The sequence below is a fragment of the Artibeus jamaicensis genome, unplaced genomic scaffold (assembly GCF_021234435.1).
Source record: "Artibeus jamaicensis isolate MK-2021 breed Jamaican fruit bat unplaced genomic scaffold, CSHL_Jam_final contig_384, whole genome shotgun sequence".
In the NCBI taxonomy this organism is placed as follows: domain Eukaryota; kingdom Metazoa; phylum Chordata; class Mammalia; order Chiroptera; family Phyllostomidae; genus Artibeus; species Artibeus jamaicensis.
Window position 1 is genome coordinate 5578926 of NW_026521810.1, and position 288358 is coordinate 5867283.

The following is a 288358-nucleotide window of genomic DNA, read 5'->3' on the forward strand; positions in this document are numbered from 1 at the left end:
TAGGATTTCTGCTTTCTTGTATGTTAGTGGTAAGTGCTAAGAAAGGGGTAGTGGGGAGGGACTACCAGTGGGATGGTTGTTAATATGGTGGATATGATGGGCAGGGAAGGACCCACAGAGATGGTGACTTTTGAAGAAAGACTCTCAGGAAGTAAGGGAAGAAGGCAAGAGGAGAAGAATATTCTGGACAGAGAAAAAGGCAGGTACAAAGTCCCGGAGGCAGGAGCATGCCCGTTTGTTGGAGGTACAATCGGAAAATCAGTACAGAGGAGCAGAGTGAGAGGGAGATGAGAGTAGGGGGGAGATGGTAACATAGAGGGGGCATTGGATTGGGGAGTAAGTCATGTTGGTCTTCCTAGATTAAATGACAAGCTTGGCTTTCACTCTCATTTCTGAGTCAGCTTGGAGCCAATGGAGAAATTGAAGCCCAAGAGCAACTTGATCTGACACAGAGATACTGGGAGCCCCCAGCTGCTGTGCTGAGGAGTGACTGCAGGAAGGAGAGGTTAGAGGCAGGGAGATGAGCAGAGAGGCTGCTAAAGCAAACCTTCCCAAATGGCCTTTGTTTTTATTGCATACATTAACAAACGAAGGATCTGACTCTATAGACTATTCTTTCACCTTTGTTTTTCAGTAGTAGAATTCTTGCCAAAGGTAGACCAGGACAATCAGACATCATCTGGGGAATGAGGGACCTGGTCAGATATGGAGGGTGATATCAGATATCCAGGGTGGGGAGTTCTGGTTAAACTGACTTAGCAGGGTTTTCATTAACATTGGATTTTACAAGGAAGGGCACAGATAACCCAGGAGAAGGTTCAGGGGCCTGATTAAAGTTCCGTGAAGCAGAAAATCGTCAGTACTAAGACATTTTTTCACATTCTAATGTCTCTGAAACTACCAAGTGTCTTACGACTGAGGCTGTCAGCTAGAGTGTTTGTCATGTATATGCCATTACCTGTATGTGTGGTGGGGGTCATCTTGGTCACAGTGGGTCATGTTGTCATCACTGTAATTTACACCTGGGTAATGAGTATCTCTGGTACTATATTGTTTAAATTGTTTTAGAAAAGATGACACACTAATTCTGCACTAAATTAAAAGTCACTGGTATTCACAAAAAGACAAAAAATTTATAGTGGGGTATACATTTCATATTGGAAAAGCAAAAATTTGTCATTCAAGGAATGACTTCAATTCACATTTTTTTTGGAACACAGAAACCAAATGAGTTATGGGAACTAAGAAAGGGAGAATCCCATACACTGATTGTTTTGTATTCTTTTATGGGACGGTCAGTCCATCAGAGGAAACAGAAGAGAGGCTCAGGAAAACAAAGTTTATTGTTTTCAGCTCCTAGAGACAGGGGGTGTGGCATACCATGGAGGGTCCCTGGGGAGACACCGGAGTGGTCCAGAAGACAGGAATAGGGGAAGGTTTGGGCCATAGCCTTTATTGGGATTTCCCAGGAAGGACATGGAAGGGCTGGGTGAACATCATAAGACTGGCTAGGTTCAAATCATTTTGGTGGACTCTAGGGTAGAAGGCTTGTCTCCAGTTGCCTAGTACCAGCAGAGAGAGGAGGTCTGGCTCTGGATTGGTTAGTCTGCATGTCAAGGGCTGGCTCCTGGCTGGGCCCTTTGCTGCCTCTAAGAATTGGCTAGTTCTGAGAGGCAGTTTCTCCCCAGCCAGAAATGTCACTCCCAACGTGACCCCCAGAGGCTGTTGCAGGCCTTCAATCCATGAAGCAGTACAATGTCACCTTTATTCACCTGTATTTATGTATTTATTTCTTCACAGTATAAGTGGCCTATGTTTGCATAATAGCAGAAGGCAGAAGATATATGCAGACTGGCCCATTGTGAATGGTCCATGGGAAATTTGGGTAGTGCTTGATTCAGAACTTACAAGTTGATATGTCACTATTTCACTGTTTTAATAACTTTTTAAAAAGATTTAATTTATTTAATAACTTTTTAAAAACCAAGAGTTCAGCAAACACTTCTCTCATCTAAAGATTTAAAACATTAATTTCATTTTGATATGCAACTCAAAAAATTAGTTTCAGTGAACTTACTTTCCCCTAAGATTTTACGTTTTTCATTTTATGAACCAAAGTAAACTCTTCTGTGGTCACCTTTCTTTTAATAGGCCCTCTTAGCTCATTATTGATGGGCAAGGTCATTGACAAATTGATTTATTTCAGTTTGTTCCTTAAATACCAGTGGGCTGTGTCAGAAGCAGTGGGTTCAAACTCTGCTAAGAAAAAAGGTTTGCCTCTTCTTAAAATTCTGAAGGTGTGCCTTCTACCATGTGTAGTGCTCCTACCCCTTAAGAATCCCTAAAGTCCAACCTGAGGGAACTTGAAAAGGATGCCCAGGTACCAACATTGAGCTTTACTGTCCACATACTCTGTGACATCATGGGAGTTGAATGGCACAAGTAATGGGGTCATGAAATGTTTGCAAATCTTTAAACTGCCATGCGTTTAAAGTTGAGTTTGTTCACAAGCAAAACCCTCAGGAAACCCTTAGAATACTACCTACAGAGACACACATACCCACAGCTTTCTCAGACTACTCCTAGAACATATCATGTGATTAGGACTTGCTACCTGTCCTGATAAAGGCTCCTACCCTAACCTTGCCTAGTGTCTTGAGATTTGTAAGATGCTTTTCTAAATTTTAATCTTCACTACAACTCTGGGAGGTGGGTACAAAAGAAGAATTTGAGGCTAAACAGTTGAAATTTCTCCTCATGTTATAAGACTATGAAGCAGGGCCAGGACTATAGTTTAGGCTTGAATCCAAGCCCTGGAGTTTGCCTTATGGCCTAAGTCCCCATTACTTCCTATCCTTCATTGGTTTATCATGACTTCATGACATCATGTTAGTTGGCTGGTATTGTGGTGGAGGCATGGGTGAGTAAGTTACACTGTCCTGCTGTTCCCTGCCCAACTAGTACTCGTTAATTCATAGTCATGAATATCAACATGGGCAAGGGCTGAAAGGCTAAAATGATTTTTCATCTTTATTTTTTAATTACAACTGATATACATTATTATGTTAGTTTCAGGTGTAAACCCCAGTGATTAGACATTATATAACTTAATAAATGATCATCTGAAAAAATCTTGTGCCCATCTAACACTATTATTTACTATATTCTCTATGCTGTACTTTACATCCCCAAGACTGACTATTCTGTATCAAACAATTTGTTCTTCCTAATTCCTTCACCTTTTTTGCCCATCCCTCCAACCCCCCTCCCATCTGTCAACCATCAAAATGTTCTCTGCATTTATGATTCTGTTTCTGTTCTGCTTTTTCATTTATTTTGTTTTTTAGATTCAATTGTTGATAGATATCTACTTATTGTCATTTTATTGTTCATGTTTTTGATCTTATTCTTCTTAAAGAACACTCTAACATTTCATATAATACTGGTTTGGTGGTGGAGAACTCCTTTAGTTTTTACTTGCCTGGAAAGCTCTTAATCTGCCCTCCCATTCTAAATGACAGCTTTGGTGAGTAGAGTAATGTTGGTTTCAGGTCCTTGCTTTTCACCACTTTTAATATTTATTCCTCTCCCTCTGGCATGTAAAATTTCTTTTGAGAAATTAGCTGACAGTTTTGTGGAATATTCCATGTCCACAACTAATTTTTTTTCTCTTGTTGCTTTTAGGAGTCTCTCTTTGTCATTAACTTTTGGTATTTTAATTATGATGTTTGTTTTAGTGTGGGCATCTTTGAGTTCATCTTGTTTGGAGTCAGCACTTCCTGGACTTATACATTTATTTCATTCATTAAGTTATTGAAGCTTGCTGTTATTATTTTTTTCAAATCGGTTTTTAATTTCCTGCGCTATCTCTTCTCTTTCCACCACCTCCATGATGCGAATGTTGGTAAGCTTGAAGTTGTCCCAGAGGCTCCTTACCTTATCCTCATATTTATTTATTTATGATTCTTCTTTATTCTCATTTGGACTGGTTGTTTTTGCTTCCTCATATTCCAAATCACTTATCTATTTCTTGACTACATTCTCTTTACTGTTGATTCCTTATAACTTATTTTTTTATTTCAATTAGTGTATCCTTCATTTCTGACTGGTTCTTTTTTATGCTCTTGAGGTTCTCATTAAATTCACTGAGCATCCTTATAACCAATGTTTGAACTCTGAATCTAGTAGATTGCCTGTATTAATTTTGTTGGTACATTTTCTGGAGTTTTGTTCTTTTCTTCCATTTGGACCATGTTTCTTTATGTTCTCATTTTGGCAGCTTCCCTGTGTTTGTTTCTATGTATTAGGTAGAGATGCTATGTCTCCCGGGCTTGGTCGAGTGGCCTTATGTAGTAGGTGTCCTGTAGGGTCCAGTGGCACAGACTCCCCTATCATCCAAGCTGGGTACTCGAGATATACCCACCACTTGGGCTGTGTACACCTTGCTCTTATAGTTGAACCTTGATTGCTGTTGGCATGTCAATGGGAGGGTTTTACACTTGTCAGTCTGCTGCAAGGACTGGTTGTAACCACTGACCACTAACTTCTGACCATTGTGGAGGATCAGGTGTGCAGAGGTCAACTCCACAGAGCAGAACTTACCTCAGCAGGGCTCTGGTACCCTTTAAGTGTGTCACTAGAGAAGGTGGTTGGGTGGTAGTGCTCCAATGTGGTCTGAAGCTGTCCACTGAGTGCACTGGCTCTGGGGCCTCCTGGGAGGTACACAAAGGTCATCCATCACCTGTGTTCTGCCTAGGGTCACATGGCATAAGCTACAAATTAATCCACAGATGGCTGCTACTTGTATGTGCTTGGCTTGGAGTTGTACAGACATGGCCAAGCTGTGAAACAAGGCTGGTTGCTGCTAGTGCCAGGCCTGGGGCTGCTTAGTGTGAGCTATAAGGCTCACTAAGGCCAGATGCTGCTTGTTTGAGAGAATTTAGGAAAATCTGAAGCATGAGCCAAAACAAGGCATTCATATGGAAAAGCCACTGGAAACAGCTTCAGTGGACCAAAAGTTGGTTTGACCAGTGCCCCCAGGAATCACCAGGGTGGGGCAAATGGTATGAGACAGGTTGATGGAGTCTCAGATATGGGGCCTGCCTGCCAGTTCTGTGACAGAAGGTGGGGGACGAGGATCATCAAAGGAACAATGTCCTCTGCCAGCATGTCTACCTGGGAGAAAACTACCCTCCAGCTCTCACCCTAATGCCAGACAGTTCAGTTCCTCCCCACATGTCTTTGGTGTCTTTCAAGCTGATTCCCCAGGACTGGAGCTCAGAGGGAGTGAGTCTGTATGAGTCTGTGCATGGGACCTCTGTGGCTGGGACTCCAGAAGTTTCCATTTTCTTCAGCCTCAATCTCTGCTGGTTTTTAGAGCCAGAGGTTATGGAGCTAGGAGTCACAGAGAGAAGTGCTATGAAAGGCATCTTGTGTGGGGCTGGGGCTTCTTGCTCCTGATATAGTCTCCCCAATTTTTATCCACCACATTGGGTGTGGGGCCAGCCTGTTCTACCTCTCTGCCCCTTCTATCAGTCTCAGTGTGGTTTCTTCTCTAATTCCCTAGTTGTAGGACTTCCATTCAGCTTGATTTCTGAAGGTTATAAATGACGATTGTTCTGTAGTTTAGTTGTAATTTTGATGTGGTAGTGCAGTAGACAAATACTGTGTTTACCTATGCTGCCATCCTGACCAGAAATCCTGATTTTTTATCTTTAATAGGAAGGTAGCCTTTTCAACACCACTTTCCTCCTCATTCCACTGTTCCAGGTAGGAATGTAAGGGCAAGGGCTGCTAGGATTCCCAGGTCCTCTGTTAGTTAGAGGTGTCAAGGTCTTGGGTAGTATTGAGAACTCCCTTTTGGAAAATAAATCAAAACCACTATTAAAATATTTAATCAGTTGTCTACAAACAGACAAAAGGGGTCTTTTTTTAAGGTGACAGAAATGTTCTAAAAGTGAATTGTGGTGACAGTTGCACAACATTGTAAAGGACTAAAAATCATTGATTGTTAACTTACAATGGACAAGTTTTATGATATTAAATGATACCCCAATAAAGCTATTAAAAACTTTAAAATACCATAAATAACTATAACTTAATACGTAGCTATGCCTGTCTTCTTTATATTATGAATGAAAATGCACACTTTTCCCAGACTGAGGTGATTGTTTTATTTTATTTGTTTTCAGACAAGGGGTATAAAATGTTAGAAAAATTATAAAAGGTACAAAAAAGTTTATAATTCACTATTAAGAAAGCCAAGCAAAAGTGGGGGAAGGCAGCCTGCAGCTCTGATTTGGAGAAGGAAAAGTGTGTTGCCAAGCAGCCCTGCTGTCACCCAGAGAAGTATGAGGAGCCATTTGCATAAGTCACGGCTGTCCTTTGGGGCTCCTGAGAGCAGGCTACCAGGACGTCACATGTTCTACCCGGAGAAACCCGACATTGGCAGGTCTCATCTTTTAGCACCTTGAAAAAGTGCTAAGACTCAGATTTCAGTAAAATATCAAGCTATATCTATTGTAAACAAGCACCATATGCTTTGTGTCTCTAGCAAAATCTTTACACATGGTCCAGGGACCTAAACCCTACCTTAGATGTGACACCTAGAAACTAATTCAGAAAGGGAGAAAAATGTTGGCTTTTAACAGTTAAAGGCACAAATGAAATTCTCAAGGATTCACCAAGGAACTAATGCCCCTAATTGAGTCACATGCTTTGGCCTCTCCTAAGAAAAGGTGGTAACACCAAGATACATCAAAACAGATACTTTGTGAAGGGTGAGTAGCTTATTTTGGACTTTTAAGAAGTACTAAAAATGCCAATTGCTCTTTCCCATAACTAGAGCAAGTGTAGGCAGTTAGTCAGCCTGATCAGCACCAGAGTCTTTGTGGAGAGGACTTTGCCCACACCCGTGGTGTGGCTGACCGGCGCCTACCCAGGACAAAGGAAAGGAGACTCTTTCTTCTTCTCGAAGAAAGAGAAGTCACCACTAGATGCCCCCTTCTTCCACTGCTATCAGCTAAGACAATCACTTAATCATATTGTTTATTCATCTGTAACTGGGAGCAATAATACAGGGGTGGGCAAAAGTAGGTTAATACTAATAACAAATAAAACAATGAATAATAATACAAGAATAAATTGTTTCACATGCAACTGTAAACCTACTTTTGCTCACCCATGTATATCATCAGGAGAAAGAAATCAGAGCACAGTTTGGGAACATACGATTTAAAGTTTTTATCCAAATGCCAGATATTATTACCATTTTTTTGGTGAGGGTGAAAATTAAGTCTGCATTAGACCTTGTATGTGTAGAGCCCTGAAACTTGGCAATTTAGATTAGTGTTTTGCCCCTGGGGTGCAGGGGCCTTGAGCAGGGAAAGGACTGCTGGTGTGCCCAAGTCATTTACCCTCCCAGCCTTTTGAGCTCTGTCACTCTAGTATGTCATGCAAATATTTCCTAAGTGTGTTTTGAGGGAAGCACCAAGGTTTCAATAGACTGGATAGTGGCTGAATCCTCATGCTACCTAGCATCTCCCATAGGTAGGTCTAACATTAAATCCTACATTGTCTATTCCCACAGATTTTAACTTTGAGGGAACAGTAGGTCCCATCCACATCTGCTCTCACAGAAGCATCTGTGAGAGTACGTCAGTCAGGGCAGAGAGTGTAACACAGGAGTAAGGGCAGCCAGGTGCCTGGGGTCTGTCCATGCCCCATTACTGTCCATGGCCCTGCTATACTCCAGCTGCTGCCTGTCCTATAGACATTCCCTGTGACCACTTCTCTGGCTGTTTCTCTGTTTCTGCTGAAAGACATTATTGCTCTTGCTCCCAAATACTAATTCATTGCAAACATAAAAGCCTGATGTGAATCCCTACCCACTGCATTCTGGAAGTGGCAGAGCCCAGGGGTTCATCTAGACCTCAAGGTTCTAAGGCAGGCTTTCTGCTACTTTCTAGGTAAGGAATTACTCGTCAGTTTCTTCATATGTAAAACTGAGTCATGGGAGGGCTCAGTGAGATCAGCTGTCGGTAGCTACTGCCACTGAGACCATCTAAGACCCTGGGCAGTTTGTTAACACAGAGATTACTGGGCCCACCCCCGGGGTCCTGATTTAGTAGGTCTGGCGTGGCCCTGAGACTCTGCATTTGTGACAGGTCCCTGTGTTACACAGATGCAGCTCCAGGAACCACTGATATCTGTGAAGGGCTCGGCCGGCAAGTAATAATCATGCAATAAATTTTAGGCATTACTAAGAATAGCCACTAAAGATTTGCTTCCTTAAAAGTCTTCCAAATTTGGTTCTATTTGAAAAAATTTCCCCCAAGGGTCTTGCCCGAGTTGAGAAATAAAAAATCTGGTCTCTTTCAGCTCACTTTTCTTAGAAGTTGAGACATGTGGCATAACACCTGCTTCTAAACACAGCTACTTGACGTATAACTTTTGGCAGTTCTTGCATATTTTTTCATTGCCAATAAAGTTATTGAAATTGAAATATACCATCTGTTTGAAAGTTTGTATAAAAAAAACAGACGGCACTGTTGCAGGTAATGACGGAGTCAACCTGTTCCTGCAGCAAACTTTCCCATCTGCCAACTGACTTCATTTCTTACATTTGGCATTTGTGAACCAGAATGTTCTTCTGGACCAGGATATAAAAATCCAGTATCAAAACACCAATTGGTTACCTGAAGCAATATTAACAACTACAGAGGAAGAGTCTATTGAATTTCCTGCCATTTGGCTGGAGTAGAACCAGCAGAAACAGCAAATTCTATTGGAGATACACACACACACACACACACACACACACACTCACCCCACTTTTCAAAAGTTTGTTTTATATATGCCACTTTGCTTTTACAGAAGACCTACATTGGTACCTATTTTCACTAACTGAAAGAAATACAAAGAGGAGTGTCACTTTAAAGAAAAAAGGTGAATATAGTAGTTGGCACTTGTTTTGCTCCAGTTGGTACAGAGGCAGGGGCACCACAGCACACTCAGCAACTCAGCATCCAGACCAGAGCTCTGACCATGTCCGGAGGCATCTGGGATTGATATTTATTTATTTTGCGCATCTGTTGGCAAGATGTGTCCTGGAGTATCAGAAAAGCCTAAGAGAGCTACTGAAGGTGTTACACTTAGTGTAAAACTGAGGTTCCATGTAGAGTGGTCATATTTAGAAAGAGCAGGAAAAAAGATTCCTTTCCTCACCCTCACAGATTATCAAACACCAAAGCTGTCTTTTAAAAGCCCATTTTCACCTACTGGATAGAAGAACAGACCTTATCTAAAGTTTTCTGTGCCTCAGCTTAGGTGCTTTGGGGAATATTGGAACTGTGTTCCTTTCCTCCCTGCTTGTCAGTGTCATAGACAGGAGGCCACCTTCATGCTCACCATGACCCTTACCAAAGAATGATTCCTTTTTTGGAGTCACAGTGCCCAAAACCTGGTTTCTAGTCTCAGCTCCACTCATTACTAGTCTTATGCCCTGGCACTGGTCGTGACAGTATCTGAGCCACCCCCTTTCACTGTGTCTACCTCCCTCACCCAGTTGTGAGAATGACATGAGAGGATGTACTTGGATGGCACCCACAGGAACACTCTCTGCACAGAGGCAAGGTGAGACAAAGGGGGAGCTGTGGTAGCTAAAGGAGTTTTAGGAAATGCTGTCGTAAATTCAGTGCATGGATGGTAGCATTTCCTCTTTACTTGTGGCTGGAAGTGCCTTCTATCTTTCATGTGGACACAATTTACTGAGGACATTATCAGTGTACTTCTACTCACATCATAGCACACAGCTGCTCACCATTTCCTCAGTTCATTGCTATTTCAGTTTGAGATGCTTATTTATCTTCTAACACCTGCATAACCTTCACCTCCAGAGTGAGGTCATTCTGATGGGAACTATAATAAGCATCTTAAAACTTGCTTCTTTCTCAGGTTGTAATCCACATCATGGCTCCTGTCCCTCAAAGTGAAAACCACCAGAGAGCTAGTGAATGCTGCTTCAACCAAAGGAACACAGAACACTTCTTGTTCACCTGTTACCTTTTACTTCAATTTTTAATGTGCTGAAGTGCCTGGTAATAAAAGTCCTTTTAATTTGGATATTAACAACAGGACTGTGACCAAAATGCTAAATTAAAATGTTAAAATAAGTTGTTCCCCCAAAGCCCAAACAATTTTAATCCTATTCAACCTCAAGACACACATGTTAAGAACAAAAATCCTTGCACTATTTGTTCCTTTGATTAAGCATGAAATCACTCTATAATCATCAATGTAGGGGAAATCCAGTCTTCCAGCATAGACAGAGTGCAAACGGATGACTCTCTGCCAGCTAGGGTTGATGGGCACAGACACAGAAGTCTGTGTTTTTTAACTCTGTGGCCCCGTACTCTCTGTCTGAGAGGAGCTTAATCCTTGACAGCTTTATACAAGCACATCATGGTTCCTACTCTGTAATCCAAGAGACAGAAATCCATGAATTTGAAACAATGAAGGACGTGCATGAATTTATTAATTATTTATGAAACAGCTTCATATTGCATATGTTATTTTACAACTCTGGGGGTAGATGGGTAAGTATCTCCATTTTGCTAATTAGAAAACTGAGGCACAGAAGTGTATCATACTAACATAAGCATTTGTGGTCTGCATGAGAGATATTTCTCACTTACGAGTTAACACATCAGATTCCTGTGAGTTTGGATAACTGACACCACCACTGAGAGAGGAACCTATTCTGGATGTGCATGACCAAATCAGGTTTTAGACCTGGCACACTACAGACTGGCTAGATCTAAATGGAGGTAACATCACTCAGATATTGCCACCTGCAGAGCATTAGGCCAACAGGTCTGAGGCCTCCTGGGTTTTTATATCACCCACATCCCTTCAATTGAAGATCTCTGTTACACTGACCATAAGGAGCTTAGAATAAGAAAAGCTGCTAGGAAGTACAGAGGAAAAAGTAGGAATTAATAAGGTGGAAAGCAGGATGAGGGCTTCCAGAAAAGAAAGGCAAGAGCTAAATATTCCTGATGCACTTCTGGATATCTTTACTTGGATTTTCATCTGAGTCACATGTGTAGTTTCTGGTAGAAGAAACTAATGCTTTCACTGCCTATGGCTAAAGTTTCCAGTTGGTTAAGTGTGTCTTTTGGCTCAACTTGAGGCCTTGCCTATACTACCCCAAGCTAATTATTGTCCATATGATCCCTCACTATGGCCAGTGGAGATTTTCTAGGTGATATGATGGCACCTGAAGCTACTGGTGCCCCTCCCTCTTGGTTCAATAGCCACTCTATTCATCTTGCATTCTCAACTACCCCATTCTTTTTAAAATTATTAACATTTATTTCTCAGAGGAAAAATTGAAACTGTAAAAAATATTTAGTCAAATTTCAGAGTCATGAGATAATTTTTAAATTTAATTATACTTTTTAAGGTATTAAACAAAGTACATAATGAATGATAGATTAACAATTCAAAAACTTCTTCCATTTTAAGGACCTGTTGCCAAGCTAAATGAATTCCCTGTCCTTAAACTGAAAACACATTAGTGGACATCAGCAAAATGGTGGTATGGAAATTTTTAGCTTCTCTCCTCTCTCAGAAATATCATTTTGACTGGTTGGTGTGGCTCAGTTGGTTGTAGTGTTGTCCTGTAAACCAAAAGTTTGCAGGTTCAATTTCCAGTTAAGGCACTTGTCTGAGTTGTGGGTTTGTGCCTGGGTCGATGTTTCTCTCACACTGATATCTCTCCCTGTCTTTCTCCCTCCTTCCCCTCTCTTTAAAATAAATAAGCATGTATTTGGGTGAGGAATACACATACACACACACACACATCAGATTGAACATCTATCCACATACAAGAATGCCATCACAGAAGCTAAGGATTCCGGATGAAGTACAGAAATAAGAAAACACAATTGAGTAGGGAAGGAAAGATAGATTCACATTACCTCTCATCCCACTCCAAGCCCAGTAGGTCAGCATTAGAGAGACACTTTCCCCATGACAGAAATGAATGCCTAAATTCACCGTGGACCCCAGAACTGACCCATGGGGGAACTGACTCCCAAGGCCCTAGGTGGCTCCTGCAGCACCAACCTTCCATCAGGTTCTCATGGATCCAGGCTCTCCACTGTCCCTAGTGCCAGCTGGCTCCTGTGGTCCTGGTAGCTCCTGTGGCCCCAGTTCTTAATTAGCCTGTAAGAACCCAGGTTCCAAGTTGGCTGCACCCCCAAACCCAAGCTCCCAGCCAGGACCAGACTACCATGGACCCTGAACCACAGCCCTCTCCATCACCAAGCTGGGCCTCATGGTTACAGGCTCCCAGCCTGCTCTGACACTAGACTGTCTCCCAGAGATTAAACCTCTAGGCAAGCCACTGAGAACCTGGGTTCCAGGCCACCCCCATTGTCCCAACCTCTCATGAAACCAGGATCCCATCCCATCCCAATGCTGGACCAGCCCCAAGGACTTAGCAATGTCTAGTTAGCCCCTGTGTGTCTAGGATGCAGATTCACCCAGACATACCCCAGTTCCAGGCCCATGACTGCACACTCAGCACCAGGCTCATGCCAGTGAACCCAGATTTCATGCTGGTCCCCAGTGTACCCAAGCACCACAGCCTGTCCATCCAAGGACTCTAGTAGCAAGTCTGCTCATGGACACCCTCAGAATATCCACCCAGAATCTCTCAACAGACTTTGAATTGGTGCAAGGCTTTGGACTGCTGAAGCCAGTCTGTGGATATTCACTTCTCTTTCCCTAGAAGTAGAGGACTCTTCAGTGAATGTATTGAAGATGCTAATGGTGATAGTGAAGGTTTACAATGTGGATAATGGGATCCCAGAGGGAAGCACTGCTCTTCTTGGCACTTGGAAGCCCTCAGCTCCAGGGCTTGTTTCTTATCCATTCACTCTGATGCAAGGCCTGACCTACATTGGGCTCCCTGTGGGCACACCACCCAGTGACCAAGCTTATGAAGAAACTGACCAGAGCGGCTACCCCATCCTTGGAACTTAGTGTAGCTGGCCATGAGGAGATCCAGCAGTCTTAAAGAGGAAGGCAAAGATAAGCTGAGGCCCTAGTTCCAGAGGAACCAGATAGAATTCAGAAAAAAAGATGAGAACTTAAAATTACATCTCTAGTAATGTTAGAATTTTGAGAGTATAGTACATCCATAAAGGAATAAAGTGCTATGCAAAAATCAGAAAATAAAATTTCTCTCAAATTAAAAAAATATGACTGCTGAAATTAAAAATTAAATAGGATAAATATAAAGTTAAAAATCCCACAGAGCATAGAATAAAAAAGGCTAAAATCAGAGATAAAAATTAAAAATATGTAAGGGAAAAGAAAAGAAAAATTAAGGCCTAATCAATGAGGTCCAGCACTTATCAATAGGCACCTACCCACATTGATCAGAAGACAGAAAACTAATAAAGGTATGAAATAAAAGATTTTCCTAGAGCTGAGATGTACATGGCTTTGGATTTAAAAGACCCACTGAGTATCCAGAACAATAAAGGAGAAAAAACCCATATCTAGGCAAATCCCTTATAAAAACATTTTCAGAAAGAAAATATTAACCTTCAAGAGATAAAAATGATCAGCTATGAAAGAAAAGAATTCAATCCACTTCCAACCCAATGCCAGCAATGTGGAATGCCAGAAGGGGCAATGGCTCCCAGTCTCCATGGGAACATTATTTCCCCCTATTTCTCCAGCAGGAAGGCAGGAGATTTTCAGATATTCAAGGACTCAGAAACCCTTGCTTAACAACTAATTTAAGGATATTGTCCAGAAAAATAAAGGAAACCAAGAGATAAAACAATAAAGAGTTTGGGGATAAGTAAGAACCACTCCTGAATGGCAAGTGTGCTTGCTGCCCACCCAGAGAGCAGAGTCTAGAAGAGTACCAGAGGCAAAGGATATGGGAAGGGGGTCCTTGGAAAGAAAGGAGAGGACAATACTTAGAAAGGAAGCGTTATTGAAAAACCAGGAAAAGACACGGTATGCTACAGAAAAATGAGAAAAGCAACAAGGAACTTCAGGGAAAACATAAAGGGCTACACAAGAAAGTTGGACAGCATAGGAAACCAGCTGTAACATGGCCTGTGATTAGCATCAAAGCTCTGTGAGCTGCTCCTTGCATATGTGACCCCCCTAGGATCTTGTTAAATGGGGCAGGAAGATGTAATTCCAGCACAGGCAATCCAACCTAAGAAAAATCCAAACACTTTTAGTGGGAGTTAAATTTTTTTTTTGAGTTAAATTTTTAAAGTCAACTGATAAAAAGGATATGGAAAACCTGGTTGTGGATTCTGGAAAGGATGCAAATATTTAAGACTTTAGATAAAAGTACTGACATAGTTGACGACAGAATGTATGTTAGAAGAAAGAAGAGGAGATGAAGGAAAGGAAGGAGGTACCAATTCCATATTTTATAGAGATGAAGAGATACTGTTCATATTTGATAGAAGACCATACAGATATATAAATATATTTTTATAGTTACTGTGGTCACTAATTAAATTATTTTTAAAATAACAAATCAAAACTATTGGGAAGAGAGTGAGGCCATGTAGAAAAAGATAAACCTAATCTTTCATATGGTGAAGCCAACAAATAGTGTCTCAAATGAGTAAATCAAGAGGTTAGATATAAGTAATCATCTACTTATGGGGGGAAACCATCTTTAAAACCCAAAGTTCAAAATGATAAAAAGAAAGACTTCAGGACAAGATGGAGGCCTAGGTAGAAATACTGTGCCTCCTCGCACAACCAAAATTAAGGACAACAAAGATTTAACAACAAAAATGTAACCAGAACAGACAGAAAATTGAACTCTACAAAAGTCCGACAACCATTCATACAGACCGGTAAGAGGGGCGGAGTCAGCAACCTGCCCAGAGGGGTCGCGGCAGGAAAAGGTCATGGTTGGCAGACCCAGGTGCACAGGTGGCACAGGGATAGCAGACCTTAGGCGAGGAGAGGAAACAAGCAGGCCCAGTGAGGCACACAAGGCAGTTGGCTGGCTACAGTCACACATTTGAGTGCAAATAAACCAGGCAAAAACGGGCAGCAAGACAGACTGCGCAACCCAGGGCCCCAGCGACCAGAAATAAAGCCTAAAAGCACAGATCGAAAAGGTGGTGGGATAAACTCCCAGTCTCACAGTAGAATTCATTGGAGAGATCCACAGGATCCTAGAAGGTACACAAGCCCACCCACCCAGGAACCAGCACCAGAAGGGCCCAATTTGCTTGTGGGAAGTGGCAGGGAGGACTTAAATCTGAGAGAGAGCTGAACAAACACCATTACTCCCTCTCTGACCCCGCCCCCACATACAGCATCACAACCCAGAGACTGGGTTGACCCACCCTGGTGAATACCTAAGGCTCTGCCCCTCATACATAACAGGCGCAATCTGACCAAAAAATTATGGCTCAATCAGAAGAACAAATCAAAGCCCCAGAGATAATAAATACTTTTAAGTGACCAAGAGCTAGCCAACCTATCAGATGCACAGTTCAAAACACTGGTGTTCAGGATGCTCACAGAATTGGTTAAATTTGGTTGCAAATTAGATGAAAAAATGAAGGCTACACTAAGTGAAATGAAGGAAAATGCACAGGGAACCAATAGCGATGGAAAGAAAACTGGGACTCAAATCTATGGAGTATACCAGGAGGAAGAAAGAAAGAAACAAACAGAAAAGAATGAAGAAACAAGAATTCAAAAAATGAGGAGAGGCTTAGGAACCTCCAGGATATCTTTAAACATTCCAACATATAAAATGAAATATAGGGGTACCAGAAGGGGAAGAGGAAGAGCAACAAGTGGAAAACTCATTTGAACAAATAATAAAGGAGAACTTCCCCAATGTGGCAAAGGAAATAGACTGCCAGGAAGTCCAGGAAGCTCAGAGAGTCCCAAAGAAGTTGGACCCAGAGAGGAACACACCAAGGCACATCATAATTACATTAGCCAAGATTAAAATGAAGGAGAGAATCCTAGAAGCAGAAGAGATAAGGGGACAGTCACCTACAAAGAAGTTCCCATCAGACTGTCAGCTGATTTCTTGAAAGAAACCTTGTAGGCAAGAAGGGGCTGGAAAGAAGTATTCCAAGTCATGAAAAGCAAAAACCTGCATTCAAGATTACTCTATCCAGCAAAGCTTCCATTTTAGAATGGAAGGACAGATAAAGCACTTCTCAGATAAGGTCAAGTTCAAGGAGTTCATCATCACCAAGCCCTTATTATAGGAAATGTTAAAGGGACTTATCTAAGAAAAAGAAGATAAAAGATATGAACAGTGAAAGGACAACAAATTCACAGTTATTAACAACCACACCTAAAACAAAAGCAAACTAAGTGGACAGCTAGATCAGGAGTGGAGCCACAGAAATGGAGATCACGTGGAAGGTTAGCAACAGGGGAGTGGGAGGAGGAGAGGTGGGGAGAAGGTACAGAGAATAAGTAGCATGGATGGTAAGGAGAAAATAGATAGGGGGTAGGGCAAGAGTAGTGTGGGAAATGTAGAAGCTAAAGAACTTATGACACATGGACATGAACTAAAGGCAGGGAATGTGGGTGGGAGGGAGTGTGCAGGGTGGAGGGGAGTGAAGGGGGGAAAATGGGACAACTGTAATGGCATAGTCAATAAAGTATACTATAAAAGTGATAAAAAGAGCCTGTCTCTGAGGGTATATGGCAAAGAAATTAGATAAAAATAAACAACTAAAATTTTAATTAAAAACAAAGGAATAAATATTAAAAATATACATATGAAAATACAACTTTAATTGGAAGCCTGTCAGAAATTGAAGTAATTTCCTCTTTCTGTTTCCAGGCACACACTCACATGCATACACACAGCTTTTCTCTTCCTCCTAGTATCTAGTTACTCTTTTACTGGTGAAAATAATGATTTTATGTTTTTAAATTATATTTTATTGATTTTGCTATTACAGTTTTCCCAATTTTCCCCCCTTTGCACAGCACATTCCTCACTCCCTCAGGCAATCCTCACACCATTGTTCATGTCCATGGGTCATGCGTAGGTTCTTTGGCTACTCCATTTCCTATATTGCACTTTATATCCCCATGGCTATTCTGTAACTACCCATTTGTACTTCTTAATCCCCTCACCTTTTCACCCATTCCCTCACAAGCCTCCATCCCTCCTCTACCAATCTGGCAACCATCAAAATTTTTTCTGTATCCACGATTCTGCCTCTGTTCTTGTTTGCCTAGTTTGTGTGTTTTTTTTAGATTTAATTGTTGATAGATATGTATTTATTGCCATCTTATTGTTCATAGTATTGATCTTATTCTGTTTCTTAAATAGGTCTTTTTAACATTTCAAATAATAATGGTTTGGTGATGATGAACTCCTTTAGGTGTGTGTGTGTGTGTGTGTGTGTGTCTAGGAAGCTCTTTATCTGCCCTTCGATTCTAAATGATGCCTTTTTTGGGTAGAGTAATCTTGGCTGTAGAGCCTTGCTTTTCATGACTTTGAATATTTCTTGCCAATCCCTTCTAGCCTGCAAAGTTTCTTTAGTGAAATCTGCTGACAGTCTTATGGGAACTCTTCTGTAGGTACCTAACTGCTTTTCTGTTACTGCTTTCAGATTCTCTCTTTATCTTTAATTTTGGCATTTTAATTATGATGTGTTTTGGAGTGGGCTTCTTCGCATCCATCTTGTTTGGGACTCTCTTGTGCTTCCTGAACTTGCATGTCAATTTCCCCCAGCAAATTAGGAAAGTTTTCTTTCATTATTTTTTCAAGTAGATTTCCAATTTCTTGCTCTTTCTCTTCTCCTTCTGGCATCTCTATGATACAAATATTGGAACACTTGAAGTTGTCCCAGAGGCTGGTTACGCTATCCTTGCTTTTTTTCAATTCTTTTTTCTTCTTGTTGCTCTGATTGATTATTTTTACTTCCTTATGTTCCAAATAATTGATTTGATTCTTGGCTTTATCTACTGTACTCTTGTTTTCTGTGAATTGTTCATTTCAATTAGTGTATCCTGTGTTTCTGACTGGATCCTTTTTATGCTGTTGAGGTCCTCAATAAGTTCCTTGAGCATCCTTATAACCAGTGATTTGAAGTCTGCATCTGATAGATTGCTTATCTCCATTTTGTTTAGATCTTTTTCTGAAGTTTTGATCCATTTTTTCATTTGGGCCACATTTCTTTGTCTCCTCATTTTCATAGCTTCCCTGTGTTTGTTTCTGTGTATTAGGTAGAGCTGCTATGACTCTATGTCTTGGTAGTGTGACCTAATGTAGTAGGTGTCCTGTAAGGTCCAGCCTTCCCTATCACCCAACCTGGGTGCTGGAGATGCTAGAGATGTGCTCTTAATATGGGCTAAGTACACCCTGCTCTTGTAGTTGAGCCTTGATTTCTGTTGGCAAGTCAATGAGAGGTATTTGCCCAGGCCAGTGAGTTGCAAGGAGTGCCTGCAATTGCTGATCACCAACCTCTGCCCTTCAGCTATGAGGGGGCAGGGTAGTATGTAGATGTCCATTGGGTGCACAGGCTCTGGGGTTTTCTGGGTGGTGCAGACCAAGGTCAGCCTCCACCTGTGTTTTGCCCAGGGCCACCCTGCTTGAACTATAAAGCAAGCTGAGAAGACTGCTACTAGCACTGGGCTTGGAGATTCCCAGGTGAAGCCGAGCTGTGAATCTAGGCTGGTTGCTGCTAGTGCTGGGCCTGGGGCCATGTAACAAGAGGTATAGGGGCTGGGGGCTCACTGAGGCTGGCTGTTGCTTGTTTGAGAATATTTAGGAAGTTGTGAAGCATGAGCCAAGACCAGCTATTCATATGGAAAAGCAGCTTGGCTGGGCCTATAATTTGGGTGGGATTGAATCTCTGTGGATCTCAGGGCAGGGAAAACAGTGTTAGCCAGTTTGATGGAACCTCAGATATGACACCAGCCTGCCGGCTCTGTGGCTTTTTCGGGGGAGGTTTCAGAAATGGGAGAATGGCCTCTGCCCACATTTCTGTCTGGGAGGAAGCTGTTCCCCAGCTCTCACCCTGATGTCAGACACTTCCGTTCCTCCCCTTATGCCACTGGTGCCTTTCAAACAGCTACCCCGGTGCTGGAGCTCAGAGGGAGTGAGTCTGAGTAAGTCTGTGTGTAGGTACTTTAAGAGGAACTGCTTTAGACTCCAGAAGTTTCTTCCACCGACTCAATCCCTGTTGGTTTTTGCAGCCAGAAATTACAGGGACTTAAATGTCCTGGCACTGGAACCCTGTGCTAGAGGTCCTGGTGTGGGCCTGGGACTTCTTGCTCCTGAGATATCCCTCTTGAATTTTTGTCCACCACATGTGGATGTGGGACCAGCCCATTCCACATCTTTGCCCCTCCTACCACCAGTCTGCATGGAGATTTCTTTAATTCCATGGTTGTCAGACATCCATTCAACTTGATTTCTGACACTTCCGAGTGATAGTTATTCTATGTTTTAGTTGGAATTTTGATTCTACTTACTCTTAGTTTCTGCTCCCTCATAGACTCAGTTTGCCAGCACCCATTGTATTAGAGTGCAGATAGGAAAAAAATCAGACCTGATTAATAAGAGATACTTGTCAAAGATGAGGCCAGGTTAAGGGAAAACAATGAGGACCAGGGAAGCACCCTGGGGCTAGCAGCCCCAGGAAGCCCCATCACCCCCAGGCCCACAGGATGAGGCAGGGAGCAGTTAGGAAAATGGAGAGAGGACTGGGCTTTCAGGAAGAGCTGGCTTGCAAGGGCCTAGATCTTCTGCAAAGATAGCAGGGACCCAGGGCCAAAAAAAAAAAAAGACCTTATCTCTCTCCCTCAAGTAAGGAGCCCAGGCTCCTCGGCGGGGTCAAGGTGGAGAGAGTGGCCAGGAGATTCAGAGGGGCAAAGGAAGGACATTCAACACGCCCTCATGGCCTTGACTAAACTTGAAGCTTTTTTCTATAAACCTCTTTGTCACATCCCTCGGACGAGTTGCTTTAGTTACTCAGTATTTTCTAGTCCAGATTTCCAGCTGAGTGAATGAGAGCCTTTCAGCTCTGGTTTCATGGGCCAGGTGGATTAGGTGCCCCTGGCCTGGCTGCCTGGTCCCAGCATCTATATGGGAAATGTGGATGTGAGGGGGTGGAAAAAGTATACAAAACATCCTCACACTGGGTGGGGCCAGTTCATCTGTTGGCAGGTCTAAAACAGGTGCTGAGTGGACACATGTATCACATGTAAATGAAGTAATAGACATTGTAACATTGTAATTGATTTGTCTCAGGGCTCAAATGTTAAGGTGTATTGAGCACTGTCTATGATCCCTGGTAAAATTACTTCCTGGGTATTCTTTCTTCTAATCTTCACAGCTCCTCTGTAAGTAGGCTTAATTATTATCCGTATGTTACACATAAGAAGGTCACTCCTGCTAGCATTGGTTAGGCAGCCAGCCGGTGGGTGCCCAGTGATACACAAGTGGTGGAGGCTGGATTCCACCCAGCCCAGGCAATCTGACTTTAGGCCTAAACTACTGAACACCATTCTTGCCACATCTCTGAGAAGCAAAATGACAACTGTAGTGGAACCTCCATTCTTGGACTTTGTTCTGGAAAACTGTTTGAGAAGTGATTTCTTCAAAAAAATGAATCTCCCTTGTTTGCCACTATGAAAGACGCATGACTGATCATACAGGTGTCAACAGGAAAGGGCTGTCAGGTAGAGGATCGAGACCTGAAGTCTTGCTGGACAAGTGAGGCACTTTTTTTTCCCCTGTGAATAACTTGGTCAAGACTGAATTGTTCAAGACCCAAGATGCTTAGGAATTGAGGTTCAACTGTATCATCATAGTTTTTTTTCTTTTTAAGATTTTATTTATTTATTTTTAGACAGAGGGGAAGGGAGGGAGGAAGTGAGGGAGAGAAACAACAATGTGTGCTTGCTTCCTGTGTGTCCCCTACCAGGGACCTGGCCTGCAACCCAGGCATATGTCCTAGACGGGGCATCGTACTGGTGACCCTTTGATTCACAGGCTGGTACTCAATCACTGAGCCACACCAGCCAGGGCTATATCATCATCTTTTAGAAGAGCTCATCTCTAGGAACAGTTTCCTCCTTACCAGCAGTGTTTCCAAAAGCAAAGGCGTGGTGGCATTAGTTACCCAAGATGTTGCTGTAAGGAGACTAGATAAAGGGTACACAGGGTCTAGCCTGACTGAGTTTCACAACTGCATGTGAACCTACATGAATCTCAAAATAAAGCTAAATAAATATTACAGTAGCAGTGTCAATTTTCATGGATTCATCCAATCAACAAACATCTGCTAGGCACATTCTAGGTGTCAGGCGCTGTTCTAGGTGCTGGGGAGACAGCACAGCAGGACACACACCAAACTCCCAGACCTCATGGGGCCAGCATTCTAAAGGAAGTTGACTTGTTCAATACGTTATTCTGTCAGGTTGCTTATAACTCAAGTTATTAAATACATGCTTATAATGTAAATGTTGATTACAAAATATTCTCTTCCTAATACCCTGCAAAGTAGGTCCGATTAGGTTTCCCTGGGTTACTTGACAAGACTTACAGTATTTGTGAATAGCAAACCTTGTCCCAAATGGTAGCTAAATGAGTCACTTTTCTCTCCACTTAGTGTTTCGAATACCTATAAAATTTCAATGCTGCTGTATTCCACATATGCTGGAAAGTCTGACTTCCCTCTTTTCCATGTTCTTCTTTGCTCCAGGCTCCAGAACGTCTAGCTAGGAAGTTGTGGACACCATCAGTTGTCCCAGGGATGGTGTGGATGTGACTGATGAATCAGGAATCCTGGCTAATGCTCCCAAAGACAGATATTTATCTGGACCATTCCAGGGCCCTAGGGATCCAAGACATCTGGGAGGATGCAGGCAGCCCATGGAAAACGGCAGCCACCAAAGCGCTGAGGGGAGCCCTTCAAGGCGTGGCTGCCTGGACCCCAAGCCCTTCTCCATGATGTCCTGTAACAGCACATCCACTGAGACTTTTGAATACCTGCTGTTGAACGGCAACAATGTGTCGGACTCTGGGGCGACCCTGCCCGCCGCTCCCCTCCGGGTGTGCCTGGCAGTAATCATGATGCTGATGATCGCAGTCGGGTTCCTTGGCAATTCTGTCGTCTGCATCATCGTGTATCAGAGGCCAGCCATGCGTTCGGCCATCAACCTGTTGCTGGCCACACTGGCCTTCTCCGACATCATGCTGTCCTTATGCTGCATGCCCTTCACCGCTGTCACCCTGATCACTGTCCACTGGTACTTTGGGGATTATTTTTGCCGGCTCTCAGCCACACTCTACTGGTTTTTTGTTCTGGAGGGCGTGGCCATCCTGCTCATCATCAGTGTGGACCGCTTTCTCATCATCGTCCAACGCCAGGACAAGCTGAACCCGCGGAGGGCCAAGGTGATCATCGCTGTGTCCTGGGTGCTGTCCTTCTGTGTCTCGGCTCCCTCGCTGGCCAGCTGGACCATTGTGGAGGTGCCAGCACGGGCCCCCCAGTGTGTGCTGGGTTACACAGAGTTCCCAGCTGGCCGTGCCTATGTGGTGACACTGGTGGTGGCCGTGTTCTTTGTGCCCTTCAGCATCATGCTGTGTGCCTACCTGTGCATCCTGCACACAGTCCGGAAGAACACTATCCGTGTCCACAATCAGTCTGACAGCCTGGACCTGAGACAGCTCACCAGGGCTGGCCTGAGGCGGCTGCAGCGGCAGCAGCAGGTCAGCCTGGACTTGAGTTTCAAAACCAAGGCCTTTACCACCATCCTCATCCTCTTCGTGGGCTTCTCATTGTGCTGGCTGCCTCACTCAGTCTACAGCCTCCTGTCCGTGTTCAGCAGGAGGTTCTACTGCAGCTCCTCTTTCTATATTACCAGCTCCTGTGTCCTGTGGCTCAGCTACATCAAGTCTGTCTTCAACCCCATTGTCTACTGCTGGAGGATCAAAAAATTCCGTGAGGCCTGCATAGAGTTGCTGCCCCAAACTTTCCAAATACTCCCGAGAGTGCCTGAGAGGATCCGGAGAAGAATTCAGCCAAGCACCATCTACACGTGCAACGAAAACCAGTCTGCTGTCTAGAGAGAGGCAGGCGGACTGGAGGAAGCACACAGGGACTGGGCCAGGTCCTCTCTGTCCTTCTGCTCTGCTTTCTGGCACTTGAGTCCTAGTTGGCATTTTGTGGTGGTCATTTAAGCACAAAGGTGTTCATTTGTGACCAAGTGAGCTACAGCTCCCACGTTTGCAAGATGAGTTATTTCTGTTTCTTGATGCTGGAGAACAGGGCATATGTCTGATAGAGACGAGAAAGTAGTTAAGACACTGGGAAATGGGTGGGGGAGTGCAGGAGGTGGGCAGAAAGTTAGGGAAAAGGAGGGTGGCAGGGAGTGAGGTTGGCTGGGTGTGGGGCAGGAGGAAGGCTCTGCTGAAGAGAAACCCCACGGTGCCATATTCTGAGATGAGCAACCCAAGTAGGTATCATCTCACTGGTTAGCATTTACTTTATTTGACGCCAGCATTCTTTAGCGGCACCTGTGTCTGTAGGGCACAGGGAAATGTGCATGTTCTTGACGTTCAGATGTGCATTTATGACCATGCCGAATCATCCTCTCTGTGAATCAAAATCACTCTGGGGAGCAGAGTGAGCCCCTGTGCTTCTCAGTTCCCAGTATGACACATGGGAGGGGTGTTTCAGGGGCAGCTCAGCTGAGATGAGAAGCCCATCTGAGTGCCGTGTATGTACCCCCCCCTCCTCCCTGCACAGCCCACCCCATCCCTGCACCTGGAAGCCCTTTGTCCTGCCATGAGAGTCCTTCTGTCCCTGTTCTTCTCTTGCTGGTCCCCATGCCTCTCTTTGTCTTCATTCCATCCCTCCCAGTGACAGAAAAAACAGTCATCTTATAATTCACCTTTTCAGCAAGTATTTGTGGCTTTCCATCTCAGAAAAGGAAAACTGGCTTTCCGGTCAGCGGGCTTTGTTTACACGGTTCCTCTTGACACCGAGGCTGCAGCCTCTGTGAGCTGCCATGGCCACTTCCGCACTGGGACTGCTGGCAGGGGCGTGCTAGACACCCACCCTGCTGGCAGACCCCACGCATCTCTGTGCTCCTCCTACCTCATTCTGATCCTTTCCCCTGGGTCCCTACCCAGGGTCTTGGTCCTCTGGAACCCTGGCAGGGCTGGGATCCCAGAAGTGAGGCTGCTGAGAAGGGACTTTTCTACTTGTGCTATGCCCTCAGCCACTATGCCAAGGGCGACCCATTACCAGTGGGAGCTTCTGACACGGGGGACAACTTTCCTGAGTTCAAGGCACACCACTAAGTCCATGAAGCTCTCTTGACAGATTCAGATCTAAAGAGAGTGTGAAATTTAAGGAGAAATTCAGAACATCTGATTCCAAGTCTAACTCTAACATCAACTGGTTGTGACCTTGTTCATTTCAACTAACTACTCTGGGCCTCAGCTTCTTCATTTGCCAGGTGAGGAAGCCGGTCTAGATGATCTCCAATGTCCCTTTCATCTCTCAAACACTCTGATTCTAAAAGGTGTATTTTGTCTACATGTAGTCACCACCAGACCCTCTGAATTCACTGATTTATCCAAGCAATGAGCCTTTATTAAGTGCCTACCAGATGCAAAGCACTGTGGGACAAATAGTGATGAATAAGGCACAGGCTGTGCCCAAAAGCAGCTGTCTAATTTAGCTCAAGATAATCATAACTCGAATTTGGCCCCAAAACACATAGACTTCTTTTTGGTTTCTCTTGTCGTTTCCTTTGCAAGGTTGTATTAAGACACCAGCTCCCAATCTCACACTTGCTTACTGTGGCATTGGTGACAGAGGCAGGACAAGGCAGGAATTACAGAGAACGTGACTGATGTTATCTAAGCCCAGGGGCGGAGGATTCGTTGAGAACATAATGGATACAATTTCCTACTAATTTTGCCCTCCTTTTATACCAGGGTGCAGAGAGAAGGAAAATGGGCCATTGGTTTGTGATTGATGAAGGTGGGCCCCGTCAATCCTGTGTCCCAGGTGCCCCAGCAAGGCCAGGGTTTGCCTTCAGCTCTCAGGAGGTAGTCGCACAGCCTTCCTGGTGTCCAAGAGCACAGCCAGACCACCAAGGAGACCAGGCCGGTGGGCATCTCTCCTCTGGTGGGCATTTAATAAAATGCTCCTCCAGACCCTTCAGTAAGAGAAATCACAAAACTGAATGAATGAAGATACCAAAATTTACATTAATCAGTATTATATGATGTATGTTGGACAGTAATATATGTTTCAAAGTAATAATTTTGTATATGTTTTAAATAAAGTATTACTGCTCTTTCTGTGTATAAGACTGTTCTCTTGCCAAAACTGGCACTAAGACCATGAATAGTGAGCCAAAAATTTGAAGTCCGACATCTAAGACAACAACTTCAGGAAATCTAGAACCTGCCCATTACTAACCAAGTTGGAAAGACTAAAGATGAACATTGATGATAAGAAGACGACCGGGAGATTATTGGAGCAACGGGGTCAGTACTGGGGTGCCCACACTTTTTCAAAAATCACGGCCCTGCTAAGGAACTGCAGCCAGCGAGCCTTCGGCTCTGACTTCCAGAGCGTCAACTTCAGAATTTTCTCTGGCCTCACGGAGGCTTTCGCAAACTACTTTCCCAAGAACACCGGGTTCTTGTCTCCTTCTGTGAGGCTTGTAGGGCAGCCACTGCGTCTTCGTTTTTTGTTTTTATCTCTTCTTTAGTCCTGGAGTCACCCAAACCTTGGCCACCTAAATTGTTGTGTTGGGCCTTGGGAGGGGCCGTGGTAATGACTATGCAGGAGCTCGGCCCTCGGGTCCCTTGGGAGAGCCTAGCCTCAGGAAACAAGACAGGAATGAGTCTCAGAAGTATCATCCTAATTCTGACCACCCCTGAAAATCCACTGCCTTTTCACCTTGAAACTGGTCCCTGCTCTTACCAAGGTAAGCGACAAAAATCTAGATCTTTTCCTACTTTACTGTTCCGAGCCCAGATATGCCTTCCCCAAACATGATTTACAGCACATACTTTTTGGGGGAGGACCAAAAATCTGCTAGTTAAGAATTTACAGTGCTGATCTGTCCCCGTTGCTCATGCAGTCAGCAGCAGTGACACCCAGAGAACCTGAAGTTTTGGGGTGCCCAGCTTATGGGGCGCCAGGGTTTTTTGCTCGTATGGAAGTGCCCAGGTGATGGAGCCGAAAGGGCTGCACTCCCCAAACTCGGGGCCACCTGGCTCTCTGTGTGATTCTGGGCAGGTGATTTTGTGCTCCATGTCATCTCCTAAGTGGTGTATTCTCTCAGTCAGATGGCTAAGTGAGGAACAAATGAAATAATGTCTACAAAGAATGTAGTCCCACACCTGGGCCATGGAAGAGGCTGCGTATACGGTAGCAATAACTATTACAGTTGTACTGTCAGCCTCTGTCCTTCGTGGAGCAAGGGTAGCAATTTCCTTCTGAATGAAACTAGCTGTTCAGTTCCTTTCTTCATCCTCATGTCGTCCTACGATTTGGGGGTTCAGTTGATAAGAATACAACACCCACTAACGCCAGGAGCATGAATTTGACTTTAAAAAGCAAAATTCTGGATGGTCTGAACTGCAGCACTGACTGCATTCTCTCTGAGCAATATCAGGGAACCCAAAAAGGGGAGAGCAGATGCCAAACTCTAAAGTGGCTTTAAAAAAATAACTTCATTCCCCTCTCATTAAAGTCCAGAGCATGTAGGCAGGTTCTCTGCTCAGGAGGTGGTTCAGGACTCATTCCTCCCCTCTAGTTGCCCACTATGCCCTGCCTGACTCCTCATCCTCATGTTTGTGGTGAATCCTGGCTGCAGCCAGGTCTGTGTTCTGGCTCCTGAGGGGAGGAAACGGTGTGGAGGAGCAGTGGGACAAGTCTCACCACTCTCCCCTGGGCTCTGCTGGGCAGGAGCTGAGTCCCATGACTGCACAGCTGCAAAGGAGGCTGGGAGATGGAGTCGAGAGCCGGGCAGCCAGGGGCCTGGCCAAGAAGGAGAGGAGGAGGATCTGGGGCATCCCCAGCCATCTCTGCCAAGATATCGCACTGCTTTGAAAAAGAAGAGATCCTAGCACACATACAAATTCTTATGTCCTAGGCAGCACTTCATCAGTGAGCCTTTTCTCACTGCACAGTAAACACACTTTTGTCACAGGGACCCGATATGGTTGCCTCTCCCTTCACCTCTATCCCCCAACATACCAGGCACCTGCTTCCAGACACAGAAACTGCAAGCATTTATGCCTGTGCCAAGGACGTAAGTCACCACATTTGACCTTTTAGACACAAAAGATATGAGCAGCCACAATGGGATCGATTTCACCAAATAAGAGAAAAATTACTATTTAGAGCAAAATCAACAGTGACTGAGATAACTTTGCCTGAGAATTTGATTATGTTAGACGAAACAGTGTAATTTCAAGCTTTGTCTCTGGAAAGGTGGAGAATGGTTGTCAGTGGCAAGGAAGACCCCTCCCCCCAGAGTGTGGGAGGGGTTGGAGACAGGCTGTGGCCATTTAATTGTTCAAGGAAAAGGAGGGCTTCCCACCCTAGCTGGGAGGTCAGCACCTGGGTTCTATAAGAACAAAAGGATGTTTGAACAGAAAAGCATGCTGTATGTGTGTGTGATTCGGGGCAGGCGTCCAAGGTTACTTCAGCAGACAGTTCCCGCTCTCTTGCCCTTCATCCTGGAGAAGCAGGGGACATGGTCTTCTAGGAACAAGACAGGCTGCAGAGATCGCCTGGCTCAGAGCGGGAAGCAGGATGGGTGGCTGCACAGGTCGATTTTTTTCCTAACGAGTCGAACAGGAACATCAAGAGTTTATCTGTATGAGAAACGTTTGGCTGTGACCAGAACTCGAGCCTTCCAAGGAGTTCAGGTTTAAGCTCCTGAGGTTCCCCAAAGGCGGGGTGGCAAGAGCACAGTCCCTGAGGGGGTCTGCACGCCCCACCTCCCTGGGCGCTCTGCTGCCTCTGGCATCTGCTGTCTCTTTGCCAACCAGTGTGGCCAAGGAAAAAAGTAGCGAACCTCACTTTCGGAAACATTTTTTTAAAAGACAGGCTGATGCCCCTTATTATGTGTCTTTGGGGACTCTTTCTCATTTTCTCCTTCATTGAAACGCTGCTGCCATATCCCCTTGTTACAGTATTTTTTGCTGTCATGAAGACGTTGTGTGTTTTATTAAACCATGAAAAGAGGGTCACTAGCCTCATCATAAAAGACAAACAAGACTGAATAATTTTTTAAAATGCACGTGGGAAAATGGAAAGCTTAATTTGTTTCCCAAGAGTGACTAGAGGTAAGGAAGAAATCCAGAAAACAGGAGGCTCCCCCCCAAGCCTCCCCCTTCTCTCCGGGGTTTGCTGGGCCTCTTGGGAGGCAAACACTCAGAAAGTGTTTCCCGTCTGAGGGGAGCCCTGCGGCTGCTGTAATTTGTCAGTGTAAGAAACGTTCAGACCTGTAAGAATGTGTATGAGTTTGTTTGAGCCGAACTGATGAAAATGGCAGTTTTGCAACTTATTTTATATATCACAATCAAAAGAGGAGGTGTAAGAGGGGGGATTACATGAAATCCATTGTTGATAGATTCGGGAGGCAGGAGAAGCAGGATGGGGGAGTGGGGAACCCTGCGGGATTGGATAAAAAGGTAGTCACAAACTTCTTTTACATAAGTGGGTACAGGATAGTTAACAGTCAACAATTAAATCAGTAACAATGAGGGGATTTGTGGTCTCCCTCTGGTGCAGTATTTGTGCTTTTAGGGGTCCGGAAAAAGAAAACTACTTTGGCATTCCAAAAGTATGTTATCATAGATGCAAATAGACAGGCTTCTTTAAGGTAAAGATTGACTTTTGTCAAGGAAGATTCTAGTCTAGGATATGACTACCTGCCATAACTGGTTTTAGTTAGGAAGATTTAATTTCAGACCATCCTTTGTGGTTACTTTTGGTCTCTGAGTTAATAAGCCTACCACGCAGGCCTCTCCTGAGCTTGTCAGGTGTGATGTGTGGCCCCTTCCCATCTACAAATCCACTCACTTAAGACCAGCGCAGGTGGCTGGGGCACTTGTGGGATTCTCTCAGGCAGCACCAGACAAGCGTTTCCAGTGGCTTCCCGCGTCCTCCACAGTAGTGATGCTCCGCAGGTTCTCATCTCACAGTCTAAATCTCTGTCGTGTGTTGGTGGGAACCTGTAGAACCACTTCTGCTTGCAGATCCTCTTCATCCCGTGGCCGCCTTCTCTGTGTGTCTCTGCTCTTTCCTTCTCAAGCAATGCAATTAAGCAGCTATAGTCAAGTTCTTAACTAGACATGAGGTCACACTATTCATTAAAGTCTAGATTGAGAATCTGTGAAAGAAGGGTATATTTTCCATCCTTATGAATCAATATTTCCTAGGCTAAGGAAAGCTTTAAAAATAACATCTATTTGTTTTTTTTTAAATTAATTTATTTTTTTAAATTGATTATGCTGTTACAGTTGTTCTATTCCCCCCTTCATTCCCCTCCACCCTGCCCCCCCAACCCCACCATTACCCCCCTTTAGTTTATGTCCATGTGTCTCAAGTCCTTTAGGTTCTATATTTCCCATGCTATTCTTGCCCCCCCATCTATTTTCTATCTACTGTCTATGCTACTTGTTTTCTGTACCTTCTCCCCCCATCTCCTCCTCCCACTCCCCTGTTGCTAACCCTCCTTGAGATCTTCATTTCTATGTTTCCACTCCTGATCTAGCTGTCCTTTTAGTTTGCTTTCATTTTAGGTGTGGTTGTTAATAACTGTGAGTTTGTTGTCCTTTCACTGTTCATGTTTCTTTAACTTCTTTTTCTTCGATAAGTCCCTTTAACATTTCATATAATAAGGGCTTGGTGATGATGAACTCCTTGAATTTGGTCTTATCTGAGAAGCACCTTATCTGTCCTTCCATTCTAAATGAAAGTTTTGCTGGATAGAGCAATCTTGGTTGTAGGTCTTTAGATTTCATGACTTGGAATATTTCTTTCCAGCCCCTTCTTGCCTGTAAGGTCTCTTTTGAGAAATCTGCTGACAGTCTGATGGGAGCTCCTTTGTAGGTGATTGTCCCCTTAGCTCTTGCTGCTTCTAGGATTCTCTCCTTCATTTTAATTTTGGCTAATGTAATTATGATATGCCTTGGTGTGTTTCTTCTTGAGTCCAACTTTTTTGGTACTCTCTGGGCTTCTTGGATTTCCTGGAAGTCTATTTCCTTTGCCAGATTGGGGAAATTTTCTTTTATTATTTGTTCAAATAGTTTTTCCACTGGTGGTTGTGTCTTTCCCCCTTCTGGTACCCCTATAATTCGGATATTGGAGCGTTTAAAGATGTCCTGGAGGTTCCTAAGACTCTCCTCATTTATTTGAATTCTTGCTCCTTGACTCTTTTCTGTTTGGCCATTATTTGGTTTCTTCTGGTCCACTCCATTGATTTGAGTCCCAGTTTCCTTTTCATCTCTATGGGTTTCCTGTGGAATTCCATTCATTTCCCTTAATTTAGCCTTCATATGTTTCTCTAACTTGTGGCTATAATCAACCAGATCTATGAGGAAGCTGATGACCAGTGTTTTAAACTGTGCGTCTGAGAGTTTTGCTATTTCTTCGTCGCTTAGATTTATCTGGGGGGCTTTGAGGTCTTCCTGCGACATTTTTGGTCTGTTCTGGCCCTTTAAGTGGGAGAAGCGGCGCCTTGGAGTCCCAGGTCGCTTGGTTGTGACGCTGTATGTGGGGGCGTGGTCAGAGCGGGGAAATGGCGGCGCCCTCTATCGCCTTGGCCGCCGTCTATCGCCGAAAAGTTCAGTTTTCCGTGTTCTGGTTGTGTTTTCTGATGCTAATATTTAGTTGTCCCTAAACTTGGTTGTGTGAGGAGGCACGGCACATCCACCTAAACCTCCATCTTGGCGGAAGTCCTAACATCTATTTGTTGATCGTTTTATTACAGAGGTAATTTGTTTCTTGTAGAAATGAAAACAACTAATGCGTTTTTTTGAGATGTGGTATTTTTATTCAGAAGCATAAAAAAATTAAAGATTTTCTAGTGTTTTCTTAATTATATACAAAAATGTATCTTTTCCTTTGCACAATTCAGATTATACTATACCACATACTAAAGTCTATTTTTATGAGTTTTTGTTTGTTTATGTTCTGAAGTCATTTCTAATGACTGGAAATCCTCCATCGAATGAACGGGTCCCAAGGTAAGTTACTCAAGTATTACTTTTTCTTTTTTCTATTTTACTATTTTCTTTAAATGCTGCAATGAGTTCCGCCAAGATGGAGAAGTAGGTGGAGGGTCCACCTCGCCTCTGTGCACAACCAAATCTAAGAACAACTATTTTTAACAGCAGTCACAACCAAGCCACACGGAAAATCGACAATACGGAGTCCAAAGGACAACTAGATACTCGGCTGGACCGGTACGAGGAGCGAGGCCAGCAGCAGAGCAGGTTAGCAAGAAAAAATTCCCGGGGGCGGTGCGCGGGGCGCGCAGGCAACCGAGGGCTGATCGCCAGCGAGCTGGCTGCCGGAGCGCACAGGGAATAGGCGCGGTGGGTCGCTCAGTCGCGCGCATTTACGTGCGGAGAAACCAGTGAGAAGGGAAACCCGCGGTGCAGCAGGCTCGCACAATTAGGATCGGATAAGCAAGCCCGAGGCGTTTGAGTGACTGGATGCGCTGGGCTAGCGGAGAGGAACGCCATTGCTCCCTCTCTGACCCCGCCCCCACACACAGCGTCACAAACCAGCGACCTGGGTCGCCCCGTCCTGGTAAACAACTAAGGCTTCGCTCCGCTCACTAAACAGCACGAATAAACCAAAAATGGCTCTAGAACAACTCAGAGCCCCAGAACCGATAGACCTAAGTGATGAAGAAATAGCCAGTCTTTCAGATGCACAGTTCAAAACACTGGTTATAAAGATCCTTACAGAACTGGTTGATTTTAGTCACAAATTAGAGAAACATATGGAAGCTAAATTAATTGAAATGAATGCTGATACAAAAGATACCAATAGTGATGGAAAGAAAATTGGGACTCAAATCAAGGGAGAGGACCAGACAGAAGAAAAAGATGATCAAGCAGAAAGAAATGAAGAAATAAGAATTCAGAAAAATGAGGAGAGGCTTGGGAAACTCCAGGACATCTTTAAACGTTCCAACATCCGAATTATAGGGGTACCAGAAGGGGGAAAGGCACAACCACCAGTTGAAAAATTATTTGAACAAATAATAAAGGAGAATTTCCCCAAGATGGCAAAGGAAATAGACTTCCGAGAGATCCAGGAAGCTCGGAGAGTCCCGAGGAAGTTGGACCCGGGAAGGAACACACCAAGGCACATCATAATTACATTAGCCAAGATTAAAATGAAGGAGAGAATCCTAGAAGCAGCAAGAGCTAAGGGGACAGTCACCTACAAAGGAGTTCCCATCAGACTGTCAGCTGATTTCTCAAAAGAGACCTTCCAGGCAAGAAGGGGCTGGAAAGAGGTATTCCAAGTCATGAAAACCAAAGATCTACAACCAAGATTGCTCTACCCAGCAAAACTTTCATTTAGAATGGAAGGACAGATAAAGTGCTTCTCAGATAAGGTCAAATTCAAGGAGTTCATCATCACCAAGCCCTTACTATATGAAATGTTAAAGGGACTTACCTAAGAAAAAGAAGATAAAAAAGATGAACAGTGAAAGGACAGCAAACTCACAGTTATTAAGAACCACACCTAAAACAAAAGCAAACTAAGAGGATAGCTAGATCAGGAGCAGAACCATAGAAATGAAGATCACAGGGAGGGTTAGCAACAGGGGAGTGGGAGGAGGGGAAGGGGGGAGAAGGTACAGAAAATAAGTAGTATAGACAGTAGATAGAAAATAGATAGGGGGGAGGGTAAGAATAGTAGGGGGAAATACAGAATCTAAAGAATTTGAGACACATGTTCATGAACTAAAGGGGGAAATGGTGGGGGAGGGGTATGCAGGGTGGAGGGGAAGGGAGGGGGGAATAGAGCAAATGTAATGGCATAATCAATAAAAAAAAATGCTGCAATGAGCATCCTTGACATAAATCTTTCTGCCTAGCTGCTGTTTTCCTAAAGTAAATTTCTAAAAGTGGAATTGGTGGCTTCTGATGCCATAATAAAGTTGTTTCCCAGGAAGTTCATGGCAGTTTATTTTCTAACCAGCTATGCTTGAGAATCCTGAAAATGGAAACTATTAAGGTAGGTCATGAAACAATTTCCATTAGCCATCAGTGGGCCTTCCACCAAAAGGCTGGGCCAAGGTTCTTTTGGGCCACATTTGTCTTATGAATTGGGGCCTGAAGGTGTCAGGGAAAGTAAACACACAGCCATGAGACTGAGGAGCGTTACTGAAGGGCGTTTCAATTTCACTGGGCTCAGGTTGATTAATATATATTCACTAATTATATATAGAAAAGTGTAAAACAAACAACTACTAAAGGTGTTTTACACCTTTTCAAAAAACATTTTAGGCTGAAAGGATTATTGCTGGCAATACAGGTAAACTTGAGTCAACCAAATTCAAGAGACTCTTTGAATACAGTGGAAGTCTGTCTGGGTGCAGCCAGATTCTTATTCTTATTTCTCACCTTAGGTTACTTACTCTGAGACAGCCTTTCTTACCTGCTATAAGAAGTATATTAAATGTTTTACGTTCAGTTCTCGGTCATTGGAAGCAGGGTAAAACACAACTGTGGCCGCTCCCTTGGCCTAATCAGAAGGATGTATTAACCGTGTCCTTTATTTTCTGTGTTCTGATGCTTTGATAGCTGAGGGCTTGCTGGCTCTGGAGGGACTGCCTCTCCCAGGGCGAGCTAGTTCGTAGAGAGAGGGATCACCTCTCACACTTCAGGCCACCACGCACCTGCCCTGATCATCCCATGGCCTGGTCTACTGGACAGCCAGGGACAGGTCTATGTCCCAGAGCCCACCAAACTCATTCAAACTAGCCAGTCCTAAGCCTGCTTACCTGCCACCTTCCTTTCTTCCTTTGAAACTGCCATAAAGTCTCTTGCCCTCAGTTCCCCTCCTCCCTCAGCCTCCTGACTGACCTGGTGCTCCCTCGCATGGCCCCTGTGGAGTGGTGTACCACCGCCTCTGTGAGGAGGACCTCGGGGATCTGTGAGCATAAACTCTCTTTTCAGTGGCAATTATCTCCTGATCTGTTGGTCCTATCATACCTCAAATGTTCTATTAATACACTATATATTTTTTATATATGCAATTTTTACTATTTTTATTTATTTATTTTATAATACACTATATTTTAAAACAAAGGATTTTCCAAGTAAACTGGCTAGAACATTTTCTATTGTTTTTTGGTGGTGGTACGTTGGGGGTCCTTCCCTACATCATTAAAAACTATGTAACAACTAAGATGAATGGGCAGAACACTAGACAGAAATGTTGGCAGCGGTTGCCCGCAGAGGGTGGGACTGGCGGTCTTTCTGCACCATAACCATTTGTGCTACACTCTCCTGCTGAGAAACGGGAGGACGCTTCAGTCTCCAGCCTCATCTGTCACTGACCCCTGCTTGCTGTCTGGCTTGCAAACGGAACCTCTCTCTCTCCATTTCAAAGGGGCCTCCAGGTTTGGCCCTGCCAATGCCTCTGTCCGGGGCACCTTCCTTGGGCCCCTCCAGCGTGGGTAGGCTTCGGGTCTACCTGCACTGCCTACGCCGAGTGTGTGTCCCACTGCGCTGTAACTGTCTCCACGGTGAGCTCCAACAGGGCCAGGACCAGGTGTGTCTTTTCCACCATTTTATCCATAGAATTTAACACAATGCTTGGCACACAGCGGTTTCCCAGTGTGTACTTGTGGAATGAATGAATGATTGAGTATACGAATAAAAGAATATATGAATTGAAGAGGAAAACTGTCCCCTTTGGCTTCAATATATTCCTTGGTAAGATGAGTCTTTAGCTCCTCAGTTGCATCCCTCTGCAGCAATGTCAGTTCCATTTTTGCATGAACATGACAGTAAACTTGGAATGAGGCCTTCCAGCCATGACCCAGGAGGTGACAAGACCACCCCTGACTTAGCACAGCCCCAGTCAGTTCCCATGCAAAGATCCTTCTGTCTTTCTGGCCATGGTAGGTGAGAAATGCCTGATCTTCTCTGTCAGCTGGTAGAGAACAACTCATTTTCTAGTATTTGTATAAACACAGTTACCTGAAAATTACTCCAGTAAGTGCAAACTGAGCACAAACAGGAAATGGGCACAGCCTAGCACCTTTCCAATGTCCTGTGGTAGAAAGTTCCAGTTCCAGGAGCAGCATGATGATAAGGTACAGGGTGTTTGTGCATTCAGTGTGTTAAGACACCAAGCCTTCCACCTGTCATTGGAGAACCTGGCTGTGCATTGCCCAGGACACACGTCCATAATGTGGTGCAGAAACATGTTAGAAACCCACAGCATGAAGACTTGTCACAGGAAGGCAGGAGCCTGGCTGAGGAGACAGGCTGGTTGTAACTTTCTGCCAGTTTCCCTGATGCTCATGTTTGCAAGAAGTGTCGAACCCCAGCCCTAACCGCCCTGCACCCAGATGCACACGCGTGCGGCCTATACGCTGCCTGCCAAGTCACTTTCTTGCTCTCAGAAAAGTGAAGAGAACGTCCGCTTCCTACCCAGCGTTGCTCCTTCCCTTCCCTTCCAGAGGTTTGTGTAAAGAGAGCTTGGAAGAATGATAGAAAATGTGCACATCTTTGTTTGGAGGCCTGCCAGAGAATAGTGCATCCTGCCTGCCATGGGTGCTCGGGCCACTTTTTCATTACAAGTTAGTCTGACTAACTTATTTCTGAGTCAGCTTAGTGTAGATCTTGTAAGTGTGCAAGCATCATATCATGATGGGCAAATCTCTGTGCTTTTCCTTGTTGACAAAGACCTGGTGCTGCTTTGAGTCCATTTTTAAGGGCCTGCATTGGACCATTTGTAAGGTTTGTTGTTCTGTTTTAACCAAGGAAGGATGAGAGCAATAACTGGATGACTTCTACATGGCTGATATAGGGTTATATTTTACAGGTAAGAATATGTAAAACAGCAATGAAAATTTTACAAAAAAAATAAGTAAATAGTCTATATGCACACCATTTGGACACTATTTTAAAACCAAGAAATGGAGTATTACTCAGTCTTCTAAAGGGAGGAGAGTCTGACACATGCTACAACGTGGATGAATTTCGATGATGCTATGATGAATGCAATAAGCCAGTTATAAAAAGACAAATACTGTATGAGTTCGCTCATCTGAGGTCCCTAGAGTAGTCAAATGCAGAGACCGAAAGTGCAGTGGTGCTGTCCAGGACTGGGGGTGGGGGACTGGGGAGCTGGTGTTTAAGGGACACAGAGCTGCATTTGGGAGAGTGAAAAACTCCTGGAGATGGACGGTGGTGATGGTGCACGACATTGTGAACCTAACTTACTGTCATTGAACTGTACAGTAAAAATGGTTAAAATAAAACATTTACATTGTGTATATTTTACCACGATTTTAAAAATTCATGAAAATGGCAGACTAATGTATACAGAAAATATATTTGAATATTAATAATGTCATGACCTTTTTAGAACGCTGAATTTCTATGTTTACTCATATAAAGAAAGTGAATACATTCTTGTACATAAACAAATCAAATGCCTTCAGCAGTAAACATACCTGTGGAAATGCTGTTTTGTGCTGTCATTCTCAGGAAGGCAAAGGTGTACGTAGGTAGCATTTCAGTTATATTTATTTAGGAGCTGATGTCAACAGTTGTGTGTAAGTCTGCAATACATTGAAAAGCAATGTGGAAATAGGTTTGGGGTTTACTGTAAGGTGCTGACACAGAGATGAGGGGGGACAGAGATGGACAGACTGACCACCTCAGTTCTGCTGTGCACTCTCACTGTTCTAGGTAAATGGTGAACACATGGGCAATGAGACAGAGGTCGAGGGTGGACACACGAGTCAGACGGGTGGCAGTGATGCAGCGTGCTCTGTGGCCGTAGCGAACACTGGTGATCTGCCTCCACAGCTTAGTGAACCGCCAGTGGAATCCGAACAGGGAAAACTAGGATTTTAAGTGAAATGAATGAAAATGTTCTCCAGAGAAAGATGACCATAATGGGGATAGGCTGTGGAAGCCAGAGCACGTGCAAAAAGGCAAAGGGATTCATATAGCCAAGACCGGAAAATGCTGGCAGAAAGGGGTGCTTGAAAGCCAGCTGTTTATTATTGAAAAAGGCCCAAAGAGACCAACTCCTCTAACAGTTACAGACAGTAGTTCTGGAACCAATAGGTGTAGGCTACAGAGAAGCAGGCTCCTAATAATTGCAACAACACAAGGACACCCTGGGAGTGCTCACACTTCCATGGGGATCCTGTAGCAGAGTTCCTCCTCAGCTAGACCTGGGGACCCAAGATCCCGTAAGGGCAGCATCTGTATCAAAGGCTCGACCATCCCCACTACTCTGCCCTGACTTCCCTTGCTTGGAACAGAGAGTTAACACCTAAAGGTGCCTACCACCCAGCTCTACCTCTAGTCTATAGTAATGACACCACACAGTCTAGAGTATGTGACTCGCCCAGGACCACAGTTGGGTGTGTTGGAACCCAACGAGACCCAGGTTTCCCCACATCTCATGACATTTTACTTTTCAAGTCATACTTGGACTGTTGTGTGTTGCTTTCTGATCCCTTCTTGCCATGTGCCTCATTTAGCTAATTTACCACTCTGGATTGCTGACTAAATTATAGCTACTGTTTCCCTTCCCAGCTGCAAGCTAAAAAAAAGCAGGCTTCATTAATTCCAGTGCTTGTCTCTGAACACGGTATTAACAAGCTTTTGGATGGTGCTCTAGCTATTCAGCTTTTTTGAGAAGGTAGAAGGGCCTCTCGTCCATATGGTCTAGATTCTTGCACATTTTCATTTTAATAGTAAGCTTGACAGATCTACTCAGAGCAAATGGGGTGTCAGTTAGTATGTAATTACTGCTAACACAGCCACAGCCCATTCAACTGAGCCAGGCGCCAGTCTTTCCCGGGCATGTGTAGGACATCAGTTCATTCTTTTTTCGGCCACTCAGACAGGCAGTGTGAGCTCACAGTCTCTTCCTGGCCCATCAGTTGTGTAAGCCTAAGCACCCCCACTTTTGATTTCTAATATGCAAATGACCTACCTCAGTTTCTTCAACTTGAAACAGTTGACTCACAACACCTCACCCCTACCATCCTCTGTACAACTTGGACTTCCCCAGCCCAAATGCATGCAGACTAGGTTAGATAAGCCAGGGGCTACCAGCTGTGTTGACACACCCTCTCCTCGGGGCCAGTCCAGTCCACAGAAGAAAGGACACGAGACTGTGCTGTGGAAGTCATTCCACGGGATTTCTTACAGGCCTCTAGGAACAAGGTTCTAAGGTGTAAATGAACATTTAAAGTGAGAGCTTTTTAAAAAGGTTATATTTTTGAATATTTCAGGATTAGAAATGCAGGAGCAGCAGGCTTATTTAAGAGCATTTGGCTAAAAGGTGAAGTATGTGAGAAGTAACCAGAAACCTCCATCGTGAACCCTCTGGGCATCGTTAATCTGAAGGCAACATATGCCAAGCAGCAATTTAAGAACGTGCAGGCAGTAGATCATTTAAAATTTGTAAAATAATAATGAGAAATTTAAGGGGTAGCCATGTAAATCCTCTGTAGGTGCTGGGAAGAGGCAGTAAGTATGGATGAGTAAGTTCTGGAACCCCTTAAGTGGCTAGGTGCCAGGTGAGTGGAAATCATCACTTTATCAGGATAATAACTTTTTTAAAAAGAAAACTACAGAAAGAACAAAGAATAAAAAGAATTTTAATTAAATCAACAAGTTTACATTTGTACATCTTGTGTATTTGGGACCCAACCAGGGGCAAAACAGAGTTGCAAAGACAACAGCTTCTATAGAAGAGCAAGCAAAAAGCAAGGGCTACCTCGCCCCGTGACAGCTGTCCGTCGAGGCTGTGCCCCGAGGAAGGGAGTGCACTGGGTCCTCGGGGGTCCAGTGCTGAGCGCAGGCCTGTGCTCCACGGCCTGCACAGCACTCCCACACGAACGCCTGACGGGCAATAGCTGACAAACACTTAATAAAATTAAACAGTATTGCCCAAAGAATATTAATGCCAACTGAGTTCTGCTCATGCTGTTTTACCTAGAACTGTTATACCAAACCTAATGAGGGGACAAAAGGGCTGAGTGATGGTTCTAATTGCTCAACACAGTCATAAAACAGCAAGCCTACAGAAAGAATCATGTATTTCTTTTAAAAATATGATTTGAGAAAAGAGCCTCATGGGAGTTCGAGAAAGGTACGGTTTTGAACACAGGAAGTAATTCTGCACAGTGTCATAGAATTCTGCCCACCTTAGGGGATTCAGGAGAGACGGGGAACTGTTCAATTTTAATCCCCATTATTCTAAAGGAACACGTACTTCAAAACATTGATCAATATTCCGAGAAAAACAGACCAGAGCCCCCAAGTTAGGAATGAGCAATCACAACTTTTTCAAGACTATACCCATTTTGAATAGAGAGAAACAGTGCTTTTAAAAGTGCAGTGCTGCTTGTACTAGTCACTTGTTCTTTGAAGAGTAAATCCAAGCTCACAAGTTGTAATGCTAATGTGCACAGTAATATGATGTTTCTGAAAGAGAGCCATCCACAGGGCAAAACGCACAACCCGGCTTTGAATCCATGCCAATGTACAGCACACGGTTGACTTACAAGGAGCATTTCTTCACCATTTAATCTTTAGATCAGTGAAACACAGCTAGGGATGAATGCATGGATGCCTTTGCTTTCTTGGCCCAGCTGGAATCACAAAAGGAAAAGGAACATTGACCACTACGAGCACAGGAAGCATGTTTTAAAGCATGGAGAACGAGCTCTCTTCCCTGTCTGTGAGGCTTAGGCTGACAGACAGCACGTGTTCCAGGGTCCTCTTTCTCACACAGAGAAGCCGATGCTTGTTTCCAAGCATTATGCCAGGGGGTACAGTGTGTCACTGTTAGTTCCTAACAGAGTCACTAATTGAAATGAAGAAATTCAAATGAGAGCAGTGTGGTTGGTAATAACAGTTTCAGCCTCTCCACCATTTTTGACAGAAACACCAAATGAATTTACAGTCTGAGGAACAAGAGGCACTTTTGCTATGTGTTCGGGAAACCTCGGAGCAGGCTTGTGAAGTGCTGGAGGCAAGGCAGCCCGACCGGACTTCCCCGTCGGGGCGTGTGGCATTACCTGCAGGAAGGGTGGCATCTCTACCACCTGCAAAGGTATCTGTCAGCGACTGCCTGTCCTGCTGAGAGTGAGGGTAAAACCAGCCTCTCCTGAAAATATGCTCGGTTTTTGCTCATGTTTCCCTTTTGATTTCCCAAGTATTCAATGGGAGGTACATTTTAATAAGAAAAAAACGTCACTAACAAATATGACAGGTGAATTTCTAAATGAGCAACACTACAACGATGATATAACCTCAAATAAAAATTTTTAGTGACACCTGTTAACGGTGGAGTTTCTGATCGGCAGGAGCTGTGACAGTGACAGTGCCACGCCTGGGCCCTGACCAACCACGGCTCCCGTCTCTGCTGTCATCTTTAAGATGGGCGTGTAGCTTCTCTCCGCCTTACAGTGTTGTGGAAGGCCTTCCCTTGTTAGGCAGCCAGAAGCATATGAATTTACCCTGAGGGTGATGCTTGGGTGAACACAGTAGAATCTCTTAGGGGCTGAGAGCCCGATGGGGAGCAGGAAGGAATGGAAACACCTTCTTAAGTCAGCCCACGCCAAGGGCAAAAGCAGAGACCACAAGGTCATTGGGAAACAGATGGGACCCAGCGGCTGAGCCATGAATGGAACACACACCCACACGGGAAGGAAAAGTGCAACGGTGAACCTGCCCTCACAGGACTCTGTGCCCTGGCCACTCGCCCGGCCTGGAGAGGGTATCACCCAAATGCCAACCCGAAGCAAACATTTCCAGTGCAAATTGTGTGCTGAAGACTGGGCGGGAGGAAATCGGGTGTGTCTGGAGTGCACTGGGAAGGCTCCTTTTCCTTTCCAAGTAGACATCTGTTTTGGATGACCATGTCTCTCTTTTCGGGTTTTTCACTTACATTCAGTGCAGACTGGAGAGCAGGGAAGAATCCTTGTTTCACATTGACTGAAGTCTCCCAGGCACCCAGATGTCACCCTTTATCTTGGCTGACATAGTGCCATGCTTTCTGCTTTTTGCATCAGCAGGCTGGGTGCGTCAAGAACTCAAGGTTCCCCTGGCACCCCTGGGTGGCCCTTCAAGTCCGTGCGCCGGGTCTGGGGGAGCTGGGGTCCGTGTGTCTGCTGGCAGCACAGTGGGTGTGGACAAGACCACCATTTGGGTATCTAACAAACACGGGCTCACAGAACGGATTCTGACACGCCTGGCACAGATTTTTGTCTGAGAGCCGAAATGAGCTTCCTTTCAATCTCATCTGTGAAAATAAAGACAGAATTCTCACATATTGTTAAGCTGTTTTTCAGAGCTGACACACATTATCCCATGGATCATTTTTACCAGTGAGGATTGCTTTAATATCAACTTCTTGAAACAGAATATTAGAACTGAAACTTTAAAAAAATATCCTTAAGTAGCTGGAGAAGTTAAAAAAAAGCCTCAAAACTGCTTTCTTATTTCATAAAAGTCATTGCTGCTTATCTAGCGAGGTGATTCCGACCAAGATCGTCTCAGATGCTCTGTGAGTTCCGACACATTCTGGCACAGCCTACCACAGCGCCATGCACTGTTAGAGCCAAACAAAGCCATACAAGTCATCTAATCCCCTGGTCCTCTCACTGCAAACGGCAGGGTGAGGCATAAATAAGGAACTTGGTCAAAACTGCAGGGTTGATTAGTGGCATATTCCTGACTAATCAATCCCAGGACACATAATTTTATTTCTTTAAAGGTAACTGGCAAACCTGAGGTGTGACCCATTGTTCCCTGTCTGTTAAGATCTAAATTTTGCAGGTTAAAGAGCTTTTTCCACAATTTGCTTGTATCAACCAAGACACATCAACCTATTGGAGGGACTGAGTGACAACAAGGACACATTAGTTTCATAAGTCATTCAACAAACATTTATTCAATGCTTCCAAGACACCAGGCTTGGCTCTAGAAATATTGAAATAAGTGAATGAAGCTCCCTGCTCTCCAAGAGCCCAGAGTCTACAGTAAAAGGAAATAATTAAAAATGTCTGTGCTCAGAAGTGGTTAACCTGCTTCAAGGGGAATGAAGGTTTCACAAAGGAAAAATCCTTGCCTAGGTTTCCATTAGGTGCTCACCAGGCCCCAAAGGGGGAAGATAAGAATACCACAGGCAGAAAGAATGGCAGGGTACAAAGGTCATGTGTGTGGAACACCACGTCATAGTGGCAGGTGCCACACATCCTGGCCAGCCATCAGAGACAGACAGGGACAGGCCAGAGGAGGCGTGACTGAAGCTTCCAGGAGTCAATTTGTCCACAGTGGGGTGGGGAGGAGCAGGGAGACGGAGGGCAAAGACAGCTCAGGTTTCTACTTCGTAGAGATTACTCTGCCAGCCGAGTGGCGTATGGAGTTCACAGGAGAGGAGTCTCCAGAACGAGATAAGTTTGGGGACTGCTACAGACTGAACGTTCGTGTGCCTCCCCCCACCCAATTCCTATGCTGAGGCCCTAATTCCTACAGGAAGGTATTTGGGAGTGGGGCTTTTGGCAGGTGACTAAGGTCGGATGAGGTCATTGGGTAGGGCTCCCGTGATGGGATTAGGGCCATTAGAAGAAGAGGAAGAGAGACTAGAGCTTGCTCTCTGCTGTGTGAGGACAAAGTGAGCAGGGGCTATCTATAGCCAGGAAGAGCCTACACCAGGGATGGAATCTGCCAGTAACTTGATCTTAAATTGCCAGCCTCCATAACTATGAGGAATAAATGTGTGCTGTTGAAGGCCCTGAGTCTGTGGCATCTGTTGGAGCAGCCTGAACAGAGTAAGACAAGAACCAGGAATGTGGAACTCTGAAGTGGCCTGGAATGCACATCTGGGCCCTTCCATTTACCCTGTGACTGCTCAGTGTAAAATGTAGAAAAGTGCCTGACATACAACATGGACTTGCTCGTCTTGATCGTCAGAGTAGAAAAAGGGAGACAAACTATACCAGCGTTATCCCTGCCCCAGCTCCTGCCTCCATGTACATGCCCCTGTTTCTATACGAGTGGAATATATCTGATATGTTGATGTTGTACAGAAAAAACATTGACAAAGAATATTCTTCCACAGGTAAAATGTATATTAAATGAAGTGTCAACTGGCCAAGAAGCTAGCTAAGCTCTCACCTTATCATATTTGTAGATTAAATTTTCAGACTTGGCCAGGCCGAGAGCCACCTGAGCGGTCCTCCTGGTGTGCACGCTGTCCCTCATGGCCCCAGTCAGGAACGGGCAGAGCAGCTGCACCGACCAGCTACCTGGCAGCAGCGGCAGGACCTGGGCAGCATCGAACTCCGCAGCATGGTGGTTCAGGAGGTCCACAGCAGCCACAGCCAGCTCAGGAGCCAAGGGGCTGGGGCTCAGGTAAAGGGTGAGCAGTGTGTGGAAGAGCTGCTGCCGGTAGACCGGGTCCCTGCCCTCAGAGCACCAGAGGCAGTAGTCTTTGGCTGCTGGGACGTCTCTCAGTTCATGTACCAGGATGCGCAGCGCCTTCTCATGCTCTTCCAGCTTCCCGTGCAGGATGGCACGCTCCATGGGTAGGCTGGCGCCCTGCACCTTCTCTGTAGGGCAGAACCCATTGGTCAGAGCAGGCAGGGCCTGAGCCGCTCTGAGCCAAGCCAGTGCAGACCAGCTCCCTGGTGCTCTCGGCTCAGCAAAGGGCAAGGCAGATCCGGTCACCCAACGTTCGTACACTGCCACCCACACCATCCAGGAAGGCTTTCTGTTATTTCCACCTTCACACCTGCTGTCAGTAACACCAGACATAGACTTAACCCCTAAGTACAGCCAGGTCTCAGAATACAGCTTTTTAACAGTGTTTAGAGAATAAATGAAACACATGATGCATGGTCTCAAAAGGCCCGAGTGAAACCCTGAGCATTGCAATGTCAGGCTCCAGTAAATCACATTATTCCTATCTTCCCAGTAAGAATCTTCTGACTAAAGCAGGAAGGCACTACAGTCACTAAATCCAGGTCGTACCCCCTCATCCCATAAAGTGTGCTGAACTCCTTTATTCCAATTTAAAATATATTTCATGGAAAGGAATATGGGTTTGTACTGGTAAAATCCCTATCTATCAGTCTAAAGGTTTTTTGTTTCTCTTGCAATTTAAATGTCCATGTTTTAGGCAAAATGGTACCAGCAGAGGAACATCAGTTCTGACCAAGGTCCTGAGCTTCGTGGGCTGCATCTCATTAGTAAAGTCCCTTTGCCTCACTCCCCTGAAGACTGGGGAGATAATGCAAGGCCCCTCCCTGCCATGAAGGGATATCCCAAGGACAACTTCTTCAGGAACCCAGGTTAATACTACAATTACAGGCATTTTGCATGTAAAGTTTGGCCACATCCAGGCCCAAGGCACATGGCAGACACTAGTCCTTTGGCAAAGGGCTGGCTCTTCAGCTTATGTCACCTATAGCACTAGACACAGAAACGCAACATGTGTTATCCCATCCTCACAAAAAACCATCAACAAATAAATTACTAAGTGCATGCCACATTCAAGGAACAGAGAGAGCCCCAAAGATGGTTAAGAAAAGGTCTTGCAATGACCTACACTTTTCACTCCTATCATCTCATTCACATTTAATTCTTACCTCCAGTGGGTAGAGTTGGCAGCAACTGTTACTGCAACGTGGCCAGACTGACACTCCCTAAGTCACCTAACAAAGGTACAGGTAGCCTCCACAGTGCCTTGGGGACACCCAATTTCCTACACATTCCAGGTCTGGCTTCCAAGCCCAGATTTATCCTTTATGACTGCTAAAATAGGACAGCCTCTGGGAGGCTCTCCCTGCCCATCCACCCCAAGACCCCAAGTGGAGCTTCCACCAGCCCTCAACTGCCCATTGCTAACAAGGACAAGAATGAAGTCACATCTACCTTTATACCTTCTGTGCATGTCTGACACTGTACATATGCTCCAAAAAGGTGAAAGAATAAAAACCTTCAACAACAAACTAACGAGTAGCATGAAATTTTAATAAAGGGATTTGTAAAACACGAAGTATGAAGTAAATCAAGGGTGATAGTAAAAATGCTGAACAAACAGTACAGCATGGGAACTGACCAATCAGAATGCACAGTGGCTGTAAACAATGGGTGTGGCTGACAAGCATCACAGCTGAATGTCAAGTGCAAGCTAGAGCTAGTACTGGCTGTCCAAGCAGCTGTGTGAGCTGAGGCAAGCTGGGTAACTGCTCTAAATATCAAACTACTCTGCTATAAAAATCATAAAGTATGACAGGGCTTATTTCTTAGGCTTGTTGTGGAAATAAACATCATAATGCATGCTAAGCATTTCTGCCTATACCTGGAATATATAGTTGGTCCTCATTATTCACGGATTCTATATTTATCTACTCACCAGAATTTATTTGTAACTCCAAAGTCAATACTTGTGGTGCTTTTGAAGGCACCTGTGGATTTGTGCAGAGTGGCAGAACATGTGAGCCACCAACATCTACTGTCCCAGCTGAGGTCAAGCAAAGTGACACTCTTTTCTTGTAGCTCTCACTGGGCGAACAGTGCTCTTCTCAGTTTACTCAGTGTCATAGTTTTGTATTGTTGTGTGTTTTTTGTTGATGATTTCAGCATTTAAAATGACCCCCAATCACAGTGCTGAGGGACCCTGTAGTGTTTCTAAGCACAGGAAGGCTGTCAGGTGCCTTACAGAGGAAAATTGTGTGTCAGATGGGCGCTAGTCGGGCCTGACTTAAGAGTGCTATTGGTGACTTCCAGCCAAGGTGGAGGTGTAGGTAAGTATGCTTTGCCTCTGCACACAACTACAGCAAAAATTACAACTAGACTACAAAACAAATTTAACCCAGGTCCATCAGAAAATGAGCTGTATGGAAGTACAACAATCAAGGATTTAAAGAAGCCACATTCATCCAGATGGGTAAGAGGGGCAAAGCCCCAGAGAGACACAGAACAGGCAGTCCCACATTCATGTATGGTGGATAAAAATTGGGAGGGATACCTAGGGAGTGAGCGATCCCAGACCAGACCACCTAGCCCAGGGTTCCAGCTCCAGGAAGATAAGTTCCCATAACTTCTGGCTGAAAAAATCAGTGGGGGTTGGAGTGGCTGAAGAAACTGCAGAATTCTCAAGAAACTCCTCTTAAAGGGCCTGCAATTGATTTAGGGTTCATGAAGACCCACCTCCTCTGGGACTCAGCACTAGGGCTACAGCCAAAGGGGCATCAGTAGCGTATGGGGAGATGGGGAGAGAGTGAGGTGCATGGCAAGAGGGCAAGTGTCAGGAAGACAGCTTCCTCTTGGGCAAACTCCAGAGGCCAAAGCTGCACCGTCCCTTCTCTGAACCCTCTCCCACATAGAGACACAAAGTGATCAAACAGGTTGCCCCAAGCTGACAATTACCTAAGGCTCCACCTCTCACAATTTATAGGCGCCTTTTCTACAAAAAGCCATGCTACTAAGACAGGGAGTCAGAGCAGCTCTACCTAATACACAGAAACAAACACAGGGAGACTGCCAAATTAAAGAGACAAAGAAATATGTCCCAAATGAAAACACAGAAAATAATTCCAGAGAACTAAAGGAAATGGAGGTTAGCAACCTATCAGATACAGAGTTCAAAACACTGGTTATCAGGATGCATAAAGAAATCATTGGGTACTTCAACAGCATAAAAAAGACAGGCAGAAATGAATGTTGCATTAAGTGAAATAAAGAAAAATCCATAAAGAACTAACAAGTAGAGGGGATGAAGCCAAGACTCAAATCAATGATTTGGAATATAAGAAATAAAAAAAGCATTCAATAAGAACAGCAAGAAAAAAATTTTTTTTAAATGAGAACAGAATCAGGAGTCTATGGGACAGCTCCAAATGTATCCATATCAGAAACACAGGGGTGCCAGAGGAAGAAGAGGAAGAACAAGAAACTGAAAACTTATTTGAAAAAAATAATGAAAGAAAACTTCCCTGATTTGGTGAAGGAAACAGACATACAAGCCCAGAAACAAGTTTGGGTCCAACCTATTTGAGACTATCTCAGGTTGACTATCTCAAACAGGTTGGACCCAAGAAGTAGCACACCAAGACACATCATAATTAAAATGCCCAAATTTACAGAAAAAGGGAGAATCTTAAAAAATGCAAGAGAAGAGTAGATAATTACCTACAAAGGAGTTCCCATAAGACTGTCAGCTGATTTCTCAAAAGCTATTTTACCAGCTGGAAGGGACTGACAAGAAGTATGCAAGGTGATGAAAAGCAAGATTCAAAGCAAGGTGATGAAACCTAAAATCAAGATGACTCTATCCAGCAAAGCTATCATTTAGAATGGAAGGGAAGATAAAGTGCTTCCCAGACAAGATAAAACTAAAGGAGTTCATCCTCATCAAGCCATTAATATATGAAATGTTAAAGGGAACTATATAAGAAAAAGATCAAAACTATGAACATTAAAATGGCAACAAATTCACAACTATGAACAACTGAATCTAATAAACAAACTAAGCAAACAAGCAGAACAGGAACAGAACCATAGATATGGAGGGTTTGGAGGGTTCAGAATGGCGGAAAAGTTGCAGGGATTAATAGGTACAAATTGGTAGGTAGAAAACAGACGGGGATGTTAAGAATACAACCCATGGACATGAACTAAGGGGGGATTGCTGGAGGGAATGGGGTTACTGGGCAAAGGGGGGCAAAGGGGAAAACTGGGACATCTGTAGTAGCATAATCGATAAAATATGTTTTAAAAAAAGATTGCTATTACCTGTGAGTTCAGAGTTCACGAATAAATATTAAATGGGTCTTAAAACAGAAATGCTCATAAAACAAGATTATGTATTGATTGGCTGAGGAAAACTTTGGGATCAGAGATATGCAGGAACCTAACCCCGTATTTCTCTAGGCCATGTTTTAGCACTAATTCCGTTCTTTGTGAAGACTTTATGGAACAGAACCAGTGTGACTACTGAGAACTGACTGCAGATAAAGAACCACTGCCTGTTTGTGGAGGGGGAGGCAGGAGAAGCTTTGCCCCACCCACTAGGGAGGCTGACTTTGTGCCAAAGAGGCTCAGGGATCACCCATGGAATCAAAACAAGGAGTATGCCAAAGCCTTCCTCTCTGTGTCCCCCTTGCCCCTACCCCTGGCAGAAGCTTATCAGTGGAGATACTCCTTACCCATCAGAAAGCGAACTCGGTATACATCAGATTTCTGCAGCAGGTGTCGTAGCTTCGCCTGTGCCTCGGTCACTTCCGTACCCATGCTGTCAGCGCTGGGTCTCTGCTGCAGCACCTGGTCCAGGTATAGGACAGCCAAGTGCGTGTGGTACTCTTCTTGCTGCAGGAAATGAGGTCCAAGCAGACATGTGTTTATAGGTGGGAAGCTGGAGGGCACCCTGGCAGCAAGTCCCAGACCCAACCCATGCTGTGGGGAGTTGGGCAGGTCCTCAAGGACAATGCATATAACACACCTGTTGGGTCAAACACCCCTCAGAAACCACAATAGGGATAAGGTGAACTGAATATCTATGGGGAAAATATAAAAGGATTACTTCTCATTTTTAGAATTCAGGGCCACAGAATTTAAATATTCTCTAAAAAGATGCATCTTCTCTCATTTCCTTTAAGAGCAATAACAAGGAGGAAATAAAAAATATATAAGCTGGGTGGATATGAGATGGGGGGTTAAAAAAAGCTATTTATTCCTCCCCTCTTTCACAAACCTCTAATGACCCTGCAGACCATCAATAAGTACAGAGTGAGCAGCCAGGGAACAGAAAACATCGCATAAGGACCACCTGCCAGCAGGTTTTATCATTGAATTCTGTCTCTCAAGTCTCTGTGGTGATGTCGCAGCCTACACATCTGAATCTAGGTTTGGCAGTGCTCACCTGCAGTTTCCTGTCCATGACTAGGTGTTCTAGGTATTTGACAAGGGCATCAGGGTATTTCTTAAGGCAAGTGAGAATATCATCTGGATTAAAACTGTTCTGCTCTTCCTCCAAAGGTCTCTTGGTGAAAACCTGAACTCCTACCTGAAAGAAAAGCAGTGGCTGGGTTATATTTTGCGAAGTTACCATCTTACCTTTATTCTGGGTGTTGCAGGTTCATGCTTTGGGTAAAATCACTGTCAGAAACATGGTGACACAGAAAAGCAATGCAGCATGAGGCTGACAAAGACCAAGAGGTGACAGCCAAGAGGCATTTTCTCACTGATGTCCTTTCTCAGCCTCCAGCACAGGTGAGTCCTCATCAAGGCTGCACTCCCTCCTTCAGACCTACGATTTCCCCGTCGGGGTGGTGGAAGCAGAAACCTGGCAGCAGTTTACTGCCCTGGCCCAGGTCTGGTGCCAAGCCCTGCAGGGCAACCATCTGGTCCTTTGTCCACAGGAAAAAAAAATGCCAGACTCAGTTAGGGGTGGCATTCACAAACACACATCTTTCAGAAGATGCTAAGAATGCACCCTGGCTATGCTTCTTGCTTTTCTGTAAAAGTAGCCCGTGTGAACAGTGTCTCTGAAGCACTGAAATGCAGAATTACCCCTGGAGCTAGGATTCCAATGGCTTAAGGGACGGTATTGAAGGAGGAACTAAGAAAGTAGACAGAGAGGTTGAAGTGTAGCTTGTTTACCCACCTAAAATCAAGGTTGTGTCTGATTTTACCACCACCTCCCCCACCCTGAACGCATTTACCAAGCACAAACCTCCTCACTTTTCTGCAAGGCCCAGTCGGCATACTTCCACACTAGCTCTTGGTCCGAGCTGTAGGTAAGGAAATCAATGACATACTCGTACAGGTCTGAGCGTGTGGAGTCATGAATATCCCCGTTCACTATGTTCACCCACAACTGGAAAGGAGCAACAAGAAAAAGAAATGGAAGCTCACCTTTCTTCTAGAATCAGCTGAGAAAGGCATATTTACTTACTTGGCCTTATTTAATACTTAAAAATAGTGGGGCAAATTTTAAACGCTTAAACCAAATTTAATTTTTCTTCAGAGAAATAAAGAAATGTAGAAGACATGGTTCAGGAAATCAAGAAAATAAAGCCCCAGGTTCTTTTTCCTCCCTTTAGCAATATCATAGTAACACAAATTGTTTACATAAAGTATGGGAAAAGGTGGATGTATTAAATATATTTGTTCATTAAATAAACAAAACGATCACTGACAACATCTTGATACAGAAGGAGTTCACCCACATCCATCAGCAAGGCTGTTTCCATCTGCTCCATCACAGGAACTCTTGATTTTGAAGTCCTGTTTTGACTGTGATAGATGCTACACTTTCAAAAGCTTTGATTCTGTTCCCTAGCATCATGACAGTCTTTTCCACAGCGTCTCTTGATACGCTAGTAATCAAAGGGCTATTTTTTCATCTAGAAACTTCCTTGCCACACAAACTGAATCTTACTTTCAGAACCCCAGAATGAGGCAGCATTACAGAGGGTGGAGGGGATGGAGGCCACTGAGACCCCATTCTCTGTACTGCCTGTGGGGTGTCCCTCAGCCTCCTCTCCACTGTGCTGCACTTCCGAGCCAGGCCACTAGCAAGAAGCCCACAAAATGAGGCAGGTGGCATAAATACTTTAATTCTGATTATTGGCATGCCAACATTTTTATGGTGCTAGTTTCTTTAACAGTGAATTCCCCAAACCACATCTACTCATATTCACATTAAAATGTGGCATTAAAAAAATAGCAGGATTCAGTCATATATTAAAATTTATTTCATATTTTCAATTTTGCAAATATCTCTGCTAGTGTTATGATTATAGTTATATCAAGCTGTAATTCTTAGAATTATGTGATGTAAAAAAATTTGACACCCAAATCTACTCTTAGCCATTGGGTACATGCTGATAGGAATCCATTTTTCTTTTTCAGCCTATTCTGCAAAGATGGTACCATAACAGTTTAACCAAAGACATGTGTGTCTTTGGCAAAGTCACGAAGTTGACTTCAACTTGGTGAGTACTGCTGATGGTCTTGGCTGATCACAAAACAAAACAAAAACAAAACACAAAAAGGCACAAGAAAGAATGATACAAAGCAATACCAGTGAATGACAGCTAACACTAGGGGCACCGTGTCTTGAGAGTGTGAGATGAGGTCAGTCATGTGATGTCAGGTGCACGACCAGCATCCAGACTAACGCTTAGTGCCACTTTAACTCTGGCTGCGCACCCCAGCCAAGACCACCTGCAGCGCTGGAGCTAATTAACCCCAGTCCTGCCTCTGGCCAGTGGTCTGAAAGTAAGCGGCCTTGATCAGCTTTAATTTTGTCAGAGATGACATGTGAAAATAATTTATTCAGCTCTCTGGCAACAGTCATTGTCATTAACAGTTATTAACATCATAAACTTATTAACATGAACAAATAATTATAAAACAAACTGTTATTCTCGGTTTTAGTTTTTGATAAGGCACTGATGATGTTCATGTGCCTGGTGACTCAGTAAGAAATAATAAGAAATCATAGCTTTATTTCTTAAATTTGCAAAAAACTCAACCTTGATAATGTTCTTTAAAGAGATGGATATAAAGACAAAGAAAAAACTCTTTGGCCAACATTTCTCAAGGAATTCACTTTCTAAAAACAGTACCAATCTTGTTCTTTAAAAAAGCTTGTGTATCAGGCAAAAGTGCTCTCTATCAATTCACCATTTTTTAAAGCAACACTAAGGTAAAGGGTATTGATTTTTAAATAATGCTAAAGTGCTTTTGAACTAACCTGCACTGCAGCCGCATCTTGGTTATTATAGTGATAGAGCAGCCCAAGTGCAAAATACCTGAAAAAAAAAACAAAACATGGTAAGTCCCCTGCTCCCTACCCACTTCTGTGGGCGGCATCCACATGAGGACACCCTGGCCCTGGCCCCCACCCCACCCTCAGCCCGCCTTCTATTCAACTCAGACTTCAATAACAGATTATAGACAACAAAAAGATCCTTATTTCTGTTTACTTACTTATGTATACCCTATCAATTGAAATGTATACCCTATCAATTTTCAAAAAGGATCATGTTCAAGTCTAATATAAGCTGACAAAGAAAACTATAGCTTTACTGTGGAAAACCACATTTGAAATTGCTTTACAGCTTGCTTCAAATATTACTATAATTTCATATCTCTTCAGTTAGCCCTTTTTAACCTAATATTAGAAGACTATGTGGAAGGTATGCTATCTAAATCATTCCTGAAAGAAGTAGTAGGGAGCCTGAACATGAACAACAGAAATAAAGACCAACAGGATCCAGGCATCACAGAAAATGGAACATCAGGGCGGGTCCTAGGGGAGGCCACCCAGAGTTCAAGGACATGGGTTTCTATTCGGGCTTCATACTTATGACCTGTATGACCTTGAACGAGTAGATTACCTTCCTCAGCCCTCCATCTCCTCATTTATAGGTAGAAGGATTAGCAATGACATTAGCATTGCCTGGGTAGTAAGTCATGGCCACCCTTCTCAGTTCTGCAGGTGTGTCCAGCTCCTGATCTCCCTCCTCCCAGCAGGTGACTAAAACAAGGGACCCAGGAGGTATCAGATTTTTTCCCTAAAAGAGAAAACTCCCAAGATATCAAACTGTTTGCTAGAACCCTTCTCTTTTCCTTAACCTTTCAGAAAGTTTTGCCAGCTCTCCAGACCCTACCATCCCGAGTCCCTACCATGAGGCAGCAGTGTGTTTAGGACACTGAGGGTAATTGCTGGGAGAGCCAGTACCCACATGGAGACCAGCCAGAGCCCGTGCTATCTCAGCATCTGAACAGAATCAAGCAATGTGATCACTGTGGTCCCCATAGGAGTTTGTCAGTGTTTTTGCCATTTCAGACACCTACCCAAAGTCACAAAGAAACTTACTGCTTAACAGAGTGTATGGGGTCATCCAGTATTTTTAAAGAAAAACTCCCGAGGTCCAGAAGAGTTCAACAACTAGACCACCTACCCGGGGGGAAGATGCTGCCAGCTCTGTGATCAAATCAGTCACTACAGACCAATTGTGTGCATTATAAAAACAGTTTTAAGCCATCATTTCTCATCCATAAGATCAACTATCTATTTACCCAGATGACTATCTATCTGTTCAAACTGGTCTGTTCTGTGGCTAACATGCACTAGTAATTGTACCAACAACTGTGGTATCTTCTACAGGTGAACCCTAGATGGAACATGGAGGCAACTTAAGGATTACTTCATTTACTAACAAGGCTAGGCTTTGCTCCAAATGTAGGTGGAGAGGGCTGAGGGGTGCTGGGCTGGCACTATGACTTCAAGGCAGTCCCTTGATGCATCTCAGAAACTCAAACCCACTGGCTTTGTCAGCCGGGTGGGGAGGGGCTGGCAGGAAGCCCCTGGCTGACATGGGAGAGAACACTCACTTTTTGTGCTTCTCTAGCCAGGCAGCACTGTCTGTTAGGAGACAGGAGTTCTCAGTGACCAGCAGGTCAAGCAGACTATCATGGTCAGCCTCAGCATATAGCTTGAGCAAGGCTGTATCGATGTCTTCCTTGTAGCCATTTGCTACCTCTGTGCTGCGAACTTCGTTCAAGTAGCTCATGAGGAAGCGCTTGCACTTGGCCATCTTCTCCTGGTCCCCTTGGGTCAGCTGGTTCAGGTCTGCATACTCATGGAGAGGAGGGTGAGACCGTGTGAATGAGGAGGAGGTAGGCAACAGGAAGGGGTAGAGAGAGATCAGCTCCCGGACATCAAGCTGGCCGCTTCTGCAATTACAGTGTCAAACTAAATGAAGCAAAAAGAGAGAGAGAGTACACATAGGCACACAAAACAACACTGGGGGGGGGTGTGCAGGTCTGTGCACATTAATAGGGAGCTGGATACCTGGGTGAGTGCACCAGAGAGACCACCTTAACTTGCAAGCATGGCAAAGCACTACTGAGTGCCACCACCTGGTTCCAAAAAAGAATAGAGGGGACCGTGGTGAAAGATGTGTGCACATGGGCTGAAGTGAAATATCAAAACATCTGAACACTGAGTCAGCACCAGGCTCCCTAGAAACCAGGGCAAAGAAAGAAATACAAAGGAAATAACATATCACTATCTGATCAGGGTCTCCTAAAACCAATGTTTTTCCTTGCACTAAATTATAAACAGGTTTGTCGAATGGTCCATAAAGAAGGAACTTTACAAGACCGTAACATACAATTTCCTCACCGATGGTCTTGTAACATAAGACACAGAAGCATTTACGTGGCCATTTCTGCGGTGACTTGAGACCGTTTCAGAACAACTCAAATGGCCAGCACAGTGTCCTAACCTCATAAGACCCAGGAGGCCTGGTATAGTGATGTCCCTTCACTACTTCATTGTTGGGTCCCCTCCTATCTCTTCCCTCCAGCCCACTAGTCCTGTCCACAGTGATAACAACAGCAGCATCACCAGCTGTGGATCTCAACCCTGGCCAGAATCAGGTCCATCTGTGGGAAACCTCTTGAGGAGACACAAGAAATGGGAGTTTCTGAGGCAGGGCCTCACTCCGCACTTCTGTGACATTCGCTGCACCCACCTTCCTTCACTTTCTCAGCTTCCTGCACTGCCCCCTTCCCCCCACCCTGCTCTTTACCCACCTTCAGTGGTTCTGTTCATGAATATGGTCAAGCCTCTCAGCATGGCATTTGGACCCTTCCCAAACCACCTGACAGTCTTACCTACCAATGTCCCTCCTACACTCCAGCACTCCACTCCACCTCACTGTTCTGTGCATTCACAGAATTCATGCCTCTTAACCCTCATTGTTGCTGTTCCTTTGCCTAAAGCAGTAGCTCTCAATGGAAAGCTATGTTGCTCCCTGTGGGACATTTGGCAATGTCTGGATGTATTTCTGTCACAAGTAGTGGGTGCTGTTGGCACTTAGCATATAGAGGCCAGGGCTGCTACAACACATTCTACGGTGCATCCCAACATGTCAATGTGCAACAGGTAAGAAGTCCTGGCATAAAGAATGGTTCACCATTTGGGAAACTTCTGCTCATCACTTAGGTGAGAACCAATTTCGATGTCTCTCAGTGCTCTGTGATGCTGCCTCGCATTCCACTCACAGCAGTGACACCTGCACTGGGTAAGGGGCATGCCGCAAGACCAGGGCGCTGTCCTGCCCTCACGTCCTAGCTCTCATGCTTGTAAGCGGGCACAAGAACAGACTGAACAACTCCCAGAGTACTAGACACACAGTATGTGTCTCCATGACAAAAGATACACAGGTTCTATCTTAGCTGCCAACCATGACCAGTCAACAGCTGTGGCTTCTAGCACCAAACTGAAAAGGAATCTGAGGACAAGTCTCAGATCAATGAGAAGAAATGATCATGAATATTAGCAGTGTCTGCAGTGGGCACAGGAAGGGAAGGTGGAATCATGCTTGTCTTACTTAGGAGGGTCTTCTTCAAATACCAGTGTTCTCACTCACACTTTGGACAAAAGCTGTGTAGTAGTTGATATAAAGGTAAGCTGTAACAAGGCTGAAGCATGGAGTGTAAACAACTGACAGGACCTGCATTTATTCTCTTATAAAATCAGTGAACTTGTCTAGGAATGCGTCATGACCATTGACCTTGTATTCTAAATGAACCCAAGAGAAAAAGATGTACTGGGGGACAGCCATGACCCAAGTGAGGAGGCCTTCAATACTGTAGGGAGAAGACAAGACATGAGAGAAAAGAATCTTGGTCCACAGGCACAGAGAATCTACTTAAATCCCAAAGCTACCAAATCTTCCAGGAATAGATGATAACAGCACAGAGAATTTCCATAAGTAAAAGGTACACAGGGTGCCATGATTCAACACAAGATTCCTTCTTTACTCAGAAGTCTGTTCTCTACAATCAATTTGATGATAGAGCAAGAGACTGGAGCCATGGTGGGTGCCAGTGAGGTTGGGGCCATACTGCAGACAGCGCCCAGAACAGGTGCTGGACAGCAAGCCATTCTACAGAATGGCATTCTGCTGCAGTTGTTACTGAGACAAAAAGGGTCTCTTCAGAAATTTCATTTACATCTTATCTTGTAGATGGCTTTAAACTGTGCAGAATCTATTCCCATCAGATATTTTGAAAACTTATTCATAGACAATGCTTTAGTAGGGTATTTAGACTATGGTAGCAGGTTCAACTTAATCTTCTGCAAAGTGTGCTGAGCAAGCACGTGAACCATGGCCTCACTGAGCATGCAGCACAAGAGGAAGGGGCAGCTTGGAAACAGTGAGATGGGGGTCGTGAGAGGACAGGCGAGACAGCCCATGGTACAGGGTCGCTCATAAAGCCAGGGGACCTCCATGAGAGAAACTCGACTTCCTGAGAGAGCTAACTTTGAGTAGGATATTTACAAACTCTTTAGAAAAAGAATTGTTTTCATAAGTCTTCCCAGAAGCACTGCTCTTTTTCCAAACTCATAACTTCTTGTGAAATCTATGAAGAAAAGGAGAAGTGAACAACAGGTATTTCCCTAAAAATCTTTCATGTTATCAGATCCACTCTTCGAACTGCCATCTCCTCTCTTTACAAGACTGTCATGTCCAGCCTTCCTCAGACCCCACCCTCTTTAAGATACAGGACAACTGAACTAAGGTTAAGGCGGGCAGGCATAGTCAAGCATGAGCCTCACCATTACCACCTGAAGCACAATCTAACCATGGCAGCATGTCCACTACATTATCACAGCTGGAATGAAGGCCTGACCACAGAACACTTGGAAATCTCACTACCAACACCTCAAATTACCTGAAGAGCTCTTTAGCTTCCAGGAACTGAAGCTGTGCAAACTGTATGAACCCCGCCTGCTGCAGAACCCTTCTGTACATCACCTGTAGAGAAAGACGGGGTCAGAGTTCAAACTCACACATGAATACCATCCACAGTACATGACATAAATAAAAAATCTTTTTGACACAAACCTTTTTCTCCTTGATGCATTTTTAATAGCATCTTAAACCTTAACATAATTTAAGTCTGTCTGCCTTCTTTCCTTCCTTTTCTTTTCGCTTTTCAATAGATGTTTGTTTTCACATACCCCTTCCCCAGAACACAGCAGAATCTGAATTTAAGTACCTTTAGTCACAGAATGAAAGCATTTATTTGAAGCCCTCCAGCAGACAAATGAGAAGTTTATAGGGGGAATTTCTTGTTGATTTTCCCACACACTATGAAAAGCAGTCCTGTACATAGGACATTTTTTTTCTTAGGTCAGGGGCTTCTTCTTTTACTAGTTTCTCCAGAGACGTTTCTCCTCTTTAAAAAACACTGGCTTTTAAAGGTCCAAATTCTGTCTCTTTGGATCTCAAGAAGGAATATTCCTTTAATCCCAGTCCCACAGTTAAACTTCTGGATAAATCCCTCTCTAGTTCAGAACTCAATGAAGGAAAACCAATACTTGCTTTAAATGAAGAGAACGGAGTGAAATGGTGAAATGCCAGTCTATTGAACATCTGGTCTCCTTTTCTCTCCCTTTCTGATTTCTCTAAGACTAGGGTCTAGCATTTGGTCGCAAGCATCCTAAAGTTAAAATAAGTAATGTGCTTTATTATGAGTCACACCTAACCCTTAAGAACATACATGCCTAATTAGGAAAAATTATCTCTAAACAAAAAAACTTCTGCTCCACGATTCATTATATAGAGCTGTTTGCAGACCAGTTCGCAGCTCTGAATTACCCATTCATCCATCTCTTTGTATTTCGACCCAGAAATGAGCACGGGTGAGAAACAGAAAGAGAAGAGTCCAGCCGGGAACTGGGGGAGGGAAAGCGTGGACCTGAGGAGTACAAGGGCATGGGTTAAACGTTAACGTCTATAACTACAGAAGCACAGGGGAGTTTTTAGCTCTGCCTGGAGGAACGGGAAGGATTCAGAGGACAGGGATATTTAAGCAAAGTATTGAAACAGTATTTTATTGAGTATGGAAGTATGCGCCTGTAATAGCAGAGCATAAATAACAAGGCAAAGGGGAAAGGTGCAGAGGTGTGTGAACATGTGCGGCATGTTCCACCAACTGGGGAGGGGGGCACAAGGGGTAAAGGGGCTGCTGACTTCACCAACCGCCTGTCCAGAAGCGAAGCAGCCTCAGCCATTGTGTCTTCCTGTCTTTGCATAATGGTACTGGTTATTTATTTTTGAAATTGTTTTGATTATTAAAAAATGTTTCAAATGCCTCTCGGCGAGCTTACACATTGTAGGCCTCAACAGTTATTAGTTCCCTGTGTACTCCACACTTTGAGGTGAAGTGTAGGGCTCGGGCATGTTTCACAGAGGTAAGTGGGGAGCAGGAAAGAGGACAGAAGTGCTTAGGCCCATCGTGGCATGCCTTCAAGGGGTGGGCGTCACCTTAAGCAATGGGACACCAGTGACGTGTTTTAACCAAAGGATTCCATCTAGGCTTTAGAAAGATCATTCCAGGGACTTCTGGACAAGATGGAGGCATAGGTAGATACACTGTGCCTCCTTGCACAACCAAAATAAGGAAAAAAAGTTTAGAAGCAAAAAATCAGCCAGTACTGACAGAATATTGAACTGTATGTAAGTCTGACAAACAAGGAGTAAAAAGTAGACACATTTATCCCAACCAGTAGGAGGGGCGAAGTCAGGGGGCCGGGCAGAGAGGGATCTCAGCAGAAAAAAGCAAAATGCGGTGGCTGGCGGACCCCAGGTGCACAAGGCAGCAGCTGGGAGACCCTGGGCGCAAGGCAGGAACTGGCAGACCCTGGGTGTGCAGGCGGTGGCTGGTGGACCCTCGTGGGCCTGAGTTTGCAAGGTGGCAGTGGACAGACTCAGCGAAGTGGCGGATTGTGGAGGGGCTCTGGCACACAAGGTGGCTGGCGGACCGAGTGGTCCCACATTTGTGTGCGGATAAACCAGGTTAAACTGGGGAGTGAGACAGACCTTGCAACCCAGAGCCCCAATGAAGGAAAATAAAGTCTCAAAACCTCTGACTGAAAAAAAAACCTGTGGGGGTTGAAGCGTCAGGAGAAACTCCCATCCTCACAGGAGAGTTCGTTGGAGAGACCCACTGGGTCCTAGAATATACACAAATCCACCCACCCCGGAATCAGCACCAGAAGGGCCCAGTTTGCTTATGGGAAGCGGGGGAAATGACTGAAAACTGGCAGAGAGCGGAACAAGTACCATTGTTCCCTCTTGGGCCCCTGCCCCACATACAGTGTCAGAACCCAGCATCTGGGTAACCCTGCCTTGGTGAACACCTAAGGCTCCGCCCCTCACTATGTAACACGTGTGACAAGACAAAAAAAATGGCTCAAACAAAAGAACACATCAAAGCTCCAGAAAAAATGCAACTAAGCAAAAAAGAGATGACCAACCTATCAGATGCACAGTTCAAACCACTGGTAATCAGGATGCTTGTAAAATTGGTTGAATTTGGTCGCAAATTAGATGAAAAAATGAAGGCAACACTAAGTAAAATAAAGGGAAATTCACAGGGAACCAGTCATGATGGAAAGTAAACTGGGGCTCAAATCAATGAAGTAGACCAGAAGGAAGAAAAGAAACAACCAAACAGAAAAGAATGAAGAAACACGAATTCAAAAAAATGAGAGGCTTAGCAACCTCTAAGATATCTTTAAACATTCCAGCATCAAAATTATAGGGTTACCAGAAGGAGAAGAGGAAGAGCAAAAAGTGGAAAAGTTATTTGAACACATAATAAAGGAGAATTTCCCCAATATGGCAAAAGAAATAGACTTCCAGGAAGTTCAGGAAGCTCAGAGGGTCCCAAAGAAGTTGGACCCAAGAAGGAACACACCAAAGCACATCATCATTACATTAGCCAAGATTAAAATGAAGGAGAGAATCCTAGAAGCAGCAAGAGCTAAGGGGACAGTCACCTACAAAGGAGTTCCCATCAGACTGTCAGCGGATTTCTCAAAAGAGACCTTACAGGCAAGAAGGGGCTGGAAAGAAGTATTCCAAGTCATGAAAGGCAAGGACCTACATGCAAGATTCCTCTACCCAGCAAAACTTTCATTTCGAATGTGAGGGCAGATAAAGTGCTTCTCAGATAAGGTCAAATTCAAGGAGTTCATCATCACCAAGCCCTTATTATATGAAATGTTAAAGGGACTGATCTAAGAAAAAGAAGATAAAAAACATGAACAGTGAAAGGACAGCAAACTCAGTTATTAACAACCACACCTAAAACAAAAGCAAAAGTGAACTAAGCAAGCAAGTTGAACAGCAACAGAACCATACAGTTGGAGATCACATGGAGGGTTATCAACAGGGGAGTGGGAGGAGGAGAGAGGGGGAAAAGGTACAGAGAATAAGTAGCATAGACAGTAGATAGAAAATAGGGGGAGGGCAAGAATAGTATGGGAAATGTAGAAGCTAAAGAACTTATGACACATGGACATGAACTAAAGGTGAGGAATGTGGGCAGAAGAGGGTGTGCAGGGTGGAGGGAAGTGAAGGGGGGGAATGGAACAACTATAATAGCAAAATCAATAAAATATATATTTTAAAAGAAAAGATCATTCCACAGTGGCATGGAGGGTGGTGCAGATACACAGGAGGAAGGCTATTAAAATCATCCAGACAAAACGGTAGGGTCTGTGCACCAGCAGCTACAGCAGGAGCTGTGAATAATGGCTGGATTGGAGACCACTCTGGGGGCATTTCCAGGGCTGCATATATGTGTTTGGAGCAAAAGGGAGAAGGTGGAGGGCAAGTTAGTAAAGAAAAACACCAACTAAGATAACAGGCTAAAGAGCAAGATGACTAGCAATCTTCTCTAATACTGACTAATTATCTCTCCCCTTGGCAAAAACAGAGAAGAAAAAGCAAAAAGCAGACAAATGACATTGACAACCCCTTTAATAAAATATTATAAACTTAAAAGTGCACACATGTGTGTGAGCAAGAGGAGGGGGCACCCCAACATGTGGCCTGTCTAGACATCCAACATGGCTACAGACAGCAGCTCGCACGCCCACTCTACAGAAGGACAGAGAAAGTAGAGTGAGGCGGGCAGGGGCGGGTCCCACACCCCATGGCAGTCTGATCCAGCACCTTCCCAGCAGGGCCCCTCTTCCTACCAGGAGGAAAACACCGCAGAAGTGTGTGTAGAGCAGGCACTGAGCAGGGGCTTTCTTCTTTTTGCTTTTGCTGCCCTCTGCTGAGTGCTGATAGGTCTTACTTTAGAAAATTAGGAAGGGGCCCTGGCTGGGTGTTCAGCTGGTTAGAACATAGTCTCAACATCCTGATACACCAAGGCTGTGGGTTTGATCCCCGGTCAGGGTACATACAAGAAGCAACCAACAAATGCATAAACAGTGGAATAACAAATCATTATTTCTCTCTCTTCATCTCTCTCTAAAATCAATAAATAAAAAATTTAAAGAAATCACATCAGGCTTTAAAAAAATAAAAATAAAACATTACGAAGAAAGATAAAAAGTTTATCCATATTTAAATATAGCCCTGGCTGAATGGCTTAGTTGGTTGGGACGTTGTTCCATGCACCACAGGTTGCAGGTTCCAGTCCTGGTCAGGGCACACATCCGGCTTGCGGCTTTGATCACCAGTCAGTGCGCACACAGAAGACAACTGATCAATGTTTCTGTTTCTCTCTTTCTCTATCTGCCCCTTCCTCTCTCTCTAAAAATCCAAAGACATATCCTAGAGTGAGCATTAAAAAGTGTATGTATAAAAGATGCCCCTTGTCACACCCCAAGACCATAAAGTACACCTCCTGTCTTTGACTGTCAGAACCTACCCTTTTCAGCATAAAGCCACTGAGGCCAAAAAGCATTACTTCACTTGACAACAATCACATACTCATGTGAAAATCTGATCTATCTGTAACAACCAGGGGATTCTTCTTAATTCATGAGGACTGCTAATGATCGACTTAGATAGTCAGATGAAACATACACATACCCATATTACATTTTAGTTCTCTCAACTATGTACAGTAACCTGAAATAACCCAACAGCTGATCATGTAGTAATTTTTAGGGAGGGAACTTGATTTCATCAGACCTAAGAATAATTTGTGATTATTATTTCCATTATATTTATCATACCAACAACGATATTAAAGTTAGTGTTTCTTAGGTGCATTAATGTTTTTTCTTAAGGAAATGAATTAGATGGGTTCCTGCTATATTAGATGGTTATCAGTATGGTTAACAAAGCTTTTCCTAGAGATAATATAAATCTAAATTCTTAAAATTCATCCCATCCCAACAAATACAAATTCTAAATTAGGAAACAAATTAACCTGATGTTACTCTTTTGGTTTTTAAGGATCATGTCCCTGATTCTTCTCCGAAGGCCCACTAAAGGAGAAAGGTGACTAGAAACACAACTTGGCATATGATGAATGGAAGTCAGGGGTTCAAACCTGACGTGGCCTGTTAGCAGTGTCCCATCAGCCCAGCTACCCGGCTGCTCTGCAGCCTGCTTCCTGCTCTGCACAAGGTGGATGTGCTGAGAAAATTCAGGAGCAGATACAAACGCAATCTGCCAGGGCTGACGCACAGGAAGAGCCCTCAGAATGTGGGTTAAATCCAAATGTTTTCTGCTTGGTGGTTTGAAGGCATGCTTTCTATGACGAGCTAACTACAAACCTGAAATTTTTCCTTTGGAATGTTCCTCCGGGCTCCTTTTGCTAAAACCAAAGCCTCCTCCACTCTATGGCTTGCTAGAAGATCCTGTATTTGTTTTTCTAGAGGTAATGGAACCAAGATGTAAACGGCTTTCCTTGTGGCGACAATCACTCTTCCTGGGAAGGAATCGAACACTGTTAGGAAGGGGTAGACATACTGCCTGCAGCAAAACATCCGGCTTTCCCGCAACAGAATCCTGACCCGGTTTGTTGACCAATTTCATGAGCCTTGTCCCAGCCCAGAATTCCTCTAGCAATTATAAATTATGATGGTTTTCTTTTCTTCACTCCATACTTTCAACTGTCACCAAAGGACAAACTCTTAACACTGCATTTCTGAAGTGTAAATTATGCTGTTTTGCATTTTTTATATGAAAGTGTTGATAAATTTAAAACCAGTTGAGTAGATACCCAATATATATTCCAAATAAAATTGTAGAGATCAGTTATAAAAAATTATAAATAAGAATTATGATATACCTCGTATAAAGGTTTTAAAATTTTATTTTCTCTCCATGTTAGTTTACTGGAAACCAAGATCATAATGCAGCATTCTGAACCATGAGACAGTATTTCATATTCAACCACCATCAGAATACCTCCACATCTTGGCATTACCTTATTCACTTGCCTGCAAAGTTCTGAGTTAACCTGAGCTTTAGATGTATTAGATGGTTATCAGTATAGTTAACAAAGCTTTTCCTGAAGATAATATAAATCTAAATTATTGACCCATGGTCAAAACTGTCACCCTCATTTCACCTGGGCGATCTTAGTGTCAGAACTACCGTCCAAGATGAGCATCCAGTACGAAGCTTTTCCACTGAGTTTTGCTCCCTTTTGGAGACACTTTTTAAGCTAGTATGTGCAGACAGGAAGCAATGGCACAATCTTTTCTGTCAGTGTGAAGGATAGCTCAGTGCTAGCCAAGCCTTTGCGGGTCTTCAACAATCCTCTCGCTGTGATCATGTCTACCCCAGCCCCACTGACTGCTTATCCAAGTCCTCCTCCTCTCACTTGCATCGTTGTCCCAGCTCCCCTCCTGGTCTTTCTGCTCTGCTCTCTCGTCTACATGGTCTGTCTGCCATTATCACAACCAAAGTAATTTTTCTTACACTTAGATGAGATTCTGCCCCTTCTCTGTGCTGGTATGCCTTTTTCCAGGACGTTTCTCTTGTTCCCACCAAGGGTAGGGTCTGTCATCAGCCTCTCCATGTCCAGGACCCTGTCCCCTCCAGCACCGTAGCACTGTTGTGAAATGTGCCCTTACCCAAGGCATGTGTCAGGGCCCCCAACCGGAATCCAGTGTGCTTAATGTGGGGACTGAGTCTCAGTAAGTTTATATCCCTAGCATCTCAAAAAGGAAGGTCAGTGTGTGGTAGGCTGAGATCCTTAACTGGCAAGTGCAATGCATAAATCTAGGTTAATTCCTGCCTTGAGGAAAATATCATAAAAGGCATTCTTAGGACAACCGGGGAAATCTGAACACAGGAGAGATATCAGAGCTCATTTTCTACAGTGTGAAAAGGGCTTTGTGGCTCTGTAGGAAAATGCCCTTCTTAAGAAGTGTTATGGATTAAATGCCATAATATCTTTCACTGCTTTTCAATGTTAATAAGTAGTACATCTAGGTGAATGGTGTGTAGTACATTGGATAACATTCATAATAAAATTTAGAAGTAAAATGGATCCCTCCTCTGGCTCACCACTGCACACGAGAGGCAGTACCTCCCCGACTGCCCTCGTCTCCTCACCGGACACCAACCCTCCCCACAGGCCATGCACCACAGTCACACTGAACTGCTTGCATGGTCTGAAGTGTGAGGGTCACTCTGGAGCAGACTGGCATGCACCTTGCTCTATACCTGAAGGTTCTTTCTCACCAGATCTGCTTGGCTGACTCCTACTCACCCTTAAAGGTTTGGCTCAAATACCACCTCTTTCAGGAAGTCCTCCCTAATATTTCTAGGAAATACTTCTTTTTCTGCTCTCCCAATTGTCCTTATTTCATCCTATGAAGCTATTCAGCCGAGGCAGCTATTGTTTAAATGCTTTTCTCCCCATCAATCCCAGAGTCCCTGCAGTGTAGAATGTCTGTTACTATCTTCTGTATATCTGCTCTGCTCAGCATAAGGCCTGGTTCCTAAGGGCCCCTTAATAGCATTTATTGCAGAAATGCCATAAAAGAGTCCATAACTAAATTTTGTTAAGATTTCTGTATAAACTTTTACCTTCAAAATCCTGTAGAATATGGCCTTCTTTAAAGGGCAGGGTCTGCTTTAGCTGCTGATCCAACATGCTGTGAACTGTGATGAATTCGTCATCGAGTGCTATGACATATGGGAAGCAGACGGCCGCCCCAGTCACATTCTCTGACCAGTGCACGGGAGCTCGCTGAGAAATCCCAGCAACTGTGGCAAACATGCCTAGAAAAACAGAAGGAGTCTTAAGGACTTTCAGATAACTATGGTATCTTCTTTCCTGTGTCTAGATGCAGAATAACCCCTACTTTCGTTATATTTCAAGATAGGAAAGGTAATATATTTATGCTGCACGTGTGAAGAACTCTGCATGACTCTATTTTCGTGAGGACTAGCCCCTCCCAGAAAGTATATCTTATATTTACGTCCAACTAAAAGTGAAGGTAAACAAATGTTTACATATACCCACATGAAGGTTTATAACACATATGTCCTCACAAGTAGGGGAAAAGTTACTATCAAACAATTTCAGGAAGCTTTACAAGCTTTCTTTGATATCTATTGCTCCAAATGGTTTACATCTCTAAGTTACAGCTCTTCTTTATTCATTCATTCAAATATTTATTGAGTACCTACAATGTGCTAGGCACTTTATAAGGCTTCCTACTAGAGACTCGCTGTTCAGAGCTGAGGTCTAATTTTGGATACATACGCACTATAATACAAAGATGGAACCAATTTTACAATTCAAGGATGAGTGCTGTTAGGTGTTTGTCAATAATAACTTCCAAATTAAATGCTTAAACAACAGTTTACCTATCTTGTACATATATCACTAAACGAACCATTTCCAAATGAGCTGCTTATAATCTGCAGATTCTGAGGATTAATAATATTAATATATTCACCAAGTAAAGTCAATCCATTCTAACTGTTCTCAAAGTTGTGGACATAAAACACCTTTAGAAACAGTGTGCTGCTGCTGCCTGCAATGGTCAGCTGCTACCACAGAAGACAGGAAGTTTCTCCTGTGCTGGACGGAGAGGGGGCGGTGGGAGAAAGACAGGGAGGGATCTCAGAACACTTGAAGATGGAAATAATGGACAGTATCTCAAACACATATTTGAGCAAAACTCCTAAACGTGTGAAACCACAGACTTTCTTAAATATTCTGTTGTTGCAAAGACTAAAAAGTACTGCACTTAAGTGTAAAGATAGCTTTTCCCCTCTAAATTCGGCTGCCCCCCCAAGTAAGCGCCAGGGAGCTCACAGGTATATATGCCTCACTCCTAACCTAACACTCTAAGGCCCCACTTGTGGAACGACGCTGTACTTACGATGCCTGTTGGGCCCTGCTGAGCACTTTAAAGACTGGCTCTTGGATGTGACGTGGTGCCAGCTGAAACTCTGTCAAGATGACAGGACTGTAAGTTTTATGATAGTGTGTGTGGCATGTGTGGGTGCGTCCCCCCATAAAGTCCCAATTGCCTTCCATGAACAGCTCTTTCACTTCAGTATTTCTCTTTGATCCTTTAAGTCTCTAACAGTCATTAGAAAAAGACTAACAACTCAATAGAAAAATAAACAAAGGATATGAATCAGTAAGTCACAGAAGACAAAATGCAAATGACTAACAAATTCATGAAGAGATTCCCACGTTCATTAGTAACCAGGGAAACACAAATTTAAAGAAGTTAAAAAACAAACAAACAACCTTTTACCTATTAGATTGGCCAGAGAATAATTTGGTAATATCCATCAAAACTGAATGTATACCTATGCTTTAATTCAATGATTTTCCTTTTACATGTATTGCCAACTGATTATAAGAATGATCACTGTGGCATTTTTAATAATAGCATAAAATAGAGAATCATACGAACAGTATGTGGCTCTGGGTGAACTCATCAAGAACAGAAAGTTCACTTATTAAACAAATACCTACAAAAAGAAAAACTATAAATTAGCAAAACATGTAAATCCAACTACATTTGCTAGGTGCTTATTGCGTGTCAAGCACTGAGTTAGACACCAACAGACAGACTGAGACACAGCCAAGGAACTCGCAGTGCCGAACGGGTTACAGAAACACGTAAGTAATTACCATGAGAGGGGACAACCCTGGCAAGAGAAAGGAGTAAAACGTCCCGATGGGAGGTGAAGTCCAGATGGAGCCAAGCGATCAGAGACACGGGCTGCACAGAGATGATACCCACACCAGGTGGGGCTCTGGCGGTTAGAAAGTAGAAGGTCGTGGGAGGCAAGAAGGGCAGCGGTGTGTCCTCCTAACAGGGAGTGGCTCCCAGAACAGGGTTTAAACCCTTCATGGGGTACGGAGGGTCTGAAAGTCGAGTTTGGGTCAAAGCAGGAAGTGCTGACCTGGCAAGTCGGGCTGAAGAGTGCAGCCTGAATTTATCGCAGGGTCACATGTGCTTTAGAAAAACCACCTGGCAGGAGGGTGCAGGCTTCACTGAAGGAGGGAGAGACCAGTCACAGGGAAAGACCAGGCAGCCGCATGCCACCAGGAAGGCAGCATTAGGCCAGGGCTAGAAATACAAAAAGAAGATGGGTAACTTCCAAAAGAACCTGGTACCTGACTTAGGGGGAGCACAAGAGAGGTGATCCCTGGCCAGGTGGCTTAGGTGGTTGGAGCATCGTCCTGCAAACCCGAAGGTTGTGGGTTTGATCCCCGGTCAGGGCACATACCTAAATTGCGGGTTCAATCCCAAATTGGGGTGCGTACAGGAAATGGGAGGCAACCAATCTTTTTCTCTCTCTCCGTCTCTCTCAAATCAATAGACATATCCTTAGGTGAGGATTTTTTAAAAAATCCTACAGGAGAGAAACATGAGGTGCAAAGCCACAGGAGGCATCAAGAATCTGAAATTAGGACTGAGCTTTTGGGAGAAAATTAGATGAGTACAAATTTGAATTTTCCATGCAATTAGAACCAGCCACTAAAGAACCTAAAGGGAAAAGAAAGTGATCTGGGGCCACTGGCACCATGCCCACGATGTTCACCCAGGTTATTTGGTAAATGGATGTAATCCCAAGGATTCTGCTGAACTTCAGGTGAAATAACTCTGTTCTGTAGAGCACAGCTCTCGTGAGATCATGGACACCGAAAAGCTGTGTAGTCTTACCCTGGAACTGGCTGCTGAAGGCTGGGCCTCGCCCAACCCTGGCTGTGCTGTGCAGAGGCCATGGCATGAATGGTCCCAAAATGAGAAGGGCAGACACCTGTGGTACTGAGCAAAGGCTGCTACACAGATGGACAAGCAGACGTCCCCAGAGTCAGAGGGCACAGCAGTCGTGGCCATCGGGGTTTGCACAGGTCTGCTCAGGCACCGCGCGCTCTGCTGCTGCCTCAGAAAGCCGCCTGTGTGCCTGCTAAGTGTTCGGGTGATAACCTACTGTCTCCGCAGTGTTGAAAGAGTGCAAATGTAACAAAATGTGTAAATGGTAAAAACCTTTAAGGGCCATTATTTTCAATTGTGTGCCCTCTAAATATCAGTGGACCCCTTATCTTAGCTGGGAGGAAGACAGTCACGGGAGGGTGAGGAGTAGCTGAATGATCTGCATTTTTCAACAAGAATTATCAAAGGATAGAGTTTAAGGTTACAATAATCAATTGTATTATGCCATTTCCAACAAAATATTGCTTAAAATAATAAAATTTAAACTAAAGCAAAAAGTTAAGAGCAATTTCTCATGACATGAAAGTGAACATGTCATCTTCAGAAAGACAAAATGAAAACACACAGCTCACAAATGTTTAAACGTGGATTTTCATTCCTTAGAGTAATCTGTTTGAACTTAACTTCTAAAGCCATATAATGACAGTGGTGACTAATATACTGTATACAGAACTTGTATATAAGTAATGCATAAGACAGCCTACAAGTAATCTTCCAATTTGCTCAGTCATACAGATCACAAGCAGAACAACAATTAAGGTTGGTTCATTCAGCACGACGTCAATGTAGTTGAGGCAAAGTAAGCTTGAGAAAAAATGCATCTTAAATATGACTATCATTTCCCATCAATCCTAACACTAAAACCAATGAAGATACTGGAATCAAATGTTTTCACTATCAAGTCTTTATAACTAAAACAGGTATTGGCTCACGAATAGGCAGACTGAGGGAACAAAATGGAAATCCAGAGACAGACCCAGCGACAAAAGGAGACCCAGTGCACACTAAAGGCAGCACCTAAATCAATGAGGAAAGGGGCTCTCTGCTCAGTTCGCTGGGATGACGAAGAGCATCTAGAAAAAGATGAAAGTGACTCATTCCTTACACTCTTCACTATAAGAAATAAAACCATAAAATTAGTAGCAGAAAACTCGGGTGAATTTGTCTATAACATAGAAGAGGGGGAGATATCCCTAATACGACTGAAAATCAAGACACAATAAAGTAAAAAGGTTAATACACTTGATTTTATAAAAATGTTTAAGAAAAGCTTCTGCATGGTAAAACTGGAAACAAATATTTGAAACATATAACAGACAACAAGCTGGTATTGAATCAAGTTCTAAAATCAATGGCTAGGGAGAAGAATAGATAATTCCCATTGGAAGGGGCATATGGTAATACCCAGCAAAATTCACATGTACTTACTCTCTGACTCAGCAATCCCATCTCTAAAAAGCTTTCCCATAGATACTAGGAAAACAGAAAAGCATAAGCCCTTGTTAACACCACCAGACTGGAAGAACCCCAGATGCCGGCCGAGGGCAGGGGCCGAATGAACTGTGGGGCTGCCACACAGCAGAGTAGCATGAGCTGTAAACGAATGAGCACTGTGTATTATCTTACAAAGTGATATGTGTAATACACTATTAAGTGAAAATAGCCAAGAAAGAGGGAGATCAAATATTTACATATCTGTTTATACTCTTTATTTTAAAATGAAAGGATAAACCATAAAAATAAAGGTTACCTATGGGGGAAGGAGAGAATAGGTGAAGCAGACAGAATATAAGCCCTTTGAATATGTCTTGTTGTACTGATCAGACTTGGAACCTTGTAAATATTTACATAATAAAAAATAAAATGAAAGCAATTTCTAACAATCAAAAGTAAAATGAAACAAATTAATTTAACTGTATATCCAGTCAGTGCCATAACCATGCAGAAGGAAACTTATTCCAAATGACTTTAAAATACAGGAATGTGACTATACATTCCTATATCTACCCTTTACATATGTACATTTACATTTACATTTATATACATATGTGTGTATATATATAAATACCCCCTCCCTAAGGACAAAAAGCACTATGAACAACCAGACTTTCCTCGGTAACTAGGCTGTGGGAACGACAGTGTCTGCAGTGTTACACTGTTCTGTGGACTGTGGAATAGATCAAAGGAAAGCTCGTGTTGGGAAGGTGGCTCGTGAAGATTTTCAGTGTGGTTGGAGGAAGATGCAGGTGCACAGGTAGATGGGGTCAGTGTCCTGCCATCCTGACCCGGTTCTATCAACATGACCTCATACTGAATTTCACCTTAAAAAAATGCAAACTTCAGAGCTCTGCTTACTGAAGGCCTCCAAATAATGGACAACAAGCTCCTCTGGCACCCAGACTATGGTCTCTACACATCAGGGCTCCTTGGGGAAATGGTGGAAGCCAGATCTGGGGCAGGAAATGTACCAAGTGACCTTGGAACACCTCGCCATGACAGAAGGCAAGGAAGCTATCAATGTTCTAGAGTCCTGTGAAGGGGACTTTGCCATCAACCTGAATAAGCTCCCCACAAATACAAATGGCCTAAAATACACCACATGTGTTAAATATCCATGGTTCATAATTACAAGTTTAAAAAGTTACTTCTGGAAGACAGAAGGGATAACCTTATTGAAAACCTTCTCATCCTTCCTTTCATACAAAAGGTACCTGGGGGCAACCAAATAGTCAATGAGAAGTTTCTCTTCCCCCAGGAAATGCAGTTCATATATGAAGGAGGAAAAGAAGTAGAATGCTGTCATTTTAAAGATCTTAATGAACATCTTAACATTTAAAGGATGTAGGCAATACTCATCAATAGCTATTAACATCACAAAAAGAGATGAGAAATCACGCAGCCCCGACAGAAGACCTCCGCCGCCTGTGCATAAGCCTTGCCTCCCTGAAACCAGCAAATAAAAAAACACTTGAATCTGATAAAACCTTTCACGTTACCACTTTGCAGGAACCACGAGGTCAGCCTTACACATTCAATAATATAGAGGGATAACATCATCAAAATTCAGACTGTGGAAATTATAGGTGAAATGACCCAATTTCTTCAACCCAAAAATTAAAGAAAAATAAAAAGAGAAGGACATGGAACCTAAAGCCAAGAGAAAATGAACAGATCTGTCAAACAACTGTAATGTATGGGCCTTGTATGAACCTGATTCAAACAAACTGGGAGTGAACATGTACATACTTAAACATAAATGGATGTACATATGCATTTATGTATGTCTTTACATGCATAACAGAAATATGGCATGCCTTGATATTTGATATTTAAAAATTAGTTTAACTTTTTTAGTTATGTAATGGTATTGTGGTTTTCCTTTTTTAAATAACAAAACTACGTATTAAAATATTTACAGGTAAAACGCTAGGATGTCTGTTTTTGGCTTCAAAGCTAGTGAGCGGGGAGGGGGGTGATTAGGGTGCAAATCAAACAACAGGCAGGGGGCCTCAGTGGCTGAGGCCAGGTGGGGTGCACCTCAAGGTCCTCACACTCCTCTCTTCTACTGTATGTGTTTATATATGCTTTCCATGATAAAGCATTTTCATTAAAATTGGAATTTTTTTAAGGTGATTGGATAAAAATCTTTTTTCCCCAAAAGTAAAGATCTGAGCTATCAAGCGATGAAAACACTTGGAGGAAACTTCAATGCGCAGGACTAAGTGAAGTGAAGCCCACGAGAAAGGCTGCAGACTGCATCAGTTCAACTAGAGCACAGTGGAAAGCTCAGTGGTTGCCCAGGGTGGAGAGGTTGGGCTGAACAGGAAAAGCACAAAGGATTTTTTTCTTTTTTAAGAAAATATGATTGATTGACTTGAGAGCCAGAGTGTGCACACAGAACATCAATTTGTTGTTTCACATAACAGTGCATTCACTGGTTGCTTTTCATACGTGCCCTGAGCAGGGACCAAACCTAAAACCTTGATGTACTGGGATGATGCTCTAACTAACTGACCTACCCAACCAGGGTGCACAAAGGATTTTTAAGGCAGTGAAAATACTCTATAATACCACGTATATGTCATCATACATCTGTCCAAATCCAGAGTGTACAACATTAAGAGGGCACCCTAACATAAACTAGACTCTGGGTGATTATAACTTAATGTAGATTCATCCGTCATAACAAACACACCACTTAGTGAGGCGATAAGGACAGTAGGGGAGGCTGTGTGTGTTTAGGGGCAGATGGTATATAGGAAGGCTGTACTTTCTGCTCAACTTTGCTATGAACCTAAAACTGCTCTAATAAATAGTATATTTTTAAAAAGTAAAAATTATCAGGAACGAGACAAGGATGTCCACTTTCACCACTTCTATTCAATATAGTATTAGAAGTTTTGGCCACAGCGATCAGGCAGGAAAAGGAAATAAAGGGCATCCAAATAGGAAAGGAGGAAACAAAACTGTCACTGTTTGCAGATGACATGATAGTGTACATGGAAAATCCTATAGACTCTACCCAAAAACTGCTCAAAATAATTAATGAATTTGGCAAAACAGCAGGATACAAAGTCAATATCCAGAAATCAAAGGCATTTTTGTATACGAACAATGAATCAGCAGAAGCAGAAATCAAGGAAAAAATCCCATTCGATATAGCAAAAAGAAAAATAAAATATCTGGGAATAAACCTAACCAAGGAGGTAAAAGACCTGTATGCAGAAAACTACACAGCACTGAAGAAAGATAACAGGGAAGACACAAACAAATGGAAACATATACCGTGTTCATGGATTGGAAGAATTAACATCATCAAAATGTCCATACTACCCAAAGCAATATACAGATTCAATGCAATACCCATTAAAGTACCAATGGCATATTTCACAGACATAGAACAAACACTTCAAAAATTTACATGGAATCATAAACGAGCCCGAATAGCAGCTGCTCTTTTGAGAAAGAAGAACAAAGCAGGAGGGATCCAATACCTGATATCAAACTGTATTACAAAGCCACTGTAATCAAAACAGCCTGGAACTGGCATAAAAACAGGCACATAGACCAATGGAACAGAACAGAGAGCCCAGAAATCAACCCAACTCTCTACAGTCAATTAATATTCGACAAAGGGGGCAGTAACATAAAATGGAGTAAAGATAGCCTCTTCAGCAAATGGTGTTGGGAGAACTGGACAGCTACGTGCAAAAAAATGAAACTTGAGCACCAACTTACACCATACACCAAAATAAATTCAAGGTGGATAAAGGACTTAAATATAAGCCATGACACCATTAAAGTCCTAGAGGAGAACATGGGCAAGAAAATCTCAGATATTCCACGCAGCAACATTTTTACCGATATGTCCCCTAGAGCAAGGAATATAAAGGAAAGAATAAACAAATGGGATCTCATCAAAATAAAAAGCTTCTGCATGGCTAAAGAAAACAGTATTAAATTAGCAAGACAACCAACTGTATGGGAAAACATATTTGCCAATGATACCTCAGACAAAGGTTTAATCTCCAAAATATACAAAGAACTTAATGGCTCCACTCTAAGAAGACACCCAACCCAATTAAAAAATGGGAAAAGGACTTGAACAGACACTTCTCCAAAGAGGACATACAGAATATCCAGAGACACATGAAGAGATGCTCAATATCGTTAGCTATCAGAGAGATGCAAATTAAAACCACAATGAGATACCACTTTACACCAGTCAGGATGGCTGTAATAAACAAAGCAACAAACAACAAATGTTGGAGAGGTTGTGGGGAAAAGGGGACCTTAGTTCACTGTTGGTGGGATTGCAGACTGGTACAACCATTATGGAAAACAGTATGGAATTTTCTCACAAAAATAAAAATCAACCTGCCTTTTGACCCAGCAATTCCACTGCTGGGATTACACCCCAAGAATCCTAAAACATCAATTTCAAAGAACCTATGCACCTCAATGTTCACAGCAGCACAATTTACAATAGCCAAGAGTTGGAAGCAACCTAGGTGCCCATCAGTAAACGAATGGATCAAAAAATTGTGGTACATATACACAATGGAATTCTATGCAGCAGAGAGAAAGAAGGAGCTACTACCCTTTGCAACAACATGGATGGAACTGGAAAGTATTATGCTGAGTGAAATAGGCCAGGCATTGAAGGACAAATACCATATGATCTCACCTTTGACAGGAAGCTAAAGAATAAAACAAACAAGCAAACAGAATAAAAACAAAGGCACTGAAATAGAGAACAAGTGGGCAGCGACCAGAGGGGAGAGAGAAGGGAATTTAAGGGGAAAAATGGGGAGGGATTTTGAGGAACAAATATGAAAGACACAGGGATGAGGACTGGGGCGGGGGGAGGAATGGGAGAGAGGGGGGAGACAGGGCGGGGGGGGCTGGGATGGGAGAAATAGACAAAAAATGTACTTGAAAAAAATAACTAAATAAAAATTTAAAGAAAAAGTAAAAATCAAGAAGTGTATACTACCTAGTTCATGACCTCAATTTTTACTATTACCAGAAAATGTCTGTACCTATCACTGTGAAACGAGAAGACTACACACACTTCTCTATTGTAGACAGTTGAGGTACACTCACTAAACATCATGACAGCACCTGAGCAACACACACACACACACACACACACACACACCCGTAGCCTGAGCCACCTATAATGGAAAGAAAACATTACAAGTCCCCAGTGAAACTAACAGCTCCGATTGTTCACTTCAGGAAGGCAGGGAAGAGAACTAGTAAGACCACAGAAAACGGCCAAAGCCCTTTCGAGGAGCTGGCTACCGGAACCTTTGGGTGGGATGAAAGCTCAATTAAGAGAAAAGGATATACAGAACACTGAAGTCTCCACATCTGAAAAGACCTAGCAGTGAGCTACCTCAAATCTTTTTTAGGACAAAGAGTAAAAGCAATTACTCGCAAACCCACACACTTGAGAAAATCTTAACCAGGTAGTCCTATGGATTTTTATTTTTGTAGTTATTTACTTAAAACGAATTTTCTTCCCAGAGCCATCTTCAGGCTCTATGTTAGCACAAAATAAAACCAAAGAACAAAACAAACAAACTAACCAGACACAGACTCAAAGACACAGAGAACAGACAGTGTTGTCAGATGAAAGGGGGCCTGGGGACTGGACCAAAAAGTGACAGGATTAAGAAGTACAGATTGGTAGTTACAAAATAGTCACGGGGACATAAAGTGCAGCAAAAGAAATACAGTTAATAATATTGTAATAACTATGTATGAGCCCAGGCAGGAACTTGAAATACCAGGGAATCACTTTGTAAAGTATTGATATATCATTCTCTAACCACTATTCTGTACACCTGAAACTAATACAAAATAATATTGAATGTAAACTGTAATTGAAAAATAAAAATTTTAAAAAACAGCATGAGGTCATGGAGATAACTAAAAAGGATGGGCAGCGGGAGGCAAAGGTTAGTGGAGGTGACAGCACCCTGCTCACCCAGTCCTCCCGGGCCCGCCAGGAGGAATTCCTGTTGCCCTATTCTCTTGACGATCGGGTGCTTCTCCTCACTGCAGTATGGAAACAGGTCCTGGGCGATGCCTGTGTTGTAGTTCAGGATGATGTACTGGGTGGTCAAAGCCAGGCACAGGAAGTGGCCATCCACAGCCACAGCCAGGGGCTGCTCGGGGGTGGATACTTCCCTGACGATCTGAACCCGGTCCTCGTACACCAGGAACACCTGAATGGTTCTGCGTTTCACAGAAATGATGCAGACCTCCACACAAAACGGGTCCCTGCTCACAGGGTTCTCGTTCAAAGCCAATGCCACAGCTCCTTTGATGCGGGCCCCTGAAGGGACCGGCTCCAGGCTGAGCATGTTAACCAGAGTTATGGAGCTGTCACACAGCACCAGCAGTCTGTGGAGAGCTGACGCTGCTCGCAGCTCATTCACTGGCTTCTTGAAACCCAGGTGTCTGTGCAGCTGCTTTGTGGCAGTGAATGTGGCTGTCCCAGTAGGCAGAGTCTTCTCCTCCAGCAGGAAGTGGTAGATGGAGCCGTCGGCAGTGCCCACGTAGAGGTTCCTGCCGCAGCACTCCACACACTCGATGATGATGCGCTCCCTGTCGCCTGTGAGCAGCTCCCGCTCCACAGCAGAGACCAGGGTAAAGGCCTTGGTGCTCATCATGCCTGCTGCTGGTCTGCAGGAAGAGGAAAACCAAAAGGTAACATTCCGGGGTACCAAAACATGCACTGACTCCTCAGTTACAACTTCAGGGAACTGAAATCATTAACACTGTTTAAAAACAGTGAAGGGGGAAAAAAAGATTTCCCAATCACCCTCCTCCCCCAGACCAACGAGAGACCCCAGCAGGAGAGCCATCTGCTCATCCTCACCAGAGCGGAGGTTTAGATGGAGCTTCTTTGCATTGTTCTTGGGAGGCATACCTGTAGGTAGAAGACAAGCACACGTATTCACCCACAGGCAACGTAACAAAAACATTGTGGGAAAAGGCAAAACTGACCCTCAGTGATCTTTCCCAGACCTTCTGCAGTCACTTGATAAAGCATGGAAGTGAGTGGTGAGTACAATTAACTGCACACGCCCCTAAAACACTGGGCAGGAACCACACCTTGGCTCCTTTGTGTTCCTCCCAGTATGAGTGAATGCATTCGTGTAGAGTAGGAAAGATGTCCTCTAAGCTCCAAGTCTCTCAGGGGGTTTGTGAGAAGGTCTGACATGGCGGTTAATGATTACTCCCTCCAAAAGACAGGCTGTCCCCAACTACCCAGGACTTCCTACTTCTTCCTCTGAAAAGGGCTGCTGATTCACAAAGCTACAGACAACAGAAATGGGCAAGAAGACCTTTCCCTAATTTCTCAGCTGGCAGGAAAGCAGACATACCCATAGCAGGGAGTCCTTGATACCTTCAAGTACAAGACAGAGATCCCCAAACTCTGAGAGAACTACAGACAACTGTCCCAAAAGAGAGTTGCCTCATGAGAGACTAAATTCTTTAATCCTTCGAGGTATCCTAGCAAAGGCTGGAAGAGTTCTTGGAAATATTCAAGAAAGATTTATGTATCAGGGAAGGGTAGGAATCAACTCAAAGATTTTACAATTCTACAATTTCTTATACCCCGGTTGACTGGGGCAGTGACAGACACATGTGAGTGAAACTCCAATTCCCCTCCCCAAGGCAACACAATTACCAGGAAGGATGGTATACCAGGTCTGGGGGAAGGTTTTCCAAGGGACACCATCAGAGTCCCTTCCTATCCCTTTCCTGTTACTTAACAGCAATGTGACCTTGGGAAGCTCACTCATCTTCTCCCTGCCTGTTTCCTTACCTGTGGAATGAGAGTAATAATGGCACACACTTCATATGATTCTTTGAGGATTAAGCAGATCAGCTCAATAGAAGCTAGTTTTTTAATCTCATCATTAATGCATCCCTCTCAAGCCCCCAGTTTACTCTACTTTTATTTACCAAGCTGGGCAACAAGGGATAGAACAATGCTGTCTTCTGCCCTGAGCTGTAGGTAATCTTTATGCACCTCCTCTGGTTAACAAAAGAAAACATAGGCCAGACATACATGCTCACACACCACACACATGTGCCCCTGTATATTCCCTTCATTTACACAGGCTCGTCTCCCAGAGCTATAGAAAAGAGGTGGTAACATAAGCAGTGATGCTCAGAAGGCCTCACAGAGAAGAAATCACATCCATCCATCTGTCTGGAGCTGCAGGAACTCCCAAGGGTCCCCGGGAAAGCCTAGGGTTGTGTGTGGGGGGTAGGCTTTTGACACGATCATCTACTTGTCATGACCAAACAGAATCACCAAAATCCAACCTAAACAATATTTTTCCATTTAAATTCTAATGAATTAAACACAGGTAATTAAATGTAATCTTTGAAACATCCTAAATCTGTGAAAGCAAAGTAATACAAAATAGTTCTTCCTTCACTGATGGATCAATAGGAGCTGTCTTCTAAAATGGCAAGATGGAATAATTTCACTATTTAAAGTATGAAATATATTGCTCACTTTGCAGAAGGAATAGAGAAACAAGCTTCAGGCACTCATGATGAAATTCCTCTATTTAATTTTTTAAAAGTATATTGTCCATAATTCTAGCCTCTGTCCTTACTTAGCATATAGGAAATGTTTACATCTCCTATAAAACATCTTACAAAAGATGTTTGCAGCGAAGATACAACTAATCTTTGAACAACACGGGGTTAGTGGCGCCCACCTGCTGTGCAGGTGAAAATCCACAAATGAATTAAATTGGTCCTCTGTACACTTGGATTCCCAAATTTGAACAGCACAGGTTTGAAGCTGCGTGGGTCAAGTGAACTGAGTGGGTCAACTGAACTGCAGTCAACTGCAGTCAACTGGATTGTTCAACCCTGTGTTGTTCAACGGTCCACTGGAAATGGAAATAATCAAACACCTCAGATTTGGTCTGAATACTGGGGTGGACAGAGAAGGAAAGAGGGAGAAGACAGAATTGTAAGAAAGCTGTTTATGCCCTGGTTGGTGTGGCTCAATGTATGGATCGCCACCCTGCAAACCAAAAGGCTGCTGGTTCAATTCCCAGGCAGGGCACATGCCTGAGTTGGGGGCCAGGTCCCCAGTTGGGTACATGCGAGAGGCAACTGATTGATGTATCTCTCACACACTGATGCTTCTCACCCTCTCTTTCTCCCTCCTTTCCCCTCTCTGCAAAAGTAAATAAATAAAATCTTTTAAAAAAAGAAAGTAAAGCTATTTATTAAAAAGTCATAATTCTATAATATTTAAAAGACATGCAATATTGTTTCATTATCTGGTAATCAGCTACTTAAGTCTTGCTAAAAATAAGTTTCCTACTATAGGCCTTTAAATAAAGGACCTTTCTTTATTGAGTAAATGGTAATTTATAAAAGCAGAAAGAGAATGATGTCAGTATCACAGACGAGTAAAACATTCCTTTTTATCTTCCTTTTAAAAAACAAACTAGATATCCACCCACAAACAAAAGCACTTTTAAGGGTGTTGTGGGATCTAATACCATACACCAAGGGACCCAGCTGGAGGCTCACGCACCTATACACCCAGTTACAGGCAGAAAGAACTTGGGACTGCCCGTGGAATCATCCAGCAAACCTGCCCAGACTCCTCTTGTTGTGGTTAGGATAGAAACCTAGAGAATGCTGACCTGGGCAGCCATTTAGACAAGAGGGAGAATTTGCAGAAGTCCAGACTTTCTGCAGGAAGATTCCAGCATGCATCTGAGAAACAAACAAAACAAAACAACAAAATCCAAAACAAAATATGGATTTGGTCCCAGCAGAGGCAGTGGTAGAGAAGCTTCCCCAGCACAGCACCCCCTCCCCTCCTGGGATAACTGCAGAGGAACTGAGCCATCCTGCAGTGGCAACCTCTCCTGTGAAGGAAAGGAGAGTGGTGAGTGAGGGCCAGGCTACCCCAGCTGTGTGGGATGAGGCTGGAGAAACCTATTTCTTTCCAGCAGAGCCCAGGGTATTGTGGCAGAACCTCCAAGACTGGGGGGAAGGAGAACTGGGGAAGAGGCAGATAAAAATTTCAAGGGGAGTTAAAAGAATCGTATGCAGCAGGAAGAACACCCTCAAGCCTGGGGGAGCACTGCACCCAGGGATCTCCCTACTGGGTCTGCAGTCCCCCCCTCCTGGAGCACAGAACCCACAGCTCCACTGACTCTTCAGCCAGTCCCTCGTGTGTACTTCTGTGTGCAGCCTGAGAGAGAAAGCTGGTAGACAGGGACCCACCCAGAAAAGGGACCCGTGAGAAACCACAAACTTAGGCTATAGCACCATCTGCTGGAAAACAAGAGCAGGTTCGAGGACATAAAAGCTTAAGAATTCCACCACGAGGGGAAGCAGGAAGAATGGAGCAGGTGTACTCAGAGAGGGAGAAAACCCGGATGACACCACCACAGAACAGAATACCCCACAGAAGCTAACTAGCAAAGATTTAGAAGGTGTCCGCTACTTCAAATGTGAAAGCAACAGTGACAAATTACAAGGAACATGAAAAATCAAGAAAATATGTCATCACCAGAAGAAAATAATTCTCCACTGAGCACAAAGTCATACACTTTGTGATCCAGCCTATAAAGAAGTCAAAGCTGCTGTCTTGAAAAAACTCAGTGAGCTACAAGAAAACTCAGAAAGACAATTCAGCAATATCTCAATAAAAATACATGATCAATGCCATGACTGGTGTAGCTCAGTGGACTGAGTGTGGGCCTGCACACCAAAAAATCGCTGTTCGATTCCCAGTCAGGGCACATGCCTGGGTTGCAGGCCAGTTCCCAGCAGGGGACACACGAGAGGCAACCACACATTGATATTTCTCTCCCTCTCTCCTTCCCTTCCCCTCTAAAGATAAATAAAATCTTTTAAAAAATACATGATCAAAATGAGACTTTTAACCAAAGAGATAGAAATCATTAAATAAAAGAGCCACAGAAATTCTGGAGCTGGAGAACTCAAAGAATGTAATGAAAAATGTAACAGAGGGCAACTGATGGACAGTGGAGCAAAGGGGAGATAGAGTGAGCTAGACGACAGGAACTCAGAACTAACACAGTCAGGGAAGAACAAAGAAAAAAGAATGAAAAGAGTAAAGAAAGCATGCATGATCAATGAGATTCCTGAAGGAAAAGAGAGGGAGAGGGAGCAGAAAATTTATTTAAAGAAATAATAGCTGACGATTTCCCAAACCCAGAAAGATAACCTGATATTCAAGCTCACAAACCTAATAGATTGCCCTGTTATCTCAATGCAAAAAGACCTTCGCCAAGACACATTATAAGAAACTGTCAAAACAAACAAACAAACATGCAAAAATTCTACAAGTAGACAGGGGGAGGGGGACACTAACCTACAAACAAAGCAATCCCATTAGGTTATCAACAGATTTCTCAGCAGAATCCATACCAGCTGAGAGAGAATGGAGTGACATATTAAAAGTGTTGAAAAAGAAAAATTGCCAGCCAAGAATATTCTATCTGGCAAACTTACCCTTTAGGTGTAAAGGAGAAATAAGGCCTTGCCCAGATGGTCAAAACCACCACTGGACCTGCCAGGCAAAAATGCTAGTCAGCACCAGCAAACACGGACAGAAGTAAACTTATCAGTCAGACTTAGAAACAGGATGATGTGCTAACTACTTAACTGTAGTGTATAAAAGTCAAAGAAAAAAACTTTTACAAATATCTACAGCTACTAATGTGTTCATGAATACATAATATAAAAAGAGGTAAATGATGACATCAAAAATACAAAAGGGAGACTTCAAGGATGAAGCTTTTGTAGATGACCTAAGTTAAATAGCCATCAGCTTAAAATAGGCAGTTGTCTCTATGACACGTCCTATATAAGCCTTGTGGTACCACAAAGCCAAACTCGAGAAGGCACACCACCATGGAAAAATCACCACTTACAAAGGTAGGCAGAAACCGAAGGGAAAAGAAACAATAAAAATACAAAACAACCAGAAAAAATAAGATGGCATTAGTAACATCACAAATATTAGATATTGACATAAAAATATGTAACATTAGAAACATAATGTTAGAAAACATCAAAAATCAATAATCCTAAATGTAAATGGAATTCACCAATCAAAAGGCACAGAGTGGCTAAATAGATTAAAAAAATAAGACCCTACTATATGCTGCCTACAAGAGACTTACTTCTGCTTTAAAGGTACACTGTCTCAAAACTAAGGGATGAAAAAAGATATTCCATATAAAGTAGAACCCAAAAGAAAGTGGGGGTAGCTGTACTTAAAGCAGATAAAACAGATTTTAAGCCAATATCAGTAACAACAGACAAAAAAGTCAATATATAATGATAAATGGGTAAACTCATCAAGAAGATGACAATCATAAATAGATAAGCACCCAACACTGGGAGCACCTAAATATAATAAGCAAACACAAACAAATCTGAAGGGGAAAACAGATAATACAATAGTACAGGACTTGAGTATCCCACTGTCAGCAATGGACACATCATCCAGATAGAAAATCAAAAAGAAAACAATGGACTTGAGCCATACACTAAGTCAAATGAACTTAGCATTTATGAAACATTTAATCCACCAGGAGCAGATACACGTTCTTCTCAAATGCACACAAACCATGCTCCATGATAGACTATGAGACAGGATGCAAAACAAGTGTTTGCAAATTTAAAAACACTGAAGTCATACCAAGTATCTTTGCTATTACAGTGGTAGCAAATTAGAAATCAGCAACAAGAGGACCTGATACTATGAAACTCCTGAGAAAAAAACGGGGAAGAAACTCCTGATGTTGGACTGGGTAGTGATTCTTTGCACAAGCAACAAAAGCAAAAAGCAACAAGCAGGACTACATCAAACTAAAAAGCTCTGCAGGGGGACTTACAGCCAAGATAGTGGTTTGGTAGACACACTTCCTCCTCACACAACCAAAAGGAGGACAACAAATTTAAAATAAAAAGACAACCAGAACTGACAGAAAATCGAACTGTAGCCCCACAACAAAGGAGTTAAAGAAGAAACATTCATCCAGACTGGTAGGAGGGGCAGAGATGGACAACCAGGCAGAGAGGACTCCCTGCAAGGTGGTGACTAGAGGACCAGGGTGGGCAAGGCAGCAGCTGGATACCCAGTGAGGCAGTGGCTGCCAGATAGGGCAGTCCCACATTTGTATGCAGATAAACTGGGAGGAACAACTGGGGAGCAAGACAGATTGTGCAACCCAGGGTTCCAGTACAGGGAAATAAAGCCTGAAAGCCTCTGACTGAAAACACCTGTGGGGGTTGAGGCAGCAGTGGGAGAAACTCCCAGCTTCATAGGAGAGTTTGTTGGAGGGACCCACAGGGTCCTAGAATGTACATAAATCCACCTACTCAGGAATAAGCACCAGAAGGGTCCAATTTTATTGTGGGTAGAAGGGGAAGTGACTGAAAACCATCAGTGAGGGGAACAAGAGCCATCATTCCCTCTCAGACCCCTCCCTCACATACAGTGTAACAACACGGTGACGTGTTGCCCCGCCCTGGTGAACATCTAAGGCTCCGCCCCTTACTACGTAACAGGAGAGAAGAGACCAAAAAAAAAAAAGGGTCGAATGAAAGAAAAGATCAAAGCTCCAGAAAAAATACAACTAAGTGACAAAGAGATAGCCAACCTATCAGATGCATAGTTCAAAACACTGGTAATCAGGACACTCACAGATTTGGTTGAGTATGGTCACAAATTAGAAAACAAAATGAAAGCTATGCTAAGGGAAATAAAGAAAAATGTATGGGGAACCAACAATGATGGGAAGGAAACCAGAACTCAAATCAACATTGTGGACCAGAAGGAAGAAAGAAACATTCAGCCAGAACAGAATGAAGAAACAAAAATTCAAAAATATGAGGAGAGGCATAGGAATCTCCAGGACAACTTTAAATATTCCAACATCCAAATCATAGGGGTGCCAGAAGGAGAAGAGAAAGAGCAAGAAATTGAAAACTTATCTGAATAAATAATGAAGGAGAACTTCCCCAATCTCACGAAGAAAATAGACTTCCAGAAAGTCCAGGAAAGTCAGAGTCCCAAAGAAGTTGAACACAAGGAGGAACACACCAAGGCACATCATAATTACATTACTCAAGATTCAAGAGAAGAAGAGAATCTTAAAAGCAGCTAGAGAAAAGGAGAGTTACCTACAAAAAAGTGCCCATCAGACTGTCAGCTGATTTCTCAAAAGAAATCTTGCAGGCAAGAAGGGGCTGGAAAAAAGTATTCAAAGTCATGAAAGACAAGGACCTATATCCAAGATTACTCTATGCAGCAAAGCTATTATTTAGAATGGAAGGGTAGATAAAGTGCTTCCCCGATAAGGTCAAGTTAAAGGAGTTCATGGTTACCAAGCGCTTATTATATGAAATGTGAAAGGAATTCATCTAAGAAAAAGATAAAAAATATGAACAGTAAAATGATAACAAACTCACAGTTATTAACAACCGAACCTAAAACAAAAACTAAGCAAACAACTAGAACGGGAACAGAATCACAGAAATGGAGATCACATGGAGGGTTATCAGCAGGGGAGTGAGAGGGGAAGAGAGGGGGAAAAGATACAGGGAATAAGTAGCATAAATGGTATGTAGAAAATAGAGAGAGGGAGGTTAAGAATACCATAGGAAATGTAGAAGCCAAAGAACTTACATGTACGACCCATAGACATGAACTAAATGTGGGTGGGAGGGGGTGTACAGGGCAGAGGGGAATAAAGGGGGGGGAATGGAACAACTGTAATAAAATAATCAATATATTTTTAAAAAAATAAGTAAATAATAAAAATAAAAAAGCTCTGCACAAAAAAACAAAAGAAACAAATCAATACAATGAAAGGCAATCTATCGAATGGGAGAAAATATTTGCAAACTGTGCATCAGATAAGGGATTAATGTCCAAAATATATAAATAATTCATACAAATTAATAACAACAAAAACCAAGCAATCCAATAAAAGTGGGCAGAGAAACTAAACAGAAGACATTTTTTCAAAGAAGACATCCAAATAGCCAACAGTTACACGAAAAGATGTTCAACATCAGTACTTATTAGGGAAATGCACATGAAAACACCTGTTACAATAGCTGTCATTAAGAAGACAAGACATAAATGTTGGTGAGGATGGTGGTGACTTTTTGTTTGAATGTCACCTTTAAAGCATAGATATAATTAAAAGATCAACCTTGCTGCAACTGCTGGTGGGAATGTAAACTGGTGCAGTCACTGTGGATAACAAAGTGGAAGTTCCTCAAAAAATTAAAAACAGAACTACTATATAATACAGCAATTCCAATTCCGAGTAAAAATCCAAAGATTAAAATAGGAGTTCAAAGAGATAAGTGCACTCTCTTGTTCATTGCAGCATTACTCACAAAAGCCAAAACATGAAGACAACCTGAGTAGCTGTCAACAGATGAATGGACAGAGATGTTGTCATACATACAGTGGTTACGAGGAGCTGCGGTGCAGAAATTGGGGAGATGCTGTTTAAGGGCTTCGAACCAGTGGATAAAGCATCCCTGGAGAGCTAATGCACAGCACAGTGATTATCCCTAATACTGTATTATGAACTTCACAGTTGCTAAAACAGAATCACACAGACATAACTGAAAGCTGACAAAATAACATTCTGGTACTTAAAATATTAAAAGATACACTTTAGGCCATACCTCCCTCTATTATTAAGTCCAACTTATTAGGATCTGAATTCAGAGAGGTTTTAACATGGTAATAAAATTAAAAATTTCTCTAAGGTGTACATTTCGCACTTTATTGTGTGATTTCAAGTTGACCTGAAATTTAAAGCACTGTGACTTTTTGTTAGAATGTCACCTTTAAAGCATAGATATTATTAAAAGATCAACCTTTTAATAATTTTCTCAAAATTGCATAATTAGTAGCATGCTTGTGGACAACTGTTTTAAAAATAACTACACATGCAACAAGCACCTCTAAGTATATAAAAACAAAACAAAACCAAAAAACAATTACAAGACACTTCCATATCCCAACAGTCGTCCAATTTCATTAAGGAAATAGAAATGGGAAAATAATCAAGTAACCGTATAAAGCAGTATGTACTAAGGGCCACAGTTAAAATATTAGTAATTACTTTTTTATCAAATTAAGACTATACACACAGCCACCAGTGATAATTAGAATCTAAGTAAGTGTCTTTGAAAACGCTAATATAAAAATGCTGATTTTCTTCTACAGATATACACAGAAACATCACCTTTTAGTTAACACCTGTAGCCACTGTTAAAAGAACTTGTTGCTTTGGCACCTTCCCTGAGGCTTTTCAGGTTTTCTAAGATTCACCTCAAAAATAACAATCTCAGCCTACCAGTTTATGGTACTTTGTTATGGCAGCCCTAGCGAACTAGTGATACTCCATTCTCTACCCAACATTGGCCTGGGAGACTTTGCCAGTTGAAAAAGATCAGTTATGACGAATTGAAACAGGCATAAAACTATAATTATTTACAGATGACATTACTGTTTTCACAGAAATGCATGAATAACCTATTATCATTTTCAAAGTTCAGAAATTTTGTTTAATTTAAAAGATCATTATACCAAAGTGTGGACCCTGAGAAAGATGATACCTATTAAGAAGGGCTTCTGGTGGCTAACTAGGCTCAAATGAAAAACAACAAAAACAGAGCCTAGCAACCATTTCTATACAGGGAACTCTCGCACAAACCACACTTCAGGGAGAAGCCTGTGCTGAACTACTTGCCTCCCACACTGAACTGCCCACCTGTGCTGTGTTCCTGCCAAGTGAGCCAGCCCTTATAAAGGAGTTCTTGGAATAGTGTTTAGACCAATAGGACTGAAGCTTTCCATATTTTCCCCCATCAACCTCTTCACTAACCAATCAGAAAGGCTCCATCCTGACCAATCAGGAAAGTGTTTTTTTGACCAATCAAACTCAGGAGATTTGAAGCCCTCATTTGCATGAGGACAGGATTCAGGAGCTAGGATTTCTGTCTATCTAAGTCAGCTTGCCTCTGGCTAGGAGAGTGCTTATTCCCTTTCTACCTGTGTTCCCTGGCTGGAGCTGAAACACCCAAGATAAAACACCGAGGATGTCTCACTGAAGCAGAGCAGAGCAGAATTATCTAGCTGGAAAGGAGACGGCCTGGCCTCAGGGCAGCCTTGCATTCACACTGTGCTGCTTCATAATTGAGCTGTAACACTATTAGGCTTTCCTACAACTGTACAGTATCACAGTTGAGCAGTTTGCACCGAATAAAATTTCCTTCTTCACTGCATTCCAAATTGGGCATTTCTGTTGGCAATGAATTGGTGCCAACAACTATTGGTTCACAAATTTAATCTGCATTTTTACATAGAAGAATTAGAAACTTTAGCCTTAACAAAACACATTTACACTAGCATGAAAAGTTAGGTATCAAGGAATTATTTAACAAAGGTATCTCAGACCTTTATGAAGAAAATTTAAAAATCTTGTGATACATTAAAGAAGACCTACACTACAACCTGACCACATGCTTCTGTAGAAAACAATGAGTTGGCTTTAAAATTTAAATGCAAATCAAAATACCATCATGCATCATATCACGTTTTGATCAACAAGCCTCATGTATGATGCTGGTCCCATAAGATCATAACGGAACTGAAAATTTCCTAGCACCTAGTGATTTTGTAGCCATCTTAACATCTGAGTGCAACTTATCTCTTCCACATTTGTGGAGATGCTGATGTAAATAATCATACAGTGCTGCCAGTCATATAAAAGGACAGTATATCCAATTATGTATAATACATAATTCTTGATGGTAATAAATAGTTATGTTATGGTTTATATATTTACTATACTTTCAATAATTATCTTAGAGTATACTTCTTAGAGTATACTCTTTCTACTTATTTTAAAGTTTTCTGTAAAATAGCATGCTGTGTTACGTTGGCAGCAGCCTCACAGATCTCATATTTACAGCATCTCTTGATTGCATCATGTTCTCTTATGCTTGATTTAATCTTGTGTTGTTTTGTACACTAACTGCTGTATGGGCTTATAGCCTAGGAGCAATATGCTGTACCACCTGGCCTAGGTGTATAGTACACTGTACCATCTAGGTTTGTGTAAGTGCACCCTATTATATTCACACGATAATGAGATCACAGAACATTGCATTTCATAAGCTGTACCGGTACTCCAATCATTAAGCAGCACACGACTCCCTAGAATAGTCGAAACAATCTTAAAAATGAAGAACAAAGCTGAAAGACCTACACTGACTGATTTTAGAAACTGTTATAAAATTGCTATAATTAAGACATCATGGAAAAACAAATAGATCATTAGAATAGAAGAGAAAGTCCAAAATTAGACCCATAGATATACATTCAATTGATTCTTGACAAAGGCACAAATGCAATTCAATGGGCAAAGAAAAGTCATTTCAATACATGCTGCTGGAGCAACAGGATAATCTTACGAGAAAAAAATTAACCTTAATTATCCCTACCTCACACCATGGATTAATACAATAATTAATTTGAGATACCTCAAATTATTTTAAAACTATAGGCTAAAACTATAAAGCCTACAGAACAAAACATAGAAGAATATCTTTGAGACACTGGTGTATATAAATATTTCTTAGCTCTAGCTAAGCCATAATAAGCACTAGCCATAAAAGAAAAAGTTGATAAATTGAATTTTATATAAATTAAAACCTTATGCCCATTGAAAGACACCATTATGGAAATGAATAGGCAACCCCCAGACTGGGAGAAAATTTTGTAATAATATATATGGCAAAGGGCTCACCCATGTCCAGAATATACAAAAACTCCTACAAACAAAAAGTCACAATGATACACTGTTTTACAACTGTAGTGATAAGAATCACTACAATTAAAAAGACTGACAACACTAAATGTTAATGAGGATGTAGGACTAGAAATCTCATACTTTGTTGGAACATAAAATGGTACCATCACTTTGGAAGTCTTGCTTTTTATAAAGTTAAACATGCATTTATCCTGTCACCCTGCAAGTCCATATTTCACATTTCCATCTTTTTTGAGTATATACCAATATCCGCAAAAAGATATGTACAAGGATGTGCACATCAGCCTTATTCATAATAACCAAAAAAAGGAATCAGCTCAGTTTTACCCATTTATACCCAGTTTCTGAATGGTCTCAGTGATGGAGGCTGACCTGATGTCTGGACTGAGCTAGCTCAGAAAAGTCTGGTGGTAGACTCATTTGGGTGGAGGCAGGTACTGGCATTGGCCTGGCTCAGGTCAGCTTGCTAATCAATAAAGCATAAGTGGTGTGGGCAGTTACTAAGGGATATGCATGCTACCCAGTGTCCAGCCTCTGTGTTCACATCCCTGTTGCACTGAGCACTAACCCTCCTCCCTGGTACCAGCCCACCCCTGCACTCATCTTTCCTCTCCTGGCCATGCTGTCATAGGTATGAAGCAGGAGAGGTAGCTATGAGCGGACACATTTTTTCCTTTGCCCTCTCCTATGTTCCTGACTGAATGAACAGCAAAAGTTCTTCCACTACAAGCTACCTTCAGATGTTCTCTTTGTCCTAAATGAGCTAAATAAATGTTAACTGAAGTCCTCTACTAAAAACAAACGGCTAAACACCTCCAATTCCTGTGGGTAACTGCACTGGCGCTCTGATTAATCACCTTCAGTCTGTAGAAATAACACACTTATTTTTACAGACTGAAATAAAGTAAAACCACATCAGTGTCTCAAAACTTCAGCTAGCACCTAGAAGATGAATTTTAATAGCTTTGTGGGCCAATTAGCTCTCTTCTTAGGATATAAATTGACTATAACTATAATCAAAATCACCTCAACATCAAAGAAAATATGAATTATTTCACTGACCACTCTAAAGTCAGATGAGGTTTGATAGGACTTAAAGACTCAGTGGTCACAAACAAAATTTGTGTGTGTATGTTAAGAAAGCTTAACGTTTTTGTTCTTTAACTGCAGTTGCCTCAGAAAAAGACCTCTTCTAAATCCTCAAGGTAATGTCACAGGGTAACTGGGAGACTGGGCATACAAAAACAAAAGAGAAACATGACAGGCAACAAAAGGACATTTATGTCCTGGCTCACCAGGGGTGCGGGGAGGCTTGCTTGCTGGTGCTGGACACCAGTGACCTGCCTTCCTGAGAAATCCAGGGAAGTTTCATGACCGTCGCTCCTGTTGCTTCAGAGTGACATGGAATGCAGCTCAATGTTAAATTCAAATGTAATTGAGTCAAGTCACCACTGTGGTGTTCATGGAAAAAGTATTTCACCACTACCTAATAATCATGAGAAAACGCCAAACTACCCCAAACAGAGAGACATTCTACAAAAATCCCTGCCTTTCTTCCAAGAGTGCTAACCAAGGAGACATGACAAGGAAACCAACCAGAACAGGATCATGGAACAGAAAAGACACTAGTTGGAGTAACTGGTGAAATCAAATCAAGTCTGCAGGTTGGCTACTAACACTGATGTAAACTTATTAGTTTTGATCACTATACTAAGGCCAGACAAGATGTTAACAAAAGGGAAAGCTGAGTGTATATGAGCTACTAGAAAGAGTACAAAAATATGTGTACTATTTTTCAACTCTTAAGTAAGCCCAAATTTACTTCAGTACAGAAAGCTTAAATAAAAAGGTAAGTGTAATCATAGTTTATAGTAATCATAGTTTTTATCTTCTTACCTTGGAGTAATTAAAAAAAAAAAAAGAAAAGAGAGCTGAGCATCTCCTTTTCTAGCAGGAAAAGGGACAGCCAGAGCAACCTGTCTCAGTGACCAGAAAGAAAATGGGACATGCAATGACCAGCACTCCAGCAGAACACCCCCAAGTGCCTCAGGTCATGGAGACAACATCATAATCTTTTTTATTCAGCTACTTTTGGGGGTGTATTTTCTAAACTTTGTGTCCTAACTTAAAATTACATGTACAAATAATACCTACATATTGCTTTTTCTCTTGAATGCATTTCAAAGAGGAGACTGTGGGACTTTTGCTCATTTGAAATATTTCTCCTACAGGAATTCAGATTGGATTGGGATAAATGTGAGCTGACTCCTGCTGAGTCCAAAATCTGATACCCTATGAGTTCAGGAGAAGCAGACAAGTGAGATGCTCTGACGGACAGCTGTAGGGTTCCAGGTAACCAGCTAGGATGAGGCCTTCTAAATGTTCTCCCTCTGTAGTAAGTTTGGTTCAAGGCCCTAGAGCTAAGCTGGGTCATGCAGTGAGGGGTGGTAAAGTGGGCAGCATGCAATGCAGACATTCTCATATTAATCTGGGGATCCAGAGCTCCAGCGGCTTGGCCAAGTGTTCTGATCTTAGGTGAGTCACTTAGAGCTCTGGGCCTGTCACGTCCTTGTGAAGTAGGAATTGGGGCTGGGCAATATGCTTCCCCTGTGTTATTATCTAGTTCCTCTGAAGGACCGGGTAGTGATAACACTATTACAGGGGAGCTAAGACTTCTGGAAGGCTCATTATGTGCCAGACTCCATATTAAATGCTCTCTTCATGCTCACAAGCCTATAAGGCCAAGTACGATCATTATTCCATCTGCTTTGGAGGAAACGGAGGTTTCGAAATGTTGAGTGACCATGGAGAGCTGAGATCCCAACCCAGGCTGCCTGCCTCAAAAGCACACACCTTAACCAATGAGCCAGCTGCTCCCCAACTCCTGCTGCTCCAAGTCTACACAAAGGCCAGGCACCATTTGACTGCTCCCTGGCCAATGCCCTGGCTAATCACTGGGTTTGGTCGAATACCAAGTTACTAGACATAAATGATATCATTTCAATCTCACATCACTCTAAGAGGTGGATATTACTATGGACATGCAGAGATATTTGGTGGCTTGCTCAAGGTTACACAGCTACCAGGTGATGAAACAGGGTCTTCAATCCCAGTGTCTGTTTCTGACTCCAAAGCCATATTCTTTCCACTCTACTGATTCAAGGGGTCAAATAAGATTTCAGATGCTTAGAATTCAGTCCTCCTGAAGAAAACTGACAACTATAAACATGAGGCCACTGTGGTATCATGTGTCAGAGATTGCCGAAGGCTAGTTATAGTACAATAAACCCATCAGAATGACCTGAAAGATTATCTTTAAAAAGAAACAAATGCAGGTAAAGTCTAACATCTCACTTGTCATCTTGATACTATTCTGCACAAACCTATGTGTGACTAGTCATAGTTGGTATCCTTTTCCTGGGCAATTCTAATCAAAATTATTTAAATATATTTGTAAATACTCATAACTCATCAGTATTTATATACACATACATACCATTTATATACACCATATATATACATACCACATGTGTACACATATAATGTGTGAGTGTTTATGTATATATTATATACACCCTGTAATAGTAACATCGACAGTTAAAACTGAATAAAGGACTTGGGAGAGGGGGAAGGAGTGGAGTGGGAATACGGGTCTCTAGAACATTTTCTTCATAACATTTTCCTCAACATTTGGACCTTCAAACAGCCACAAAGAATTTCCAGTGCCTCCTGGATGTTGGGCAATTATTCCCTGTTACATATATTGTTTTTCATTTTTAATTTATTTTGTTTTTTGTTTTAATTTATTTTTGTTTTTTTTCAAATTACAAGAGAAAGTTTATTTAGAAAGTTACAGATGTAGTGGAAATGAACCAGCTGGGCTGTGTAGGCTCCAGAAACAAGTTACAGAAGCAAAAGAAGGGCCCTTGGAGCTTGGGAAAGGGGAAGGCAAAGGTAATATGCCTGGTGGGGGAAGTGGGGGATGGGAAAAGCAACAGCTCTTGTTTTGCACAAAGCATTCAGGCTCACTTGGGGGGGCCTAAATTAACTTGTTACTGCTACATTCATATTTAGTAGTTAACATATCCATTACATTTGCTCTATTCCCCCCTCCCTTCCCCTGCATTTTTTAATAAAGAAAAACCGGTCAGGTTTGCCACAGAAGAGATGAGTTGTAAAGTATGGGCTAAAATATTCAGCAGGATCCAAACACCTGGCTACCACAATGATTAATGTATTTCTAATGAGCACTGGATTCAGCCCAAGATGAAGATACGCATCTCATTAAGTAAAATTTCCTAGAGTTTTCTTCAAGGATCACAAATGTTTAATATTAGCATGAAGGAGTAAGCAATAATAACAACTTTATTTTTTCCTGAACAGAAATTCTAGTTGCAAATCAGGTCTAGAAAACTTAGCATTTTTTAAAACGGCAGCTGGATCTGTTTAATGTGAGAATGGACCCTTACAAATCCCTGTGACTGGAGTGTTGGGCAGAGGTTGAATCAGCCTGAGAGCCTGCGGTGGTGTACACAGTCCTCCCAACTCTAGGACCAGATGACAGCTGCCGGAGGCGGAGAGTGGAGGAGAAAGGCCAAGGGTACCTACCACCTGATTTCTTTGCAAAATGCATATACTGTGCCATGTACAGCAAATTGGGATCAGGACCCACAAGGAATCTAACTCCAGAGTAAAGCATTCATTGGGTTAACAATTCCAGCTGACTCTTGAACAACACAGGTTAGAACTGCGTGGGTCCACTAATACATGAATTCTTTAGAAACAAGTATGTGGTTGAAAACAGTATTTTTAATCCACTGTCGGGAATCCACAGATCTGGAGGGCTAACTGTATGCATAGTTCTATGCCATTTTATATAAGGGACTTAACGATACAAGGATTTTGGTATCTGTGGGGACAACTAAAGTTAAGTTGTGGGGGAATTTAAAACCAGATTTCCCCCTGTGCAAGGTCAACTGGCAGGGTCAGGGCTGGAACCCACAGCTCTGTACTCACTGTCACGGTGGAGCAGATACCCTGGAGCCTGGGTTAGCTGAAGACAGGCTCCCAACGAGTCGAGTCGGGTCAGGGCTATTTCTAGTGCCACACATCAAAGAAGAGGCTACTCTAGTGACTGCTGAGGCTGGCGGAAATAGAAGGAAAAAGGAAGCAGCCGGCCAGATGTTCCTTCCTAGCTGACCATAGTGCTGGAACCTTCTGGCTGACCAACAGAGAGAATCAAGTCCACAAGGAGGGCATAGCAGTAGTGGGCACCCACAGACCCTTCCATATCCTGAGTTCTAACTCCAGGTAAGTCAGCTCACACTGCAGAGGACCCCCTCCTTGCACACTTCTCTCAGTGCCTTAACCTGTCACTACAATCACTTCTGCAGCTCCTTCCCTCAGAAGGACAGGTGCTGGCCCCCCAGCACTTCATGAAGGATTAAACCCTAGCACCCAATACAGTCATTCTCATTAAGAAGCACTGGGTGAACCGCTATTTCCAGTAGCCAGGAAGGGCCCCCAGAGTGGCCTGCAGACTTTGTGAGGGTCACCCAAAAGCCAATGAGAACAGAAATAATGACAGCTCAGACAACTGGAAAGACAGCTTCTGTCTTTAGAGTCATTCCCATTTTACACACAGGGAGGCAAGCCGAAAACCCAACTTCCACCTGCCTCTCTAGGCCAATGAAAGGGCAAATCGCACAGGGGGAGGCAGCTTCCAGAGAGTAGGGGCGAGATCTCTGTCCCTCCTCCCCAACACACCCTGCCCAGTATCCAGGTTCAGGGAACAAGTCGGGCCTGAATGTGACCCAGAATTTGAGCTCTGAAATCCCAAGAGCTTCAGGAAACATCAACTACAGAGATAAAACAGGTCCATACAAGGGGTGGAAGAGCAAGGGGAGCAGGGGCATATTCCTGTCCGGCTCCTCCCTCCAGAAAAACCAACAGCCTACCTCCAAACAAGGATTAATTTTCAAATCTTCCCCAAACACACACCCACTCCCTCCTCACACGCCAAAACATCCACACTCAGACCCCACACTCGGGCACATCTGCCCACACACGTGCACGCTTGTACACCCGGACCCCTACACTTGCACACTCGTCCCGCATTTGACAGGCACTTGCCCCCCACGCATTCTTGCCCGCGCACGCACCCAGGCCCCCCAGGCACCCATACTTCGCTCGCCCTCCACCCCACCGGTCCCCGCCCTCCAGCCCCTCTTTCCGAGCGCTCTCGGTCTCCCGTCCCATAATTCGGACGCCCGCCACCCTCTTCACTGACCCGCACGGCGCCCGTTGGCCTCCACCGTCCCTGCGGCCTGGGCCCAGTGCCGCCGGCCACCCGCTCCCGGCCGCGGCTCTCGGGCTGGTCCGGCCGCGCCGCCGCCGCTTCCCGTCACGTGGGGCGGCCGCCCTGCACCGGGAGGGCGGGAGCACGCGTGTCCCTGCGCCATCACCCCGGGCCCCCGCCACCTTCCGGGCGCCCAAGGGGTTTAGAAATTCTGTTCCCAACCCAGCGACCAATGGGGTCCCCCTCTTGGCCTCACTTTCCTCCTAAGGGATCACAACAGCGCCGGCCTCGTGGGCGGTTGTGGTGGTAAATGAGTTCATTGCTGTAAATTGGGGAGAACACTGGCACAGAGTAGGTGTTCATGAAGTGTTAGAGATGACTGCTTAATGTATTTTCTCCTTCCCCACCGGCAATGTACAGCTTCATGAAAACATGAGCAGTGTCTGATTTACTCACTACTCTTACTTCTAACACCAAAACAAGCTAGCCATAGTGAAGGCACCCGGGAAATACTCGCTGAAAAAATGAATGAACAGACCGACTGACCGACCAACCAACCAACTAACCAATCAATCCTGGGAAAATCTTAACCACTCTGCCTGTCAATCAACTTGAGATGCTAACTTGCTGGTGGTGCTCCCTGACACTGAAATGTAGTGTTAAGCAGCTAATCGCTGACTGGTCGGGGCCTAAAATCCACTGGTCGGTCGCAGAGGTGATACCTACTGACTGCCAGACCCTGGGCTAAAGGCCTTATTGCAATGATGTCATTTAAGCCTCCCTAGGTCCTTATCAAGTAAGTGCTATTAATCTCTCCATTTCACAGATGAGTTGACTGAGGCAAAAAGAAGTGAATGATTTATCCCAAATTCCATGGTAGTAAGAATAGAACAAGAACCCAGAATTCAAAACCAGTGTATTTTTTATAGATATAAAATTAATTTCTATTGATTGAAGTGTTTATGGAACATTTGTGTTCTGTCTTAAAAGTGTGTATTAACAAAAAAGGGGAAAAAGATAATTTAGAAATAATTATTTCCTTTATGAAAGGCTTTACCATAGAATTTTTAAAATGGCAATCTCCACATGTGCACATTATTCCTTCTGGAAACATTTGTTCTTCCTGGAACTATCTGAGAAGTCTATTTAACATATGACAGGAACCTATATGTAAATAATTATTCCATAACTTGGGAAATATCTACATCAGGGCTAACTCTAAATTCCTCATGTTGTTTTAAGTGATTACACTTGAGCAGAAATATCAGTCATGTTGTCATGTTTTTCCAAGGAATGTTTAATTAACTTTTTATTGATATTTATTAAATATCCCTTGGGTCCATACTACACACATTATGAGTATTTTATAAAATGTGAAAAAGATGTGTTCTAATAGATTATTTAAGATTGAGTTGAATAAAGACAACTGAATGCTTTTAATAGCTGCCATCTACTCTCAAACCATATCTTCACACATGCATTCAAGGTTCCTCACTGGCTTTAAGCTCTTAAAAGTGAATGTGTCTATCAAGTTTTGCTGTGTCTATCTGCACCAAGGAAGCACTTAACCAATATTAAAAATTCCTGATACTCAAAATTAATAAATTAGGCTATCTTTAAAAGAGTCTTTTATGCTAAGATTTGGTTACTCTATAAACTCTCTTGTTAAAAGAACACATCTGGCTTGGATATCAGTTTAGAATATGAGATTAAGCAAATAAGGTTACATTTATGATTTTTTTTTAGCAAACACACCTTACTAGAATCCATGTTAGAGTTTTTATATGCTTTAGCTCTTTTAATAATATATATACATGTTCATGTACTTGTAATCTAGATTCAGTAAAATAAACTTTTCAACTGTTATCCAAACCAACTATTTCTTGAGCAGTTCCTATGTGCCAAGTGCTATGGCTGAGGCTGCTGTGTATACTGAAATGAGCACACTGCCCGTCCTGGAGCCACTTAATTTACTTCAAAGATTTACAAACTATGATCAGTAATGAGCAGTACCAAAATTGCCTTGGAAGTTGTTATAAATGCAAATTTCTATGCCACTATCCAAACCTACTAAGTCAGAAACTTGGGGGTGAGAAGAGGTGGAACCCAGCACAATGTTTTTTACAAGCTGTCCAGATGACTCTAATGCTCACTGAGTTTTGAGAACCACTGATTTAGCGGGATATGTGGAAGAAATACCCTCCTAACCATATCCTAAAGTAAAAAATAATGTGCTCCTGAGGTCTGATGACAGGAGAGGTCAGTTAGGAAGTGCCTGAGGATCTGGAAAGGTTTAGTGATATTCATTCATCACACACTTACTGTTCTTACACTGTGTACCAGGCACTATGCTAGGTGCTGAGAACACAGAGATGTAAGACACTGAAGCAGCTCATTAAACAGGCGTCCTGAATGAGCTTTACAAGAAAGCCAGCAGGCAGTTTAAGCATGTAAATAAATCTTTATGGGAAGATTGTAAAATGAATGAGATACTACAATAATAAAAAATATAATAATTAATCATTATTATGGTACTGAAGGTAGTTATTTAAAACTCAAAGCAGAACTGTTGTTTTAAATACCTAAAAACACAGATCCAAAACGTGAAGTGTGAAGTGTTTTTTAAATTGTTACATTCATGTCGAAGCTCTTTGATTTATGCTCAGGTGTATTTTTGACAAATAATGATAAAATATTTGTAACATAAACATCTTGAATATTATACTATAGACAAGAGAAATCAACACTCAAAAGTTCTCAGTATATATTTCATTTATAATTCATTCAATAAATGTTTATTGAGTACCTAATAAGTGCAAGCCCTCACTGTGAGTACCAGTGATGAGATGGGAGATTAGAAGCAAATGTATGGCCCCTGACATCAGGCAAGGCAGTTGGTTGGTTTCCCTCAGCTTTGTTCTTGTCAACAATAAGCACCAAATAAAAATGTTAATGATTAAAACCCCATGATCTTTGAGGGGAAAACTCTCATAATACTCAACTTAAAACTTTATGATCACTATATAATACAGATAATACTGTAGCAGAAGTAAACTTCAGTCTATGAACTCAAAAGTGTAACAATTTTTTTCCTGTAACTGAGCTTTATTTCTATTTTAAGCCCCCACTTGGCTGCAATAAGAATAATCTTATCAATGGAGGCCTGACTCCTTCCTTGGGGCTGTGTCTAGAATAGGGAGTTTCTGAAGTGCAAAAGTGAGGATACGTAAAAGATGACAGATCTCTGCATCACTGGTTCCCATAAGGGTTCTAAGATGTTCTTTGTACACCCTGGTGTTGGTTTTCAGTCTTGCTCCTCCAATCATGGTGATTGCATGGCTTGAGGGTTTGTGGCTTCCTTGTCCTGCAATCTGGCAGTAATCTCTGTGAGGGGCCCTGCTGCCTAGACATATTTGAAACATCACCTCAGAATTTGTTAGAAATGCAAATTCTCCCCCGCCCTAAGTTCCTACCTCAGAAACACTGATTAAAACAGTCAGCAGACTATAATACTCTGAAGCTCCACTCTCCTAGGCTCTATCCAGAATGGAGTGGCGGCAGGCATTCCCAGTCTCCCCTTCCTTTGGAGAGGGGTTTGGGGTATGGTATTACAATGTCATTCTACTTCTTCCTTTCTGAAACCTGATTAATTTTTTCTGCCTCAGATGCCATTCCCTCTACCCTGATATTTTAGCTTCAGAGACACCTAGAATTATCTGAATGAATTTAGTTTTAGGCAGGGAAGTACTTTTATTTTTAAGCTGGGAAGTTCTAGGAGAAAAACAAAGCACAGGTCTTATCTGTAACAAAACATTTTTGCTGATGAAGAGCTTGAGGTTTCAGGTTAGGGGACTGGTTCAGAAAACCACAGTAAGAAACTTTGTATTTTCAAACTCTTAATCTCAAGTTTGTTTTTGTGGGTTTTTTTTTTTTGCCCTCACCTCCACCACCATCCTACCACTTCTGTCCTTCGACAATAGGCTACAACAAATAAGTCAATAGGTCAACAGGCTACAATAAGTAGCCTATTGACAACAATAAGTCAATAGGCTACAACAAATCTCCAGGTAAAGGCAACAGTGGAGGCACTGTTCATACTTTAGCTCCCATCTCACAAAATTATGAGGTGGTAGTGTTTTCCATTTCACAGGTGAGGAAGCTAAAACAGGTTTGCAACAGTGGGGAACTGCAACCCACTCCACCACTTTTGACATTTCTGCAAATGTTGACACTAATACACAGCTTGTTGATAAATAACATATTTGTATAAGACTCCTAGGAGCTAACTTAAAAAGATACAGATTCCAAACTTCAAGCACTTCAGCTCTGGGAGATCTGCTGACTTTCATCCATGAAGCCAGGATGACTAAACCAAGATGATGCACATCGGACCATCACTTACCTTATCAGAATGGACCACACTGGTCTGCAAGCAGAGAACTTTTCAACCCTCTCCATCTCTTTGTTCTGCTTCTCCTCTTCCTCCTTATAATAATCTCTGTCTGCACAGAGGCATGAAGTTGGGCTTTGAGACAATGTTCCCCATCTTCCAGGTTGCCAGCACCTAAAAATAAACCACTTTCCTCTACATAAGCACCCGTCTCTGTCAAGTATTGGCTTTCAAAGCAGCAGAGATCAGAAGCTGCATTTGGTTACAGGTTGACATGAAGTATTTCTCAGTACCACTGCCAGTTATTAAGCACCTACTCTGTGTCAAGTATGTTATATAATCTTGACTCCTTTGAAAATTCTTCACAGAAGGTGTTAGCAGAGCCTTCCTCTGATAAGGCTGACGCTGAGACTTGAGTAACTCACCCAAGGTCTCAGTGCAGCAGCACAAAATCGGAACTGAGGTCTGACTTCCAAGGCTCCTTGTAGCTGCTTTTGTCACTAAAACAATGTATGTGCCTTTCATTGAAGGAAATAGGGATAATACCAGCCACATTAATTTAACTATTATCATGAAAATCAGATTTTAGATATGGAATTACCACGGTGCTAATGTCACAGTTAATACACTTAACTCCAAATTAGGACATCCAAATACCTGCCTCAGCTCAGTTCTGAATGTCTGGCAAGTCATTTAATCACACGTGCTTCCTCGGCACTAAAATGAAATAATAGGACTGAGTAATTTTTTAAGTTTCTGCCCTGCTCTCAAATTCAACTTCTAGATAAAGCAACCTATATGTATATGATTAAGAAAAGTTACAAAACACCTTTCAACTTTGTTTTTTTTGATTTAGTATCTCATTTATTTTCCAATTCTCTCAAGGTTTACCTTTTGTCATCCTATGTTCACATTTTTGAAGCCACTACAATAATTTCCAAAGAAATGATACATGATAGAAGATGCAAATCACAAGCCTTTAGGGTTGTCTGCAAATTTAAGTTTTAGATAGACAAAATATTTGGGGATGTGTACCTTCTCCCAAAAGATGAAAGAACAGAAAAAGATTTTCAGTAATTAGATCAAATCTATTAGATTTTGTTTAAAGAAAATTGTTACTTCACTGTAGTAACAAGTGCAAAGAAAATACTTGAAAGTCAGTCTTGCTACGTCCTCAAATTGCTACATGCCTCAGTGGCCTCATCTGAAAAGATTCGCATTCTAGAACTACGTATTTCATTGGGCTGTTCCGAGGAATGAGATCATTTACATAACCTGCAGGCTCTGGCACATAGTAAATATCTAACAAACATATGGACTTTGTCACCGCCATTTCGGCATTTATTTTCACACGTGATCAGGTTCAAAGTATTAGTTTCAGGTAACAAATGTCTGAGTGCGTACAATGTGCTAGGGACCGGAACTAAGGTCCGGGGACTTACAGCAAATTAAAGGAGGTTTAGGAAGCTAACGAACACGTTAAACAAAGAAAACGTAGCTAGTTTCAGACGCGACAAATCGTAGTAACTGGGTCAGTATTCCCTGCCTCTTGCCGCGAAACTGTTCTCAGAATCCCTTCTCAACGTCACAAGAAGCGCGACCAATCGTCGCCAGCCCCGTGAACTACGCTTTCTCCGCTCTTCCTGTCAGACCCGAAACGCCGCCGGTTTAGTCCGCGAAAGCGCTTTCCGATGAGGCACGCACGCGCGGCGCACCTAGAGTGACGACACACTTGAGTCCTCGGCCAGACGTCATTTCCGGAACGCTTCCTTCGCGGAGCTTTGTGGGTACCCGCCGGGGTCTCCTGGCGACGACGATGGCGGGGGACGTGGGCTGCCGCAGCTGCACGGATTCAGAGCTGTTGCTGCTGCACCCGGAGCTGCTGTCCCAGGAGTTCCTTCTCCTCACGCTGGAGCAGGTCTGGCCGCCTGGGTGGGTGGGTCTGGTTGGAAGAGGTGCTTGGGTCGGAGTCAGCCCCAAATATCTTGGAGGCGGACACACCCGCCGTCGACGCTCCTCCCGCTGGGTTTGTGCGACTCTTCTTGCAGACTGACCTATTCACCCCCACGTCCCCATCCGGAAAAGAGACGTCCTTAGCATATCAGGAATTCCTGGGAATTAAGAGTTATATTTTTGAGTTGTAGATGGCTCGGAAAGAGGAATATAGGAGACCCCTGCAGCCTGTATGTAAGCAAGGGCCTGAGGAAGAAAGGGACTGGGGAAGAATCCAAGAAGAACGGAAATGAAGGGCAGTCATTGGGAACTGTCAGGGCTGCAAAGCATCGGAGAAATCCTCCATTTTCCACACTTTCATCATGATTAAATAAGAGGAAACTGAGTCCCAGAGAGGTGAAGTGCCTTATTTAAGGTCATACCATCGATAAATGCGGTAACTGATGTAACCAGGAGGAGAATTCGGCGTTCCGGGCTCTCAATGTAGCGTTTTCACTTACTCACCTAATGTGTTTTCTGATAATAGACGGAAAAGAAAACAACTGATAAATTTTGTTTCAAGTGGTAGAGAATTACTGAACGTTTCCTTGGGGTTTTATGTAGCACGTTTTGGTTTTCTTGTGTTTTCCTTTCAGTGCTGTACTCTAATTTTATCAAGCCCCACTTCTAAGTAGATTGTTTTAGTAATGTCAGTTACCTTTCACTCATGTTTCTCAAACCTTTTAGGTACATGGCAGTCACCCAGGGCTTCTTAAAACACATATTGCTGGGCTTCATCCCCAGGCTGTACCATTCAGTAGGTCTGGGGTGTGGCCTGAAAATCTGCATTGTTAACAAGTTCTTGCTGCTAGTTCAGGTACCACAGTTTGAGCACCTCTGCCCTTGAGCAGTGCTTCCCAAACTAACCTGCCAATGAATTCTTTGGGAATGTGGTCTAAGAACCTCCAGGGTTTCCATATATCTCTGAGTGAGTACAGGGTGAAAATTGATAATACAGGATCATCTAGTATAAGAGAGAAATGTTGTAAAATTTGTGCTTTTAAGTTTTGAAAGTGAAAAAAAGGAGTGAGGGGAGTTTAACAGAGAACATAGATTGTTTTGTCAGTCCTACTAAACACAAATGTTTCCAAGCCTTTGGGAGTTGCAGTTGTGGACCCATGATTTTATCCATCCTCATTTTCCTTCATAAATCCAAACTCTGTATCCATAGCCAGTCTTCTGCCTCATACTGTAGTTTTCCGTAATGTTGAGAACACAGTGGAAAATGAGGGAGAATGAGTTAGTTGATTTAGATGGAGAGAGCCAGGCAATGACTGGAAGCTACTGAAGCCAAGAAAGTTTTAATGATATACTGTTATTAGTACTATCATCTGTGAGGCAACTCCAGTTTTCATGTGCAGGGCCGTTTGAAATCTTGGTATTTGTCTTCAATTTAAGAAGCAGTATTAAAGATACACGGGAAATGAAAGGTGAGGCCTCCCATCCACTAATCTGATCATGGTAGTAACACTCTGATAATATTTTTTGACAGACTGTAATCATCATTGTTAGTTCTCTTTTGTCCAATTTTCCCAGGCAGTCACCTATTTTCAGTTCCCTTCATAGACTAGGATGATGCCAATGGAAATGCTCTTATTTCCTGGTATGTTGGCTGAACACTTGTGGACAGCACTCCTTGTCACACTGACCATTGTCTTTATGATGAGGCTGAACCTAATATTTACAGAGCCTAATCCATCTATACTACTACCTTTTCAGTGTTATATAGGACCTTAAGTGTGTGCTAATTGTGACAGTGGTTTTATAATTTGTTATAAACAGAGCAGTAGTGTTTTGACCTGTTACATTGGTATTTGGTTAGTTGTTAAAAGAAGGATGTTGTTTTGAAATTACTTTGTTTCCTTTTCCACAGAAGAACATAGCTGTTGAAAATGACATAAGAATAAACAAAGATAATCTTACTGATCTTTATGTTCAGCATGCAATACCATTGCCCCAGAGAGATTTGCCAAAGAACAGATGGGGGAAAATGATGGAAAAGAAAAGAGAACAACATGAGCTAAAAAATGAGACTAAAAGGTACTTATCGGCGATTCTTGTTTTTATCTTATATAATGAAATAATTTTGCTTTTATTTTTCTCCCCCAGGTAAATTTAGGTTAAAAAAATTTCATTTACTTAACAACTATTTATTGAGCACGAGGCACTGTATGTATGCCATGAATAAAACTAACAAAATCCCCTGCTCATATTTTAATTGGAAAAAACATAATACAAAAGATAAATAAAGTATATGGTATGTTACATGGTGACAGGTGCTAAGGAGAAAAGAAAGCAGTGAGAGTGATTACGATTTTAGGTAAAGTGGCCAGGAGCAACCTCACTGAGAAATGTCACTTAAGTAGAGAGACCTAGAAAGTAGAGAGCAAGCTATTGTAGCATTCCATGCAGAATACAAGAATTAGGGTCAGGAGTATGCCCATCATACCACCACCAACAAAGAGCCCACCAGGGCTAGAGTGGAGAGACCCAAAGGGAGAGGAGGGGGAAGAGGTTAATAATCAAGGGTAAAAGGAGATTGTCAGATCATGTAGAGCTTTGTGAGTCATCGTGAGAACTTTGGCTTTACTGTTGAGTAAACATTGGAAGATTTTGTGCAAAATGATGACACCATCTGATGTACATTTTAACAGCATCATGCTGGCTGCTATGCTGAGAAGTGATTTAATGTGGGGGGGTGCGGAACAGGGAAACCACTTAGAAAGGAGACTGCAGTAATCCAAACAGTAGTTGGTGGTGACCTTGACTGAGATAGTAGTGGATTTGGTAAGAAGTGCTTGGGGTTTGGGTGTATTTTACAGGTAGAGCTAACGATATATGCTGAATTGTGAGGAAAAAAATGGAGTTAAGTAAAACTCTAAAGTCTTTGAATAATATAAAATAAAGACACTCATTTATAGCTTCAGGGACACTATTTAAAAATTTTTAATTTCAGAAAATTGTTCATAAAACAACAAGCAAATGAATTTCCCTTTTAAAGTTACATTTGACTGATCAGTGTAGTTGGTTGGTTAATGAGGAAAAAGTATACAAAGACCCTTAAGTGGGCTAGTTATTTCTTTTCCTGGGTCTCTTTTATTGCAAGTGGTGCTGTTGATTAATTACTGAATTTCCTTTTAGAGCCTTCTGTAGGGTACTGTCCTGGGCAGTGTGCTAGAGACAGTGGAAGAAGATGGAGTGAAGGAGAATGCTAATTCTGAATTGGTTCCTGGTTTTAATCTCTAGTTACAAAGAACGGAGGAAAACTCGTGATTGGTAGGGAGATTATTCCCCAAGAAGTAGATTAATTGAAGAATTCAACATGTATGCTCAGAGTATTTTGGAAAGTAAATAAATATTCAGTCTCACTTTTGAACACATTCAGTTCAGATCGAGCATTATTTTAGCTTGATGATTGCATGATGGTACAGTGTTAATTAATTTCATAAATCTGTGGATTGTGCTGTATATATCATTAATTTACTTCCGTTGACTCTTACTATGAAAGTATTTTCTTTTTTTACCTGCACATTCAGGTACATTGTCCTAAGCAGAGCTTTTAATTCTGTTAAATTATATGACAGTCCCTTTTATTAGGTTTCTCAGTGTCATTTTGGAAAGGAACTTTTGCTCTATTCTTAAAAATCACAACTCACTTCTTATATCAGAGCATTAAAGCTGGAAGGATTAAGGGATCATCAGGTGTTGTTGAATTGCTCATTTTATCTCTGAGGGAACTGAGCTCCGGAGAAATGCTGTGACGTGTCACACAGAGCTAGGACCAGATCTTTATTCAAATTGAATGTGCCTCTTGAATCTTAAGATTGAACTCTCACATGCTGATGCATCCTACTCACGGTCCTTCTGTTTCCCTTCTGCAATGGCAGTGCATGTATAGTGAGCTTGCTTTTCGTCTTCTACCAAATGATTTTCAGTGGTGACCCAAGAATTGGTGAGTTTAGCCAGTCATCTGGGATCTGCTTAAAAGGCAGATTCTGAATTTTTTACAAGGTCCCAAGATGCTGGTGCTGCTGGTCTCTGGACCACACTTGGAATAGGAAGGCTGGAGAACTCGAGTTCTGCTTACATGTTTGATTAAAAGGTTTTTATCATAAATCTTGTTTGACTTGAGATATATTGAGTAATGAACAAATGAATGCTTTTATTATCTTTATGATTAAGAGTAGAAATGATTTTCTGAAGCTAGACCTGAAGACTTGCTAAATTTTAAAATTAAAATTTTACGGAAATATAGAATCTAAAGAACTTGAGATACACGGACATAAACTAAAGGGGGGGTAATGGTGGGGACCAAGGGGTAGGGTGGAGGGGAATGAAGGGGGGGAATAGAACAACTGTAACAGCATAATCAATAAAAAAATTTAAAAAAAATTTTACAGATGTTAGTTTAAAAAATGCCAGTCCAATTAAAAAATGAGTAGAGGACCTGAACAGACATCTCTCCTTAGAAGACATACAAATGACTCTCAAATAAATGAAAAGAGGCTCAACTTCACTTAATTTGCATTAAGGAAATGCAAATCAAAACCATGAACTAGCACCTCACACCTGGTAGAATGGCTGTTATCAACAAGACAGGTAATAACAAGTGTTGAAGAGGTTGTGAAGAAAAAGGATCCCTCATTCACTGCTGGTGGGAATGTAAACTGGCACAGCCACCATGGAAAACAGTATGGAGGTTCCTCAGAAATACTAAAAATAGAGTTACCATATGACCCAGCAATCCCTCTTCTGGCTGTGTACCCGAAAAACTTGACAGCATTTATTCACAAAGATATATACACCCCTGTGTTCACTGCAGCATTATTCATGGTGACCAAGACATGGAGACAACCACAGTGTCCTTTGATAGAGGATTGAATAAAGAAGATGTGGTACATATATGCTAAGGAATACTGCACAACCATAAGAAAAGATGAAATACTGCCATTTGTGACAACTTGGGTGGACCTTGAGAGTATCATTCTAATGAAATGTCAGAAAAAGCTAAGAACTATATGATTTCACTCATATGGGATATAAAGCTGAAACTCAGAGACACAGACAGACAAACAGAATGGTGACTACCTGAGAGAAGTGGGTAGGGGGCCAAATATATGGTGATGAAGGATAGTTTGACTTTGGGTGGTGGGAGTACACAGACCAGGTGTCATTGTGATATACACTTAAAATCTATGTGACCTTGTTAAACAGTGTCACCTCAATTGAGGTTTTTTGTGGTTTTTTTTTAGGAAAATGTTTTGGTTTCAGAGGTCTTACTGAATAAAATAGAATGTTTTGTATCATTGTATATAGACTGCCACTGTGGTAGTCTTAGTATAGTTTTTTAATATTTATCTGTCAGTGCTGCAGGCCTTGTACTAAATTCTGGGGGTTACATGTTAAACAGAAATTGTCATAATCTGTATCTTCATGGCCTTCATGGACTGCGGCAGATGCCATTAAGTCTTTATGTACATGGCAGCAGGTGCCATTAAGTCTTTATGTACTTGGGAGGAACGATGAATACACTGGAGGCCGGAGAGCAGCTTGCGGGGCATGGGTGGCTTCCAGAGCCTGATTCTGGAATCACAGGCTAGCAAGGTCTCAGTCAGTCTTGGAATAGTTTTGTAATTTATTATGCTTTCTAAGTAATAATACATGATAAGAATAACCTCATTAATAAGATGGTGATTTTTAAAATATATATATATATTTTAATTTCTAGGAAATTGTGTTTTAAATTCTAGGGTTAGTTGGTAGATTGGTGTTTTAAAAATAACATTCTTGTGCATACAGTAAAGCTATATTTAAATTTCACATCAATAAAGCACTAGAAAATTATTATTTAGATTCCTCTATCAATGAGTTTTTTTGGTCATTGTTTCAACATTATATTCTACTAACTGCTTTGCCATTCCAGGTGATATTTTTCACTAATGTGTCTCTCTGATTTCAGGAGTAGTGCTGTAGATGTGTCAAAGAAAAGACCCCTCATTGTGTTTGATGGAAGTTCAACAAGTACAAGCATAAAAGTGAAAAAGACAGACAATGGAGATAATGATCGACTCAAGGCTCCCCCTCAGGCGAGCTTTACCAGTAATGCCTTTCGAAAATTATCAAATTCCTCTTCAAGTGTCTCACCCCTAATCTTGTCTTCCAATTTGCCTATGAACAATAAAATGGAACACAATAATAATGACACTAAACAGAATCATGACTTAACGCACAGGAAAAGCCCTTTGGGCCCTGTGAAGTTGCCACCTCTGTCCCCTGTGGGGACTACTCCTGTGAAGTTAAAGCGAGCTGCTCCTAAAGAAGAAGCCGAGGCCATGGTGAGTGTGGGGTGGTTTCCATGCTACTAAGAGATGGGAGTGATATCTCTGAGCTGTTCTTTAACTCTTACATGGTGTGTCTTATTTTTATATATCATTTCTCCTGTGTTTGAACCCTGAAATACTGAGATCCATGATGATAAACTAATTCTCTTTTAAAAGTCCAGGGTTTTTTTTTTTCCCCTGCTTAAAATGTGTAGAGAGAGGAAAAGTCTCTTAGACACTCAAACTAGATTTTTCTTATTTATATCCTTTCAGTATCTTGGAACTAAAAGACATACTCTTTCTTTAGCAAGACTCAGCATGTTAAGTAAAGTTTGTGCACACATTTAAGTGGCATCATAGAGCTTGATCTTTGTTTTGCGCTTCCTTAGAACCACCCTGGAGTCTTTAGGATCTACCACTTGCCTCCCCTGCCTCTCAAATATTTCTACCCTTAAAGGTATAGAGGATGTTTAGGGGAATCTACTATGTTGTGTTCTATGATACTTAAGCATTTGGATGCTTGGATTTTACATGCTGGCAAATTTGATATAGGTAAATGTTTATTTAGAATTTAATTGAGATTATATAAACATCTAGCAGTTTTATAAACTATTTCTTATCTAAGTCCTTTCAGACTTCTACAACAAAAAGTACCATTGTCTGGATGGCTCTAGCAACAAACATTTATTTTCTATAGTCCTGGAGCCTGGGAAGTCCAAAGTCAAAGCACTGGCAGATTCAATGTATGGTCAGGACTTGCTTCCTAGTTCTTAGCTGTCTCTCACTGTGTCCTCACCTGGCAGAAGGAGCCAGGGAGCTCTCTGGGGGCTGTTTTATAAAAGCACTAATCCCATTCATGAGGGCTTCGCCCACAGGACCTAATCACCCCAAAGGTCCCACCTCAAAATATCACATTGAGGGTTAGGTTTCGACATTGTACTTTTGAGGGGACCAAACATTCAATCTATAGCATATTCCTGTAGTGTATACTTTGGCTTTGTCATCTTCCTATTGTATGTCAAAGGGATCAAAACTCAGGGTAGTTCAAACATTCTAAAATAGCAGATCCTGGAAAAAAGAAAGCTACTGTGTATCAGACCAACCCTAAGTTCTTATATTCTTTAAATTCTTTTAGCAATCCTATGAAGTAGACAGTATAGTTTATCCCATTTCACAGATGAGAAAACAGAAGCTTAGATAATTTTAAAAAAAACTTGTCCAGGGTTTCTGGGTTAATAACAAATCTAATTGCAGTTAGAATTCAGGTCTCTCTGGCCCCAGAACATGCATTTCTTATGACACTGTGCTGCCACTGCACTTACTTCAGCCACCTTTGTGGGAAGAGGAGGAGGGTGTCAATAGGAGTGAGAAGAAGAATCCACCTCAAATACTACGATATGGAGTGAACTTCAAAGATCTTTTTTTTCTTTTTTTTAAGGCACTCTTTTCTCATATTAAGATCTTGGATTGCGAGATTGAGGGAGAACATGGTAGGGAGAAAGAAGTGGTTCTCAACTCTGAGTGTACCTTGGGTTCCCCTGAAGGAGCTTCCAGAAAAATTTAAGATCAGCACCCCGAGTGATTCTGATATGCAAATGTTTCAGAGCCACAGCTAGAAAAATGGTAGCTAATGTCTTAAAATATTCCCACCTGATGGCAGCAGAGATCTACCATTTGTATGTTATTATTCAACCATGATGGTTTGAAGTGTTCACTTCAGTTATTCTCTGACTTTTTGTAAATATAAGCTGATTTCTGTTTGTGTCTTTTCAGAATAACCTGAAGCCCCCAGAAGCAAAAAGGAAGATACAACATGTTACATGGCCATGAAGGAAAGTTTCCAAAAATGTAAATATAACTGTAACTGCAGTTTTCAAACAAGTTCTCATATATTGACAGTATTTGCAGAGATCTTCATTTTTTGAAGTTTTCTTAATTTTAAAATTAGGTTCAGAAAAATAGTCTTTCCCTCTCTTTCTGCCTGCCTTCTTTCTTAAAAAAAAAAAAAAAATTTGCCTTTAGTTCCATGATTAGGAAAGAATTTTTTTTTTTTTTTTTAGATTTTATTTATTTACTTTTAGAGAAATGGAGGGACAAAGAGAGGGAGAGAAACATCAGTGTGTGGTTGTCTCCCCCATGCCCCCACATGGGGATCTGGCCTACAACCCAGGTATGTGTCCTGACTGGGAGTCAAACCAGTAACCCTTTGGTTTATGGGCCAGCACTCAATCCACTGAGCCACACCAGCCAGGGCAGGAAAGAATTTCTTTTTAAATGAATGATTTAGTATAAATCATTCATATTGAGTCAAATCAGTAAGCTACAAGTCTGGTATAAAGCATCTGATGAATTTTAGGAATTGTTCTCATTAGTCTGTTTCAGTGTTTGGAGAACTTGAGATTTTTTTAAAGACTCAGATATTTCAGAAATTAACAACTTTTGTTTCCTTTCCCAAGCAAAGGAATATAACAGTTTATCATGGCAAAATTTTAGTCAGTACTGCCAAATTCATCCTCGAGGTTTACCAACAAAGGCATATTTCTAGTGCTGCCAATAAACTACTCAGAATATACAAATAAAACTACTGTTCTTTAAGTGCTTGCTATTACTTCTTTCCTTAAAGCCAAGACAGAATTGATTTCTTATGGGCTGACTAATCAATGTCACCCTAGGTCCATGCTTAGAACATTCTTGTCATGTAGCAGCCCTGCCTCCTTCATAAGCAGTCTGATCTCACTCCGTGAGCTCACGCATCTCTCTCCTAGGATCTCAGTGAGGCTGGCTTTAGAAATCTTCAGGTGAAGCAATCATGCTAGAGGTCGTACCTGTTGGCAGAGGGTTCAGCGAAGAGGAGGAGAGGAGTAGAATTCTAGTAAGAGAGTCCAGGAAGGATGGCGTTCAAGGGGGAAAATTCAGTGTGATCCAGAATAGGCAAGGAGAGGGAGAGAAGGCACTGAACTCAGAAGCCAGTGCATTGACAGTAGGGAAGTGTATATGTACCGATTGGCAGGGGGTCCTTGCCGATGTAACATGGGCAACTTTCAGACATACCTAGTAGGGTTTTGTGTTGTGTTAAAGTGGTATTATTCTGACTGTGTAGTGGAAGTCATTGGGGAAATAGGGTTAAACCTTCTATTTGTGAGTTATAATACCCACTTTTCTGCTGCGTGTTTCTAATCAAGTGCAAGAATACTTTTTCCCTTGTATGATTGATCTTCAAATTGGGGTTTGTCTTTTCAATACTTTTTGAGCAGTCTCATTCCTATTTATATTTGTTAAAACAAGCATTTTAGTTCAGCTATTGAATAGCCTTACAAAAAAATAATTCAGCGTTGCAGGTAGTACTGTACTAAAATTTTAACTTTGCAGTTTTCAGTCATTCTGCCTTTATCTAGACTCTAAATCTGTACATACAAAAACAAAATGGATACATACTAAGTGTTACATAAATTGCTAAAGTTACAGTAAATTGTTAAACATACAGGTATCTGCAGGGCTGATGTATGTAATGTTGAAGGACAGAGATGTATTCCTATATATAACTATGTGAAGGGAAATTTTGAAAAGTGTAGATTTTAGGGTACAGTGACAAATTATATTTTATATTCAGTTGTCCCTTTTGCTTTCATCTGCTTTTCTCTTAGTTAAGAGAGAATTGGCTCTTTGACAGTTTTAAGTCAGTAGAAACTTATTTTTAGTTACTCAGAATTATTTTTTAATTTGTGTATTTAACTTACAGAGTAGGTTGGTGATAACAGCTGAACTGTGTAACATTGTTGCTTCAAATTGAAGTTTATATTATGAACATTCAGAATCAATGCTCATACAGCAGCATATTCTTGAGTTATTTTGAGTTTGAAATGTAAAGAACTAAACAATGTACTATGTATTACATATACCAACATCCTAGAACACTGTGCCTTCTCAAGGTGCAGAGATACAGCTCATCTTCAGTGTCTTTCTCCACATACTGAAGCCTGCTGAATAATGGGGATTGGAAGAAGTGTTGGGAATCTCGTATCTGGAAGTGTTGCTTTAGTGAGCTTTGAAGTTGAGAAGGACTTGATTTGAATGGCTAGGAACTTCAAAATCCTTTTTACTTATTAACATGGGTTACTACTGTTGTTCTTGATTCATTATTCTAATAAACCCTGTTTTTCTTATTACTGGGGTAGGAAAGTGAATGGCACTCATTAGTGAATGGCTTCTGAGGTGCCGTTACAGGCACTCTATCACTTCCTGCCATTGGCAGGTGGCCTTTTTCCTTCCCTTCCCTCTTAGTTCCTTGTTTTCCTTTTTCTTGTCCCCCTTTCCCATATTTTCACATGCTTTGCTTCATCTCCTTCCTCCTTCCTATAAATCCTAAGCTTTAAGCTTAGGTTTATAAGTCATAGATTGGTTCTGCTCATTCACTGGGGGTAAAGGTAGGCTGACCCCCAGTCCTCTTACATTGGAGGGATCATAGACTGCTTGCTGCACGGTTCTGGAGAGTCTCAGCTGTGCGGCACCAAGGCATGAAATTGTTTCCCAATCGCTGTAAAGGCTGTGCAGTTTTCCAAAATAGCTTTGTTAATGTAGATGGTATCCAGGCACTTTGGAAAGCTGGTCCAACTACTACTATGAGCCCATAATATTTTTTGCTAGTATTAAAGTTCTTTAGCATTGTAATTATTATTTGAAATAATATTTTGGTTGACTTAAGTTTCAAAGACGATACTAAAACTGATGGAGAGACTCATTCAATAGCAGTGAACTTTTAAAACTTACATTAAGTGAAACTACCAGTAGATTAAATAACATGTATGTAAGAGCTTCTTTTATTCACTACTGTGCAACTTCAGTGATTTTTAGAGGCTACAAGATGGTCAAAATGTTTTTAAGCGTGCTCTTTTATTAAATGCTTGTGCAGGTTTTATAATTCAGTACAGAAAGTTTAACCTTGTAATGTACATTTTTTTTGTATGTAAAAAGCCTTTTAAGTAGCCATATCCTTATTTAAATAAACTGAATAAAATTATTGAGTAGGTCTGTCATTCATAAAAAAAAATAAAGTGGAAAAATACTCTAATGACTTGATCTCTTTTTATGTGAGTAAACTATATTGAAAGGTGTCGTTTTTTATAGTAAAACCTTCTGTACCTGGACTGACTGTGCTCAGGCGTGGTTCCAATAGTTCACCCAGCCTTGGTTGGGCTCCTGCTTTAGAGGGGAGCTTGGCTAGAGTGGCCTGGTGTTCAGGACGCCCCTGCGGGAACATGTTGACTGCCACTCCGTTTGGAGGGGTGGAAACACGTCCCCAAACCTCAGCCCTCATAAGCTTTCTTAACTGGTGAGAAACCAGAGATTCAGTTGAGGGCTTATTTGTGTTTGGGCCATTTCAAGAGTTAATTTTTAAGCTGGTATGTTAATGTTGGAGAGTGAAGCTCTAACTAACTAACTTTGAAAAGCCTCATATAACCTCTACCTTCAACTTAAAAAGTAGATCCTTGATTTTTTTTTGTCTGGAAAGAAGATACCAAAAAAAATCTTATTTCCATTTAGGTATTTACTAAAGTGTTTTTAAACTAACTGAAGTGCTCTGCTCTGTCAGTTGTTACAATACTTGATTGTCTTCTATATTGTGGTAGGAAAAAATGAAGGTGTGAATTAAGTTCCTGCTCCTAAAGAGAAGACAAGCAAGTGAACAATGAATAATGGATGATTATAATGAGACAAAGAAAATCAAGCCTAATCATGGAATAGGGATGGGGAAGGTAGAGTGAGAAACTACTTTAAATATAATGGTTGGGGAAGGCTTCTTTGAAAATTTTAAGGAGCAACAGCTGTGGAAAGCTTTTAGGAAAAGCATCCTACATGTGGTAGATTGTGATGCTACATGTGGTAGATTGCTGTCACTCTTGGACACCTGCTGCAGCCATGAGAAGACAAAAGCTTGCTAGAAAAATATGTCCCAGCTGACAACATCCACCCCAGTCTAGCTGTAGGTGACCAACTGCATGCAAGTCCAGGGCAGACCAGCCTAGGTGGCTGACCCACAGAATCATTGTGAACAGAATAGGGGTTGTATTAAGCTACTAAGTGTTGGGAATGATTTGCTACCCAGTACTTGATAACACATCAGACTCAACAGTGAAGCAAAAGCCCTCTTTTAATAGGTTTTTAGAATAAAAAGACTTAGTGGGACTCAAAACAGTAAAACTAGGTGGGGAGAATAGTATAAAATAAAGCCAGAGGTAGGCAGAAGCCGATTATGGAAAATCTTAGGTAGGCATGTTAGGGACTTTGTTTTGGGTTCCAAGAGAAATGAGAAGCTATCAGCAGTATTCAGATTTAATGAAGCATTCAGTTGAATCAGAAGATAGAAGTGACTAGTTAATTGTGTAATAGCACTAAACATTTTTTTATCTCTAGTAAAATTAACAAGGTGTCTTGTTTTTTAGCCTTTGGATAAATAGTTTGAACTAAAATATTTTTCATTTTATTTTTTCCATGATAAATTATATTTCTTTAATAATTATACCTTAGGAGACTGGAAAATATAAGTTATGATGAAAGATAGTTTTATACATATAAAAATACCAAATCGAGTTAAGCATTCTATTTATTTTGTCCTGCTACATAATTATCAAAAATAAACTTTTAAAATATAAACCTTATATTTAGGTTTGTAGAAATACAACCAAGATGGTGTCAAGAGTTTCCTTATACTGTATACCCAGTTTCCCCTATTACTAATTTATATTAATATGATACCTTTGTTGAAATGAATCAGTACTGATATGTTATTGTTATGGAAAGTTTATAACTTTATTCAGATTTTCTTAGTTTTTACCTAAGGTCCTTTTTTTGTCCCAGAATACCACCTTACCTTGTCTTCATAGTAATTCAGTAGACTCATTTGGGCTATGAAATTTTCTCAGATTCTTCTTAAATTTCTTATAATCTTGACAGTTTTGGAGCATATTGGTTAGGTTTTTTGTAGAATGCCCCTCAACTCCTTTCTATCACCCTATCCTGGAAGTGTTCTCTACTATAGATACCTTTCCTCTGTGCTCTTAAAACATACATCAATAAAACACACCCCACTATAAAAAAAGATAAAAGCACTGAAGAGTTGGCAGACAAAAATCTAGAGACCACAAGAACTGAGTACAGTAGGCCATGTTGGATGTGTTGTTGAACACAATGTGTTGTGAAAGAGAAAAAAAAGACTAAGCCCCACAACCCACAAGATTGGAAACCTAATAGCCATGATTCCAAAGAGTACCTGTCTCACATGAAGAAGGTGAATTGGAAGTAAACCTGCCTTGCTAAGTGGAGGGAAGAGCAAAAGAAAAGAAAACAGGAAAATATAAAGGAAGAACAGGAAAGGGGAAGAAGGGACAAAGTGGGGTGGAGGCCCGAAGCAGTCAAGCAGGCCATCATACAGGTTTTACACCCCGCCAGGATGCGTGTAAAACCCAGGAGGTGACTTGGAAGTAGTGAGCCTGGCGGTGCTCCAGGCCCATGGCAGAGGCAATGGAACTCCTCTCTGCAGGAAGACACTGCTCTGAAGCCTTGGGAAATGCCCACTGATAACTTTACAAAGGCAGTGACTAGCACAAGTCAGAATTACCCAGGCACACAGGAAGCAATGTTCCAAGTATGACATGTCGCAGAAACATCAGTGGGGAGAGACTGACCCCCAAAGCTTTCATGTATCAATAATCAAGTAAAGATCAAGCAAGTTTGTTTGCCATGTTTAAGGGAAAAAAAGACCAGCTTTACATTAACTGTCCAGTATAGGAAACCATAAAAAGTGTAAAAGTTTTATTGACATAAAATACTGTCGAGTTTAAAATATACAACTCAGTGAATTTACATACATACGCACGTGAATGTGTGTGTTGTCATCACTACCCAGATCGTAATACAGAGCAAGACTGGCAAACTTTGTAGATGAATGGGCGTGGCTGTTTTCCAATACAACTGTCTAAAGGAAAGCAGGCAGTGGGCAGGATTTAGCTCAAGAGCCAGTTGGCCACCCTGGTATAGAGCATGCCCAGCATTCCAGACAGTTCCCTCCTATCCCCATGCAGAAGAGCGACCAGAATTAGGACTTCCTTCTCCATAGTAGTTTTACCTGCTAACATGTTTTATGCACTTTCTATGTTTTATTTCACAGTTTAATAAAAGTCCTTGTTCATAAAATGGCTTATCATAGAACTGCATTATTTATAGCCAGAGCATCTGTTTAATATCATGATTCCCAGCTGGTAGAGGCATGGGTGGAGCTGGGATGGAGGCTCAGGCAGGCTTTGTGTGTCTACGTCCAGACCTCCCTGAGGTGGGTGTGGGGGCGCCAAGCTCAGTTCAGTTCATTACTTTCAGGAATTTTGCCTTTATTTTTGGCCTTTCAGCATTTTGATGTGTCTGGGTGCAGAAATCTGCATATTTCCTTGTTTGAGTTTGTCAAGTTGCTTGGATAATGTTTTTCATCAAGTTTAGGCAACTTTTCAGCCATTAATTCTTAAAACATTTGTTCTGTCCATTTTCTCACTTCTGGTATTCCATTTTGCATATGTTGGTACATTTAATGGTGGCTCATTTCTTTGAGGCTCTGATCATTTCTAAATCTGTTTTTGTTTTTCAGATTTTATGATCTCTACTGATCTACCTGTAGGTTCACTGATTTTTCTTATTATATGTTCCTTTCATTCTTTAAACATGGTTTCCTTTACATCTTTGAACATGTTCATAATATATGTTCAGCCAGGTCAGAGGTTGTGCTTAAGCACTTTGAGCTAATAAGACTTCTGATCTGTGCCAGTGATCTTATGGCTTGGAGGATGCGCTGAAGTCTGCTCCACGAGTGGGTGCAACCCAGCCCATGCCTGTAGTCTTCTGCATGCCCCAGGGATAAGTGGGATCCCATGAGGGCTCTTGTTAGCTCTTCCTTCCCTGTTTTTTTCTCTGTTAAACTTCTGACTAGTCTGCCATTTAGCTTTTTACTACTAATATCATGGAGCTACCAGCCGCCTCTTAATTACTTGCCACCAACTCAATTCTTTTTGACAAGTTGGGTAATTGAAAGTTGGGTTCATCTAGTGCAGGGTGTCAGACTCACTTCACTGGGGGCCACATCAGCCTCACGGTTGCCTTCAAAGGGCAGAATGTAATTTTAGGACTATATAAATGTAACTATTCCTTATAAGTTAAGCGAGAGTTCGGCACTGCCACCAGGTAGAAACAAGGTGCCGGGTCAAATAAAACAAGGTGGAGGGCCGATTTGGCCCGTGGGCCTTGTGTTTGGCACCTCTGGTTAGTGTATCTGGTTTTAACAAGGAACAAGTAAGATGTTCCATGATGAAATTTGGGAAGTTTTCATTTCATTTCTTTTTGGAATTAGGCCATTTGTATTTTGAAAAGCACATATGCAAGAATGCTTTTACTTTGGTATTATGAAGTAGAAGATGGCAACACGGCTAAAAAAGGCAAAGCCTCAAGCTAACTGTAACTCTGGAAGGCCTGTCTCAGGCCTGATCAAACATTTCTCACGGTGACAGCACTCAGCTTAAGAAACTTGAGGTGTCTCTGATCAGTGTGGATGGGACTTGATTTCCACCAGGTCTTTCTGTTGCATAGCATATCATTTTATAATACTGTATTATCTTAGAAAACTAAGGACCAAAGGTTAATATTGTTACTATTCCAAAAAGAGAAACATGCAATGCCTTATCTCATAACTTGGCTCAGTGCTTGCAATTGTATAGTCTGCTTTCAAAGATGATTTTACAGACTTCTGCCAAACTAGGAGCTCAGTGTTTTCTTTATAGCAGTTATTCTGTCTCTTTTTCTCTTTTTTGCTTTCTTTTCAGAAACACTTACTGAAAGGCTTCCAGTATGCTCTAAGTTGCTTAGGTGTTGAGAATATACTGATGAACAAGATGTCACCTCTGGCCTCAAGGAGCTTGTGTCCTTTTGCAGTCCTGCACTTTATGGAAGAGGAGGCAGGCCAGTGCGAGATCCATGACTGTGGGAAAGCTCTGAGCTCTGTCTGGTGACCCCACCATTGCTTTCCTTGTCACCATCTCATATACTGGAGCTTCTGCAAATGAATCAAGTGCAGACTGTTTAATTCTGAGAGAGAGAGAGTTTGTGAGAGGAGAACAAAGAGAAGATAGCAAGGAAGACATCATAGGGCTGACCGAAGGCTTTTAAATAAAAGGCGTGATGCAATTTTAGTTAACACTGACCCAGCCCACCAGAATAGCATGTCGGACAGTAATCAGAACGTGCAATAAAGTGTTTATATGTAGCACCTTAATGTTTAATCATTACTTCACATGCTGTGCCTGGATAATTTTATTATTAGCCATATAATCTTGCTGCAGGCCTTACACAACAGGATGTTAGATGGTCATAAATACCAGTTCTTCATTACCTTAACGTGGTTTGGAAAACTTTCAAGTTTGTGACATGTTAATGCACTTAAAACTTAAATACACAGTGAAAAAAAGATACATTTATAAAGATATTCCAAAGGATTTTGTACTTGGATTTTGCCTGATTATAAAAATTCAAAACCATCTTCCTACCTAATGTTTCCATAAGGGTTTTCTCCTTCCCTGGGACTGAACTACTAATACAAAGGATTTTAACAAACGTGAGTATCATTGAGAAGCACAAGAGGAGAGTCCTGGTGTGGCTGGTGGGAACCAGAACACAATGTTGCCTGGTTGAGAAAGGAAATACATAAATCTGTGTGTTGCAAGCAGTAATTTGTGTTGACCTCAGATGTCTTTCCCGCAGTCAGGGCACAGGATGTCATCCCTTTCCGTGAGGAAGCCTCGGCCCACCAGTGAGAGGGAGCACTTCTTACAGTTAAAGCAGTCGTTATGCCACTGCCGTTCCTCAAAGGAGATGTACTTTGTGCCGCCAAGTCCTAGTAACAGAGACAAAATAACAACAAGTGAAGAGAGGAAGGGGGAGCATTGCTAGTTAGACTTAGCACGGGGACTGAAAAAGGAATACCGGTTTGACCCCTTTCAAACTTGGATTTCTGGGTGCTGGGATCCATGTAAAAATCTGACTATACACAGCCTTGAGGAGCTCAGAAACATCAGAAGAGACAGAGCTATAAACTGGCTCCAGAACTATATGGTAATACCATAATTATAAAGAGCCCATTGTGAGTGTTTATTTTTTCCCATTCCCAACAATGCCTCATGTTGGCACTGTTTTGTGACTTAATGAAGTGTTAAAAGGGAGGTTGAAGAGGAAAACGCTGTTTTTTTTCTGTAATGTTCAGGAAAGACCTCACAAAAGAAACGTGGGTGTGGAAGCAGGGATGGATTTTCTTGCAGAGGGGCTATCATGAGAGTAGCTACAGAAGCATGAAGTTAGGTGGTCGGAGCTGGGTAAGAGTCAGGTCTAGTGAGACTGGTAGAGGTGGAGCTGCTAAGAGGCAAGGGCAGCTTATGAAGGTGTGGGCTGCAGAGACAACTATCTTAAACGTTAAAAAAATTAGGGACATATTTCAGTTTGGGTGCTTGACTCGTTTCATGGCTACTACTTTCAAATGTTTAGGGTACACTGGCTGCTTATTACAATATAGTTGTGGTTCATACTGCCACTGAGCCCTCTGAAATAAAGTGAAGTCAAATTCAGGTTTATCTTGAGGTGGGATAGATTTTGATGAAATTTAGATCATGAACTCCAATTACAAAGAATTCTTTCCAGAAGTAATGGTTCAACCTACAATTTTAAAAACAACCACTGACTTCTGCCTTTGAGGTCTCAGTAATAGTTTGAGGTCTCAGACTAGCATGAGAAGTCTGTAATTCATCAGTTAGTTTGGCGAGACTGACATTAGGCATTCTATCTTTTTACGTGGGAGAGACCTGAAGCCTTAGAGCTTATCCTCCCTCAGCTAGATAGTGACAGGGCTGGCACTTGAATGCAAGTCTGCCAGCATTTCCACTGTTCCATGTTTCTTCTTTCTCCTTTCTCTGATAAATCCTGCTCCACTGTAAACATTGGGAGGGAAATGATGGAAAGGATGTTAGCGATGGGAGCTGTGCTGGGCAGCTGTCCCAGGTTCCAAGCCTCCTTTTAGAAGGCCCACTGTTTTCTTGAAGTGACAGCAAAGGGGGCAAGTGATAGATATGAGATCTAAACACAGGCCCAGGGGAACAAGTCCTGCAAAGGGCAAGATGTATGTACAGTAAATTCTCATTATTTGAGATAGGTCTGTTCTATAAAGTCATTGTGAACAATGGCTTAGCATATACTGAACTCCTGCTCCTATGAGAAATACAGGGTGAGGTTCCTAAGAGCCTCTGGTCACAACATTTCCATCATCAGTACTTAGCCTTGCTTTATGTCTATTTCTGTTTAAAGACTCATAGTTAGCGTATATTGTTGACTCATTAACATTGAACTTATGGCCAACAGCACTGTTACTCAAGCCTGAAGGAAGCTTATTTACCACACAAGGCACCTCACAGCCTTCCTGGGCTCAGGAAATACAGCACTTCAGCACTATCCTGAGGGGCCATTTTAAGCAATGAACATGCCAACAAAAAGCACCAAAAAATGCAAAAAACATGGCACTAAGCAGACCATAAAAAGGACCCTTGTTTCCAACATGAGTTGAAACAAGAAGGTAGAGTGTCACCTCGTTGCACCTTGACTGGGAAATGTTTGCATCAGATGACTCCAATTTTTACCATTACTTGTGCATGTCTGCGAATGAGCATGAAAGTGCCACAGGTTTTGATATTGGAGTCACAAATACATGTTGATGAGTAGGTAGATTTGCAAATGCAAACTCTGAATAATGATTGACTGAATTAAGCATCACTGCACAGAAAAAAATGGAAAACATCAAATTTATTTACAATCATTTAAATTTTGTTAAAGGAAAAAAGCACTAAGTAAGGATCTATTAGAAATTTAATCTAGACTCACAATCTTGCACATTTGTTTGGGAGTCTAGCTGAAAGTACATTTTAGCTGCAATTTCAAAATTCCTCAGTAAGTCTCCTTGAGCATTAGTCTCTGTATTTCAGACAACTCTCCTCTTTCGGAGTAAAGATTTCATTCTGTTTTTCTAGTGCTTTTTTTTTCCAGTGCTACAATTGTAATAACCACAATTAACATACATACCTGATATTTTACATTTAAAAATGCTTTGATGTAGATTATATTGCACTATAAACCTTAATTTCATAACATTTACTTCTACAGAAGTTACTTCAAAACAGCATTAAGGATTAATACATGAGAGCAATAGACTTCATTTTTCCCTCCAAATGCTGCCAAGGGAAATCTGGTGTATAAATTACTGTAATTGGGTGTCTTAATATAGAATAATTTAAATGCTATGCTTATTTTCTTTATCATTTCAATGGATATATGAGCTCTGGAATACATATGAGATGAGAATTACTCTAGTGACCTGGGACTTTCTATATGAGGTGAATTAGCTGTGTTTGGTGAACTCAGTTCTCGACCTAAGTAAGGGAACAGAAAGTCAAACAAGTACAGAGAGTATGAAATGTGAAGCCACACAGGAACACTACTTAGCCAGGCCCTGTGTTCATATTGCATGTATCTGCCATCTCCTCTGGGCAGGGATCAGCTGAATGTCACAGAGCAAAGTTTCTCACTCTTCCCTCCCACACTCGTCACCAGTTTGTGTGGCAATATGTAAGGCACATGTAGAAGACTGTAGTCTGACCAGCCATCTGTTCCCCATACTGAATTTCTCAGCATATTTCATAGTTTAGTCTAATGCCCAGTCTGCCAGCCAACCAAATTTGGGGCTCTCACTTTGCCCAGCCCTTTGGGGGATATGAAAGAACTACTTAGGATGTTGCCTTCTGCCCTCAGGCGGCCATGGCCTTGTGGCAGAAAAGTCTCTTCAAGATGCTTAGAGCACCTTCAAGAACCCAGTACAGCTGCTAACCCTGTAAACTCCAGTTTCATTGTGCTTATATGGTTGTTATATACTCACAGATTGCAGTTCTGGAGATAATACAACCAAAAGCAGAATAATAAACCTCTTAAGAATGGGCCATTCATAGAGTTTTCAGTGATCGGGTGAGTTAGGGGGGAAGCCATTATCTATTGAATTGTCCAGTGTAACAAGGAGAAGAAAGCAGGAAGAAAAATAGTCAGCTCAGAACCTTTGAGACCTAGAAAATCTAGGTACACAGGCAGACCTCATTTTATTGTAATTCCCTTTATTGCACTTCACAGATGTTGGACTTTGACAAATTGGAGGCAAGACCCTCCACCAACAAAGAATACAACTCACTTTATTACAGGGTGTCTGGAACTGAACCCACAGTATCTCCAAGGTGTGCCTGTGCAACCTTCAAATGGCTGTGATGGAGAGTGGAGGGTTATGAACCCGAGCAGGGACTCCTGGAGACACTCACCGCTGATGGGGTTGGTGCACCCAGCACACTTCTTGGCATAAAGGTCGCAGAAGCAGTTCAGGCAGTAGGCAAACTCATCCCGGGATGTGAAGCGCTGCCCAGACAGTGGTTTCCTGCAGGCTGTGCACACAAAGCACTCCTTGTGCCAGGGCTGCTCCCGGTAGGTGACCCCTCCAGTGGTGATGGGCTGGAGGGGGCAAGAAGGCAAAGGTCAGTTTCCCAAGGCAGAGTGGCCTCTGTTCTTAGCACTCTTCCTTAGCCTCCACTATTGCCATCAGTGATGCAAGATCCTCATCCAGAAAACATCCAGCTCTGGTTAAAAGTCACCAAGAAACTGCTTCACAGACTTCATAATCACCCCTCTATTGCCCCTTCCACTGCTGCAGACCCTGGGGTTCCTGCTTGCAATACAGGGACTAGGACATTACCCTTGGCCCCTCAGAGGAATGCTGGGACTCAAAGGCACAGTGTCATGGGCAGCACTGCTTTCTCGCTGGGGAGGAGACGATGTCATGAGGGTAAAGACCACACAGCCTGCATCAAGGAAACGGATTTGAATCCTAACGCTGCTCCTGGACAGCCCTGGGCCTGTGGCCTTGTCATCTGTAAAGATCCCTGTGTAACGTGGTCTATTTATTATTCGTGGACAAGGTTAAAAGACACCTTAGGATTGGGCCTGCTGATGCTGTAGAGAAGGACAGGCATCTTGGAAGGCTGGGAAGAAAACAAGCCCACAGCCTGCCTTCTCGTTCTGTCTTACAGCCTAGAACTTTTGCCAGAAGCCTGATATACCAAAACTGGTCACCGATACCTCAATTTGCTCTATTTTCCTTTTTATACTGTTGCATTCATACTCATTGGAAAATAGATGAAGACAGAAGGCATATATTTATGTTTACTTAATCTGCAGTACACTCCCTTGCCCTCCCTCCATCCAGATTCCATGTCCCCAGTCCCCCTCACATCACTCAGCTAACTCAGATGTCTTGGCACAGGTGGTGGTTTCTTAGAGAATATTCCCTAAACACGACCCTGGCCCCTCACTCCTCAGATTACTTCAGGTGCTCCCGGTGTACATTCTGGTACAACTGTTCTTTTCCAAAGCATACTTGTCAACACTACTTGAATGTCTGGCATTAGAGTGCATATCTAGCCAGACTCTGTCCGTCTTCTTCACCATCAGACAGTAAGAGGAATGGCTGCTTCTGGTATGAATGCTGGTGTGTGTACCGAGTACCACATGCACACACAAGCATGAAGCCCAGAAGGTGATGTGCCTTTATTTCCTCAACTAAATAGCACAGTAAGGTAGGGGGAAACGCAGAGGAAGGAGAGCAACTAAAATGAACTTTCCTTGGGTCTAATAAGAAAAACAAAACCAAAAAGGACTGAGCAGACAAGAGGATTCCTAATACAAACACAGGAATGAGATTCCATCTAAAGTCAAAGGAATACTTACTATATAAATAGCATGATCATGACAAAAGAATACAGAGAAATTGAATTCAAAATATTAGTAAAGAAAAATGGAAATGAGTGTCCTGACCGGTGTGGCTCAGTTGGCTGAGCATCATCTTACAAACTGTAAGGTCTCCAGTTTGATTTCCTGTCAGGGCACATCCCTGGGTTTGCGGGCCTGTCCTGGGTTGGGACGTGGGTGTGAGGCAACTGACTGATGTTTCTCTCACACGTCAGTTTCTCTCCCTCTCTTCCTCACTTCTCTCTCTAGAAATAACATCTTTTTAAAAATCCTTTTAAAAACGGAAATGAGAGAAGGAAACGAAAGGCTGAATTAGCAACCCTCTTCCCTTTGAAAAGGTGCAGACAGGCAGGGCATCCTAGCCAAGGCTCACCCGGGACAGGGGACAGTGCAGGGCAGGGCCCAGGACAAAGCCTAGCAGTAGGGCTGCCCTCCCACAGACTGAAGGCGAGGCAGGACGCTAGCTGGAGAGACGGGAAGAGCAGCACAGTCAACAGAAGGGGCGGGAGCCAAACAAGTTGCACAAAGTTCTACAACTGGCACTGTTAGCCATGGGAGTGAACAGCTCAGGAGTGCTGTGACCTGTGCGTGTAAGAGGACACACTGTGGCAAGCTCAGCTAGAGCCTGAAGGGCACAGATGTTGCCATGATAGGGTCAGCTGGAGAGAGATGGCTTTCTACAGGGGCAGGGTTCCTTTGCTTCCTCTAACCTAACAGAGCTGTGACAGACACAGCACAAGACTGGCTGGGTAAGTGTGATTAGTGATGTGCCCCACCCACATCATGCTCCCGCCCTCCTTCTCACTAAGTTTAGCAACTGGCTTCTAGTATCTTCAAGGAGAGCAGTATAACAAAGGCAGCTTTGGCATAGTAAGTTCTCTTTCTCTTTAATATCAACTCATCACTGAGCAAATATCTGGAAATGTTCCAGAAGAAGGAAGGGATAAAGAACTTTTATCTCAGATCACAATAGTGCTTGTGATCTGAGATAAAAGTTCTAGTGCTGAAAAGACTAGAATACAGGTCCAATGGACAAAATGTACAGAAGTACATTAGAAGTGTGGAACACAGAGTGGAAGAGGCATAACTTTCATGCGGTTCAGGAGTCGCAGCTGTGGCAGCTGTGATCTCTTTCAGAAGGGGCAAGCGGACGGGCCGCAGAGCCAAGCTGACTCGATTGTGCAAAGTCCAGAGGAGGATTAGGTACCTTTTTGCACTGAACACATTGCAAGGCATACTGTTTCTCATAGCAGGGCACACAGAAATTCTGCTCATCCTTGGGGATAAAGCTCTTGGTGCCAATTGGCTGCTGACAACGATGGCAGATGAAGCAGGTCTCATGCCAGCTGCTGCTCTTGTATTCCATCTTGCGGGTCCCTGGGGTGAGAGTTGGGAGAAACAGAGTGGCTGTGAAAATGACTGCCTGGGAGTGCAGCGGTCTGCACTGGAACCTGCCACCGTCCAACTTTGTGACCACAGTGAGTCACTCCGCTCTCCAAGGCTCCCCTTTAAATGGGAATAATTTCTGTGTTGAACATAGCAGGGACTGTGTCCAGTGGTCCACTACTACACACACACACAGGTGGCAAACACAAGGCCCATGGGCTGAACCGGACTCTCTACCTTGTTTTATCCAGCCCAGCACCTTGTTTCTACCTGGCGGCAGCTCCAAGCTCTTGCTTAACTATTAAGGAGTACTTACACTTACACAGTCCTAAAATTACATTTGGCCCTTTGAAGGCAACTGTGAGGGCTGATGTGGCCCCTGGCGAAAATGAGTTTGACATCCCTACTAGAACAACATCTGTACATGCTCAATATATTTGTATGCACATAACATGAAAAAGAATATTTGTTTTTCTCTCAGCACTGCAAAATATAAAGAACGATCTGGGATAGCTCAGACTAACCCTTGCAGAACATGAATTTTAGAGCAGAGGGACCTCTTAACAAACACCCCTCTGCTTCTCAGTGGGATGGAAACTGCTGGGTGTGAAGGAACCTAGTGTTTCCAGCCCAGTTCAGCGAGGATCCTCTCCATCACTCACTTCATGCAGCTGCGGTGCAACCCAGCTCTGATGCACCTCAGCGCTTTCATGCGCTGCATCAGCGCTACCATTAACATCCACACACACTACTTGTATGTCCCGTTTAGTGATTTTCCACTCATCACATTTCCTTTTGAGTGACTATTAAGTATTACCATGTGATATGCTTACATAATTTCTTAAGTAGATTAAGAAGACAGAGAACCAAAATGTATTTTGGTTCACCCTGAAACCTAATTCACAGCAAATGTTCAACACCTGTTGATGTTTTTCCCATACTTTACAAGAAAAAATGTATATATTTATTGAAAGACATGGTTCAGGACACATATGTATGTGAGCACCCTTGGTATGAAGCAGAAATATAGAAGGATTTGGGGGAAAAAAGGAGCATGATGGGTGAGGGAACAGAAAAGGTTGGGCGCCAGCACACAACACACAGCCCGAGGGCCAAACCTAGACTGCAGCCCATTTGATAACTGAACTGTTATTGGAACAGGCTATCCCCATTACTCCCACCTGCTGTATCTGCTTCCACACCACAGTGGCAGCATCGAGTAGCTGTGACAGAGACTGCGTGGCCTACAAAGCTCACAATATTTATCAGGTTCTTTATGGAAACATTTGCCAACCCCTGGGCTCATAGAAAGGATGCTGCTTTCTAAGAACTTCAACTTAGGGTCAGGAACAAAGGTGTGAGGCCAAGGGCAGGAACCTGGTGGCAGCACTTGAGACAGGCCAGGCAGCACAGCACAGCGCAGGCATCTATAGTCTTTAAGTAAAAACAAACAAACAAACAAAAAAAAAAAACAGAAAAACAAGCTAAGGGCTGTATTTTAGTTGGTTGGAAAGTTGGTGAGATGTACATGACTCAAATAATCAGAATATGCACTGGGAATCATTATGTCATTGTTTTACTAGATGTCACTTTTGGGTCACTCTCTCAGCTTCTACATGTACTTCCAAGATCAGACACTCGAGTACCACCAGCCATAAAGTAATAAAAAACTTAGGGAATTCTTGAAGGAGGGGTGGGACACAGGGATCTTCAAAGCCAATGGAATTCAATCAATGGGTGATGAATCCTGAAACAAGGAAAATTGTAGTAAGCAGTTTAATTTTAGGTAAAAATGGTGGAAGGATTTTAATGTAAATTCTAGAACAATTTACTTTAGTCTTGGTGCGGTGGGGGGAGGTTATTTTCTTCGTGTATAGCTTCTTCATTGGCTTTTTAAAAATAAATTTCATTGATTTTGCTATTATAGTTATTCCTATTTTCTCTTCCCTTTATCCTCTTCCTCCCTGCACTCCCCACTTACTTCATGTCCATGGGCTGTCCATTTAAGTTTTTTGGATTCTCCATTCCCCATAATATTCTTAACTTCCCCCTATCTATTTTATTTTGTACCTACCAATTATGCTTCTTATTCCCTGTACCTTTTCTCTCATTTTCCCCTGTCCACCTCCCCACTAATAACTTTCCATGGGATCTCCACTTCTCTGATTCTGTTCCTGTTCTAGTTGTTTGCTTAGTTTTTGTTTTTTAGGTTTGTTGCTGATAGTTGTGAGTTTCTTGTCATTTTACTGTTCACAGTTTTTGATCTTCTTCTATTTCTTAAATAAGTCCCTTTAACATTTCATATCATAAGGGCTTGGTGACAATGAACTCCTTGAACTTTACCTTATCTGGGAGGTACTGTGTCTGTCCTTCCGTTCTAAATGAAAGCTTTGCTGGATAGAGTAATCTTAGATGTAGGTCCTTGCCTTTCATGACTTGGAATACTTCTTTCCAGCCCCTTCTTGCCTATAAGGTTTCTTTTGAGAAATCAGCTGACAGTCTTATGGGAACTCCTTTGTAGGTAACTCTCTCCTTTTCTCTTGCTGTTTTTAAGATTCTCTCATCTTTAATCATGGGTAACTTAATTACTATGTCTTGGTGTGTTCCTCCTTGGGTCCAACTTCTTTGGGACTCTCTGAGCTTCGAGACAAAGAAATATGGCCCAAATGAAAGAACAGAGCAAAACTTCAGAAAAAGAACTAAGCAGTGAAGAGACAGACAGACAGACAACCTATCAAATGCAGAGTTCGAAACAGTGGTAATCAGGATGCTCACAGAACTCACTGAGCTCAGTCACAAAATGAAGGAAGAAACAAAGGTTACACAAAGTGAAATAAAGCAAAATATACAGGTAATCAACAGTAAAGTGAAGGAAACTGAGGTTCAAATCAATGATTTGGAACAAAAGGAAGAAACAAACATTCAACCAGAACAGAATGAAGAAACAAGAATTTAAAAAAATGAAGAGAGGCTTAGGAACTTCTGGGACAACTTTAAATGTTCCAACATCCAAACCATAGGGGTGCCAGAAGGAGAAGAGGAAGAGCAAGAAATTGAAAACTTATCTGAACAAATAATGAAGGAAAATGGCCCTAATCTGGTGAAGGAAATGGACTTTCAGGAAGCCCAGAGAGTCTTTACTTGCTCTCTTAATATCTGAGCTTCCCTCTGATCAAGCAGCCCAAGGAGTCTGCCAATGAATATAGGACTCCAAGCAAGGCCACATAAGTGCACTCTTGGTGTCTTCTGAAATAAGTCTTATTATCAACACCAGTTCTCAGGAAGCTGTCCTGAGATTCCCTTGTTGGGAATCCACTGGGCACTTCCAGGCCAAAGCAGATGTTGGGTGCACATCTGAGAGGTACCATTTACACAGACCTGCAAAAGTATTTTGCAGCAGGTGGCAGCAAAGTTCCTTCTTCTAATGGAATCTGCACAGCAGACCAATTCTCCAGAGGGAAGGAATGTCTTTTTCGGATTCAAATAAGCAAGCGACAAAGCAGAAGCTTGGTGAAGGATTAGTGATGGTGTGAGCCTGCTCAGAGGCTGTGGTGCTTCTGCAAGAAATTTCTGCAAACAGGGCCTCAGGATTTTGTAGATGAGAGCTGGTGAACCCTTGCACTGTGGTATGTCACACAACCCTGGCTTCCTGACTACGTCAAGAACTGACTTTTGTTAAGGTGTGAGCCCAGAGAGTGACTTTTTTATTTAGAACACACCTTGTCCTACCTATCTAAATTCAATACAAAGCAAACATCTCCAGGCTATGGAGCTGAAGCAAATGCTCAGCCACCTTGTTTTCTAAACCCACAGACAATAGTGAGTGAGACGTCCTCATTGTAGAGAAAACCAACAACTGCACACCTTCGCCTCACCCTTCAGTGAAGTATGCCCCCTCCCCCACTGCTGTCCCTGCCTCAGGGAGCATTGGTCCCCCCTGGACTCATGATGTCCTTGGTTGCTCAGCTTCAGTCATGTCATATAATACGAGGTGGAGCCATCTAGCTGCAGAGACACTGTGCAGGACAAACAGGGTCCTGTGAGCAGCGGCTGCGGTCCTGTTGTGATTATCACACATCATTTCCTGCCATGGAGCCCACAGCCTAGAAGGCTGTGCCCCAGCTTCCCTATTCCTCAATAGGAGAGACTTGGACCAAATAACGTTTGATTTTTATTTGCTATCTTAACATGAATGTTTTTCTCCTTGGTAAACACCATGAGAAATGGGAGGTGTGACGGTTAATTTTACATGTCAACTTGTCTGGGCCGTGATGCCCAGCTGCATGATTGTGTACCAGTCTAATGTTGCTGTGAAGGTGCTTTAAAGACATGACTAACTCTTAAATCAGTGAACTTTGAATAAAGTGAATGATTTGCCAAATGTGGATGGACCTCATCTAATCAGTCAAGGGCCTTATGAGCAAAGCCTGAGGTTTTCCCAAGTAGAAGAAATTTTTCTCAAGACTGAAGTAAAAGGCCCTGCCTGAGTGCAGAGCCTGCTGCTCCAAGACATTCAGACTCAAGGCTGAAACATCAGCTGTGACTTGTGTCTCCAGTCTGTCCCCCTGCCCTGTGGGCTTCAGACATGCCGGCCCCCGAACTGCGTGAGCCAATTTCTCACTACAAATCTCTCTCTCTCTGTTTCTCTAGAAAGAAATTCAAATACCCAGGAAATGTTTACTTTTCCTGTCATGACTGGTGCTAAGGGTTAAAGCCTTGAATGGCCTGTGGACTGAGACTGTGAACTAATTTCTAAGAATCACTGTAGACATACTTCTGAGATTTGGGTCTTTTCCTCCCACCTCATCAGAAAGGGAAATGGAATCTCAGTGAGGGGCAGTGACTGACTGAGAATTGGAACCATAAAACAGGAGACTAGAAACCAAGCGCTGCCACTTTCTAACCTTTCCCTGAGGACTGGGAGTACAGGTGTGAGAGAGGCCGGGACGGACCCTACGGTGGGAACAAGAAAATCAGACTGGCTCAGATCTCCTGTGGCCCGTGTACCACTCCCTCAGCGCAGTCAGGAGCAAGTGCGAGAGGTGTCGGAGGAGTTGCTGGAGGAACAGGCCAAGTCACTAAAGGAAATGTACTCTTGAAGGCGGTACAGAAGGAAAAACTTCATAAAGTCACATCTGCCAGACTGCTTTGGATTTAAAGTAACTCAGCCTGTTACTTTAAAGTCAGGCTGAAGGTGGGGAGTTGAGGGATGGGGTGGGGAGGAGGCCAAGGTCTAAAGAACTGTGAGAGGCTGAAGTCACACAGCTGCTGAGGAGCAAGCACAGCGAGAACACAGGCCTCCTGACCCTGCGTCCAGTGTGTGTGCACGGACGCCTGGCTGTCTCACTGGAGATTCACCAACACCGCTGTGCTGCACTCCTGCTAGTGAGGCTGTGCCTACCCAGCACCACAAAGGTTTGTCTTGCGTGTCCTCTGTTTTCCCACCTTCAGAATTCACCACTGCTGCCACAGTGGAAGGAGTTAGTGATACCCACACCCATCATTCCCGGTCCACCTTTCTCCTGACCGGGTCTAGAAGGCTGCTCAGACCACAGAGCAGCAGGGGCAACGCTGGGCAATGGGACCCCAATCCTGGCTCAGCCACTAACTGTAGCCTGGGGCGTCCATTGAACTTTCTGGGTTTTTTGCTGGTGAGCTGAGACAGGTGAATGAATTTGAAGGTCATGTAAGCTTAAAGTTGTCAGTGCTTTCACAATTTCATGCTGTGTGATTTAACAAAGTTCTCATTCAAAGTGCCTGAGCTGGGACATTCGTGAACACCCGCACAATGCCCTATTGCCAAATGAACCACAAACTCCCTTCTTGAAGACACCAGCTGTTCCCGGAGGTGGCTCCATGGCCACCTCTGCAGGTGCCAGATCGGCCTGTACGGTTCCCATGAGCCCCAGGAGCTCCAGGTGAGCCACAGCCTGACACTTCATCCTTTGGGTCTTCCCTCCCCGCCCCCCTGAAAGACTCCTATCCTGACCTGGCCCCCAGGTAGGGTATGAAGGGGGGGAACTGGAGAAGCAGAGAGGTCGCAGGGTTTACTTGCAAAAGGGCAGAGCACCGCTAAGGAAGGACAGACAAACACGCACACAAACAAATCCAGAAGGTGAACAGAAGGGATGAAGAAGGCAGGACCAGCCAGCGAGGAGAGGACCCTGAGGAGCGGGTGCATGTGGGAACGGTGATGGAGATGGGAAAGGATTTAAAGGCATCCACTCTGAGTCACTCGTGGAACCTTCCCTGGGCTCTGATCATGAAAACCTAGTCATGATCTAAGTTGTTTTTTAATTAAATCTTTGGTTCTTACTGTGTCAGGACTATTGTGTCTCTGTACGTGACTCTCTGTGGACAAGATGGCAGGTCACCCTGCTTTTATATGGGCTTTAGTTCAAATTTCTACCATTACCGCATCTGGGCCCCTTGGTTCAAACATGTACAGTGTTAACATAATTTTGTAAAAGTCTTCCTGCCCATTCTTTACACTACTGGAAGCTGCCACAGTGGCTCCAGCAGGGCTGTAAGGATCTTGCTCTGGGTTTTTGTTCCTCGTGATAGAATGTCACAGTTATTTTTAAGATGTATTGACCAGAGAAATGAAGTAGCAATAGAAACCATCTGACTGAAGGCCTGATTGTGCCCTTGCCTTTTAAAAAAATTTATGATTTCTTATCCAGTATATCTTCTTAAAATAACACTTCCCGCATTTCAGTTTCTTGCTCAGAACTCTTCAGTATCTTCATTGCCAAAAACAAAGCAAACAAAAAATACAACAAGAACTCAAGAGCGTGGCAATCAGTCTTCTACTGAAGAGTTGAGAGTCTAACTCTAAATTATCTCTGTAGCTTTCATTCTCTTCACATAGTATGACTACAGCTACTGTATGAAATATGATTACTCAGCAGACCGCCTTGGTTTTTAAAAATTAGCATTCAATCTACTGATGTAACATACTCAAAACCCTCACCTTCAGTTCACATGACACATCTATTATTGAATTCATGAGTATAGTGAATTTTAAAAATCACTTTTAAAGGGCCTTTATGTTTGGTTCTGTTTATTAATGCAGTGAACTAAACTCCTTTAAAACTACTTTTGAAAATTTAATATATTTGATATCCCTTTAAAGTACCTCAACTAACCAACTGAACTTCGAGTTCTTAAGTAATTATTAATGAAATGAATTAAACTTACAAATATGGGGAAGCATAAGATATCTTAAATGTCAAAACAGTTTATCAATCAAGAAACTTTCCGTTGACAATCACAAGCCTAGCACTGGCCGGCAGCTCAGCTGGCGGGAGAGCGGCCCTGGCGTGCCAAGGCTGCGCAGACCCACGGCTGAGCGTCCGGGTTGGAACACGCACCGATGAGGCATCAGTAAGTAGAACAGAGAAGATGGATCCCTCTCTCTCTCTCTAAAAAATAATAAATCAATAAACAAATAAGAATTACAAGCTTAATTTACTCTTTAGACCAACTTTTTTAAACTCCACACTTCCTTCACCAGATTATTCCGCACAGCATTATTAGTATGGGTTAGACTCTCTTAACATGTCTGCCCGTAATTCTAAACCTTCCCAGAGCTAAAGGATGCTCACCCACTAAAGAACCAGTCTTGAGGATAGACACCTTCCCAAGCACTCTGAGGCTTGGTGTTTTGAGCCGGATTCAACAGCAGCTCCCTCGGTGCCCTCCTGATGGGGTTGGGCGGGGGGACCCTCAGGGCTGTTGGGCCCCAGTACAGGACGCATTCCCCAAGCTCTGTGTTCCCTCCCGCAGGCCATCTGTACCCCAACCAGTCTGCCGCCCACTGACTGTGCTCCAGGTGTCTAGTTACTGTTCCACCCTCTTCTGCTCTCCGGAGGTCACACGTCATGAAGATATGCAAGGGACAGAGTTCTCTCCTGGCTCTTCGTAGCTCTCTGGGAGGGACGCCAGATTACAGGTCCCAAATGGGACAGATACTAAAAAATTAGCTATGTTCTTATTTGCTAAATCTGGCAAGTCTACCTCCCAGCCACACTTGGCTGGCTGTGCAGAGCACACCACTGATTATATATGGCCAATGAGCCAGCCTCAGCAACATCTGCACCTTTCTCTCAGTTGTCCAGGGTCCAAATCTCCTGCCCCTCTCACAGGGGTTACTCTCCTCACCCTCATTTCTGTGTCCCTAACCAGAATTTATTTTAAAAATTTCATGTATATTTGTTCATTCTATTTTTAAAAATGAGACATTTCTCTCTCCTGCAAGAAACAAAACAAAACAAACTACTTCCCTCCTATATAAGAAGAGACACAATCCCATCCTCCTCCTTTAACAGACAAGTCACTTTATTACTGTCCTTGGCACCCGACCCAGCTGCCAAGTCTGGGTTGACCTAGCAGGGAGTGTACATCAGACTAGAATGTAAACTCCACACAGTAGAGGACTGGGAACGCCTCTCCGGCCACCACTCCATGAACACCTAGCTGCTGGCCCTGGGCCCGGCACCAGGAGGACACAAAGCATTTGCTTAAATAATCACACGAGTCCAGATTCAGTGCTGGAGGGGAAGGAAAAGGAAGCGTGCTTTGCAGTATCCCAGGGAGAAGGGAGTGTTCCTGACCTGGCATGATGGTCTTCTTGCACTCCTGGCACTTGGACGAGTACTCGTGGGAGTAGCAATCCGTGCAGAGCAGCTGGTCCTCCTTGGCAGCAAAGGGCTTGTCCACCAGCGAGCTCTTGCACCGTGAGCAGTGGAAACAGGCCTCATGCCAGTGTCGGTCCTTATAGGACAAGTCCTGCAGATCCAGACACATGAGACTGTCAGAGGGCAGAAGGGCTCAGAGCTGCCCTGCCTGAGCACTGTAGCGGGGCATGGTGCAAACTTGCAACACAAACAGGGAGTACAGAGGGGCTGAGGCCTCTGGGCATTCCTGGACTGTGATCTTCACCTAATGCTGAAATGAGTACAGTTAGGATGCTTTTTTCCCACTGCATTTGGACCAACCGCTTACTCCGGGTTGGGTGGTGTGTGTGAGGGGGACTTCCGTCAGGTATCATCTCTAAGGAAGAAACAGAAAACATGAAAGTCATCAATGCTTCTTACTCAATGGTCCTTTGGACCTGCAGAAGTTTTTGGATCACGAGGAAGATCGGCAAAACCAGCCACGGCAGCCACTGTGATGACCAGCAGGAGAGGGAAGCCCTAGGTGGAGGGAAATTCAGGAAAGGAGACCCAGCATAGGGCTCTGGTTTCTCCTGGTGGCAAGAGGGTCAGGAGACTTCACATGGCGTGCCACCAGCTGAGTGTAGAAGCTCCTCGGAGGGCGGTGAGGTGGGCAGGGGGTTGGAGCAGAAATCCCAGGGAGAAAAAGTCATGTGTATGGACGAGGGGCAAGAGGGGGTTGTTTGGTGCAGGCGGGTGTTGGGCTTCAAGGACAGGCCAGGGTACGATGAGGGCAAGTTCCTGCCCAGGCTGGACTGGGAGTGCTCTTTTAAGGTCTGTCCGCAGTTCAAATTTATCCTGAATGCCGTGGAGAGCAGCATGCTAAGACTGTGTATGATAGTTGGATGAGCATGGGGAAGCAGGAAGGAAAAAGTGGAGGTGGAGACTTGCAGCAGGTCCCTGCAAAGAAGTGAGGCGCCTGTGGGTGTGGCCTGTGGGAAGAGCAGACGGAACACATGGGACAGGTGTTGAGACGGCCGAACCCATGCTATTTTAGCAAGGGGTGAAAAAGAGAAATGAACCCAGGAGAGAAAACTGCACAGACTCTATGCTCCCCTTGGTTTTGCCTAAAAAATAAGAAGAAATCTTCTCATACTTGTGATGTTAAAATGGCACATGGCATTTTGAAAATGCCAATATGAAATTAAAATAATCTATTTCTATTCAGTTTTGTCTTAAACGAGATTATTTTCCTATTGTTTCTAGTATTCCCAGCTCTGACCTAGAACCACCATTCATTTGTTAATGAGGCAGAAACAGAATTTCAGGCCACCGCAGGGTTCCCTGGGCTAGCTCCCAGCTCTCAGGTGCGCTGAACACCGCTGCTCATGCCGCCCAGTCACAAGCATCCTCCCCACAACGACCCAGTAGAGGCTGAGCAATGTCACGCACAGGACGTGAAAACACCCCCCCTGGACTTGATGAGAAACACCTAAAACACCAACTCAACGAAGAACCCAAAGCAGATCAAACAATTTTCTTTTGCGGAAACACTGCCGTGTGTATGTTTTCTCAGAACCTTGAACCAAACTGAAGTTATTTGATTTGGTGATCTCTTTGCACATCATTTTAATTCAGGGAATAAGAAAATAGATATCCCTGTTGAGTCTCTATAAATGCAGTTGGCTGACAGAAGGGACGTGCCCTGTGCAGCTTCCTCTCATTCCAGTCCTGTCCAAGGCTTGCTTTTCACAACTCCTGGGAGTAGACCCTGGCCAATGCAAGACATTAAGGAATAAAAATGAGACAAGGATCGAATCTCCTCAGTGCAGGACTTCATGGACTGGTTTCTGTGTGGCTGATCCTGCCCCAAGCCTCAGCAGCCCTGGTATTGGGGACCCCCGGGCTGGACACTGTGTCTCAGAGGACCACAGAGAGCACACTGAGTGCCTGTTCCTCTTCTTCCTGTGAATCCAGACTGAGGAGTGTATGAGCTGGGGGCAGAGGACTGTCCTGTCTCTTGAATTTCTAGCCTTAAGACTTTTCACAAACTTTGAGGAAAAAAAATCACCTGCACTTTACTGCTTATTCTGACAAATGAAATAAGGTAGATACAACATTAATTTGTGTTAATGACTATATACACAGTCTCATTACAAACTGTGAAGTCCACCCTTCTCCCCTTCCAAAAGAAATCACTACTTTTCTCTTTCTGGGATACCAGGGACAGTGATCATGACCATGCTGTGAGGTCAAGGCTGTACCACCCTGCAAGGTACATATTATTACTGATGCTCAGAGAAGTTCAGTTACTTGCTCACAACCATGCAGTTGGCATGTCACTGAGCCAGGGTTCAAGCTCGAGTCCTTCGGATTCACAAGATAGTTCCCATGAGCGTACCAGGTAAAATCCCAGTAGCCTCTGTGCTGCTCTTTGCTTTAGAAAGCAACCCTTAGTGAGAGCTGTCTATATCCACTGAAAAAAATCAGAAACACTACCATGTTCAAAGCCAAATGAATGCAATTTAGCATTGCCTTGGTTTAGACTCTGAACGAAGTAGAACAAACCCTTTACAGCCCTGTCCAGTACAAGCAGGAATGGCCTAATTTCAGAAGAGCTGGTGTCGATCAAGCTGTCACTGTTGTCATGCTGACTGTGGAATAAATGTCTTTAAAAATTTTTGGAATGGAAAACAGCATGGCAGTTTCTCAAAAAATTAACAATAGAACTCCCACATGATCCAGGAGTCCCACTGCTGGATGCACACCCACAACAGCGGGAGCAGGGGTCTACGGGCCTGTGTTCACAACAGCATTCTTCGTAATAACCACAGTGGGAGCCGCCCAACAGTCTCCTGATGGGTGAAAGGGTAAACAAAACATGCGTACACTGGACCATCACTCAGGAAAGAAAGGAAATTCTGACATAGGCTACATCGTGTGTGAACCTTCATCCCAACACAGACACCAACTGCATGATTCCACTTACATGAGATCCCTAGAGCAGCCAGATGCGTAGGACAGAAGGTGGAGTGGTGGCTGCCAGGGGCAGGGGGCAGGCGCAGAGGGAAGGAAGAGTCATTGTTTAATGGGTACAGTTGTGGTTTGGGAAGATGAACAGTTCTGGAGGTCCGCTGCCCAACAATGCAAATGTACTTAACATTGCAGAAATGTACACTTTAAAAGGGTTAAGACAGCACATTTTACATTATATGCATTTGATCACAATTTAAAAATTAAATATTAAGTTTCGATTGTTAAATAGCAAGTGAAAAATACTTTTTCAGACATTAGTTGGGTTCCCTCTGTGCAGACCAGTTACCCCATAAAGTCTTGCTACTGTGGAAAAGCTGCAAAACGTTCTCCGTGTTCCATGAATCACGGCCTGCCTTCAGTGAGACACTCAGAGAGGCAGTGAGGAGAGAGGGCAAGGTCAGAGGCCTGCTCTCTGGAAGGTGGTCTAGTGTTGCCCAGGGAGTCGGCAGCACAGTCGGGAGCTACAAGCCGTTAATGAAGGAAAGGAAATACAAGGTGAAGGACATTTGCCTGGTGGTGCTGACCTTAAGAAAAACTGAGGGAGAAACCTCCCCAGAGGGCATGGTGAGAGCAAAGCCACCAGCTGTCATCACAGTCTCTGCCCTGGTTAGCGAGTCCCCAGATGAGGAAAGACCATCAGAGTGGTGAATGTGACTGAACAGTCACGGTAAACCTAATTTTAAACTGTTCACATAATTCAAAAGCACCGCAGAAATCCACCTTTCCTGCGGTCAGCATTTCTGGCATGAAAACACAATAGCTACTGTTTAAGGCTGATTTGCTGACATAGGCTTTTGACACTAGGAAGTGTCCCCCTAAATTTGGGTACTAATGACAAGTCCTTAGCATACATGCAAGACTTCCATACTTGTAAAGGCCACGCTTCCTGCGCTCACTCCTGCTCTCTTGGTCTCCAGTCCCCCAGGGAGCTACTGCCTTCCTCAAAATGACCTGATTTACTAAATCCAAGAGTGGTACAGCCATCTCTGCTTGGCTTCAGCTTGAGAAGCTGACTTGAGCTTCAGGCTGGCAGAAAGCAAATGCCTGGAAGTGCTTCTCGTCCTGCCTCCCCCCTTCCCAAGATGCTTTTCCAGTTGACCAGTGTTGGGCTATTGAGGCATTCCTTTCCCGGGGCCACTGCAACTTGCCTGCACAATTCCCCTGCACACACACACATCTTTCTGCATTTACACAAAACAGTCCCTGAATTGTTCATTCAGCGATGTTGGATAGTCTTCAAAACATTCTGACAAACTATTTCCCCTGAAAATAATGAACTATGACCATGCTCTTAAATTTCATGATATGCAATAAATAAAAATCATCTTTAAATAAGCTTTCACCACTGTCGGTGGTATGTCCTCAGTAAGAATATGATGGGCTCACCCCTCTGTTCCAGCTGCAGACACTGGTCAACTTCCCGGGCCCATGACATCTGAGTGGCTGCTGCAAGCGGGCAGGGGTGCAGCCTGGTCACGCATTCCGCATCTGCTGTGGCATGAGCGCCCCCTGGAGGCCATGGCAGGTGTCTAAAACACCTGATGTATCTCATTCTACTGCCTGAACTCAAGGCTCCAGATTCTGGCTACAAAGACTGAACGAATTAACACATTATTACATGTAAAACATTTGAACACTTAACAGTTAAATGGGAAAGTAGATATACCAGTCATATATAACTTGGTTTACTGTCATTGCTCAATTAACATTAGTATTAGCTTTTATTCAGATCATAGCTACTGACAAAATCAGTTGCCTCAAAGCATCACTGGCTGAAATTACATGTATTCACCAAAACAGTAACATGGATTAGAATTTCCTGCACCTTAAATCTCCCATGCTAATAACTATGACTCTACTTTTGTATAATGCTTTTAACGTCCTCAGCTGTTTTAAATCTAAAATTCTTTTTCTTAATCCCTTTTTATATATTTTGAGCCATACAACACCCTATGATTAAGGTTTTATTCTCATTTTATACATGAGCAAATGTAAATTAACGATGCTAAAAAACCATGAACTGCCTTTTCTACAACACTCAGCCTTCAATCATCTAACAGAACCAGGTGCATATTTTTCTCATAGTCTTCACCTGGCACGGCAGCATCTTTACAAGCTGGTCCTAACCTGTCTGCCCAGCCTTGGCCTCTGCTGTAGTTCCCCTTCACCCCTCCTTGCCCTTGCCCAGGCTGGTCCTTGCCTTGGAAGGCCCTTCCCCCTCCTCTTTCCCAACAGGCAAAAACCCCTCTACTGTGAAGCCCGCTCAAATACCACATGCTTGGTGAAGGGGCCTCAGCCCAAAGCAACAGTGGCTGAAGGAAAGTGCTGCACCACCCCCAGTAAATACGGCCCCTGCAGAACCAGTGTCATACACCTCCCTCAAGATCACGATCTGGTCAGTGATACTCAGCTTTCTCTGTGATTCTCCTTCATAGGCAAATCACAGTTTGCGCTCTTTTTAGAAAGTTTAAGTTAATAAATACATGTCACAGCCTCCTCCTGACTCACTTCTTAAGAAAGTCTACAACATGTAGGAGGTGGGAAAGACTTTATGGCAAGAGTAAATACTGCCAGCTTTGTCTTTTTTAGGGTAGGCAGAGGCTTCTGGCCAACACGACATTTTCCTCGGCATCACAGTGTCAGGCAAGATTTTAGGCATATGATTCCCTGCAGCTGACAGGTAGACTGGAAATACCACAGAAAGGCCAAGATGCTAGGTGAAGCGAGCAGACTGACGTGCCTGAACCCGAACTTCAGATTGCACTACGAAGGTTGATTTGTAGACACAGTGGCCCTTTTCCTCTGTAGTGTTCTCAGCTCCACAGAGAGTTTTACTTTTGGTTCTCGGACTGAATGAGGTGACCTCGTCTGGTCTTGTCAATACTGTTATGTACAGAGTACACTGTGGGGTCCCCCAAAATGAGTGCAATAGAAATATCACTTTGATGCCAGAGATCTGAGGTTAAGAAGGGCAGATTTGCTGACAGACTTCCAAAAACTTAAAAATCTAAAAATGTCCTGGTTTTAAAATCTTTCAGAAAGTGGGGGGGAAGAAAAGAATCTTTTATATACTTCAGAAAAAATACCAGGGTTAATCTTGTACTCACAGAAATGTCATAAATTGCAGCAAAATGTTGATAAACAGTGTAAGATTAGGCCCAAAGGCTTCCTGTCAGATTTTATATTTTTCCATTTCAGAAACATTCCTAATATGGAAGTGCTTGTGGCTTGGCCCTGAATGTGCCCTTCTTGAGACATGAAGAGCTGAGCCATGGGGCAAAGTGTCCTGGAGGGACCCTCGACCTCTCAGCTCACCGTAGGCAGCTCTGGGTGGCAGGGTGGCTGTACCCTGAGGTTGGCATGGTGCTGGCACCCACTCCTCCCTCACACGCTGGTCCACCTGGGCGGGCAGACACTCAGCTGCTGATTTCCCAAAGCAACCACTCCTCATACCCACAAGATTCTACTTTATAAATGGATCCTCGGTGTCAGCCACGTTCAGCGCTTTGCAAAGAGGACCTAGGCTTTCAGATTGTCAGGTTATCAGGTTTTCAATGGCATACTCTTTCAAACCCTTAAAGGTCCAAAGGAACAGACGATGGCAGACACGAAGGCCCTTCCTCTGTGCAACGCTGTTCCAATGTATGTTAACAGTTGACTCCCCTGAGATAAGCAACCCTGTTTCCACATAGGAACCAAGGCTTGTAGGGGGCAAGTCTGGCTCAAGTCCCACCTCGGTGAGCACAATGTCACTGCTCAGCACTGTGTACCTTGGTGGGCATGCCTTGCAGGTGACCCTTGGTTTTCATGGACTGAGAGGTCCTTCTATAACCCATCTGGTCACTTTTGTTCCCAATTCTGAAGATCCTTCTTTACTCAATTTCCTTCAGATTTTTCTCTTACAGGAAGGTGTCTAAATAACTATAAATACTTTGAGCGTTCATTACAAACTCCGGGGACAAATTACATAAAACCTCTAAAAAGGTGATTCACTCACTAAGCACTGAAAAATTACCTCAACAAATAAAAGGAGTCAGGACGGCGGCCTAGACTGTGGGAATGTATCTGGCAGAGTTGCTCATCCTCAAAGAACAGGCCAGAGAGGCCCAGCAGGGGACGCCTGTGTCCTGGTGGCGGGCTGGAAGGAGGGTTTTCTCAGTCTGACCTTATGCTCCCTAAGCCTTGGCCAGGAATCCTCTAAAAGTCTAACAGAGCCATCCAGAGTTAACCTGGACATGTAAAAAAACCTTAGTCTCCCATTTCATTCTCCTGGCTACTGTCCGCCCAAAGGGCTCAGAAGTTTTCTGTCCTTTAAGAACTTTCCAAATTTTAAAAGAGAAACTTTTATAGTTTAATGGATAGACTCATGCCAATCTGATGGTCAATTCAGTGTTCCCATTTAACGAACTAGGAAGCTGGAAAGAGTGTTCTAGAAACAAATCAAGTGTCATTTCTACAGCATAGTCATTGCCATCTGAGGGGCCCCAGGAGAAAGGCGGGAGCCTCTTGCTCAGGTTGCTGATAGAAGCAAGGCAGACAGCTCTGACTCTCAGGACGGACCACTAGTCCAACCTGCGCCTGACCAGATGTCCCACCTGAGGCTGCGCAGGGCAGGCAGCAGGCAGCTCGTGGGTCAGGAGCCACTCGACCTGCATTTTACTTCTAACTCAAGTGCCTCCCAACCCTGTAACCCAGCAAGACCCTAACCCCTCTCATCCTCAGTGGAGTCTCCATAAAATGGAATGAAGAAAGTCCCTCTCTGTGCAGTGTTACCGCAAGTCTAGATAGGGCACCTGGACAGGTCAGGTGGACTATTTGACTTCATGACCCTGCTCGCACAGACATGGGAAGTTCAAAGTCTGAGCTGGGTATATGGCCTAGAGTTTGTTAAAATCACTGATTTGACACATGCATGCTACTTACACTTATCTCGAGCTATTGGCAAGCCTATCTTTTCTTTAATTTTTTGAATTTTTGAAGTCTAAAACATAGGTAGATAAACCCATCCACAAAAAAATCTACAACCAGGCTAAAAACATTTTTTGCTAGTATCCACAAGAACAGCACAATGTTGGAGGATCATAAAATTTTATTTGTATTACCTGTTCTCAACTAATCCTCTGACCACAAAAATAAATGTTTTTTATACTTTGAGATCTCAGCATTTCTTCAGAGTAACTAAATATAAGTAAAGAATATCACTGAGTGACTGCATAGAGGTGATATTCAAACACATGTAATCTATCTACAGCGACAGGTCCTGAAGTCTTACCTGTCTCATTCAAAAGGTAGTCAATACCCACAAGATTAGCCTATATACCAAAGGCTGGCCAATATTTTATTTTATTTATTTTTTAATCCTTACACAAGGATTTTTATTATTATTGATTTTAGAAAGAGAAGAAGAGAGAGAGACATTAATATGAGAGAGAAACATCGATCAATTGCCTCCTGTTCATGCCCTGACCAGGGATCAAACCACAACATTTTGGTGTATGGGATGATGCCCTAACCAACTGAGCCACCCGGCCAGGGCACAGGTTTGCCAATATTTAAAAATTATACACAAGCCCATGTCCTTCAGAAGGAGAGTTAAGCGAGCCTAGGAGGCCTACGCCATTTTAAGAAAAGAGGATGCCCACCAGATCTGCGCCCTCAGCTGCTCCCTTGAGCCGCCTGCCTCTGACTTGACTTCCTGAAGTAACAGAAATTTTTTCTACCGTTGCTTTCTCCACAAAGTCAACTACATAATTATTTCTGAAAGTCAAGAAAGCCATAGCAAATATTCAAAAGCACCAAATGGCAAGATCTAACTTCAAGTCAACATCTCCTTTTCTTCTAAACTGTAGAGAATCACATGGCATAACTCCACATATAACAAACCGTTAATCTGAGTTGAAAAGTTCAGCATGATTAACTCTTGACTTTGCAGCAGTCATGTTGATTTTGGCCACATTTGGAGGATCCCTGTGTTTGCTCATACAGTATGTGCTGAAGGATAACGAGGTTCAAGTGTCTTTCCACTAAATCATGTTTGAGAAATGGTGGGTGATTTTTGTTTTGTTTGTACATTAGTCACCAGTCAAGGATGACTAGTCCCAAATATCCAAAATGTTTCCTTTAAACTGGAGTTGTTCTTTGTCAGAATAATAGCTGGACCTCATGCCTAATTCTTGCCCAGGTAAGGCTTTTATAAAATAATTTTTTCTCTGCCTATGAGTTCTTCTTCAAACTAAACATTTAGTTTTTGATAAAGAGAGAGGGCAAAGCTTCCAGGGTATGTGCAGGGACTGTGTTAGGGAAAGAACAGGGAAGTAGTTGAATGGAAAGTGGAAGTCTGAAGTTTACAGTGATATCATCAGCTGCCATTTATGGTACACAGGGCTACATATCTATATACCATAACCTTATGAAGTAGGCACCTTTGTTTTACCTCCATCTTAGAAATGTGAAAACAGGCACAGAGGAGTCAAGTAGTTGGCCCAGGTTCACACAGCTAGTAAGCCACAGAGCCAGGCCTGGAACCAGGCAGTACGGCATCTGGGCTCTTATGCTTGGCCTAGTCAATAAACAAAGAGGAACTAAGAACACCCGCTGGGCACAGGAAGACATCCTCAGAAAGAACTGGAGATAAACAGGTATTCAACTTCTAGACTAGCAAGATCAGCTACTTTCTGCTCATGGTGGCCAGAGTGCTGAACCATTTAAAGTGTATACACGACAACCTCTGAGTTTCATTTCTCTGACACTTGGCATGCCACTCCTGTTCTGAAGCCAAAGATCCACAGCCCAGTTTGGCCTCCATAGGCCCATGTTGCAGAGCCTTTGTCTCTCTCAGGACAAAGGCCTCTTTCCACATAAGACAGAAATTATTCCTCAATTGTCACTAAATACCTAGCAACAGAAACTGATGGTGTATCCCATGGCTTACTGCCTTTCCTGGGAATGATATGCTAAAATAAAGAACTATAAGAAACATGCATTGGATATGTTAGAATTGTCAATCAGTAGGCAGTTATGTACTGATGTTTGTAACAACAGAGGAGAGTGACAAAATCCCAAAAGAGGACAAAGGAATGAAAGCAGAAAAAAGTGACATGCCATAAATTGCCTTGAAGTCCATTAATCTGGGAATTCCTCTGGAGGTTTTGAACTCTATTTTGTACCAAATCTGTGGCTCTCAGGATGACAATCACCTAGTGTTTGTCACGAGTGTTTCAGCAGCTTTCTTGCAGGTAAAGATATCTGCAAACTTAGAGACATGGACAGACTCCCAGTGGCGTCCCTCAGTGGTCCAGTTCAGACTAAAGATATGCTGAGAAGTACAGGCCAGGGTTTCCAACACTGAACCCCAGGCAGTTGGCGCAAAGGACCCGTGGCCTCAGTTGAACCTGCTGGGCCATCCACAGAAGGAAAGCTGGGAATTCCTATGTGTGCATCGTTCCCCTTGAAAATGAAACGACACAAATCCTGACCTTCTGCCACTAAAGAGAAACAAACCCCCTCTATGCCAGTGAATTTCCTCCTCTGACGTGCCCATCTATCTGGGCATCAGCTCTGGCTCACTCATGCGCACATCTCTTCCTCAAATATTTATCAAGCAGCATCTGCTCCTCTTGAGTTAGCACAGAGCAAACAGGAGCAAGAGAGCATGTCTCTCAAGTAGCTGCAACACTGGGAGCTGGAGTGGGCGTGAGATAAGGACATGAATAACTAGAATGTAAGAACTGTACTTAGAACACTGAGCACCAACTTCCTGGGCAAGCAAGTGCTATGGAATCGGGAGTAATCAGAGACCAACAGAGAAGAGGGAAGAGCTCAGTAATACTTCTGGAAGGGTCTAAGCCCATCAGAGTGGGGGAACCAAGAGATGGAATCAACAGGTGACGAGGAGCAGGACTTCAGCATGATCACACAGAGAGGCCAGTGGCTCTTGGGGAGCAAGAAAGGCCCAGGAGATACAGAGCACTGTTCAGGGAAGGTGCGGGGGTACCTTGCAGTCACAGCCAATGGGCTTCCTGCACTCCTCACAGGTGCTGGCATAAAGGGCCTCGAAGCAGGCCAGGCAGTAGGGGCTCTCCTCCCTCAGGATGTACTTCTTGCCAAAGAGAGATTCTTCGCAATGGTGGCAATCAAAGCGTTCGGTCATTTTGACACCTGATTTTTCAACAACCTGTTGAAAAGATGAGAAAATACACGTCCCAGTGAGCACACTGTGAATGCCACGCATGCTGACGCATTAGCTGTGCTGCCATCTGTCAGTCACCCCTAGCCAAGGGGTGGCTCTCTCCTCTGGGTGAAGAGTTGAAACTCACCCTTGCCACGGCCATAATTTTCAATACTTTCTCAAAAAATTAGTTGGGGGCAGTTTTGTGTTTGACTGCATTCCATGGTTTTTAAAAAGTTCCAAATGTCATTCACTGTGTCAGAAAAGGCTACCTCAGTTTTGGATACAAGAGGTGACCTAAGAGCCCTCATGCCTGTGCTTCAAATGTGCCACTGGGTGTGTGTCTCTCCTTTCTCCTTCCCCCAAACTAGGAAGGCATGGCTAGAAACAATAGGTTCAATCTTTTCTTTTTTTTAATTTAATTTCATTTTTTATTGTATTTCTTCCCATCACCATTTATATGTTCATTTCTATGAAGTTTCCGTGAGTTCCCCTTTATGGATTCCTAAATTTGAACAGTAAGAAACAGCAGCGGCACAACCCCGGACCTTGACATTGCATTGGGAAGCACAATCTCCTCTTGCGCAAGAAAAAGTGCCATACGTTCCTCAGGCAACTCATTTCTCCCAGATGAAAAGATCATCCTTCCACTGCCCGAGTATCCAGAAAGCAGGCCACAGGGAAAGGCCAGCTTCCAAGAACAGGGATTAGCACAGAGCAGGAAAGCCATGGCCTCTCCAGGCGGTACCTCCCGGCTTTCAAAAAGGAACAGGAATGCATCTCCATGCCAGCCACAGTGCATATTTCCAGGGTGAGCACAGAGTGGGCATGCACAGAGTCGGGGGGGGAGTGGAGGGCCGCAAGAGGAGGTTTTTACCTTTCTCATCCTCATGTGCCATTCCCATACATATGGCAGACTCTTTCGGAATGTAAGAGTCTTCTGTGGAAATACTTGGTGTGGAGAAACATCTCCAGGACATTACAAACACAAAGCTGATATTTTTCTGCAATATATTCTCAGGTGGCAATATTTAATTTGTGAAAAGTAAGAAGTTTTATAAACTGTTAAATATGTGGACTGGCTGACTATAACTCAGCAATGTTTCATGAACTCCAATTAAACTTGGTTCAATTTTCCATCATTTCAAACCATTTAAGGGTGAAATTTCAGAATAATACCCTAGGATGCAAATAAAGTATTGTTGCCTGGTTCATGATAACAGCAAATTTGACACTGTTTATTAATTTTCTGCTGTTATATACATAAGATCTAGACAACTGTAAGCAAAGAAATGAACAATGTTCAAGCATCCAGACTTGGTTATTTCCACATTTATAGAGTAGTTATTTTCCAAGAGTATTAAACATGCAGCTGGACACATGTGGCAAGATCCAGCCTTCTAAATCTCTTTTCTTGGAGTTAAAGAAAACATTGTCTGGACATTCTTCTGATAAGATCACAAGAATGGGGCTTAAGATGGGGCTCTTAAGCATTTGCATTATTATTCTGAGACCCAAAGTATAAATATTATTCATACTGAAGCCACTGCACTTTGTGGCAGCTATGTTAGCAGAAGACTCAATGCTTTCCTGTAATTCTTCAATTCTTGAAAGTGGCCGGCGTTCCTTCCTTCCCTCCCTCCCTTCCTTCTTTCTTTGGTGCTGCGAGCAGGCTATGAACCTGCATGGGGAGACCCTGTTGGACATTTATTTCATTGCAATTCAACAGTATCCTTCCAACATATATATTTTTCCCAATAAAGGTTGCCATTTATCTGTGGAACCAAAGGTCTATGGCCATTCTGTTCACACATACGTAAGAATAATGACTTAAGAATCTGAAATAAAAACAATCAAAGGAGACAGAATGATACATTGTGGGATTTTAAAACCTGGAAACAACTTCCAGGATTTTCTATGACAACCACCTCACTTTATGGATGGAAAAACTGGAGACCAGGAATAATATTGAAAAAAGAGGATTAACATGAGTTTTCACATGACTAACTCCCGATCTAAATTGTAAGGTGGTTTCATGGGGGTTTGGACGAGCACAGGCCCTGCTTGGAAAAAGAAATACCACTAACCTGTCTAGAATATCATGTTTATGTTCTCAAGCCAGTGAAAGGGGTGAACCTTCTCCAAGGCAATGGCCATGATGTTTATGTACCTGGTGTCGATTTGTTTATCTCCTCCAACTGCACGGGACCAGGACAGAAATAATTCAAGGGAGCCAACCCTGGGCACAAGGAAGGGGGCTCCATGGCTGCTCAAAATGTGACTGAGGCTATCCCGAGACAACACCATCATCACTGATTCTGACTCCCAGCAGGAACAGTGAGGCTGCAGCCTGCTCAGAAAGTCCAACTGGGACGAGGCCCTTGGCCCAGTGGTTCAGGTCCCCTGTCTGTAGATTTTTTCCTGACGATGATGGATCTCTCTCCCTCCTGGCTCATCACCTTCTCTCAGAAGTTTCTACAGTTTCAACAATTAGAAGAACACTTCTGCTTAAACCAACAGCTGAGGTGTAAGGTGAGCACCCATCATTAATTAGGAACAGGGCAAGATACACTTTATCTGAGAAGGTCCTCTCACAGATTTCCAGACAACTCTATGAAGCACAAACTCTAAGAGTCAAAAGTAAGTAGCCCATAAGCTAATGAGAAAACTAAGGGCCTCCCTTTTGTCACAAAACTGTTTAAAACTAGTTCTCCCTTAATCAAATGCTACCAAGTAAAATATTTTGCACATTTAAAGTTATACTATCAATCTTAAGGTTCTTGTTAATGAAAAATTTTATCTATAGCCCTACATTAGAAGCTCCCTGTAACTTTCCATTTTAAAATATTTTAAAATTATAGTCATTGATTTTAGATAGAGAACAGAGAGGAGAGAGAAAGAGAAACACTGATTTGTTGTTCAACTTATTTATGATTTATTGGTTGATTCTTATATATGCCCTGATGGGGAATCAAACATCGAACTTGCAACCTTGACATATTGGGATGACACTCTTAACCAACTGAGCTACCTGGCCAGGGTAACTTTCCATTTTTAAATCTCATAAAAAACTCTGAGTATTCATTCATTCAAGAAGCATCGGTTGAGCTGGAACTGGGTGTCAGAAGTTATTCAAAGTGCTGGAGGTACAAAGATGAATAAGACACAGGCCCTCACTGCAGAAACTTGTAGTCTGGTGAAGAAAGCATATATGTATCAGACTGTAAGTCTCCCTGCTCTGAACAGTGAAGGAGAGATGTGCAGAGCACTGCGGGCACACAGGGGAGGAGCCCCGAGCCACCCCACCTGGGAGGGCTGGGCAGGCTTCCTGCCGGAGACATTCCCCGGTGTTGGCAAAGGTTAGCGGCTGATACTGCAGGTCAGGAGGCAGAGTGAGCAAAGGCATGGAGATAAGAAACAGGGAAGGGTGAGTAGACACCCCAAGAAGATAAGAGTGAGTGAGACTGGTTAAAAATAGCAATGATGAAGCTGAGAAGATAGTCAAAGGCCAAGAAAAGGAGGGTCTGTGGCCTTGACCACAAACACAGATGTGCCCGTGGACAACGGGTCGTAGCATGTTAGCTCCTGAAAGCCTATAGTGAGTGTGAAGGGGGCACAGGAAGGTCCCACCGAGAGTTCGCTGTGTGGAAGCCTGGCATTGCTATGTAGGGTTGGGGAAGACAGACTGAGGGGCAATGACTCTTTTGAAATGTTTTGAGGGTGTCAGAGTGCACTTCTGAGTTGTTTCTTCAGATAAAAATCAGACATCTTGGTTCTGAAAGGGCTGTAATAACCTTGTGGGCATAATCACTGACCTCTCTGAATCTCGGCTTCCCTCCTAACAGGTTATATGTCTATCATTCCTGGCCATTATCCAAGGCATAGAAATGCTGACATGAATAAGCAACAGCATGCAAGAAGCCACCCAAACAAGGGTTGTGACTGCTGACTTGTTAGTTCATTGAATTAAGTCCAAATTACTGTGTCCTGGAGTTCTCATCCCTTATGAGGGTTAAATCATTCTCTGATGTCTTTCCCCCCTTGGGCTCTGAACAAGCAGTGTCTCTGAAAAAGCTGGACCTTAGGGAACAGGTTTGGCTCCAGGCCAGACTAAGTGCACATGGGCTGGCAGCCCCACGGCCTGGAGAGCTCTCCGATCCCTGCCTCTGTCCGCTCAGTGTTCAGTCAGATGCAAGAATAACGGTTCAGAGAGCAAAGGGGCAAAGATGCACTGGGCCCACCTCCTGAGAAATAATTACTGTTTGAAAGTCTACAGCTTCTAAATGCAGATGATTTTTTTCCTCAGATTTGAAAACTATAAAACAAAGTTTGAGAGGGAAAGTGTCAGAGCTAGGAAGAGAGAAAAGAAACGTGAAGATGAAGGGAAAGGGGCATAAAAAGACAGTAAAGGATGTAGAGAGAGGTGGTAAGGAGATGAAGGAAGAGAGGCAAAGCCAGGAACAATGCTTGTCCATTTGTTTTGATCAGAAAGATTTCCTGAGACTCAAAGGAGGGGCGCCAGCATGGTGGATTTCAGGATTTTGCCCCATCCTTCCTGCCCGGGAGACCTACTTTGGCTACCTTGATCCAACTTGGCCAGATTTACCAAAAAAAAAACAAACAAAAAAACTCAGTTAAGCCTCTTTTCCAAGGCTCTTTTTCTTTAACTATCTGCTTTGGTCTAATCCCAAAGATGCCACCTCCCTCCTCCCCTTCCAAACCCAAGTGTTCCTCTCTATCAGCTGTGATTTAGGAGACTCCTCTAACAGTCAATTCCCAAAGAGAAACCTGTGAATATTCCCAAACCCTTCCCCCAATATGAGAAGCTTCAGGAAGCCAGTCCCAACAAAGCCACGGCCATCTTTAAATGTCACTAGGGACCCAGCTAGGAAATTCCATTGCTTATCAACAATCTACCAGAGCTTTTTAGAGAGACCTGAGAAAATCAGTCTGTTGTATATGGGCCCTTTTTAGGCATGTATTTAAAAATACAATGCTTGCATGACACTGCATGACACTGTGAGACTGTCTGTGTCCAGAGCTTAAGTGATGTGAAGGTGGGCACTGTGGACCACTGTGGCCCTGACGGTGACAGACACAGGGTCAGGTGTTTCATAAATCCTCGTAGAATGAGTGAGCAAATGGATGGATGGATGAATGAATACAAATATCTCAGAGGACAAACACGTGGGCAAAAATCAATAATAAAAATGAGTAACGTCTTTAGAGAATAATCCACTTGCACAGCAAACCAATGTAATGTGCTTTGAAATCTGATGCTATTGAACTTTCTAATGTAGTAGATCCTGAAGTTCATTCTTCCTCTTCAAGACATCACTGGTATCTTTCCCTCTTCCAAATAAATGCTGCTTCCACAGCAGGGAGAACTTTCCTCTATGTGTCTGGACTCTAAATCCGTGTGAACCCACAGCTAGCCGCACAGTCCAGGATGGTCATGCCTGGTCATGTCAAGAAGTAAGAGCCAGCGAGGAGACACTTGCAAACCTGTCTGCCAGATGGGTGCTAGGTCACCTGACATAGGCTCCTGGTATCAGTGAAGGGTCCTGGGCCTTCTGCAGACACTCTGCACCCAGAAAGCAAAGACTGTCACCCCCAACATTCTTCATTAGTCTAGCTGAACTCTCTCTTTTAAATAAAAATTCTGGTGAAAGGGAGAGGGGGGCCAGTTTGGCAGATGTTGCTATTTTTAAAAATATAACAATGTACCTAGAATTATCTCGAAATTGATTTTTATATTATTGGCAAAGTGTAAGAATGACTATGCCTACAGCAATATTATATATCTACAGATCAACTGAATGAATCTTTACTGGGTACATCTATGAACAGGGGGGGCAGGGATGTACTACAATTTCGTGTGTAAACAGGTAACTTGCAAAAAAAATGTTGGTTTGTCTCTGATAAAGAAATGCTTTCCATGAGAGACAATGCTTGAATAAGGTAACTGCTATCTTCCAAATAAACTTTTGAACTTGGAATAATGAAAAGAAATGGGAAAATAGTAAATGTCAAGTTTATTACCTTAAGTCTATAGATGCACAAATAGTGATACTTGTTTTGATGTCCTACAAACTTTTAAATTCCATCAATAAGAATGCATGAAGGGACCACAATTTTCCATGTACCATCTTAGGTACCAGGAGACTGACATAAGACATACAATTTCTGAAAGAGTTCCAGTCCAGTTCTAATCCCAAAGAATTTAAATCACCTCTAAGATACTATCTTGTAGTTTAATCACAAAACACGTCAGTTTGGCCGATGCTGGACAAACATAATTATGCAGGCTAGAATGGTGGGCTGCCTCAGGTTCATAAGTCATCTCAGTGTTGGGGGGAGGGTGAAGGGGAGACCCACCCTACTGCTCCACCACTGCCTTCCTGGGGACATGGGAGCAAGCTATTTATGTGTTCACTCTCTCACAGTCTCCTCCAGTCTCCCCAAGGCAGCTTGTTGATTATGCTACACTCAGTCTGCCTGATCTTCCACCTGTTATGACCCCCAACTGGTCTTTTCATTTGGCAATTCCCGACTTTCATGAAAGACTGGCCTCCTCATTCTGCACCCTGCCGCTCCATGGTGTTTCACTAGCACACTGTACAGGGTCCTGTCACGACCACGTGCACGTGTCCTGCTGCTCCGCATGGAGTGGCTAAGCCTTATTTGTTCCAAAGCTGGGTCATCAGACATAGACCAGTTTATTTCCTTTCTGACTAAAAACCTAAATATTTACAGACTTCAGGGATGCTCTCTGACATGAATTTTATTAACCCACAGAAACAGGGCAGCTGCTCCTCTTACTGGGCACAGACATCACTTGCCTCACTTGGTACCATAGCCTAAAGGAAATCTTGAAGTGACGGACTAAATCAGGCCAGTAAAGGTATGGATTACAAAGGCTGAGGACAAGTGTGATAACATGTGATGTCCACGTTCAGGCCAGGTGTGAGAATCACCGGTGAGAACTGGACTAATGGTGGGAAAAACAAATGCTGTCCCAGACCTCTCATTCGATCTCTAAGAGGACAACCATATTTACAGCAAAAGGAACATGAAGACTACCAGTAGCAAAGGTGTGATGGAATCTTACAAAAGTGAGGCTGAGAACAGAATTGGTAGGAGAATATATATTCATATGAGTCTGAAAGCCTGAGAACCAGGAACACTCATAATGTAAATTCTAGTACAAAAATCAGCAGGCTCAAAAGCTGATGTTTCAGTCCAAGGCCGAAGGCTGAGAAGGACCAAACTAGGCAGTCAGACTGGTGGAGTTCCCTCTTGTTAGGCCCTTAATGTTATATTCAGGTCTTCAACTGATTGGACAGGTCCCACCCACAATGACAAGGACGATTTGCTTTTACTCAGTCTATTGATTGAAATGCTAATCAATGGTAGAAACACCCTTATAGACACACAGAGAAATAACATTTGTGTCTGGGCACCCTGTGGGACGGTCGGGTTGACATACAATTCACTATTGCAGGGGCTACAGTCCAAATCCGTAATTTACAACAACAGAGCCCATTCACATGACCACCATAAAATCACGTCACCAGCTCGGTCTCTCAGAAGAGCAGACTCTTGAGCACTTGAGAGGAGCCCGTGTATCTTGTTCACAGTGGTCATTTTGAGGAAGTGGCCTCTCAGTGGAATTCCACGTGATAAATGGGCTTTGTAAAATTCTTTTAACAAAACTACAGAAAGTATCCAGTATCTCTTTTTTGTGTACCCAAGCGCAAGGAACTTTGCATCTCATGGTACCTGAGTCAGAGAGAAACTTTCCTACTCCAGCCCATCTTGCTGACAAAGAAATGAGTCAGCCTGAGTCCTGGAGGCTGTGCAACTGACCCTTGGTGCCAGCAGGACTAGAACCCAGGCCTCCTGAGGCCCACTCTAGTTTTTTTTCCAATATCCTAATAGGCATTTTACTTTGCAAGTGAGATTTCTTTCAGTACTGGAGGTGACTTAACAAGCAATCTTGGGTCACAGTGTGCAGTGGAATATTCAGGTGGGTTCTCAGTAGTTCAGTGGTTAGAACTCAGGCTCTGGAGTTAAGCTGTCTGGGATCAGTTCTCAAGAGGACCATTTAAGGCTGCAAAACCTTTAGCAAAAGTTACTTTAATCTCTCTGTGCTTCAGTTTACCTGTAAAAATGAGGACAATTTCAAGTATGTATACACTGCTTATGATGTGCAGACTTGATAATGACCCTGCAAGAAAGACACTATCATATCTGTTTTCCAGTTGAGGAAACGGAGGCATGGAGAGATTAGGTGACTTAGCTGAGGTTGCACTGTTTGTGGATGAGGGACCGGGACATGAACCCTGGCAGCCTGGCTCCAGTGAAGGCAAGCCCACTAGTCAGTCACACCTGGTCTTCTGGTGTATTTGTGCATATTAAATGAGATTGTGGACATGATTGCCTAGAACACAAAACAGCGCCCGGTCCTCAGAAAGCCAAATTAGCCCTTATCAACAGGCTGCTGAGTGAAAGCATTTTAAAGCACCACAGATTAATAAAGACCGTGGGAACTGAATTCTATACCTTCACTGATAACCCTTAAAAATTGGGGGTGAGCTAAATCTGGAAACAAGGTGAAAAGCATTTTATATAAATGCACAATGTAATGTTCTTCATTAAGTTTGGTTTTATGGAAGTTTAATTGTCCAACCAGAAGTCCCTGTACCTCTAAGGCTTGCCTCAAGTGTTTTTGGTCTAAATTTCCTCGGGATAGCGAACTCCTCCCTCTAACACATTACTGCAAAGCCCAGGGCAGCAGACGCAGTGTCAAACTCGACCAAAGGATCTGGCCTTGTGTTTTGAACAGTCTCCTGATTATAAGGCCCACACTGTGATTCATGTCCCAACGTAGGGAAATGCAAGGGAGTGCTGCCACTGGAAAGCAGCTGTGTGCCTTTCACTCAGCCTCGGCTCCGCTCCTTGGGATGGAAACCCATGTTGGGGTGTGAAAATAAGTATAGTTGTTCTTCATTTTAAATGGGAAACAATATTTAACAACCTCTGTCCGCAATGTCAGGTAAGCTAAGAGTTGCACTCACCTAAGTGCAACTTAAGGTGAGATTTTTTTCGTTTCAAGTAGCCCATTTTGTTAAATGCAGTGGTTAATTTTTTAATTTTTGCAGGAGGTCATACCGCAAGCTCCACTTCTTTCTACTAAGGAGAAAGGTTCCGACACCCCGTACAGACAGATGAGGGCCAGAGTCAAGGTCTTCGGGGTGGGGGAACGATCACGTCCCCGCGCTGGGACCCTTGGCTGGCCTTTGCCGGGTATCCCTCGTGGGTGGTACAGCCCCTGCTGGCCACCCAGCGACGACCCATCTGGCTTGCACACGGACTGCAGGCCTCCCTCCAAGGATGAGGCGGGGGTCCCTCCGGCCTACGGTACCCTCCCTCCATCACGAGGCCTCCCCACCGAGGTTCAGCTTCCTTCTTCCCGAATCTCCTCCAACCACACGGCTCCCCTGTCCCTGGGTCTCCTCCTCCAGCGCTGGACATCCCCCCCCCCCATCCCCGCATTCCCCCAACCGGGGTCTCTCCCAAGGCTTGCCACCTCTCTCCCCCGATCTCTCCCACGGCTTGGCTTCCGGCCCCGCGCTAAGCGGGTGGAGCCCGTCTCCCTCCCGCGGCCAGGACGGTGGTACTCACGGCGCAGCGGGCGGGCGCTCTCGGACGCGGCTGGACAGAGGTTTGCAGTGGCCGCGGCTGCTGCTCCAGGACGCCGCTCGGCAGCCCGCTGAGCGGAGCGCAGCCTCCCGCCTGGGCGAACCCCGGAGTCATTTGACCATATAAGGAGAAAGGCGCCCGCCTCCCGGACGCCGGCGGCGCGGCTCGGCGCGCGGGCCGCGGGTGCGGGGGCGCCGGGGCTTGCGCCCTCGCCCTCGGGGTCGCGGCGCCCCGCCAGCCTCCGGCTGTGGCGCGCACGGATTTGGACTCTTTTTTTGGCTTTGGCTTTTCCCCGGTCCATCGGGGTCTATAGGTCACTAGGCGACGCGCACTTTACCCGCTGTAGTTGGCTCGCAGGGTCGGGTGTGGGGCGAGGGCCCGGGGCGCCACAGTGGCGACCTAAGGACCCTCCGGGCAGAGTGGTAGGAATCTGCGGGGTTCGCGGAAAGAGGAGCCGGCAGAAGGCTGAGAAGACGCGGCAAGAGGCGCGAGGGATGGAAAAGGGCCTCTTACTCGCCTTTCGAGAGCGGGGGCGTCGGGAGGATGCGCCGGAGATGTATTTGCACGGTGGGGTCTTTTTCCGTCTTTCAGTGCAGACCCCCCTCTGCCACTAAGTAAATTCAGCTGATGGCTCACAGACATGGATAATGCCACGTTCTTTGTTCCGCTAGAGAGGGGACAGGAGAAGGTCCTATCCCCAACACTCCAGGGGCGAGGGGGCTCTCTAAAGGTTCTGCGGTCCTCTCTGGGCGAGGGAAACAAAAGTGAGGTGGAGGGCCTCACAAAACCCAGGCCTTCTGCCTGACACACAAACCCACACACCGTAGGGCAGTGGCAGGAGAGGGGACACAGGCCGAGCCCCGTGCCTGGGAAAGGGAGCAGCCGGAAAGAAATGTTTGTTCTTAAGTAGGTGGCTGGCTGCCGTGCTTAGGCACAGGTAAGTGGAAGGTGAGCCTGACAGGCAGCGAAGGCATAATAGAAATACTGTGAGCAGACGCATTATATTTAACATCCAGTGGACCTCAGAGAAAGAAAAAAAAGACTAACCAACTGCAGTGAATGGGTGGACCTAAGAACAGACTGTTTAAAAAATAAATGTTCATGAAACAATACGGCATTAATAAATTAATAAACAACTATTAATTTATTTTAGGTGTGATAATAAAGTTATAAACACTCATTGTTAAAGTCCTTACTTTGTAGAAGTATTGCCATATTCACCAATGAAATAACACTACGTCTGGGGTTGCTTCAAAATAATTTGAGTTGCAGGGGATGGGTGGGTTACACACACACACACTATATATATATATATATATATATATATATATATATATATATATATATACACACACACATACATACATATATATCATACTATTTTTATATAAACTATATATACATAAAATAGTACCTGCCATGGATTAATGGTAACCATGAAGTTGGGTGACAGGTGTATGGGTTTCATTGTACTAGTCTAGCTCCTTTTGTAAGGCTTACAAAATTCCATGACCATTTAAAAAATTATAAATACACATACTATTTGCCCTTAACCCAGCATTTCCCCTCACAGGAAATTGTCTTACAGATTGGCTTGTTCATGTGTAAATTGACATTCGCATGAGAGGAGTCATCATGGAATTGCTTATAAGTAATAGTAAAATACTGGACCGGGTTATATGATCATTAACAGGGCCTAGTTAAATATCATATGGTACATTTTAAAATTATTTATGTGCATCTGTTAAAAAGAATGAGGTAGCTACACTGATTGATTTGACATGATCTTCAAGATGTAGCAACAAAAAGTACAGAACACTTTGTAGATAGTGAGCAACTGTTCATGCTAACAATCAAAGAAACGAAGGGAAGAGGACATGTATGTTCAGTGTGGTTGCCTCTGGGAGATATTGGGACTGAGAGTATCTAATGAAAGCAAGGTTAATTTTTATTATATACCCTTTGTTTCCTTTAAATTTTGAGTTATGTAAATGTATTATTCATTTGAAAAAATATTTTAAAAAATTAATACATGTGCCTTCTTTAAAATATATGAAAAAAATTTGTTAAACTGAGCTTATAGAAAGTCAGTAGGAGGTTTGTTAGAAGTAAAGGAAGGCCCTGGCTAGTGTAGCTCAGTGGATTGGCGCGGGCTGCAAACCCAAGGGTCGCTGGTTCGATTCCCAGTCAGGGCACACGCCTGGGTTGCAGGCCAAGTCCCCCAGTGGGGGTCACATGAGAGGCAACCACACATTGCTGTTTCTCTCCTTCTCTTTCTCCCTCCCTTCCTCTCTCTCTAAAAATAAATAAATATTTTTTAAAAAGAAGTAAAGGAAGGAAGAATGCAGCTCTGGCCTTAATGACATGTATTTTTCTAAACAATTTTTTAAAGATTTTATTTATTTATTTTTAGAGAGAGGGGAAGGGAAGGAGAAAGAGATGGAGAGAAACGTCAATGTGTGGTTGCCTCTTGCGTTCCCCCTACTGGGGACCTGGCCCAGGCATGTGCCTGGACTGGGAATCAAACTGGCAGCCCTGTGGTTTGCAGGCCAGTACTCCATCTACTGAGCCACACCGGCCAGAGCTTTTCTGAATAATTTTAATCAAAGGGCAAACTATTAAAAAATAAAATTTTACAGAACATTCTGGTAAAATGTATTTTGAAAAGTTCTATCTCGTACAGCATTGTATTTCTCAGACCTATAGCATGGCATATGGTATGTGCTTCATAAACATAGATAATGAATGGATGAATTGCAGAAGAATTGTTTAAAATGTAACAAGTCACTCATTTTGTAAGTGATTATAGTTCTGTGTAACAGATAGAATATTACAGAAAATATAACACTGTCTAAAGCATTACAGCTTGATGTCTGGGATCAGGACTGGATTTGAATCCCTATACTTACCTATGACTAGCTCTGTGGCCTGGGGCAACCACAAGACCCTCAGTCTGCTCATACATAAAAGTGAACTAATAACCTATATATTGCCAAATTTGGGGGAAGGTCTTTTCACATAATGCACACAAACCACTTCGCACATAGTAGGCCCTCAGTTATCTGATGATAAAGAACAGATGAATCCAGAATAAGAAGGAAACACAAAGGTGGTTAAAAGGTACAAACTTCTAGTTATAAGATAAATTAGAAATGGGGATATAATATACAGCATAGTGACTGTAGTTAACACTGTATTATGTGTTTGAAAGTTGTCAAGAGAGATCTTAAAAATTCTCATAAAGATTGTAACTGTGTGGTGATGGATGTTGTTAACTAGATTTACGGTGGTGATCACTTTGTACTGTATACCAATATTGAATCATGCTATTGTATACCTGAAACTAATATAATGTATGTCAGTTGTGTATACCTCAATTTAAAAAAGAAAACATACTTAGCTCTCATCACAAGGGAGCAGCATTAGAAGGGTGCTCCCCTTCTAAAGGAAGCATTAGGTTTAGGTGCTGTTCTAAAGATAAAAGCTTGCCTTTCTGAGGTAAAAATTCTCTGCTATAGTATTATAAAAGGCTAATTCGCGGAGAAAAAAATGAAGAAATTGTATTTTTCTGGGAAAGGGATAAAGTGGCAACTCCGATAGGTTATTTAAGTTCTTCTGTTTATTTCAGTTCTCTTGTAATTCTTTCACCACCAGCGCGACCCTAACTTCTTCCTCTCTTGCTGTGGAGGTTTCAGGGAGAGGCATATCTGGGGAGGGAGGAAAGAAAGGGAAGAATTTATGGTATAGGCCGGTGGTTCTCAAAGTGTGGTCTGGGACCAGCCACAGCAGGATCACGGGGAAACTTGCTAGACGTAAACATTCTTGGGCCCAGCTCTGTGTTTCAACAAGCCCTGCAGGTAATTCTGATGACTGTCAGTGCTTCTGGGTAAAATGCCCTGGAGGAATTCCAACTTCGGACTCAGTAATTTACCTGAAACCTAGCAGATGTCCTTTTCTATGGGGGTAGGGAGTGGGAACAGAGGTAGACTGAGCATAGACAAGACCCAGGAACTCTAAATCCAATAGCAAGCATCACTCACTCCATCAGATACAAAATTTACAAGACAGAAGGTTCCGGCCTGTGTCTCAGTAATACAAATGCTGAAACTTAATTCTCTCCACAGAGAGGCTCAGAGGAAGGCAGAGCTTCCGGAATGGCCAAGGACCGCAGACCAGATTGTGGGTGATCAGGTGGACCAGGGAGGCCGGTGGGCCAAAACCCACAGCACCAGCTCTAGGAGACCTGACCATCACCAGGAAGAAAGGGAAACCTGTGAAAAACACAGGGTTGCCAGGGCGGGGTATGGTCAGACCTCCCTACCTTAGTTACCCTAACTAACCACTTCAATGAAGTTTTTTAGAGCACTTTTATTCCACTGACGATGGGGTTTCTCACAGGCAGTTCCACCCACTCAACCCTGGGCAGGAAACAAGTGAATAATTTGCCCCTGATTCAGAGGTAATCATTCTTAATTGTCTCAGATGGTTGGAGGGTGATTGTCTCAGATCATAACAACTTGTGGTCAAATTCACTTGTGCTCCCTGGAGGGAAGTGGAGTCAGGAGGCAGGGCTTTGGGAGCTTCCCCACGGCACAGCACCAGACCCCAGTGTGGTGGTTCAGACACTTGGACTCACCGTTCCTGAAAGCACTACCTTCCTGAACGAAGCAGAAAAACCTCTATGGAAGATGACCCTGCAGGCAGGATGGTCAACTGCCTGTGCCAACAACCTTGGTCTGGTTATAGCTACATTCTAGTAGGAACCAGATGTTGGTCCGTCGCCTGTTAGATTTTTAGGGAAAAATTAGCCCTCCACAACAGCACATGCTTTTCCTTCCCTTCTCCCTTGGCCATACTCTGGTCAGGAGGGAAAATGCTTGGCTCTTCCTTAAGACACAAAGTTTCCATGTCTCATTTCTTCACTCTCTTTTTTTTGCAAACATTTTTAATGGATGCAAAGTGTCAGTGTTTAAAGTCTGAAAATATGTCTGACTCTGAGCCAAATCCACAAACAACTAACTCCATGAGTCTGAGTTTGCCATCATTGGTTAATCTTTTTGCAGCCCTTGATACACGTTTCTGTGTGGCTTTGATAACTCATTAAGAAAATTTCTCACTGGGGGCTTAATGACCAATAAAATGAAACCATTCACACTGCAGTTGCGAGGAGTTGTGGGTCAGTAAATGATGCTGGATTGTTTCTAATGAAAATTATTTATACTGTGGACCCAGAAAGCTTGCTTCTTATTTGAGATAATTTGTGTCTTGTTTCAGTCCTTTTCTTCTGTAATTCATTCACTTCTCTGTTTGCCAGCAGTTTTTTTTCCTTTTATCAGCAATACCAAAATTCATTTAAAAGAAGTTTTTCTAGGACTTTTGGTTAAGATGGTGGCATAAGCAGACATGGTTTGCCACTTCATATAACCACTTCAAAATTACAACTAAAATATAAAACAACCATCATACAGAACAGCCAGAAATCAAGTTGAATGGAAGTCTGACAACTATGGAATTGAAGAAACCACACCCATCCAGACTTGTAGGAGGGGCACAGATGTGTAAAGGGCTGATCCTTCACCCACATGTAGTGTATAACAATTTAGGAGGGATATCTTGGGAACAAGGAGTCCCAGCTCCACACCTAGAGCCTAGAGCCTAGAACCCCAAGCCTAGAGTTCCAGTGCTAGGGAAATAAGTCCCCATAACTTCTGCCTGCAAAAACCAGTGGGCATTGAGTCCGTGGAAGAAACTTCTGGAGTGCCAAGCAGTTTCTCTTAAAGAACCCACACATGGACTCACCTACTCATGCTCACTCCCTCTGAACTCCAGCACTAGGGTGGCAGCTTGAAGGGCGCCAGTGGCATAGAGGGAGGAATTGAAGTGTTTGGCATTGAGGCAAGGAGAGGCCATTGTCCCTTCTCTAAATCCTCCTCCCACAGAGCTGGCAAGCTGGTGTCATATCTGAAACTCCATCAACCTGGCTAACACTGGTTGACCCGTCTTGGAGATGCCCTGAGACTCTGCCCCAATCTACCTAGGAGCCCACCCAAGCTGCTTTTCCATGTGAATGGCCAGTCTTGGATCATGCTTCAGAACTTCCTAAATCCTCTCAAACAAGCAAGAGCTAGCCTCAGTGACTCCCAGGACTGGCACTAGCAGCAGCCAGCCTAGATTCACAGTTTGGCTTTGCCCGAATCTCCAAGCCCAGCACAAGTAGTAGCCATCTCAGATTGCTTTATAACTCAGGCAGGGTGGCCCTGGGCAAAACACAGGTTGGGGCTGATCTTGGCCTGCACCATCTAGAAAACCCTAGGGCCAGCATACCCAGTGAATAGCTGCAGACCACATCAGAGAGCTACCACTCTGCCCTGCACAGCTGATCCTCCAAGAAGGGTGGAGGTTTCTGATAAGTTACAAACAATCCTTACAGCTGACTGGCCTAGGTAAATACCTCTCGTTGATCTTTCAACAGCAACCAAGGCTCAGCTGTAAGAGAAAGGTATACTCAGCCCATATGAAGGGCACCTCTTGAATACACAACTTGGGTGTTAGGGGTGGCTGTGGCACTAGACCCTACAGGACACCTACTACATTAGGCCATACTACCAAGACAGGGAGTCATAGCAGCTCTACCTAATACATAGAAATAAACACATGGAGGCTGCCAAAACAAGGAGACAAAGAAACATGGCCCAAATGAAAGAAAAGATCAGAACTTTAGAAAAAGTGCTAATCAAAATGGAGATAAGCAATCTGTCAGATGCAGAATTCAAAACACTTGTCATAATGTGCTTAAGGACCTTAGTGAGGACCTCAACAGCATAAAAAAGATCCAGTCAGAAACAAAGGATACACTAATTGAAATAAAGAACAATTTCCAGAGAAACAACAGTAGAGTGGATGAAGCCAAGAATCAAATCAATGATATGGAACACAAGGAAGCAAAAAACACAATCAGAACAACAAGGAAAAAAAGAATAAAAAATGAGGATAATATAACCTGCCTCTGGGACAACTTCAAGTGTTCCAACATTCGCACCACTGGGGTGCCAGAAGGAGAAGAGAAAGAACAAGAAATTGGAAATCTATTTGAAAAAAATAATGAAAGAAAACTTCTCTAATTTTTAGTGAAGGAAATAGACATGCAAGTTCAGGAACCACAAGACAGTGGATGCAAAGAGGCCCACTCCAGGACACATCATAATTAAAATGCCAAAAGTTGAAGATAAAGAGAGAATCTGAAAGTACCAGGAGAAAAGCAGTTAGTTACATACAAAGGAGTTCCCATAAGACTGTCAGCCGATTTCTCAAAAGAAAACTTTGCAGGCTACAAGGGACTGGCAAGAAATATTCAAAATCAAGAAAAGCAGGGGCCTACAGCCAAGATTATTTTACCAAGCAAAGATATCATTTACAATCAAAGGGCAGATAAAGAGCTTCCCAGGCAAGAAAAAACTAAAGGAGTTCATCATCACCAGACCATTATTATATGAAACGTTAAAGGGACTTTTTTAGGAAAAAGAAGATCAAGACTATGAACAATAAAAATGGCAAAAATACATACCTATCAATAGTTGAATCTAAAAAAACAAATTAAGCAAACCAGAAGAACAGAGACAGAATCATGGATACAGAGAGTGTTCTGATGGTTGCCAGGTGGGAGGGGGCTGTAGGAGAATAGGTGAAGAGGTTAAGGCATTAAGAAGTACAGTTAGGTAGTTGCAGAATAGCTGTGGGGCTGTAAAGTACAGTATAGGAAATGGAGTAGCTTAGAACTTATATGCATGACCCATGGACATGAATAATGGTGAGGAGATGGACTGAGGGAGTGGGGGGTGCTTGGTGGAGGGTGGCAAAGGGGGAAAAATGAGGACAACTGTAATAGCATAATCAATTAAATATAATTTAAAAATAATATAAATAGAAGTGTTACTAAGGTCTGTGCAAACCTATCAGAATCTCATTTCAAATGAAACATATTTGCATCCCTAAAATACCTGAAGCTCTTTTTTCTTTCACTGTGTTTTTTTCCAATTAGAAGAGAAGGTTACCTAAAGCTTTTTTACATGTGACCTCTGACAATTCTTTCTGGCATCTAGAAATGGGAGCTTTTCATTCCTCACTTATTTTTCAGAATGTTGATTTTAAACCATACTGAAATCTAGATATTCTTATTGAATTAAGTTTATGAGTCAATATTTTAAAATCATAAGCTCTTTCTCCTCTGCCACCGAAGTCCTTTTGTACTATTTCTCCTTTGATCAGGGTCATTAACAGGAAAACCTCTGGTCTAGGTAGGAAGAGCCAGGGAGCCAGCCCTAGAGGGCAGGCTTCAGCTTGGGCTCAGGATGCCTTATGGAGCAGTGTGTGTGCCCTAGGTAACAAACACCCTTAAACTTTGCATGTGTCCCCCATCTCACCTGTGAAACAAAGAATATACCACCTCTCTTGTTACCTTAAAGGGTTATTTCAAATTGTTTAATTTTTTTCAAGTCATTTTTATGGCTAATAAATAATTGAACATTTTCTAGAATATCTCCTGTGGCTGATTCTTTACCATGGTGTGGATTGATGTGAGATAAAAAGCTGTATTATATGTTGCTTTATGTTCTTCTGAAAAACAAGGAGAATATTCCACCTATTTCAGAAACTGCTTTAACATCAGACCTAAGAGTCATGAAAGAGCTTTCTGGAACAGCCAAAACCTTCTTTCTAATCATTATAATGGGAATTGTTGAAAGACAGGAAAAGATTTTCTAAAATAACTGAGCTTCAGCTTATACTGGCCATACTATCCCTGCCCCATATGTTTTAAAATTCTGAGCCATGCTAACTGATGATATTTTTGGAAATTTCGTGCAGTGAGAGATGTTGAGCAATTACTCTGTAACAGTCCCAGATTAGCTGTGAGCCTCCCCACAGGGATGAAGGGTGCTCCAGCGGCAAATGACCATTGGATACCTGAAAATGGGCATCTTGGTGTTCTTAAATTTGAGATGTCTTTTCCTTTTTCTTTCTTTTCTGCCTTCATTTCAACAATTTGAAATTATATTTTCACCTTACTGATGGCCTTATTGGAGCCTAGTTCCCTGGCTTTGTTAACATTGTATGAACTCAATTCTCACTCTCATTGCTTAGTGTAGGGTGTCTATTTCCCTGTGTCTTGATTGGTTCCTTGAATTTCCAGGTCATATTAAAAGCAGATGAAGGACATGCCTGAGAAGTGAGTATGTTTGGAAAGTTATCAGGTCAGGAGATAGGGACTGTGATCCTAAGCTAAGCAGTCTTTGAGACCTTCTGGCTCATTCTCTTTGCTTCCATATGCTCTACCTGCAGCCAGGGTGAAAGGGGAGTGAGGAGGAAGATTCCTTTGTTCATTGTGCTCTGCTGGCAAATTTCTCTTTATTCTTTAAAGCACAGATAAAGTGTCTCCCCTAGGAAGGCTATGTAGGGAACCAATCAATAGCCTCATTTTTTATCATTCCATACTGTCTCATCCTTCTCTTCTTTACAACAACAGGAGTAAGACCCCTTGTGGGCAAGAATTGAGACCTTAATTTTTATATATTCTGCAATTGATAACTTGGTCAGTTTTTACTGAATTCAATTCCAGTTTTTAAAAAATGCCTAAACCAATATAGGGTAGCTATACAAAGACTCGTTTTTGGCCTCCCTGAATAAAAAAAAAAAGTCCAGCCCATTGCCAATTGGGCTGTTTAGGTATCTGGGCTTTGCATTGAGATCCAGCTTGCAAACAACTTGAATTAAAGCAAGGCAGAAGGCCCTGTCCTTCCAGGTGGCATCAGAGGTTAAGAAGCGGAAAATGAGGCATCAGGGGTCAGCATGGGGAAGTTCTTGGGATACTGCTTGTATCTCCAAGATCAAGGTTTTTGTGAAGTGAGGTATGCTTCTCCTGACCTACTCCTGCTGCTGCATCTTTCCTGGGCCTTACCCAACCACTAAGACTGGGGCTCATTGAGTGACTTCCTTGAAGTCTACAGTCTTCATTTTTAGCAACTGAATGTGATGTTCATGTCTCTAAATAATACTTTGGGCATGTTTGATTTTCTTTCAAATGCTTTTAAAAAGTTTGTCTATACCAATGGGAACATGCAAATAGAAACTCCTGTATCCCACAGAAATTCATAAAAGTTCTGTCCTCTATAGTGTCATGAGCATGTTTTACAGACCATTTGTGGAGCAGGTCTACTTGCTGTTGCCTATTTAATGATAACAACTCTGCATAGTTTGGAAGAGGGGTCCCACCCTTGAAGCTGTTTCTGATAAACAGTCTGCAGAGATGAGCCCAGACAGAAGCACATAGCTTATCTCCCTCCAACTGTACCTGTTTTAAGATGAAATCACTCAGGGGAAAAAAACTGTTCTATTTCCTTCATTCACTCAGACTGTTGATGTATAAACATTCCCAGAGGTAGACTCAATGAGTAAGCTTGCCTTTCTTTTTGTTTTACTGTTGGCATCTGTACTCATGGAGATGACTTCAGGGCTTTCTAAACCATGTAGCCCTGGTTTTGACTTAACCATCAGCAGACCATCTTAGAATACTTCCCAACCAAGACTGGAACCAGTCCTTTGGCTTACAAGAAGCACACCCTCACACAGCCAGCTGGGTTTGCAGGGAGAATTCTGTTGTTTTGGACAGGTCTTCTTGGCTCAGGTGCGAGGGGCACACACAGAGAGAGGACAGTGTCTTCACATCCCTGATTATGGAAATGAGGAGATTATGGAATGATTGCTTTAGAGAAGTAATATTTTTTTACAAAAAATGTTACAACAAATTTTTCCTTTCTTTTATTCTTTTGACTGCTGGTATGGTGACTTTTTTTTTTAAAGAAAGGTGAGGTGGGTGTGGATCATGACTAAGAGTCTTGGAAGATTTAATTCTTCCCTTTCTGTCTGGAACTCTAGGAGGAGAGGTGGTTTAAGAGGAGCTTCCCACGAGACATGGTACCAGTGGTAGGAGGGTGATGGGGGAGGGGCACCTGGGAGAGTCTCTGGCAGTCTCAGGGCAGGACACCTTCCTGAAGTGATAGGAAAGGCTGAGGTGTGCTAGGCTGAGGGGCGCTGAGCTGGGGCGGTGAAAGTCAATGTACAACAAGTTTGGGGGACCTAGAGAAGGTGCTATGCAGGCCTGCTGAGAAGAATGTCCCAGAAAGAACAAGAGAAGATCATCTGCAGGAAAAACAGGAAAGGAGAAGATGGTGAGAGGAAGGAAAAGGAAGCTTCCATTTAGTAAACATGTGAGGAGGCAGCACTTGGCTAGTTAACTTATATGGGTAAATAAAGCGCTGGATACTTTCGCCTAGAAGTCAGGAACGGTTCTAGAGGAAAAGCTGAAACTACCCCCAAACTCTCCCAATTTACCTTCAGCCATTTCAAGACAGGCCATGATATTATAACCGAGCAAACTAGGGAAGTAGGGTAAGTGTAGAGGGCACGTGGAAGCTTAGTAGATCAGCCCTCAAGTTAATAGTAAATTTTCTATTTTTGTTTAATAGCATTGTTAATTGCGTTGTAATTGTGCTTAGGACCAACCTTCTGGTCTACTGCATATGACATATAGTAACATTATCATTTAAATGCTTACCAAGGTACTTGGTCCCAGAAAGAAGAGGCAGAGGTGACATAAATCCATCCTGGAACCATCTCCAGTTCATCCCTGACTTCCCTGGAGTCCCAGAGCTGCTTAGTGTGGATCAGATGGGAAAAGCTCATGCTGTGCTAGTAACAAGACACATCCTGGCCCAGCCTTCCCCAGGGCCTGAGCTAGGAGAACAAGCTGACTCCTGCCTGCTCCCTACTGCGAGGGCCTTCGGCAGAGTTAACCAGGACAAAGAAGCATTCCAGAGGGCAAGGAATACCAGGAAGCTTGACCCAGTTATTAGGCTGGGGTAAGGACCCCGAGATTACCATCCACACCCTGGCAAAGCTGGAATCAGAGGCTGTGATTTGGGAGGCAAGACCCAGCATCTTCCAGTGCTCACACCAAGGGTGGAATGCAGCAGAGCAGGGCTGTGCATATAACTTTTTTCTCCCCAAAAGAAGCAGCTTACCAGCTGGAAGAAGACCTGGCAATTCTGAAACCCAGGTTAGTTTTACTGGCAACTCCTTCACCTACTAGAAGCCTGGCTTCTCTGTCTCTTTTCATGGTCCTTACAATAACCAGGCATGTGCTCTGATAAGACAAATAAACCCAAATAGCTGCAAAATGAATTATTTTGTCTTCTCTATGTCTGGCAGGGCCAGGCTGGTCTCTTGGCAGACAGAGAAGATTAAGGTGATGGTTAGTCTGCATGAGCCCAGGTCAGGTGCTACAGCCTACTTTAACTGAGCATTTCTGCTAAAGGTTCTCTGAATGTCAGTAAGCTGCTTGCCAGCAGACTCATTAAGGCAATGCCTTTGAAGTCTATTTTGACTGCTAATCTCTGGTAAATGTGTCATATATTGCACTGCAAGTTGTTGGTGGTGTCTAAACCAACATTTCAGATGGTCTTACTCAGACCAGAAGGATTTCTTGGCACAGGCAACCAGAGGGAAGTGTGTGGTATGCACATCTTGTGTGAGCTTGTATTTTTATTGTGCTGGCAACCAGAGGGGTCCACATAGGTGGAAAGAAATGCAGCAAGACTGAAATGAGGAGGAGTGAAACGAGTAACTACTAGGCCAAATGCGGGTGGCGTCAGTGAGGCTGTGAACGTGGAGAAAAGTTGTGATGGAAACATGCTTAGTTACTTTAGGAAGCCATGCGCTGCCTGTTAAACAAACGTCAGGTAGGATTCCAGGGGTCCAGTACATAAAAGGTTTTTATTTTAAGATTTCAAGTTCTATTTCATTGCTTGCAAAATATTCACCATTTTGGCTCTGAACCAAATCCTCATGAAACTTAAGGGAGGAGAGCAGTAATACAAACCAACATGTAGGAATTCCAAATGGGCCTCTGTGGGCACAGGTGTGTGGTACTCGTTTGGGTAATGAGACTCATTCATTTTATCAGCTTTTTATAAAGCTGATCCCCAAAAGTCAGGCTGACACCCACTGTATTTGAAAGTGTAGACAAAAATTAAAGGACATTAACATAACTTCCCAGTATTATTTTTGAGTTAAATTTTCAACATATAACTTTTAAAAATAAAAACAAATGATAACTTTAGAAAGAGTATTAGCAAAGATCAATCCTGTCACATTTAAAGTCAACTTTTAAAGAAAATTAAGTATATTGTACAACATTTTTTCCGCATTAATTATTTTTTAGCTCAGCTTAACAGCCCTTGTTTCTTATTCCTGCTTATAGAGTTCTTTTTCCCTAATCACTTCAAATCTTAATCTTTAAAATAAAGAATTTGTAAAAGATCCCGAAACTCAAGGCTATTTTGACAATAAAAGCTCATCTGACATCCTTCTCATGGCAATTGGATTGAAGACAGTGGGCAGGAAGAAATTACCAGTCAGAAACTTCCTATTTGCTAAGTGATTCATCCTCACAATGCCACAAAAATAAAGAAATGTCAGCCCATCCCTTCCAGAGTTTAAAGTCCAGTGTGACTGGGAGGGAGCGAGCCAGCTGGGTAAAGGTGAGAGCCCAGTAAGATCTGGTCAGGGTTCAGCTCTGGAAAGTATATCCCACTCTAGGTATATTTACTCATATATCCAAAAGAATTGAAAGCAGAGTCTCGAAGAAATATTTGCACTTGCATGTTCATAGCAACGTTATTCATAATACCTGAGAAGTGAAAGTAACTCAAGTGTTCACCGATGGGTGAATGAACACAACGTGGTGTATACACACAACATGATATTATTCAGTCTTAAGAAAGGAGGAAATTCTGACACTTGCTACAACATGGATGAACCTCGAGGATGTTATCCTAAGTAAAATAAGACAGTCACAAAAAGGCAAATACTGTATGATTCCGCTTACATGACACACTCAGAGTAGTCAAATTCATAGAAACAAAGTAGAATGGTGGCTGCCAGGGGGTGGAGGAGGAGGGAATGGGGAGTTAGTGTTAGGCAGGCACTGGGTTTCAGTTCTGCAGTATGAAAATGTTCTGGAGACCTGCTGCCTAATGGTGGGGGAAACAGGGAAATAGGACAGGAAAGGAGAGAAAGCTAAGCAAGGACATGGTTTCAGGTCAAATCCTGGCCTCAGTCTGTGCATATATTTGACATTACTGAAGTGTACACTCAAAAATGATTAATATGGTAAAAGAACAACAACAACAAAGATATGGAAAGTGTATGTGTAGAAAGTGATGGTAGCAAAGGAAAGTACTTAGCCTGACCCGAAGGTCCGTCATGGTTAATTTTATGTGCCCAGATGTTTGGTCAAACATTATTTGGGGCATTTTTAGGGTGTTTCTGGATGTGATTGTCATACGAACCAGTAAATGAGTAAAGCTGATTGTCCTTCCTAATGAAGGTGGATCCATCTGATCAGTCGCAGGCCCGAATAGAACAAAACTTTGACCCTCCCCAGAGTAAAGAGTTCTTTCTGTCTGACTACCTTCAAGCTGAAAAATCAGTTTTTTCTCTGCTTTTGGATTCAAAATACAACATTTAATTTTCTGGATATTTAGCTTGCTGACTCACCCTAAAGGTCTTGGGACTTCTCAGTTTACGTAACAACAGAAGCCAATTCCTTACAATAAATCAATGTCTCTTACACACACACACACACACACACACACACACACACACACACACACCATTGGTTTTGTTTCTCTAGAGAACCCTAACTAATACAAGGTCCTAGGAAGGCTTTTCCTGGAAGAGATATCATCTGGCCTGAGCCTTGACAGAAACATGAAAAGGTGGACAATTGGACAGCATTAATGGGACGCAGAGGCCCTTGTGACATGTCAGGGCCTGTGTCAAGTCTTGCACACAGTTCAGAATTACCAGAGCCAGACATGAGGCTGAGAGGAGGTGGGACCAAGCCGTAGAAAACCTTCCATGTCACACTGAGGAGCTTTCTCCTATAGGCCAGCATCTCCCACTCAGGTCTGCAGGTAGCATGTGTAAGGGTGCCTCACACATGACACACATAAGCAAACACTCAAGGTTAAGGTCAGATAGGGCTGGTAATTCCTAAGTTAAACACATTAACGGGTGTCTTTACCACAAGACTTTTCAGAGCCTTTAATGAACCAGTGGGCAGCATGAATCTTCAGAAGAGGATGTTGTATATTAACACAGACTCCATCCCTCTATCTAATTTTGATACCTGTGAAGATGGGAATGGAGGCCACTTCCACAAAGTGCAGCTAGGAGATTGGGAGTCAGAGATTGGGAGGGAGACTGACATGGCTCATTCTTTGATTTTGGTAGATGATTTTGACTCAAGTATAGAAATCTACTAGGGGCTCATTTAGGAACATAGGAGATTCTGCCAGCGTTCTTTCACTGTCTCTGTGTTGAGTGCATTTAGGCTATTAGAACTGTGTCACTCCCCCTCCTGGATGCCCTTAACAATCACTGGCAGGTGTGGGGATGTGGAAGTGCAGCTCTCTTAGTCAGGTCAAACCCACAAGGTCTGGCTGAGGCTGGGACTTGGCCTGAAACCACGTTCTTGCTGATCTTCCTCCCTCCCCACTGCCTACTGGGGCACTTCCTCAATAAAACGCAGACCTCACTCCTGGGAAACCCAACCTAGGACAAGAGGCTGCTGCCCTGGTCCTTTCAAAGGAAGGTAGATTAGAAATGAGGGCAGTAGTATTAGGAGTAGGAGTCATTCAAGAATTTTAAATTCATAAAATCAGTAGAAATTATGATAGGTGATTGGGTCCTGAGGATACATCCAAGATAATTTCTTTGGCTTAGATAAATGACAGGTACCATCATCAGGAAAATAGAAAAAATAAGCTTGTGGTACAGGATGATTTTAGTTTGAAACTGAAGTATTTTCAGGAAGGCCATTCAAATAAAAAATTTCCCAAACTTATATGAACAAGCTGGAGGATGTTAGAGTTAGTGATATGGCTGTAAGGGTTCACCAGCCAAATGGCAGTTTAAAAACAACAACAAAAATCAATGGAGTAAGTAAGAAACCCAAGGGGGTGTGGATTGTGAGGGCTGGGTCAAAGATCAAGTTCCAGGAGCCTTTGGAGTTTAAAAGGTAGGTAGAGGAGGAAGCATCCATGTAGACCAGGGATGGGGGAACCAGGAGAGAGAGGGGACATCAATGACTGAAATATTTCAAGGAGTAGTGGCCAATAGTGTTGAATGAGGTAAGGGCTGCTAAGTTCAGCTTCTTGAATGATTGCAAATTGGAGCTCAACTTTTAACTATTTGAGAGCCACTCAAAGATTTCAGAAGCATATTTCATAAACAATAACCCTTTACAAATACAATTATCTGCATTTTAGAGGAGAGGAGATTGTGGTACAAGAGAGGAAGTACTTGCTTGAGCACTCAGATGAGTCCACCACATTGCTGGAGCAGGAAGGCTGTTTATCTTTGCATCTTGCCTGTGTAATGAAAATCTATCTGCTACCTCTGTGACAGTATAATGGCCATACCATTTCATCATCCTTTGGAGGTGCCTATCCCCAGTGGACACAGTGTTTTGCCATCTGCATTTGTCAAGGTGCTCTGGGCTCTTGGAAACATAGGTTCTATACTCCCATAAGGAAGAGGTAAGAGAAAAATCCTCAGCCTCCAGAAAGGCAATGTGCTTTCTATCTCAGCCCCTCACCAGCATCCCAGCCCTACCCAAAATATCTGTATGCATTTTTTATGTAGAAAAGCAATTGCTTAGTCTGAGTTACTTTAACAAAGAAGCAGAGCTCCATAATTCAAGTAAAAAATAGCCAGAGCAGAATAAAGAACACATGGTAAAGAATGGAAACAGCATGTCTATTAAAATACCTATGCAGTTGGTTTTATCACTCCTTCCAGACATCCTGCCTAGGGTGGCTCCCTTCTGCTCAGCACCAGGGTCCCCTCTTCTCCCTTCCCCAGCCAGTGGTCATAAAAGGCAGGCTTTGATGTGGGGGGTACCCAATTAACCACCCCCAGACCTTCTGTGAATTACCGGAAGAGGCTGCTACAGAGACCCTAGTACAGTGAGGAAGGGGCCAGGCCCCCAGGTTACAAGATATTTTACCTGTTTTTTTTTGGCACATAAGTGGGGTAAATTAGAACAGGCACACACAAACAATCTGTACTTGCACACTTGGGCACAAACAATACTGGGTGGTGGATGTGCAGAAGAGTTGCGGGGTTCCTAATAATTAGCCATGTTGCTTTTTAGCTTCTCAGAGCTCTGCTCACAGAACCCTTTCACTTGTTGGTGAACCTCACAGGTTTTTGTTTTGTTTTGATCTTTTACTTTTTCCATGAAGACTCATGTCTATAAAACTGATCAAGTAGGAAACCGCTTCATTGTCTCCGGCCCAAGGGATCAAACTAGGCCGTCTGCAGAGAGACAAGTGTGTCTGAGAGGCCTGTGGGAGTGAGTGAGCTGCCCTTGGTCATGTGAGGATCCAGGCAAAAGGAAATAGGGGACCAGAAAATGTGGCCACAACTGTGGATCGCCAGCACTGATGACGGCCCACACCAGGAAGGATGTTTTTACACACAGCCTTCCTGTGGTGCTGGAAAAATATTATGATGAAATAATGCTTATCCTTACTATGGGAGATGTATTCTGTTCTTTTATTCTATTTTTTATATTCTAGTTTATTTTATTTTATTGTTAAAAATATGTGGATCTCAGTACACTATATGGTTTTCTTGCCTCACACAGAGCTATGAAACTGGTCTCTAGTTTGAAAAACTTGCATTTAGGCCAGAAGAAAGCTTTTTGTGAACTCGTGGTTTCTTGTAGAGGGGCAGCAGAGAAGAAAGGCTCCTCAGTTTAGCAAAATGTCCCAAAAGAAAATCAAGCTACATGGTAAGGCCTTGAAACTCAAATAATAGTCTCTTGAAGAAAGAAACACATTTGATTTTAACATACTGGCTGGTATAAGGGGGTCACAGCCTAGTTATATGTTACAGGAAACCCTGCTTGAGGGTTTTTTTTTATCTTCCTTGTGAAAAGAATAAAAATGTCTGAGGTGGCAGAAAGCTTATGGGGGTTGAAAAATCCCTCTAAATGTTTGTTTCTAGCCAAGGCGGCTCCGCAGGAGCCCTTGGAGGGCTCCTGTAAAACAAGGAGCCGTGGGGCCCAGAAACTGGGCCCTTCCACAGCAGGGGCCCCTTGGACCTGTCCATTTCTACCTGTTGACCCAACATACTTATTGAAAGCATTCTCTTTGCCTCTCAAACTGCCCCAGTTTTTACCATAAATTCTATGGTCACCCTAAGTGTAGATAATTGAGGAAAATATGTCTAAGGCGCACAATCTGTATTATTATTATCATCTCTCTGTTACAAAAAACACACAGCTCTTATGTTTATTTACTAATTTCTAACACTGAAATAGACCCTGGAAAGGGTTGGGACAATGCAACTGGATACCTGCCCCTGAAACTCATGCCACATGCCTTGTTCCTGTGGTCCGGGGGCCCCTCCAAGTTTACCCCAGTCCCTCCACCTGGAACACTGACCCCTTTCACACGCTTCCTATCCTGGTGGCTCCTGAGCCATCCTCAAGTCGGAGGGTATTTGTGTATATATAGGGGCAACCTGATGCCACTCAAGATGAGGTCTGACATAGTTCAACTGCCACAGATTTGGGAATCAGGGGCCTTGCTGAGCTGTGGACCCCTTCTAATCTCCCCCTGTCTTCCTGGCTCTGGAACTGCCTTCAGACCCTTTCCAGCCCCTGAGAGCTTGGAATCATCCCAGGCACCAACATGACTTGGACACCTGCTGCACACCACCCTCCATGGCTGACACGTGGCCTCAGGGCCCAGTCTCCTTGATCCTGGTGAATCAGGTTGCCCTGCTGCTGGCTGGCATTTCCCCAGCCTCCCATCACTGTCACCTGTGCTGCTGGGCCCTGAATACCTCACTGGAGCACCCTGAGTGAAGTCACCCAGCCTGTCCTGGTGCCTCTTGCGTGTTAGTGGGCTCTTCTCCACCTGCTGTGTTACTGTGGGGCATCCTGGTGCCGGGAGTGCCCCAGAATGTGACTCGGACCTCTCTTCCCAGACACCTCCCCACCATGAGCAGCGTGGCCTCCAAACAGGTCATTTCCACTTTGCAACCTACTTTTATGGAATATTTATGGTTTCTTGAAAGTCAATACTGTGGGTGAGGATAAAGGGAGACTGAATATTTTAAGACTTGGCTCATTAAGATAAAGTGCTTTGTAGAGTTAACTGTGATTCTTTGGCATCCTGTGCATTGCAGGGCACAAGGGGACAAATTGTCCAGGTTAGTGTCACATAAAATCCGAAGCTGAGATCCAAGCTTTTCATCCTCCCCTCATTGTAACAAAGGGAAAAAGATCTGCGAAACACAAAAGGCTGTACTGTGTGCTAAGTAGTGCAGTGGGCAGGAGGTTATGACAGAATAATGACAGATTATGACAGAAGCAGACGTGGGCTAATCCCAAAGCTGCCCACATTCTCATCCCCAGAATTTGTAAGAGGATTTTACAGGTGATTAAACTGTGGGCCTTGATGAGGGAGATTATACTGGATCATCCAGGTGAGCCCCATGGAATCACAGGGTCCTTATACTGGAAAGAGGAGGCAAGAGAGTCAGAGTCAGAGATTTGAAAATGTTAACTCTGGCTTAGAAAGTGGAGAAAGGGCCATGAACCAAAGAATGTAGGAGGCCTGTGCAGGCTGGAAAAAGCCAAAAATTAATTATTTCCGGAGGGCAATTCTTGCCCTGCCGGCCCTGACTTTAGCCCAGTGACAGCATTTCAGACTTCTGACCTTCAGAACTGTAAGACAAAGTTGTGTTGCTTTCAGACAACAGGCTGGGATGGTTTGTTGTAGTGGCAGTGGGAAACTAAAATGGCTACCACAACTACATCTTCTTAGTTAAGTAAGGATACTTTTCTGGATTTTTCTCTGTTACCTCAACTGTAACCGGGACTGCTAATAATGCCTACGTCAGATGGTCGTTGTGAAGACAGGACAACGTGAAGCAAACCCACAGCACGCTTTATGGCACACGGTGTGTGCTCCTCAATGAATGGTAGCTATTAGTGTTTTTACTGACTTGTGGGGTCCTTCCAAGTGCCTTAAGAGGTTCTTGTCCTCTTTATCCTCTTTAAAGAGTAGGCTCTGGGAAGGTGATTTCTAGCCTGGGCACGTTGTATGTGGCAGAGCTGGGATCCAAGCCCAAATGGCCCAATTCCTAGGTCCCACTTGTCTCTTGTAGCAAAATGCAAATGTAGTGAGTTTTGAAATGAGGTTTAAGTTGTGGTCAGGGAAACATTAGACTTGGCCTGATAAGACTACTTTGTGATGGATGTTGGTATATAAATTACAGTGACAAGCTGTAAAGCATTTGAGCCTTCTTTTTCAACAAACACTTATTTAGGACCTAGTTTGTGCCACTCACTATTGTAGGTCCTGAGGAAATCTCAGTGAACAAAATAGCAAGTCTCTGCTGCAATTGGAGCTCACATGTTACTCAGGGACAGATGAACACTAATACATATGTAGCTATGAGTGTGGATATGTGTGAGACAAGTGCTTTGAACAGAAGTAGATCAGGGTAAGGAGCTAGACAGTGTAATTTTAGCTGGGGTGGGTGTATCTCAGATGCAGTATGAATGAAAGAGGAAGGAAGTTGTGTGATTTTCTTGGCACTGATACCAGCAAGTGAAAATACCCTGGGGCAGGGCAGTGGGAGGAAGGGCGGTGTGACTGCAGGAGCATCCGAAGTGGACAGGGAGAAAGGGAGGACATGAGATCAGATTCCCAGGGCCTGGGTCAATGTAGGACTCTGTAGGTTATGTAGTGTTGAGATTGTGTTTTGATTTGGGGTGCCATTGGAGAGTTATGAGCAGGTGAGAGACGTGATCTAATTCGTTATGGAAATGATAACAAATTTTAAAAAGAGACTCGTGGTTCAGTTGAGCTGAAGTTGACCTGTGGAGCTGCCCAGCTGCTCCAACTGGCAGAGTTTTGCCACGGCTGCCCAGGAAACAGTGAAGCACTGTACACAAAAGTGGAAACAGTTCCGGGCGGGGTGCCAGGATCCTGCAGGAGCTGACCCCCAGCCAGACTGGAGGGTTTGCTACTGCTGCTGCTTAACAGTGGCTGAAGGCTCTGTCAATTCTTCTGTAGAAATTTAATTACTTAAATGATGTTGAACTTGTCACTGTGAATTCCAAGCTTCCTGACTTATTGAGAACTCTGTTTTGATTAGAAGGTCCTCACTCTGCCCTCTTCACTGTCCTCAGAGTTTTTCCATCTGAGAGTATTTTAGACTTGGAACTGTGGTTGTAAATATTTCTTCCCTCACTTGGATAGTTGCTGGTGCTTCTTAATTTGAGTGCCAACAAATTTGCACCTATTTATAGGATTTTTTCATTTTCGGTTTGCAGAAGTAGAGAGAAAGGTGCCTAAAAGGAGTTTGTCTCACCTACTTTTAAAATTCTTCACTTTCTTCCATTCTTCTCTCTAAAAGTAAATAAATAAAATCTAAAAAACAATAAAACTTCTTCACTTTCATTCTGTTGCATGCACTTTGTAATTACTTTACTGAGTCTAATTGATTTAAAGTGTTGCTGGCCTCTGTCTTGGAAGGCATAATGTTTGGTTCATAATTCAATGTAATTAAAATTAAGGTTTTAAAATAAGGAGGTTATTCTCTCTAACTTGTATTTTTTGTTATTTACTAAATTAAGTTAAAAGAACAAAATGGTGTTGTTTTCTAATGGTTAATTAAGAAATTCTGAACTAAATTGGAGAGCTTTTGAAAAAGCTTACACCATTTAGAATTTACTCAGCATCTCCAATCTCTTTCCTAACCCCCAACCAAACACACACATTCACACACACCGCCCACACTCACAGACATGTACCACACACTCACACACAGACTTTGGTGAATAAAAACTTCCAAGTCAGAGGATTTATTCCTCAGAGACACATTATCATGAAATATTAGGGTTTATTGCAACAGGGTTTATTGCAATTAGTGTTTATTGAAACCATTCTGTCCTTGGGCTGTACATCAAAGGGTGGGGAGTGGGTTTCAGACCTGTTCGAGTCAGCATCACAGAGGAACAGGACTGGAGACAAGGGACACTTCTGGCTCCTTTCTTTGTATCTTAATGCTTCCTATGCCTGAGTTAAACACAGCAATTTAGTGGATATTTACAAGCAGCTGTTGTGTGCAAAGCACTGCGCTAGCTATTGGGGTATGAGCAAGGAGTGAACACAACCTTCCCATGTTCTCGAGAAGGTACTAGAGATAAAGGGAGAATTTTTTAAAGAAGGGGGGTAATTTAAAAGCCCTCACTCCTTTTTCTGGTGAGATCCTGTTTTCATGGTGGAGACTTTCCCAATAGTCTCTGGTCAGATGCCTGTCACTGCTGGCAGTGCACTGTCTGGGTTCATACCCGAGCTGCCCCGCCTCCTGGCTCCGAGCCCCTTTACCCCTCAGCACTTCGGGGTCCTCATACATGGACGAGGAACTCAGAGCCATCCTCACAGAGCTGCTTCGAGGGTCACCATGCGTGTGCACATGTGCATATGGTGTGCACTCCAGAGCCAGCTTCTACTACTTCCCTAACTCAGAGCTTCATTTTATTTTAAATTTAGAATTCAAATAAGTACTAGTTCAAATTCTTTAAAGAGAAGATTTTTTCTTTTTCAGACTGTGGAGCAGGAGACCTCTTTATTTCCTCTTACAAAATGTTGGATTTTAGAAATGTCTCAAAAAAACCAAGAAAAGTAGCCATTGTCCCCAGTGCTTGTTCCTGCTTCCCAACACATATTTAGCACACCATCTAATACACGCAGGACACACCTTTCACCTGGCAGGACAAATCCTATTTATTTCCAAGTCCACGCTGTTCACATCCTTCCCCACCTGTCTTGGCCTTTTATAAGTTTTTTACTTCCTTTAGGCTCCCTACCTTTTTCTATGTAAATTTTACCTCAAGCATATTTTACCTAGTCGAGTAATATTCCTATACACACAAGTAATAGCCATTACACACCATTCCTGTAGGACCTGAGAATTCAAACCACACTGTTCACTGCATATGGCTTTAATATTGCTCTCTCATATTATTCTAATGTCACTAGATTATGAAATCCTTGAAGCCAGACCATATTTTTAAAAATATTTTAAATTCTCACCTGAGGACATGTTTTCATTGCTTTATAGTGAGAGATGAAAGGTGAGAGAGAAACATCGCTATAGTAAGAAAGAAATATCCATTGGTTGCATCCCATACACACCTTGCCCAGGACTGTAAGTGCCCAGGTGGTGGGTGGAACCACAACTTAAGTATAGGCCTGACTGGGAATAGAACCCATAAGTAACCTTTCAGTTACAAGAGGATGCTTCAACCACCTGAGCCACACCAGCCAGGGCCAGACTGTATCTTTAACTTGGTTGCAACTTCTATAGGGGATAACACTGTTCTAAACCTGTTTTCTTATCTGAAAACAGGAATAATAATAGTAGTAATATTTATAGGGTAGTTGTGAGTGTTTAGCTAGTACATAGTTGCTGGATATAGCTATCATTTAATAAATTTTAGCTACTATTTTTTAATGTTCATCTGAGGACATATTTTCATTGCTATTTTAGAGACAGAGGAAGGAAGACAGAGAAACATCAATTGATTGGTTGACTGAAAAGAGAAGCATTGATTAGTTGCTGCCCATATGTAAGAGCCCAGACCAGGGATAGAACCTCAACCTAGGCCTGTGTCCTGACTGGGAATAGAACCCACAACCTTTTGGCTATGGGACGATGCTCCAAACAACTGAGCCTCACCAGCCAGGGCTTTAGCTACTATTTTTAAGAGGCTGACCATTCTGATTGTTAGTTATAGTTTTTATAATTGGCAATAATTAGAATGTTTTATATTTGCATGGAATTTTGCAATAAAATTTTTTATGATTAATCTCAGTGTAGAAAATTTATCAAACTATTTAAAATGTAGAGAAAATATATAATTATTACCACCTTTATCCCTTAGAAATAATACTTTTATATACATATATTACACAGTTAGAATCATATATTATGAATATAGCCTTATATTTTGATTAAAAATTAAAATCTATGCCAACATTTTGATGTGTACGTATTCCATATTCTGGCTGTGTCCTAATTAATTTAACCATATTCAACTCTGGGCAATTGCACCTTTTTAAAAAATATATTTTATTGATTATGCTGCTATACTAATTCCATTTTCTCCCCTTTATTCCCCTCTACCCTGCATACCCCCTTCCACCCACAATCCCCCACTTCAGTTCATGTCCATGGGTTGTATGTATGAGTTCTTTGGCTTCTACATTTCCTATACTATTCTTAACCTCCCCTGTTTATTTTGTACCTACCATTTATGCTACTTATTCTCTGTACCTTTTCCCCCACCTCTCTCTCCCACTCCCGTGCTGATAACCTCCATGTGATCTCCATTTTTGTAATTCCATTTATGTTCTAGTTGTTTGCTTAGTTTGTTATTGTTGTTGTTATTTTAGGCTTGGTTGTTAATAGCTGTGAGTTTGTTGCCATTTTACTGTTCATATTTTTGATCTTCTTTTTCTTAGGTAAGTCCCTTCGACATTTCATATAAGGGCTTGGTCATGATGACCTCCTTCAACTTGACCTTATCTGGGAAGCACTTTATCTGACCTTCCATTCTAAATGATAGCTTTGCTGGATAAAGTAATCTTGGATGTAGGTCCTTGCCTTTCATGACTTTGAGTGCTTCTTTCTAGACTTTTCTTGCCTGTAAGTTCTCTTTGGAGAAATCAGCTAAGAGTCTTATGGCCACCCCTTTTTAGGTAACTGTCTCCTTTTCTCTTGCTGCTTTTAAGATTCTCTCATTCTCTTTAATCTTGGCTAATGTAATTATGGTGTGCCTTGGTGTGTTCCTCCTTGGGTCCAACTTCTTTGGGACTCTCTGAGCCTCTTGGAATTCCTGGAAGTGTATTTCCTTTGCCATATTGGAGAAGTTCTCCTCCATTATTTATTCAAAAAAGTTTTCAATTTCTTGCTCTTCCTCTTTTTCTGGCACCCCTATGATTCGGATGTTGGAATGTTGAAAGTTGTCCCAGAGGTTTCTGAGCCTCTCCTCATTTAAAAAAAATTATTTCTTCTTCATTCTGTTCTGGTTGAATGTTTATCTTTTTTCCTTCTGGTCCAAACCATTGATTTGACTCCTGGTTTCCTTCCTGTTATTGTTGGTTCCCTGTATATTTCCCTTTATTTCACTTTGCATAGTTTTCATTTTTCCCTTTATTTTGTGACCATACTCAACCAATTCTGTGAGCATCCTGATCACCAGTGTTTTGAACTGTGCATCTGATAGGCTGGCTATCTCTTCATTGCTTAGTTGTATTTTTTTCTGGAACTTTGATATGTTCTTTCATTTAGGCCTTTTTTTTTTGTCTTGGGTCACCCTTATGTAGTAAGGGACAGAGCCTTAGTGTTCACCGGGACAGGGCAATCACATCACTGTGTTGTGACACTATGTCAGGGAGGAGTCCGAGAGCAAACAGTGCTGCTTGCTCTGTTCTCTGCTGGCTTTCAGTCACTTTCCTCACTACCCACAATCAAATTGAGCCCTTCTGGTGCTGATACCCAGTGGGTGGGTTTTGTATATTCTAGGACCTTGTGGGTCTCTCCAATGAATTCTCCTGTGAGTCTGGGAGTTCCTTCCATGGCCACTTCAACTCCCATAGGTGTTTTTAGTTGGAGGCTTTGAGGCTTTATTTCACCTGTGCAGAAACCCTGGGTTGAGTGCTCTGTCTCGCTCCCCAGTTGTTCCTCCTGGTTTATCTGCATGCAAATGTGGTACCATCCAGTCTGCAAGCCGCCACCTTTTCCGCCCCAGTCCTCCAGCTGCTGCCTTAAGAAGTGAGGCTTCTTCTGCTGGATCTGCATGAAGGGGGCAGAGACATCTGAAGGGACAGGGGCTGACTATTTTCATGTTAAGTAAAGAGCCTCTCGTTAAGGCTCTTTGTTTTTCTTTGTTTTTTTTCTTAGTATACAAACATGTGTTTACCACTTGTTAAGTAAATGAGTCCTCTTCACCTGGCTGCCTGTCTCCGCCCCGCCTACCAGTTTGGATGAATGTTTCTTCTTTAACTCCGTGGTTGTTGGATTTCCATACAGTTAAAATTTCTGTCAGTTCTTGTTGTTTTTGTTTTTAAATTTGTTGTTGTCCTAGTTTTGATTGTGCAAGAAGGCCCAGTGTGTCTACCTATGCCTCCATCTTGGCTGGAAGTCCTGGGCAATTGCACCTTTTATCATTTTCGTTATTACACATAATATGTTGCCATAGAACCCTTTGTGCCTCCATAATAGTTATTTTATCTTCCTACAAAGTAGTGAATAAGAGAGAAGTAGAATAATCAATATCACGTATTTTTCTATTTTGCGCTCATGTTAAACCATAGACTGACATTTTGAAATTAGTCTAGCACAGACTCTAGCCCAGGTGGAAGGTGCTCTTTACTTAACATGAAAATAGTCAGCCCCTGTCCCTTCAGATGTCTCTGCCCCCTTTATGCAGATCCGGCAGAAGAAGCCTCACTTCTTAAAATCCAAAATGAAATTCTTGCACTTTCTCTTTAAAATCTAATTACACAGCTTTCTTAATAAAACACACAGGGCATATTTCATCTGTTTTTGCCTTGGCATGGCTTTATTTCTATTTAACACTTTGGTGTTATTTTTTTTAATTTCTGTACTTTCTATATAAACTTATCTTTTAAATTCAAACAAAGCTCCAAATTGTAAAATTGTCCCTCAAGTTCAAATTAATTTTATTGTTATAAATTTACACTTAAAAATAAATGGTATTTATGAAAGACATCTGTTAAATACCAAATCACTCACACCTTATGTTAGTTTCTTTATATTTTTCATCCTTAATTTTAGTATGTCAAAGCCTAAGTGATGAAGGGCTGACAAATCAATAATAATGAAGAAGATCAGTAAGACAAATGGGGAGCATACAGACCAAGGCACAAGGTGGTTGAGCCTTTTTACTGTTCAGTAGGTAGCATTAATAGTGTAGAAACTAGCAGATCATACTTCAAAACAAGTTATATTACTTCAAAACAAGTAATAAAAATTACTTATCTAAATCTCAGTTTATGCTTTTTACTTCCAATCTATTTTATTGTTATGGATATTTCAATATTCTGGCTAAATAAAATAAGTCATAGTGTCATAAAGAGACAACCCATATTCAGTGAAAGATTAAATTCATAGTTAAAGTACATTGACTATAAATTGAACAAAAATGATAACCAAAATAACCTGTATTTATATATACATATCCATATGTACATACATATTCCTTAATTATAATTTATATTTCTTTCATAGTTTGTTATTTTGTGGTTCATCTTAAAGTACATTAATGTGCAACATAGTGGGAATATTTTCCCTCTCTTTTAAAGCTAGTATTAACTTAATAGTTGGCCTTACAATCAAGGACCTCTTAGAATAATTAAGATAAACAATAAGATACTGAGTATTTTCTTTTCTCTGCTAGTGTATTTTCTGTGGTAAACACATGGCTGTATACTAAGAAAAACAACAAAGAAAATCAACACTATGAATATAATTTCACCTCTTTCTTTGATGGTGTTAAAAAGAAGACAATGGACCCCACATGGAAATGCTTAGGCTAAGCCCCAAGTCACCAAAGAGACTTAATTAGTTTCACTTCTCCCAGAAATGGAACCTTAAACCAGTCAAACAGGAAACACCTGACCAGTAAAACTGAGGCTATCTGCCTGATGGACTGACTCCCTGCCATCCCCTAAGAAGAGTGACCTTGTAATAATCAACCCACTTCTCTGCCCATAAAAGTCTTTCTTACCCTGCTCCCTCCTGCCTATAAAAGTCTTTCATTTTGCACAGCTACTTGAAGCCCCTTTCTTTCTGCGAGATTGGATGCTGACTAATTTATGAATCATTGAATAAAGTCAATAAGATCTTTAAAACTTACTCAGTGATTTTTGTTTTTTAACAGTGAGGTGAGAGCGAGGACAGTTTAAACTTAAGAGTTTTTTGGCTATCTATTTTAAATATGAAATACTTTACAGACCTAGTAGAAAGTGTGTAGGTTCCCATTAAGAGTTGTGGGACTAAAAAGAGAGGGCTAGCCTCCAAGATCTGGAATCAATGGAGGACTCTGGAAACACCAATGGGACAAATGAAGTCTAAAAGTGGAAAATGTGCTCAAAGACCGGTGGCAGGGGAGCATCCAGGGATGCTCCCTGGGGAAGCACGGAATTTTTCATGGAAGTTGTACACCCAAATGTTTTCTTAATGTTAGAAAAAACCCTAGAAACTATAATCATTAAACACTTTCATAAAGTAGGATGGATCTCAAAATGTAATAGACTTGACACAGAACATCTTGTTATAAACCTAGCAGTAAGACAAAGTGAAATAACATTCCTCAACAAAACAAATAAAACAGAGAAGCTATACAGAGCAAATACATGAAAATTTTCTTTTAGGTTAGACTTGATAAAGTGCCTTGCATGGAGTCTGGCTAGTAGATGTTTATATGTATATGATAAATATTGAAATGGCCAAAAACTTCTTTTGATTTTTTTTCTGTATGATACCTCTAGAGCGCTTGGTTGTCTTTAACTTAATTTGAAATTATTTTGTTAGATTGTATTGTGACTGCTGTCATATCAGCACGCATTTTAAAAAACTTACCAAAATTGGTGAATTTTTGTGTGGCCATTTTAATATCAAAGGTGGAAGAAAATACACAACATTTTTGGCATATTATGCTTTATTATTTTAAGAAAGGTAAAAACACAACTGAAATGCAAAAAAATATTGTGCTATGTACAGAGAAGGTGCTATGATTGATTGAACGTGTCAAAAGTGGTTTGTGAGGTTTTATGCTGGAGATTTCTCGCTGGAAGTTGATAGTGATCAAATCAAGATGTTAATTGAGAACAATCAAAATTACACCATGCTCTTGGAGATAGCCAACATACTCAAATTATCCAGATCAATAAAGTTATTGAAAAATGTGCTTTTTATTTTATGGAAAAAAACTAAACAAACTTTTTGGTCAACCCAATATATCATTTCATCAGTACTAACATTATTTATGCCATTGGCTCAAGCATTACTGAGTATTGTGAATTTCACATATATTTTGCTTTAGAAGTTAGTTAAACATTAATGCACTCCCTTTTTAAAACACGTAACAGCTATGTGCACTTTCAAACCATCAGCTGTAATAAGTCATCTTGTATAAACATAGTTTCCCAGCATAATCAAACTCTTCAGTAACTTGCCTTTTCACCCCAGGGTCTCTGAAGACCCTGCCAGGGAGAAAAAGCTCCAGAGCTCTGGTTTTTTCCCCCTATCCAATGTTTATTTTTAATTTTTTTCTTTTTCTCTCCTCATTGAAAAACAAGCTGTGTGGTGTTCAAAACTCAGTGTAAATTCTGATTCCCACTCAGAGAGGGTAAGGTGAACCAGGGCCCTCCCACATCCTTTATATGCCTGCAGGCTCCTGCTGTAGCTCTAGGAGGGCAGGTACTGTTCTTCCCTGCAGATTATGGGGCAGGAGTTGTGCCACTGCCACCTGGGTCTCTACTGGGACCGAGTCGGAGGGTCCCTCCCAGGGCATAAAGCTTGCACAGCTGGTGTCTAAATCAGGCAGACACAGCGAAAGAAGATGTCAAGGAAGAGGTAGGAGGAAGAGAAAACTGGGGCCCTTACCTGTCTGTCTTCTGCTCCGGCCTGACCATAGGGGACAGCGTCAGCTCAGGGCTAACCACTCTGCTGGATCACCGCAACCGCGTGTGCAGCTGCTGCCAGCTGCTCTCTCTGCCAGCAGGGCTATAAATAAGGCACGTCCAGAGCACAGGAGATAAGAAGTCAGCCCCTTGCTCCCACCTGCCTTGTAAGGTATTCAGATGGGAAGGGGCTGCCAGCTCCGCATTCAGCCTGCCTGTCTCAAGGACATCCCAGGGCTTGCCCATATTCCAGCCATCCAAAGGGCAGCAAAAGGGGGGCAGTCACAGAATGAGGGAGGAATCTCACATTGTCAGACAAATGGCAGAGCCTCCAGGCAGGCTGCCTGCAGCAAGTCCTTCAGATTAGGTGGCTGGCACCAAGGCACAGAAGCAGGAAGAAAGTAGTCCCAGGCCACCCAGCACCTCTGCGGGGCGATAGGGATTTTCAACACTGCCTCTTGGAAAGAGCAGGCTGGCCCTGCTGCCCTGACTCCAGATGCATTTGCTTGGGTGAAAAAGATTCTAGGGAAGATGAAGGGGTCGGTTTAATAAACTCTGGGCATACAGGAAACCAGAAGTGGAATGCATTTACAGAAATTCCTCTATCTCCCATCTCATGTATGCTTATGAGGGCTTCTTGAGCCATAAATCATTTTCTCTATAGAATTAAAACAGAGAAATCTTACTAAAGCCTTTTAAAACCATATGCTTGAAGAGGAGAGAAAAGCCTGATTTGGGGGAACAACAATCCCTAATCACCCTTAGATTTCTTATTTCTCAAATTTTTTATTTCTGAAAGTCATCTGCTTGGTGGTAGAGGTGGGATGGGGAGGATAGCCAGGGCCAGGTGCTCTAGAGGACTATTTGGCAATGGCTGTTTGCATTATCACAGCAGTTCCAAGTCCAGGAATTTATCCTCAGGAAAAAATCATGAATGTGGGCAGAGATATAGCTAAAGGGGCCTTTCTTGCAGCTCTTTTAATAATTGGACCAAGTTGGAAAACATCTAAATGTCTAACAACAGAGACTGGTTAAGTAAGGAATAGTGTAGCCACAAAGGAAACATTGAAACCTTTAGAAACATCGTAGAAGAATATTTAACAATATGGAGGCAATATTATAATATATTGGTAATAAAAAAGCAGGTCACTCTATGGGGAAAATAGTGCTTAATAATAAGTTACCACACCATGTAGCCCATAAATATACTTTGAAAGGATATGTGCAAATGTGAAAATGTGGTCATGCTGGGGTGATAGGATTTAGGCTGATTTCATTTTCTTCTTTGGCTACATGTAATCTCTAAATTATTTACAGTGGTCTTGTATTTCTTTTATAATAAGAACATTAATTTCATTTAAAATCTAAGTTTCCGAGAGTTAGAACAGGGCTTTCTGTGTTTCTGTATTAATGAACCCAAATTTGTTTTAGTATTACAGAATGTCTTAGGGTCTCTCCAGTCTTTGGAAAGACCTACATAGGTCAGCAGCTTTTTTCATGCCAATATCAACAATATAATGTAGCAATGTCAACAGAGTCCCTGAGTGCCTCTGTCAAGGTCAAGGTCAATGTCAGTCAAGGAGAGAGAGAGAGAGAAGGAAAGGAAGGAAGGAAGGAAGGAAGGAAGGAAGGAAGGAAGGAAGGAAGGAAGGAAGGAAGGAAGGAAGGAAGGAAGGAAGGAAGGAAGGAAGGAAGGAAGGAAGGAAGAAATTGTGAAGAGAAAAAAGAAGGAGAAACAGAATAAGAAAGTTTAGAATAGGGGTGATAGAACATGACCATAGTCCCAAATCACCGTTACCTGACCTAACACACCCTAATTCATGCTGTGACCAGGTTATAACAAAGGCACTTACTTAAAAGCTATGTGTGTTCTAAAGATGAGCTTCTTTTGTATTGTTTTTGATTTAACTAATGACCTTCAAACCTGACCGTATAATAGAGAGCACATTTTATAGGCTGTGTAATTGGAAGAGGGACTCCCTCCCCCTGGGCCACCGGGGCTGCTGGCACAAGGGCCCCCAATCCTCTACCTGACTCTCTTTTGAGGCAGAAACTAGAGTGGGTTGCCTCCTCTATGAAGAGGGCTTGGTCTAAGGCCGAGGGTAGTTTCGAAGCTTTTGGGTTGAGCTACTATTACAGGAGTGGGGCTCTAGAACAGATACCACTCAGGGGCAGAGCCTGGAGGCTGAGGCTGAGCAGCTTTCTGGACTGTGCTTTGGAACTTTCAGAGCCAAAGCCCTTCTTGGATGGTCCCTCTCAAGCCTGCCTAAGCACCTACCTCGGATTTCAGCCATCTTACAGACATGTGCTCTTTAAATGCCTGCTGAGAAGGGGTGACTCTAGCCTCATGTCAGCCCCTGTGCATGGGGTGGGGTTTCCCTGAATGAGGGAAGATCATTGTGGGGAAGGGTTGAATGGAGACTCTTCTTGGAGGAAGCTGGTCCTGGGCAAAGAACTGGGGTGTTCACATAATGGGGGGCCTCTGTGATGTCAAGTGTAAGGGTGTACTAGCCTGGGGGGGGCTCTTTCTTGAGCTCCAGGAACAGCTCTCAGAAGCATCCCTGGGTGATCCCTTTCTCCACATCAGCTCCCAACCACTGCTTGCACACAGTGTGGGGTGTGGGGGTGGATACACATGAGGGACTCTGCCTGCTGACTGCTACCCCTAGAGCAGACACATTCGAGCAGGAGTGGCATTTGCTTTTGGGGGCTGTGGCCCAGAATTCTGGGCGATGGTCAGGACTGGGTGTGCTCAGGAGAAGACTAAATGTGGCTGTGGCACTTGCCTCTTTTCTGCACTATCACAGAGGAATAGGCAGACAGGCATTTCTTGGTCTAGCTTTCAAAAACTCAAGAGACCAGAACTGAAGGACATACTGGTCTGGAACAAACATCTTGATTCTATTCAACAAATATGTTTTGAGCCCCTACTAGGGACCAGAAACTGGTCAGCAAAGGATAGCAAGATATGGGGACCCCCAGCTGGCCCCTGAGCTTCAGGAGTTCACCTCTGGCTGCCTGGATGAGGACATTCCACCATTGCCAGCACTTCAGCTCTCCAGGCCTGTGCTTGTAGGCATTTTGTTCATGGGATTATGAAACCTACTTGTTCATTCATCAGTACTATTCATTTTTTTTAAATAAAAGAATGAATTTATTAAACTTCTTCCATGTGCCAAGCATTATGGCTAGATCCTGTCCCCTGAGGCCTGAGCAAAGTAGAAGAAACCTCACCTCAATGAGCTTACAGTCTGTTGTGTGCTGTAGTCAAACATCATGTGAGCAGGAGCCTCTTACCTTGAACCTGGCACATCTTCCTCTCCTGGTCACTGTAAATGCCATTTACTGCTGCGCTACCATGGTCATCTTTTTGTGTGTTTACTGTCATAAATGCTCCTTTCTCTGGGGGTAGGCAGCCTTAATCTTTCTGTGAACCTGGCTCTGTACTTCTGGAACCTGCAGGAGGTGAGTTGTAAGTGGGATGGGTGCCTCCCCAGCCACCTGAGTGCAACACTGGGCCCTGTTGTAAGCCTGGCTCAGGGAGTGTGTGTTTCTCATCTGCCACCAAGGCCAGCAAGGCCCACCTTAGCCAGGTGCCTCCAGAGAAGCCTTTTCTTCCTCATCCTCCCTGGAGTGGAAGGCACAGGGGGCTACTGCAGCTGTCCCTAGATGGAGGGAACTAGTCTCCTTTACCCCAAACAGATTTTCCTTTGTTGGATTTTGCAGATTCCATGACAGAGGAAGACAAGCTGGGTGGGGAGCCTGAGAAGGACAAGCAGACAGCAGGAGAACTCTCTGAGAGAACAGAGTTTCAGAGAGGACAGTTGTGGAACAGCATTAACTCTTGTAGGCCAATGGCCCTGGCCAGGTAGCTCAGTTAGGTAGTGTTATTCCCATTTGCCAAGGTTGCAGGTTCCATCTCTGGTCAAGGCACATACAAGAAGCAACCAATGAACACATAAATAAGTGGAACAACAAATCAATGTCTTTCTCTCTCTCTCAAAAAATCAGTAAAATAAAAAAAAAAAACCCACTCTTGTAGTACAAACAAGATGAGAATGAAGGAAAGCCCTGTTCTCCACGGGGACATCCTCAGGGCTAAAGCCCTATGTGTCAGGGGTGCACAGGAGGACTAGGTTATGAAATGTGCCTCCCACTGAAAGTCCGTCCACAGAAGCCTGGAGGACAAGTCCACATTTGCTGCCATGTTCTCGTTTTCAAATGAATGCCTTTCATGGTCTAACTACTCCATTTACTGAAATCTCTACATAAACATTCCTTCTGCACTTCCCATAACAATAAACAGGCAAGAATGGTTGCATAAACATCCAATAGTGTAAACATGTCTGTGAACAGCTCTGGAAAATTTCAACCTGAAAAACAGCATCACCCTTTGTTAGTGTGACAGAATCCAGGCATCTCTTCTGTTTTGAACTTGGCTTATGCTGAACTAGTTCGGGTTATCACACTTACAGGAAGAAAGCAAGTGAGTGCCAAAGACTGGGGACAGTTTTGCTCAGTTAAGACCCCCTGGATCCAACACATCGCTCTGCAAGCCACATGCCAAAAATACACAAATGCAACACCACCGTATGCCAACAGGTACACATCATTCCTTGTGCTCCAGATACTATGCTCTCTGATTCTCTCTCCCTTAAATCCCTAGCAAATCTTCTGTTACAGTCTTCATCCTCACCAATTCTATTATTAATACCTAAAGCTAGTTGTACATCAGCAGGTCAAAATGTCCAGTCAAAGGGAGGAAACTAACTGGCGACACGTCCAACCTCAATTAGAAACTGAGGACGAATTTGGAAGGACTGTGCCTTCCTAGTCCCTCAGTTTATACATGAAACAATTCCCAGATATGTCCCTTCTGTGCTGCAGTTAATGAATGGGCTGTAAGCAAGACTGTAATTCTAGAACCTTTTACACTGAACCGTGTGGTGCGGCCATTGGAGATGCCAGGGTTCCTGGAATAGAAGGGCTTGGGGGCCTCTGTTTGTTCCTTTTCCTTCCTCCTTGCTCCCTGCCCAGGTGACTGATGTAAATGAGTACAAAGGGACCCTCTGTTTTCTGGATTCCTGGTTGGGTTTAGCCAGGGGAAGGAACCAGCAGGAGATCAGGTGGAAGGAGTGAGACCCTCTTTGCAGGACAGCTGCAGGTTGGCTGTGTCTCTCCATGGGAGGGCCACAGTGACGTTTGGGGCCCCTCCCCAAGCTCTGGGAACAGTTTCTTCTTCTTGATCCAAAGGGCTAGACATGCAATGACTTTCCACAGTTGCCAGGTCAAGGGTTCTACACTGGTTTACTGCTTTTCCTAACCACTGCCCACTCCTTTGTAAATAGTTCCTGCGTTAAATCTGTCCTCTGTTTACCTGGGCTGGGTGTGGCATCTCTTTCTTGCCTTCACTGACTGAGAGGGAAAAGCCTGAGTATCTTCTGAAGTAGTTACAGACAGAGAACTAGTCCAATGCCCTGTCCTAGCCTTCACCCACGGGGCTGTGAATGAAAGGGAGAGTGTGGATTCTGTGATAGCCAGGAGTTTGTCTTAGATGATGAGATTGTCTAGCACCCACTGCATGGGGCACATAAGCTTCTGGATTCTGCTGCAGCCAAGGTGGGCAGGGGGAATTCCAGTAACACCAACAGGGGAATTTCCTACCATGCTGGTGGAGTGGGTGCCCGTTATCCTAATTGAGTTGTTTTAAGGGAAATAAAGTAATATTTCTCACACACCTGTGTTTCTAGACTGAGATACACACAGGCTTTAATAACTACACCTGCCATTTATTGAGCTTTTGGGATCTGTGAGGCACTATCGAGGGTGCTAACTACAGGCACATGTTCTTAAATGCCATGTGTCTGTCCTTTCCTGCAGTGGTGATGTAGAACACACTATGATGGTTATGATAAAATAATAGTGCTCAATGTCATTATTATACAGTTACACCACTCTTCATCTGTTTGTTCTTCTTTCTACAGAGGTGGAGGTGAGGAGACCTCTAAACTGTGAGAGTCTGACAGTCCAAAAGCAAATCCAGCTTATCCCCAAAGAGAGAGAGACAGAGGTAGCAAGAGACTACCCATGTAGCTGGAAACCTCCTGTTTTCCTGAGTGCCTGTTGCTATCCTCAGGGACTGACATCCTAAACCCAGGCTAATGACAAGCCAGAAAACATAGCTGGGAGAGACAGCTGATCTTCAGCCAACTTACTCTTTAGCAGGTAGATACTCTTTTCCCCACTCAGCAAGTCTACACTTCAGTTCTGCTCATTCTTCTGTTCTTAAAAATTGAAACTGAAGAACATGAAGAAAAAGAGGAAAATAACCACTCATCTCCTATTTCTTGAATTACTATGTGAGATGCATTGCTCATTCCTTTCCTAGGTGACTAAAGTGCTTATTGACCTGCTCTGATTGCCATGACAGTGAGAGGCAGACTTTCCCCTCCCTCTCTCACCTTAAGTCCATTCAGCGATCCCAGTCTAGACTAACCTAATCAGTCAGGCCTTGTCCCCCTTAGAATCCAACACTTTATTGTAAAACAATCTTGTAAGGTAAGATTGTTTTGAGTTGCTCAAAGTGGGCCCTTATGACTCATACTGTACTTGCAAAAGTACAATAATTTAAAATGTCCTAAATGCTTAGACTTATGGATACAAGTTCAGGAGGAAAACCACATGGTAAATATATTTTTTATTGTGGTAAAATATGCACAACATAAATTTTACCATTTTAACCCTTTTAAGTGGACAGGTCGGTGGCATTAGTACATTCACATTGTTACACAACCATCACCACCATCCATCTCCAGAACTTTCCGTCTTTCCAAACTGAAACTTTTTACCTATTAAACAGTTGTGGGAGAGGAAGAAACTTCCTCTGCTTTCCTTCTATGTTCTTTCCACTGGTCTAGTAATTAAACTGATATGAGATAGATAACAAGAGAAGAATAACCAAATTTAATTACATGTGTACATATGGACACCTCACATATCGAGAGTCAGAGACCTCACATACATGACAGTTGACAAGACAGGAAGTTAAAATGAGGCTTTTGTGACATCCTAGCTAAGGATGAGGTAAGAGGCCTGGGGCTTCGGCGGGGACAAAGGTCATTATAGGAGGATAAAAACAGTAGCTATTTGTTCAGTAATCAGAAATCTGCTCTGCTTTGTAGACAGGTCAGAAAAGATATCTCATATCTGGTGATAACTCTTACCATGGGCAAGACCTCTAGTTTAAATTTTTCTAGGTAGTTAAGAGAAGAGCAGAAGTTTTTCCCAAGGCTGCAGAGTCTCAGTTGCCTTCAGCTCAAAATAATCCACATGCCAAAGCAGCACATCGGGGAAACCTGTTCTGACCCCTTCCCAGTACCTTCCCAAGCCTTCTCCTCTTCAGTCTTGGCAACCACTATTCTACTTTCTGTCTCCACAAATTTGACTCCTCTAGGGACCTCATGTAAGGGGAATCACACAGTGTTTGCCCTTTTGTCACTGGCTAAAGAAAGGGAACAAAACTTTTTCCTTTATACTCTCACAGCATTTTACTTCTGACATCAAATGTCTTTTTTCCCCCTCACCCCAACAAATTCTCCAGTTCTCTGTGGCTACCAACTGGGTGTCCTAAAATTCAACTAAGTTTTGACTCTATCCACCTGAAGTTAGCATAAGAACCACAGATTAAGGGCTCAGCCCCACAAGACTGTCCCTACTTTTGGATGCCAATCACAAGTCTGGGTCTCTTCTGACTTCTGGCTATAATCAGAGGTTCCCCAGGATCCCCTTCTTGGGTTCTATAATTTGCTTACATTTGCTTGTTTTTTTTAAGACTACAACTCACACCCTAGCCAGGTAACTCAGTTGATTGGAGTGTCATCCTGCACACCAAAAGGTTGAGGGTTTGAGTCCCAGTCAGGGCACATATTTACATTGCAGGTTCAACCCCTGGTTGGGGCACATACAGGAGACAACCAATTGATGTTTCTCTCATATCAATGTTTCTCTCATATCAATGTTTCTCTCTCTAAAGTCAATAAACATATCCTCAGGTGAGGATTAAAAAATTAATAATGAAATAAAAAATAAAGACTACACCTCAGAAACAGTCAGGTGGAAGAGGTCCATTCGGCAAAGTACATGGTATCTCAGGCAGCAGCTGTGGATCTTGCCATGGTTTCAATATCTGTTAGGTGACCCCAGCTTTTGGACCCATAATTCTGCCCCCCACTGAGACCAGCAGTGGCTTCCCATCCTTCAGTTCTCTCATTAAATTCTCTCAGTTAAAATTACTTGAAGTAGATTTTATTTTCCTTTTTAGGCCTCCTAAGTGGTCCATGGATTTTATGTTAATTAAAGCCTCATTATAAACCAATATCTGGACAAGTAAACTAAAAATGTATCCCAATCCTCTGAATCAAACTAATTTACCTTTTTCTGTTTAAGTGAGCCCCATGTCCTCCAAGACCAGGACAGAGATGATTTGACAAATCGAGTTCCTTATTTAGCTATAATCAGGGTATAGGACTATGTAGAGGGAACTAGCTACATGTGTCCCAAGTCAGGGAATAGGTGCTTTGACAGCTAGAATATAGGAGAGCCCAGACTATGAGGGATAACAGTGAAGAGGATAGACAATAGTATGGTGATTACCAGAGGGAAGGGGGGTGGGGGAGGTGGGGAGGGAAAAAGGGGGATAAATGGTGACAGAGACTTGACTTGGGGTGGTGAACACATAATACAGTATACAGATGATGTGTTACAGAATTGTATCCCTGAAACTTATATCATTTTATTATTCAATGACATCCTAATAAATTCAATAAAAAGAGGAAACTAGAGAGCAGAATTCCTTATATTTCTTTATCATGTCCACCCACAGGTACATAATTTAGCCTTATTCTATCCACCAGTAATGTGCTTTGAGAGTTTCATTAATTCATTCACTCATTCATTCACTCATTCAACAAATACTTACAGGTTGCCTTTTCAGTGAAAGGTGCTGTGTAATTATACATAACCCTAGGTATTCATTTTTCACAGTGGCTTCTCATTACCTTGAATACCTCTACTAAATTCCTCTACCTGAAAATACCTCTACTTCTGCTATATTATGGAGAAATTTCCAGATGAAATTAATGTTTAGTGATTCGTGTCTGACCCCTTATTTGACTTTCAATCACCTCATTTTATCTTTAGCTACTTGTTAGCTTTGTGTCATAGAATTAAAATTTGGGCCTAGTAAAATTTGGAAACTAATTTCATATATATGAAATTATTAAGAAACAAACAAACAAAAATACCCCATTAGCAGCTTGAAGCTTAGGGTAGCCAGTCCCAGGAGGGGCCAACAGTTCCAAATGCTGTTGCTGACCTCAGCTTGGGCTCAATGTGTGTGCACAATTCAAGACATGTGGACCCGAGTGAAAAAGAAGTCTTGGAAGCACAGCCACAACAGCTGTTTCTGTGACAACTAATGTTTATTTTCTGTGATTATGTCAAAGTCACTCCTGGCAACTCATCTGCAATCCAAGCCCTGGCACTGGCCTGGCCAAGTGCTGATGGACAGCTTCTATAACTACAGTGAGAGTGATAAGCTGATGTTGATCCGCTTAGTGCTATGAAGAGAATTTAGGAATGAGAGATGAGAGTGGACACTGGTGCAGGAGACAAAGAGTAGGGTGGTAATAAGTTACCAAGCAAAACACACAGAATGTCAGAGTTTGGAAGCTGGATGTCCAGCTAATTGTCAGATGTTGAAATTCATCCAATGCATTTTCATAATCATGAGATATGGAAAGACATAAAAAACTGAAACCATAAAAAATTGAATTGGGCTACATAAATACTATGTACAAAGGTCAAGAGGCAAACACAAACTGTAGGAAAAATTTATGACACATATGTCAGAGTATTAATATCTCTAAAATAGTTTGTATAAGTTAACACGAGAAGGTTAACAATCCAATAGAAGAGTAGGTCAAGTAGGTAAGGCTGGTCATTTATCTGGCAGAGTGAGTTTCAGCTGGTGTGCTGCAGCACACTGGTGGGCATCAAGAATTTTCAAAACATAATAGATAGGGCGGAGGGCAAGAATAGTATGGGAAATATAGAATCTAAAGAACTTGAGACACGTGGTTATAAACTAAAGGGGGAGAATGGTGGGGGAGGGGGTGTGCAGGGTAGAGGGGAATGAAGGGGGGAACTCGAACAACTGTAATGGCATAATTAATAAAATATATTAAAAAATAAAATAAAATTTAAGTAAAAAAAAAAGAATTTTCAAAACATGCAGTACCTGACTCTAGTCAGGGGCAGCGATCTCTTTTCTCTTAGATTGTCAAATAAGAAAATGACAAGAGCCAACACAACAATAACCACCTAGTGTGAATGAATCAAAATTATACCTTGTTTTTTTGTCAGATCACAAAAAAATACAATATATCCCTTGGTGTGCTGCAGAATTTTAGTAATTAGTTTATGTGTGCCTTGAGGACTTCTGCCAAGATGGAGGTGTAGGTGAAACCACCTTGCCTCTGTGCACAACCAAATCTAAGAACAACTATTTTTAACAACAATAAACACAACCAAGCCACACAGAAAATCAACAATACGGAGTCCAAAGACAACTAAATGCTCAGCTAAACCGGTAAGAAGAGCGAAGCCAGCAGCAGAGCAGGTTGGCAAGAAAAAATCCCCGAACAGTGGTGCACGAATGGGTGGTGCTCGAGAAGCCAAAGGCGAAGGCGCAGATCGCGGGCTAGCTACGGGAGCACACAGGGAAGAGGCGCGGCGGGCTGTCTGCGGTCGGTCGTGCATCTGCACGCGGATAAACCAGTGAGGAGGGGAGCCTGCGCGGGGCAGCAGGCTCGCACAATTCCAATCGGATAAACAGGCCCCGGGTGAGTGGTGTGACTGGACGGACTGGGCTACCGGAGAGGACCGCCATTGCTCCCTCTCTGACCACGCCCCCACACACAGCATCACAAACCAGCGACCTGGGTACCCCCGCCCTGGTAAACAACTAAGGCTTCGCTCCACTTACTTAACGGCGTGAATAGACCAAAAATGGCTCTAGAACAACTCAGAGCCCCAGAACCGATAGATCTAAGCGATGAGGAAATAGCCAATCTTTCAGATGCACAGTTCAAAACACTGGTTATCAGGATCCTTACAGAACTGGTTAATTTTAGTCACAAATTAGAGAAACATATGGAAGCTAAACTAATTGAAATGAATGGTAATACAAAGGAAACCAATAGTAATGGAAAGGAGATTGGGACTCAAATCAATGGAGTGGACCAGAAGGAAGAAAAAAATGATCAAACAGAAAAGAATGAAGAAACAAGAATTCAAAAAAATGAGGAGAAGCTTAGGAACCTCCAGGACATCTTTAAACGTTCCAACATTCGAATTATAGGGGTACCAGAAGGGGAAGAGTCACGAGTGGAAACCTTATTTGAACAAATAATAAAGGAGAACTTCCCCAATCTGGCAGAGGAAATAGACTTCCAGGAAATCCAGGAAGCTCAGAGAGTCCCAAAGAAGTTGGACCCAAGAAGGAACACACCAAGGAACATCATCATTACATTAGCCAAGATTAAAATGAAGGAGAGAATCCTAGAAGCAGCAAGAGCTAAGGGGACAGTCACCTACAAAGGAGTCCCCATCAGACTGTCAGCTGATTTCTTAAAAGAGACCTTCCAGGCAAGAAGGGGCTGGAAAGAGGTATTCCAAGTCATGAAATCCAAAGAACAACCAAGATTGCTCTATCCAGCAAAGTTTTCATTTAGAATGGAAGGACAGATAAAGTGCTTCTCAGATAAGACCAAATTCAAGGAGTTCATCATCACCAAGCCCTTATTATATGAAATGTTAAAGGGACTTACCTAAGAAAAAGAAGATAAAAAAGATGAACAGTGAAAGGACAGCAAACTCACAGTTAGTAACAACCACACCTAAAACAAAAGCAAACTAAGAGGACAGCTAGATCAGGAGCGGAACCATAGAAATGAAGATCACATGGAGGGTTAGCAACAGGGGAGTGGGAGGAGGAGAAGGGGAGAGAAGGTACAGAAAATAAGTAGCATAGACAGTAGATAGAAAATAGATAGGGGGAGGGTAAGAATAGTAGGGGAAATACAGAATCTAAAGAATTTGAGACACGTGTTCATGAACTAAAGGGGGAAATGTGGGGGAGGGGTATGCAGGGAAGAGGGGAATGGAGGGGGGAATGGAACAAATGTAATGGCATAATCAATAAAAAAGTTAAAAAAAATTAGTTTATGTGTGCCTTGAGATAAAAAAAGATGGAAAAATCACTGATCTAGCAGGATCCAGAAAAGCGGTTAGTGACTTAATTAAAATGTGACAACGTCACAAGCAATAAAATGTGACTATGTCACAAGCAATGTCACATCTCAATTTAGAAACACAATTGAGATGTCATTTTTTTCAGTCATATTGGCAATGATTAAAAGTTGGCATTACTCAATGTTGATGTGCCAGAATCAACTGGCTACTCTCATATACAGTTTGTGGGCAAACAGTAGAAATTAGGTAGGATTTCTGGAGGGCAGTTTAACATGTTTGTTAACATTTAAAATCATCATGCCATTTGATGTAGAAATTCCATTTCTAGAACTCTGTTTTTAGATGTTTGATACTTGTGAGAAGATATAGATGGAAGGATTTTTATCATAGACTTACTGATAGTAGAAAAAAATGGGAAACACCTGAATGCTCATCTATAAAGTTTTACTCAAATGAAATCACTGTATATCCAAACTATGCAACACTTTGCACACAGTTCAATCATAAAGATGAAACAGAGCTATATGTACTGATTGAATAAAATGCAACACATATTAAAATTTAAAAGCATATTACTGTGTAAAATAGCATGGAGAGAAGGATACCACGGATGTTAAATGTCCTACTCTTTGCTGTGTGTTTACACCTGTATTATGCAGAGAGCTGTTTAGAAATACATTCAGTGGAATATAAACATTAGAACCAGTGGGTTTTTTTTTGTGGGTGGTGAAAAATTGGGTGGTTATTATTTTATGCTTTAGATTTTTCTGAATTATTTATAATGAGCACATAATTTTTAATCAGAAAAAGGAAAAGTTATTTTCAATAAAACAATAACTTTTCATAGGGATTCAATAGCTGAACTAGAACTCAAACTCCACTTCTGATTCTCTGTTCACTCTTTCCACCACATTGTTGTAGGGCTGCTTTATCACTCATCAGCAATCCAAAACCTCAGGTTTATCTGTGGGTGGCTCAAATGATGGGCAGCAAGGAATGCCCTGTTAAAAAGTTCTGGAACTTTCAGGGTGAAAAATAAAAATGTTCCTTGATTCCTCTTTTATCAGTTTATGGAGAACTTCTCCATCCTCTTCTGAACACCATCATATCAGCAATGACAGCAATGACAAACGTGTCTGCTACCTTAGTTTAATATTCTACTTTAGGAGAAGTACCAAGATAAACAATTGAAGAAGATAGCCATTCTTCTTGAAATTAGCCCCAAACAGTTACAATCATATTGCAAAGCTTATGCATGTATGAAATGCTCACATTTTTAAAACTTCATATATCTTTTGAACCTGTTTACATCTGCAGCCTCTAGCATTCTTTTATTTTTAAAAATTGATTTGAGAGAGAGAGGAAAGGAGGGAAAGAGATAGGAAGAGAGGGAGGGAGAGAGAGAGAGAGGAACACTGATGTGAGAAATATCAGTTGGTAGCCTCCAGTGCATGTCCCAACTCGGGATCAAACCTGCAATTTTTTGTTCTATGGGATGATGCTCCAACCAGCTGAGCCACCCAGCCAAGGCCAGCATTCTTTTTTTCTTTTTTTAAATTTTATTTGCAATTACAGTTTGCATTCAATATTATTTTGTATTAGCTTCATGTATACACTACAGTGGTTAGACAATCACATATTTTACAAAGTGTTCCCCCCTCTGATATCCGCCTGGCACCAAATATAGCATTTCCTGTATCCACCTGGCACCATATATAGCATTCTTTGATATTATGTAGCTTTTTCTCAGTTTATGACAGGCTGTGCAAAGCAGTATTTTCTTGTATTTGTCCTAACCTCACTTATTTCATACTTTAGGTAAGAGAGCTCTTTGGGGTTTAACTTTGAGTCTTTGTTCACCAGCAGCATGCACACTTGCAGAGTACCAAGGGATGCCCAGGAATTAAGTGTGAACCCTTTCCTAAGTGTGTTGTTGGCACACAGAAAAAGGGAGCATTTTGATGAGGATCACTTTGCACACACCTGGCAGCCAAGTGATCCTAGCAAGAAAATCTATTGCTGGAGTGTCCCCAGAATCACCCAGCTGGACTTAATTGAAGATACAATTTTGTATTAGCTCAAACATGAGCTGGGGAAGAATAAACCAATCAGTCAGCTGGATTATTAAAAAAAGGGGTAAAAATTACATTCAGGTGTTTGAATATATTAGTTGCACAGAAAAGTTCCAATCAAATTACCTATTAAAGGGAGCAAAGGACCATCAGGAGGGAGACAGACTTGACTGAATGTTTCAGGTATTTTTGTCAAAGTCTGTACATTTGATAATACATCTTATTTCCCTAATTATTCTTTTTAGATTCTTAAAGACACCATGAAAGGTGAGAAGGGTTGACATATGTTGACGAAGATCTGTATAACTATACATGAAAACAGTTAATTTGGTTTTTTAGGTACATAGCTCTTGAGTAATTTTAACATTTTTAGCAGAATTTTGAAATCATTAAACAGAGATTCAGCTTTGAGCATAAGCTCTAAAGGAGAGTTTTCTTTCAAGTAAACACACAAATTGTTTATGTTCTGCTAGGTAACCCAGCCCAGTTGGAGGGAAAGTAACCAGTTTTAAGAGGGTGGCAGGCATATTGCAAATAAGTTTTTGCAATGCATTCAGAGCATGGAAACCAATTTAGTTAACACAATAAAATAGATACAAAAATCTTAAAATGGCATTTGGTTAGAGAAAAGTAGGGCAGAAAGCATCAGGAGTCTGAAAGCAATGAAGTCTTGAGGCAGGGCATGCAAATGCTTCAGGGCATTCCAGGTTAGGTATGTCCTGATTTAAATGTATGACTCTATCAGAAGTCCTATAAAACTCCATGTGATCATGCTTGTGTGCAGACTGAAGGACCACTCATAGGCCTCAGCATCAGAATTTGAATGAACAAATCCAAGACTGTGGCAGTTTTGGAGAATGATGAACTCACCCGCTGCTTCCATGAGCAAACTCAAAAATATACAAATATACAAATACCTGCAAGTCCACTGGGGGCTGAATGGACAGCTTCTAAAAAACATACAAGAAAAACAGATTGAATAGAAAAGGTCGAGAAGGTAAGGGAGCCCCCTGGGAGCTGTGGGAACTCTCCAGGCCAGAGGATCTGGTGAACACCATTGTTTAGATTCCAAACCACTTCCACAGGGCAGATGGGTACTCTACTCCAGTGCTTTGGCCTAGCTGCAAGATCAGGGACTCAAAATCATTGCCCGGAGCCTTTTGCCTCAAAGAGAGCAAGCAGGAGCAATCATGTATCACCACAGACACCTGGCCTCCATTCCAGACTGGGAACCATCTAAATTCAGTATGCCAGTGACCCAGGTGTTATAAGCGCCTTCCCAACTCCATACAGCTTCCCCAAACCACCTGGCACATAAAGCCTAAACAGAGGTCAGTTTTACTTAAGACCACTTTCTGTACAACAAACAAGAGAGACACCATAGAGAGAAGACTGGAGTGGCGGAAGCTCCCTGGGGACTGTGAAAATTCTCCAGCATTGGAAGAGCTGGTGAGCATCATTGACTATGCCTCCCCCAATCCATACAGTAAGCAGGGGTTCTATCTGGATACTCTGGCCTGCCTGCAAGGTCATTGCAGCAAGTTCCTGGACACATCACCTGAGCTCATTTTAGCTTTGAGCAAAGGTAGCAAGCAGGATCAACAAGGCATTAATACATGCACCTGGCCTCCTCACTTAGTGCCACTACAGCTTGGCAGGCAAGTGTCCCCATCTCCTTAGTCACCAATTTGGCTCCTACAGGCCTGCCAAAATGACCCAATAAAAACACAAAGAGGATCCTTCTATATAAGCTGACTTTTTCAAGACTAGGATACAGTTATTTTGTCAAATTCATATAAACAAACATAGAAAGTCAAACAAAATGAAAAGATAAAAGAATATCTCTCAAATAAAGGAACAAGCATAATTCCCATAAAAAATAAACTAAGGAAAATGATACAGATAATTTGCCTGATAAAGAATTCAAAGAAATGGTCATAGAAATGCTCACTAAACTTGAGAGTGGAAAAGGAGAACTTAGAGACAACTTCAACAAAGAGTGAGAAATTATACTAAAGAACAAAGCAGACCTGAAGAATATAATAACTGAACTAAAAGATACATTGGAAGAAATTAATAGCAGATTAACTAACACAGAAATACAAATCAGCAACCTTGAAGACAGAATAGTGGAAATGAACCAATCAGAAGAGTAAAAAAATAAATAAATAAATAAAATAAAAAGTATGAGGATAGTTTAAGGGACCTTTTGGAAAACATCCAGTGCTTGTACATTTTTATTATAGTGATCTCAGAAGGAGAAGAAAAAGAGAAAGGGGCAGAAACTTCATTTAAAGAAAATTATCTTTTAGCAGTACTAAGCCTTTTAATGGGTGCCTGAGGACACAAGTCTGTCTCAGATTGTGACTTTTCATAGCCTAGTTCCTATTCCTGCAATTATAGTTTTTCTTTTACCATTTATGCTTCAAGATTCAATATAAATATTCCCACATTGTTTTACACCTTTTTTCCAGAACTTTGTAAAATTTTCTTTTCTCAAATCCCTGAATTATCAAGGCAAATTAACTACTACTTCTTCTGTATTATTATTGTCTCTTGTAATAATATTTGAGAATTTTTTATAATATTTATTGTATAAGTATTTGATTAATACATTATATTAATTATTCTATTATACTATAATCCTTATAATATTTCCATAGTTGTTTATTTCTTTTTCCCCACCTTCAAGGTTTGGGGCCTTATCCATTTTTTGCATCCTGAGCATGTAGCACAATCTGGCACCTAGGAAATAAATGTAATAAAGACCTGTTAGATAACTTAGTTAACATAAGACAAAAACAGAAATACCATTAAGTGATTGTTGTTTTAAATATATGCTCTACTCTATAAAGACTCCATGATAAGAATATGTGATTGTCACGATACATCTAAATTAAACCTGAAGATGATCACTGTTGTCATATGTTTACACACAATCGACATCTTACAGTTATTGTGCTACTTCTGTTTATTCAGTTTTTGGGAGACTACTTTTGACTTTATTGGAATCCTTTTGTACACCTCACTATTCACTTTACATCATGGAATACGTTTACAACATAGAAAAGCAAATTGGGGCAAGGGGTGCCCAGAAGAAAGGTTAATTTGGTATGAATCAATCTTGGCATAAATGATGCTTTTACTTCATGAATTATTTAACAGTTCCTTCAACATTTAACTCAGAACTTATTGATCAGACTGTAATTTCTAAGATTTATTTTTCCCTTTCTGAAAATTAAATATCTCTTATCTTAAATTGAGAGAGAGAGAGAAATAATGGCTAAAATGTTCCTAATTTGGGAAAGAAAACAAGTATCTAGGTTCAGGAGGCATAGAGTTCCAAACAAGATGAACCCAAAGAGAGCCACACCAGACATCTTGTAGTTAGAAATGGTATAAGTTAAAGATAAAGAGACAGTCTTGAAGGAAACAAGAGGAAAACAATGAGTTACATAAAAAGGATACCCCATAAGGCTATCATATGATTTTTCAGCAGAAAAATTACAAGCCAGAAATAAAGTGCTGGTACCTCTTTAAAGTGCTAAAGGAAAGGAAACTACAACCTAGAATAATTTACCCAGCAAGGTTATTATTTCAATTTGAAAGAGAGGTAAAAAGTTTTCTGGACAACAAAAACTAAAAAGTCAGCACCACTAAACATTCCATCACAGGAAATGATAAAGGGTCTTCTTTAAAGGCAAAAGGAAAACCCATAACCAAAAATAAGAAAGTATGAGAAAGGAAAAAACTCATAGGTAAAGCCAAATATTTCATAAATACAGTGAATTGGACATTTAAATAAACTACTTTGAAGGTCAAAAGAAAAAGACCAAACTCAACTCAAACTACAATATGTAGTTAAGAGACAAGCAACACACACACACAAGACCTCAAATATGACATCTATAATATAAAGAATAGAGGGGGAAGAACTGTAGTCCTTATAGAATATGTTCACACTTAAATGCCTATCATTTTAAAATAGACTGCTATTGATATAGAATGATACACATAAACCTCATGGTAATCACAAAACCAAAAAGTTAAAGAAGACATACAAAGAACAAAAATAAAGGAACCCAAACAAACACTAAAGAAAAACAGCGAACCGCAGGGGAAGTGATCAAGAGAAGAAGAAAGAACAAAGAAAAACTATAAAAACAATAAAAAGTTAACAAAATGGCAATAAGCACATACTTATCAATAGTTACTATAAATGTAAATGGATTAAATGTTCCAGTAAAAAGACATAATGTGCCTGAATGGACTAAAAGCCATGACCTGTCTACATGCTGCTCACAAGAGACTTGCTTGAAATTGACAGATGCATACAGACTGAAAGTGAAGAGATGGAGAAACATATTCCACGCAAATAGAAACAAAAAGAAATCTGAGGTAGCAATGCTCAGACAAAACAGACTTTAAAATTAAAAATGTACAAAAACACAAAGAAGGACATTACATAATTATAAACGGGTCAATCCAAGAAGAGGATATAACAATCATAAATATCTACACACCCAATATAGAAGCATCTAAATACATAAAGCAATTATTAGTGGAAATAAGGGGAGTAATTCCCAGTAATACAAAAATAGAAAATTTTAATCATCTACACAGAAAGTTAGTAAGAAAACAATGGCCTCAAATGTCACATTAGACCAGATTAACTTAATATAACTTTATAGAGCATTTTCATCCAAAAATTGCAGAGCATACATTTCTTTTAAAGTGCACATGGAAAAATTCTTCATGATAGATTGCATATTAAGCCACAGAACAAATCTCAATGAATCCAAGAAGAGTGAAATTATATCAAGCATCAGTTCTGATTACAATGGCATGAATTTAGAAATCAAACTACAGGAAGAAAACTGAAAAAAAAAAAGCCCAAAATATGTGGAGACTAAGCAACATGCTACTGAACAACACGTGGTGCAAAAGAGAATTCAAACAAGAAATTGAAAAACATTTTGAAACAAGTTATAATGAAAATGCAACTTTTCAAAATTTATGGGATTTCAGTAAAAGCAGTTCTGAGGAAAAAGACATAGCTATTCACAGCTATTCAGGCCTACCTTAAAAAACAAGAAAACTCCCAGATAAATAATCTAATTCTACACCTAAAAAATTAAAAACAAGAACGAACAAAACCCAAAGTAAACAGAAGGAAGCAAATAGTTCACATCAGTGAAGAAATAAATAAAATAGAAATTAAACAAAACATAGGAAATATCAATAAAACTAAGAGCTAGTTTTTTTACAGGATAGACAAAATTGATAAACCGTTAGCCAAACTCCTCAAGAAAACTTGAGTACATAAAAGGCTAATGGTTGCCAAAGAAGAAGAAAGAAACAGTGCCCAAATAAAATCATAAATAAAGAGGAGATTTGGCAACCAACACCACAGAAATACAAAGAATCATTAAACAATACTATAATTATATGCCAAGAAATTTGACTCTAGAAGAAATGGTTAAATTCTAAAAGTACCTAACATTCCAAGACTGAACTAGGAAGAAATACAAAATCTAAACAGATGAATTACTAGCAATAAAATTGAAGAAGTAATAACAATTAAAAAAAACCTCCCAAGAAATAAAAGTCTAGGACCAGACAGGTGAATTCTATCAAACATTCACAAAAGAATTAATACATATCCTTTTAAAACTATTTTTAAAATATTGATGAGAAAGGGATGCTTCCCAACTCATTCTAAGAAGCCAGCATTACCCTGATACCAATACTTTAAAAATCAACAAAACAACCACTTTATATGATTGCATCGGTAAGTTTAAAATACCTAGGAATAAATTTACCCAAAGAGGTGAAGGGCCTGTACTCTCAATACTATAAGACATTGAAAAAAGAAATTGAAGATACAAACAAATGGAAGGATATACCATACTTTGCTCATGGATGGGAAGTATTAATATTGTTAAAATGTTCTCACTACCTACAGCAATCTACAGATTCAGTGCAATCCCTATTATAATTCCAATGGGAATTTGAACAACTAATTAGAACAACTAATCCTAAAATTTATATGGAATCACAAAAGCCCCCGAATAGCCAAAAAAAAAAATCTTAAGAGAGAACAAAGTAGGAGGTATTATGCTCTCCAATATCAAGCTATACTATAAAGCATAATAATCAAAATAGGAGGGTACTGGTGTAAAAACAGGTATATAGATAGATAGAATAGATTAGAGATCCCCCAAACAAATCCTTTGTTCTACTATATACAAAAATAAACAAAATAGATAAAAGACTTAAATGTGAGACCTGAACCAATAAAAATACTAGAATAAAACAGCCAGTAAACTCTCCTGACATCACTCTTAGCAATATCTTTTTGGATACGTCTCCTCAGGCAAGGAAACAAAAGAAAAAGTAAACAAATGGGGCTACATCAAACTAAAAGTTTTTGTATAGCAAAGGAAGTCATCAACAAGTGAAAAGACAACCTACTGAACTGGAGAAGATATTAGCAAATGATATATCTGATAAGGCATTAGTATTCAAAACATATAAGGAACACATACAACTTAACAGCAAACAAAAAAACAACCCAATTTTTAAATGGGTGAAGGATCTGAATAGACATTGCTCTATGGAGAACATACAAATGGTCAATGGATATATGAAAAGATATTCAACATCACTAATAATCATGGAAATTCAAATTAAAACCACAATGAGATATCACCTCACACTTATCAGAATGGTTATATCAATAAATTAGCAAATAACAAGTGATGGAAAAGATGTGAAGAAAATGGAACCTTCATATAGTATCGGTAAGATTCTAAATTTCCGCAACCACTATAGAAAACAGTATGGAGATTGCTCAAAAAGTAAAAAAATACAGCTGCCTTACAATCCAGCAAATCTATTTTTGGGTATTTACTGAAGAAAACAAAAATGTTAACTTGAAAAGATATGTGTACCCCTATGTACCTTGCAGCATTACTGGTATAGTCAAGATATGGAAGCAACCTAGATGTCCATCAATAGATATACATATACCATTGAATATTATTCTGCAATAAAAAGAATTAAATCTTGCCATTTACAACAATATGGATGGACCTAGATGGTGCTAAGCTGAGTGAAATGAGTCAGGCAGAGAAACACAAATACTGTATGATTTCACTTATATGTGGAATCTAAAAAACAAACAAACAAAGGAATAAATAAGACAAAGCAGAAAAAGACCCACAGACATAAAGAACAAGCTGATGGTTGCCAAAGGAGAAGGGGGTGGAGGGATGGTAATAAGAATAATAAACAATAAAAATTAAGAATGAGCTTTATTTTCTCCCTCCCCCTCAAAAAACTTGAATGAAACATTAAGTTGAAGATAGACACAGAGACATGTAATGCTTTTATAAAATATATAAATCATTTAATATATTTACATATATTTACCTAGATGACAAACTTCTTTGGGAATTTCACCTATGTAGACTTTTAACCAGAGGAAGTAGAATACAGCTTGTCAAATTCAGGAGTATGTTGGGTGCTTGATGTGAAGCCACACTTGCAGTTTGGGAATGATATTTGTGTACCCTTAGTGAAATACAATTTCCTGTTTGGGAGTCTGGGAGGAAGTAAGTCTTTCAAAAGAGGCTGTTAATCTCTCTTAAAGTGTTCCCAGATATTAGGAAAATAATAATTGGCTGTATTAAGTGCAAATATGGTAGAAACATAGGGATTATGTTTCCCATGAAGTATACATAAATTAGAAAGTCCATCAGGAAAGACATTTGCTTTTGCTGAACTAAAATATTTGAAAAATAATTGCTGAGATTTGACAAAATCAAAATGCCACCATATTTATGAATCTCTCCTTGAAATGAACTCTTACATGCATAAAACAAGAGGCCTTGTCCTCTAATTCACCTCATGGTACTGGTTCATTGCAATTTATGAGTACATGAAAGGCTTTAAGACAAAATAAATTCACCAGTAAAACTCTCCAGACACGTAGGGAGTGATCTCAGCACAAATTGATTCTTTGACGTTTCAGTGGTACTACAGTGAAGGTATTTTAACAGAGGCAAGAAGAAAGCTTAACTTGAGGAGGTAAAAGGTGCTGAAAAGAGGTTAGCAATCATTTCAGGCTGGACTCCCACCTTCAGACCTGTTAGGCAGGTAGGAGTGCATAGGGTTGAGAGGAAGGAAGGAAGTAGAGGTGCTTGAGAAGAGGATGGGGAAGAGGAGAAAGGGAGGGAGCTAGTGAGAGACGTGCAGCCAGAAATGGGATCAGAGCCATCTCCTCCAGAGATACAGAAGATACCCAGAAAATAGAGTGGCTTGTAAAAATGCCACTAAACTCCTCAACAATTCACCTGGCAAGAGGATGATAAAGCAGATAAAGAGCCTTTCAAACTAAGCACATGGTGACGAACCCACTCAAGGGGTTCCCTTTTCCTCAGAGGCGCATATTTCCTTACATACAGGTTTCCTACAGTCTCAGAAAGAAGACAAAAAAGAAAGACAGCAACTATTTAACAGGTGACTGCTTTCTTGTGACACAAATATTCTTAAAGTGCTCAGTATTTGCCCTGTTTTCCCATCATCATTTCTGTCATTAAAAAATAATACGGAAAAGGGGCCCTAAATTACTATTCTATTTTGGGTAGGAATCTGAGCGGGCTTTGAGCAAGGAGTGAAAATTCATTTCCTGTTGTAAAAGTGTTAAGATAAGTATTTTTTCTGCTTTAATCTTTTGTTTTGACATGTTTAAGCACAGACAAAAAGAATAATTTTAGTCCAGGGTATCATTAATTCTGTTCTTTATGTGGATAATAACTTTTTCCCTTACCTCTCTCTGTCAGTGCGCTCTGGAAGGCTCTTTGATTGCAGTCTCTTTGGCTTAAGGAATACCTGTCAAGACTCTGGAACTAATGTGCAGATCTGAAGAGAATGTGTATATTGGATGATTATGACCCTGAGAAAGTCAAACAAACAAACAAACAAAAAACAAATGAGAAATGTCTTCAGCTTCCCAGTTATCATGTTCTTTCATTTATAAATGGGTGTATTTATGGAAAGTAAGTTTTTCTGAGTAAGCTGTTTTCAGTAACATTCCAGAAGCAAGAAACTCAAGGTCTGTTTTGCTTACACTGAAAAGAAAAATGTCGGAGAGAGAAGAAAAGTGGGGGGAGCAAACAAAAAGGCTGACGAATGTAACCTGGTTTTGTGGAACTAGTATACCACTTAAGGTTTTGTCTGGAAACCTTGACCAGCACAGCTGCAGCTTTTGCCTCTAATCCAGGCATGATTTTCCAGTCTGATCAGATTCTCCTCCAGGGCTGCCTATCTACGGCTAGAGGACCGAGTCTCATGGAGCATGGTTTCTGTGGTTCTGTTTGTTCACCTCAGGATCTCCCCATTGTCCTCTGTTGCCTTAGGCAGTTTGCTTCACACATTCATACACCTGCCTGGCTGCTGTAGGCAACCAGGATTGCAATCCCTGGGCCCTCTCTTAAAGATTGTAGAGGTTTTAACTCAGTAGTGAATTCATTCTGAGAAGCTGCCACAGGGACACAAAAGTAGGAATAGGAAATTACTCACTTCCTATAGACATCTCAGTACCTACCCAGCAGGCATTGTTGTGCACCCAGACTTGATTTTGTAACCCACCTAATCTGGATTGATAAACCATTCAGGCTCACTGACGGTGAGCCTCACCTACTTTAGCCTCATAGTGTGAGAACTTAGGGTGTCTTCTAGAGGCTCCTTGGATGAAGGGAGACAGTCCAGTCCTCAACTAGAGTTTTTCCTGTGGCTCATGAGAGAACTAACCCTTCCCACTCAACCTGCCACAGCTACTTTTACACCCAGACATCAGTCCTAACTCCCTTGCAGATTTCTCTGTGATAGCTCATGGAAACTTTCCATGATATCCACCCTTCCAGCTGGTGGCTGTTTCATAGATGTCTGAAGACCAGGGTAGAAACCATATTGTCTTAAGAACTTGGTAGAAAAGTAGTTTATGGAAAAGAAGTAATTCAGAGTTTGGGACTGTCTTGTGATCAGGCTTGGCCTTCAAGCGTGAGCTGGCTTTGTAGTTCAGGAAGGGTATGGAGCACTTTCCCTTCACTGCCTGGTATCTGCACATGTCCATGCCTAAGGCTCTCACCCACCCCTCAAGGGCTAGCATTGTATTTTCTAAAATACCATATACTGAAAGTTTAGTTTTCTCCCTGAGAATCTGATACCAGCTTTTAAAATACAACTTTTTTCATTATAAAAATATTGACTAATATAAATTAAACATACTAGTGTTCTTGCCCCTGGAATTAGCCACGATAGCAGTGTCATTTATTTTTTTCCAATCTTTTTTTCTAACATATGACAGAAAAAAGATTCAGATATATGAAGTATACTGGAATCAGCACCTTACAGTATTCTGTTTAGGATACTGTTTTTTTTTTCCATTTAACGTCTAGTGAACATTTCCTTCATAGGAAACATAACTCTTATTATGAAAGCAATAAAGTCAACAACAGAAAGTAATTCAAAATAAAACAGAATGCTAGCAAATGACAAGGAAAAGAATCTTGCTTCAACTTGAAGCTACCCCTTTACCATCACCACCACTACCATACATACAATGGTACTCCTCAGGAAGATACACCTTCACCTGTTAGAACTGGCTTGTCTCCTATTCACACTCATCCACTCCCTCCCCTACCTACCCCAATCCCAAGCCTGGATAAAGTGGAGGAAGGAGCAGGGAGAAGCAGTCAGAGCAGACTCAAAGACATTAGATGCTAGTGTGGAGTCCTTGCCAAGTCTATGGCAGGGCACAGACTGCCAGTAGGTCTGGGGGTCTGTGTGCTCAGTCCTGAAGGATATTCCAGGAGTACAACAAAAGCCCAGCCAGGACTCTGGCTGAAAACAAAAATGGAAGAGATGGTAGTGGGGGTGGGAGTTAGAACTCAAAACATTTCAATGAGAAATGACTGAGGAAAAGACTGAAAATGACTAGTCTGATCTTCATGAGGTAGAATGGAAGCTCAAGGTAAAAATTAAAAATCACATATAAGAAAATAAAAAGATCCATTTTTACATGTTTGAGTTTTTAGATAAAAAATGGCATACTGCTATTGGCCCCCTCAACTTAAGAACTTTACAAGAAACACTTGAATAACTAAAAACGTCTCTGCAACTCAATAGGTGAGTCTCTAGTAGTTGATACTCAGACAATCTAAATATTAAGGGAGATCTAAACTTATTGTAGTGAGTTAAATAGTGTCCCCACATCTCAAAAAAAGTCGTGTCTACTAGAAATCTCAGAATGTATCCTTGTTTGGAAATAGGGTCTTTGCACATGTAGTTAAGGATTTTGAGAGCCTGGATTTAGGGTGTGTCCTAAATTCAATGACTGGTGTTTTTAAAGTAAGGAGAGTACTGCTTCTCAGCCTTTTGGCTAAGATTAAGTGAAAAGGAAAGAGAGAGATTTGGACACAGACAGACACAAGGAGAAGGCAATGGAGGCAAAGATTGGAGTTGTGCTTTCAATAAGCCAAGAAGTGCCAGGAGCCACAAGATAAGAAAGATTCTCCCCTACAGCCTTGTGGCATTTTTATTTTGGACTTCAGATTTCAAAAAAACTGTGAGAGAATTGATTTCTATTGCTTTAAGCATATTTGCAGTTATTTGTTATAGCAGCATTAGGAAACTAATAAATTATTAAGTGCTCATTAATATGTAATTTGGTGCTTTGCTGGGCATTGCACAAGTGATGACCCATTTAGATACCCATTCTTTTTTACAGAAAAAACTTTCTCCAGTACCAGTACCTACGGTCTGGATGCTCAGGATAGAGAAGAAAACAGCACAGATCACCACCCATTCTGCGTGGTGCTCAAAGCTTAATTAGGAGGACAAAAATTCCAAATACAGTAGTCATTCCTTACCTGTGGTTTTGCTTTCTGAGCAAAACACTGTGCAAAAATATTAAATGAAAAATTTCAGAAATAAAAAAATTCATAAGTTTTAAATTGTACCCATTCTGAGTAGTGTGATGAAACTTTGCATGATCCCTCTTATCTTGTCCTGGATATGACTCATCCCTTTGTTTTGCATCTCCACAGCTCCCCTTCCAGTCCTTGAGTCCTTCAGCAGGAAAGGGGGAATGAGACCCACAGACTAGAAAGAGGAGGGGCTGACCTAGCAGGAGAGCAGGGTCCCTCCCTCATAGCCAAGGTGGTTGGGGAGATTTGGTGGTAGAAGATGAGGGATTTCTCTTCCTGATGGCTTTTCTTTTCTCAGTAAAATAAGAATCAGAGCAATCAGCTGAGAACAGGAGAAGAAGGGGATGCTGGAGGACAAGAGGAGAAGGCACTCTGATGCTGTGCCAGTGGTGCTCATGGACTTTGTGGATGTCTGAGGTGCTACATAGAAAAATACAGCAGGAAGAGGGGAAAGTCAGGTGATGGAAAAGTAGGACCAATCACCCCATCCACCCTAGAGAGCTGCCCTCTGAGTTCATCACTCCTCTGCTTAAAACCCTCAAATGGCTCTTAGTTACCTTCAAACACAAGGTCCAAATCCCTGGACTTGGATGAGGAGCCCTCCATGATGGGCCCCTGCAGACTTGCCTACCTCTGTCTTGCCAAGTAGGCAACTGTAGGACATCTCCCCATTTTTGTCAGAAGTGTACCCCAACCCTTGGGACGCAGCACAAGAAAACACCGCATGTGCAGTGAGGAAGGGCACAGCCCTCGCTGGAGGCCAGCAGAGCAGGCAGTCCCTATTCACTTCTGGGTCCTTCTGTGCAGACACGCAGGCCCAGCATTGCCTGCTTTTCCCATTTTTTTTCCAGAGAATCTGGAAATCCAAATATTATAGGAGAGCTCATTTTTCAACAATGGCCTGAGATTTTCCAAAAATTCTCCACTAGCAAGCAATCTCATCTGCAGATTGGATTTGGACTGTGAGCCTCAGGTTTGCTACCTCTGGGTTGGAACCAGCTGCTTTTTTCAGAACTTGCTCTGCTATTCTCCACACCAACTTGATTGCTCTCTTCCTTGTGCCTAGAAGACTCCCCAGTACCCCATGACTATCTGGTAAAGATAGTCAACTATCTGGTGAAGACTGTTGTCAACAGTCCCGTTCTGGAGGAAGAGAACTCAGGTGCTAATTCTAGTTATGCCTTTTATAAACACGAATTCCTCATGTAAACTAGTTTTAATTGAGTAGGTTTTTTATAACTTAGCTGGGAGTGTAGGCAATGGTGAAGGTGTTGGGTGCTCACCCTGCCTTTGCATGAGCCCATGGGAGAGTGCCTCCTTCACTTTTGTACCCCGGACTCCTAGCTTGCCTCACCAGACCCTGGCAGAGATAAGCAGACTGACAGCACCTGAAAGTGCTCAGAAAATAGTCACCAATCCTTATCATCACCACCGCTATCACCATTCTTTCAAGGATGGGATAGAGGATCATCTCCTGGGGAAGGAGCCTCCCCTCCCCTCCCCTCAACGTGGACGTGGCCCCTCACTTCCCCATTTGGACCTATACTGAACACTAGATATAATTCTTACGGCATCTGTAACATTTACCCATTTATATAATGGTAGAGACCCTAGATTGACTAGACTCTCAGGCCCAGAAAACAGGGTCTGTGTCTTATTCATTTGTGTATCCCTGACACCCCATATGGGATCTGGCACAAATAGGCACATCATGTTTAGCAAAGGATTCAGTGTGACCCAAGGCATGTCTGTGAGACCAGACCTGCTTTTGGTACTCTACACACCAACTAGTGTTAATTTTTTCATTGCTATTCTCTTAAATTCACTATACAGTTCTGAGGGCAGATTTTCTTTCTTCAGATAGAACTTGCAAAATTCTCCCAATCAAACTCTTTTCTGTAATATTTCTATAATTCTTTTGGGAGCAGATGAATTCCAGATAATTTTATGTCAGGCAACATTCAGCAGAAAAAAGTTTTTGTGCTAGCTCTGGTCTGTTTTGGTTTTGAGTCCTCTTCCTCTCTCCCTCCAGCAAACATAAATACATCTAGATCTTTGCCAAGAGGACAACCTTCTTAAACAGAAGCTGGGAGACTGATGATCAATGGCTAGAGCAGGGAGTTTGCAGGGATGAAGGAAATTCAAATTGTTCAAAAGGCCCTGGCTGGCGTAGCTCAGTGGATTGAGCACGGGCCTGCGAACTAGAGTATCGCGGTTCGATTCCCAGTCAGGGCACATGCCTGGGTTGCAGGCCAGTTCCCGTCAGGGGACACACGAGAGGCAACCATACATTGATATTTCTCTCCCACTCTTTCCCCTTCCCTTCCCCTCTCTCTCGAAAAAAAACACATTAAAAAAAATTGTTCAAAAGATGCCCTCACCCCCTCGGTGTGGAAGGTGCACATGGTACTCCCACACAAATACTGGACCTGTTCCAGCAGTGCTATTTTCATTTCATTTTTTAAAAGATTTCATTTATATTTGTGTTCATGGATTGGAAGAATTAACATCATCAAAATGTCCATACTACCCAAAGCAATATACAGATTCAATGCAATACCTATTAAAGTACCAATGGCGTATTTCACAGACATAGAACAAACACTTCAAAAATTTATATGGAATCATAAATGAGCCCGAATAGCAGCTGCTCTTTTGAGAAAGAAGAACAAAGTAGGAGGGATCACAATACCTGATATCAAACTGTATTACAAAGCCACTGTAATCAAAACAGCCTGGTACTGGCATAAAAACAGGCACATAGACCAATGGAACAGAACAGAGAGCCCAGAAATCAAACCAACCCTCTACAGTCAATTAATATTCGACAAAGGGGGCAGTAACATAAAATGGAGTAAAGATAGCCTCTTCAGCAAATGGTGTTGGGAGAACTGGACAGCTACGTGCAAAAAAATGAAACTTGAGCACCAACTTACACCATACACCAAAATAAATTAAAGGTGGATAAAAGACTTAAATATAAGCCATGACACCATTAAAGTCCTAGAGGAGAACATTGGCAAGAAAATCTCAGATATTCCACGCAGCAACATTTTTATGAATATGTCCCCTAGAGCAAGGAATGTAAAGGAAAGAATAAACAAATGGGATCTCATCAAAATAAAAAGCTTCTGCATGGCTAAAGAAAACAGTATTAAATTACAAAGACAACCAACTGTATGGGAAAGCATATTTGCCAATGATACCTCAGACAAAGGTTTAATCTCCAAAATATACAAAGAACTTACACGACTCCACTCTAGGAAGACATCGAACCCAATTAAAAAATGGGAAAAGGACTTGAACAGACACTTCTCTAAAGACATACAGAATATCCAGAGACACATGAAGAGATGCTCAATATCGTTAGCTATCAGAGAGATGCAAATTAAAACCACAATGAGATACCACTTTACACCAGTCAGAATGGCTATAATAGACAAAGCAACAAACAACAAATGTTGGAGAGGTTGTGGGGAAAAGGGGACCTTAGTTCACTGTTGGTGGGATTGCAGACTGGTACAACCATTATGGAAAACAGTATGGAATTTTCTCAGAAAAATAAAAATTGACCTGCCTTTTGACCCAGCAATTCCACTGCTAGGATTATACCCCAAGAATCCTAAAACATCAGTTTCAAAGAACCTATGCACCACAATGTTCATAGCAGCACAATTTACAATAGTCAAGAGTTGGAAGCAACCTAGGTGCCCATCAGTAAATGAACGGATCAAAAAATGTGGTACATATACACAATGGAATTCTATGCAGCAGAGAGAAAGAAGGAGCTACTACCTTTGCAAAATGCAACAACATGGATGGAACTGGAAAGCATTATGCTGAGTGAAATAGGCCAGGCATTGAAGGACAAATACCATATGATCTCACCTTTGACAGGAAGCTAAAGAATAAAACAAACAAGCAAACAGAATAAAAACAAAGACGCTGAAATAGAGAACAAGTGGGCAGCGACCAGGGAGAGGGGAGAGGGAAGGGAACTTAAGGGGGAAAAAAGGGGGGAGGGATTTTGAGGAACAAGTATGAAAGACACAGAGATGAGGAAGGAAGAGGAGGGAGACGGGACCGGGGGTGTGGGGTGGGATGGGAGAAATAGATAAAAAAAATGTACTTGAAAAGTAACTAAATAAAATTTAATATTAAATAAATAAATAAATAAATAAAAGGGTGTTACATTGTGACTCAAAAAAATAAATAAATAAAAGATTTCATTTATTTTCCCTGGCTGGTGTAGCTCAGTGGATTGAGCACGGGCCTGTGAAGCAAGGGGTGGCTGGTTCGATTCCCAGTCAGGGCACATGCCTGGGTTGCAGGCCAGGTTCCCAGTAGGGGACACATGAGAGGCAACCACACATTGATGTTTCTCTCCCACTCTTTCTCCTTCCCTTCCCCTCTCTCTAAAAATAAATAAACAAAATATTTTTAAAAGATTTCATTTATTTAGTTTTAGAGAGGGAGAAGGGAAAAAGAGAGGAAGAGAAACATTTATGCGAGAGGGAAACATCGATTGGTTGCCTCTCATATGCACCCTGACTGGGGACCAAACCTACAACCTAGGTATGTGCCCAACCAGGAGTCAAACTGGCAACACTTCACTTTGTGGAACGATGCCTAAACAACGGAGCCATACCAGTTGGGGCCAGCAGCCCTACTTTTAAAAGTCATAGTGAAGATTTAGCTATAACAGGGAATAGAAATTTAGAGTTTGGCATGTCTAAAGTCTTCCAGGCCAATGATCTACTTGCCTGTTGCTCTGTCTTGGGCCCACATTTGTCTTCTGTGGGGCAGTGGAGGGGGCCAATGACACACCACGCCATGCTGCCCCTAAGGGCCTGCAAAGGCACACAGGCCTTCCAATGTCTCTTCTGCTGCATATCGAAGACCACTGAGAACAAAGATTCCAGGAGAGTTTGGAAGGACACCCATTTTAAAGTGCATGTGACAATAGCATGGCTGTAATCCATGAATAAGTGGCAAAGGTTAGCATAGTTTGCTTATTTTGAAGGTGCATCTGAAACCCTGCTATCTTTCTCTACTTTAGAGAGCTTAGGCAGTAAATGCAAGAAATCAAATACATCATTTTTATTGTGGTGTAATTATAATAGTAAAAAATTGGAAGCACCTTAAATAGCTAACAATAGGAGATGTTTGAAGAAATTATGATACACCAAGATAGGAAACATGTAGCCAAGAATATACTCATGAGTCATATTAAGGAAAAAAAGCTACATGTAAAAATAGATAAAGAGCATGATCCCTATGTTTTCATGTAAAAATACCTATACATATGCACAGAAACAAGACTGATGGCATGTTCATCAAAATGTTAAAAATATCAACTTTGGATGATAAGATTCCAGGTGATTTTTACTATTTTCTTAATAATTTTCTCTTGTTTCCTTTCATTAACAATAAATACTTATTATTTATATAATAAAAACTTATTTTAAAGTTTGCACATATGTTATCATTATATACATTTTCATGAATGTCAATCAACAGGTATAATTAAAGAATTTCAAGAACATCTCATCATTTGTTTTTTATTGTAAGTAGAAGGTGGATCCACTTATACACTGAATTCTATTTCATAATAAATACTACTAGAAGCAAGTTTTTAATATGTATAAAAAGTGAAAATCCATGCCATACTCATGGAATAAAGAAACTATAAAAACTTACTGTGTTGAAGATTTTTTTCTCTCTCTCTGATATGCCCTCCCCAGTCTCTTGCCTACTCTGTGTCTGAGAGGCTGGCCTTTATGGGCTGAATCGGGTGCCATGGCTTGACTGCTAGATGGGTTTGGCCAATGGGGAGCCCTGGCAGCAGATAGAAGTTGTGGTATTTATTTGTTATCCCAGATCTCTTCCTTCCATGGTGCTATTGTTCACTCTGCATTTCTTTATGGAAAGCCACAGCACCTGCCACGTGGCCCTCTATACAACTACAGCCTCTTTCTCTGGGCTCTGGTGATCACTTCTTGGAGTCCTGGGTGGTAAACCCTTTTCCCTTGTTGCTGGCCCTGAGGAGCTGCACCATCCCTTGTGGGCATCCCTTTAAAAATAGTTCCTTTTTCAAACTTGCTGCAAATTACCATCTTTGAGTGCCCTCTGCTTCCTTCCTGGCCCCTGACTGGCACAACTGCTCATGTACCCAGCCTCCTGCTTTCCACCTATGGTCTGAATCAAGCTTGTCAACCAACATGTTCTGTTGAGGGAAAAACAGGTCAACCAAATGTAAAACACTTTGTAAAAGGACAAACACCAGACAGGAGGAGCAGCTCAGAAGAAGCAATAGTGACCTATTTTGGATAAAGATTTTTCTATAACCTGCATTTGTAGACACGATGAGCAAGAAAAACAAGAAATAGAAGGAGATCATACTTTTTGAATGTCACCTCTTTGGTGACAAATTAAAGAGATGAAAAAGACCAGCCACCAGATTACCTTTCTCCCTATGTTCATGCCCCATGGGTGACAGAGCATCAAGCCAAGAACACATTGTCCTCAGGGCCTCACAGTTCTCATCTCTTAATCTGGGGCCTCCACCCTAAGTGTCATACCATTTGTCCTGATGTGAAGGTGGCTCTGACTTGTCTACATGAGAGATGTGAGTGTGAGGTTGGGAGGACTAGCAGGGCTTACGTGCTTGCTCAGAAGCACTTCTCCAAATCCTTCTTGCTCTTCAAGGTGTGGCTTAAAACCTACCACTTCCTTAAGGACCAGCTATTCTCTGAACTCTAATACAATTGATCAAGATACACTTTGAAGATGTACATCTTTTTCCTTCCTTAGTCTGTACAGTCTAGGATCACCTATCTTCCAGGGATGTACCTCCTAGCACTTCCCGGGGTGCTGGGTGCACAACAGGGGCTCCATAAACCCCCAATGACTAACAGACAGGTGGGTTATCCATGGCCCATTGTAGAGGAAATAACACCAGATGTAATAATGACTTTATCATACACCAGATTCTGTACTGTATTTACCTATATTGCCTCATTCTACCAAATAGTACATGAGCCAGGTAGCATCTTCAGTCCATTTTACAGATGTTAAACTTGGGACGGGAAAAACTTTATAGTTGGTAAAACGTGTAGAGTCAAGGTTATTAACATTGGCAAAGCCAGGTTATTAACCTCTTAGCCATTCTGTCTCTTCTCTTTGGTGACCATCCCCACTCCTCATAATGACAATTTCAGTGAACTGTTCCATCATGTGGTGTGCTTTCAGGTGCCACTTCAATGAAATCAAGAGAATCTGATTTCACACTGTGTACACCTAAGAGAGGATGAACATTTATTGCCTCATTCAACATTCCTGCCTCCTGCAAGGCTTCCCTCCACCACACCTTATCTTGCTTTTCCTGGAACCACAGTGTGAAACCAGAGGGCCATTAACACCTTTTCATGGGGGTGGTGCATGAGCTCTTCCATGACACTTTTCCTCAGACTTGACCTTCTGCTTTAGCTTACATTTGCTCTTTTGAATCTCCAATTTTAGAATCAACCACAAAAAGAGATGACTAAAAAAATTCTGCTAACTGTGCATTTTGGCCAACCAACCTGAGGGCATTTCCGTGATTCCGAAGCTGCTCATACTCTGGGTCTGCTTAGCTTCTGCCTTCCAGCATTCACACTTGGATCAGTAAAATGAGATGAAAATAGCTCTTATGGTGGTATGATGTGGGTAAGTTTGGAAAACGAACCACATAAAATATTTGGTCACCAAATAATTTTTCCAAAACTCTGGCATGGAAAGTCTGACTTGAAGCTTATTGAAGTGGTCCTGAGATTTTCTTTTTTATGAAAAGAACATACTTACGTCAATTCATTCTGGATATTATTTGTCACTGAGGAATGTGAGCATAGAAATCATGACCTGGGGCAGAGTGTGACAGCAGAACCACAAAACTAGATGTATGATGGCCTTGAGGATTTTTGAATAGACAGTTAAATTTATTTACATCTGAGTAACAGAGAGCCTGAGGAAAAGGACTTTGATTTTGGTATTTACTTTTAAAACATACCTTTTCTACGAACTTGTTGGCAGTTTAAATTCTGGCCATCATCAGTCACATTCCTCAGGCTCAAAAAATAGAAAAGCATGCAAAATGTTCGTTACTTTTTCCCAGAACAGGAAGGAATTCGTTGAGATGGAAAGTAAACAGAGCTATCAAGAACATCTGCTTAATTTACTTCTCTATTTTTAAGTAACTGAAAAAAATATTGCTCTGTTTTATTTACTAGGCTGATGTAAAGAACACTTTTAGAGGAATACCTTCCTTTCCACTAAGTACATCTGTGCTACCTGCCCTGGCCTATGAGAGCCACACAGACATCTGGCCACCAAATGAAATAAGAAGGATATGAATTCTTAAGAAACAGTCTGCTTTCTATTCGTCACCCTTTTAAGAAATTTGGTAAATTATACATAACATAAAACTTACCCTCTTAACCATTTCTGAGTGTACAGGTCGGTGGCACTAAGTACATTCACAATGTTGTGCAACCATCACCACCATCCACCTCTAGAACGTCTTCATCTTCCCAAACAGAAACTCAGTGCCCATGAAACACTAACTCCTCATTTCTTCTTTCCCCAGTTCCTGGCAACCACCATTCTACTTTCTGTTTCTATGAGTTTGACTAATCTGGGAACCTCGTATGAGTGTAATCACACAGCAAGCACTTGTCTTTTTGTGATGGGCTTATTCACTTAGCATTGTCTTCAAAGTTCATTTATATTGTAGCACATGTTAAAATTTCCTTCCTTTCTAAGGATAAATAATATTCCATTGTGTGTATATACCACGTGTTTTTTTATTCCTTCATCTTTCGATGGATACTTGGGGTTGCTTCCACTTTTTGGGTATTATGAATAATGCTGCTAAGAATATGGGCCTACAAGTATCTGTCTGAATTTCTGCTTTTGATTCTTTTGGACATACACCCAAAGTGAATTACCAGATCATATGGTAATTCTATGTTTAATTTTTTTAGGAAACTTCATACCATTTTCCCCAGCAGCTGCACCATTTTACACTTACACCAGTAGTGCACAAAGGTTCCAGTTTCTCCACATCCTTGATGACACTGTTATTTTATGCTTTTTTGGGGGCAATAGTTATCCTAATGGATGTGAAATGATATATCCCTACTTGTGTCTTTTAAAAGAAGTGCAAGTCAGGATGTGCTTCAAATGAAGGGTAGTTTTGCCTATATTTTGAAGAAATTTTCTAGTTCAAGTCACTGAATTTATGAACATATTTTATAAACAATGAAACTGAAAACAAAAAGTCAGATGGTAGGTAAAAATAGAATAAAGAGATATGGAGGGATTGAACAAAAAAGAAAATGGAAAGAATTCTTGAACACGGACAACAGTGTGGTGTCCGAAGAGGGGTAGGGAGAGGTAGGAGAAGGAATGGGGGTATAAATGGTGATGGAAAAAAATAAAATTAAAAATTAAACCAGAGATAATGGGGGGAAGGGGGAAGGGTTTTCAGGAACATCTATAAAGGACACATGGACAAAACCAAAGAGGGGTAAGATTAAGGGTGGGAATTGGAGATGGCTGGGACTGGGGGAAGTAGTGAAGGAAAAATGGAGACAACTATACTTGAATAACAATAAAAAAGTTAAGAAAACAATTAAGACAAGAAAAACTTTTTGAAGCCTTATAATTCTTTAGTAGATCCTGTACTAAGAAAAAAATATATAAAGGTATATGTTATAAAATACGATGTTGTTCTTAGTAAATGTACAACAAAATACTAAAAAGTAAAGGGATAGAATGCCTGTAAGTTATCCTCAACTATTTCAGAAAAAAATGCAAATGATTTAAATGGAACATATTTTTAAAAACAGTATTATTGATGTTTTTATCTATTTTTCTTTTTTTAAATCTTTAAATAACTTTAAAAAAATTTACAAATGACAGTAACCAGAGGGGAGGTAGGAGGGGATAATGGGTCAGGGAGAGGGAAGGATTGTCAAAGAACATATAAAAGACACATGGACAAAGCCACAGTAGGATAGGATTGAGGGTGGGAGGTGGGGATGGCTGGGTTGGGGAGGATGGGGAGAAAGTGGTGGGGAGAATACGGAGACAACTATACTTGAACAGCAATAAAAATAATTAAATAAAAGGACAAGGATTTTTAAAAGTATATAAATATATTGATCCAGTAGTGCCTTAGCTACTGATTTATATACCTGGATTAGAATTGGCTTCTGAAGATGATGGCAGAATAGGTATCATGCACTCACCTCTTCCCAAGACCAAACTGGACTACAACTAAGTTGGGGAATGACCACCCCAAATAATCAGCTAAAGACTTGCTGAAGAGGAGTCTTATAAGCAAGGATTTGCACAAGAAGCCACAAAAAGACTGGTAGGAAGGGCAGACTCATGAAAGGGCCTGGCCCTGCTCCAATAGACAGTGGCTGAGGTGTTGGGGGTATATTTTGGCTGCTGGGGGGGTTCCCACTGTGGCATGTGAGGCCTAAACCCCAGCCTGGGCTCCCTAGCCCAGAGCACCAGAACCAGGAACAGGTGCCCACACAGCACCTGGCTGTGAAAAGCTGTGAGGTTTCTGTCTGCCTAGGAGAAGGGCAGTCTGCTGGAGACACAGGCTCCCTCTTAAAGGGCCAACACACAAAATATTGTTCAGAGTCACTCACCCAGGTCTCTAGCAGAGGAAGAGTGATGCATAATGTAGTTGCCTGAGGAGAGTCTGGGGTTTTTAGATCTAGAGAGAGACTGAGGACAGACATGAGGACCCTGGTACTAAGTCACTTTTGAATATCACAGTAGTGGTCTTTCCTGGGCAGAGCCATCCCTTCTGAGCAGCATTACTCTGGATGAAAGCAATTACTCCACCCTCTAAAACCCCTTTCACCTCCCTCGGCAGATATGAAGCCCATCTGAGGAGTGAGCAGCATAAGCTGGAGTGTAGAAGTCTGGGTAGACATGGCAGGTGTCAGTGACTGGCTCTGGGGTGTGGCGATTCTCCTCATTTTTCCATGAACATAAATGGCACATTCCCTTCACAGTAGAGTTGATAGAAACACCATCTTGGCTTTCATCATAGCTCACCACTGGGCTCCAGAGGCCCCATGCACTTGACTACCAGGGAGCTCCACCCTGTCAAGATCAGGGCAAAATCTGGGACAGATTCGGTTGTGTGGTTCTGGGGCAGGAATCACACCTACCACCTTCCCTGGAGTCTAAGTGGTACCTCCCCTTCATGGGAGATCCACTAGCCCCATCCTCCTGATTCCATCAGTGGCTGTATCAGTAATTGAGTCTAACAGATAGCCAGCAGACAGAAGCAGATACCAGGTTGCTTTGAGATGTTTTGCTAGCTTACCCCTGGCCCCAATGCTGGTAAAAGCTGGTCTTGAAGTACATTTTGGTGCTTTCAATGCACAGCCAGGTCCAACAGAGGCAACCACAAACTGCAGATTGCTTGTGACTTCAAGCAAGTTGCTGAAAGACAGGCACAGAGAGCACCTGACAGTGGCCTGTGCTGGAGTCTCTCCCAAGGGGCCCAGAAACAACATGCCAAGTGATCAGCCTTAGACAACATCAGAGCAGAATTCAACAAACTTCACAAACAGCATATCCAAATGGAGATTGCAATAGCACCTGCGCAGCAGCTTGCACACCATGGTTAGAGTTGAGGCTCACACTCAGCCAGCCTGAGGGCTAATCCCATGCACAAATGGACCATTATCAATCAAGACTCAATTATAACACAAGGGTCCACACAACCCACACAAGGGACATTCTTAGAGCACCCAGCTCCAAGGAAACTGCACATCTGGGTTCCACAGAATACCTACTATATAAGGTAACCCCACAAAGAATGGGAGTCATAGCAGATTTATTTAATACAGAAACAAATACAAAGAGACAACTTCAAATAAAAGAACAGAAGGAACCTCCAGAAAAGGGCTAAATGGAATGGAGACAAGCAAGTTATCAGATATAGAATTTAAAGTAATGATTATAAGAATGCTTAAGAAATTCAGTGAGAACTACAATAGCATGAAAAAGGACATAGAAACAATGAAAAAGAAAAAGAATTAGTCAGAAATTAAGAATACCATATTTCACACCAAGAATACACAGAAGGAATAAAAACTAGGTTGAATGAAGCAGAGGATTGAATAAGAGATTTCGAAGATAAGGAAGAAAAAAAACACCTACCAGAGCAGCAAAAAGAAAACCTTATTAAAAGGCAGGAGAGCAGTCTAAGGGAACTTTATACCAACAACATGTGTAACAACATTCACATCATAAAGATACAAAAAAGAGAAGAAAGAGAGCAAGGGATCTGGAATCTGTTAGAAAAATTATTAATCAAAACTTCCCCATCCTGGGGAAAATATGCACAAGCCCAAGAAGTACCATCAGTCCCAAATAAGATGGGAAACATCATAATTAAAGTGACAAAGGTTAAAGACAAGAGAAAATCTTAAAAGCATCAAAAGAAAAGCAGATAAGTACCTATAAGGGAGCTCCTATAAGACTATCAACTAATCTCTCAACAGAAACATTCCGGGCCAGGAGGAATTGAAATAAAAGATTCAGAGTGAGGACTTCGGTCAAGATGATGGCATGGGCAGACATGGCTTGTCTCTTCACATAATCACATCAAAATTACAACTAGAATATAGAACAACCATCACTCTGAACTGTCAGAAACTGAGTTGAATGGAAGTCTGACAACTACAGAATTTTGAAAACTACACCCTTCCAGACTGGTAGGAAGGGTGCAGATGTGGAATGGGCTGGTCCCTCACCCATGTGTTGTACATAAATATTTGGGAGGGATATCTCAGGAGCAAACAGTCTCAGTCTTACACCAGATACCTCAGACCAAGGTTCCAGTTCCAGGAAAACAAGTCCCCACAATTTCTGGCTACAAAAACCAGTGGGGATTGAGTCAGTGGAAAAAACTTCTGGAGCCCCAAGCAGCTCCTCTTAAAGTACCCAAACACAGATTCCCCTACTCGGACTACCTCTCTCTGAGCTCCAGCATCAGGGTAGCAGCTTGCAAGGCACCAGTAGCATAGAGGGAGAAACTGAAGTGTCTGGTATCAAGGCAAGGAGAGGCCATTGTCCCTTTTCTATACTCTCCCCCAACAGAGATGGCAAGTTGGTGCCATATCTGAGACTCCATCAACCTGGCTAACACTGGTTGACCCATCTTGGAGATGCCCTGAGACTCTGCCCCAATCTACCTCGGAGCCCACCCAAGCTGCTTTTCCATGTGAATGGCCAGTCTTGGATCATGCTTCAGAACTTCCTAAATCCTCTCAAATAAGCAAGAGCTGGCCTCAGTGACTCCCAGGACTGGCACTAGCAGCAGCCAGCCTAGATTTACAGTTTGGCTTTGTGGGCAATCTCCAAGCCCAGCACAAGTAGCAGCCATCTCAGATTGCTTTATAGCTCAGGCAGGGTGGCCCTGGGCAAAACACAGGTGGGGGCTGATCTTGGCCTGAACCATCTAGAAAACCCTAGGGCCAGCATACCCAGTAAATAGCTGCAGACCACACCAGAGCACTACCACTTTGCCCCTGAACATCCGATCCTCGGAGAAGGGTGGAGGTTTCTGATAAGTCACAGACAATCCTTACAGCTGAATGGCCTGGGTAAATACTTCTCACTGATCTTCCGACAGCAACCAAGGCTCAGTTGTAAGAGAAAGGTATGCTCAGCCCACATGAAGGGCACATCTTGAGTAACTTGGGTGTTAGGGGTGGCTGTGCCACTAGAACCTACAGGACACCTACTACATTAGGCCACACTACCAAGACAGAGAGTCACAGCAGCTCTACTTAATACATAGAAATAAACACAGAGAGGCTGCCAAAATGGAGGCATAGGTGGATGTGCCGTGCCTTCTCACACAACCAAGATTAGAGAAAACTAAATATTAGCAACAGAAAACACAGCCAGAACACAGAAAATTGAACTTTTCGGAAGTCCGTTAACAACAAATTCTTCAGCTTGACCGGTAAGGGGCGAAACCAGCGGCTGGCAGAGCACGGTTGCACAGGAGGACTTGGCCAGACACACTCAGGCCGGCGGAATCCAGGTGCAGGGTCAGACCTAGTGAGCGACCCAGCGAGCAACCAGGTGAGCGACCGCGGGGGAGACAGCCGGGCCGGGGCTGCGTGTTGACTGAGGTCGCGCATTTGTGCGAGGGTGGACAGGCGGCGAGGGAGTGGGCGGTTGGACCGGGCCAGCAGGTCCCCACGGCAAGCGGCAGTGGAGGGCGCCGCCATTTCCCTGCTCTGACCCCACCTCCACATACAGCGTCACAACCCAGCGACTCTGAGTGGCCCGGCCCAGGTGAACCACCTAAGGCACTGCTCCTCCGCACCCAGCTGTGAGAAGCGGCAGAGGGGGTTGCCATTTCCCCGCTCGGGCCACGCCCCCACAGACAGCGTCACAACCCAGCGACCTGGGAATCCAAGGCGCCACTTCTTAAAGGGCCCGAACAGACCAAGAATGGCACAGGAGGATCTCAGAGCCCCAGAGCCAATAAATCTAAGCGATGAAGAAATAGCAAAACTCACAGACGCACAGTTTAAAACATTGGTGATCAGGATCCTCACAGAACTGGTTGATTATACCGACAAATTAGACAAATATATGAAGGCAAAACTAATTGAAATGAATGGAATTGCACAGGACACCAATAGCAATGAAAAGGAAACTGGGACTCAAATCAATGGAGTGGACCAGAAGAAAGCAAATACTGGCCAAACAGAAAAGAGTCAGGAGGCAAGAATTCAAAGAAATGAGGAGAGTCTTAGGAACCTCCAGGACATCTTTAAACGCTCCAACATCCGAATTATAGGGGTACCAGAAGGGGGAAAGGAACAGCCACCAGTGGAAAACTTATTTGAACAAATAATAAAGGGAGAATTTCCCCAAGCTGGCAAAGGGAAATAGACTTCCAGGAAATCCAGGAAGCTCAGAGAGTCCCAAAGAAGTTGGACCCAAGAAGGAACACACCAAGGCACATCGTAATTACATTAGCCAAGATGAAAATGAAGGAGAGAATCCTAGAAGCAGCAAGAGCTAAGGGGACAGTCACCTACAAAGGAGTCCCCATCAGACTGTCAGCGGATTTCTCAAAAGAGACCTTACAGGCAAGAAGGGGTTGGAAAGAGGTATTCCAAGTCATGAAATCTAAAGACCTACAACCAAGATTGCTCTATCCAGCAAAGCTTTCATTTAAAATGGAAGGACAGATAAGGTGCTTCTCAGATAAGATCAAATTCAAAGGAGTTCATCATCACCAAGCCCTTATTACATGAAATGTTAAAGGGACTTATCTAAGAAAAAGAAGTTAAAGAAACATGAACAGTGAAAGGACAACAAACTCACAGTTATTAACAACCACACCTAAAACGAAAGCAAACTAAAAGGACAGCTAGATCAGGAGTGGAAACATAGAAATGAAGATCTCAAGGAGGGTTAGCAACAGGGGAGGAGGAGGAGGAGAAGGGGGGAGAAGGTACAGAAAATAAGTAGCATAGACAGTAAATAGAAAATAGATGGGGGGGCAAGAATAGCATGGGAAATATAGAATCTAAAGGACTTGAGACACATGGTCATAAACTAAAGGGGGGGTGATGGTGGGGATGGGGGTAGGGTGGAGGGGAATAAAGGGGGAATAGAACAACGGTAACAGCATAATCAATAAAAAAATTAAAAAAAAGAAATAAACACAGAGAGGCTGCCAAAATAAGAAGACAAAGAAACATGGCCCAAATGAATGAACAGAACTACAGAGAAAGAACTAGACAAAAAATGGAGATAAGCAATCTATCAGATTCAGAGTTCACAACATTTGTCATAAGAATGCTCAGGGAACTTAGTGAGAACCTCAGCAGCATAAAAAAGATCCAGTCAGAAACAAAGGATACACTAATTGAAATAAAGAACAATTTACAGGGAAACACAGTAGAGTGGATGAAGCCAAGAGTCAGATCAATGACATGGAACATAAGGAAGCAAAAAATAAACAACAGAACAACAAAAAGAAAAAGGAAAAAAATTGAGAATAGTATAAGCAGCCTCTGGGACAACTTCATACAGTTTTCCAACATTTGCATCATAAGAGTGCCAGAGGAGAAGAGAAAGAACAAGAAATTGGAAATCTATTTGAAAAAGTAATGAAAGAAAACTCCCTTATTTTTTGGTGAAGGAAATAGACATGCAAATCCAGGAAGCACAGGGAGTCCCAAACAAGGTGGATGCAAAGATGCCCACTCCAAGAGACATCATAATTAAAATGCCAAAAGTTGAAGATAAAGAGAGAATCGGAAAGCACCAAGAGAAAGTCAGTTAGTTACCTACAGGGGTGTTCCCATATGACTGTCAGCTGATTTCTCAAAAGAAACTTTGCAAGCTAGAAGGAGTTGGCAAGAAATATTCAAAGTCAAGAAAAGCAGGGATTTACAGCCAATATTACTCTCACCAGCAAATATATAATTTAGAATTAAAGGGCCCATAAAGAGCTTCTCAGACAAGAAAAACCTAAAGAAGTTTGTCATTACAAAATCATTATTATATGAAATGTTAAAAAGACTTATTTAAGAAAATGAAGCAGATCAAAATTATGAACAATAAAATAAATACAAATCTATCAAAAATTGAATCTAAAAAATAAACAATGCAAACAGGAAGAATAAAGACAATATCATGATAATAAAGAGCATTTTGATGGTTGCCAGATGGGAGGGGAGTGTTGGGGGGTGAGTGAAGAGGTGAGGGAATTCAGAAGCAGAAATAGTTATAGAATAGCTATGGTGATGTAAAGTACATTATAGGAAATGGGGTAGCCAAAGAACTTATACACATGACACATGGACATGAACAATGGTGGTGGCGAATTGCCTGAGGGAATAGGGGGTGCTGGGTAGAGGGGAGATGAGGGGGAAAATCAGGGCAACTATAATAGTATAATCAATATAATATAATTAAAAAATAAAATATTCGAACTTATGAAAAGCCAGGACCTACAAGCCAAGGTTACTATACCCAGCAATGCTATCATTTAAAATTAAAGGAGAAATAAAGAGCTTCTCAGACAAGAAAAAACTAAAGGAGTTTTTTTTAGCACCAAATTAGTATTACAAGAAATGTTAAAGGCCCTGCTTTAAGAAGTAGAGGAAAAAGAAAAAAACAAACAAAATAAAAAGAAGAAAGTTAAAAGAATAAAATGGTAATAAATATGTACCTATCAATAATCATTTTAAGTATAAATGGCTTTAATGTCCCAATCAAAAGATAGAGGGTAACTTAATGGGCAAGGAAGCAAGAACCATATATATGCTGTCTACCAGAGACTCACCTAAGAACAAGAGATACATGCAGACTAAAGGTAAAGGTATTGAAAAAATATTTTATGCAAATGGAATTTAAAAAAGCTGGAGTGACAATGCTTATATTTGACAAATCAACTTTAAGACAAAAGCTATAGTAAGAAGGACACTATATAATGATAAAAGGAGCAATCCTGCAAGAGGATATAACTCTGGCAAACATTTACTTACAGAACATAGGAGCATCTAAATATGTAAGGCAAACCTTGGTGAATATTAAGGAAGAGACTGATAGTAATACAGACATAGTAGGGGATTTTTACACCCCATTGACAGCAATGGATAGATCTTCAAGAGAGAAAATTAACAAGGAAACAATGCCTTAAAGTGGCACACTAGATTAGGTGAATTTAATTGATATATTTAGAGCTTTCACCCCAAGACAAGAAAATATACATTCTTTTCATGCACACATGGAAAATTTCTAGGGTATACTGCATGTTAGGACATAAAACAAGTCTCTACACATTTAAAAAGATTGAAATTATATCAAGCATTTTTTTCTGACCATAATGGTATGAAACTAGAAATCAACAACAGGAAAAAATACTTAAAAACACACAGTCATTGAGACTAAATAACATATTACCAGACAATAAATAGGTTAACAATGAGATCATGGAAGAAATCAAAAGTTTCCTTAAAACAAATGAAAATGAGAACACAACCTAAAATCTGTGGTACACCAGGAAAGTAGTCATGACTGAGACTGATAGCATTATAGGTCTAACTCAGGAAACAAGAAAAAACTCAAATAAACAATTTAACTTTACACTTAAAGAAACTAGAGAAAAAAACATCAAACAAATCCTGAAGTGAATAGAAAGAAGGAAATAACACAAACCAGAGAAGAATTAAACAAACAAAAAAACCCTACAAAATATCAATGAAGCCAAGAGTTGTTTCTTTGAAAAGATAAACAAGATTGATAAACTTTTAACAGACTCAAAGAAAAAGAGAGAGGACTGAAATAAATACAATCAGAAATGAAAGAGGAGAAGTAACAACTGACAGAAAAGAAACACAAAGGATTTTAAGAAAATTTTATTTTCTTTTTTTAAAAAATATTTTATTTATTTATTTTTTGAGAGAGGGGAAGGGAAGGAGAGAGGGAGAGAAATATCAGTGTATGGTTGCCTCTCGTGCGTCCCCTGATGGGAACTGGCCCGAAACCCAGGCATGTGCCCTGACTGGGAATCAAACTGCGATACTCTGGTTCACAGGCCCACGCTCAATCCACTGAGCTACGCCAGCCAGGGCTAGAAAATTTTATTTTCTTAAAGAACTAGCCAAGGAGTTCAGTTAGTTGGAACATTGTCCTGTATACCAGAAGGTTGTGGATTCAATCCCCAGTCAGTGCACATCCCTAGGTTGTGGGATTGATCCTCAGTGGGGTGCATGTAGGAGACAACCTACTGATGTTTCTCTCCCTCCCACTTCCTCTGTCTCTAAAAAAATCAATAAACATAACCTTAGGTGAGGATTAAAAAACAAAATATTATGAACAGGTACATGCCAACAAATTGGACAATCTGGAAGAAATGGATAAATTCCTAGAAATGTTCACTCTTCTAAAACTAAATCAGGAAGAGTCAGAGAATCCGAATAGAGAGATTACAACTAACAAAATTGAAGCAGTAATCCAAAAACTCCAAACAAATAAAAGTCCTGGATGAATAGCCTCACAGGTAAATTTTACCAAACATTCAAGGGAGACATCTATTCTTTTTAAACTATTCCAAAAAATTCAAGAGAAAGAAAAATGCTTAAGCTCATTTTATGAGGCCAGGATTAGTCTAATTCCAAAACCAGTTAAAGACACTATGAAGAAAGAAAATAATAGGCCAATATCCCTGGTGAGCAGAGATGCAAAAATCCTCAACAAAGTATTAGCAAACCAGATCCAGCAATACATTAAAAAGATCATGCATCATGATCAAGTGGGATCTATAATGGGGAAGTAAAGTTGGTACAATAACTGCAAATCAATAAACATACACCACATAAACAAAAACAAAGGCTAAAAACCACATGATCATATCAATAGATGCAGACAAAGCATCTGATAAAATCCAGCACCATTTATAATAAAAACTCTCAGTCTAGTGGTAGTAGAGGGAACATACGTCAATGTAATAAAGGCCATATATGACAAACCCACATCCAACATCACACTCAATGGGCAAAAACTACAATTGTTTGTCTTAAGATTGAGAACAAGACAGGGAGGTCTGTTTTCACTACTCTTATTCAACATAGTACTGGAAGTCCTAGCTACAGCAATCAGACAAGAAATAAAAATAGAAGGCATCCAGAGAAGGAAAGATGGTGGAAGAGTAGGAGGATCTGTCTCATATCACCTCCCAGAACCAAACTGGAAATACAGTAAAAATAAAGAGGGGAACAGGCACTTGAAATAAACAACTGAAAAATGCTTGAAAAGAAGACTCTTAACCAAAGACGGGCAGAAACCACATCAAGACCAACAGGAAATGCGGGGATGCAAATGTGGATAGCTCTGCTCCCACAGGAAGCAGGGAGGTATAGTGCATCTGTGGGATACTCCCCCTGAGAGCAGTGAAGCCTGGACTCCAGACCAGGCTCCCAGGCACAAAACATTAGGGATTAGCCACCCAGGTAGTGTCCAGCAGTAAAAAGCCAAAGCGTTTTTTGTCTGCCAGGGAGGGATGGAGTTCACTGGAGACAGAGCCCTATTTCTCACCACCCTCCCTTCTCTTTCTTCTCCTCCTTTTTTATTTCCTAAGGGGCCAAAACACAGATTTCTCATTTGTAGTCGCTCATCTTGGGCTCAGGTGAAAAGAGGGTGTCACAGACTGGAGTCACCTGAACAAAGCCTGGAGTAGGAAGTTTGAGGAGAGACATGAGGGAATGGCTGCTGGGTTCCCAGTGCAGGGACATATCTTGGTACAACAACAACCATTTTTCCTGAGGAGAGCAAGTCCTTCCTATGAGATAAACAATTAACTAACCCTGTGGGGGAACCACTGGCACCACCCTCTGCAATCCTGCTTACCCCATTCTCTGGAATCCCGACGGACCCACAGTCTGGAATTCTGCTTGCTGCACCCTGCATCTTCTTCCCCCCTTACTTTGATTCTTAACACCTACATCTTAACACCTGTTGAGGTAACACAGCAACACAGGCAAAGAAAGGCAGTGAGTATCAGAGACTGACTTTAGGGTGTAGCAATTCCATACACTGTTCTGGGAATAAGACAGGCACTTTCCTCTCACAAGAGAACCATAAAAACACCCTCCTGGTTTTTAGCTGACTCAAAATCAGGGTCTGGAGGCCCCACCTGCTTTCCTACTAGGGAGTCCACTCTGCCAATTTCCAGGAAACAATCTGGGGCAGAATCAGATGAGTGATGTGGGGATAGGGGAACATACCCACTATCTTCCCAGAAGTCTGAACAGTGCCTCCCATGTGGGATCCAGAGTTCCTATGCTCCTGATTCTGAAACTGGAAAAGACACTGGCATTCAGGCTGCCTGTCACTACCAAACCCAATTAGTAATGACAGCAATTGAATCTTTATGGGCGCTTTATTCAGATGGCTGGAGATATGAGAAGATGGCAAGTTCATACTCTAACAGACCACCTTCCCTTCTCTTTCTCCTCCAGACTTCTTATAACAGGGAATAAACAAGGTGCAGTGAAGGGTTCTGAGATTCAGGGAAGATTGGGTGAAAGAAGCTGCAACAATTCCTGTCCTGGGCAGTTAGATATTCCCAGGGGCAGGTGGTCATCTGTCTGTTCCTGAAACACAAAGGCCCAGATGCCTCCAGTTGTCCCCAGGCAGTAATCTTTATCAGTGCCCCAGGACGTCAGCTGTTTTTACAGGAGCCAAGACAGGCCTTATCTGTAGCTTCTGAAACAAAGCTTTAACATATACATTACTTGCTAGACTTAGGACTTTTTATCTTAAACTATCTCCTATCCTTCATTCCCCATCATTCCCCACCATTAGTATTAAACTATCTAATTTCTATGAGATCAGAACTTAGCATTGGACTATCCAGTTTGGGGGTGGTTAGGAATACGCCTAATTGCAGACCTACATAGGTAGGCACATTTTATGCAACAACAAGCTACAATACTGCAGAAAATGACAAGGATAAAAACAATAAATGCCTCTCAAAGACCAGGTATACTAGGGAGCCAGGAGGTTAGTTTATGCAAGTCAGTACCAAAGAATCCCTCTCTGTGTTTTATTTTGGACACTACATCATTTACTTGTTTTACTTTATGCTCTGTGAGGTGTGAACTATCAACTAGGTTAAAACAGTAGAGCCCTTTAAATTCTTCACATCCATGATTATGCCTTAAAGGAAGGTAGTCTATAGCTGCACAATTTTCTGAAACTGCTTCTCTGACTTGTCTTAGTTCTTCACTAATGTTACTGATGGCTTTTGAGGTGGCATTTAAAGCTTTTGCCATAACACAGGATAATCTGCTTATTTCTACATTAAATAAATTACCATGGTTGGCATTACAAATATAGTTAAAGACACATATTCAGCAGGGCTAAAAAGGTATAAGTCACTGATACAATCAGGTGTAAGGGAGAGATCCCATAGAACCTGGGTCAAGTAGGGCTTCTGAGACATAAACAACATCAGTCTTCCCAGAGAGCATGGTACCCTAGAGTTGTTTGCTGGAACATAGGAATAGATAGTCATTCCACATATCAGAAACCATCCTGTTGGCAGTTTAACATGAGCAGAAGCATAGGTATAAGATATGTCAGTGGTGGTGGTGCAATTCATCTTCATACCTGCTGAGAGCACAAGACAGTTTTAGTACAGTTGACAAAAGTTGCACACTCTCTAGCTGGGGTATATTAGTGACCTTTAAGGAAAATATTTCCCTGTCCTTTATAGTTACCACTGGTCCCCAATTGTAAATATCATAGTAAGTCATTTTCTTTTCAATAGGCTTAAACACAGTATAATTTCTAAGGCTTTTCAAGGGAGTACAAACACCTACAAAACATGAAGTTGAAAGTCTGCTCAACATAATCTCTTCCTACAAAGCAAAAGTCAGAAATATTCAGAACAACTTTTGCTAAATATATCCAACTATTTTCAACTTGTTTGAAAGGATTAAGTTGTTCATAACAAGGGGTTAAACAAGAGGTAAAGAAAAGAACGTAAGTCATTGTTTTTGAAAGATGACTTTCAGATCTTCCTCCAGTGCTTTCTTTATTCTGGTGTGATGAGACCAAGGTTTCATTTCTGCCATATTCACCCTGGTGGGGGTGGTGAGTAGTGTGTCTCAAGGTCCAGTCCACTTTCCTCCTTGTTGGCTTTCTGGAGATGCTGTCACCCAAATCTTAAGTCCCACCTTGTCTGCAGGTTCAGAGGAATGCAGCAAACCTGTCAGGGAGAAGTCTCTAATACAGGCAAGGTCATTCATCACAGCTAAGGTCTGACTTAAATGTTCATTTTCTTTACCTTCAGTTTTTTTGTCTACATACATGTCTCCCACCCAAATTGTAACCTGTACACAATTTCATAGGGACTCAACTGAATACCATTTTGAGGAGCTACCCCTATCCTAAGCAGGGCAATATGCAAAGCTTGATCCCAATGGAGATGAGTTTATTGACACAGCTTGGCTATATTTTTCTTTAAGGTGTGATTCATCTTCTCTACCTTCCCAGAAGCCTGAGGTCTCCATGCCATGTGAAGTCTCCACATGAGTCCTAAAATTTTACTAACGTCCTATGTAACTTCTGAAACAAAAGCAGGTTTGTTATCAATCTGGATGCTACCAGGGATGCCAAAGTGAGGAATTATCCTTCAGTAAATCTTTCACTACCTCCAATGATTTCATTTTAGTAGGTTAAGCTTCTATCCATCTTGAGAAAAGGTGTCAACAAAGTCTAAAAATATTTCCACTCTCACACCCTTGGCATCTTAGTAAAATCTACGCCAATTCTCAAGTGAACACTGTCTTTGGTATTGCTTTCTTTCTCTCCTTTGATGAGGATCTGTCTTGGGGTTCTTCCAGCACACAATACATCGACCAACCACTTTTCTTATGGTTCTAGATATTTCAGGACCTGCGAGCCATGGCTTGACATAGGTGGTTAATGAGTCTCTTCCACAGTGTGTGAACTCATGCAAATGCTTCATGACTGGCTCTACTAAATATTCAGGGAAATAGTATTGCTCCTTTTTTTATTTTTTTCAATCTTCTATCATGACCTTCTTTATCAAAACTCCAGCCCTTAGCTTTCTCTAAGTCTGCAGTCAAATATTCAGGGTCAAATTTTGACAAGTCTAGAACAAGTACCAAGGTCATTATAAATAATCCTTTAGCAACCTCTTTTGATGCCCATTCAGCCAGATTGCTTCCTCTAGGAAGGTACTTTAGTGTCCTCTCTCTGATGCCCCGGGCAGTGTATAACTGCCACCTGTAAAGGTACCTGAACAGCCTCTAATAATTTTAAGTTTTCTGCTGTGTGCTTAATCTCCTTTTTATTGGAGGTAAATGGTCCTCTATCCTTCCAGATTGAAACATGTGCATGCAAAATTAAGAAAGCGTACCTTGAGTCAGTGTACACATCACCTCTTTTCCTGCGACAATTCCAGTGCCCTTGTCAGTGTGATCAGTTCAGTTTTCTGAGCAGAGGTTCCTGGTGGCAAGGCCTTGAACTCCACTACTCCTTCAAGAGTCACAACTAGGAGAGGCTTCCAAGATGGCGACAGTAGGATGGAGAGGATTCCATTTTCCCATACATGTGGGAGAAAATCCTGGCCGATCTATGGAGGAACAGTGCAAACAGCCAACAGTTCCCCAGCATATATGAAAATAAGAGGCCAGAAATTGTAACAGGCATGGAAAAGAAAGACGGTAAGGAGATGGCTGCAGTACAGTAGAGTCTCAGGGACCAGAGCAAAGACAGGAGCAGTAGTAGCCTTAGCCGCTGTTTTTGGCACACAGTGCCTGGAGCCCAGGGCCGGCACCCAGTGCTCAGGCCCGGCTCCTGGTGTGTCTACCATAAACTCTTTGGGAGTGCTGGGCCTGCCAAAGGGTCCTTGGGAGAGAGCTGGGTTATCAGCTCCTTCCATTCCCAGCCAAGCAAGGTTGGGTGGCGGGAGAGACTTGTTTGCTAGAGTTTGCAGAGCGGGTACTAAGGACAAAGGGCCAAGATCAACCTCGGACTCTGTGGTAACCAGCTCGGGAGAAATGAGAGGTGCAGTGTCGGGTTCTGACTCCAATAGTCACCAGTCTGGCTGGGGGATTAAGCTGTGCTGAGAGGCAGGCTTTCTAAAGGAGAAAGTTTTTGGAAAGTAAACTGAAGGATTTCTCTGCAACAGTCCCTTGACTTGCTCCCCAACCAGCCTGACAGTGAACCCAAGGTTAGGCAGAGGGCCTGGAGTTCCCCCACAGAACCAGGACAGGTCTGTGCCTGAACCCTCCGGACCCAGGCAGCCTGGCCTGCTCCCCAGTGCACATGTGCGCCCTGCAACCCAGACAACAGTGATAACCCCCCCGGGAAAGAGGAAGACCTAGATCCCCTTTGTGGGGCACTGGGGAGAGGCACCGGGTTGGCTCTTGGGAGAGCGCTTGCAGAAAGACCACACCAATCGCTCCTCAGCCTGCTGCAGCCAGAAAAACCAGTTCGGCCATTTTGAAACCAACAAGAGATTTTTTTGTTTGTTTGTTTTTTGTTTTGTTTTTTTTTAAGTAATTTTTTATCTTTTAAATTTTATTATTGTTTTAATTTTCAACACTTTTTTCCTCTCTTTTCTTCTTTGCTGTTTTATTCTTTCTTCCTTTCTTTCCAAACTTACCGCCTTTTCCTCCCTTGTCCTATCTTTTTTTTCTTTTGCCCACAAGTGACACAAACAACTTGGAACTGCGAAAAGACCTGAGTTGGACCCAAAGAGGGGGCATCCCAACAGTAGAGAAAGAGAGACAAATTTCACTTTGCTATAGCAGAGAAGCCACAAGTTGCTGCATATTTGTATTATTATTATTATTCATTATTCTCACTTCTTTTATATTTTAATAGTATCTTTGTATTCCTCCTCTTTCTGTATAGTCTTCTTTGTCTTGGCTGGTTATACTGTATCATTTGACAGGTTTCCCCTGTTCTCTCCTCCACAGTGTATTGCCAATTTTCTATACTTCACGCCACGTGTTTTCATTTAGCACACTACCCAAAGTTCTATACCCCCTATTCATGTTATCCAGATCACATAGAGTCTGTCATATAAATGTTGCTCTAATATTATTGTAAATAATAACTGTTTTATACAACTGTAAATAGTTCACAACACATCTCCTGGATCTTAGTCCACTTCAAAGTTTCCCAAATTCTATTACTGGAGTGATGAACTCTATTTGCTCACACACTACACCTGTTTACTATCCTTTACTCTCACCTTACCTCAGAATCTTACCTCCTGAAACCTCACTGCTTTCTAGATCCAACTCAAAAGACTTCCCTCTCCAACAAGAGACTTATCTTTTATCCATTCTCTCTTAAAAGTGGCTGAAGAGTATGGGTTGAAGAGTATGGTTAACACTACATATAGCCTACAGATCTTCTATCTCTTCTCTACCAACTGTGGCTGTAATATCATAAAGTACTCTCCCGCTGTCATAAACCATTTTGCCTCCCCCTCCAACTAATCACACACAAAAAAGAGTAGGTGGAAGCAGAGAACACCAGGATAACCGAAGGAGTCTGCACCACTGAATTTCACAGGCATTCCACCACAGAAGTTCACACCATAAACCCAGGGAGCCAGAACAGATCAATTTAAGAAGCTGAGGCAAACAAGAAGAGTCTCAAAAACAATGGGAAGGCAAAGAAACAATCCCCAAATGAAAGGAAAGGAGGAAGCCGAAGAAAGAATGTTAGATGAAATAGAGGCAAGTCAACTCTCAGACACTGAATTCAAAGCACTGGTTATTAGGAAGTTCAAGGAGCTCACAATGAGCTACCAGAAACCACAGGGGAGCTACAATGAACTCACTGCACACTATATCAACATGAAAAAAGAAATAAAAACTATCAGCAAGGGCCAAGAGGAAATGAAGAATACAATTTCCGAATTGAAGAACACAGCAGAAGGAATCAAAAGCAGAATCGATGAACCAGAAGATCGGATCAGTGAGCTGGAGGACAAAGTAGAAAAGACTCATGGAATGAGCAATAAAAGGAAAAGAGGCTCAGAAAGAATGAAGAGAGATGAAGAGAAATGCAAAACGATATGAAACATAATAATATCCGAATTAATAGGGATACCAGAAGGAGAAGAAGAAGAACAAGGGATAGAAAAACTATTTGAAAAAGTAATGATGGAAAACTTCCCTAACTTGATGAGAGAAAAAGTCACACAAATCCAGGAATCACAGAGAGTCCCAATGAAGAGGAACCTAAAGAGGCCCACTTCAAGACATATCATCATTAAAATGGCAAAATTCCAAGACAAAGAGAGAATCTTAAAGGCAGCAAGGGAGAAAAAAGAGGTAACATACAAGGGAGCCCCAATAAGGTTAGCTACTGACTTGCATTGGAAACACTCCAAGCAAGAAGAGAATGGCAAGAAATGTTCCAAGTAATGAGGACCAGAGGCCTACAACCAAGGCTACTTTACCCAGCAAGGCTCTCTCAATCAAGACAGATGGCCAAATAAAGAGCTTCCAAGAAAAAAGAAGTCTAAAAGACTACGTCTCCACCAAACCAGTCCTACAAGAAATACTAAAAGGACTACTTTAAGGAAAGGAAGGAAAAGGGAGAGACAGAGAAGAACACAGGTACAAAAATGACAATGAATAAGTATCTATCAATAATAACCTTAAAGGTAAATGGATTAAATGGTCCAATCAAAAGACACAGAATAGCTGAATGGATAAGAAACCATGACCCTCACATATGTTGCCTACAAGAGACCCACCTCAGGACAAAAGACCATCACAGACTAAAAGTGAAAGGCTGAAAACAAATTTACCAAACAAACGGACAAGAAAAAAAACTGGGGTAGCAATTCTCATATCAGACAAAATAGACTTCAAAAAGAGGACCATAAAGAGAGACCCAGAAGGTCACTTCATTATACTCAAGGGAAGAATCTACCAAGAAGACATTAACATTATAAACATGTATGCACCCAACATAGGAGCACCCAAATATATCAAGAAAATCTTAGAGGACTTAAAGAATGATGTTGACAGCAACACAATTATATTAGGAGATTTTAACACCCCACTGTCAAAAATGGACAGATCTTCCAAACAAAATATCAACAAAGATATTGTGGCATTGAACAACACCCTAGATGAAATGGACTTAACTGATATATATAGAGCCCTTCATCCCAAAGAAGCTAAATACACATTCTTTCCAAATGCACACGGAACATTCTCAAAGGTAGACCACATGATAGGACACAAAACGAGCCTCAACAAATTCAAGAAAATTTAAATCATACCAAGTATTTTCTCTGACCACAAGGGACTGAAATTGGAAACCAACCCTAGAGGAAAAAACCCAAAGCACCCAAAATCATGGAGACTGAATGGTATGCTACTAAACAATGAATGGCTCAAGAATGAAATTAGGGAAGAAATCAAAAAGTTTCTGGAAACAAAAGAAAACAAACTCACAACAACCCAAAACTTATGGGACACAGCAAAGGCAATCCTGAGAGGAAAGTTTATAGCAATACAGGCCTACCTAAAGAAGAAACATTTAAAACAAACAACCTAACCCTATGCCTACAAGAACTCAAGGAACAACAACAAAGATAACCCAGAGCAAGCAGAAGGAAGGAAATAACCAAGATTAGAACTTAATGACATAGAGACTAAAAGCACAATTCTAAGGATCAATGAATCCAGGAGTTGGTTTTTTGAGAAGATAAACAAAATAGACAAGCCTTTAAGTTGGCTCATCAAGAAAAGCAGAGAGAGGACCCAAATAAACACAATCAGAAATGAAAGAGGAGAGATTACAACTGATACCACAGAAATAGAAGGGATTGTTAGAAATTACTATGAAGAACTGTATGCCAAGAAATTTGAAAACCTAGGGGAAATGGACACATTTTTAGAAAAATATAATCTTCCAAAACTTAATGAAAAAGAAACAGAAAATCTGAACACACCAATAACAGCAAAGGAAATTGAAGCAGTAACCAATAAACTCCCAACACACAAAAGCCCTGGACCAGATGGTTTAACAGGAGAATTCTACAAAGCATTTAAGGGAAGAGATAACCCCTATTCTTCACAGACTATTCAAAAAAATCCAGAAGGATGGAAAACTCCCAGATTCTTTTTATGAAGCCAGCATCATCCTAATTCCAAAACCAGATAGAGACACAACAAAGAAAGAAAACTTCAGGCCAATATTGCTGATGAACATAGATGCTAAAATCCTCAACAAAATATTGGCAAATGGCATCCAACAATATATCAAAAAGATCATATACCATGACCAAGGGGGATTCATCCCAGGGATGCAAGGATGGTTCGACATTCACAAATCAGTAAATGTAATACATCACATAAACAAAAGCAAAGACAAAAACCACATGATTATATCAATAGACTCGGAAAAAGCTTTTGATAAGGTACAACACCCATTTATGGTAAAAACACTTAGCAAAGTGGGAATAGAGGAAGCATTCCTCAATATAATAAAGGCCATATATGAGAGACCTACAGCCAACATCATACTCCATGGGAAAAAACTAAAAGCTTTTCCACTAAGATCAGGAACAAGACAAAGATGTCCACTTTCACCACTTCTATTCAATAGAGTTTTGGAATTTTCGGCCACAGCGATTAGGCAAGAAAAGGAAATAAAAGGCATTCAAATAGGAAAGGAGGAAACAAAACTGTCACTGTTTGCAGATGACATGACAGTGTACATGGAAAATCCTATAGACTCTACAAAAAAAACTGCTCGAACTAGTTAATGAATTTGCAATCCTGCTGTTTTGCAATCCTGCAAAACAGCAGGATACAAAGTCAATACGCAGAAATCCAAGGCATTTCTGTATACTAACAATGAATCAGCAGAAGCAGAAATCAAGAAACAAATTTCATTCGATATAGCAAAAAGAAAAATAAAATATCTGGGAATAAACCTAACCAAAGAGGTAAAAGACCTGTATGCAGAAAACTACACTGCACTGATGAAAGAAATCAGGGAAGACACAAACAAATGGAAACATATACCTTGTTCATGGATTGGAAGAATTAATATCATCAAAATGTCCATACTACCCAAAGCAATATACAGATTCAATGCAATACCTATTAAAGTACCAATGGCATATTTCACAGACATAGAACAAACACTTCAAAAATTTATATGGAATCATAAATGAGCCCGAATAGCAGCTGCACTTTTGAGAAAAAAGAACAAAGCAGGAGGGATCACAATACCTGATATCAAACTGTATTACAAGGCCACTGTAATCAAAACAGCCTGGTACTGGCATAAAAACAGGCACATAGACCAATGGAACAGAACAGAGAGCGCAGAAATAAACCCAACTCTCTACAGTCAATTAATATTCAACCAAGGGGGCAATAACATAAAATGGAGTAAAGATAGCCTCTTCAACAAATGGTGCTGGGAGAACTGGACAGCTACATGCAAAAAAATGAAACTTGAGCACCAACTTACACCATACACCAAAATAAATTAAAGGTGGATAAAAGACTTAAATATAAGCCGTGACACTATTAAAGTTCTAGAGGAAAACATCAGCAAGAAAATCTCAGATATTTCATGCAGCAGCATTTTTACTGATGTGTCCCCTAGAGCAAGGAATATAAAGGAAAGAATAAACAAATGGGATCTCATCAAAATAAAAAGCTTCTGTGTGGCTAAGGAAAACAGTATTAAATTAAAAAGACAACCAACTGTATGGGAAAACATATTTGCCAATGATACCTCAGACAAAGGTTTAATCTCCAAAATATACAAAGAACTTACACAGCTCCACTCTAAGAAGACACCCAACCCAATTAAAAAATGGGAAAAGGACTTGAACAGACACTTCTCCAAGGAGGACATACAGAATATCCAGAGACACATGAAGAGATGCTCAATATCGTTAGCTATCAGAGAGATGCAAATTAAAACCACAATGAGATACCACTTTACACAAGTCAGAATGGCTATCATAAATAAAGCAACAAACAACAAATATTGGAGAGGTTGTGGAGAAAAGGGGTCCTTAGTTCACTGTTGGTGGGATTGCAGACTGGTACAACCATTATGGAGAACAGTATGGAATTTTCTCAGAAAAATAAAAATCGATCTGCCTTTTGACCCAGCAATTCCACTGCTAGGATTATATCCTAAGAATCCTAAAACATCAATATCAAAGAACCTATGCACCACAATGTTCATAGCAGCACAATTTACAATAGCCAAGAGTTGGAAACAACCTAGGTGCCCGACAGTAAATGAATGGATCAAAAAAATGTGGTACATATACACAATGAAATTCTATGCTTCAGAGAGAAAGAAGGAGCTCCTACCCTTTGCAACAACCTGGATGGAACTGGAAAGCATTATGCTGAGTGAAATAGGCCAGGTGTTGAAAGACAAATACCATATGATCTCACCTTTAACAGGAAGCTAAACAACAAAATGAACAAGCAAGCAGAATAAAACCAAAGACACTGAAATAGAGAACAAGGGGACAGTGTCCAGAGGGGAGAGGGAAGGGGATTTAAGGGGGAAGGGGGGAGGGATTTCAGGAAACAAATGTGAGGGACGAGGGCTGGGGGGTGGGGGAGGGGGGAGCGTGGGATGGGGGGCGGGCTTGGATGGGAGAAATAGACAAAAAACTGTACTTGAAAAATAACTAAATAAAAAAATAAAAAAAAGAAAAAAAAAGCAATGATGGAAAACTTCCCTGATTTGATGAGAGAAAAAGTCACACAAATCCAGGAATCACAGAGACTCCCAATGAAGAGGAACCTAAAGAGGCCCACTTCAAGACATATCAACATTAAAATGGCAAAATTCCAAGACAAAGAGAGAATCTTAAAGGCAGCAAGGGAGAAAAAGAAAATAACATACAAGGGAGCCCCAATAAGGTTAGCTACTGACTTCTCATTGGAAACACTCCAAGCAAGAAGAGAATGGCAAGAAATATTCCAAGTAATGAGAACCAGAGGCCTGCAGCCAAGGCTACTTTACCCAGCAAGGCTCTCAATGAAGACAGAAGGCCAAATAAAGAGCTTCCAAGACAAAAGAAGTCTAAAAGAATATGCTTCCACCAAACCAGCTCTGCAAGAGATGCTAAAAGGACTGCTTTAAGGAAGAAAAAAATAGAGACAGAGAGGAACACACGTAAAAATGGCAATGAATAAGTACCCATCAATAAACGTAAATGGATTAAATGCTCCAATCAAAAGACATGCAATAGCTGAATGGATAATAAAGCATGCTGCCTATGAGAGACCCACCTCAGGACAAAAGACCTACACAGACTGAAAGTGAAGGGCTGGAAACAAATTTTCCAACCAAATGGACAAGAAAAAAACCCTGGGGTAGCAATATTCATATCAGACAAAATAGACTTCAAAAAAAAAGAGCCATAAAGAGAGACCCAGAAAGTCATTTAATAATACTCAAGGGAAGACTCAACCAAGAAGACATTAACTACGTAAATATATATGCACCCAACGTAGAAATATATAAAGAAAATCTTAGAGGACTTCAAGAAAGATGTTGACAGCAACACAATTATATTAGGAGATTTTAACACCCCACTGTCAAAAATGGACAGAACTTCCAAACAAAATATCAACAAAGATATTGTGGCATTGAACAACACCCTAGATAAAACAGACTTAACTGATATATAAAGAGCCCTTCATCCCAAAGAAGCTAAATACACATTCTTTTCAAATGCACATAGAAAATTTTCAAAGATAGACCACATGATAGGACACAAAATAAGCCTCAACAAATTCAAGAAAATTGAAATCATACCAAGCATTTTCCCTCACCACAAGGGACTGAAACTGGAAACCAACCCCAAAGAAAAGAACCCAAAACACCCCAAAACATGGAGACTGAATGGTATGCTATTAAACAACGAATGGCTCAAGAATGAAATTAGGGAAGAAATCAAAACATTTCTGGAAACAAATGAAAAAAAACACACAACAACCCAAATGGGACACAGCAAAAACAGTCCTGAGAGGGAAGTTCATAGCAATACAGGCCTGCCTAAAGAAGATAGAAACATTTCAAACAACCTTACCCTACTCCTACAAGAACTCAAGGAACAACAGCAAAGAGAGCCCAGAGCAAGTAGAAGGGAGGAAATAAGCAAGTTCAGAGGAGAATTAAATGACATAGAAACTAAAGGCAGAATTGTAAGGATCAATGAATCCAAGAGGTGTTTTTTGAACAGATAAACAAAATAGACAAGCCTTTAAGTAGGCTCATCAAGAAAAGCAGAGAGAGGACTCAAATAAACACAATCAGAAATAAAAGAGGAGAGATTACAACTGACACCACAGAAATACAAAGGATTGTAAGAAATTACTATGAAGAACTGTATGCCAAGAAATTTGAAAACCTAGGGGAAATGGACACATTTTTAGAAAAATATAATCTTCCAAATCTCAATGAAGAAGAAGCAGAAAGCCTGAATAGACCAATAACAGCAGATGAAATTGAAGCAGTAATCAAACAACTCCCCTTACACAAAAGCCCTGGACCAGATGGTTTAACAGGAGAATTCTACAAAGCATTTAAGGAAGAGCTAACTCCTATTCTTTACAGACTATTCCAAAATATCCAAAAGGATGAAGACTCCCAGATTCTTTTTATGAAGCCAGCATCATCCTAATTCCAAAACCAGATAGAGACACAACAAAGAAAGAAAACTTCAGGCCAATATTGCTGATGAACATAGATGCTAAAATCCTCAACAAAATATTGGCAAATCGCATCCAACAATACATTAACAAGATCATAAACCACGACCAAGTGGGATTCATCCCAAGAATGCAAGGATGGTTCAATATTCACAAATCAGTAAATGTAATACATCACATAAACAAAAGCAAAGACAAAAATCACTTGATCATATCAGTAGACTCGGAAAAAGCTTTTGTTAAGGTACAACACCCATTTATGATAAAAAACACTCAGCAAAGTGGGAATAGAGGGAGCATTCCTTGACATAAAAGAGGCCATATATGAGAGACCTACAGCCAACATCATACTCAATGGGCAAAAACTAAAAGCTTTTCCATTAAGATCAGGAACAAGACAAGGATGTCCACTTTCACCACTTCTACTCAATATAGTTTTGGAAGTTTTAGCCACAGGGATCAGACAAGAAAGGGAAATAAAAGGCATCCAAATCAGAAAGGAGGAAACAAAACTGTCATTGTTTGCAGATGACATGATAGTGTACATGAAAAATCCTATAGACTCTACCCAAAACCTGCTCCACCTAATAAATGAATTTAGCAAAACAGTGGGGGATACAAAGTCAATATCCAGAAATCAAAGGCCTTTTTATATACTAACAATAAATCAGCAGAAGCAGAAATCAAGGAAAAAATCCCATTCGATATAGCAAAAAGAAAAATAAAATATCCGGGAATAAACCTAACCAAGGAGGTGAAAGGCCTGTGTGCAGAAAACTATACAACACTGAAGAAAGAAAGGAAGGCACAAACACATGGAAACATATACCTTGTTCAAGGATTGGAAGAATTAACATCATCAAAATGTCCATACTACCCAAAGCAATATACAGATTCAATGCAATACCTATTAAAGTACCAATGGCATATTTCACAGACATAGAACAAACACTTCAAAAATTTATATGGAACAAACGACCCTGAACTGCAGCCACAATTTTGAGAAAGAAGAAGAAGGTAGGAGGGGTTACAGTACTTGATATCAAACTGTATTACAAGGCCACTGTAATCAAAACAGCCTGGTACTGGCATAAAAACAGGCACATACACCAATGGAACAGAACAGAGAGCCCAGAAATCAACCCAGCTCTCTACAGTCAATTAATATTTGACAAAGGTGGCGGTAACATAAAATGGACTAAAAATAGCCTCTTCAACAAATGGTGTTGGGAGAACTGGACAGCTACATGCAAAAAATGAAACTTGAGCACCAACTTATACCATACACCAAAATAAATTCAAGGTGGATAAAAGACTTAAATATAAGCCATGACACCATTAAAGTCCTAGAGGAGAAAATTGGCAGGAAAATCTCAGATATTTCGCACAGCAAGATTTTTACTGATATGTCTCTGAGAGCAAGGAATATAAAGGAAAGAATAAACAAGTGGGATCTCATCAAAATAAAAAGCTTGTGTATGGCTAAAGAAAAGAACATTAAAAGAAAAAGAGAACCAACTGTATGGGAAAACATATTTGCCAATGATACCTCACACAAAGGTTTAATCTACAAAATATACAAAGAACTTACATGACCCCACCCTAAGGAGACAAATAACCCAATTAAAAAGTGGGCAAAGGACTTGAACAGACTCGTTTCCAAGGACATATAGAGGATCCAGAGACACATGAATAGATGCTCAATATCGTTAGGTATCAGAGAGATGCAAATTAAAACCACAATTAGATACCACTTTACACAAGTCAGAATGGCTATCATAAATAAAGCAACCAACAACAAATGTTGGAGAGGTTGTGGAGAAAATGGGTCCTTAGTTCACTGTTGGTGGGATTGCAGACTGGTACAATCATTATGGAAAACAGTATGGGATTTTCTCAGAAAAATAAAAATCGACCTGCCTTTTGACCCAGCAATTTCACTGCTGCGATTATATCCTAAGAACCCTGAAATACCAATCCAAAAGAACCTATGCACCACAATGTTTATAGCAGCACAATTTACAATAGCCAAGAGTTGGAAGCAACCTAGGTGCCCATCAGTATATGAATGGATCCAAAAACTATAGTACATTTACACAATGGAATTCTATGCAGCAGAAAGAAAGAAGGAGCTCCTACCCTTTGCAACAGCATGGATAGAACTAGAAAGCATTATGCTGAGTGAAATAAGCCAGGCAGTGAAAAACAAATACCATATGATCTCACCTTTACAGGAACCTAAACAATAAAACAAACAAGCAAGCAAAATACAACCAAAGACACTTAAATAGAGAACAGGTAGACAGGGACCAGAGGGGAGAGGGGCAGGAATTTCAGGGAAAAAAGGGGAAAGGATTCACAGGAACAAATATAAAGGACACATGGACAAAAACTAACAAGGGTGGAAATGGGAAGGAGGTGGAGAGCACTGGGGGAGTGGGCTGGGATGGGAGTAAAAGACAGAAAACTGTAATCGAACAATAATTAAATAAAGGGGGAAAAAAGAAAAAAAAGAGTCACAACTATATACCCAGCGTTTCTGCTCTCTTTGTCTATATAACTGCTTCCATCTGTATAGAGAGTCCAGTCTGCTTCTTCTAAAGGATGGTCCTATAACCCAATTCTGCTAGAATACACTATCAATTATCTTAGCACAATCATGTATTAGTTCAGCCGAGTCAGGTTCTGGAAGAAAAGAGGCAGGATTTACCTTACTTACTGTTATGAGGAAGACATAGGGATTGTCGAGAAGAATGGCTTGGTACCAGCCCATTCTTCCAGCAGTGAGCCATGTATTTCCCTTTTGCCTCAGCAGGCTCAACACTTGCTGGGACACATAACTGGTATAGGCTGTCCCAAGGAAAACTTTTCAGCTTCCTGCAAGAGCTTGCAGGTGGCTGCCACTTTCAAGCAGGCTAGCCACTGCTGGACAGTGTGATCTAATTTCCTTGACAATTATGTGATAGGCTGCAAATGTCACTAAGCATTTGAGTGAGGAATTCTAGGGCAAGGCCCTGTCTCTCACACACATATTATTAAAAGGGCTTCAGTGGGTTTGAAAGCCCCAAGGCCAGTGCAGAAGCCAGGTGCACCTTCAGGAGACTCAAAAGCTTGAGTGCACTCCTTTGTCCACTCTAAAGGGTTATATTCTGTTTCTGTCAGAGCCTCACACAGTGGTTTAGCAATGAGCCCAAAGTTTGGATTTCAAATGCATCAGTTGCTTGCTATCCCCAGGAATACCCTTAAGTATTTCCTGTTGTTTGGAGGGGTCCTCTGTGGACTTTTGTTGCACTGCCTGCACCATATTCAGACTTTTCTGTTCAGGGACACCTTTCTCCATTCCCTCCAGGAGGCATGCATCTCTTATAATGCTCTAAGAGAGGAAGGCCATCCCCATTAGGGTCCTCGTTGGGCTCTGTCAGAGGTATTGCCCTGGGAGGGCCCAGAGCCCCATCTGGATTTTCTTGGTGCAACCCCCAAGCCTCTTTGTTTGCCTTATCCATCACCAGCCTCTGCTCATCCCCCTTATTGAAGCAAAGAATTCAATAAGGCTTGTATGTCTGCTCAGTTGGGATGATGAGTGGCAGAAACTGATGCAACCAAATCAGTCATTTTAGAAGGATCATCTCTAATAACAAGGGTTTGAACTTTTCCAGTTTAACAGATCTGATGTAGAAAACGAAGTATGTGCCCAATATCCAGCAGGCTGGCCCTCTGGCCCTACTCCCACTGGAAGTCTCCAAAAAGAATATTGCCCTGCCCTGGTAGTGGGTTTTGCCCTACCAAATTTGGTTCTTTGAGTGATCAGAGATGGCAATGCCAGTTCAGGCGCACTTTCTTCATTTCACTCATGGAAATACATCCCCTGGGGCTGCAGGAACTCTTACCAGCTTGCAGCAATCATAATATCTAGATCTTCCTGGCCCCTCTCCTCTGAGCTTCTATCTTTCACATGCAAAATCCCTTTTCTCTGAGCTATTAACTTATTTTCCCTTCCTTCCTTCCTTCCTTCCTTCCTTCCTTCCTTCCTTCCTTCCTTCCTTCCTTCCTTCCTTCCTTCCTTCTCTTTTTCTTTCTTCCTTTCTTCCTTTCTTTCTTCCTTCCTTCCTTCCTTCCTTCCTTTCTTTCTTTCTTTCTTTCTTTCTTTCTTTCTTTCTTTCTTTCTTTCTTTCTTTCTTTCTTTCTCCCTTCCTTCCTTCCTTCCTTCCTTCCTTCCTTCCTTCCTTCCTTCCTTCCTTTCTTTCTTTCACTCTGCATGTATCTTCATCATGTAAACTCAAAAAAACTTCTAGGTAAGGCATTTTGCCTCATTCCCCTTATTTTTGACAAAAAAAAATCTAGTTACAGTATAATACAGTAATTTAAATACCCATTCAGTGACCAGCACACTCCTGAGTCTAAATTATACAGGACACAAATGGAACAGTACTGCAATAAAACAACATATGCTCTAGATATATGCTCAAAAGTTGGTGAATTAGACAGAACTGTTCCCAAAGGGCTGTTTCATGGAACAGAGGCTTTTCCCCCCATTCTATCAGACGGAGCTCCAACAAACAGAGTGTACCCAAACCAGATGGGACATACTTTTACCAACAGAGCTCCTTCAGACAAAGGGTACCCAAACCAGATCAGATGTCCTTTTTTCAGGCCGAGCTCTGTAACCCAGAAAGATACCTTTACCAGACAACCTACATCGTGACCCAGGATTTTAACCTGAACCACAAAGCACAATGATTCATTCAAACGCTATAAATGCCAAGAAGTGCCAGAAGTAAGGGGGAGAATCCCCAAGTGAAATCACATGGCAGCTGCTTGGGATTCTCCAAATCCAAACCCCAAGGGCCACTCAGCCCAGGTAGCCAATGGGACTCCCTGCCAAATACCCAGACTTACTGGAGAGTCCCAAAGTCTGTCCCGGCACGGAGTTGCCAAAATATGAAACCAGAAAAGACACTGGCATCCAGGCTGCCTGTCACTACCAAACCCAATAAGCAATGACAGCGATCAAATCTTTATGGGCGCTTTAATCAGATGGCCAGGGATCTGAGAAGATGGCGGGTTCATGCCCTAACAGACCATCTTCCCTTCTCTTTCCCCACCAGACTTCTTAAAACAGGGAATAAACAAGGTACAGTGAGGGCTTTGAGATTCAGGGAAGATAGGGTGAAAGAAGCTGCAACATTCCTGTCCTGAGTAGTTAGCTATTCCCAGGGGCGGGTCCCGGTCATCTGTCTGTCCCTGAAACACAAGGCCTGAATGCCTCCAGTTGTCCCCCAGGAGGTCAGCTGTTTTCCTAGGAGCCAGGACAGGCTTTATCTGTAGTTTCTGAAATGAAATTTTAACATATACATTACTTGCTAGACTTACGACTTTTTACCTTAAACTAAAATTTTCCAACTCTTGAGTCCTTTATCAATTTCCCTGTAAGTCCTCCCAGAAACAGTCAGATTAGGGCCTAGAGTAAGACTGACAGCAACCCAGCAGGCAGAACCAGGTGGAGGCAAATCTTGTGGTGCATTTGATTATTTGCTGACCCACTCCTGGATGCTGTGCTGATAAAAGCTAACCTCAAAGTGTAGCAATACCCATCCTGGGTGCAGCCAATCCCAGAGTAGACAGCCACAAATGCTGGATTTCTTACAGCTTCGGACAGAGTGCCATAGGCTAGAAATGGACAGCATCTGACATTGGCTTACAACAGCTTCAGACATTAGAGTTGTAACTAAAGGGAGAACCCAGGAGGCAACTATAAATTCATCTGAGCTGATATTCATTCTCTTACATTATTCCCTTTTTTTTGCATAGCCTATTTATTTTTTGTTTTTCTTTAGTTTTAATTTTTTCTCTTGATTTTTGTTTATTATTTATTTCACACTTCCCTTTTTTTACTCCATGTTTCCTTCTTTCTTTTTCTTATTTATTTATTTTTTTACTCTTCCCTTTTTTGTTTTTGTTTTTGGCAATTTTCTCTTTCTATTCCTTACTTGTACTGTTCCTCATCCCTCTCTTCTCATAATCATTTTTCTTTCCTTTGGTCTTCTTGTATTCTTTTTTTCTTTTACTATTTTATTTCTCTTCCCATTTTTATTATTCTTTACTCTTTTATTATTGATTTTGTTTTCAGGCATCTTTTTTTTAATTGATTGTTTTGATTCTTTTTTTGTATTTTTTGGCTCTGTTCTGAAAGTGAAGGGATGGAAAAATATTCCATGTAAATAGAGACAAAAAAAAAAGCTGAGGTACTAATACTTACATCTGATAAAAGAGACTTCAAAACAATTCAAAGTATCAAAGAACCCAGGAGCTGGTTCTTTGAGAAGATAAATAAGATTGACAAACCTTAAATCAGATTCATCAAGAAAAAAAACAGAGAGAACCCAAATTAATAAAATCAGAAATGAAAGAAGAGAAGTAACAACTGATACCACAGAATACAAAGGATTGTAAGAGAATGCTGTGAATAATTATATGCCAAGAATTGGACAGTTTAGGTGAAATGGATACATTTCTAGAAACATACAATCTTCCAAAACTGAATCAGGAAGAAGCAGAAAACCTGAATAGACTGATAACAATGAATGAAATTGAAACAGTAATCAAAAAATTCTCAGCAAACAAAAGTCTTAGACAAGATGGCTTCACAAGCAAATTTTACCAATCGTTCAAAGAAGAACTAATACCTATCCTTCTCAAACTATTCCCCCCAAAAAAATTTCAAGAAAAGGGAAGACTTCCAAGTTCTTTGTACAAGTTCAGTATTATCTTAACTCCAAAACCAGGTGAATACACAATAAAGAAAGAAAACTATAAGCCAATGTCCCTGATGAACATAGATACTAAAATTCTCAACAAAATATTTGTGAAATGGGTCCAACAATACATTTTAAAAAATCATTCACCATCATTAAGAGCGATTTATCTTAGGGATACAATGTTGGTACAATATTAATAAATCAATAAATGTGATATATCACATGAACAAAATTAAAGATAAAAATCACACGATTATATCAATAGATGCAAAAAACCACATTTGCTAAAATCCAACACCCATTTATGATAAAAACTCTCAGCAAACTGGGAATATATAGATTTTACCTCAACATAAGAAAGGCCATATACAAAAAACGTGTCGTCAACATCACACTCAGTGGGGGGCTGGGTGGGGGTGGGGTGGAAAGCATTTCCCTTAAGTTCAGGAACAAGACAGGGGTGTTTGCTTTCACCACTCTTACTCAACATAGTATTGAAGTCCTAGTCACAGCAATCAGACAAGAAGAAGAAATAAAACACATCTAAATTAGAAAAGAGGAAGTAAAACTGTCTTTATTTGCAGATAACATGATATTGTACATAGAAAATCCTATACACTCCACCAGACAACTGCTAAACATAATAAATGAATTTGGCAAAGTAGCAGAATTCAAAATCATTAGTCATAAATCAATTTTTATACACCAATAATGAACTATCAGAAAGAAAAACTAAGAAAGCCCTCTTAACTATTGCAACAAAATAAAATGAGGTACCTAAGGATAAATTTAAACAAGTAGATAAAAGACATGTATTTGGAAAACTAAAGGAAGAAACTGGGGAAGATTCAAATAAATGGAAGCATATGCCCTGTTCATAGACTGGAAGAATCAATATCATTAAAATGTCCATAGTACCCAAAGCAGTTGATAGATTCGGTGCAATTCCTATCAAAACACCAATAGCTTATATCACAGATCTAGAACAAATATTCCAAAAATTTGTATGGAACCAAAAAAGACCCTGAAAAGCCTCAGCAATCTTGAGGAAAGAAAAAAGAAAGTTAAACAGATCACAATATCTTATATCAAACTATATACTACAAGACCATGTAATCAAAACCACTCTGTTACTGGCATAAGAATAGTCACATAGATCAATCAACAGAAGAGAGACCCTGAAATAAAACCACACCTTTATGGTCAATTAACACTTGACAATGGAGGCAAGAGCATAACATGGACTAAAGACAGTCTCTTCAATAAATGGTGTTGGTAGAACTGGTACTTGCAAAAAAATGAAACTAGACTACCAATTTGTACCATGCACCAGAATAAACTCAAAATGGACAAAAGATTTAAATATAAGTCATGATACCATAAAAATCCTAGAGGAAAACGTAGGCAGTATAATTTCAGATATCTCATGTAGTAATATTTTTGCTTATGCATCTCCTAGTTCAAGGGAAACAAAGGAAAAAATAAACAAATGGGACTATATCAAACTAAAAAATGTCTGCACAGTTAAAGAAACCATCATCAAAGTGAAAAGGGAACCCACTGTATGGGGGAACATATTTGCCAATGGTGCATCAGACAACGGTTTACTCTCCAAAATATATAAGAATTCATACAACCTAACACCAAGAAGATAAACAATCCAATTAAAAAATGGGCAAAGGATCAGAATATACACTTCTCCAATGAGGAAATACAGATGGGCCACAGCCATATGAAAAAGTACTCAACATCACTAGCCATCAGAGAGATACAAATTAAAACCACAATGATATAACACCTCACACCTCCCAAAATGACTATTGTTAATAAATCAACAAACAACATGTGCTGGAAAGGATGTGGGGAAAAGGGAACCTAGTGCACCGTTGGTGGAAATGCAGACTGGAGCAACCACTCTGGAAAACAGAACAGAGTGTCCTCAAAAAAGTATAAATACAACTGCCTTTTGATCCAGTGATTCCACTTTTGGGTATATATCCTAAGAATCTCAAAACAACAGTTCAGAAGAATATATCCATCCCCTTGTTCACAGCAGTGTTATTTATAATAGCCAAGATTTGGAAACAGCCTATGTTTCCATCAGTAGATGATTGGATAAAAAAGCTGTGGTATGTTTACACAAGGAATACTATGCAGCAGTAAAAAAAGAAGGAATTCTTACCTTTTGCAACAACATGGATGGATCTGGAGACTATTATGCTAATTGAAATAAGCCAGTCAATGAAACATAAATGTCATATAATTTATAAGAGGAATATAATGAACAGAACAAACTAACAACAAATATAAAGTCAGAGGCACAGAAACATGGAAGAACTGATAGCTGTAAGAAGGGGGAGAGGAGTGGGCACTGGCTGAAAGAAGCTGAAGGGAATAGTCAAAGAATATATATGCATAAACCATGGACATGAACAACAGTGAGGGGATTGACTGGGAATGGGGTGATAGCATGATTGCAGGGAGGCAAAGGGGGAAAATTGAAACAACTGCAAAAACATAAACAGTAAAATACTTGAAAGAAAAAAAAGAAATAAAAGGCATCCAAATTAGAAAGGAGGAAATAAAATTGCCATTATTTGCATATGACATGATATCGTACATAGAAAATTCTAAGGATTTACCAAAAAGATGCTAGAGCTAATAAATGAATCAGCAAAGTAACAGAATTCAAAATTAATATTCAGAAATCAGTGGCGATTTTATACTAATAATGAACTATCAAAAAGAGAAACTAAGGAGATGCTGGGAAGATAGCGACGGAGTAGAATGGAGCTGATGCTAGCTCCTGTACTCATGGGTGAAAATCCTGGCAGATCTATAGAGAAACAGCACAATAAACCATCGGTTACCCAGCATTTATGAAATTAAAAGACCAGAGATTGTGACCAACGCTGAAACACCAGACAGCGGCAGAGTCAGCTACTGGAGCTGGGACACATGCGGACCCTGTGCTGCCACCAGAGAAACAGGCCTGGGAGCTGGGTAGTCAGGTATGGGAGCTGGACACTCTAAGCCCCTGTGACAGTCCTGGGCGACAGAGGAGTCAGGAACCGGAGCTGGGACATTCTCAGCCCCTGTGTGATGCCATAGCTACGGGCCTGGGCAACAGAAGAGTCAGTTGCAGGAGCTGGAACACCGGAGGCCCCTGTGATGCCGCCATAGAGACGGGCCTGGGCGCGGGGGGGGGGGGGGGCTGGGTGTCGGGGAGCCAGCTACGGGAGCCGGGACATTCTCAGCCCCTGTGCCACTTCCATAGCGACGAGACTGGACCACAGGGAGTCAGGTATGGAAGCTGGGACACTCCAAACCCCTATGACGGCCCTGGGCAGCAGAGGAGCCAGCTATGGGAGACAGGACATTCTCAGCCCCTGTGCTGCTTCCATAGTGACGGGACTGGGCGCTTGAGGAGGCGGGTACTAGAGCTGGGACATTCAGCAGTGGTAGGCGACCAACGCAGGGAACAGCGCGAGGACCAGCGTGAGAGTAGGTGGAGATGAAGAACATCAAGAAACTTCAAGGAGTCTGCACCATTGAACTTCACAAGGATCATACCACAGAAGTTCACACCATAAAACCAGGGTTTCAGAACAGATCAATTTTAGAGACTAACAAGAAGAGTCTCAAACAATGGCAAGACAAAGAAACAATCCCCAAATGAAAGAAAAAGCAGAAACTTCAGAAAGAATGTTAGATGAAATAGAGGCTGATCAACTATCAGATAGTGAATTCAAAGCGCTGGTTATTACGAAGTTCAAAGAGCTCACAGTGAACTACCAGAAACTACAGGGGAACTGCAATGATCTCTCTGCAAACTACAGCAACATGAAAAAGGAAATGGAAATTATCAGCAAGGGACAAGAGGAAATGGAGAACACAATTTCCGAATTGAAGAACACAGCAGAAAGTTTCAAAAGTAGGATAGATGAAGCAGAGGATAGGATTAGTGAGTTGTAGGACAAGGATGCCTGAGAAAGCATCTCACAGAAAGAGCAAGAAAATGAAAAGAGGCTCAGAAAGAATGAAGAGGGATTAAGAGAAATGCAAGACAATATGAAACGTAATAATATCCAAGTAATAGGAATATCAGAAGGAGGAGAAGAACAAGGGATAGAAAACGTATTTGAACGAGTAATGAGAGAAAATTTCCCTAATTTGATAAGAGAAAAAGTCACACAAATCCAGAAATCACAGAGAGTCCCAATCAAGAGGAACTTAAGGAGGCCCACTTCAAGACACATCATCATCAAAATGGCAAAATTCCAAGACAAAGAGAGAATCTTAAAGGCAGCAAGGGAGAAAAAGAGGTAACATACAAGGGAGCCCCAATAAGGTTAGCTACTGACTTGCATTGGAAACACTCCAAGCAAGAAGAGAATGGCAAGAAATGTTCCAAGTAATGAGGACCAGAGGCCAACAACCAAGGCTACTTTACCCAGCAAGGCTCTCTCAATCAAGACAGATGGCCAAATAAAGAGCTTCCAAGAAAAAAGAAGTCTAAAAGACTATGTCTCCACCAAACCAGTCCTACAAGAAATACTAAAAGGACTACTTTAAGGAAAGGAAGGAAAAGGGCGAGACAGAGAAGAACACAGGTACAAAAATGACAATGAATAAGTATCTATCAATAATAACCTTAAAGGTAAATGGATTAAATGGTCCAATCAAAAGACACAGAATAGCTCAATAGATAAGAGAGCATGACCCACACATATGCTGCCTACAAGAGACCCACCTCAGGGCAAAAGACCATCACAGACTAAAAGTGAAAGGCTGTAAACAAGTTTTCCAAGCAAACGGACAAGAAAAAAAGCTGGGGTAGTAATTCTCATATCGGACAAAATAGACTTCAAAAAAGGGCCATAAACAGAGACCCAGAAGGTCACTTCATTATACTCAAGGGAAGAATCTACCAAGAAGACATTAACATTATAAACATATATGCACCCAACATAGGGGCACCCAAATATATCAAGAAAATCTTAGAGGACTCCAAGAAAGATATTGACAACAACACAATTATAGTAGGGGATTTTAACACCCCACTATCAAAAATGGACAGATCTTCCAAACAAATTATCAACAAAGACATTGTGGCATTAAACAACACCCTAGAAGAAATAGGCTTAACTGATATATATAAAGCCCTTCATCCCAAAGAAGCTAAATACACATTCTTTTCAAATGCACATGGAACATTTTCAAAGATCGACCACATGATAGGACACAAAACGAGCCTCAACAAATTCAAGAAAATTGAAATCATACCAAGCATCTTCTCTGACCACAAGGGACTGAAATTGGAAACCAACCCCAAAGAAAAGAACCCAAAGCACCCAAAATCATGGAGACTGAATGGTATGCTATTAAACAACGAATGGGTCAAGAATGAAATTAGGGAAGAAATCAAAACATTTCTGGAAACAAATGAAAATGATCTCACAACAACCCAAAACTTATGGGACACAGCGAAGGCAGTCCTGAGAGGGAAGTTCATAGCAATACAGGCCTACCTAAAGAAGATAGAAACATTTCAAACAAACAACCTAACCCTAAGCCTGCAAGAACTCAAGGAACAACAACAAAGGCAGCTCAGAGCAAACAGAAGTAAGGAAATAACCAAGATTAGAGCAAAATTAAATGACATAGAAACTAAAAGCACAATTCTAAGGATCAATGAATCCAGGAGTTGGTTCTTTGAGAAGATAAACAAAATAGACAAGCCTTTAAGTAGGCTCATCAAGAAAAGAAGAGAGAGGACCCAAATAAACACAATCAGAAATGAAAGAGGAGAGATTACAACTGATACCACAGAAATAGAAGGGATTGCTAGAAATTACTATGAAGAACTGTATGCCAAGAAAGTTGAAAACCTAGGGGAAATGGACACATTTTTAGAAAAATATAATCTTCCAAAACTCAGTGAAAAAGAAGTAGAAAATCTAAATACACCAATAACAGCAAAAGAAATTGAAGCAGTAATCAAAAAATTCCCATCACACAAAAGCCCTGGACCAGATGGTTTAACAGGAGAATTCTACAAAGCATTTAAGGAAGACCTAACCCCTATTCTCCACAGACTATTAAAAAAAATCCAGAAGGATGGAAAACTCCCAAATTCTTTTTATGAAGCCAGCATCATCTTAATTCCAAAACCAGATAGAGACACAACAAAGAAAGAAAACTTTAGGCCAATATTGCTGATGAACATAGATGCTAAAATCCTCAACAAAATATTGACAAATGGCATCCAACAATATATCAAAAAGATCATATACCATGACCAAGGGGGATTCATCCCAGGGATGCAAGGATGGTTCGACATTCACAAATCAGTAAATGTAATACATCACATAAACAAAAGCAAAGACAAAAACCACATGATTATATCAATAGACTCGGAAAAAGCTTTTGATAAAGTACAACACCCATTTATGGTAAAAACACTCAGCAAAGTGGGAACACAGGGAGCGTTTCTCAAAATAATAAAGGCCATGTATGAGAGACCTACAGCCAACATAATACTCAATAAGAAAAAACTAAAAGCTTTTCCACTAAGATCAGGAACAAGACAAGGATGTCCACTTTCACCACTTCTATTCAATATATTATTGGAAGTTTTAGCCACAGCAATCAGGCAAGAAAAGGAAATAAAAGGCATCCAAATAGGAAAGGAGGAAACAAAACTGTCACTGTTTGCAGATGACATGACAGTGTACATGGAAAATCCTATAGACTCTACCCAAAAACTGCTTGAACTAATTAATGAATTTGGCAAAACAGCTGGTTACAAAGTCAATATCCAGAAATCAAAGGCATTTTTGTATACCAACAATGAATCAGCAGAAGCAGAAATCAAGGAAAAAATCCCATTCGATATAGCAAAAAGAAAAATAAAATATCTGGGAATAAACCTAACTAAGGAGGTAAAAAACCTGTATGCAGAAAACTACACAGCCCTGAAGAAAGAAATCAAGGAAGACACAAACAAATGGAAACATACACCTTGTTCATGGATTGGAAGAATTAACATCATCAAAATGTCCATACTACCCAAAGCAATATACAGATTCAATGCAATACCTATTAAAGTACCAATGGCATATTTCACAGACATAGAACAAACACTTCAAAAAGTTATATGGAACCATAAATGACCCAGAATAGCAGCTGCACTTTTGAGAAAGAAGAACAAAGTAGGAGGGATCACAATACCTGATATCAAACTGTATTACAAGGCCACTGTAATCAAAACAGCCTGGTACTGGCATAAAAACAGGCACATAGACCAATGGAACAGAACAGAGAGCCCAGAAATCAACCCAACTCTCTAGTCAATTAATATTTGACAAAGGGGGCAATAACATAAAATGGAGTAAAGATAGCCTCTTCAACAAATGGTGTTGGGAGAAGTGGACAGCTACATGCAAAAAAATGAAACTTGAGCACCAACTTACACCATATATCAAAATAAATTCAAGATGGATAAAAGACTTAAATATAAGCCGTGACACTATTAAAGTCCTAGAGGAGAACATCGGCAAGAAAATCTCAGATATTTCACGCAGCAACTTTTTTACTGATATGTCCCCTAGAGCAAGGAATATAAAGGAAAGAATAAACAAATGGGATCTCATCAAAATAAAAAGCTTCTGCGTGGCTAAAGAAAACAGTATTAAATTAGCAAGACAACCAACTGTATGGGAAAACATATTTGCCAATGATACCTCAGACAAAGGTTTAATCTCCAAAATATACAAAGAACTTACACGGCTCCACTCTAAGAAGACACCCAACCCAATTAAAAAATGGGAAAAGGACTTGAACAGACACTTCTCCAAGGAGGACAAACAGAACATCCAGAGACACATGAAGAGATGCTCAATATCATTAGCTATCAGAGAGATGCAAATTAAAACCACAATTAGATGCCACTTTACACCAGTCAGGATGGCTATCATAAATAAAGCAACAAACAACAAATGTTGGAGAGGTTGTGGAGAAAAGGTGTCCTCAGTTCACTGTTGGTGGTATTTCAGACTGGTACAACCATTATGGAAAACAGTATGGAATTTTCTCAGAAAAATAAAAATCGGCCTACCTTTTGCCGCAACAATTCCACTGCTGCGATTATATCCTAAGAATCCTAAAGAATCAATATCCTAAGAATAATCCTGGAATTATATCCTAAGAATCAATATCAAAGAACCTATGCACCACAATGTTCATAGCAGCACAATTTACAATAGCCAAGAGTTGGAAGCAATCTAGGTGCCCATCAGTAAATGAATGGATCCAAAAATTGTGGTACATATACACAATGGAATTCTATGCAGCAGAGAGAAAGAAGGAGCTACTACCTTTTGCAACAACATGGATGGAACTGGAAAGCATTATGCTGAGTGAAATAGGCCAGGTGCTGAAAGACAAATACCATATGATCTCACCTTTAACAGGAAGCTAAACAACAAAACAAACAAGCAAACAGAATAAAAAAAAAGAAAAACCAAAGACACTGAAATAGAGAACAAGGGGACAGTGTCCAGAGGGGAGAGGGAAGGGAAGTTAAGGGGAAAAAGGGGGAGGGAATTGGAGGAACAAATAGGAAGGACACAGGGACGAGAACTAAGGGGGGGTGGAAAGGGGAGGGAGGGGGGGAGCAAGGGGCGGGGGAGGCTGGGATGGGAGAAATAGACAAAAAAACCGTACTTGAAAAATAACTAAATAAAATTTAAAAAAAGAAAGAGAAACTAAGAAAACAATTCCATTTACTATTGCAACAGCACAACAACAACAAATATGGTACCCAAGAATAAATTTAACCAAAGGGGTAAAAGGCCTGTATCTGAAAAACTATAGGACATTGAAGAAAGAAGTTGAGGAAGATACAGATAAATGAAAGAATATATCGTGTTTATGGGCTGGAATCATTGATAGCATTAAACTTTCTATACAACCCAAAGCAATCTATAGATTAAACATAATTCTTATTAAACTACCAATGACATATTTCACAGATCTAGAACAAATATTCCAAAAATTTAAATGGAATTGAGAACAAAGTTGGATGGATCACAATACCTGATATCAAACTATACTACAAGGCCACTATAATCAAACAGTCCGGTACAGGCATAAGAACAGACATATAGACAAATGGAAGAGAATAGAGATTCTAGAGATAAACCTACAACTATATGGTCAATTAATATTTGACAAAGGAGGCAAGAGCATACAATGGAGTACAGATAATCTCTTCAATAAATGGTGTTGGGAGAACTGGACAAGTACATGCAAAAAAAATGAAACTAGACCATCAAATTACATCATACACAAAAACAAACTTGAAATAGATAAAATACTTAAATGTAAGTCCCCAAACCATAAAAATCCTAGAAGAAAACATAGGCAGTAAAATCTCAGACATCTCTCATAGCAATATTTTTGCCAATACTTCTCATAGGGCAAGGGAAATAAAAAAGAAAAACAAATGGAACTACATTAAACTAAAAAGCTTCTTCAAAGCAAAAGAAACCAGCAGCAACATGAAAAGGGGATCTACTGTATGGTAGAACATATTCACCAATGGTACATCTGGTGAGGCATTAACTTCCAAAGTATATAAAGAACTCATACAACTCAACACCAGGAAGACAAACAATCCAATTTAAAAAAGGGCCAAGGACCTAAACACACCCTTCACCAAGGAGTACATACAGATGGCCACTAGACTTATGAAAAAATGCTCAACATCACTAATCATCAGAGAGATGCAAATTAAAACCACAATGACACATCATCTTACACCGGCCAGAATGGCTACCATCAATAAATAAACAACAAGTGCTGGTGAGGTGGTGGAGAAACAAGAACCCTGGTGCACTGTTGATGGAAATGTAGACTGGTGCAGCCTATACTATGGAAAACAGTATAAAGTTACCTAGTCCTCTCTCAGCTAACTTTTTAAAGCTCTTATCAGTCAGTGAAATCCCATCAAGTCCTTGTAATGAAGATACAAAGTGGATAGAGGATAAAATGATGGATGTATCCACCAGCTGATTTTGAGAAAAGAAGGACACAGTGTCTAAGGTTCAAGTGTGAATATCTGTAGCCGGGGAGCTGCTGTCGAGGAAGCACTGGACTGGATGTCAGAAGACAGAGCTTCTAATTTTCATTTTATCCATGGCTCCTTCACAAGGCACTTGCTTAATTTTCTGGGCCTCAGTCTCTCATTCAAAAATTGGGTTGATTTGATCACTAAGTAATCTGCCATTGCCAAAAGGCTATACTTGTATTTTTTTAATGTCATTTCTTGGGTATATATCTTCTCTTACAAAGTTATAGATTGTAGATTATTTTTATAACTCAGAAATTATAAAGCAGAGGCTCATGGACAGAATCCAGATAGTACATATTTTTTAATCTGAATAATATTATTTTTTAAAATGTCTTGCCAACCTTATGAGATTTTACATAGCATCATAGATTTAATTCCTCTTGAAAACAGCAGGAGATCTTTCCAATGTGAGCCTTCTTTGAGGATTCCTGAAGACACCAGCACCAAGGAGGGCTGCTCTTTTAGACAGGGCATGCATTTGACAACTTGCTCCTGTTCCCACCACTTCCTATTTCACACTGATTAGCTTGAATGATTTACACAACCATCCCAATCCCTTGTCGGGGTGCCTACATTCCATTATGGGGCTGTTACCTTATAAGGCCCCTCTGAAGACTTTTTCAGTAGAGTATTCATTCATAAGCCTACCTCTTGCTGCCTTAGAATTAGAATGTGTCAGTTTAATGAATATTAGATGTTCTTCCATTCCCTTATTTGTCTTTTCTGACTGTGGCCTTAAAGCACTTCTCTGATCTCCAGCCTCAAAGAGGATGACCTCTCTTTAGATATTATTGGTTCCAAGAAAACAAATGAAAACTTGGTAATTGGGTATTCCAAAGGAATGTGTGTTTATATCCATCTTCCTGGAATCAACTGCATTCTTCAGGCCCTCGGAGTCTTCTAAACATACAGGCCAAATCACCCTGAAGCTATTTTTCTAACCACAGTTATCCAAATCCTGCTTTGTTTTCCTTTTTCTTTCCAAGTATTCAATTTGAGTCACTTAAACTTTTTGCAGGACAGCAAAACCTTCCATGGTCAAGAGTGTTTTCCTAGGCTGTGGTCTGAGGCCATCTGGCAGGATACAAGGTCAGTCCATGGCTTTGAAATTCAGCACCTATGGGGCCCTTTGCCAGGACCACATTATCCCTCACTTCTGCCCAAGAGTCTGCTTGACTTGGCACGTGGAAGGCTAGAGAGAGAAACCAGATTGTCCAGCCTCCTGGTTTTAATGAAACTAGCCCAATAGTTCTTCAGGGTTAGACATGAATCAGTCCTCGATGCTTACTGTGCATCAGAAGCCAAAATTATCTAAGAGACCTTGTTTGGGCAGAACAGTGAATTTTCACTCTTGTGCTTCATTTATGCTTTGATAAGAAGTATATCCTGTTTCCAAGTCTTAAGTGACCCGGAAAACTCAATTTTGTGATCAGAAGTTCATGGAACATGAGAAACATGAATAGAGGAACATTTTGATGAGTGGCCCATTCCAAGAAGAGAATATAATGTTCTTTTTTTTAAATAATGTTTTTTAGGATTTTATTTATTTCTCTTTAGAGGGGAGGGAAGAAGAGAGGGAGAGAAATATCAATGTATGGTTGCTTCTCATGTGTCTTCTGCTGGGAAGTGGCCTGCAACCCAGGCATGTGCCCTGACTGGAAATCAAGCCGTGATCCTTTGGTTTGTAGGCCCAGACTCAATCCACTGAGCTACACCAGCCAGGGCCAGGGTCCTTTTAATTAAGCTGATCAAATCACCACCATGCTGCCCCAGTCTCCAGAACCGATCAGCTATTACCCCCGTAACCTTCTGAAAGAGGATTGGAGGGAGGGCAAGTTTCTTTCATTCACTTCCATTTCTTCTTATAAATATAAATATTTTTCCCAAAAAGGAAACAGATGACTTATTTAAAGAAAAACTTAAAAAGTAACAGGAAAACAAAAAACCAGAGATGCTTAACTTATGTTCGGAAGGAGGGGAGAGGTTTAAAATATATTGGAGGACACAATAAGCTTGCTCCTTGGGGTGTCTCTCTCTGACAGTCTTCTCACTAGTATGTTCCCCTTGAAGTCTAAACACTAGTAGTGGTGCAATACTTCTGCTTTTCCAGTTATGAAAGCTGCTGCAGACCCCCTTTATGTAAAGTCATTTGGCAAAATTTGCTTGTAATTGGTATCAGTCACTGAGGTGAAGTCTTAAAATAGGCTTATGGGAGTCTGGGCACTGATGCTGTCAAAGCTCTGTGACACAAGCAACTAAGTGCTTATATAAAAATAGACAGGTGTAAGCTGCCTGCACTTGCCCCTGATGCATGCTAACCACCTCCTCTAAGCTGTCAGCACCTCTGTCCTTTGATGTCCCACCTACTCATTAATGTCTGCCTCCCCCTTAACTCTATTTGCTCTCTTCGTTATAGTAGAACCACCAGGCAAGGGACAAAAAAGTACTGCTGTCAATTTCCCATTGTCTAGCATTTGGGAGACTAAGGCATATCAAATCATTAGATATTTACTCATTAGAAAAATTATACAGGTGTGTATTTACACTGGGTCTCCATGTACAATCGACCCTAATATTAAGACAGGTACAATATAACAGAACATTTTAGCAAGTAAGGGATCTTAAATTTGAATATGTTTTAGGGTAGCTGTCTGTTGCCATTATTGTTGCTTTTTTGGGACTCTGATATTGATCTCTCCCTCCTAATTTCTGAGCAGATGCAATAAAAAAGAAGCCCTTATCTAGCCAACATTCTAATCTCTCCAGGATCACCACGAGTTGCTGGGCAGGTTGTGCACTGCTCAAAACCAGAGAGCATCATTCCCACAACTATGAGGTTCATGGTATCTCCTGGAGTCATGCAATGTAGCAACCCTCTCATCCATAATCCCCTTGATCTGTTCTCCCCAATTCTTTCTGTTATGTAGATCTTATATGATGGTCAGTAGAAATAATGAGCACTTCAAAATATGAAAAGTTTGAACTGCCCTATTTCATGTGCATTTGTTACGCATGCCATCTCTAGTCTTCTGCTTTAATTGATCTCAGAAGTAATTGGTCTCATTCTAGGACATTTGAGAACTTACTTAGGGCTAATGGTAAAAGTGAGTACTCCCTTGTAGTCAAATTTTCTTCCCTCATCTGATCCACTTCTATTTTTCTATCTGAGAAGGATAAGGATGTAGGGGCTGTTAGCTGTCAAGAAAGACTCCTGAGACTCCAACACTGATAGAGCTGAAATCAACATTACTTCAAGACTCCTTAAATTGAAAATGACCTTCAAGGCCATCTACACCAAGCCTTCACCCAGTAAAGGAATCCAATTCCTCTTGACTACTCCAGTGATTACTCTTCATTCTGTAGCCCCTTTGTCATACTGATCCAATCTGCATTGATTACATTCTGGCTGCAGAAGAATTTCCCTTCACTTTTATCTAGAGGATTCCTTTCCCTCTGTTCTGGGTTAGATCTCTTTATCTATAGAACCCATGCCTTCCTCTTTCTTGGAACATTTACTTATTACAGTGAAACACACTTTTCACATAGACCTTGAATGTCTGCCATTTGGTTGAGTAGGGAATTCGAAGATAGACATAATTTTCCTGCAGGATTTTGAAGATATATCTCCATTGTCTTCAAAGTTTCTCTGTTCTGTTGAGAGATGCAATGTCATTCTCATTTGTGTCCAATGAATGTTGCCTGTTTGATTTTGCTTTTTTCTTTCTGGAAGTGTTTAGGATTTCTCTTTGTCCCCAGGGTTCTGAAAGTTTACAATGAATAGTCTTGCTTTAAGTCATTTGGGCTCTTTCAGTCTTAAAATATATCTTCTTCAGTTCTGGTAAATTTTCTTGAATTACCTCTTGACTATTTCCTCCATTTTCTCTGGTTTGCTCTTTCTAGAACACCTATTATCTTGAATGGATTCATTAATATTTTTACTTTTTAATTTTTCCTTTTCCTCCTTTTGTTTTTTATTACTTTTATGACCTTTATTAAAATTTTAACTTCAGCCCTTCAACTAATTATTTATTTTTTCTAATTATTCATAAGATAATTTTTCAGAGCTCTGTTTTGGTCTTTGAGTGCTTTTTTTACTATTATCCCCCCAAATATAGTATCTGCCCTGTTCTCTAAATATATTCATTTTAATTATTTAAAAAAATGTTCTTCTACTCTATTTTCTCTATTTCTTATGAGCTTGTTTCCCTCTTTGGTTTAGTTTCTGCCTTTTATGTTAAAGATTTTTCTTAAAATCTTTGATATTTGGCTTTTAAAGATGATTTAAATGTAAAGATACATTTAAAAACTTTAAGATTTCAGAAGTCTTGGCTAAGTCCCCTTTATTCCTCATAGTGCAATCAGCTAACACTCATTTTATGTAATTCAAGTTGGCTTGAAAAAAGAAAATAAAATTCCGTTTTGGATTTATTTTAATTCAGTCTTAATGGAGTTTTAAATGTCTGGTACTACACTTGAAAAGTATATTATGAATCACCTATAAGTGGAACCTAGTCAACAAAACAAGCAAGCAAGAAAAATATAACCAGAGACATTGAAATTAAAAAAAAAAAACTGACAGCAACCAGAGAGGAGGTGGGAGGGGATAACGGGGGGAAAAGGAAGAAGAGTTTTCAGGAACATCTATAAAGGACACACAGATAAAACCAAAGGGGGTTAGGATCAAGGGTGGGAAGTGGGGATAGCTGGGGTGGTGGGGAGTGGTGGTAGGGGTAATGTACTTGAACAACAATTTTGAAAATGAAAAAAAACCCTTCCATTAAAAAATCTAAACTACATATTTCTCTCACTAGACTTTAAAAAGGTTCTTAAAAACTACTAGTCCTGGTTGAACTTTGTATATCATTTTAGTTTCAATTGCTATAGATCATCTTTCAAGGAAGCACGATGTTTTTTATTGTGGAAAAGTAGCATAGAGTAGAAAATAGGAGAGGAGAGTAAGAGGTAGGGGCGGGGAAGAGGCTAAGGAATGAGCCCCAGAAAGGAGAGAGGGAAGTGGTTTGCTTGGGTTGGAAGGCTTATGCCCATGTAGTATATGTGACTGAATGAATAGCTGGCGGCATGAAACTTTTACTAGGTGCCCAGCACTCTGTGGGATAAACTCTTTACACAGATTATCTTATTTAATTTTTACAATTTCATGATTTTTTTCAGATTAGATAGCAGGCTCAGGGGAAGTGAAATAAAATGCTGAAGTTCCAGAAGAAGTAATAAGTTACAGAATTGGCATTCAAACTTAGTTTTGCTCAAGTCAAAAACCCATGTTTCAGAACACTATCTAGCCTCCAAACTGGATTTGAAAGCCTCTTTCAAGGATTCTAAAATGGACTTCCATATGGGTGACTTCAAAAGAAGAGCTAGAAATAGAGCTACAGTTGTAAGTATGATTCCTTCCTCAGAAATGTGTTTTCATACCAGCTTTTCACAGAGACTATTGATGCAACACACTCCTTCTAGTTCAGATGCCATTTTTATTGTAATTATGCTTGAACTCTCTCCCAAGTTGGGCAGCATCTTTCTGAGTTCCCGGAGGTGATGAGCTGTGTGTGAAAATCCCCTTCAGACCACCAAGATATGTGTGTGGAGATTAGAAACTTTTCAAGAACTTCACTCTGTACTCAGAGAAGCATGGAAATAAAAACGCATTTTAGACACAGTGCTGACACTTATGGCAATACCAGAAGGAGAAGAGCAAATCCACACAGCTTTAAGTTGCTTTGTATTTTTGAATTACCAGGTGATACTATCTTCTTTTGCACTATATCACAAACTCAGGTTTTGATCATGAATTGCTCACAGAACTAAGATAAGAATTCTTGGATCATAAATGGCAAGCGATTAGCTGGCAAAGGACAGCACAGCATCCTCCTCCCTCCTTTTTCTTCAGTGAAGGTAAGATTCTTTTTCTTGCACTAAAACATTAAACACAACTGAAGCCTTATTTTGAAGTTTTAAAAGTCCAGTACAGAATCACCTTTGTTGCCCTCTTCAGTTCTGCCAGCACCTGCAGTACCACAGCTTCAGTCCCTCTGTGGCTTCTAGGGTTAGAGCCCTTGAAGGCCTTGAGGGTTCATATGGCTGGCCTCCCTAGATGGTAGAATTTTTGCTGCTCAGGGAAGGATTAGACTGCTTCCTCCTAGAAATTCAATTTTTACTTGAGAGTCTGAAGGCCCACACTTCTGGGGAAGGGTTTACAGTTACAATGTGTGGTCTCCTTATTCTGCAGCTCCTGCAACAACAGTTTAAAAAAATCTCACTCTCTCTGGAGGGGCAAATGAATGTGTCCTGACCTTGCTGGCAGGGCAGGCCCCAGAGGGGAGAGGATGGCCTTAGCTATTATTATTATAAATAGTCAGCCTTCCCCTCTACAAATAGAGGCATGTGTGGCTATCTCAAGTTGCATGTTAACAGAGTTCTAGAGAAAGCAAAGTTTCCAGTGGCCTTTTTGATAAACACATTCTTGGAAAGGGCAGCCTGCTACCTAATGAGGGACCCTAGGGGAGATATTTTGAGCAAGTCTGAGGCTGTCTCTCTATACTCCTTGTGCCAAGTTTGAAGTACATACTCTCTAGTTTAATTCTCAGGAATGACAACTTAGGATCCAACTTGCAGTTTGGATCAATGCGTGTATAACCATCTAATTTTGAGTCAGGTGGGAGCTTGGGCCCAGGATGTGGAACTTTTCATGGCCTTCCCTCAGGCATGCCATTTCCTGCTACCATCATGCTATGGCTGTAGGGATGTGAGCAGAAGGATGTGCAGATCTTCCACAGCCCCATCTCTGGTTTCTGTGCTATCAGTCTTTGCTTTTTTCTCTGGACAACCCTGTCCACTGACACTCAGCACCCAAAACAGGCCTTTCACTGTAGTGAGAAAATCTTGAGACGATTTGTACAATGTGTAAACTATATATCCTCAGTTACATGTTACCCAGGACATCTGGGGTATGCTTGTTTGTGTTTCCAAAGGCACTGTTGTCTATGTGACCCTTGACCCCCTTGGGCATGGTGTTTGTAACTTCATTATATTTCTAGTCTTGAAGTTTAGATATTTCTCTCAGCCCCCAAATCACTGTATACTTAGAAATTTTTTCCTACTGGACCTTAGATCCATCCTTCAATTTCAGGACTACTACTAGAACTCTTTTACAACTTCATTCTCCTGGTATTTCCTGACTAAGTCTCTCCAAAATTTCTTTGCCATTATTGTGAGTATCTAATCTCCCAATCTCCCCAAAACCTGTCTGAAGGGAATAACCATCAATACTTACAACTTTGTAATGCCTATCTTCCCTCCTTTATCCTCTTTCTCTCTATATACCCTTTCCACCTCTTTTTAATGCAATTATGTTGAATCATAAAAATTGGGAACTTCATGTGATTCAACCTCACATTTTTGTCAACAGGTTGCACTAGCTCTAGAATTTTCTGTCAACTTCCACTTTAGATCTCTGACTCTTTCTTATACACACACACAGAGACACACAAGCACACATCATGCTCTCTTACTGAGGAATAATATTTTTGAGAATTTATCTGAAATAAGCATCAGAAAAAATTTAACATCATAATTATTTAATTATACTTCACTTCCGTTTACCCCTCCCCTAGCCAAGTGATAAATATTCTCAAACCCAAAGAAGGTGGTTTAATGTTCCATTGTGCTCTCAGAGATTATAACGCAAATGATTCTATTTCTTCTAGAGGTTCAGATACATAAGAAAGGAAAAGAAGGCATGGTTATAACTGAAAGCAAAATCACCAATGTGATGGTCAAACTAGATAACATCATCTCATATTCTGAATATATTTTTAATATAAAATAGTATTTGCATAGAAGAAAGATTTTAGAAAGCATATCACATGAAGAACACATACAAAATGATTGATTTAAGGGGGTTCTTAAAAACTCAGAGAGAGCATCTCAAAGGCAGTGTCCTCCTTCATTGCTCCAACACAGGAAGGCAAGGGCATATGAATACTCTTCCAATGTTAGCTTGACCAACAGAACAGCACTGGAAATAGCTACTGGCTCCCACCCTGGGGAGGTACTTTCTTTGTCAATTCTGTACTCTTGAGGGTTTTGAAATGGAAACAGGAGGGGAGGACATGTTATCAGGGAACAGAATGAAAATATTTCCTATATCGTCTAAAGAAGATTTTTTGGAGAGTAGGAAGAGTCCCGGACTTGTGAGGTACCCAGTTGTGCCACCAACTAGCTGGGTGAACCTGACCATGTCCTCTCACCTCTCATTTTCTTCATCTGGTATTTGGGTTAACTATAGAGTTGTCACAGGGCTATTATAACATTGAGCTAAAATAATATGGGAGCATTTGGTCTGCCACATTTGCCCTTACTGAATCAAATCCAATCACAATAGCACTTGTCTCTGCTCTTTGACACAGCTGAAACATTGGAAATTTCTAGGTCCACTTTTCTTTGAAATAAGAGACATTTTAACAGTATAAAGAATCTTGAGATCTAATATATGAAACATTTTATAAACTGTCACCTCTATTCTCTTATAGTTATAGAGAATTAGGTAAGATTGTGAAGAATCTGAGGGCTCAGAATTTTTAAAAAATAAAGAAAAGACAAGAAAGGGTACTACCCATAGAAAATAATAAATAGAAGTAAAACCACAAAATTATCACAGAAAATATGTTGTCCAGTACAAATAATGCCCCTTTTTATTACAAAATTATAAGAATGTAATACTGTAACATAGGAGCACACTGAAACACACTACATGACATTTTAGGTCAAATGTTCAAATTAAAACGGTAAATGATTACACCCATATTATTACCTTACCAACCACACTGATGGAGGCATTACTTATGCCAGACCCAGTATATAAGACAGAATTCACACCACCACCTAGGCTCCTATACTCACCACATAATAAACTCCTAGAAAGTATGATTCTGACCTGAAATGTACAAAATAAAAGCAATGTCTTTAATTTGCTTAAATTGAACTGGTCTTTCTTCTAGAGTCCCACCCACAACTAGTGAGACTTAGTTATTTCAACATTAAATTGGGGTAAAATCTTACTCTGACCCAATATTTTAATCAGTCCATGAAGGAAGCATTCTGTCTTTCTTTGTAACATTCACATTCCCTGATACAGCTTCCCCCTTCCTGTTCTGCTTTTTTCTAAGGGGAAGGGGAGGTGGTTTTGAAGCAACCTCATAGGAGAAGCCAGTGAGTTAGAACCCCAAGGTGCTCCTGTTCTGCCCTCTAGTTTCTGGGGCCTGTCTTGTCCATCTGATTGCTGCATGCCCTGTGGTCACTCAGAGTTGTTCTTTCTTCAGTTGTGTGGTTCATGATCGGTTACTCTGGTAGGTCCTGGTGATGTGTATGGACAATTCAGTTTTCCTGTGGCTCCTTCTGAAGAGCTTCAGTCCTGAGAACCAATATAACACTGAATTTCTGAATTTTCTTTTGACCTCATACTCCAAAGTAGGTGCTAGAGAAGTTGGCAATCTGGGAACACTAATAAATGAGGACAAAACGCCCCAGAAAAGTCTGCTCTTTAGCCAAAGGAACAAGAAAGGAGAAGACTAGCAAATTAAAAGGGTGGAAGAACATGTACAATGCAAACATAAATTTTTTAAAAGAAAGTTTGGCCATACTAATATTATATATATAATGTAAATTTTAAAGCAAAGAAAATCACAAGGGCAGAGAGATTTTTTAAAATAGTGGTAAGAGGGTCAGACCTCCAAGCATATGTAATAATCTCAAGTGGGCATGCACCTTCGTGCAAGCAACAGTGCTACAAAATATGCAAAACAGAAATGGAAAAAAATGAAGGGAGAAATAGACAAATCCATAATTATAATTAGAGATTCAACATCCCTCTCTCAACAATTGAAAGAACAACTAGACAGAAAATGAATCAGGAAACAGAAGAACTGGAAAACACCATCAACCAATAGGTTCTATTTGACTTTTGTAAAACATTCCATTCAACAATAGCAGAATACATTTTTAAAACATCCACAGAAGTAATATTAAGATAGATCCTAGCCTGGACCATAAAATAATCCTTTAGACATTTAAAGTAATTGAAATTTTATAGAGTATATTCTCTGATCATAATAAAATCAAACTAGAAACCAATTATAGAAATACAACAGTAAAATCTCCAAAAACTTAGAAACTAACCATCACACTTCCTAATAATTATGAGTGAAAAAAAAGTCTTGAGGAAAATCAAAAGTAAACTGAATCAAAATGAAAATATAGCATATCAAAATTTGTAAAACACAGCTAAAGCAGTGAGAAGAGGAAAATTTATAGCACGAAATGCATTCATTAGAAAAGAAGAGTGTCTAAATCAATAATTTAAGTTGCCACCTGAACAACCTATAAAAGCAAAAGCCAAATAAACCCAAAGTAAGAAAATAATAAAGGCAAGGACAAAAATCAATTAAATTTAAAACAGAAACTATAGAGAAAATTCATAAAATAGATAGCCACTTCTTTAAAAAGATTAGTAACATGACCAAACCTCTAGCAAGAATGATAAAGAAAGAAGACACAAATTATCAGTCTCAGGAATGAAATAGAGACTATCACTATAGACTCTGTATGTACCAAAAGGATAAGGGAATACTACAAATAACTCTACACACATAAATTTCACAACTTAGAAGAAGTGGACCCGTTCCTCAACACACACAAACTACCCCATTTCTCCTAATGTAAAATAGATAATTTGGACTTTCAGCCAAGATGGAGGCATAGGTAGAAATATTGTACCTCCTCGCACAACCATATTTAAGGACAACAAAGATTTAGAAATAAAAATGCAACCAAAATAGACAGAAAATTGAACTGTACCAAAATCCTAAAACAACGAACCATTCATCCAGATCGGTAAGAGGGGCACAGTCGGTGGCCTGTGGAGAGGGGTCGAGGCAGAAAAAAGTGTTGGCTGCCAGACCAACCCGGGAGTGCAGGCAGCAGTTGGCAGATCCCAGGCAAGGGGTGGCAACAGGAAGACCCAGTGAGGGTGCAAAGCAGCTGGCTGACCATGGTCACACATTCAGGTGCAGATAAACCAGGCAAAATAATGGACAGTCAGACAGACCACGCAACCCAGGGCCCCAGCAATAAGAATTAAAGCCTAAAACCACCGACTGAAAAAAGTTTCAGGGGTTGAGGTGCCCAGAGAAGCTCTCAGCCTCACAGGAGAGTTTGTTGGAAAGACTCACAGGGTCCTAGAACATACACAAGCCCACCCACCCGGAAACCAGAACCAGAAGGGCCCAATTTGCTTATGGGAAGTGGCAGAGGGGACCGAAATCCAAGACAGAGCAGAACAAACACCATTGCTCCTGCTCTGACCCCGCCCCCACATACAGCTTCACAGCCCAGCAACGTGGGTTGCCCCACCCAAGGTGAACACCTAAGGCTCCGTCCCTCATATGTACCAGGTGCGAACAGACCAAAAGATTATGGCTCCAGCATAAGAACATCTCAAAGCCCCGGAGCCAATAGTTCTAAGCAACAGAGAGATAGCCAACCTATCAGATGCACAGTTCAAAGCACTGGTGATCAGGATGCTCACAGAATTAGTTGATTTTAGTCACAAATTAGATTTAAAAAATAAAGGCTACACTAAGTGAAATGAAGAAAAATGCACAGAGAACCAATAGTAATGGAAAGGAAACTTGGACTCAAATCAATGGAGTGGACCAGAAGGAAGAAACAAACATCTGACCAGAAAAGAATAAAAAAATAAGAATTCAAAAAAATGAGAAGAGGCTTAGGAACCTCCAGGACATCTTTAAACATTCCAACATCCGAATTATAGGGGTACCAGAAGGGGAAGAGGAAGAGCAACAAGTGGAAAACTTATTTGAACAAATAATAAAGGAGAACTTCCCCAATCTGGCAAAGGAAATAGACTTTCAGGAAGTCCAGGAAGCTCAGAGAGTTCCAAAGAAGGTGGACCCAAGAAGGAACATACCAAGACACATCATAATTACACTAGCCAAGATTAAAATGAAGGATAGAATTCTAGAAGCAGCAAGAGATAAGGAGACAGTCACCTACAAGGGAGTGCCCATCAGACTGTCAGCTGATTTCTCAAAAGAGATCTTACAGGCAAGAAGGGGCTGGAAAGAAGTATTCCAAGTCATGAAATCCAAAGACCTACATCTAAGATTGCTCTATCCAGCAAAACTTTCATTTAGAATGGAAGGGCAGATAAAGTGCTTCTCAAATAAGGTCAATTTCAAGGAGTTTATCATCACCAAGTCCTTATTTTATGAAATGTTAAAGGGACTTATCTAAGAAAAAGAAGATAAAAAACATGTACAGTAAAAAGACAGCAAACTTACAGTTATTACAAAACAAAAGCAAACTAAGCAGACAGCTAGATCAGGAGCAGAACCATAGAAATAGAGATCACATGGAAGGTTAGCAACAGGGGAGTGGGAGGAGGAGAGTAGGGGAGAAGGTACAGAGAATAAGTAGCATAGACGGTAGGTAGAAAATAGACAGGAGGAGGGCAAGAATAGTATGGGAGATGTAGAAGCTAAAGAACTTCAAACACATGGACATGAACTAAAGGGGGGGATTAGAGGGGTGGGGTGTGCAGGGTGGAGGGGAATGAAAGGGGGGAAATGGGACAACTATAATGGCATAATCAATAAAAATATATTTTAAAAATAAAATATATAATTTTAATAGCCACACAACTGTTAAGGAAATTGAATTTTTACTTTAAACACCTTTTACTGGAGAATTCTACCAAAATTATTTTTTAAATTTAAAAAAATAATTAACACAATCTGTGTACAATCTCTTTCAGGAAGTTCCAAAAGTAGAAACACTTCCCAATTCATTTTATGAAGCCAGTATTATTCTAATATCGAGCACAACAAAGATATTACCAAAAAAGAGAGAGAAAACTACACCAATATTTATTATAAATATAGACATAAATATTTTAACAAAATGTAAACATATAGAATTTACAACATGTAAGAAGAAATACATACCAAGTGGAATTTATTACAAGGATGAAACACAGATTCTACATTGGAAAAGCAATCAATGTAGTCCATCATATACTAATAGGCAAAAGAGAAAAGTCATCTGGTTATATTAATTAATACAAAAAAATTGACAAAATCCAATACCTTTTCAGGATAAAAATTCTCAGAAAAGCAGAGAGGTAAATTTCCTCAACCTGATAAAGAACATATATAAAAAGTATAGAGCTACATTATTTTTAATGCAGAAAGACTGGTTCTGTTCCCCTAAGATCAAAAGCAAGCCAATATATTGATGACTGAAAGCTTTTTGACACTTGAAAAGTGTCAGCCTTTAAAGATTAATTACAATGTGTAAGTGGAAACCATATTAGTGAATGTTTTATTTTCTACTACATTAAATTTCATTCGTCTATCTTGCATCTTGAATAGACTTTTTAGCCCTGTATGATTTCTAACTTCATATGCTGGTCATTTAGAAAAATATTGGTTCATTGGGTTATGAAGATATATACAATATTAAAAAATGATAATCAGGCCATATAAAAACCACATTTGCTAGTAGCACCACCTTCCTCATTAGAGAAATTCTTATTTGGAAGCTGTGAAGCTCATGGTCATGAATATAAGTTTTATAAAATTCTAATTTTTTCTTAAAATTTAAAATTTTAGCATTGACAAGTGCTGACAATAGTTTTCCTTGAATTGATAGGTTCATTCTGTCCATTGTCTCTCAAATGCCTTGTGTGAATAACCATCATTTATCATTAGTTCTTTCAATGAAACATAGTGTTTTTGAATAAGTGGCTACTTTAGCTTGTAAGTCAGGTAATCTCACAAGTTGTTTTTCCTTGAGACTACAATTTTTTGTAGGCAGTAAGGGTGATTATTTGTGCATTTCCCTTTCCCCCGCACAGAATATTAAAAAGAAGTGTGCAAACACACCTGGGAGATGTTGTGTGTTTGTTCCCTCACCACCACTATAAAGCAAACTTTGCAGTAAAGTGAGTCATGATCATTTTGTGGGTGAAGGAACTTGCCTTCAATTTGTAAGAAATGCAACACCTGTGAAGCACAATAAAGCAACGTGCATTAAAATGAGGTATGCCTGTATCCAGGGGTTCATATTATATAAAATTAATAATTTCTGCTGATTAATGAGGACATTTTTAAGTGAAGCTGTTTTTCACATGAGTACAAATAGGATGTCTGAATAGAAATGAAGACTAGAATGACCTCTAGAGCAGTTGAATGTCATTGCCTTGATCTGTGCTGAAGTGCCAGCAGTTTTAGTCTCTCTTGCTTTGGTGATAACACTTAGTACTATTATAAAATTAGTTTTAGGACCCTTTGAAACAGTCTTGGGGATCCTCAGAAGCCTGAGAACCATACTTTGAGAACTTCTGTTCCAAAGCAAAAAAAGTTCAGAGGATTGGATGGGTATTAGAACATTTCCATCCTCTCACCTGAATCAATTAATTGAAAAGTATATAATAAATGCCAATATGCCTGGATGAGTGCCAGGGGGACAGTGAAGAATAAAGTGGCTGTACATTCATGAACTTACACATCTAGTTGGGAAGCCAAGGGAATAAAATGAATTAGCATATTGTGGTTAGACATTTATATAATTATGAAGTGATCCCCTTATAAGTATAGTACTCACCTGGCAACAACATAGTTGTTACAATATTATTGACTATGTTCCCTGAGCCATAGTTTATATCCCCGTGACTAACCACTACAGTGTATATCTGAAATTAATATAAAATAATATTAGATATCAAATATAATTTAAATTAAAAAATAAAAAGAAATGGAAAAAAGAATTAGCATATAGTGAGGATCCTAGAAGTTCCTGATACTCTTGAAATTCTTCATTTTGTTTATAGTCAGCATCACACAATGTATCAATTTATTACCCAATATTCTCTGCTGATGCAACATGAGTTAATACTGTCCTGTTAAGGTTCTTTCTGATCTTGGTTCAGATTTCCAGATCTGTTTGGAATCTCTGAAATTGCAGGGCCACAGTTTGGATCTCTTAGTACCTATTGATTTCAACAACAAAATCAACAAAGCTCAAGGTCAGGCAGTTACAAGGCTTGTCTATGATCTGGAAGAAAATCTACCATGTCCCCATGAGCATTAGCAGCCTGAAATAAGATACCAGAACTCTTAGGCATCAGTCTTACTTTTATTAATATAAAATAACAGAGTGATCTTTTTCCTATGACTGATTTCTTTTTATTTGAGACCAGGGATTGCACCAATATACACACTCTTTACCACATTTAATATAGTATAAGATAGTGCATAAAAACATGGGCTTTTCAGCAGATGGGCCTGAGTTCTGATTTCAGTTTCACTTCACACTAGCTGTGAGCATTTGGGTAAATTGCCTAATCTTTGTGAGTTTCGACTTTAGTAATGGGTAAATGGGAACAATAATAGTGAGCCCTTACATGTTTTAGATAATTAAGCAATATACCTCATGTAAAAGATCCATACAATCTTCAGGATAGAGATTTGTTTCTGACCAGGTGGGCATTATTTTGAATAAATTATTTTGATGTACATAGCTTTTTACTCACTGATTTCAGATCTTAGGTTTACACATAGACCTTAGTAATTAAAAACAGGTTTTTGAATCACTATTTGATGAATGTCTACTGTGTACCCAGCCCTGTGTTCAACATTTTGAGGAGTCAAAAAAACTAAACACACATTGTGACCTTAGGGAATAAAGAACCTATCATGGGAGACAGAGTTTATAGACAGATATGATGACACAATTTTTAGAATCTTAAAAGTTGGAGATGGTCTTTAAAGGTCATCTATTACATCCTTCTAGCCAAGGAAGAAAGTAATTTATTATGAAAGATGAATGAATAATAGACCAGCAACAAGCTAAATGGACGTTACTATAAGAGTGCCAATTAGATAATAATAATAATTCTTACTGAATCCTTATTATATGTAAGGCATTGTTCTTAGGGTTTTACAAATGTTATTTATTTAATCTTCTTGGAAACCACCTATTATTATTACTACTGTTTTTCAGAAGGAGAAACTGAGGCACTCAGAAGTTGAGTAAGTAATGAGAACACAAATCTTAAAAGAGAACATAAAACAATATTTTCTGCTGCTCTTAACATTTTTTAAAGATCATTTTATGATGGACTTTAGCCTACCTACTCTTATAGGATTGTATTAAATTATTTGTCTTTGCTTTTATTTGTCTATTTGATTTTGCTTTATTTATATTTTAAATATAATCTAGTCAAACTTTCTTGTGCTGACACACTGATTTCTTTAAATACCCTCATTTTCTTTTAGTTTACTTTATCTATAATGATAAATAAGGTGTTATGTTATGTTATGTTATGGATAAATGTTATCGTGTCTTTGCTGTTGTATCTATTTCAAATACAAAATTTGCATCCACATCTATTAAATCACATTGTATTGGTGTATACATATGTAAAACCTTAAGAAGTATCCCTACTCCTCTTTCTGACATTTGCTTTTGAGAATTATGTCACCATTCCTCTAATAAAGTGATTTTCAAATGGTGTTCTGGAAGAATTTTTAAAACATGTAATACTATTTAGTCAGGGACACTGACCTCTTTTCCCTTAGATTGTCAAACAAAAAAAAAGTGACAACAGCCAGCACAGCAACAGCTGTCCAGTGTGAATGAATCGAACTTATATCTTTTATTTTTGTGAGAGTGACAAAAATATACTTTCTGGTGTGCTGCCAAATTTTAGTAATTAGCTTATTCATGCCATTGTTACTGGCCTGGGACTGGCCTGGAGCGGGTCTGCCTCAGGCCGGCCTGCAGTATATGGATTCTTGACTTGGTGTAGGAAACAGTTCACAGCATGAGTCCAGGTGATTTGTAGAGTAAGGCTTAGAGAGTTTATTAAGGCTAGGGACAGTGAGACAAAGGAAGGACTTAGAGTAGAAGAAGCAACAAGAGAGAGCCTAGGTGATGCTCTGCTTTGACTCTCCAGAAACATTGTAGGACAGGAGTGAGCCAAGCCAAGGCAGCTCTGAGCTCACTGGGAAGTGAAGGCCATGGAGACAGAGGTGAGCCAATGTGGGGCTGCTTTTAGCTCACTGAGAAGTCAGAGAAAAAGGGGACTGGAGACAGGACCGGGGGTGGGTAATCCTGGGGTAAGCTGCCACCGCCCACTGCTTTCCTCGCTGCAGGTCCTGTGGAGATCCTTAGAGTTTAGGAGGAAGTAAAATGTTCATGCCTGGAAAGGGTCATGGTATGCTCTAGAGCAAGCTCAGCCTGAGTCTTTGTCCTTAGGCCTTTTTATCTTTCTTCTGTGAGTGAGAATCTTGGGTGGGGACGGTCAGCAGAATATTTACCAGTTTTCCAATTGCATTTTAAATATGCTGGTGTATCAAAATAAACATGTAAGGGGTTTGGGATTATTCTTTGGTCTGCTTTACTGTTTTTCTTTTATCTTGGGTCTATCTGGCCTTTAATAGGGTTTTTATGTGTACCCCTGACTGTCCTGGGTTTAGCTGGCAGAAGTGACATTAATTGGGTCTCTGTTTCTTTTTTCCCAGACCACGGAGGTTTAAGCTATGTGTTCTCTGCATAGGAAGAGGAAGTACGAACCATTTGCTCTCGAATGTCCTTGGTTAGGTCAGATAAGGTCTTGCAGCTCACCATCTGGCTCTAAGTTGTCCAAACTGTTTGGCCTTGTTTAATTTTCTTGTCTCAGTTCTACCATTCCACTTGCCCAGGACTTTTTCTTAGCTTCTCACTATTCTGTTACACCATGAGATGAAAAGGTTGAAAACTCACTGCTCCAATGTAGCATTTGTCACCTCCTCTATTCTCCAAAGAATAACATTTTACAATTTCCTTTAGGCATTTTTTTCATCCTGTTCCAATTCCAGTTTGAATTTTACATGAGCAGGCTGGTAGGTCCCCTGACAAAAGCATTTGTACTCAGTGATGGGGAGGTCAGTAATGAGCAAAAGCTCAGTTACATAAATATTTTGTATGAAAAGTACATCAAGAGAATTCTAAGTAATTTTCATTGTTTGGGTGTCAAATGAAAACATTCTAGAACTTAGAAATTGAGCAAATAAAAATTTTAGGAAGTGAAAACCTGACATGTGTACTAATGAACTAAAAACAAGACCAACTAATGTCTTGCAGTGAGCCGAAGTAAGTCCTCTCCTTCGAGAGGCCGTTTTCCTGCCAAGTCCATTTTGCCATATAGCCTTTAATGAAAGTCTTTGATACAATTCTTATATTAAGAAAACAAAACCCAAAACACTGCATTCCTTATCATCCAAAGGAAGTAGAACTGCTACAGTGCTTTTAACTTTTTCATAAGATTGAGAAAGGAGGGTCTTAAAGAACTCAGTCAAGAAATGAGTGCTTTTTTCTTTTACAAGCTATATGTGAACATTTCTACAAGAGTTTCAGTACTCGGTAGTGTCTAGAATTGCAATGCCATTGTGGCAATGCCTCCAGCCTAGTGGGTGTGGCGCACAGTGTGACACTGAGAGGGAGGGACAGGGGGAGGCATGGGTCAGAGAGAAGTAAATCCACATCCTTGGTGCTTTCCATATGGAAAGAGGCAATAGTGTGGCTTTGGGAACTTTAGGGTAGTTTATTAGTATTGACACTAGCTGTAGATATTAGAGAACAAAGAGAGAAAACCCTAAACTTTTAATGTAGGTTTATAAAGGTAACATTGATTTTATTTATTTATGTAAACTCTTTACTTCTTAGGTATCTATTTCATGTATCAGAGTAAAAATTCCGCAGCATTATGTGTGTGTTGGATTAGTGTTTTTGTAATTTCATTTGACTAGATCAGTAAACTCCATATTCAATAGGATGACCACATGGTCTAGATTTTCTAAGAATAATACAGTTCCAAAAATTTAGTCTAGTTGTCAATAAATTATTAAAACTTACTAAAGAAATTCTCTAAGTGAAGAGGTTAGTGGAGTAGTCTACAAAATCCAACGTTAACCTCTAACGTTACTGAATTACAGGGCTAGCTATGTATCAATCAGGAGGGTAGAGATCGAGGTAAAAGGAAATTAGCTTTTCTTTCTTCCTCTTTGTGCAAAACGGACCCTAAATGACACTGAAAACAAGGACTGTTTGGAGTAAGTTCTTGGCAACTGAAGTAGAGGCTGTGGGTGCCCAGCACACATCGCCTTAATGGGCCAGAGTAACCACTCCCAAACTATCAGGAGCATTGCTGCAAAAGGCTCAAGCCGCTCCCTCCCCTGACAATTTCCCCATCAGTGGGACCCTGCCTGATGAGACACCTGGAAGATTTGGCTCTACACTGGATATGGCCCTCAGCCAATGACTGACTGATCCTGGGTATGAAGTCTGGGCTCCTTATCACAAGGAGCAATGACTCTGTGATACCGTCTATGCTGCAGAGCTCTCCATGGAATCAGGCTGAGAGCAGATGTCAAGAGGGCACCTCACTGAGCCCTCTCCTGCTTCTCACAATTCCTTACAGGTTTTTCTGGGGAGCTCCACAAATATCTTGCACTAGAATCCCCATCTCAGGTATTGCTTCTAGGAAACATGAACCTACATAGCATCTTCCCCAGTCCACATCCTTTACCAATTGCCTGCTTTCCTCTTCTACCCTTCCCTCACATTCAGCTGGATAATAGAAGAAAAGTAAACTGAACCAGTCAATTCATTACTGTGAATGATGATACCCTTAGAATTCTCAAAAGGACTTACATTTTAATAAGAGAATTATTAACTAAACTAGTTGACTTTCATGCAGTATTTGGGCTGGTCTGACTCAGTTATCCTCTCAGCAACTGAACTGTTGTGTCTTGCTTTTTGATCCATATGAGTGCGATATGCAGAATTTGATCTAAACACCAGAGGATGTGAATCTGTAGAGGTTTTGCCTGAACTAAATGAAAACCTTTGCAACTTTCCCCAATTTTATTACTTTTTACACACATCTTATTTTATCAAACATGAATATATAAATTAACATTTTATGCCAAGTAGTCTTTTTGGAAACCAGTCAAAGATAAATACCTATTTCTTTGGGCCTTGTAGAAAGCAAGCACATTTATCAAGGTAATTTTCCACAATCCAGAGTCTGCCAAATACAAAGAACTTTACTGCTTAGCATACTTCCCACTTCGCTGATAATGTCAGGGAACATTGGTCATTGGCCTTTTTTAGGGTGTATTTTCTCCCCTAATGAGTCCCATTAAGCCATCAAAATACAAAGGCTGGAAATCCATTCTCACTTTTATTCAGTAATCCCAGCAACTCATATCTTACATAGTTAACTGGCCAAGAACATATTAGAGCTTCTTCCAGGCTGGCGTCCTGGAGATGATGGCTTACCTTCCAGAGTCACACTTGTCCGTCAGCCCTCTACTCCTGCCTCACTCTGGGTGGGGTAGACATTGTAGATGGGGCAAAGCCTGGCAATAACATCCAGCTGACTTTTACTGGTTTCCCTTTTTGAATGTTGCTTCTGGCCTATGTCTGGCCTCAAAATGAAGCCACTTCACGTCCACCCCTCACTATAGATCCAGAGTTAAATCCTCTCCCAGGTCCATCCATTATGTCTGCTCCTGGGGCCCTGACTGTTGCCAGGTATGAAAGAGAAGACAACTTCCACTGCAGGAGTCTTATTTCTAGGGATTATTTTTAATTGAAAGCAGCACTTCTTCCAATTTTATACATTACTAGACACTAAGTTCTCTCCCATCACTCCTTTCTGCCTTTCTTCATCTCCTCTTTCCTGAATTCACTGCCAAGGCAATTTAAGGTCCTTCATTCTCACTCATTTCTCCAGAGCCGGAAAGAGTAAATATTAAGTTTCATCCAATTCTGAAGGATGCATATGAATGCAGTCATGACAGTGCTCCCTGCTGCCAAAGTGACTACCTGTGGCAGAGGCTGGGCCTTCAGCTTTCTCACCACCTCATTTGTTGGGCAATAGGTCAGTCACTAGTGGCTTTCTCTTAGTGCCATTTGCTCCACTTGGTAAAGAAGACCAGCACTGCCATGCCTTTCTTGACCTATAATAAACATTTAAGTGGGACATGTTTTCTGTCATGCCACTTCCATCCCTGATAGCACCAGGGTCCATCTAGGAAATCTGGTGGAGATGCAGCTATTCTCTTCTCTTCAGCTACTTTGGGGATATAGTAGTTTATATTTGTATAATGGTATATAGTTTTTGCATGTATTACTTCATTTAAGTCTTACAAATTCTGTGAAGTATGGGAATTAACATACGCATGTTATAGAAATGGGGACAGAACATTGAGTTTAGCAATAAACTGGTAATTAGTGACACTTCAAACATAAGTATTTCAGATTTTTCTCTCAGTTCCTTTCTAAGTAACCATTTATTTTTATACCATGAGTCTTGTGCTGTAAGCCTTTTGCCCTTTAGTCACCAAATGCTTCCAGAGGACTCAATTGTACTTGGCAAGCCTGGTCACTCAGAGCTAAGTGTACGTGTTGACCCAGGGTGACATTGGCAATCAGCCTGAGTCTGTCCCCAAACTCTTTTGCTCTGTCCCTGGCAGCAGGTGGCAGTTTCCATTTAGCCCCACATGCTCCCATGTGTTCTCAGGCAGGAACAGCATCTGGGGCAGAGGGAGCAACAGGTTCAGCAAAAGCTATACTCTTTCACAAGGACATTAGCCTCTTTCTCCAAACTTGCCACCTGCCATCTCCTCTCCCCATTTCCCTACTCCCAGACACACCTCTCAACACCTGCCATGCTCCTTTGTACCTCTCTGACCTTACAAATGTTGCCCTATGGCCTATTGTATTATTTTCTCATAGTCTTCTTCTCCTGTCCCTCAAGTGGTTACTGTAGGTGAAGTGGACCCCTGCCTACTGATAGTGGACATATGATTTGCTCTAGCCAAGGTAAGTGGGACAGAAAGACAGTATGCTGCTTCTGGGCAAGGTTTTAAGACACACTATAGATTTCTGCTCACCCCTCTTGTGCTTTTCCCATCTATCATGAGGAGGACATACCTGAGTATGTGCTTATATCCCCAAATCCAGAGATGTGGGGAGGATAGCTGAATCTAGTCTGAAGCCTGGAGCCTGGTCCCCTCAGCCCAGCAAAGTCCCAGGTTATCCTCAGATTGGAAGTGAGAAATAGATACTTGCTGTTGAAAGCCACTGAGTTTTGGGGTCATTTATGACTAATTTTATTGCATATTAAAAGTTGCTTATTTATTACAGCTCCCCCAGCACATGGGGTGTTTGTATATATACAAACATACACTTAGAAAATTGTTTTCCCACCTGAAAAAACTTCTACTAGTCTTTCCAAGACTGGATTCAAGGGAAGGCTAGCCTTAGGCAAAGTTGGTAACTCCACTTTTTAGTACTCTGAATGGGCTTTCCTCCAAGCTTGCACTTGAGCACATCCTAAAATGCCCCCAATGCAGTTTTCTCCCTCTTATGATCAGACATTGGCTGAAAAGAGAATTGGAAAAGAGAAATTGAACCAGAATTTCATGTGGGTGGGAGTATTGGTATAGAATCAGTAGACAGTCTTGTTTAAATGAAATGGCAGGGCCAGGCTTAGGAAGGGGCAGAGAGCAGCTCCCTAGGAAGCATGAAGTCAGTGGCTCTCTACCCAACATCCAGGGCTCTGGGGTCAGTGTGCTTGAACTGATAAGTGTATTTCTCATAAAAGGATTGGAATAACCCACTTGCTCTTACATCAAGGTGATCGCAGGCCAAACTTCCCCAGCTGACCCTTCTCTGGCTTAAGGCAGTCAGGACTATCACCATCAAAATTTAATAAGAGAAACTTCTGGCCAAGATGGAAGCATAGGTAGATACACTGTGCCTCCTCACACAACAAAAAGAAGAATAACAAAAAAATTTAAAAAACAACAACCAGAACTGACAGAAAATCAAACTAAATGGAAGTATGACAACCAAGGAGTTAAAGAAGAAACATTCGTCCAGACCAGTAGAAGGGGCAGAGGTAGGCAGCCAGGCAGAGAGAACTTGTGGCAAAGGGTTGGCTGGAGGACCAGGGCAGACACGGTGGCAGCTGATGGAGCACACAGTCCCACATTTGCATGTGAATACACTGGGAGGAACAACTGGGGAGAAAGATACGCTGTGCAACCCAGAGTTTCAGCACAGGGAAAATAAAGCCTCAAAACCTCTGACTGAAAAAAACCTGTAGGGGTTGTGGTGGGAGAAACTCCCAGCCTCATAGGAGAGTTTGTTGGAGAGACGCACAGGGTTCTAGAACATACACAAAACCACCCACCTGGGAATCAGCACCAAAAGGGCCCAATTTGATTGTGGGTAGTGGAGGAAGTGACTGAAGTTGGCAAAAAGTAAAGGAAGTAGCATTGTCTCTCTTGGATCCCTTCCCCACACACAGTGCTACCACACAGCACCATAGGTTGCCCCACACTGGTAAATACCTAAGGCTCTGCCCCTTACTGCATAATAGGTGCAATGAGACAAAAAAAAATGGCCCAAATGAAAGAACAGATCAAAGCTACAGAAAATATACCACTAAGTGACAAAGAAATAGCCAACCTCTCAGATGCAGAGTTCTAAACACTGGTAATTCACATGCTCACGGAAATGGTTAAGTATGGTTGCAAAATAGAGGAAAAAGTGAAGGCTATGAAAAGCAAAATAAAGGAAAATGTACAGGGAACCAAGAGTAAAGGGAATGAAACCAGGACTCAAATCAGTGGAGTAGACCAGAAGTAAGAAATAAACATTCTACCAGAACAGAATGAAGAAAGAATTCAGAAAAATGAGGAGAGTCTTAGGAACTTCCAACATCCAAATCCTAGGGGTACCAGAAAAAGAAGAGGAAGAGCAAGAAATTGAAAACTGATTTGAACAAATAATAAAGGAGAACTTACCAAATCTGGCAATGGAAATAGACTTCCAGGAAATCCAAGAAGCTCAGAGTCCCAAAGAAGTTGGACCCAAGGAAGCACACACTAAGGTACATCATAATTACATTACTCAAGATTAAAGATAAGGAGGGAATCTTAAAAGCAGCAAGAAAAAAGGAGACAGTTACCTACAAAGGAGTTCCCATCAGACTGTCAGCAGATTTCTCAAAAGAAACCTTATAGACAAGAAGGGGCTGGAAAGAAGTATTCCAAGTCATGAAGGGCAAGGTCCTACATCCAAGATTACTCTATCCAGCAAAGCTAGCATTTAGAATAGAAGGGCAGATAAAGAGCTTTCCAAATAAGGTCAAGTTAAAGGAGTTCATTGTCACCCAGCCTTTATTATATGAAATGTTAAAGGGGCTTAGTATCTAAGAAAAAGAAGATAAAAAATATGTACAGTAAAATGACAACAAACTTACAACTATCAACAACTGAACCTAAATAAATTCAAAAACAAAAACAAAAACAAAGTAACAAAACAACCAGAACAGAAACAGAAACAGAATTATAGAAATGGAGATCACGTGGAGGGTTATCTGGGAGGGGGGAATAAGAGAAACAGTACAGAGAATAAGTAGCATAAATGGTAGGTAGAAAATAGACAGAGGGAGGTAAAAAATAGTATAGGAAATGGAGAAGCCAAATAATTTATATGTATGGCCCATGGACTTGAACTAAGGGGTGGGGGTGAATGCAGGTGGTAGAAGGTGTGCCAAGTTGGAGGGGAATAAAAGGGGGGATAAGACAAATGTAATAGCATAATCAATAAAATATATTTTAAAATTTTGATAAGAGAAAATAGGACAAATTGGACAGTGGTAGAGAGATTTATTAAGCCTAGTGAGTTGTCTCCACACCACAAACTGATTTATCAAACAAAGTAGCAAAACACAGTGCCTTGGTGAGGTGGGAGCAGGGGCACATTCAGATGGGACAAAGTGGTGGAAATGGGACACAGACTTGCTTTTCCTCCAAAGCACACATGCACACCTGTTTTCTAGCATCAGACAGAAAGTTCCCTCGCTTTGTTAACTGATTTCTAGATAACAATGTGACAAGGCAATTTTAACAGAGAATTTTTTTGTTTGTTTTCAAGGCCTGTCTGAGGTCTGACTTCCTCTTTAAGCATCTTAGACTCCTTTGGTGGCACAGGCCCCGGATCCCAGGTCCCTTTCCTACAGGTGCTGGCAGATGCTCACAGACTTGGCTGGCCTGAGACTGTGGTGTGTGGGATGTGTGCCTGGCTCCAGCAGCCAGGATTTAGGCCCTTTGGCATGCTTCCTCTTCTAACTGACCCCTGTCTTCTGTAGAATGCTGTGTGAACTTGAGACTGTTGCTGGGGACTTGCTGCCACCTCAGCCAGCTTGGGCAAACCCAGCACAGCAGATCTTCAAGCCAGTGTGCCTAGCACAAGAATGGCAGCCACTGGCCTTTTGGCCTCCAGTGTCCATTTGCCCCAAGCAGGTAGCTGGAGGGAAAGGGATTCAGAACCATTTTGGTAACATGGGGCTGTCAGGAAGCATGGAACATGTTTGTATAGAGTGCAAGTGTGAATTTAGTATCAGCCAAGCTGACCTGGGTTTGATTCCTGGTCCTCTGCATGACAACTGTATGAGCTGGTTTGGTTGCTGACTCCCCCAGCTGGAGTCCTTATGGGTAAAGGGTGACAACAATTGTCGCAGGATGTTGAGGGGCGTACTGAGAGAAGGCCAGCACAGAGCTCAGCACACCCGCATCTTCAGGAAAGCTCACTCTCCATTATTACTGCCCTGCATGAAAGGGCCTGGAATGGGGGTGGAGGAAGGTGGAGGGAATGGGTCTGTGAGGGCAGATCTGACACCGATGAGTGTTTTTGTTCCATGTGGCCCTGCACAAGTCCTCTACTCGCTCCGCCTTCCCAACACACTGGGGAATTTGGTTTGGTCGTGCACAGGTCACACCTGAAGAGCAAAAGCTCACAGAGGTCACCCAGCCAATGGACAGATTCACACCCATGTCGTCTCCCCATCTGCTCCCCCGGGAGACCCCAAAGGCCCCGTTTCCCCACGTCAGCTCCTCTCCACACTGCTGAGCTTTGTCATCCCTGCTTTTTTAAAAAGCCATTTGCTCTTGTGAGGGAGGAGAAATAATTTTTTCTCCTACCTTTAAAATTTCTTCTGGCTAGTCTAATAATCAAATTAATATGAGACACAGTATCAGAAGGAAATGATGAAATTTTATTACTAATGCACATATGAGGGTTCCATAGGAATATGGGACAAGAGGACAGATCACAGTTGAGACTTACATGCCTTCTTGAGCGAAGGTGAGGAGTAGAGAGAGGGTTTGGACACCATCGTGGAGGAAGGCAATTCACGTGCAGATGGAGAGGCCAATGTCTGGTAGACAAGTCTTTGCTAGGCCATCTTTAACAGTAATTGATAGGGAGGACTTCGGACAAAAGGGCCTTACTAGGTTTCTTCCTGTCCATCACACTTAGTTCACATTAAACTATAGTTATCTGTGATGATATCTCCCTTCCTAGAGCAGGTCCTCTGTCTACATTCTTTTAGGCAGTTAGGAGGAGGGTTAAAGGTTTTTCCTGTCTTTTGTTTTTTTAAATAATCAGCTTAAAATAATAATTAATATCCTCAAAAGTAATATTTTGGGTTGGCAAATTCTGCTCCCCCTCACGCCACAAGATTAATTCAAAGCCCTTAGCTCAGCCCATGGAGACCCTTTACTCCCCACCTCAGGCCATACAGGACCCACAGGCTTGTCCACAGGAAGGTGGCTCTATGGCTGCCCCTTCTTTGCTGCTGTGCCCCCTCTCCTCCAATGATGCCCCCTTAAGTGCAGCCTCTCTGGGAAGCTGTGCCGCATTCCCCAGCCAGGGCAGTGTTTACTTCTCTGCTAGAGAAGGAGTTGTAACCAACCAGTTTGCATGTATATGCGATGATCAATTGAAAAAAATTCAGCTCAACCCACAAGTATTGGCTTTCCTTTGTGCGATGGGACTAAAAGTAGTGTTTTGTTCACAAGGTTGTTTAAAAAAAATTGAATAACCCTAGCTGGTGTGGCTCAGTGGACTGAGCGCCAGCCTCTGAGCCAAAGGGTTTCTGGATCGATTCCCAGTAAGGGCACGTGCCTGGGTTGTGGGCCAGATTTCCTGTTATGGGGCATGTGAGAGGCAATCACACATTAATGTTTCTCTCCCTCTTTTTCTCCTTCTCTTTCCCTCTGTCTAAAAATTAATAAGTAAAATATTTTTAAAAATTAAACAAGTTAATTTAGGCAA

General features: G+C 41.7%; 4 protein-coding genes across 8 annotated transcripts; 2 read left to right on the top strand and 2 right to left on the bottom strand.

Moving 5' to 3' along the window:
- Positions 1-21934: 21934 nt before the first annotated feature.
- Positions 21935-23131, top strand: GPR45 (G protein-coupled receptor 45). Its single transcript, XM_037134263.2, has one exon. The coding sequence runs from the start codon at positions 21935-21937 to the stop codon at positions 23129-23131; it is 1197 nt and encodes a 398-aa protein (XP_036990158.2).
- Positions 23132-38920: 15789 nt separating this feature from the next.
- On the bottom strand, positions 38921-95159 carry TGFBRAP1 (transforming growth factor beta receptor associated protein 1). Of its 4 annotated transcripts, XR_008391487.1 has the most exons (14): positions 95055-95141; positions 76744-76794; positions 75847-76547; positions 65185-65379; positions 62916-63070; positions 57059-57141; positions 53705-54046; positions 52059-52116; positions 50031-50174; positions 49218-49361; positions 48505-48664; positions 43469-43902; positions 41238-41591; positions 38921-39936 (listed from the first exon to the last, which is right to left on the bottom strand). XR_008391487.1 is itself a non-coding variant. In XM_037134269.2 (13 exons), exons 3-13 carry the CDS (start codon positions 76532-76534, stop codon positions 41415-41417), a joined length of 2580 nt encoding a protein of 859 aa, XP_036990164.2. In that variant the 5' UTR covers positions 76535-76547; positions 76744-76794; positions 95055-95141; the 3' UTR covers positions 38921-41414. The 4 variants fall into 4 exon arrangements, 3 of the variants coding, with proteins under 3 accessions (XP_036990164.2, XP_036990163.2, XP_053520596.1); XM_037134269.2 differs by having other exon boundaries at positions 38921-41591; XM_037134268.2 differs by lacking the exon at positions 76744-76794 and having other exon boundaries at positions 38921-41591; positions 95055-95159.
- Positions 95160-101091: 5932 nt separating this feature from the next.
- On the top strand, positions 101092-117705 carry CUNH2orf49 (chromosome unknown C2orf49 homolog). Its single transcript, XM_037134267.2, has 5 exons — positions 101092-101371; positions 103319-103485; positions 107405-107780; positions 109539-109613; positions 117623-117705. The coding sequence occupies exons 1-4, from the start codon at positions 101270-101272 to the stop codon at positions 109593-109595; spliced, it is 702 nt and encodes a 233-aa protein (XP_036990162.2). The 5' UTR covers positions 101092-101269; the 3' UTR covers positions 109596-109613; positions 117623-117705.
- On the bottom strand, positions 115560-184716 carry FHL2 (four and a half LIM domains 2). Of its 2 annotated transcripts, none has more exons than XM_037134264.2 (6): positions 184464-184716; positions 144744-144923; positions 133673-133847; positions 124879-125048; positions 122192-122378; positions 115560-118689 (listed from the first exon to the last, which is right to left on the bottom strand). In XM_037134264.2, the coding sequence occupies exons 2-6, from the start codon at positions 144897-144899 to the stop codon at positions 118538-118540; spliced, it is 840 nt and encodes a 279-aa protein (XP_036990159.1). In that variant the 5' UTR covers positions 144900-144923; positions 184464-184716; the 3' UTR covers positions 115560-118537. The 2 variants fall into 2 exon arrangements, with proteins under 2 accessions (XP_036990159.1, XP_036990160.1); XM_037134265.2 differs by lacking the exon at positions 184464-184716 and adding an exon at positions 154605-154707.
- Positions 184717-288358: the final 103642 nt, after the last annotated feature.

Coding starts and splice junctions, on each gene's coding strand:
- GPR45 (XM_037134263.2), top strand. CDS start 21,935: ATGGAAAACGGCAGCCACCAAAGCGCTGAGGGGAGCCCTTCAAGGCGT.
- TGFBRAP1 (XM_037134268.2), bottom strand. CDS start 76,534: ATGATGAGCACCAAGGCCTTTACCCTGGTCTCTGCTGTGGAGCGGGAG. Junction 63,071..65,184: donor TATTCTACAGGATTTTGAAG/GTAAAAGTTTAT, acceptor ATTCCTTCCCAG/GAAGAGTGATTGTCGCCACA. Junction 43,903..48,504: donor CCGAGTTCGCTTTCTGATGG/GTAAGGAGTATC, acceptor TCTGCCCTACAG/AGAAGGTGCAGGGCGCCAGC.
- CUNH2orf49 (XM_037134267.2), top strand. CDS start 101,270: ATGGCGGGGGACGTGGGCTGCCGCAGCTGCACGGATTCAGAGCTGTTG. Junction 101,372..103,318: donor TTCTCCTCACGCTGGAGCAG/GTCTGGCCGCCT, acceptor CCTTTTCCACAG/AAGAACATAGCTGTTGAAAA. Junction 103,486..107,404: donor CTAAAAAATGAGACTAAAAG/GTACTTATCGGC, acceptor CTCTGATTTCAG/GAGTAGTGCTGTAGATGTGT.
- FHL2 (XM_037134264.2), bottom strand. CDS start 144,899: ATGACCGAACGCTTTGATTGCCACCATTGCGAAGAATCTCTCTTTGGC. Junction 122,379..124,878: donor AATGTGTTCAGTGCAAAAAG/GTACCTAATCCT, acceptor TGCCCCCTCCAG/CCCATCACCACTGGAGGGGT. Junction 118,690..122,191: donor GTGCACCAACCCCATCAGCG/GTGAGTGTCTCC, acceptor CTCTGTTACTAG/GACTTGGCGGCACAAAGTAC.